This window comes from Dipteris shenzhenensis, chromosome 19 (assembly GCF_047967505.1).
Source record: "Dipteris shenzhenensis isolate YYH24624 ecotype China chromosome 19, Dip_SZ_1.0, whole genome shotgun sequence".
NCBI classification, from domain to species: Eukaryota; Viridiplantae; Streptophyta; class Polypodiopsida; order Gleicheniales; family Dipteridaceae; genus Dipteris; species Dipteris shenzhenensis.
In genome coordinates, this window is record NC_141614.1 from 18,971,028 (window position 1) to 19,259,385 (window position 288,358).

Below are 288,358 nucleotides of genomic sequence, written 5' to 3' on the forward strand. Positions count from 1 at the left end.
CCACAAGCTCCCTACAAACACCGATAGAACCCGTAACATGCTCGAAACTCATTATATAGAATGCGCCAACCCTTCAAAGTTAGCGTGCATGCTCACACCAAAACTTTGAATACCAAAGCAGTGGCACTCTTTGGAACCTCCAAAGATCTTGATGACCTACTCAACTGTGCCCTCAAAAAACCCCATGCCAATAGCACCTTGCACGAGAGAGACACCGAGCTCGCAACTACAAAAACTGCAAAGAGTAGAGATTTCCAAAGATCGCCAAGAGCATAGTAGAACAAATTGCAATGGAGGGGCCATCATGGCCTCTGTGATCCAAACACTACATGCAACATGCAAACACCACTGTGAAAATGGAATCGTTGCACCAATAATTGAAGGCAAGTCAAGGACCTCCATATCCTGCTACTAGCATTCTTTGCACACACGCCAAGAGCAGTGTCCATGATAGAGACGCCAAGCTAAACATTGCTAGGATTTATGAAGACCACCACAAGGAATTGCGATGGTTGTGCCATCATTGACTCTCTGAAACAAAGAGCACATAGAGCAGAAAAAGAATCCAAAATAGCGAAAAAGAGCGCGCCATTTGCAAGAATATCAAGCCAAAAAAGAGAGGCGAAAAAAATCACAAAAAGGGTGCTTTTTCTCTTTCACCATCAATCTATTACTAAGCCCTACCCTTTTGGGGCAGGCCAAAAAATGTTGTGTGAAACCGAATAAGTGTTCACAGTCATGGGATTGGGATAGGGAAGTTAAGTTCGTTGTTTAGGGTGTGCAGCTGCATTTCTCTGCTTTCCAGCCAAAGTGCTCGATTTTGATCTGCAATCCGTAAAATTTCACTCGTAAGATCTGCCCATCAGCAGATAAGCCTAACTAGCGAGCGAGAGAGCGCGAGAGAGAGAGTAAGAGAGAGAGCCACAGAGCGAGAGAGCGCGAGAGAGAAGGCAGAAATGCGCCTTGCTAAGTTTCTAACAGGCAGAAAAATTTAGCGCCATAGCTGCAGAACATAACAGAGAGAGAGAGAGAGAGAGAGAGAGAGAGAGAGCAACGGGCGCCTATGGAGCCACACTTCAGACTACGATCAATACCTTTGGATGCTTACTGGCGCTCCATAGAATGAACAGCGTGGAGGTGTCCATTCAAAGGAGGTGCTCCCTTCAACAGCTTAAAGATTTCGCTCGCCCAACATGACGATCTCAGTGACACCGGATCCGGACGCACCTCTGCGTCATAACCTCGGGGACGATGCCGCTGTTCGTGTGGCAGTCCGTGCTCGGCCTCTTTTGGAAAAGGAAGAGCTTGAGAATTGCCAAGAGTGTGTTTCATATTCAGCTGAGCGAAGAGAAGTGATTATCGGTAAAGACAAAAGATTCACGTTTGATCATGTGTTCGGGCCCAAGGCTGGACAGGAAGAGGTCTACCTTGCATGTGTGAAACCTCTAGTCGACAGTTGTCTTGCGGGGTAAGCTCCGACTAATCAAACAAAAGAGTGTTTCAAATACTAGACTTGGAGGCTTTAATGTCCTTTGATTAGAGAAAAAGGGCAACGCTGTTTTGCAACTGTTCGTGCCCAAGGCAAAAACCTAATTGGCATCAGGAAAAACAGACCCTACAAAACGAGGCTTTCCTCTTGGATGAACGACTTGGGTCGAATTTCAAGGGCCACCTTATCAAGTGTTCTCTGACAAATACATAACTATGGTTTTCAAAGCGAGGATTCACCAACTTTTTCTTCCCCTTTTGAACCACCAAGGCAGCCGTACATGTCTATAGCATTCCTCTGTTTTCGGATCAGAATACCACAAGATTGAGGGTTTGAAGTGGAACAAAAACAGTGCTGCTGCTGGGAACCGTTTTATTTTGGTCCACAAGACAGCATTGAGGAGTCCAAGGGGAGACCTTGGAGTTTTCTTTTTCCATTCATTAAACGCACCTATCGATGTTGAGTAATTTCATATTGGCCTGAAACATTTGTGCAGTTTCGTTCTTTCTAGAAAAATGCAAGCAAGCATAAGAGAATGCCTGGTTGCAAGCTAAGTTAACACTTTCGAAGCTGACTTAGAATTTGCATTATTGAATATTTCCTGTCTGCCAGGAATATCCACTTCAGGAAATGAAAGTTAGACACGGGGCATGCCTGCTCACCCACTTGACCAAAACCTTGCTCAACCTTTCAGCCATTCTTTGAGCTTCTCATGTTAAGGTAATCTAACATTTAGGAACTTATGCATACTGCTCAAGTAGGGACAAGCTTCTCAGGTCTCCACTTCAGAGAGAGACTATTTTTCCAAACGGTGATTCAGGAGCACATGTTCTTAGCCTCAGACATCAAACGATGTCTCTTTTGTACAAGAAATAACAGAATATTCTTCCTTCCACCGCTATTGAAGCTTATCTAGATCCTATAAGGGTTTTAAGGTCTAACAATATCTCTCCTTTTTGTAAGAGAGACTGCAAGGTTAATCATATTTTACACTTTAGTGTCAACTTATTGAACCATTACTTATTCATGTTATATGTATTTTTCAATATGGTCCACATGGCACAGAAAGTGTCTGCCGTCTGAATGTGAGGAAGTACTGCATCAGCCGTGGTGCCAGGGGGCTCGGTGCAGCCCTTGTGGAGGGGAGATTTGCTTTCCAGCACTAGGCAGGAGCGGGGGTGTGCATCCCAATTTCAGGGTGAGCTCATAGGAGGATGTGCGGTCTGGATTGTTTTGAGGATGGTGGAGTCCACGATTGGGATTAAGAGACCCACTTTCTGGAGATGGATCATAGAGTGCCTCCCGGACGTAGAGTCATGGATTGTTGGAGGGGACTTCAGCAATCTGAGTTTGAGGACAAGCAGGGAGGAGCCCCCTTTTTGAGCATGGATTATCTTGGAAACACATATGAGAAGAACATTTCAGTGCTCAATCACCAAAATCAATTGTATTAAATGAGAAAGGAGAAAGAGATTCAGTGCATGAACTCTTCGATGCCTTGGGTATTGCAATTCCTCTTTAGGCGTGATGGACATCCGCAGTTGGATCTTTTCTTCTGCAGACAGCAGGATGCCTCCTTCACCTCTTATCGATGCTATTGTCAAAGCTTGGCGGAGCTTCAGAACTCATTACGGAGGGTTTTCCTTGGTTTGCAGGATGACATTGACAGGCAGCTGGTTATATGGAATGATTGGATGAGAGTGGTAGACCTCTTGGTGCTAAGTCGGGGTATATATGCACTGGTCCAACTGGGAGAGAGGTCATGCTGCTTCTGGGCTCTTGGAAGGTTTTCAAGATTCTTCTTGAAGAACACAGACTTCCGCTGACTAGTTACCTCGGAGTGAATGATAAGACGATTGCTCAGATAGATGTGGCTTTATCTCTGGAGTGGGTCTCTATACATGGGAGTTAGCATAGACGTATCAGGTGAATGGGTGCTTTCTTAGGCACAGGCGCCCCTCTTTAAGTCATCCCTGATTCTGGTGTGGTTCTTTATGTGCACTTGGAGCCATTCCGAGTTGTGGGATTTATTGAGTAGTGTTATGTTCGTTTGGCTGGAGGGTATCACTTTTGGTACTTGGAGGCTTTGGCTTTATAATGCTGTCCCGAAAACGTTTCTTCAGTGAAATCTAGGCAAGTGGGAGTAGGTTGTAGCAAAATACCACAGAAAGGTCTTCACTTTTTTTACTTTGCAGTAAGTAAAGCTGGGAAATTTCATGTTACTGCAAGAGGTCAGAGACTTCTAGAGCTCATTATGGGGATATATTTTTGGTTACCTTGGAGATTCAGAAATCTTTTTGGAGGCTGTAGAGTTCCCTCAGGACACTCTCTTCTTCTGGCTTTCTATTCATGGAGGAATTGTAGTGAATCGGTGGAGGAGCATTTTTGGAGCTGATCCCTCTTGTCCTCGGTGCTTACCAACTATTGAGTCTATTAAGCATTGCCTTTGGGAGTGTAGATAGGCTAGGACCATTTGGATTGGGGTGGCAGCATTGCTGTGTAGGTTCTCCTCCGCTCTCTTGCTCAAGTCTATTCAATTGAGCCTGTAATGATGGTCGCATCATAAAGATTGGTCCGGAGAATAGGACCCCTAGGTATGTGTAGGATGCAACCACCTTCACTGGCAACTGATCTAGGATAAAGTACTCTCTATGCATGGTTGCCTGGGACGTGTTGAAGACCTAGGGGTAAGAGTGGCATCTACTGTCTTCAGAGAGCAACTTAGAATGCTTTTCTTTTCCAGTTCAGCGGCAGAGATACTTGGACAGATGATGCTGGCTCCTTTTTTTGTGGTCGAATAGGAGACGTCAAATGCCCATCCATCACAACATTGACATATTTTATTGTAATGATTGGGCATTAGATAGAGGTGGCTCTGTTTGCATTTCCCATGGGTTACCACCTCAGATCACTTTCTTGTGTTTTGATGGTTTCTGATTTCTTGTGTTTTGATGGTTTCTGAGCTTCGGATGGTGTGCACAAACCTTTATCAAATGTCTTTTATGTACCAACCCTTGCAAAGAATTTGCTTTTAGTCTTTGCCAGGTCCAGGAACAATATGAAGGTGGAGTTTGATGACAAGCAGGTTTTGGTAAGAAACCACTAGAAAAATGATATTGTGGCTCATGGGATCGAGGAGGGCAGTCTGTACCAAACTAATGCATTCAATTGAGATTTGGTGAATGCATTGTGGTGCAAGAGTTTCAGGCACATACCACTCATCACATTGGTAGAAACACATGACGTAAATATGGCTATAGGACTTCCAAAGATTCACCCACATTCTTCTTTCTGCACAGCTTGCCTCGAGGCCCGAGGGTAAGCAACATCGGCAATTCTTTTCACATAGCTAGAAGAGGGGCATTGCACCATTGGAACTGGTACACTCTAACTTGTGTGGGCACATGTCCACAAATATCCTCACATTGATAGAAAATTCTAGCTAGAAGGTGTGGGTGTATTTTCTGAAAGAGAAGTGGTATCCTTTTGGGTGTGGGTATATTTTCAAAAAGACAATTGTAGCAGAAAGGTGCGGGTGTATTTTCATTGTAGCTGGGTGTATTTTCTAACAAAGAAGTGAGATCCTTTTGGGAAGTTCAAAGAATGGCTAGCTGAGGTGGAGCAGGAGAGCAGGGACTGACTGAGGACACTTTGCACTGATAGAGGTTGAGAGTATGTGGATAAGGATTCCTAGCACTCTGCAAGCAAAGGGGAATCAAGAGACAAACGACATTTGCTCTCACTCCTCAGCAAAATGGTGTACTAGAGCGCAAGATCCAAGTCATTACAAAAATGGCAAGAAGCATGATGGAGGCAAATGATTTACTGGGCTGATGCCGTTCAGAGAGATGTCCATATGATCAGCAAAACAAAGGCGAGAACATGCGTGAAGGAGTTATGCCAGTAATTCTGGTTTAAAGCCTGATTTTAAGCATTTTTTGTGTTCTCAATTCTAAAGCCCATGTTCATATTCCAGATCAAAAGAGAACGAAGATGGATTCAAAGTCCAAGGAATGTATCTTCACATCGGATACAAAGGGGTACAAGCTATATGATCTGCCCATGAGGAAGGTCACGATAAGCAAAGATATTGTCTTCAAGAAGGAAGAGATGCATGACAATACTCGAGTTCTCCCACATCCCAAGTCGAGAGACAAAGGCAAGGCTGTCCAAGCATCCCTCTTTCCACAGAATAGAGGGGGATTCGCAGGATGATGATCCTCCAATTCTTTGTCCTGCACCTCCCACCAAGACTGTGCCTTCCTCCAAAACTGTGCCTTCCACCAAGACTGGTATATCCAGACAGTCCAAAGTTACAGACATTCCTGAGGCCAATAATTTCATCCAGGATCAGGTCCAGGCACATGTTGTATACATAGCATTGGTAACACATGATGCAGAGCCTTGCACTTTTGAGGAGGCAGCCAAGCATCCAGCATAGATGGCAGCCATGAAAGACTTTCAAAGGAATAAGGCTTGGGACTGTGTTCCAAAGAGAGGCCATAGGATCTTCAAGGCAAATTGGACCTTGCTCCTACAGACTGCTGAGGGGCTGGACTACAACGAGACTTATGCTACTACAGCCCACATGACAACCATTTGGATGGTGTTGTCTTTAGCAGCCCATCATGGCCAGTAATGCAGATGGGCATGAAGTCCGCATTCCTGCAAGGAGGAGGCACATGTTGTGCAGCCTCCAGGCTTTGAGGTAAAGGGGAAGCAGTTGGTGTGCAAGTGAAAAGGCGTTGTATCGGCTAACACAAGCCTCAAGAGCTTGGTATCAAAGGATTAATTGGTTCTTCACCACTATTGGAGTCACTTGGAGTTTGCTGGACACCAACCTCTATGCATGTGTACAAGGTGATTTTGTCTTGCTCGTTATATTATATGTTGATGAGCTTATCCTGTCTGGAAATCATTAGAAAATGATAGGAGATACACAGGTCATGCTTCCAAATGAATTTGAGAGACAGATCTTGGGGAGCTTTACAACTATCTCAGCATGGAGATTCAAAGGTGGCTGATGGAATAGTCCTTAGCCAGTACCATAGGTATTGTTTGGAGCTTCTCGAGAGATTCTGAATGGCAGACTGCAGTCTAGCAATTACCTATGGATCTAGGGGGTAAGATTTCCAATTATGACTCTTCTTCCATGGTGGATGGCACATGATATCATCAGTTGGTGGTCTATCTCACCAACACACGTCTAGACATCTTTTGCAGTTGAGGTGTTGAGCAGGTTCTCCCAATCACCACACTAAACACATTGGTCTGTAGGTTTGACAGTTCTCTGGTATTTAAGGATTGTGGTATCTTCTACTCCCAAGATGCTGATATGGGAGGATACACCGACTCAGATTGGTGACAAGACGTTGATACTTGACAATCTACTATGGGGTTATCAGATGTTAGACACATACACAGGATGAACCTGCAGTAATATGGTGTGACAGTGAGAGTTGCATTGCTATTGCACACAACCTAGTGTTCTACGATTGCACAAAGCACACAGAAGTGGACTTTCATTTCATCTGTAAACTGATTGAAGATCAGGTGGTGCAGCTTGCTTGGTGCTCAACAAAAGAGAATGTAGCCGATCTCCTGAAGGCTTTGTCTCAGAAGCAGCTTGATGCGTGTGGGTATAGCCCCACAGCCAGGCACTGAGAGGGGTGTTTGAAAGATGGAAGAGCCTGTCTGCCTGCGAGCCCCTTTATAGGGCTGCACGGGGTTTTTGTTGTGGGTGTTATTATGCCCTAGATTCTAAGCAGGCACCAGGGAGGGATGATATCCTTTTTTTGTGTTAAATATGTAGTAGTTTGCCGCAGACTTTGGCATCCTTAAAGCTGATTTGGGCTCAGATCTGGGCAACAAAGGCCCAACAGTGAGGCCTTTTATAGGCCAGGTAGGGGAGCAGCCAGGTCAGCCAGACCTGGTCTATTCCAGTCGGCCAGGCAACCAGGCTGGTGAATATCCTCCCCTCAGACTGCTGAGTCGGACAGTTGGGGGCTGAATAGTTCTCTATATAAACCCCTCCCAAGTCCCCCCTCACAGCCTGTCATACGATTGTATCCTGCCTACCTAAGCATCTCTTACAGGCTTGTGGAGCAGAGTGCTGCTGGTCCAGCAACATGTGTTGGACCCCTGTAGTGGATCCTTGTTCAAGGTCCACTATTTGGGTCCTGCAATAAATGTACAATTCTGGACATTGTGTGTAGCTTACAAGCGTGAACTGTTTCCTGGGCAAGTTTTTCCTTGATTTTCTACAGAGCACAAGCTATGCAAGTTAAAGAAAGCACTTTATGGACTAAAGCAAGCAGCGTGCATATGTTATCATAGGATCCATCAATTCTGCTCGTCTAAGGGATCTGTGAAATCTCCAATGGAACCAAATTTGTATGTTTTGCAAGAAGGGATAGATTTTATGGTACTTGTCCTTCATGTGGATGATATCATACTCATTGGCAATAATATCAGAAAATTGCAGAAGTGAAAGCTGAACTCTCAAACACTTTTGATACGATAGGTTTGGGATTATTCAAATAATGTTTGGGCATTGAGTTTTGGCTGACCAAGTATGGAATATGCATGCCTCAAACAAAGTATGCATAATGCCATAGAGGTGCAGAATACTAAAGAGGCTGAGCAGTGAGAGGAAGGGGCTGAGAGTAGAGGCTGAGAGAGGGGGCTGATAAGAGCAGGTGCACTGAGAGGAGTAAGGGACCAGGGTAGACTGAGAGTAGCTAATAATACTGCGAGGTAGATAGGAGGGCTGGAGCAGCAGGAGCGACAAGAAACCATGATTGTTTTGGCATTTTTAACAGGTTCTGCGGGTGCCAGGCAGCGACAGAAGCTAGAATGCCAGGAACATATTCTAGAAACGCTATAAAATGGTGCTCCTTGGAGCTCCAGGACTAGTTGAGAAGGTTCCGGGCAAAGGACTTACTCTAGCGAACAGATGCATAGGAAAATCTGTATTGGTGGCCTTAATCAAAACATATTACAGTGCCTTTAAAATCCTGGAGTTTTCATGTATGCTGTGTGTAATGCAATGTCGTGTTTCATAACACTATAATCTGTCCCTATTTCTATGGACAGGTACAATGCAACTGTCCTTGCTTATGGTCAAACTGGATCCGGCAAGACACATACAATGGGTAGTGCAAACACTAATTTGTTGCTAGAAGATGAGTTGGGAGTTCTTCCCCGTGTCATCCGTCAGCTATACCAAAGCATTGAAGTGCACAGCCAGGCTGAGTTTCTGGTACCTTAATTTGTATACCCAGTATTTCAAGAGAGGTCTGAAATTTACTTTTATGTTAGTTCATCAACCGTACTTTGATTTCCTGCTGCAAATTGAAAACTTTTATATATGAAAAAATATAGTTTCTTTATTGATCTTTACTTTGAAGTGTTGATTCAGCCTTGACCTTGTAAAAATTGTCACTCTTCACCCTGTGCAAGAGAATTATAAATGTGTTAGCAATATTTCAACAATGTGATTGGGACGGATTCAAGGAGATCTGAATATTAATAGCAAAGGTCCATCTTACTATTTTGATAAGGTGACAGACAAATTTGAATGGTTTTCCAAATCACTAGATGGCCTAATGCGATGAATAAAATTGATGAACATGAAGGATAACATGATTGGCACAACTTGGAATAAGCTCCTACATGTGTGCTTGCCGAATAAAGAGAACAGTTTGATGTTGTATCGTTGAAGAAATGCATTCATTTACATTTGCTGATTGGCTTCTTCAGTCACTTTTATGGATTTCATAACAATGAGAGGATTTGGATATTTTCAATTATAAATGACATTTATGGCACTGCTAGGGTAGAAAGTTTCTTGAACATAATCTTTAAAAAATCTACCACAAACAGTCACCTCCAGCAGCTCCCCGTCGTGCTTCCCTGCTCCCCTCACAGCCCAACTAGCTTCCCACCTCCATCCTAGAAGCCCGGCCCTCCTTTCTCTCCCTCCCACAGGCTGCTTCCTCCCTCCAACAGCCTGCTCACTGCCTGCTTCCTTCCCGTCCTTGCCTTCTCTTCTCCTCCCCCGCAGCTGCTGCCTACCACCTGCAGCCCCCTTCATCCTTCTCAGCCCCTACCTCTTCCTCTCAGCCCCTATCCCTTAGCCTTCCCTCAACCTTCCTTTAGCCTCTCCCTCTTTAGTCTCCCCTTTAACCTTCTCCAAATGGCTTTCTACCCTTGATTGACGCCAACCCATCCACTCAATCCTCACCCAACTCCACCGGCTATTTGATCTACCCTGTTGACTACTCCGAATGGCTTAGTGGCATCGTAGTGGTGCCCAAAAGAGAGACCGGAAAACTCCGAGTTTGTGCCGACTATAGGAGTTTGAATACCGCCACACGTCGGGATAGGTTTCCTCTCCCCTTCACTGACAGGGTGCTAGAAACCGTAACATCTATGGTCTTGCTTGGCTCTTTCAAGGCCCTTTGAGCTGAATCCATGTGTTTGAAAGTTAAAAATCCAAATCCACGAGACTTTCCCGTAGCTTTGTCAACAATTACTGCACCCTCTTCAATCTCACCATATTGTTGAAAAGCCTGAAAGAAAAAGACAGGGAGATCAGCAGCAGAGATAGAAAACTATACATTGAATTTAACCTTGGCGCTCTGAGAAGACTCTCTATTGCTGCTTTTGCCCTCTGGAGTCTTAAGGATGTGTATTTTTTCAAAAGACAAGTTACTGCAGTTGCAAAAAGATGTGGAGTTATCAGCCCATCTCAGAGTTCCTTCCTCTCCTTTTATGGCTCCTATCTTGAAAGCTTGGACCAACTTTAGGAGCACTCTTTGGAGAGTCCCCCCTTCTCTTGGGAAGAGATTGATAGGCAGCCCTATTATGTGGAATGAATATATACGTGGTGAGCATGGCAAACCACTAGGCACCTCTCACTATATGCAGTGGTTCTCATGGGAGAGAGATCCTGCTTCCTCTATAGCTTCGTGGAGGATCTTCAAATGCATTTTGGATGATCACAAATTCCAGTTATAAGTCACCTTTGAGGGAGTGCAAGGAGAATCCAGCAGATTGATGCATCCATATCCTTGGATTGTGTTTTTTTGAGTGACATATTTCACTCCAGGGACACATGGCTAGGAGCCTTTATGAGATCAAGGATCCCTCTTCAAGATGTGGGACTACAAGTATCAGATAGGGATGCCTTGGACTTCGATGTTCACTCTAGGGACAAGCTTTTTAGATCTACAAATGATTCTTATGGATATTTCATTTCAACCTGTTAGGGCTGTAGGTCATGTGGAATAGTGTTTTTGTAGTTAGGACAGTACTTAGACCCTAACCAAGGCCACATTCCCTTGGGATCAAGGAGACTTTGGCTTTATGGAGGTGTGCTCATGAAATATCTGTAGTGGGACCCAAGGGAGTGGGAATGGATTGATTCATGGCATTGAGAGAAGAGGCTCCCTTCCTTTCTATACATGGTTAGTCCATGAGGTTCCAGCTCAACCTTAGAGGATGGAAGTTTTTGAAGCTTTTCCATGTCTTGGGGGCACCAGAAGTGCTCCCCACCATGCAAGTGCATTGTTTGTGAGATGCAAGCTCACAATCTTTAACTTTGACCTTTCATGGTAATGCCCTGTCTGAAAAGCGGCATCAAACTGTCGGATAGAATTCAGGGCCTTGTCACTTACCCCAAATTTACCATCAAAATTGGTAAATTTAATAGACTTGCCTCCTCCTTTAAAATCTCTTCTTTTTGATCTGGATCTTCGGCTCTTGTGCTTAGATAAAGAGCACTCTTGGGATGTGGAAGAGGAGGAAGAACTGGATGAGGAGGAAGAAGATGAGGAAGAGGGACTGAAAGAGGATGGACTGGAACTGGGAGATCTCCGTCGATGCTTGTTTTTCTGCTTTTTGAGGGGCTTGGGCTCAAGCTGAAGGAGAACATATGGATCGCTTTCCCGAAGCAAAGCGTAGTCTAGTAGATCCTCTCGAAGCAGAAGAGATATTTTGAGCAACTTCTTATTCTCCCTAAGGAGGAACATCCTTATCTTTTTCTTCAGGTTCTTTATCTTTTCCTTCTTCAAACAAGTGTTGAAAACGTGGGACCTGCTTCAAAAACAGGAGCTCCTTGATCCTTCCCAACACGAACGGTTCATCAAGGTCTTCATTTGGTCCAATACGTCGCCTCATACTGGTTCGCTTGGTGGCCGAACTACCTCTTTCTGAAACCATTTCAATTCCCGCGAACTCTTTCTGGGGATGTCTTCTTGTTTGAGGACCGTTGCCATTAAGGAAAGTGGCAAGCCTTGCTTTTATACCACTGAAACTGAAACTACTCAAAAGTCCACTTTGGGAACAATACTTACAGCTATTAGAACATGGAGTCAAAGTGAGTGTTTCTAGTGTGTTTTATTGAGTTCTAGGGTAGTACTACACTACTTTATATCCTAGTGTGCCACATGTCACTATGGGACTTATCCCATATACATATGACACCTAGAGTGTGTGTGCCTATTCTATAAAGGCATTGTACTTATCTAGTCTTGTAATATGGAGTCTACATCAAGCTTTCTATCATGTGAGTAATTTGATTATCATTGCTTTGCACTTGTATCTTCATTTTAGTCTTTCCATTTCCTTTCCATTCCGTGCCATGTGCCTTCATGTGGTATCAGAGCCTAGTTCCTAGCCCTCTCTTCCTTTGCTCTTCCAAGATCCATGATGCTGCAGCAATTTCCGCCTAGTAGCTGCTCCTCAGTCCCTCCATTTCTGAGCTCCTTCACCCGCATTTCCGCCATGCTCATCTCCACCTAACCTTTCTCTACAGCAGCACTCGCTGCCCATGACGTCTGCCAGCTCCAAACTTTCTACTCCGGCCCGTGGCTGCTGTGCGAGCTGCCTACTCCTCTCTTTGCTGGCGGATCTGCATATTCTTGGGCTGAGCTATGGACGGCAGAGATCTTGGCTTTGAGCTCACGGGATGATAGTTTTCAGCCTGCTGTCACTATCTGGATCTCCACCTCATGAGTTTGGTGCTCCTCGATTTGTAAGTCTGTTGTACCTGCACTTTTCCAGCGGTGGAGTCTTCCAAATCAACTACCATTTCGTTCGATAAGTTTTCTGGTAAGAACTTCCCGATATGTCAAACAAAGATGCGTCTTTTACTTATGAATGATGGAGTGTGGCATGTTGTTAGTGGCAAGGATAAAAAGCCACCATCAGATGTAAAGAAAATTGCACACTAGGAAAATTTGAATGACAAAGCTCTTTCTCTCATTGGTTTGGGGTTGGGTGATGAAGTTATTTATCATTTTGATTTTGATTCTACTGCTCACGGGTTATGGGCTAAGTTTGAAGGATTGTTCGGCAACAAAGTCATCAATTCAAAGGTATTCCTAAGACATGAATTCTTCAAGCTGCAAATGAAGCATGAAGATTCTCTTCTTGCTCACTTGAATCATATGGAATCCCTTGTCACTCAACTTGCTAGTCTGAAGGCCCCTGTAGGGGAAGATGATCGAGTTGTTGTGCTCCTCTCAAGCATTGAGGAAATTTCTAAGTAGGGGGGGATCATACAACATTGCGTGTGACACAAATGGGTTACCATAATATGGTTGCTATGCTCATTGATCATGAAAGACGGTATGCAGACACTTTGGACTCCAGTGTACTGTACTCCAAGGGCAAAGGCAAATTCAAGCCTTTCAAATGCAATCACTGTGGGAAGCTTGGTCACACCGAGGATCGCTACTTCAAGAAGCTTGCCATGCCATGTGTCTTCATCAGCAACTATGGATGCTTTGGATTGGCTAGCATGAAATCGCAGCACTAGGGCAGCTTTTGGAAGCCAACAATTGAATCACAATCATAGCAGGAATACTCTGGGACAAATTGCAATCATTTGGGGAAGAAGCCTTGCATTGGGATTGCTTGGATTATAGGAAGAAGCTATGAGGACACAGTTGCCTTCAAGAAAGAGTGCTGGGAGAATAGGGGTAGAAGCATCACACTGCACTAGGGTCCAGAAAAAGGGCTGGACTCCCCCAAAGGTCTTTATTGCAATAGAAATAGACTTTTGTACAACTAGATCTCACAAGAGCTTGGCTGAGAGCTCAAGGGCTCTTCTTTTATAGGCTTGGCCCCAACCCGAAAGTAGATCTTTCTAAAACGATGGGGCTAGCTTTATTTTGCCTAATTTTATACTTTCTTTCCTAAAAAGCTGGGCTTTTACACTTTTAGCTTTTTAGAGCTTCTAAAAGCTGATTCACATGCTTTTTGGGCCAGAATCTTGGCTTTTAGGCTATTTCGCTGGCTTTTAACATGTGGGCACCACCTTTTCTTGGTGCTTTTTGCTCTTAGATCCCGCTTTTTGGTGCTTTCCCTTGGATTTTGAGCCCTTTTTGCACCCTTCTTGGACCTACACATCCAAAATCCAACACTTTAACCCATTAAAGGTTAGTCTAAACTTTGTTGTGTTGGCTGCTATGTTGTCCCTTGGCGCCTACGCTTCAACCCATTTGGTTGAATAATCCGTGGCCATCACCACATATTTGTTGCCCGTATACTACGCTGCCGGCTTAAATGGTCCCATGAAATCCAAGCCCCATTTTTGAAAAGGTTGCAATGGAAGAATCAAGTTCAAAGGCATCCTGTCTGTGTTCATCGGATGACCATCTCTCTGGTAATACCAGCACTGCTTTGCAAACTCATGTGCATTTTTTATGGCAGCTCGCCACCATGACCAGGCTTGGAAGATTTTCTTTGTGGTAATATCTCCTGCAAAGTGGCCACCGTATGCACTTGAATCATGCAAGTCGGCAGGGTGGAAATAAATTCATCAGTCATCACGGAAAGAGAAGGTCTAGGAATGATCTACTCCTTGGAAAAATTCTGGCAGTATTTACTGAGAAACAAGGTGTTCCATGTAGGTCATCAAGCACTATTGTACTTTGATAAATAAGGTACAACCAACGGGGAGATTGGCTCGATGGATCCTTCTCTTGCAAGAGTTCGATTATATTGGTAGTCCATATGCCAGGAAGTCAGCAGATTACCTGAGTAGGTTGGACTCAAGAGAAGTACCCTCGGGGGGCATTCCAGATGATCTAGAAGATGTAGATTTGTTTGAAGTGGAGCCTATTCGGGGTATGTATTGGTATGATAGCATGATTTAGTTTTTAATAAATGGGGTTTTCCCGAAGGAAATGTCCTTGAATCAAAGAAAGAGGATGGCATTGAAGAGCCGACCTTTCATAGTAATTGTCGGTATGTTGTATCACCGAGGAGCGGATCAAGTGTTACAGCGGCGATGTGTTTCGGAGCAAAATGCGGTGCTAATAGAAGCACATCACCTTTCCGCCATTTTTGCATCAACACGATTGCAATATCCAACGCATCCATGGACACATGGAAGTCTAAACTCCAATCCGCCGACAGTTTTAATACTGGGGCAACTACTAGGATCTTCTTTAGCCACTGGAATGCTTTTTCCTGTTCCTGCCCCCAGCTGAATGGAGCATCCTTTATTTTCAAGGTGGTAAGGGGCTAACAAACATACGACAAGTAGCATAGAAAGTGGTTGTGCCATTTAAAGGCATCCACAAAACTGTACATTTCATGACCCGCAACTACATCTAACAAGGTATCACAGAAAGGCAAAGGAAATGGATCTGTGATCATCCCTGCATTCAGCTTCATGTATCCACATAGATCCGGAGCTTCCCGTTCTTCTTATGAATGACTATGATTGGAGACAGCCAGGTTACCTTATCCGTCGGATAGATAAATCCTACCCTTAATAGCTTATCAGTTTTCTTTTTCACCTACTTCGCAAAATTTGGATTCATCTGATAACACTGTTGGATTACGAGCTTGGTGTCTTTCTTCAAGTTGATGTGATGAACACAGAGGGCCGGATCTACTCCCTTCATATCCGTGTACTCCCATGCAAAAACATCTTTGTATTCCTGTAGTAGCTGGACTAAATCTTGTCGGAATGCTCCTATAGCAAACACCCTCACTTTAACTAGTTTTGGATCTCTTCCATTCCCATACCAAACGTCTCCAAATCATCCTTTTTCACCCAGGACATTCTCCACATTTGATCTTCATATGCTGACTCGGCCTTCAAGATTAGCTACTCTTTGTATTTCTGGTAATGTGCTATCTCCCCCTCATCCAGTTTAGGATCCGGTATGGTGGGCTGGGCATCCTCCGGTTCAAAAACCTTGTCGGGCACCGGATCTTCTGTTATTACTATACGAACTTCCGTAATGGGCTGTTTCTGCTGGGTCCTCTATTGGAACACTTCTTCCACGTCTATCTCAAATAGTGGAACCACTGATGGATTCGCATCTAGGAACTTTTGCTCCTTGTCTCATCATCCAAATCCTATTCCCATATTCACCCCTTGGGCCATGACAAGTCATTGTTTCTTCTGCAGGGTTGTACTTAGGATCATTTGCATTTTCAGCTTCTTCTTACCATTCCATATGATGATCATGGAAGAACCCCAACCCTGCTTCACTTAAACCAAAGTGTATCAGCCTACCAAGGAAATGCAAGCTGAGCAGGCTGCAAGGGCAGGCCAAAAAATTGAACTGGAACGAAGAGCTGCTGCTCCTCCCCGTTCCCCTGCTGCTCCCCCTCCCTCAGCCCGTCTCTCTCCCCCCTCAACCTGTCCCTAGCCCCTCCCTGCTGCTCCCCCCCCTCCCCCCCTGCTGCTCCGCCCCCTCCCCCTGCCTGTCCCTCGCTCCCTCCCTCTGCTGTCCCGCCCCCTCTCCCTGCTGTCCCGCCCCCTCTCCCTGCCTCCGTCCCCTCCCCCCTGCTGCTCCGCCCCCTCTCCCTGCCCTGCCCCCTCCCCCCTGCTGCTCCCCCCTGCCCCCTGCTGTCCCGCCCCCTCTCCCTGCCTCCGCCCCTTCCCCCCTGCTGCTCCGCCCCCTCTCCCTGCCTCCGCCCCCTCCCCCCTGCTGCTCCCCCTCTCCCCCCTGCCTCCGCCCCTTCCCCCCTGCTGCTCCGCTCCCTCTCCCTGCCTCCGCCCCCTCCCCCTTGCTGTCCCGCCCCCTCCCCTGCTGTCCCGCCCCCTCCCTGCTTGCTCTCCCGCCCCCTCTCTTCCTCTCACTCCTCCCTTTCTTCTCCTCTCCTTTCCCCTCCCTCCCTCTCAGCTTGCCCCTCTCCCCTCTCAGCCCCAGCCCCTCTCCTCCTTCCCTCCCCTTCCCCCCTGCTTCCTCTTAGCCTCCTTTCCCCTACCTTGCCCCTCGCAGCTTTTTTGGAACGGAAGGAGCTTTTTTTTCTGTTCGAGTCGGCCTCCTCACCTTGATTGGTGATGGATTCCCCGTCAGCCAATCCTACTCCATCTCCACCGGCCGCGAAAACTATCACTTTCTCGAAAGACGAGTTGCAGCAGCTCAAGAAGGATGTAGAGATTGAGTGCTCTACCACTTTGTTAGCACGCATCTTCGGGTCTCACCCTTCCAGATCCCAAGCCAGAGACTGGATGCTTGCGGCTCTCCCCCCAGACCTCGCTCCTCGATTGGTAGATGTTCGCCTTCTGGGACGAGGTTTTTTCCAGGTTGTTTTTGACACTCCAGAGGCTGCGAGCACTGTGCTCAAGGCCGAGTTTTTACACCTGGGACACAGAAAGATCTTCTTTGAAGCCTTTCACCTTGGTTTCGACCCAGTAGAGGCAGATAAGAAGTTCTTCTCGCTCTTCATCAGGTTCCCCGGGCTTCCCCAGGTTTACCATCGACTTCTTTCTGTTATTGGGTAGCATTTTGGCGCAGTTGCTGAGATCCCACCCCTCCCTGGGTTGCCATTGACTGCAGCAGAGGCAACCAAGGCTGATGGGGTTCCTAGAGTTAGGGTCCTTTGCAAGGATCCTAACCTCGAGATGGACCACGTCATGATACAGCGCCCGGATGGTTCCTTTTTTCGCCAGAGAGTGGAGATTTCAGGCAGGCAGGACCAGTGCAGGATTTGCAGGACCTCGAGACACTTTGCCAGGGATTGTCCCAGGAAGAAGAAAAGGCCTAAGAAGCCCTCTGGTACAGCTACCGCCTCAGGGCATCGACAGGGGGGACAGGGGGGGGGATTAGACCCGGCACTTGCCCCTCGACCTCGACAGAGGGGTGGTACAGGTCCAGCTCCTGCTCCTCGTTCTTCACGTGGCGGTCCTGCTCAGTCAGGTGGTGGTACAGGTCCAGTACCTATTCCTCGGCCTCGTCAGGGGGGTGGTACAGGTCCTTCACCTGCTCCTCGACCCCCACCTCCCTCAGGCACACGCGACACTTTACAGTGGGTTCCAGTACGTGTGCAGGTCCCTCCTTCAGTTCACGAGGGTACCTTAGTAGACTCTGCTTCACCTCGAGCTGTCCTTCCTGTCTCACCTTGCACAGTCCGAGACGCTGAAGCTTCGACCTCTTCCCCAGTTGCAGCTTCTTCCTTAGATCCAGCACTGCCAGATGTTCCTCTTGAGGACGGAGAGATTTTCGCGGCTGGGCAGACACCCAGTAGAGAGCCTTCCTTACTCCCTCCCTTGGACAGGGGGAAGGGGATAGCTTACACTGTTGATCCTCTTCCCTCACAAGGGATCCTTCGTACTCCGGTGTCTGGATTGCTCCACAGGAACTCGTTTTCAGCCTTGGCAGAGAGTTCAGATTTCCCAGAGGAGGAGTTTGTGCCCGCTACTTTTGGGGAGCCAGTGGTTGGATTTCCTATTGACAGGGCTTCTTCTTCAGGTGCCAGGATTCTTTCCCCTATTGACTTTCCTCCACTGGGTTCCTTCCCTCCTTCCTTGAGCAGGAGGTCTTCCCCTGTTGAGGGGTTTGTTTCCGCCACTAGGTCGGGTAAGGTGTTCCACTCTACATCCTCCCGTCGATGAGGATTATCAGTTGGAACATACAGGGCCTAGGTGGCGTCCCACATCGCCGCCGTAGACAGCTGATCCGGGATCAGCTTCATCCAGGTGTTACTGGGGGTCCCATTGATATATTATTTATTCAAGAGCACAAGCTGGATTATAGAGATTGTGCCAAGTCAGGCAAGTTGCTTTCAGGACATACTTTTTGGTCGCCTGCATTGGGCACTAGGGGTGGCACTTCTATTTCAGTTTCGCATTCGGTTCTCCCCTTAGTTGTTGGGCACGGAGTCATTATCCCCTCTAGAGCTCAGTGGATTATTCTTTTGATTGGAGGGTGTAAGGTTGGCTTCCTCAACCTATATGCCTCCAACATTAGAGGGGAACGTGTCCTTATGTGGAAGACTTTGCTCTCCTGGGCCCCCATTGTGGATTCTTGGGTGATTGGAGGTGACTTTAACATGGTCGAGTTACCTTCAGACAAAAAAGGGGGTAGAGAAGGCGGACTTCACTCTTTGGAGAGAGCAGCTTGGGATGCCTTCCTTTTCCATTTCTGTGGCAGAGATACTTGGTGTGATGATGCCTTTCTTATTCAGCCACAGTCCCTCCTGTTCTCTTGGTCGAACAGGAGGCAACAGATGCCTATTCATGCACGCATTGACAGATTTTATGTAGATGACTGGGCACTAGACAGAGGTGGATCGGTATGCATTGCTGCGGGGGTTTCCACCTCAGACCATTTCCCTGTTGTTCTGGCTATCTCAGAGCCTCACTTGAGAGGCCGATCTGCCAGCATCAGGATTCCAGATGCCTTTTACACAGAGGAGGACCTTACAGAGGTAGCCCTACGGATATGGTTTGCTCATGTCCAGGGAGGGCAGCCACATCCTTCACATTTAGCCGCTGCCCTCTCTGGTATTAGCGACTTTTACTGCTCAGTTGCTTCTACCAGAAGACGAGATATTCTCAGACGTGAGATTGGTGTTCGCCAGCAGTTAGCAGCTTTGCAGAGGGAAGAGCAGAAACGGCCTTCAGATGCTTGGATTCAGGAGCGCCTTGCTGCAGCGAGGGCTCATCTGCAGTTATTGCTTGATCAGAGAGCAGAGTATGCCTTACATGCACGGGAGTCCTTCTGGATTCAGATGGGTGGTAGAGTCAATAAACACTTTTTCTCTACTCTTGGCCCTAGACATAGTAGAGAGAGTGTATCTCAGCTTATTGACTCACATGGGGTTTTACAGACAGAGCCAGATGACGTCTTACGCATAGCTTCAGATTTCTATGCCACCCTCCTTACTGCTGATCCTGAGACACACGATATAGAGGATGCTAGACAGGCTATTTGGCAGAGTATCCCAGTGTTGGTGAATCCGGATATGCAGGTTCTACTTGACGCACCTTTCACCAACACAGAGTTCAGGACTGCACTTTCAGCCCTTCACAAGGGCAAGTGCCCAGGTTTAGATGGCCTCACCCCGTCTTTTTTCATTGCATTTTGGGATATGATTGGAGACTATATTACTTCAGCCATGCAGGCCATTTGGGACTCTGGCGAGATGCCTGAATCACTTACAGAGGGCCTCATCCACCTTATCCCAAAAGGAGGTAGCAGAAATTTATTGTCCCAGTGGAGGCCTATCACACTTCTGGGGACTTGTTACAAGATTCTGGCCAAGGCTATCAGCCTCCGATTGCAGCCACTTCTCCCTGATCTTATCCACGACACTCAGACGGGATTTGTGCATGGCAGAAGTATTTTTGATAACATTTTTTCTTTCTGGGAAGCCTCAAAGTGGGCCATGCAGAGTGGCCAGAATCTTGCCATTCTACTGTTGGATTTTGAAAAAGCTTATGACAGAGTAGATTGGAGTTTTTTGGAGGGCACCCTTCTACGCTTTGGATTCACTGATGTTTGGATCAGAGGCGTTTCCTCTTTGTACAGATCAGCCCATAGCCAGGTACTTATTGGTGGGGTAAGGGGTGAGAGATTTCAGATTTCGAGATCAGTCCGTCAGGGATGCCCCCTTGCTCCTTTCCTTTTTTTATTCGTGGCCGAAGCTATGAGCATCTATGTTAGATCTCAAGCTGACATCCTTGGGCTGAGACTTCCTATCAGAAGAGAAGAGGAGCTGCTTGACAGTGAGTTGGCTGATGACACAGCGATTTATTTGGATGCCTCTCCACAGACATTGACTTCTTTCAGGACAGCATTGGATTTATTTTGCTTGGCGGCAGGGGCGCAGATAAATTGGCATAAATCCAATGGCTTTTGGATCAGTGATGAGGACACTCCAGTTTGGGGACTTGACATAGGGTTCACTTGGGTTCAGAGGGGTGTGCCTATCAGATATTTGGGCTGCCAGGTCGGCTTGGGTATTTCTACCACGCAGCAGTTTGCTCCCGTGTTGGAGAGCATCAGAAGGAAGCTTCTCTTTTGGAGCTCAGCCAAGCTGGATCTTGCCTCTAGAGTTGTGGTGGTCAACCAGGTCCTCTTGGCCACGGCCTGGGTTATTTGTTCATGTTGGTGCCGTTCTAGGAACTGCATCATTCAGCTCAGAAGACCGATCAGGAACTTTCTCTGGAGTGGGCTTGATGGCACAGCAGATGCCTTAGCCAGAGTGGCTTGGGAGACCCTCATCCTCCCTACACAGGATGGGGGTCTTATGATCCAGATTTACAGTGCAGAGCCTTACTTTGCAAGATAGTGATGCGAGGACTTATGCCAGGACAGGAACCGTGGAAGGACTTTCTTATCAGCAGCATACAGAGGTGCACACCTTCCTCAGGAGGAGACTGGATGAGCAGTGTTAGATGGATCTTTACCTCAGCACACCTCAGATCACCTTCATCCCCTCTCATGGTTGCCATTCTGAAAGCTTGGGCTAGTTTCAGAAGCTCTCTTCGGAGGATTCCTCCTTCCTCCCGGGAAGAGATTGATAGGCAGCCCATCATGTGGAACGACAGTATTTTAGACGATCGTGGCAGACCACTGGGTGCCTCACCCTACATGCAGTGGGCCAGGTGGGAGAGGGGACCTGCTTCTTCTTTAGGATCTTGGAAAGCCTTCCGTAGGCTTCCAGAGGAAACCAAGTCAAGGTTGACAGGACATCTCAGAGGGAGTGCAGGGAGGATCTTGCAGATTGAGACAGCCCTTCCAGAGGCTTGGATAGACACAGATGATATGCCTCTCACCACCTCCACTTGGGCAGGTACTTTCTCGAGAGGCGGGGTTCCACTTCAGGTCTTAGCCTTCCGAGATGCACAGGAGGATGCTTTGGTTTTCAGTGTCCAGGATGGTGGCAGATTGCTTAGATCTACAGATGATATATTGCTTGAGTCTGCTTTTCAGCCTATCAGGGTCGTAGGCCTTTTGATGCAGGGATCAGATTCAGAGTGGTTCTTAGACCCTGACCCCCAGTTACTCTCCACCGGGTCTTGGAGACTTTGGCTCTATGGAGGAATTCCCATCAGGTATTTACAGTGGGACCCCGGAGAGTGGGAGTGGATTGACGCGGGGCATCGAGAGAAGACCATCCCCTTCTTTCGTTACACGGTCAGTAATGCCAGGAGATTTCAGCTCAGTAGTAGAGGCTGGAGACCCTCCAGAGTTCCTCATTGGGAGACTTTTGGTATTACTGCGGATCAGCAGAGGTACTTCTGGAAGAGGCTCTGGAAATCCCACAGGAATAGGAAGATCACTATCTTCTTTTGGCTTTCTATTCATGGAGGGATTGCAGTGAACCTTTGGAGGTCCAGATTCGGAGCCGACCCTACTTGCCCTCGTTGCCTTTCTGCTTCGGAGTCTATTCAGCATTGCTTATGGGATTGCAGACAGGCGAGATTGATTTGGATGGGGATAGCCAGGATCTTCAGTCACTTTGCCCATTCCCCACTCTTTATGACTTGGGGCTCGGTGGCTTGGCTTTCTCTTACAGGACCTCAGGTTTTCTATGAGGGACTTGACTCCTCCTGGGCCATTTCGGTTCGACGTCATCGGGTTGAGCTTTGCTCGTTGGATGTGGTTCCACACCGTCCTTTTACAGCTGTACATGCCTCTGTGGATACTTCTTGGGAGATTATAGCGAGCATAGCAGCCTGGCATATCTGGAGATCTAGATGCACAGAGGCTATGGAGGGTACTCAGGTTCATCCCTCGCACACATTGGCTAGTATCTGGACAGACATCGTACACACTCTGATGGCCGTATGGACGGGTATGCAGGGGGACTCCCGTGCAGCCTCAGCTAGGAGGGTTTCTTTCTTCAGGGAATGGAAGGATTCTCCTTTCTTCTCTGAATCTACTACAGGGTTGAGATGGCACTTTCAGCCTCAGCCTTGGTTTCTTTCCACCTCACTCTGAGGGGGTTTTTTATTATCCTCATGATTTCATGATGTATTCCGCTTTGAGCTTGCTCTCGCGGGTTTTTGTTCTTACTTAATAGAAGTCTTTTTCATGAAAAAAAAAGTGCAGGCCAAAAGAAAAAATCTCGATGCATGGACTCTGGGCGAACCACTTCCCAAGCTTTTGAATTGCATGTCACCCCCAATCTTCCATGCTGAAATGAACCTGAGGCGCACTCACTCCGTACAAAGTCAATATGCGATGTCTTTTCGGATGCCAAGAACCTCTCTCGGGGCTGCCACAATGCCAAATGGCCTTGGGGGGGCCACGCCTTTCCTTGCAGCAGTATGGACAGCAAAGGGGGGGCTGAGAGCATCCGCTCCTAGTGGCTTGGGCCGCCAAGTGTAGGTGGGGACCTCCTGGCTCCTCCATGGCTCTACCTAGTACGAGCTGGCCTGTACGCAACCAAGGTACCATGCGGGACGCGGGGGTTCGCATGGGCTGGGTGAGCAGCGTGGATATCTAGGATGGGGGTGAGATGGCCAATGCGGGCTCCTTGGACATGTACATGACGGGCTAGGCGCTGAGCCAGGCGGAGGGGGTAAGCCGACGTATAGAAGAAGGGATGGAGGGGATGCGTGGAGGAAGGAGAGGCACTGGCGAAGGGAAGTGAAGGTGAGGAGGAGGAGTTGGAGCTTTGGCGGGGGGAAGGAGGCATCGAAGCAGCAAAAGCAATTAGGGGATGCAGTTCGGATCTGAGATGTACTCCTCTTTTCTAACTTGTTGTTTGCCACACCATGTGAGTATTAAATGATATGATTTTGTTAGACTCTTGGGGTCAAATAGACCTATTTTGGTCTTTGTCTCGTCGGCCTTTTTTTTTTTCAAGAAAATTACTTCATTAAGTATGAATGAAAACTGCAAGAGCAAGCTCAAATTGGGAGTACAGCATGCAATGCATGAGGAAAAAACAGCTCAAAGTGAGCTAATAAAGAAACAAGGTGGAGGCTGAAAATGCCATCTCAACCCTGAAGGCAACTCAGAGAAGAAAGGAGATCCCCTCCAACTCTCCTGGAAGTGGCTGCTCTCAAGGATCTCATAGGTCATTTTGGCTTTCTGTAGAGATTAAACATCTCTATCTCTCATTTATGAGGGGAGCTAGTGGAGATTGTCAGTCATACATCTATCTAGGGGCAGTATTTGTAGGGCCAGTCTTCACGATGACCCACAACTTACATGAGGACAGGGTGCCCTAGCTTGGCTAGAGAGGCAATGCTTTCAGGCACATATCCAGGGACCCCCCGACAAAGGGATGGCTATTTGACACACTTGTTAGACCGATAGCCATGTACACAGCACCCTTCTAGGGGAATGACCTATCAACGCGATTGAGTGGCTCCTGCACTCAGGAGATCAGTCAAGGAAGCTCTGGTAGAATTCTCAACCAAGAAGGTAAAAGAGTACTCCTGTAACTCTACTATCCATTTAATCATGCTCCTGGAGATGTTTGTACTATTTCAACATATGAGGCAGTAGTGAACATGAGGTGAGAACCACAAAAGGTCTGGACGATAGATAAGACCGAAATCTCCTATAAGCATACAAGAGGCTAGCCAGGACCAATTCAGTCCTATAAGCATACAAGAGGCTAGCCAGGACCAATTCAGCCGCTGAATACTTCCTTTCTACTTCACTCTTCACCCTGCTGGCATAATAGACTGGCCTCATATATCTGGAACCCTCTCCCTGCTGCAAAAGAATAGCACCAATAGCATAGCACCAATAGCATCTGGTCCTACAGACGGATTCACATAAAAAGTCTTGGAATAATCTGGTGGCTTTACACTTGAAATATGAGTCAAGGATTTCTTAACTGCCTCAAACACCTCTTCACTCTCTGTCATCCATTTCAGAGGCTCAGATTTTACCACTTGCTGAAGAGGATACAAAATCTGAGATAACATATGAATAAATCTCGATAGGTACTTCACCTTCTGGAGAAAGGTATGCAACTGCTTGGTATTCTCAGGAGAGGACAGCATAACTAAAGGTTTTACTTTACCTGAATCTGGCTCAATCCCATTCTCAGATACAATTTGCCCCAATATTTTAATGCTGGTCTGAGCTAATTGAGTCTTCTTAGGATTTAATTGACCACCATTATTATCAATCTCATAAAATACCTGATCCAGCTTGCCACAGTGCTCCATTCTTCCACTGTACATGCAGATGTCATCAATAAACACTTTACAAAATTTATCCAGGAAAGAAAAATCAGATCTGAATTCTCCTGATAGTGCGAGGGGCCGTTGGTAACTCCAAAAGGCATTTTCCTGTAACAAAAACAGCCCCAGGGGGTAATGAAGGTAGTCTTGATTTGATCTTCCTGGGCTATGGCTATTTGGAAGTACCCTAAATATCCGTCACACAAGCTGTACATTTCATGACCCGCCAGTTTATCAAGAATATCATTCAGAATAGGCAAAGGATAGTGGTTTCTCTTTGTCACTGCATTCAAAGGCTTGTAATCAACACAGACTCTCCATTTGTCCACACCTTTTGGCACTATGACCACAGGACTTATCCAATTAGAGTGAACTACAGGATAAATTATTCCTGCCTTGAGAAGCTTATCTACCTCTTCCTTCAGCACCTCTCTCTGTTTCGGGCTTAATCTTCTTATTTTCTTAAAAACAGGTTAAGCACCTTCCTTTAGCTCAATCCTCAGAGGCTTCCCTTTAAATCCCTAGATCTCCTCATAAGAGGTGATAAACAAATTGGGGTATTTCTGTAACATCTTCAAATATTCTTCTTTCTCCTCAACATTGAGATCAGGATTCAATGATTACTCAATCAACACCTGGGTTGATTCTTGAGAACATTTGGGCTGCATTAAATCCTCGATAACCTCAATCCTATCCACCTCTTCCTCACCGAACCCTACTGCCCCCCCAAAATCCACCTGTGAATCCTCATCTACCAAATCCACCAATGCTATTGTTCCTTCATCACTTACTGAAGTCATCGAGCTCTCATTCTCACTGCTGGTTTCACTTCTCTCTTCCTCTTCACTTGCTGAATCTGAAACTTCAGCCCTGCTTACCATATCGAAATTCAATTTCTTCCCATTCGTATGTACAGAAAAGATTCCTTTCTGCCAATTGTGAATTGCACCTACCTTCCTCAACCATGGCCTTCCAAGAATCAAAGGATAGGCTCCCAACCTCGCAAGCATCACATGACAATCCACTCGACATGAAACACTGAATGCCTCAACCTCCAGGCCAGGTACTATCCCTAAAGTCTTCACCTTGGAGTGGTTTTCCATTCTGATGCGATAACTAGAGGAGCGGGATATCTTCAGTTCTAATCTCTCCACACAAGCTTGAGTAATCACACAAATCTGTGCACCACCATCTATATAGGCCTCTCCAAAACCCTTTCCTTTATGCCAAGATTTTACAGTGGGTAAAAGATCTAGCAACTCTAAGACAGACATCAGCTTAATTGTACCTTTATGAGAGTTTCTCTTTGCTAGATTTACAGCCCGCCTCCATTCTTTTTAAGCTTTGGACATAGAGCAATCATTTGGGCAAATGTAATGTCCGGTTTCCTTGCTGAAAGATCTTCCACCAAATCATAATCTCCCTGCTCCTTCCCCATGGGATAATCTGCAGTTCTGTACTTCCTTTTGGGCTTCTTGCTCTTCTTCTTTTGGTAGGTCATCATCTCCTCAGACTGCTTCCCCTTCTTTGCACTCGGACCAACCTCCTCTTCTCTATCTCTCTTCCCTAATGGCACGACATCTTTAACTTTCTCCAACTCCAACAAGCCAAATGTAACTGCCTTACCTTTCCCTTTCTCTTCTGCAGTGGCTTTATGGATTCCAGAGGTACTAGGCTGACCTGCATCTTTTACTTCTACACTATGATCATTCACCCTATTATTTAACCCTATTGGCAATGGATAAACATCACCTCCAGCATGAGGAGGCTTATCACAGTATGTGCTGTAATGTCCCCACTCTCCACAATTAAAGCACTGGACACAAGGTGCAAATGACCCTTGACCTCGTCTGCCTGCCACGGGCCTGAATTATTTGAAGAAGGCATGCTGCCTCTGCCATAACCACCCGATGATGTACCTCTTCCCCTACCGTTCATCAAATTCAAACTCAAACACTTCATAAGCTCCGACATTTCATGAATTTCTTCTTTTATATTCTCCTTCTTCCTGACTTCTGGCTTCTGTATTTCTAGCTTCACATGAGAGATAATTTCAGGCACATGCTGAACCATTGGCATCTCCTGCATCATTTGTGACAATCTTATCTGCTTCCTCTCCTTCTCTTTTGCTACCTTGAGAGCATCCTCATAAGTGACCAGCTCTTTACATTCAATCTTTATCCTAATCTCTGGCTTCAGACCAGCAACAAACCTATCCTTTTTTATGACTCTGGGAGGAACTTCAAGTAATAAGGCCACATGCCATTTATTCCACAACACAGTGAACTTACCGACATACTCATCCACTAATTGAGTCGGCTGTTGCTGCAATAAACATAGCTCTCTCCAAATGCCATCAGGATCTTTAAAACACATAAACCTGTCCAGGAAAGCTGTCCTCACCTCTGGATAAGTCAGGTTTCTGTGAGCACCCTGATCATCACGCTCCTTGCAGAGAAAGTCTGCACCCAAGTTCTCGCTTCTCCCAACAGACAAAAGGATAGAATCTGAAGAAGGACTTCTGGAGCATTCCTGTCTTTAATAAGAGCTATGAACTCCAAGCACTCTAAAACCCTCTCTGGGTCTTCATTGGGCAGCCCGTGAAATCGAGGAAATTCATGAGCCATCTCTCCTCTTGACTAACTTATCTCAAATACACTTCCAACCAGAAATACCACCCAACCTCTTCTGGGAAGAAAACAAAAATAATCACTCTACTGAAGAAAACTTACCCTGCATCTGACTGGCATTCTTCTTCCTAAGAGCAACCACTTTCAAAGCCTTTTGAACCTTAGCACGGAGACATATCACCCGAAGTTTAACATCAAGGCATCTATCTCTCCTGTGTCCACACTCTCCACATAACTCACAATGAATTACTCTCATGCGAGGCTTTGTCTTTATAGTTTCAATCCCTAACCACATAGAAATTCAAGCAACCTTTCCCAGCCAATTCTTCTGGGCCGTTTTGTCTTGAGTACCCAATCTCAATTCAAAACTCCTCCTGTCCTCAGCAGGATCGCCAAAAAGATGATAAGGAAAAAAAGGAAAGACAACCAGGAATTATGTACTTCACCATGTCAGATAGCTGAGACTTCATAGGGATCAGCTACAATGTGGGCTCGTAGATGATGAGCTTATGAACCAAATTCCAGAGTATGTGTCTTTGTACTAGGCACTGAGACAAACCCCCACAAAAAAACTGACTAAACATGGATCACACAGACTCAAAGAGAGCCAAAAGACTACACAGCCCGAAGCAGATAAACTTAGAACTGAACTTCCCCCCAAAAATCAGAGAACAGTCAGCCTCAAAATACTATGAACCCACAACCAAAACTCCTAAGCTTCATCAAGGACAACAGCTCGTAACTCTTCACATAGTCATAACTGCACCACAACATCTCCTTCATGTGGAGAAAACCAGCAACACGGCCTCTCTTATCATCACCGAGCATTCAGAATCTGTCTACTCCAAATTTGTAGTCGAGATTCACAGCCAAGCACGCCAAGACTCCAGCAAAAGCAAACAGCCCATCTCTTAGGCTCCCAACAAGAGTAGGCAGCTCGTAGCTTAGCATATGATCAAGATAGCGCCACAACATCACCTTCCCTGTCGCCCAAGTTCCTCCACGCAAAGGTAACTGCCTCACAGCTCCTGTACTTGCTCACAGAGCACCTGCATCTCTCTTCTCCTTCACACCTGTATAGTAGCGACGCCATAGTATTGCCTTCTCTGTCATCAAGCCTCAACATCCATAGCTCTCTTCAAATATGGCAACCTAACCTCTAATCACATGCCCTCCTTAGCATGATGATCCTGGCCCGTATCAAGAACTCCAGCCAAAGCAATAGTCAGTGACTCGTTCATCACTTACAAGCTTGCACTCTCCGAACAAGGTTCTAGCTCACATGCAACTAACGATCAACTATCTTGTATTAGGAACTCCATCGTCACAGCAGCTTCTCCCCTGGACGGACTTGGTGCACATGATCTCCATAGACAGCGTATTCCAACCTCTCAAAAGCAGCCATTGTTGACACTTTCAGTAGATCTTACGTACTTCATTCTTCCACCTTTATGTGAAGGTAGCCAACAGAGCAAACCTCCCATCATCACACAAGCCATGGGACTCATGGACTCTTGTAGTCGGAGAAGCTCCCATTTCCAGACCCCGTCACTCACCTTCCTCACGCACAAGTTTTTCCTGTCCTCACGCACAAGTTTTTCCTGTTCTCACACAACCTCCGTTCCACTACGAGCCTTTGCCCTTGATCTGGTCGTTCTCACACAACCTCCGTTCCACTACGAGCCTTTGCCCTTGATCTGGTCGTTCCCCCCAACTCTTCAAGAAGCCTTCGTCAAGTGCAACGTAAGATCCTTCCAGTGTCCCCGATCAACTCCCAGCCGCCATCTTCACGTAGCTCAACCTCACAGTCCAGAAGCTCCGCTTCATCCTTTCACGTAGCCACCTTGCATGTGCAGGATGCCTTCCCAATCAGTCCAGCCACCTCAGCCTAATTTGCCACCTCATCAGTGACATTTTACCACTCTTCCATTAAAAAAATGCAAATATCCCCCCAAGGCACACTAAATGCACATTTTGGACCTTTAGTCACACAATTCCCACACACATTAGCATGCATATTAAAGCTTGCATGTACCCCCGTACACACACATGAAAAGCCCCTTGACGTGGGCACCAAAACATGTCAAATTCCTGTAACATGCAAGTGCACATTGACTCAAGAAAATATAAAAAAACCCTTCATGACTTGACTTTACATGACCCCAAAAACATTTCACTTGACCACACACTGGACACCCTTGCTCTGGAAGTTTGGTACAACCACATTGCATTTCATCATTTCCCATGAAGTCCCTGCAAAACATACTTTATTGTCTCAAAAAACTATACATTAGTCCATCATGCTTGTGAAAGAAAAATCCACAAATGCCAAAAGCCCACACCTACCCTAGATGCGTACAACTATGTGCCTACCCACAGCTATATACAGTGCTCAAAAACTTGATACAGATTTTGTCCTATCATCGTCTTCTGAAAAAATGACTGTTCTCGCGGCCGGTGGAAGTGGACAAAGATTAGCTGAATGGGGATCCATTCGCCAATCGATGTGAAAAGGCCGATTCCAACACTGAAAAAAGCACCCCATCCGTGAAACTATTGCCCAGGACGCCTTGGAACACGGGCGCAGGAAGAAGGAGAAAGAGAGGGTAGAAGAGAGGGGAAGGGAAGGAGAGGAAAGACTGAGGGGGGGAGACGGAGGTAAGCTGAAGGGGGAGGCATAGGGGAGCTGAGCTAGGAAGGAAGGGGGTGGGAGGGAGAGGGTGGTCAGGAGGTTTTTTTTTTTTCCCCTTTTTTTTTTTTTTTTGGGGGGGGGGGGGTAAGGGGGGGTTAGGAGGAAGGGAGGGGGCTGGTGGGGAGGGAAAGGGAGGGCGGGGGAGAGGGAGGGGGGGGGGGGGAGAGGAAAGGAGGGCGGGTTAGGGAGAGTAGCGGGGGGGGGGGAGAGGGAGGGTGGGGTAGGGGGCAGGGGGCTGGCGGGTGGGGGGTGGGGTAGGGGGCAGGGGGCTGGCGGGTGGGGGAGAGGGAGGGTGGGGAGGGAAAGGTAGGGGGCAGCGGGGTGGGAGAGGTAGGGGGCAGCGGGGGGATGAGAGGGATGGCGGCGGGGGAGGGGGTGGGGGAGGAGAAGGGGGCGGGGGGGCTGGGGAATGGGAGAGAGGGAGGGCAAGGAGGGGCGGGGGTGAAGGAGGGGGGTGGGGGGGCTGCCGGGTGGGGGAGAGTGAGGGCAGGGAGGGAGAGGTAGGGGGCAGTGGGGGGGGGGGGGAGAGGGAGGGTGAGGGAGGAGGAAGGAGAGAGGGAGGGTGAGGGAGGAGGGAGAGGGGGCTGGCGAGAGGGGAGGGAGAGGAGGAGCAGCGGGGGGGGGAGAGGGGGGGCAGCGAGGGTGAGGGAGAGGGAGAGGGGGCTGGCTGAAAGAGGGAGAGGGGGAGGGCAGTAGCTCACGGGGAGAGGAGCAGCTCCGTTGGGGAATAATTTCACTAAGCCTTTTTCCCAACTTGTACAGAGTTTTGACGGGACTTGTAACGAAAAAACGAGGACCAAAAAGGGCGAGAAAACCAGAGCAGATGCAGCACTTGGGCTCGAGGGCTGACGCAGGAACCTAACACGCACACACACACGCGCACACACACACACACTTTGTTTTAGTGAAATCTTATATTTATGTGTGGGAAACCTCAAAAAGAGGTAAAACCCCACCAAATAAGTACAAGAAAATTTTTTTACAAGTAAAGCCTCAGAGAAAGAAAGAAAGAAAGAAAGTCTATTAACGTCCACTGGAGACCAAAAGGTCTATGGGACAGCAAGAAACCCTCTAGTACATCTGCTTTAGGGAGGGCACATGGCAACTCCCAAGGAGTGCAAAAAGCAACCTCAATTATTTAGAGTACCTACATGATATTGTGGAAGAGTAAACAGCGATACATCAGTTTAAGACTGAGAGTCTTTTGGTTTTGATTTAAACTCTCTGATTAGTGCTATCCCTTCACGATAAACTGCCCATTTTTCATTTTTTTAGGCAGCCCTAACTTTAGCTAATTCAATTGCCTTAATCTTGAGTTGAGTTTGTGTAAGCTCCTCTGCTATCCATACTTTGGTGCCCTTCAGCTTGTAAGATTGTCGAAGAAGCTTGATCTGCATATATTTTGACTTTAGTGTAAGGATTGCATGACCTCTATAGTGCAAAATAGAAGCTGGCCTGGAATCGTCATCATCCTGCTCATCATCATTCACCCATTCGATGTTGGGCAAACTTGATTTGATCTTTGTCAATATTTCACTATATGTATCCTCCTCTTTGTACCAATCTTTTGGGAGCCCCTCTATTCTAATCTTCAGCTCATTATCACATCTAGCTTCGTGTTCTTTAATCTCTGCTTGAATATCAGACTTACTTGCTTTGTTGTCCACTTCCACAAACACTTCCTTCCTAGCAGTTTGTACTTCAGTGTGAACAAGATCTTTGACTATAGAGACTAGCTGCGGGGACTAGCTGCGGGGTAGGGGGGGAATCCTTACAAGATTTTACAGCCTCATCAATTACTGCCTACTTACCAGGCCCTTCCAAGATGTGAAGTCGGGCCTTTACTTCTGCCAACTCCAATCGTAGCTCTCTCATTGCCTGTTGCAGATAAAAAATCTGATCTTGTTGCCCGAGGATGGGCCGTTTTGAGCCTTCTTGTTGGTAATTCCGTGCGTATGGAGAGGGTGTCATGGCTGCAACTGTATAGTACTGAGTCCTGATGGATGTTGAAGGAGTTGAGGGGGTTGAGGGGGACTTGGAGGAGAGGGTAGGCCATAGTTGGTTGTATGATGAACCCCCTGGCTTAACCTAACCCCCGGGTTGGGTTGTGGGTTTAGCCCAACTCGGGGTTAGGGAGGACTAGAACTAGACTAGGATTAGACTAGACTAGACTAGGTACAGACGGGAGATATTGAGGATGGAAAAGGTGTTGACGGGTAGAGGTACGGTTGTACGGCTGTACGGGAGGTACAGGAGAGGATGTACGAGAAGTACAGTTGTACAGAAGAGGTTGTACAGGGAGGTACGGCTGTACGAAAGGTAATGGAGAGGTTGTACGGGTGGTACGGTACAAAAGGTACGGAGGTTGTACAAGAGAGAGGTTGTACGGGAGAGGTACGGAAGATACGGTGAGGCTGTATGGAAGGGACGGTACTGGAGAGGCTGTACGGGAAGGTACGAAAGGTACGACGGGAGTGGCCTCAGCCTTGATGAATTGGGTGCCCAAGGTCATGAGGCACACACACACACACACACCCCTCGTTGGGCGTCGGTGTGACAGAGATAATATTCAATATGGCAGATTTGAAGAGAAGAATGATGTGGCATTTTGAACTAACACGTGGTTGTATGCTAATCTACTAGTGGCTACAATTCATCTTTGGATTTGGACCTGGCAAGAGGTCATCTATAAGTTTTCTAAATACTTGTCACTTTTGGTAGAAATGTTCAATGAGAAGGAAACATAGCCAGGAACGCCAGGAAGTTTCAGATCAGCTATAGAGGTTGGAGACCTTCCAGAGCCCCTCATTGAGAGAGCTATCAGGTTTCCGCTGATTTGCAGAGGGTCTTCTGGTGGAGGCTTTGGAGATCCCAAAGAAATAGAAGGTCACTCTATTTTTTTGGCTTTCTATTCATGGAGAGATTGCAATGAACGGGTGGAGGTCTAGATTTGGGGCAAACCCCATTTGTCCTAGGTGCTGGTCTATTGCTGAGTTGATTCGTCATTGTGTATGGGACTGCAGTCATGCAAGAGCCATTTGGATGGGGATTGCCAGGGTCCTCATACTTTTGCTCCTTCTCATTTCTTTATGACATGGGGATCGGTGGCTTGGCTCTCCTTATTATGAGGGTCTTAGATCTTCTTTGAGTTGTAGGATGCTTCTTGGGCCATGTCGATGTCACCTAGTTGAAACTTGCTTTCTGGAGGATGTGCCTATCTCCCGCTATAGACTAATACATGCTGATGGGGATGATACCTCTTGCAAGGTACTGGCTACTAGCATCACTGCTTGGCAGATTTGGAGGGCCATATGCACAAAGGCCTTAGATTGATATCAGGTCCACCATCCCTCGCACAACCCGGCTAGTATTTGGGCTGACATGTTCACACACTAATGGCCAGTTAAGCGAGCATGCAGGGTTTTTCCCGGGCAGCCTCAGCTAGGAGGGTTATATTCCTTAGGGAATGGAGGGGTTCCCCCTTTTTCTTAGAGACTACAACAGGGTTGAGGTGGCACTTTCAGCCTCAACCTTGGTCTCTTTCCAGCTCATTTTGAGTTTTCTGTTCCCTATTTTAGGGGGGTTTCCTCATGTACATCATGATGTGTTTTCACTTTGAGCTTGCTCACGCGGGTATTTTTCAAACTTAATAGAAGTTTTTTTCATGGAAAGAAAAAGAAGAAAACATAGCTCAGTTTTTAAGCTTTCCAGCAGCTCAAGGATAAATGGATTTCTCGCCCTATCTTTCTCTCTATCCTTGGAAGACCTTGAGAGTTGGATTGAATAGATTGTTGTAGAGCACAAGGCCTTACAACCTAGGTTGTCTTCTAAGAGACCTTTTCTAATTTTAGTGTGGCCTATCGTCATGTACTTGGATATCCAGGAAAGCTATTTGTTGGTACTTGGATATGAGGACAACGTTGATGGTTTCTTGGTCACAAATTATTACCACCACTTGGAGGTGGATGTTGGAGATGTATTTTCATTTCATGATGCTAACCTGGGTACATGTCCCATTACTTTCATGGGTTTATGCTTTATAGAGGAAGGCATGTTTCCTCATCTTCTTATTTTGCATCCACTGGGATGGTGAATCATTTAGTGCTAGGGATTTTTTATAAGGGTGTAGTGTGATTGGCCTATTTGGATAATGGAGGAGAGGCCTTAAAGAGAATTGCGGAGAATGCAATATGTCATAGGAGGAGACATCCACATATGATGGATTGTGGAGAGGACGTGCATTGTATTTAATGAATCTTGCATTTTGGAAATACATAATTGGTTGTGAGTATTCTTTCTAGTGTCTTCCTTCATTTCGTAATCATGCTTTCTAGATAGCTTTACCCTAAGGACCTAGAGCATCAGGACAGCAACCCATACTGTTTCTTTTTTAGATTGTAATTTGTTTCATTGCTTTCATAATTGTGTTTTAAGGTTTCATGTATCATTGATAGATACCATTAGCCCATGTGAGCCTACACATATTTCTTGCACCATGTATGTGAATTTCAATTTCACATGATTCTTCTCATGTGAACATACTGATATTAGCCTTTCTGATTTGTTTTGTGAAGAAGAGAAAATAAGTCATGGAGAAACTTACTTCCTATTTATTGATTCTTTGTCCTCCAGCTAGCAGCATATTCTGAGAGATCCAAGCAAAGAAATGGAATATCTTTGCATGTGCTAATGATATCCTATTTACATATGTACTTTGCATCATTTTCTGTAGGTCAAATGCTCATTTGTGGAGATCTACAATGAAGAAATTAAAGACTTGCTTCATCCAGAGACTCAATCGAAGTCTATATTTATTCGAGAGGATGCAAATGGTGACATAATCCTTGCTGGAGTGCGGGAAGAAGTGGTCACAAGTTTTGAAAACATGATAAAGTATACCTTTGTGTGATGTCTGATCTTTACCTTCCTATTCTCCCAACTGGACCCATAAAAAAATACTGATAGTGAGGGGCAGAAGGGAAACAAAGAGGATCATGTGTTACGAATTTGAGTAAATGCTTTGATGACAAGCTTAAAGTACCTAATCAAGAGCACCTATATTTGAATTTTATCAGGGTTTTTCCCGTTTTTTAAAGAAAAGAAGTAACCTTTATTTTAATGACCAAATAATGACCCAAAATTTTGCTTTACAACTACTATAAATTTCCACGGAGTAAAATAGAGCTTTGTTCTCAAAAACCTTCTAAGTTCCTAGACCTCGATACAAACACAATCCAACATTGATTCCATTCTGTAGAGCAGCGTCAATGACAACTTATGTAAGCTTGCATCATTTATCCATTTTTAGAGGAATTCACCGTGACGTGTCCTTAAATGGTGCAACTTCAGACATTCTTGCAATTCAAACTCAAAGCATCATAATTAGAGCTATTATCTGACATTCTCTTCTGTGTCTCATAGGTTTCTGGAACATGGTTCAAGCTTCCGGACAACAGGGAGTACCCTTATGAATCAGCATTCCAGTAGATCGCATGCAATTTTCACCATCATTGTTGAGCAGCGGTCTGTTGTAGATTCTACAATTGGCATTGACGTCATCACTGCGAAATTTCATCTGGTAAGAATATGGAAATATTCAGACTTTACATCATAACAGATCCAATTGTTTGGTAAACATGAACTTTCCTGGCTGCAAATTGAACACGAGAATGAAAACATGCTTTCAAAACCAGTCCACACTGGAGTCAGTGGTATACTGGATGCCCTAATATTGCTCATCTTTGCAACAAAGCATGTCAGAATCTAAAAGTGTTTGTGATTAAATCTAATTCTTTTCAAATATTTGTATTCATTCAAGATTAAACTCTACTAATTTTGTTCAGAAAACTGGATTTGGAATGGAATTTCCTTATTCAAAATTAGGCTGCTAGACTTGGATTGGAGGGAGACCTTGAGATGATCCCACACTCTTTTTGTGGAGCTGCCTTGTAGCACAGAGCCCTTTGGATAGTGGCTTGGACATAGAGGTCGCAGTGGGATTTTACCTAGGGTATGGCAGCCTAGTTGACATTGGGGGGCCCTCGTCACCATCTAGCAAGAGATCATCTACACCCTGTGCGCCATTTGGGAGCACAGGCGTCTGGATGTAGGCTTGCTAAGAGGCGGCTGCATTTTTGCAAGGCTTGGCATGCAAGTGTCTTTTATTTATTCACAGAGCAAGCTAAATGTATAGTCCCCACCCTTGTTGCTGGCCCCTGTTTCAGGGATTCTTTAGGAAGATTCTCTTGATGTTTTCAGCTTGAGCCGACTTTGATTGTGGCTTCTTCAGGCTCAGTAGAGCATTGCCTAATGCTCAAGAGAGGGTAGTACCTCTGTCTCTATGTTTCATACAGGCTCAGATATCTAGAGGTCGCTTGGTGACATTGTTTGTTTCACCCTAGGTACTGCCTGCTGATAGTATATCTACCTTGGGACTTCTATGACAGTGTTATATGAGTGGGTTTTGCCAGTTTATATGGATTGCTATCCTAGGTTCTGAACAATCATATATGCTGTTTTTCTTGGTAATACATGCTTTCATGATGGTATATTAACATGTATTTCAGTTACTGCATATCCTTGTAACATCCAGATGCAATCAATATTGCTTGCCATGTTTCAAGAGAGAGGTATGTCACGAGGGCATGAGTTTGATACTCGCATGTGGCCTCGACCTCGGGAATCAAGTGGCGAGTTCACAGGATGAATGCCCCCCCCCCCCCCCCCCCCCCCAAAATTGTGCCTTACGGGCAAATGCAAGTTTTAGGGTCAAGAGGGGCCCAAAGAACCTTAGAATTAATGTTGGTCATGTTAGAATATGAAGCCAAGTTGAGTCAATTTGGTGTGTTCTAGTGTGTTCTAGTGTGAGTTCTAGTCTAGTGTGTCCTATGGATGCTACGTGTCACATTGGGAGTTATCCCATATGCATTGGTGTTCATATGTGTGTGCGCGTTCTATATAAGAGTTGTACTTGTCTATTGTCAAAGCAATCAAGCATCAAGGTACAAGCTCTTTGGTCTACATGTGAGTACTTTCCTTTTGTTCATTGCTCTAGTCATTTCATTATGTCTCCTTTTGAGTATCACTTCCTCTCTCCCTAGCCTACCCTCTCTCTCTCCCTCTCTCCACCATGTTCCTTCATCTGGTATCAGAGCCACCTCTCCTACCTTTACTCTTCCCTTTCCTAGCTCAACCTAGAGGATGAGGGAGGTCCACAAATGGAAGCTACCCTCTCCCTCCAAGGTAGAGCTGCCCTCCCCTTTCCTTAGCCTCTCCATTGAAGTCCGATGCTGCTCCAGCCCTCCATCACTTTGATCTTGTACTGGAACCGTCTCTTCAGCAATTGCCGCACCTTCTCTTTGCTGGTCCAGCCTTCTGGAGAGCTTTTGGATGCGTTTCATCGCGAGAATCACCTGCTGAAACAAGAAAACAGCTTTTCGATTGGGTGGTTTTGATCAACTCCAAATTTTCTTGCATATTTGCAGTCACTACAGTAGGGCGTCTCATCCTGGTGCAAAAGATCCTTCAAAATCAGCTCCCATCCTCAAAACCACTGCTGGTATTGCCAAAACCACCTCGGGTTTTAGGGTTCCAGCCATCTTTTTTTACGTTTTCTGCTTCAGAACTGGTCTTGCTAGTATGGAGAGACTTATCCAATACTCTCAGCAAGTTTCCAGGTTCATTTCGTGCTGAAATCTGCGAAAAACTGTCAAAACTGTGATTTTTGACCTAAAAATCGACTTTTGCAATTTTAGCCCAGATTTTCAATATTTTGGCATGCTTAGCCTCTGATGCACTAGGGCTCACAGTTCTGCATGTTTCTGAGAAAATATCAGAAACCCTAATTCTGAGAAGTCCTAATTTCAAAAGTTAGGGCTTTTTTGATTCTTTGATTCCTACAGTTGTATTACAGCCTCCTCTATGTAAAACTCTTGAGGCTTGCCAAGAAATTTTATATAATCGACACTATTTTGTAACATCTTTTTTTCCCAAGAAAATTACTTCATTAAGTATGAATGAAAACCGCGAGAGCAAGCTCAAATGTGGGAGTACATCATGCAATGCATGAGGAAAAAACAGCTCAAAATGAGCTATTAAAGAAACAACAAGGAGGCTGAAAATGCCATCTCAACCCTGAAGGAGACTTAGAGAAGAAAGGAGATCCTCTCCAAGCTCTAAAAAATGTAACTCTCTTGGCAATGGCAGCTCTGGAGGATCCCTGCATGCTCGCCCAAATGGCCATCAGAGTGTGTACTTTGTCAATCCAAATACTGGCCATAGTCTAGGAAGGGTGAACCTAGATATTCCCCATCACTTATGTACACCTGACTCTCCAAATATGCCACGCTGCAATGCTAGCTGAAATCTCCCAAGACGTGTCTACTGAGGCATGAGCAGCTCTGAAAGGAGTGAAGGGAACATCCTGGAGGGAACAAGACTCCACTGAGTGTCGCCGTACAATGAAAGCTGGACCTGGATCATGTCCCTCAAAAAACACCTGTGGGCCGGTAAGAGATAACCAAGTCACTGAACCCCAGGTCATATAGAAAGGTGTTGTATGAAAGGTACTGAAAATCCTAGCAACACCTTTCCAAATCGTCCTCGCCTATCTACACTCCCAAAGGCAATGCTATACTGACTCAACTGCCATGTGACAATAAGGACAAGTAGGGTCAGCCCCGAACCTGGATCTCCACAGGTTCAATGCAATCCCTTCATGAATAGAAAGCCAAAAGAAAAGAGTGATCTTTCTATTCCTGAGGGATTTCTAGAGCCTACACCAAAAGTTCTTCCACACAACTGCGAAAATCTGAAAACTATCCCAATGTGTTGCTCTAGAGGGCCTCCAACCTCTATTGCTGTGCTGAAATCTTCAGGCATTTCTAACTATGTAGCGAAAGAAGGGGAAGCTCTTCTCTTGGTGCCTCTCATCAATCCATTCCCACTCCCCTGAGTCCCACTGCAAGAACCTAATAGGAGAACCACCATTCAGCCAGAGTCTCCAAGACCCCAGCACAAGGAGAATAGGATCGGGGTCAAGATACCACTGTGAGTCCTTGCCCCACACTCCATGAATCCTGCAATCTTGACAGGATGAAATGCAACCTCCAAAAGAATATCATCAGAAGATCTGATTACCTCCCGACTGAACATCAAAGACAAGGGTATCCTCATGTGCATCGTGCAATGCAATAATCTATAACGGAATGCCCGTCCCTGACCACCAAGTGGACTCTGGAAGCGGCATGTCATCTGTGTCAATCCACTCTGGTGGAATGGCTGCTTGTATTTGCTGTATCCTGAGTGCACTCCCTCTAGGTGGCCAACTGCTAAAAGTCTCTGATCCTCTGGAAGTCTCATAAAGGCCTGCCAAGCGCCTGCAGTAGAGGCAGATCCCCTCTCCCATCTAGACCAGTGCATATAATGTGACACTCCAAGTGGCCTGCCATGATCATCCAAAATCGAGTCATTCCACATGACTGGCTGCCTGTGAATTTCTTCATGAGAGGTGGTGGTGGAACTCTGCGAAGTGTGTTTCTGAAGCAGGCCCAAGCTTTCAGAATCGCAAGCATGAGAGGGGAAGGGGGAGATTTGAGATGGGCTAAAGTAAAGATCCATTCGCTGCTGTCCAACCAATCTCCCCCATGAGAAGGGGTACAAGACTCAATGCTGCATGAGAAAAAATCCTTCCAAGGCTCCTGTCTAGGCATCAATCCACGTACTACAAAGTTGCAGAGTAAGGCCATACATTGCAAGTTCCGATCAATAATATTGAGATCTCCTTCTTCTGTGGGGAGAATGAGGGTCTCCCAAGCCACCCTGGCTACAACATCTGAGGTGCCATCTAAACCACTCCATAGGAAGTTCTTGATAGGTCTCATGAGCTGAGCGATACAATCTCTAACATGAGCAGTTTTTCTTGGGCAATCTTTGGCAAAGTGCCCAAGGGTCCTGCAAATCCTACAGTGATCATGTCTCCCTGCAATCTTGACTCTCTATCTGAAGAAGGAGCCATCTGAACGCCGAAGCATAATGTGGTCATCTGAGATGTTAGGGTCAGAGACAGTAATCCTAACACGCGGTACCCCATCGGACCTGACTGCCTCGGCTGCTGAAGTAGGCATCTCAGGGAGAGGGAGACATTGTAAAATCAAGTGAAGTTACTCAACATTTGGAACTCCTTCCGGCACATTGAGAGTCATGACGTGATCTCCTGTGGTAGCTGCTCCTATGGCCTTCATCAACACATCATTCGAGGGCATCCCTGCCTGGTTCTTCACCGACATACTTCTTTGCATCAGGATTTGCACAGTCTTGTGTGGTAGCTACTTCGGGCTCATGGTTACTCTGCCCTTGCTATGCATAAAATGAATGAAATCTTGTATATTTTTTATATGTTTGAGTTAAAGGTTCTCTGCCTTGAGTAGTCCCTCTAAAATGAATGTTTGGAGCGTCAATAAAGGTCCTCTACCTTGGATTGTCCTCCTAAAATGATGTATTTCTTTTATGGTGTGTGACTCCATGTTTCTAGTTAGTCCTTGGAGTCAAGAGGGGGATGTACTATGGGAGCCATGTATTGGCATTGATAGGGTCTAGTTATCAATCCTGGCATATGAGTTCCAGGATGTTGGTGCATTGGTCTTCTAGACCTCTGAGTTGTTCATGCATCCATGCTGAGACATGAGCCTTTGAGTCATGTTTGGGATGTAAAAGCCATATGAGTGCTCAGTCCGACCTCTGAACCATGCTTAGAATTCAGCCTCTGAGTTGGCATGGAAGCCATGTCTAGTTCAGACATTGCACAGTTTAGTAATCCTGCCACTGTCATATTCTGCCCTTGGTTCCATTCCAGTAATCTCTCACCTTGCCTTCACAGGGGGATGTTAGAATATTAAGACAAGTTGAGTCATTTTGGTGTGTTCTAGTGTGAGTTCTAGTCTAGTGTGTCCTATGGATGCCACATGTCACATTGGGAGTTATCCCATATGCATTGGTGTTCATATGTGTGTGTGTGCTCTATATAAGAGCTGTACTTGTCTATTGTCAAAGCAATTAAGTATCGTACAGGGAATGTGTGATGGTCGCAAATGGAAACTAGTCTAGATGTATATCAGGCAATTGCAGCCTGATATAGTTGCTTAGCAAGAGCATGATCAGCATACGTATGCTGGTTAGATAGGCCATTTTGCTGCTTATGATATCTTCTATGCTGGAGAGCAGTCCTTTCCTGGTGTGGCTTTTTTGATAAAGCACGACCTTCAACCTGTTGTGGCTCTCAATTATCGCCACAGTAGATGGATTATTGTTCAATGCCTTGTTCAAGGGGAAATTTTTGAATTTGCATTGGTTTATGCCCCCCAATCTTCTCGTGATAGAACTTTGATCTGGGCTGCCATGCATACTTATCCATGGCGACAACATGCCTTTATTTGTGGTGACTTTAATAATGCCCCTCAATCGGGTGACAACACCTCAGGCCACACTCATATGTTGGCTTCTGAAACATAGGCATGGTCTAATTTTTTGCTTCAGTTGCGCCTGGTTGATCTTTGGAAGGAATTACAGCCCATTCTTCCGGGCTATACCTTTCAGCATAATGCTCAATCTTCTTATCGGGCACGCTTGGACAAATGATATCAGATTGATCCACATCATTGTGATGCCTTTACTTGTCAAATTTGGGTTGATCATGCTTTCACACATTCAGCGGATCATGCTCCTCTTTGGTTGAGGCTTTCCTTAAATGAATTTCCCACTGACATATGCCTTTCCGAAGGTTTTTGCTGATTAATAATAGTTATCTAGAGCATGTTGACTTTAAAGCCTTGGTCTCTGATGCTATTCAGCCTCTCTCTCGTCAGATACACATTGGTTTGAATTATGCCTGGCAGGCTTTTGTTGCTCGGATGCAAGCAGTTATTCGAGATTATGGCAAATCCTATATGCAAGCCACAAGGGAGATTGTAGCACATGCTAAATTTACTTGTCAGAGTTTGATTGAGCTTGCTCATCTTCGCAATTTGTCTTCAGAGGAAAGCATGCTCTTATGTCAGGCTCAATTCTCTCTTCAATCCAATGATCGCAGAAAGCTTGCTAAATGGGAAACTTGATCCAGACAACGGCATTTCTGGATAAAGGCTGCTCTTCCAATCAATTTTTTAAGAGTTTACAATACAAAAGATAGGCTGCCAATATCTGTCGGATCCGGATGCCTGAGGGCTCTTGGTCAACATCTCGTTCTTGTTGATTTATGTGTGCAGCACTTCTCCACTCATTTTGGGCATGTGGATACTCTTTCTCCTCGGGTCGTGTCTGCACGTCAACTTCTTTTGCAACATATTCATCCAATTTTGTCTGATGCTCAGGCTTTGGAACTTGAACATCCCTTCACTGAAAGGGAATTGTCTGATGCACTGAGATCCTGTGGCACATGGAAATCTCCAGGATGGGATGGTCTCACTGTTAAATTTTTTGTTGCATTCTGGGATCTTCTTAAATTCACCTTGCTGCAAATGGTAAATATAGCATGGCAAAATCAGCAGATGCTTGTGTCATGGAAAAAGGGTCTTCTCAAGCTGATTCCAAAAAAGCAGCTATGTGATTCACTTGGTGATTGGAGGCCAATCACGCTCATGCTAGTCATTTACAAGATTATTGCCAAAATGGTGGTTGATCGGATTAAAGGTTATTTGCATGATGGGTTGCATCCCTCCCAATATGGCTTTGTTCCACATATCACAGATAACATTGCCAATTCTTATATTGGGATTGAATATGCCAAATACACGCAGTAGGATGTTCTACTCTTGTAGTAGATATTGCAAAATCCTTTGACACAGTTCAATGGGATTTCATCTCGCAAACTATGCGAGCTTTGGGGTTTGGACAAAAAATGCAGCAGGTTATTTACTGGCTTTATAGAGATAGCAATGCCGCCAGGGATGCCCTCTCAGTGCTTTACTATATGCCATTGCTACTCATCCTATGCTGCAATATATTCATCATCTTGTGGCTACAGGATCATTTCATGGCTTGGAATTGGATGCTAATCGCAGCATGGTTGCTCAAGCTTATGCTGATGATTCTTTCTTTACCCTGAAGAATACGCCCCATGATCTTGGTGCCTTGATGCAGGCCCTCTCTGTTTATGGTTTGGCAGCTGGTCTCCATGTTAATTTTCAGAAGTCTAAGCTGCTCCCTTTGCATTCCAAAGACTGGCATAGTCTATTATGACCAGAGGATATTATTCCACCCACTTAGTTTTTTTGTCATCTTGTTTACCCTTTGGGGTGGGAACTCACTCACCGACAACAAACTGATTGGGTTTTGGCTAAGCTTCGGAAAAAGATTGAGTATTGGAAACTGGAAACCTGGCCTTTGCACGTTCGTCTTCGAATAGTGCAGTCCATCCTTGTGGCATAAATTAATTTTACTTGCCATTGATCATGTTCACTAAGGCAGATCTTACATCTTTCATGTCTGTCTTTATGGAAATCTTCTGGCAATCCAAACATGGCAGAAAAAGTCTCAGGCTGCTTTCGATGCATCACATTTGTTCTCCCAAGATGCATGGTGGATTGAACATCACAGATATTCATGTACATATTCTTGCCAACAGGGGGAAAATGTTGCTGCAATTTTTGCAAGGTGATCAGCCTTGGGCTTTTATGATTAGGACTATGGTCACTCATATCAGTATTTCTGCGTTTGGTCATTGGTGACTCGATCACTAGGATTTCTTTTTTGGCTGCACTGATGGCACTTTGCCTGGCTGCCCTTTTGTCTCCCGCTTGCTTCTTGACTGGAAGCATGTTCTTTCTCATCCGGAATGGAAGGGACGGCAATCTTTGCTTGGGAATTTTTTGAGAGCTGAAAGCATTCACTGGTCGAAAGTCTTTCAGCCTCCCTTGGCTTTATAGGAACCTTGACGTTCCTACTTTATCTCGTTTAAAGGCATCACCTTGGTTGCTGATGTTATAGATGATGCTGCTACTGTGCTCCCCTTTTCTCTAGCAGCCACTACATATGGATTGGGCTCTCATTATTGTCCTTTGTGGCGACAAATTACTTCTATGCTTTTGCCTTTTGTTCCGATTCCTCCTTTGGAACTCCAGGACTGGTTGGAAGATTCGACTTTGACTTCTCCAAGGTCCTCTTCTCGTCCTTTGAGGCTATCTCAGATTATTGTACCTGCATTGTATAAAATCCTTTTGCCTTAACCTTGGGTTTCAGAGAGAGGTGATTCTGTTTGGCAAATGCATCGCCCAGCCAAGTGGTGGAGGAAAAGATTATAGCAACTTTGGGCCTATAAAGTACCGCTTTGGCGACAGGTTTTCTTTTGGCGAGTTCTTTTGGGAGTGTTTCCATCTGGATAGCTATTAGCTCATCGACACATTGCTCCTGCACTTTGCCACAGCTGTTCTACTTCTTTGGAGATTGTGCCTCACTTGTTTTGGCATTTTCCGTGCTCTCGTGAGTTTTTTGATCTGCTTCGACAGCGCCTGCGAGCGAGATTCCCATCTGTTCCGTTTGGGAAGTTCTTCTGGGTATTTGGGTTTCATCCATCCAGACCGGAGTTTCATCTTTTCTTTGTTTGGGTTCGCTACTGGGCACTATGGACTTTATGGACACATAGGAATTGTAAAGTCTTTGGTGATCCTACTTTCTCTCTGTTTGGCTTTTTTAGGCGTTCTTTGCAACAATCTTTCTTTGATTGCTTGCAGACCCGTTGCATAGATCATGAGGTCTTTTTGGCATATACTGAAATTTTCAGTTGATGTAATTGTAGCACCTTATTTAGGTTGCTACTCATATGATATAATCAATCAAAGATTTCACCCAAAAAAAAGAGAGAGTCATTTCCCTTGTCACCAACCCAGGTAAGTGTCGCCAAATAGCCACTCTAGCATCATCTATGGCCTGAGTGTTAGGATCTGCTGTAAGGAGGGAGGCATAGAATTCGATGGCAACCTGCAAGACGACATCTGGATGTGTCTACAAAAGTCCGCCCAAGTCAACAAGTTATGAGATGCTCTTCCTACTATGTCTGGGGCCAAGAGTAGAGAAGAATTGCTTGTTGACCCTACCTCCCGTGTGAGTCCAAAATGACTCTTTGGCATGAAAGGCATACTCTACTCTCTGATCTAAAAGTGATTGCTGTTGGGCCCTTGCTGCGGCAAGGCGCTCTTGAATCCAAGCATCTGTAGGCCTCTTTTGCTCCTCCCTCTGGAGGGCAGCCAACTGCTGGCAGATACCTATCTCATGCTTGAGGATCTCACCCCTCCTGATACTAGCAATTGAAAGATAAAAGTCTCTAATACCAGAGACGGCTGCAGCTAAGTCTGGCGAAGAAAGCTGCCCATCCTGCATATGAGATAACCAGGTTTTCAACACCATCTCTGTAAGGCCCCCCTCTGCATAAAAGGCATCTGGAATCCTAACACTGGCAGAGCGGGTCCTCACATGAGGATTTGAAACCATCATAATCATGGGAAAATGATCCAAAGTGGACACCCCAGCTGTAATGCTAACAATACCACCCCTCTTAAGAGCCCAATCATCCACATAAAATCTGTCAATCCGTGCATGGATAGGCATGTGCAATCTCCTGTTCAATCAAGAAAATAGGAGAGAATGTGGCTGAGTGTGAAAAGCATCATCATGCTAAGCATCCCTGCCATTGTACTAAAAAAGGAAGGCATCCCAAGCTGCTCTCTCTAGGGAGTGAATACCACCTTCCCTATCACCCCTTTCGTCTGAAGGCATTTCAACCATGTTGAAATTGCCTCCTATAATCACGCATCTACAATATGTGACCAAGAGAGCAGTTCCTTTAAAAGAAGGACACGATCCTATCTAGAATTGGGTGCAAAAAGGTTTAAAAGACCAACCTTATGCCCACCCATCAAAAGTATAATCCACTGAGCTCTGGAAGGGACTATGATCCCATATCCAATCACCACCAAGGGGAGTATAGAATAAGAAACATAGATGCAAGTACCTCCCCTCCGCCCAAGGCGGCGGGTGACCAAAAATTACGGCTTGAAAGAAGCTTACCGACTTGGAACAATCCCTGACATCCAATTTGTGTTCCTGAATCATAAGAATATCAATGGGTCCCCCAACACCTGGATGAAGTTGGTTACAAATTAGCTATCTACAGCGGCGGTGAGGTATACCCCTGAGGCCCTGAACGTTCCAACTGACAATCCTCATCTGCGAGAGGAGGAGGCCGGATGGAAGATCCTACCTGACCTGGTAGCGGAGAAAGCCCTCTCCTGCGAAAAGTTCCTCCTGTCAAGAGGAGGGAAGTGCACACCCACACCTGATGAGGGGAAAACTCTGTCCACGAATGTCTGAAAGATGTGCTCCTTGAGTGTAGAGGGTACAAAGTCCTCCTCTGCCTCAAACTCAGCCAAGTATGCGAGAACTGAAAATGAATTTCTACGAAGTACCTCTGGCACAGGAGTGCAAAGGAGCCCTGCAGGAGGAGGAGTGGAACCAATAACCCCCTTACCTCTGTCAGATGTAGACAGACGTGTAAGAGAGGGAGGGGGGTGCTGCATGAACTCGGCATGCTGCATGACCTTGGCCTGAATCTGTATGACCTCGATCATGACTATGGCATTGTTCTCAAGTAAGGCATGGGTCTCTGCCGAAAGGTTCTCCCTAGGTGAGCGCTCCTGCACATGAACACCTGAAGGGGCAAGAGCAATCTCATCTGCACATGGAACCAGGACATGAATGTCTCCTGCCTGAAGAGACGGGTCCACGGCGCCATCAATGGTAGCCCGAGGTGGAACTAGCTCCCCAACTCTGACAGGCATCCAAGGGGGGACGATTGAAATAGGACGTGCTGACTGTCCTCTCCGCGCTAAAGAAGTACTATGTCGAGAGTCTGATGGTCTTGGTTGCACTGAAGAAGTGCCAAGACGAGAGGTTGACGGTCCTGGCTGTGAAATCGAAGGTCTAGCAGCGCGTGAAGCGGTAGGAGCTGGTCGTGAGGTCTAGGTCAGGTGGAGCTATGAGGCGCACCCATGGATCTTTTAGGTCTTTTCTTCTTTCTTTTCCTTGGGCAATCTCTGGGAAAGTTCCCAAGGGTCTCGCAAATCCTACATTGATCCTGTCTCCCTGCAATCTCGACTCTGTGTCTGAAGGAGCCATTTGGACACTGAAGCATAATGTGGTCATCCGAGATGTTAGGGTCAGAGACAATGACCCTAACATGCGGTACCCAATCGGACCTGACTGCCTCTGCTGCCTGGGCTAAAGAAGATATCTCAAGGAGAGGGGGGATCTTGGTAACCATCCCAAAGGCCGCTCCAATGGAATGCAAAAGTCGATGGTACACCTGAGGAAGGTCGGGAAATCTGATGAAGAATGACGACATCCAGTTGTCCTCCTTTACAGGATCAAACCCCAAGGAAAAAGGGGTTTTAAAAATCCTCCTGGAACTCAATGCTAACGAGCTAGCCTAAAGCACTGTAGCTGCCACCTCCGAGGAGTCAAAAATAATCCGAAAGAAACCTCGCCCAAGTAGACGAACATCTGTGATGTGTCCTGCGATGTCTCTAGGTAGAGCAGCAAGCATTCAGTCCTTGGCTTGTAGCTTGGAAGGGTGGGACCCATGGATGTGAGCAAAGAGCAATGTCGAGCTCTCCTGCTCTGTATCTTTTTTGAGCTGCTGCAACTCGTCTTTTGAGAAAATGATGGTTTTCACGGCCGGTGGAAGTGGGTGAGGATTGGCTGAAGGCTAAGCCATCGTCAATCAAGGTGTGAAGGCTGACTTGAACACTTAAAAGCTCCATTCGACCAAAAAATGCTGCTAGGAAAGGCTAGGATGAGAAGGAAGGAGGCTAGATAGAGGAAGAAGAAAGAGGATGAAGGAAGAGTAGGGGGGGCTGAGGGAGGGGAGGGTGAGGGCTAAGGGGAGAGAGGGGGATGAAGTAGGTCGAGGGGGGGAGAGAGGCTAGGAGAGGGGGCAGCATGGGAGGCGAGATGAGAGGAGGGCGCATCCGAAGGGAGAGGGAGTTAGGAGGGTAGGGTGGAGAGGGAAGGGGGGGTAGAGGGTAGGCGGAGATGGAGGGAGGGCTAGGGAGGGAGGGCGGAGAGGCTAGGGGATAGGCGGAGAGGGTAGAGGGTAGGCGGAGGGGCTAGGGAGCGAGGGTGGAGAGTAGAGGTGGTATAGAGGGTAGGCGGAGAGGGAGGGAGGGCTAGGGGGTGAGGCCGGAGAGGCTAGGGAGTAGGTGGAGAGACTAGGGGGTAGGCGGAGGGGCTAGGGAGCAAGGGCGGAGAGTAGGGGGTAGGCGGAGGGTGGAGCCGGGAAGTGGGGCTGAGAGGAGAGGTTGAGGGGGTATGGGAAGGAGAGTAGAGGGCTGGCGGAGGGGAGGAGCTGAGTCGAGAGGAGAGGGGGGGGCGTACGGCTAAGGTGAGGGAGGGGAGCGCATCGGTTGGGGAGGAGCAGCAGCTCGTTGCCACCAAAACAAGGATTAGCAATAAAATTCTTATTATATTAAAATTTCCCTTTCATAAATCCCCTTAATCCAATGCGAGCATGATTAGAACATCAACATATATGATAATGAAGACTATGGATGAGCTCTTTTAATGAAATGATGCACTGAGTGATCTTGATGCCTCTAATGAATCCCTAAATGTTTTAATGGGAAATTATTACAAAATGGAATAATTATCTAGTTTAATCATCAGACAAAAACTTTGGAAGCTCTAATTTCGTTGAACAGAAAACTTGACACACTTTTTTTTTTAGTGAAAGCTTTGATTGATTATATTACAAGATTAATCACCTCAGAAATGAGGCGCTAGAAAATACATCAACTGAAGATCTCAGTATAAGCCAAATATACATCCTAATCTATTTGGCGAGTCTACAAGTAATCAAAGAAAGATTGCTGCAGAGAACGCTTAAAGAAAGCAAACAAAGAAAAATCGGGATCACTAAAGACTTACAATTGCGGTCTGTCTATAAAGTCCAAAGTGCCCAATAGCGAACCCAAACAAAAAAAAGATAAAACTCCAGTCCCTGTGGATGAAAACCAAAGAGCCAAAAAATTTTTCCGAAGAGAACAGTCGGGAATCTCGCTCGTAGCCTCTGTCGAACAGAATCCAGAAACTGTCGAGAGGACGGGCAATGCTAGAATAAATGAGGCACAGTCTCTTGAGAAATTAGACACCGATGACATAAAGCAGGAGCAATGTGCCTAAGGGCCAGCAATTGTCCACAAACACACACACTTCTATTTTTGTGAGAAGAAATATTTTATTGCTGTGAAATAATTACATTCATAGGTACTCCAAAAGCGGAGTAACTACTACTCAACCAAAAATCTCAGTATAAGCCATATATACATCATGATCAATCAAATGAGTCTGAAAGCAATTCTAAAACAATTGCCGCAGAGATCATTTGAAAAAAACAAAAGATGGAAAAGTACGATCACCAAAGACTCTATGATTTCTGTCCATCCATAGAGTCCAAAGTGCCCAGTAGCGCACCCAAACAAAAAATAAATCAAAACCTTGTCTAGCGGGATGAAAATCAAATAACCAAAAGAACAAACAGTAGGAAATCTCGCTCGAAGCCCCTGACGAATGAGAGCAAGGAAATCACAAGTATGTGGACAGTGCCAAAAAATGTGAGGCACAGATTCAGCAGAATGTAGACATCTGTGGCAAACAGCCAGGGCAATATGTCTATGCGCGAGTAACTGCCCAAATGGAAAAATGCCAAGTAGGACTCACCAGAGAAAAAGCTGTTGCCGAAAGGAACTTGATAATGCCAAAGGAGATGCAGCCGCTTTCTCCACCACTTTGATGGGTGATCCATATGCAAAACAGAATTGGCCGTGTCAGAAACCCAAGACGGAGGTAACAACACTTTATACAGAGAAGGCACTGTGATATGTGACAGCTTCAAAGGACGGGGGCTGAAGAAGAGGAAGAATGGAGAGTCCAATCCTCAAGCCTATCCTGAAGTTCCAAATGAGGTACTGGCAAGGAAGGTTGAAGCGTTTCTGAAATTTGGTGCCATAAAGGACGATAATGAGCTCCCAAACCATACTTGCTAGCAGCTGCAGAAAGAGATAAAAGAGTGCCATCATCCTGAAGTACATCTGCCACAAAAGCAATACCTTTGAAAGATATAAAATAAGAATGCTTGGGTTCTTGTATAGCCAAAGGATGGTGGAATACTTTGGACCAATAAATATTCTCAGCCCTCAAGGAATTTCCCAACAAGGAATCCCTGCCATTCCATTCCAAGTGGGATAAAATATGCTTCCAATCAAGAAGCAAACGAGAGACAAAAGGGCAACCTCTGATCTTGCCTTAAATAGAGCCAAATAGAAAATCCCACTGTGTAGGCTGCCAATGCCCATGCCCAAAGCAGAACTATCAATATGCAACAAAAGAGAGCGGATGATGAAAGTCCAAGGCTGGATCCCCTTGCATAAACTGCAACATCATTTTCCCGTGTGAGCAAGTATATGCACTTGAATATTGAGTATGTTCAAACCCCCGTGCATCTTTGGAGAACAGAGACAATGCATAGAGAGTAATATGAGACTTTTCTTGCCATTTTTTGAACGCTAGAAAATCTCCATGATAGCAGACATAAAGGAAACCAGATCTGCCTTAGTAAACATGATGAGGGGCAGATAGAATTGTATGTATGCTATCAAAATGGATTGCGTTATTTGCAAATGAACATGTAATGGCCAAGTTGAAAGCTTCCAATATTCAAGTTTTTTCCTCAGCTTTGTGAGCACCCAATCAGTTTGTTGAGAACGAGTGAACCCCCAACCTAGAGGATAGCCAAGATGCTGAATCAATTGAGAGGGTGGAACAATTTCCCCAGGCCACAAAAGACTAGGCCACTCTTTATCATGCAACGGCAATAGCTTGGATTTTTGAAAATTCACATGAAAACCAGCAGCTAAGCCATATGTGGAAAGAGCCTGCATAATCAAGGAGAGATCGCTCTGAGTATTTTTCGGGGTAAAGAAAGAATCATCAGCATATGCTTGAGCGATCATGCTACGGCTGCCAGGAATTTCCAATCCATGCAACATGCCAGTGTCCAAAAGATGGTCCATATATTGAAGCATTGGATGAGTGGCTATGGCAAATAGTAAAGCACTAAGGGGACAGCCTTGCCAAACATAACAACCAAGAGTCCACGTTGTAGAAATATCCCGTGAAAGTATGTAGGCAGCTTTACTATCCTGATATAGCCAATTCATAACTTGCTACATTTTTGTGCCAAACCCCAAGGCTTGCATTATTTGTGAAATAAAGTCCCTCTGAACAGTATCAAAAGCTTTGGCAATATCAACTTGCAATAGCAAAACATCCTGCTGCATATATTTGGCATATTCTATTCCAACATAGGCATAAGCAATGTTGTCTGTGATATGCCTACAAGGAACAAAACCATATTGCGCAAGATGCAACCCATCATGCAAATAGCCTTTTATCCGATCAACAATCATTTTGGTGGTAAATTTGTAAATAACTGGCATAAGCGTGATAGGCCTCCAATCAGCCAAAGATTCACAAATTGCTTTTTTGGAAGGAGATTAACAAGACCTCTCTTCCATGTGTCTAGCATTTTCTGATTTTGCCAAGCAGAATTCACCATATGCAGCAAAGTATGCTTCAAAAGAGGCCATTATGCTAAAAAAAACCCAACTGTAAGACCATCCCATCCTGGAGATTTCCATCTACCAAAACCCTTTCAGTAAAAGGTTCCTCCAATTCCAAAGCCTGAGTAGTGGAGATAATAGGAGAAACATGCTGTAAAGCGAATTTCTTGCAAACAAAACCTGCTGTGAAGGAGGATCTGAATAACCAAACTTTTGAGAGAAATGATGTACACAAACAGAAGCAAGTTGTGACTGTGTGTAGTCCATGAACCATCAAGCATAAGCACCCTGCAAATGTTTGTTTTTAATCTCTTCTGATGCAAGCTTTCAAAAAATTGTTTGGAAGAACAGCCTTTATCTGTGAAAGCTCTTTGTCTTACTCTCATCTCCCATTTGGCAAGTTTCCTGTGATCATTGATTTGGAGACAATGTTTAGCTTGGCATAGTGTTGTTTGCTCATGCAAGAACAAAGAGCGAAAGTGACTTAGTTCAGTGAGGTCTTGGCAAGTCAATTTAGCCTGAGCAAGAGATTCCCTCATTGTCTTCATGTAAGACTTGCCATAACCTCTAATTACAACTTGCATTTTGGAAACAAAAGAATCCCATGCATTATCAATATCAAAGTGGATATGAGAAGACCGAGATTGATAGGCATTAGTAACCATTGCCTTGAAAGTAACATGCTGCGAATAGCTATTATTCACAATGAGATGTCGCCTTTGAGGTAGTCTATCATCTGGGATATCATGAAAAGATAGCCTCAACCTGTACCAACGATCCAAACGTGCCTGGTAAGAAGAAAGGGCATTATGTTGAAAAGTGTATCCAGGTGACAAAGGCTGCAATTCCTTCCAAAGATCAACCAAATCAAGATGAATCAATAATTGAGACCATGCATGCCTTTCAGAGGTTAGCATATGAGTAGTTCCTGATGTATTGTCACCCTGTTGCGGAGCATTATTGAAATCCCCACATATAAAGGCATGATATCTCCATGGATATCCGTGCATGGCATCCCAAATTGCACTTCTATCCTGAGAAGATTGAGGTGCATATACAGAAGCAAATTCAGACACCTCGCCTTGAATGATGCATTGAAGAATAATCCATCTACCTTGATTGTCATTTAAAGCAATAACTGGCTGAAGCTCATGCTTAATCAGAATGACTACATCTGAGAAAGAGTGCTCCCCAGCATAAAAAATATCATAGCCGCAGTAATGACCTGTCTTTCCTGCATAGACATGCTGATTGTGTTCTTGTAATGCCACTATATCAGGCTGAAATCAATTGATATACAGCCACATAGATTTCCATTTCCTACTATTGCACATCCCCTGAACATTTAAGGTAAGCATTTGATATGAGCAAGCATATTTACAAACATTTATAGGAAAACACAGTTATGTACAGCAACAACCTTCAGGATGTCAACCCTGCATTTCTACCTCAGGGTCAAGGCCTCTTCCCTGAGAAGAAGCATCCGCCCGAGGATTGGACAGCAATGCAGCAACCTCTTCTTCAGGGAAGAGGGTTGTGCTAACTGTCACTACAGCCCAGGTGATTCCAATTCCTGAGTTGACCTCTGGATAATTTCCACTAGAAGATGCACCATTCCAAGTGCGAGGGGGTGGAGGTCGTCAAACATAAATAACTTTTCTTGGACTTTGCCATCCATCAATTGGAGTTTTTGGTCCTTTTGCTCAAAGTTGAATAGCAGGAAGTGAAGGGGAAGAAGCATTCCCATTTGAAGCAACTGGGGCTTTGCCTTTATCCTGATTCACAAAAAGCTGTCTATTACCTTTATTTTTATTCCCAATAGAGGCAGGAGCATCCTTATTGGGCATCTGAGCAAGCAAAGTAGCAGGAGGCATTTTATGTTGACTCATTGGACACTGCGAAGCCATGTGCCCAAATTTTTTACATTCAAAACAAGCCCCTGCAAATAATCCCCATTTCAATTTATAAAATGCACTTCCCATGTCAACATTGTTCACCGTGACTGAATAAGACTCTAGTGTGGGATTATCAGTATCCTGGACAATGCAAAATCGATTAGAGGTGCCGTTAGGCCGCAGTGGGCAAACCACTTTGCCTAAAGTTGCTGCAATTTTAGGCAAGAGTGAAGCCATGCATTGCGGGAAGTCTACAACTTCAACCCAGACCGGACATCGATGTCGAATTAGAGCCTGATAATCCCTTGTGGGGGACCATGGCAAAACGTGCACCATTTGCTGCCCAAAAAAAAGTGGCGAATGTTCCAAAAGCATTTGCCTGTGAACCTCATCTACCATAATGACCTCAAAAAAGCCTCTAGCTGCATAGTGTACCTTACGAACAAACGAGCCAGCTTGTGTTTTGGTCAACCAGTTGCCTACCTCTGCAGTAGGTGGCATCCGACCTGGGAAAAATAAAATGACTGCATTTTTGACATATTCTCTAACTGGATGCACAATTTCATCCACTTCAACCATGAGACCAACCGATGGAATACAGTGTTTCCACTCTTTCCTTGTGTGTGCAAATCCTTCGTGCATGACATCATAGACTAGTTGTGCTTCAACAGAATCATGCACGGGGTCATGCTGACCCTCAATCTGCTTTTGCTTTTTGCATTGAGCCGATCGATCCTTTTGAAACATTTTTTCATAAGATTATTCAGCCATGTCTTCTAAAGAAGATGGAACCCAAAAAGGGGGTACAGTGTTCAGTCAAACACCATTGCTCGGAGTTGAGCTGCTCCTCTCCCCGTGAGCTGCTGCCCCCCCCCCCCCCCCCCTCTCTCCCTCTCTCAGCCAACCCCCTCTCCCTCTCTCTCCCTCCCCCTCACCCTCGCTGCCCGTCCTCTCCCTCCCCTTCACCAGCCCCCTCTCCCTCATCCCTCCCTTCCTCCTCCCCGCTCTCCCTCTCCCCCCCTGCCAGCCCACCCGCCCCCTCCCTCTCCCTCCTCACCCTCCCTCTCCCCACCCGCTGCCCTCCCTCCCCCGCCCCCTCTCCCCCAACCGCTGCCCCCCCGCCCCCTCCCTCCCCCACCCCCTTTCTCCCCCACCCTCCCTCTCCCGTTGCCCCCCCGCCCCCTCCTCCTCCCCCGCCCCTTGCCTCCCCTTCCCCCTCGCCTGCCCTCCCTCTCCCCCCCCCGCCCCCTTCGCCTCCCCCGCCCCCTGTTTCCCCACCCTCCTCCCTCCCCTCCCCCGCCCCCTCCCTCCCCCGCCCCTTCCCCCACCCTTTAACCCCCCCGCCATCTCCTTTCCTAACCTGCCCCCTCCCTTCCTCTCCCCTGCCCACCTTCTCCCTCCCCGCCTTCAGCCCCCTCCCTCCCTCCTAACCCGCCCTCTCCCTCCCTCCTACCCCCCCCCCCCTCTTTTCCTCTTCGTTGCCTACCCTCTCCTTCCCTGTCAGCCCTCTCCCTTCTATCCTATCTCAGATCTCCTCCGCTTCTCCTCTCCGTCCCTTCCCCTCTCTCCTATCCTCTTCTTTTCTCCTCCTTCCTACGCCCGTTTTAGGGCATCTTGGGCAGTAGTTTCACGGACAGAGCTTTAACAATGTTGGAATCGGCCTTTTCACTTCGATTGGCGAATGGATCCCCATTCAGCCAATCTCCGTCCACTTCCACCGGCCGCGAGAACCGTCATTTTTTCAGAAGACGAGTTGCAGCAGCTCAAGAAAGATGTGGAATTAGAGGGCTCCACATCACTTTTTGCCCGCATCTTTGGGTCACATCCTTCCAGATCATAGGCTAGAGACTGGATGCTGGCGGTGTTACCAGGAGATCTCACCCCACACCTTAGGGATATATTACTTCTGGGACGTGAATTCTTCCAAGTGATTTTTGACTCCCATGAGTTCACAGCCCTTGTTCTCAAAGCTAATCCCCTGGCTTTGGGTTCGAAGAGGATTTTTCTTTTGCCCTACACCTTGGGCTTCGATCCGATCGAGGAGGACAGTCAGGTCACATCACTGTTCATTAGGTTTCCTGGTCTTCCTCAAGTTTACCATCGACTTCTTGCTACTATCGGAGCCGCTTTCGGAGTGGTCACTGAGATTCCCCCCCTTCCTAGCATGCCTTCTTTCTCGGCAGAGGCAGTCAGAGCGGACAGGGTGCCTCGAGTTAGGGTCATTGTCTCCGACCCTTACATCTCATATGACCACATCGTGCTTCAGCGTCCAGATGGCTCTCTCTTTCAATAGAGAATCGAGATTGCAGGTAGACAGGATCAGTGCAGGATTTGTAGGACCCTTGGGCACTTTGCTAGAGATTGCCCAAGGAAGAGAAAAAGACCCAAGAGGTCTTCTGGTGCGGCTATTTCACGTACTACCCCGTCTGCATCTCCCCTGCGGCCTGTACCACGCACTCCAGGACTACCAGGAGTAGCAAGGCGCCTTGCTTCGCACACCCCAGGACCACCAGGGGCAGCAGGGCGCCCAAAGCCTGCAGCACTCCCAGTACCACGTTGGAGAGCGGTCAGAGTGGCTCCTTTACCTCAGGAGGAGACCTTTGATCTAGTTCAGACAAATGCCATCTAGACTCTAGAGGTGGATGCTGCTGCAGCCCTAGATACTACAATTCCACATTAGGAGGGGCCTTCAGATGCACCAGCCCCAGTCATTTTTGTTTCTGATCACGAGGGGGCTACCGATACTTCTCCCCCTCAGACTGTTCATGCCACAGCTGAGGGAGTGTATGCACAGATGAGGACTCCAGATCCTTCTTCAGCCCAGCCACAGGCCTCCTCAGCTCCCATCTCCTGATCTGTTGATAGAGGCCTGGCAGGTCCTTCTCCTCCTTCCTCCAGGAGTGCAGGTTCTTCGCACTCCTCAGCCAGACTTGCTTCTTAGGAACTCTTTTTCGACACTAGCTGATTCGGCGACTTTCATAGATAAGGAGGAGTTTGTGCCCTCCACCTTAGGGGTCCTTGTCATTGGGATTCCTTTTGACAAGGCCTCCCCCTCAGCAGGTGTAGGGATCCTTTCACCTGTTGAGTTTCCTGCCCTCAGCAAGAGTGTTTCGGCCCAGGGGAAGTTGGTCTCCACTACTAGGTCGGGTAAGCCATGCCATCCAGCATCCTCTTGTCGATGAGGATAGTCAGCTAGAACATACAGGGCCTAGGCGGACTTCCACACCATCGCCGTAGGCAGCTGATCCAGAATTAGCTTCATCCAGGTGTCATTGGAGGTGCTATTGATATCCTTTTTATCCAGGAACACAAGTTGGATGCCAGTGATTGCTCTAAGTTTGGCAAACTGCTTTCTGGTCATACTTTTTGGTCGCCTGCCTTGGGCACTCGGGGGGGACACTTCTATTTCAGTTTTGCAGTCGGTTCTCCCCTTGGTTGTTGGACACGGAGTCATTATTCCTTCTAGAGCTCAGTGGATTATTCTCTTGATTGGAGGGTGTAAGGTTGGTTTCTTTAATCTGTATGCCTCCAATATTAGAGGGGAACGTGTCTTTATGTGGAAGGAGTTGCTCTCCTGGGCCCCCATTGCGGATTCATGGGTGATTGGAGGTGACTTTAACATGGTTGAGTTACCGTCAGACAAAAAAGGGGGTAGAGAAGGAGGACTTCACTCTTTGGAGAGAGCAGCTTGGGATGCCTTCCTTTTTCACTACTATGGCAAAGATACTTGGTTGGACGATGCCTTTCTTATTCAGCCACAGTCCCTCCTGTTCTCTTGGTCGAACAGAAGGCAACAGATGCCTATTCATGCACGTATTGATAGATTCTACGTAGATGATTGGGCACTTGACAGTGGTGGATCGGTATGCATTGCTGCTAGGGTTTCCACTTCAGACCACTTTCCTATTGTGCTGGCTATCTCAGAACCTCACTTGAGAGGCCGATCTACCAGCATCAGGATTCCAGATGCCTTGTACACAGAAGAGGACCTTACAGAGGAAGCCCTGCAGATATGGGTTTCTCATGTCCAGGGTGGGCAGCCATTGCCATCACAGGTAGATGCTACCCTTTCTGGTATTAGCGACTTCTACCTCTCAGTTGCTTGTACCAGGAGACGAGATATTCTCAAACGTGAGATTGGTGTTCGCCAGCAGTTGGTAGCTTTGCAGAGGGAAGAGAAGAAATGGCCTTCAGATGCTTGGATTCAAGAGCGCCTTGCTACAGCAAGGGCTCATCAGTAGGTATTGCTTGATCAGAGAGCAGAGTATGCCTTTCATGCACGGGAGTCCTTCTGGATTCAGATGGGTGGCAGAGTCAATAAACAGTTTTTCTCTACTCTTGGCCTTAGACATAGTAGAGAGAGTGTATCCCAACTTATTGACTCACATGGGGTTTTACAGACAGATCCTGATGATGTCTTGCACATAGCTTCAGATTTTTATGCCGCCCTTCTTACTGGTGATCCTGAGGCATGGGATAGAGAGGATGCTAGACATGTTATTTGGCAGAGCATCCCTTTGTTGGTGAAAGTGGATATGCATGTTTTGCTTGATGCACCTTTCACCAACACAGAGTTCAGGACTGCACTTTCAGCCCTTCACAAGGGCAAGTGCCCAAGTTCAGATGGCCTTACCCCCTCTTTTTTCATTGCATTCTGGGATATGATTGGAGGCCACATTACTTCAGCCCTGCAGGGCATTTGGGACTCTGGTGAGATGCCCGGGTTGCTTACAAAAGGTCTCATCCACCTTATCCCGAAAGGAGGTTGCAGAAATCTAGTGTCCCAGTGGAGGCCTATCACACTTCTTGGGACTTGATACAAGATTCTGGCCAAGGCAATCAGCCTCCGATTGCAGCCCCTTCTCCCAGATCTTATTCATGACACTCAGACGGGATTTGTGCATGGCAGAAGCATTTTTTATAACATTTTCTCTTTCTTGGAAGCCTCAGAGTGGTGGGCCATGCAGAGCGGCCAGAATCTAGCCATTCTACTTTTGGATTTTGAGAAAGCTTATGACAGAGTAGATTGGGGTTTTTTGGAGGGCACCCTTCTACATTTTGGCTTTACTGATGCTTGGATCAGAGGTGTTTCCTCTTTGTACAGATCAGCCCACACACAAGTACTTATTGGTGGGGTAAGGGGTGAGAGATTTCAGATTTTCAGATCAGTCCGTCAGGGATGCCCCCTTGCTCCTTTCCTTTTTTTGTTCGTGGCCGAAGCTATGAGTATCTATGTTAGATCTCAAGCTGACATCTTTGTGCTAAGACTTCCCATTAGAAGGGAAGAGGAGTTACTTGACAGTGAGTTGGCAGATGACACAACAGTTTACTTGGATGCCACTCCACAGACGCTCACTTCTTTCAGGATAGCATTGGATTTATTTTGCTTGGCGGCGCGGGCGCAGATAAATTGGCATAAATCCAATGGCTTTTGGATAAGTGACGAGGACACTCCAGTTTGGGGGCTTGACATGGGATTCACTTGGGTTCAGAGGGGTGTGCTTGTCAGGTATTTGGGCTGCCAGGTCGGCTTGGATATTTCTTCCACGCAGCAGTTTGCTCCCGTGTTAGAGAGCATCAGGAGGAAGCTCCTTTTTTGGAGCTCAGCCAAGATGGATCTTGCCTCTAGAGTTGTGGTGGTCAACCAGGTCCTCTTGGCCACGGCTTGGTTTGTTTGTTCTTGTTGGTGCTGTTCTAGGGGCTGCATCACTCAGCTCAGGAGACTGATCAGAAATTTTCTTTGGAGTGGGCTTGATGGCACAACAGATACCTTAGCCAAGGTGGCTTGGGAGACCCTCATCCTCCCTACACAGGAAGGGGGTCTCAATATTATTGATCCAGATTTACAGTGCAGAGCTTTACTATGCAAGATGGTGGTCCTTGGACTTATGCCAGGGCAGGAACCGTGCAAGGCCTTTCTTATTTAACAACATACAGAGGTGCACACCTTCTTCCGGAGGAGATTGGTTGAGCAGTATTAGGTGGATCTTCACCACAGCACACCTCAGATCACCTTCGTCCCCTCTCATGCTTAACATTTTGAAAGTATGGGCTAGTTTCGGGAGCACTCTTTGGAGGATTCCTCCTTCCTCTCGTGAAGAGATTGATAGGCAACGCATCATGTGGAATGACAATATTTTAGATGATCATGGCAGACCACTTAGTGCCTCACTCTACATGCAGTGGTCCAGGTGGGAGAGGGAACCTGCATCATCTTTGGGGTGTTGGAAAGCTTTCCACAGGCTTCTAGAGGAGACTAAGTCTCAGTTGACAGGACATCTCAGAGGGAGTGCAGGGAGGATCTTTTAGATTGAGGCAGCCCTTCTAGAGGATTGGGTAGACACAAATGATATGCCACTCACTTGCTCCACTTGGGCAGGTACTTTTACGAGAGATGGTGTTCCGCTTCAGGTTTTGGCCTTTCAAGATGCACAAGAGGATGCTTTAGTTTTTGGTGTGCAGGATGGTGGCAGATTGCTCAGATGCACAGAGGACATCTTGCTTGAGTCTGCTTTTCAGCCTATCAGGGTTGTACCTCTTTTGGTGCAGGGATCAAATTCAAAGTGCTTCCTTGACCCAGACCCCCGGCTACTCTCCATCGGGTCTTGGAGGCTTTGGCTCTACGGGGGAGTTTCCATTAGGTATTTGCAGTGGGACCCTGGAGAGTGGGAGTGGATTGACACAGGGCATCAAGAGAAGAGCATCCCCTTCTTTTGTTACACGATCAGTAATGCTAGGATATTTTAGCTCAGTAGTAGAGGCTAGAGACCCTCCAGAGTTCCTCATTGGGAGACATTTGATATCACTGGAAGATGGTGGTGCGGGGACTTATGCCAGGGCAGGAACCGTGGAAGGACTTTCTTATTAGCAGCATACAGAGGTGCACACCTTCTTCAGGAGGAGACTAGTTAAGAAGTGTTAGGTGGATCTTCACCACAACACACCTCAGATCACCTTCGTCCCCTCTCTTGGTCGCCATTCTGAAAGCTTGGGCCAGTTTCAGAAGCACTCTTCGGAGGATTCCTCCTTTTTCTCGTGAAGAGATTGATAGGCAACCCATCATGTGGAATGACAGTATTTTAGATGATCATGGCAAACAACTGGGTGCCTCACTCTACATGCAGTGGTCCAGGTGGGAGAGGGGACCTGCATCATCTATGGGGTCTTGGAAAGCTTTCCGCAGGCTTCCAGAGGAGACCAAATCAAGGTTGACAGGACATCTCAGAGGGAGTGCAGGGAGGATCTTGCAGATTGAGGCAGCGCTTCCAGAGGTTTGGGTAGACACAGATGATATGCCACTCACTTCCTCCACTTGGGCAGGTACTTTTACGAGAGGCGGTATTCCGCTTCAGGTTTTGGCCTTTCGAGATGCACAGGAGGATGCTTTAGTTTTTAGTGTCCAGGATGGTGGCAGATTGCTCAAGTCCACAGAGGACATCATGCTTGAGGTTGCTTTTCAGCCTATCAGGGTTGTAGGTCTTTTGGTGCAGGGATCAGATTCAGAGTGGTTCCTAGAGCCAGACCCGCGGCTACTCTCCACCGGATCTTGGAGGCTCTGGCTCTATGGGGGAGTTCCCATCAGGTATTTGCAGTGGGACCCCGCAGAGTGGGAGTGGATTGACGTAGGGCATCGAGAGAAGAGCATCCCCTTCTTTCGTTACACGGTCAGAAATGCCGGGAGATTTCAGCTCAGTAGTAGAGGTTGGAGACCTTCCAGAGTTCCTCATTGGGAGACATTTGATATCACTGCGGATCTGCAGAGGTGCTTCTTGAGGAGACTCTGGAAACCCCGGATGAATAGAAAGATCACTCTCTTCTTTTGGCTTTCTATCCATGGTGGGATTGCAGTGAACCTTTGGAGATCCAGGTTTGGAGCCGACCCTACTTGCCCTTGTTGCCTCTTTGCTTCGGAGACTATTCAACATTGTTAATGGTATTGCAGACAGGCGAGGATGATTTGGATGGGGGTAGCCAGGATTTTCAGTCACTTTGCCCACTCCCCATTCTTTATGACATGGGGCTCATAATAAAATCCTTTGCCCAGAAAGACAAAGGAGGAAATACAATCCGGACCCATTGTGGCTTCAGCCCAACGACGAAGATGAGCGGCAGAAAGAAGCCTGCCCATAAAGTAGAGATAGACTCCAAACTGTTGAGCCTGTCGAACAAACAAACAGGGAACCCGACGAAGGAACATCTGTGACAGAGGCTGAGCATAACTGACGCAGAAGATCCAGCTGCAGGGAAGAAGAAGGGCCATCTATGAGATCAAGCTTTGCTGATTTGAAAGAGGATGAAGAAGGCAAAGCATCGTGCTTCCGTCAAATGAAAACTTGAGCAAGAGGAACAGAGGAAGCATAAAAAACAAAAGATGTTTCAGGAGCCTGTACAGACAACCGTACAGACTGCACAGATGGCCGTACAGAGTGTACGGGTTGTACGGATGGGGAAACTTGTACGGATTTTGCAGGTATGGATGGAGCAGGTGGATTAGGTGCGGATGAAGCAGGTACGGGCGTCTGCACCACTAGTACCTATACGGAGGGTTGTACAAAGGGCTGAACCGAAGGCTGTACAGAGAATTGCAAGGGTCGGGGGGGCTGTATGGGCTGTGCGGAATTCCGTGCAGCTGACGAAAGCTGTACGGATGGCGATGAAGATTGCAAGGTGGAAGACGGGGGCTGTACGGGAAAAACCAGGGAGGGAACAGAGGGGGATGGAGGGTCGACTAGGGCTACGGGGGCTCTAGAGCTCTCCATTCTCTCTCTCTCTCTCTCTCTCTCTCTCTCTCTCTCTCACTTTTCTTTTTAGTAATATCCAGTGTTGTATTTATATGCTCATAAATTTACAAGATGGGAAGTCTCCAAAAAGGAGAGTATCCCAAAGATCAGAAACATAAAAAGAAAAGCTCTATGCAAGAAGCATCTATATCACCCTCATGGCAGGCATCAATAAGGATTGCCGCAATGAGGCTCAAAAAGATTCATATGACTTGTGAATCTGCCGACCCAAGTATGCCAAATTATGCTCACTTCAGATTGTCCAAAGAGCCCAATATCTCACCCAAGAGAGAAATAGTGAGTATTGAGACAAAGACCTCATAAATCTGCCAAATAGCCGAAAATGTTTCCCAAATCTGTGACTCGGGAAACGGAGCCGAAGATGATCTGAAATTCTCCCTAGGAGGTTCCTGGAACACGAGCAGTGCCAAAGCAAATGAGGGACAGTCTCTGAAGGAGCCCGACATCTTAAACATGTGGATGGTGCGATGCGATATTTGGCAAGTGTGACTCCCACTGACAATGTGCGTGTCATGCATCTTCAAAGAAAAAGTCTTTGTTTCAAAGGCATTTTACACTTCCATAATATCCGGAGATTCTTCTGCCACCATGAGAGGGGCTTCCTGATATGCCACAATGTATTAGCATATTGCTGAATCCATGGAGCAGGCTGAAGAAGCCTGTAGGTTTTGATGGAGGTCAGGGTAGCCAGAGGAACAGGATGAGAGCATGTAGCAGAGGGTTGCAATTGCCAATCCATAAGCCTGTTTGTGTCAGCCACAGGGGGAACAGGTAGAAAAGGATGTAACAAATCAGCAATTTTCTTCCATATCAACCTATGGTGCATTCCCAATGCATAGGAAGCAGTGGCCTGAGGAAAGGATAAGACATAGCCCTGATTATCTACCACATCATGTATATATCTAATTCCCAATTTCATGAGATTGTATGCCTGAACAGGTTCCTGTAAAGCAAGTGGGATGTCAAAGATGGTACTCCAATGAATACTTTCTTTCCTCATTGAGTTTGTCCTCGAGCAATTGTCAGGAGCCCATTTGACCTTAGAAAGTACTTGTTTCCAATCAAGTATCAGAGGGGAAAAATCTTTTGGCGAGCTTTTTAATGTGAGCTTTTTTAACATTTCCTTTGTTTTTGTGAGCTTTTTTTAGAAATCCATACATGTTTTTGTTATAAGAAAGCTGGGGAGGTTAGAAAGAGGGGGAGCGGATATAGGATATGTTCATTTTCATAGCATGTGAAAGGGGTGGAAGAGTGTATACTATGCACAAGCGTGGGGCGGATATGAGTGGCAGTAGGAGGCAAAAAATTATGGAAGATATGTCCATATTCAAAGTAGAAGGTAGGAACTATGGGAGATATGTTCATTTTAAAACTGTATAATTTGCAACTTTTGACCTCATATTTGGATTCCTCGTCGAATTCCGGTCATTTTGAGTACCAACATGACCATATTCCGATAAAAATTGAAAAAATTGTGTTTTTGTCATTTTGGCCTGTTTTGGGCCTATTTTGAGTCTGCGCCTGTTTTGGGCCTATTTTGAGTCTGCGCTAGCGCAGACTCAAAATAGGCCTAGCGCAGACTCAAAATAGGCCCAAAACAAGCCAAAATGACCTAGCGCAGACTCAAAATAGGCCCAAAACAGGCCAAAATGACAAAAACACCATTTTTTCAATTTTTATCGGAATATGGTCATGTTGGTACTCAAAATGACCGGAATTTGACGAGGAATCCAAATATGAGGTCAAAAGTATCAAATTATACACTTTGAAAATGAACAAATTTCCCATATGCTCTCCCTTCCCCTTTACATTTAGTAGATGAACATAAGTTTCACATTCCTCATCCTCTCTCTCCTCCTTGCACTCCTCTTTACATACCTTATAATTTCCCCCTCTAACTATGATAACGAATATATGTTCCAACTCCCCTCCCCTCCCTTCTCCATGCCACTTTACCCATGCGACCATCCCTCCCCTTTTCCTTTATCTCCCCTCCCCCCCCTCTCTCCTCTTAACTGCAACCATAACCCAAACTTTCCACCCACCCCACTCCATGAACCCCCCCCTCCCCCTCTCTCTCTCTCAGGTGAATGAAAAGCTCACAATATTCATGAAAATTGAAAAAAAGCTCATGATAAAAAGCTCACCAAAAAATCACACCCGTACCAGAGTAGTAGAGAAAGGACAGCCAGGTATCTTCCCTACAAATCTTCCAATGATCTGTAGTCCAATGACCATAAGCAGAAGTCCTCATGTTGACACACATGGATGCTATCATACAAGTCCATGGCTGTTGTTGGCGGAAAAAAGTATGGAGCATGGTCGCCTTCCTTGCAAGTACAGGATATCTTATATTGAGGATATTAAGTCCACCATGCATCCTAGGAGAGCACACCATTTCCATCTTCATCAGTCTCAATGCTTTCACAGCAGTTTTTGTCTTCCATAACATCTCCATAGCTTGAGACATAAAGGCTGAAATATCTCTGGAGGACCAATGCAGCAAAGGCAAAAAGGACTGGACATAGGACATTACAATGGATTGTACTATTCTGAGCCTGACATGAAGTGGCTAAGTATAAATTTTCCTGTATTGCAGTTTATGTTGAAGTCTTTGGAAGATCCATTTTAACTGCTGCTTCCTGGTGATGTGCCATCCTATAGGATATCCCAAATGTCTGACTACATCTTTGGAATGCACCACCTGACCTGGCCAAACAATAGAATGCCGGTCACATTGTTTCAGGGGAAGCAATTTAGATTTGTCAAAATTGACATGCAATCCCGCTGCCAATCCATACAATGATAGAGTGGTCATAAGCATGTGAACTTCCTAGGGAGAATTCTGTGGGATAAAGAAGGAATCATCAGCATATGCTTGTGCCAAAAAAGATGCAGCCCCAGGAATTTTAAGACCAGTCATCTGTCCTGTATTTGTAAGATGATCAAGATACATTAGGAGGGGATGGGTCGCAATGGCATAGAAGAGAGCACTAAGAGGGCAGCCCTGTCTAACTGATCTACCCAATGTCCATGACCGAGATAGATGACCCCCAAGAATGCACTGAGAAGTAGAGCCAGAATAAAGCCAGTAAACTGCATTTGCGATCTTTGAACCAAAGCCCAACTTTGTCATGATTTGAGATATAAAATCACATTGAACAGTGTCAAATGCCTTAGCAATATCTACCTGCAATATGAGCACATCTTGATGTGAGTACTTAGCATATTCAATTGCAGTCAATGCATTGGAGATATTGTCATGGATTTGTCTTCTCGGCACAAACCCATACTGATGAGGATGAAGGCCCGCATTCAGTATCCTGTGAAGCCTATACACAATCATTTTGGCAATGAGTTTGTAAACTACAGGCATCAAAGTAATAGGCCTCCAATCTGACATATGGTCACACATATGTTTTTTGGGCACCAGTTTGACTATGCCATGCTTCCAAGAGTGCAGCAACTGATTTTCTTGCCAGGCAACATTGATCATTTGCAAGAGGACATCTTTCAAATCGTCCCAAAAAGAAATATAAACTTCCACCGTAAGGCCATCCCAGCCAGGGGACTTGTATTTGCCGAGGTGGAACAAGGCATTATCAAATTCTGTATCAGTAAAAGGTCTCTTCAAGGTAAGAGCATCATCCATTTCCACTATTTCAGAAACATATTGGAGGAATTCAGTCCTCACATCACTCATTTGATTTGATGGGGAACCAGGAGCAGAGAATAATTTCTAGAAATAATTTTGGCATTCATCTTGGAGATCAAAGAAAGAGTGCGTCCAAGAGCCATCTAGCTTCCTTACCCTTAGACATGAGTTTTTCTTTCGAGTAGCATGCAGGCCCTGGAAAAGGCTTTTGATGAGCAGCCCTTATCCATGAGGGGCCTCATTCTTGCTCTAATCTGCTGCCATTTGTGCAATTTCCTCTGATCATTAGCAGTCAATTTAATCCGAGCATGTGAAAGGGAATCATTTTCTGATTCAGAGAGAGGCCTTAAATGTGAAAATTCAGTCAATTTTTGTGCTGTCCTTTTTGCCCATTTAACCTCATTCCTCCATTTAGTCATATGCCAGTTTCCATACTCTCTAATGACATTCTGTATACGAGAGACAAAGCTGCTGTCCCAAGCATAATCCATGTCCTCCTGGGCATGCAAGGGCAAGGGATGAACTGCAAGTCTGATCATTTGCTGGAAATAGCGATGTCGGAAATAAGCCTGATTGACATGCAATAATCTACTGGAAAGGGGTGGCAAATCATCCAGTGGCCTCCCAAGGTGCAGATTCATCCATAATGGGGCATGATCTGACAAGCCCAATGAGAAATCTACAAGGAGATGAGGGCTAAAATCTGCATATTGTTGTGGGTAAAACAAATACCATCTGTCAAGCCTTGCCCAGTATGTAGTAAGTGCATTATGATGAAAAGTATATCCAGGCACTGACCCTTGGAGAAGCAGCCATAAATCTTCAGCCTGCACAGGAAGAACCATGCTATCCCATTTCTGCCTTTCCAATGATAGCATATGAGATCTTGAAGTGGTGTTATCTCTTGGCAGAGGGGAATTATTAAAATCTCCACAGATGAATGCATTAGATCTCCATGGATATTTACTTAAAGAATCCATAAAGAAGCCCTCAAGGCAGAGGTCTAGGAGGCATAGACTGATGCAAACTTAAGAATATCACCATTGATATTACATTGTATGACCAGCCATCTGCCATTGCTGTCATTAAAGGCTAACTGAGGCTCCAGCTCATGTCTAACCATTATGCATACCCCTGAGTAGGTAGTGGTACGAGCATAGTATATGTCATAACCGCCAAAATAATCATGATGACCAACCTTAGAGTGTTGATTATGCTCTTGCAAACAAACAATATCTGGCTGCATTTTATGTACATAATTTCATAAAAGCCTCCACTTTGAGACATTGCAGAGGCTCTGTAGATTGTATGTAAAGCATTTAAGTGTTTGATGCATGAAAGTCATATACAGTAAAGTAAAAGTATAGAATAAGATGTCAGAGAGGCAAAGCCTCTGCCTGCATGGGCTGCATTCCCTCATGATCCATGAAAAAAATAGCATTCTCCCCTTCTTCAGAATCACATATGGGGATGCCCTTCTTCCAAAACCCCCACCCAATTTTGAAGGACAGGAGCTGAAGTGGAAGCCTATCCTGGTGAGGGAGAAGAAGCATCCCATTGACGAGATTGAAAGGGGTGTTGCTTCAATACAACCACCTTCTTAGGCTGTTGAAAACCATCCCGATCAGTTCCGTAGATTCCTTCATCTTCTCTTTTTCTTTATCTTTTCCTTTTCCAGCAAGTGATTGCACCTGATTAATTGGTTTGGCATTCTTTGCTCCATTTCTATTTGCTGTCTTAGCTTGCAAATTCTCATTCTTTTCCCGTGTCTAGGGCGGCAAGGCATTAGGAGGGGGTTGATGCAGAACCATTGGGCATTCAGAGGCTAGATGCCCAAACTTGTGGCAGGCAAAACAAGCTCCTGCAAACACACCCCATTTCAATTCAAAATACTTTTTCCCCAATCGCACTCCCTCAACTTCCACTACAATAGAAGGAGGGGTAGGTGTATCAGTGTCCCAGAGAATGCAGAACCTGTTACGGTTTCCCATATGGCCTGGAGGACGAATGACCTGTCCCAAAGAAGCAGCCAGGCCAGGCAATTCTTCATGCATATAATCCGGGAAGTTAACAACCTCGACCCATACAGGACAATGATGTTGTATAAGACTTTGATAATCCTTGTTTGGGGACCAAGGCATAGCATGTACCATCTGCTTTCCCTAAAAGAGGGGAGAAAGCTCAAGTAGCCTCTGCTTGCACAAAGCATCTGATAAATACACCTCATAAAAGGCTCTAGATGCAAAATAGACTCCCTCTACAAAACATCCTCCAAGGATGGACTTGATTCACTGTGCAACATCACTGGCTGCTGGGATTCTTCCTGGAAAGAAAATTATTACCGCGGTTTGAGATAGCTTCCTGAGAGGATTCACAAGGGATGGCAATTTCAATTTGTATGTGACCTCTGGAACTGGTTTGCCCCATTCCTATCGTGACTGTATAAAATCATCCTTAAGTGTATCAAACACGTATTGAGCTTCCATAGTAAGTTCATCATCTTGTGATGCAGGCTGTGAAGGACGGCGCTTGGCATCTGCGGGTCTTTCTTTTCGAGCATATGTACAAACATCCAAACCTGAAGCCATGATTGAAATACGGCAAGGCAAGAAACACTGTACGGAGAAGTATAGAGTGAAAGATAAAACTAGACATAGAACTGCATGGAAAAGCACATGAGGAAAACCCAGAACTGTACGGAATAGACTGTACGGACAAGGATGGACTGTACGGAAATACCAATAGGATTGCACGGAAAAGATTGTACGACAAGGATGGAGTGTACGGAAGAGGCTGAATTGTATGGAGATGTTGACAGGGCACTGAAAGGACTGCGCTGTACGGAGGGACTGACAAGACTGTACGGACGTACGGAAAGCAGACATCAGAAAAGGAGTGTGGCGATGCAGACTGATACGAACCTGCGTGCAGATCTACGCAGAGGTAAGTGGAGCCTACCCTAGCTGCTCGTACGGCCGTACGGAAACCGTACGGCGACCGTACAGGTGTACGGACAGAAGGGGGGCTTGCAAGGAGTCCTTGGCGAGGTTGGAGAGCAGAGGTCGCACTCTCCCACACACACTTTTATATTATCATAAAAGTGTATTTATATTATCATAAAATCCAGTGTATTTATATTATCATAAATTTACAAGATGGGAAGTCTCCCACTCACTGACATGAGACTCGAAAAGAGAGCCCAATGGAAGAACTCAAAAACAGGTAGAGAACACTTCAAGACTAGTGGCATCCAAGTCCCTTACAGCAAAACTGTCATATAAGGATTGCTTGAGGGACATTCTGAAGAAAATATATGCCTGAGGAAACTGTTGACCCATCCTAGAATGCAGTCTCTGTGTCCAAATGGTCCATAGTACCCAAAAGCGAGTCCAGTAAAAGAAGAGGAGGAATGGAGACATTTGAGATGAGAGGCATCCAAACATCCAGAAGAGTTTCCCAAATCTGATAGAGGGAAACCGAAGCTGCAGGAAATGAGAAACATGAGTGATCAGTATGCAAGAGTGTGGGCAAGACCATAATAGGTGAGGAACTGTCTCGCAATGATGAGAGCAACGGGGACAGGATGGGGAAGCAATGCGGCGTGCTGCCAATTTAACCCCAATGAAAAAGGCTCCCACTATACATCTCCAAAAGAAAAGCCTCTGTTTCAATGGCAATTTGGCTTTCCAGATTTTCATGAGTCGTGATTGCCACCAAGATAAAGGCCTATCCAAATTCCAAAGAGTGTTGGCATGCTTGTCAATACATGGCGGAGGAAGAAGAAATCTGTAGACCTTCAAAGAGGTCAGATTGTGCATTGAGAGCGTATGGGTAGCAAGAGGTAAAGAAGTCAAATTCCAGTCCATTAATTTGTCCTGTGCAAACAGTGGAGGAACCGGAACGAATGGCTGCAACATAGCTGAAAGTATTCTCCAAATGGACCTATGATGCAGGCCCAAGGAGAAAGTCCTGCAAGCTTGTGGAAATGAAAGCATACAACCTTGTTGATCCACAACATCAGAATAAAAGCAGAAGAAACAGGGCAACCAGGAATTTTCCCCTGAAATGTGGACATGACTGCTTCCCAGTGATCTGTAATCCAATGCCCATATGCATGAGTCGCCATGTTTCCACACATAGCTGCTAACATAATAGCCCATGGCTGTTTTTGCTGAAGAAAATCAGCAATCATAGTGCTCTTTCTTGCCAACATATGAACCTGGAGATTGAGAATATTCAGCCCCCCATGAGTCTTAGGTGAACAAATAGACTGCATAGGTAGTAGTCGCAAGGTCTTTTTATGAGATTTGCTTTTCCAAAATATCTCCATAGCCTGGGACATATAGGAAGCCAAATGCTTGAGAGACCAGGGAAGAAGAGGAAAATAAAATTGCACATATGCCATAATGATGGACTGTACGATCCAAAGTCGAACATGTAGAGGCCAAGTGGACAAATGCCAATATTCCAGCTTCTTGTTGATCTTTTGAAGCACCCATTTGAGCTGTTGATGCGGGGTAATATTCCAGCCAATGGGGTAGCCTAGATGCCTGACAATAGTATGGGAAGAGATAATGTGGCCTGGCCAGAGAAGTGCATGCCAATCAGCTTCTTTCAAAGCTAGAAGTTTTGATTTCTGAAAATTGATATGCAGTCCAGCGGCTATGCCAAAGTCATTCAGCGTGTGCATTAAATGAGAAAGGTCACTTTGAGAATTCCTGGGCATAAAGTATGAATCATCAGCATATGCCTGTGCCCCTGGAATTTGCAAGCCATGAAGCTGTCCTGTGTCTGCAAGATAGTCCATATGCAACAGTAACGGATGGGTAGCAATGGCATACAATAAGGAACTGAGAGGGCAACCCTGTCTCACTGAGCGGGTCATAGTCCAGGTTCTTGACAACCCACCACCAAGCAAGCACTGCGCCGTGGCCTGAGAATAGAGCCAGTAGATGATATGGACGAGCCGAGGGCGCCGAGGGCCAAATCCCAATTTATGCATAGTTCGAGAGATAAAATCCCAATGGACTGTATCAAATGCTTTCGCAGTGTCTACTTGCAGAATGAGAACATCTTGTTTAGAGTATTTGGCATACTCAATCGCAAGCAGGGCATTGGAGATATTGTCAGTGATCTGCCTTCTAGGGACAAACCCATACTGCCTGGGATGAAGTCCTGCTTGCAAAAAGAAGCGAACCCTGAAGACAATCATTTTAGCAATGAGTTTGTAAATGACAGGCATGAGAGATATAGGCCGCCAATCAGCCATCGTCTCACATAACCTTTTTTTGGGAATCAATTTTACTAGGCCATGTTTCCATGATGGAGGAAGAGATCGTTCTGCCCAAGCATGATTGATCATTAGAAGAAGAGTGTTCTTGAGATCACCCCAAAATGCACGGAAAAAATCAACAGTCAATCCATCCCAACCAGGAGAGCTGCTTTTGCGTAGATGACTCAAGGCATCATCCAGTTCACTCTCTCACACACACACCACAGCTATGTGCACACACACACACACACACACACACACACTTTTTTTTTTTTGGGTAAATCCATGATTATATTATCAGCAAAATTTACATGAGGGTCTCAAAAAAGCAGAGAGCCTCAACAGGAAATCAAAAGCAAAGAAAAACTATTTCCAGGCATGACTGAGGAAGATCTCCTTGATGGCAAGCATCATAGATAGATTGCCGTAGGGAGAGTCTGAAATATTCATAAGATTGCAAGAACGGATTCCCAAAATATCGCATGTTGTGATCCTGCCATATGGTCCAAAAAGCCCAATATCTGACCCAGTTCACACACACACACACACACACACCAGTCTCTCACACACTTTTTTTTTGTGGGAAGAAATCTTTTATTGCTGTAAAATAATTACATTCATAGTTACTTCAAAAAACGAAGTAACTACTACTCAACTAAAGATCTCAGTATAAGTTGTATACACATCCTGATCAATCAAACGAGTCTGAACACAATCGTAGAATGATTGTTGTAGAGATCGTTTGAAAAAAAGAAAGGATGAAAATAGTGGATCACCAAAGACTCTATGATTTCTGTCCATCCATAAAGTCCATAGGGTCCAGTAGCGCACCCATACAAAAAATAAATGAAAACCCTGTCTCGGTGGATGAAAACCAAACAACCAGAAAAATCTGCCAAAAGTAACAGTAGGAAATCTGGCTCGAAGCCTCTGTCGGATGAGAGCGATGAGATCACATGTATGTGGACAGAACCAAAAAATGTGAAGCACAAATTCAGTAGAATGCTGGCATCTGTGACAAACAGCCGGAGCAATATGTCTGTGTGCGAGTAACTGGCCGGATGGAAAAATGCCAAGGAGAACTCGCCAAAGGAAAAGCTGTTGCCGAAGAGGAACTTTGTAATGCCAAAGGAGACACAGCCTTTTTCTCCACAGGTTTTGCCAGGACAGGGGGTTGACCGTAAACCTTGGCAAGACCAAGGTTATGGTTTTCAACACCTCTAATCGTATTTACAGCACGGATGAGTTTTGCTTCACTTATGACGGACAGCCCATTGAGCTTGTTAGAGATTACACTTATTTGGGGGCAGTTTTCAGTGGACCGGTCTTCACCATGACATATGCAGCACGAGATAGGATTAGTAAAGGGTATGCTTCGTTGGCTCATCTTGAGCGTCAGTGTTTTCAGTCCCACTTTCAGCATCCCGATACGAAATCCTTGCTTTTTGATACATTGGTGAGACCAGCTGCGATGTACGCAGCTCCTTTCTGGGCAGGAGACCTCGGCGCTGCAGATTGGAGACGAGTAGAGAGGTTACAGATCATCATGTTCTCTCGGCTCATTAGGGCCAAGGCTACAGTTCCGCACGAGATCATGCTAGCAGAGTTTGGAGCTACTCCCCTTGCATTGGATGCAACGTTTCAGTCGGTCATGTATTTGCACAGGGTTAGGGAGTTTGGAGACTCAGCAGCAGGCAGAGCTCGGTTGCCATGGTTAGCACTTGCATCTTCTATGGAGTTGGCACGATCTGGGGCCCGATACTGCTGGTACTTCAGACTCACTAGGTGGCTCACATCTCTTGGACTAGACATGGATAGAGTGCCTCCCTTCCGATACAGCATGGATGCTCCTCATCTCGAGTTGACTCACCACGAGCTTAGCCAGGTCACGAGAGCAGACTTGCTGCAGCTTCATACGTATCGCACTTGGATTTACCCCACGCAGCTTCCGACGAAGATGGCCACATATCGTGACCACTTTCTTCGGATCTCAGAGGATGGGTTTGTCATTCCACCAGGCTATATAGGTATCCACATGTCCCACTCACTGAGGATTGCAGCTTAGAGTCTCTTCGCATCAGCTCGAGATAGAGGCTGGTAGGATGCGACGCATGGAGGATGGACGGCGACCAGGCCGAGAGACCAGGATTTGCCCTTGTTGCACCATGGGAGAGGTGGAGTCAGAGGAGCACTTCATTTGCAGATGCCCGCTATATTATGAGCTCAGAGGTAGATTCCACTGTCTCTTCACAGATGGCTTTGGACCTCTCTCACGAGTGATGGACTACGAGGATCAGCATTGCCTAGCTCTTTACGTCAGGGAGGCCACTATGCTTCGACGAGACTACCTCAGAGACCATTAGCACAGACCGGAGCGTGATAGAGCCCAGCCTGATAGAGCTCAGGCACAAGCTATACCAGAGGACAGAGACCAGGAGGAGCATGAGGAGGTCAGAGCTCACACAAGAGACATGCCTCCACCCTGTGGATGTACATATGAGATGATTTATAGACGCCGCAGGATCTTGTTACATAGGGGACGTACTCGCCGCTTCACGATCCAGGATGATGGCAGCTTTTCGGAGGAGACTTACTCATGGAGATCTCGCCCCACCAGCCGCTCACCTCACCTTTGCTCAGATTTGTACTCTCATAGCAGGAGGCAGAGTCGATGGACAGGATTTCCAGTATTATTTTGGTTCTCAGACTCCGTGACACCTGGACTTGTATCTTTGCATTGGCATATTGTACTCATCCCCCCATTTTGCACCCAGGGGCGGTTTTCTTGCATCTAGTTTACTTTGTATTTAGGCTCAGATTTGACATTATGTACTTTCACTTGCATTGTATTGCGTAGCACTTAGATGATATTCGACGATGCCTCTTCTTTGTGGCATCGTTGATGATGTATTTTCCTTTCGGATGATTTTGTGTCCCATAGGCCATGTATGGCCTTCCGTGGACCTTTAATAAAATTTCTTTCTTTCTTTCTTCTCTCTCTCTCTCTCTCTCTCTCTCTCTCTCTCTCTCTCTCTCTCTCTCTCTCTCTCTCTCTCTCTCTCTTGCATAGGATCAGGGCGCTCGGAGACTCAGTAGCAGGCAGAGCACGATTACCGTGGCTAGCGCTGACATCCTCGCAGATGTTAGCAGAAAGAGGTCATACTTTTTGTTGGTACCACACACTCTCCACATGGCTCACCTCGTTGGGCTTGGATATGGATAGGCTGCCACCATTTCGATACAGCATAGATGCCCCTCGCCTCCCTCTCACCCGACATTAGCTCAGTCAGGTTATCAGGGCAGATTTGTTGCAGCTACACACGTTTCGCACTTGGGTTCATCCCACGGAGCTTCCTACGAAGATGGCCACATATCGTGACCATTTTCTCAGGATTTCAGAGGATGGCTTCATCATATCCCCAGGATATATCGGCGTTCATATGTCGCACTCACTCAGGATTGCCTTGGGCCAGCTCAGGGTATCTTCCCACAGATTAGACGTTGAGGCTGGCAGGATGCGTCGTATAGCTACCGGACATAGACCCAGGCGAGAGACTAGGATATGCCCTTGTTGCACTATGGGGGAGGTGGAGACTGAGGAGCACTTTGTTTGCAGATGCCCTTTATATTATGAGATTCGTGGCAGATTTCACTGTTTATTTGGGCACGGATTTGGACCTCTCTCTTGGATTATGGAGTATGAGGATCAGTATTGCTTAGCGTTGTTCATAAGGGAGATCACCAGATACAGAGAGAGATTCCTCAGAGAGCACCGTCGCATCCCTGCTAGAGACCTGGTTATTCATGAGGAGCAGGACGAGGCGCAGGACCATGAGCACAGAGATAGCCCATCTTGCCAGAGAGCACCGATGGTTCCACCCCGAGGATGTACATATGACATGATCCGACAGCACCGCAGGATGATCTTACACAGAGGCCGTACCCGTCGCTTTATTTCTAGACGACGGAGGATGATGGCAGATTTTCGGAGGAGATTGCTCCATGGAGACTTGGCACCGCCAGCAGCCCACTTGACACTTGCCCAAATCTTCACACTCATGGCAGGAGGCATGGTCGATGGCCATGACTTCCATCATTTCTTTGGATCACAGACCCCTTAGGGAAGACGATGTTCCTCATATTTCATATTTTACATTTTGTATCTAGGCATTTTTGGTACTCTATTTCATTTCATTTTGTATCTAGGATTTTTGTAGCCATTTTTGGCATCTTTGCTGTATTACGATGAGGCCACCTAGTTGGCGCATCGTTGATGATGTATTTTCCTTTCGGATGATTTTGTGTCCCATAGGCCATGTATGGCCTTCCGTGGACCTTTAATAAAATTTCTTTCTTTCTTTCTTTCTTTCTCTCTCTCTCTCTCTCTCTCTCACACACACACACACACATACACACAAAAGTATTTTTGACACTTGAAATGAGCTCAGAAGGCCCAAAAACCCTAGAAACGACTGTAAACATGGGTATCTTTTCATGATTTTTCAAAAACCCATCTAGTAAAAAAGTGCACCTGCAAGGTTCGGAGAGAGATTGCGCCAACACAGACTCTAGCCGAGCCCTACAGGTGTACTTTTTTCTCGACACGTTTTTGAAAAATTATCAAAAGATACCCATGTTTACAGTTGTTTCCAGGATTTTTGGGCCTTCTGAGATCAAATCTGGTGTTAAGGCCCTCAGCCCCTCCCCCTCCCTCAGCCCCTCCCTCCCTTCTCCTCCTCCCCCTTCAGCCCGTCCCCCTTCCCTTCAGCCCGCTCCCTCTCCTCCCCCTCTCAGCCTGCGCCTCCGCCCCCTCCCTGCCTCTCAGCCTGCCCCTTCCTCTCCCTGTTCTCTCCCTCTCAGCCTTCGCCGCCCCCTCTGCCTCTCCGTCTCTTTCTCTCAGCCTACGCCGCCCCCTTCCTTCCTCTCAGCCCGCCCCTCCTTGCCCCTCCCTCTCCTTCCTCTCCCTCTCCTCTCCCTCTCAGCCTGCCGCCGCCCCCTTCCTCGCTCTCCTCTCCCTCCTCTCCCTCTCCTCTCAGCCCGCCTCTCAGCCCGCCCCCTCCCTGCCCCTCAGCCCGCCCCCTTCCTGCCTCTCCTTCCTCTCCCTCTCCTCTCCGTACCCTGCCCCCTCCCTCCCTCTCAGCCTGCCCCCTCCCCTTCAGCCTCTCAGCCTCTCCCCTTTACCCCTCCCCTCCTCGCCCCTTCCCCCGCTCCCTCCTCACCTCCTTTCTTTGTTTTCTACCCCCTATCTCCCGCAGCATTTTTTGGAGCGGAAGGAGCCTCCAAATTGTCAGAGTCGGCCTCCTCACCTCGATTGGCGATGGATACTCCGTCAGCCAATCCTACTCCTCCACCGGCCGCGAAAACTATTACCTTTTCTAAAGACGAGTTGCAGCAGCTCAAGAAGGATGTAGAGATTGAATGCTCTACCACGTTGCTAGCATGCATCTTCGGGTCTCACCCCTCTAGATCCCAAGCCAGAGACTGGATGCTTGCGGCTCTCCCCCCCGACCTCACTCCACGATTGTTAGATGTTCGTCTTCTGGGACGAGGTTTTTTCCAGGTTGTTTTTGACACTCCAGAGGCTGCGAGCACTGTGCTCAAAGCTGAGTTTTTAAACCTGGGACACAGGAAGATCTTCTTTGAAGCCTTTCATATTGGTTTCGACCCAGTGGAGGCAGATAAGGAAATCTTTTTGCTCTTCATCAGATTTCCTGGGCTTCCCTAGGTTTATCGACTTCTTTTTGTTATTGGGGAGCATTTTGGCGCGGTTGCTAAGATCCCACCCCTCCCTAGGTTGCCATTGACTGCAGCAGAGGCAACCAAGGCTGATGGGGTACCTAGAGTTAGGGTCCTCTGTAAGGATTCTAACCTCAAGATGGACCATGTTATGATCCAGCGCCCGGATGGTTCCTTTTTTCGCCAGAGAGGAGATATTTCAGGCAGACAGGACCAGTGCAGGATATGCAGGACCATTGGACACTTTGCCAGGGATTGCCCCATGAAGAAGAAAAGGCCCAAGAAGCCCTCTGGTATAGCTACCGCCCCATGGCCTCGACAGGGGGTGGTACAGGTCCAGCACTTGCTCCTCGGCCTCGACAGAGGGGTGGTATAGGTCCAGCACCTGCTCCTCGACCTTCGCATGGCGGTCCTCCTCAGGATGGTGGTGGTACAGGTCCAGCACCTGCTCCTCAGCCTCGACAGGGGGGTGGTACAGGTCCATCACCTGCTCTTCGACCCCCACCTACCTCAGGAGCACGCGACGCTCTCCAGTGGGTTCCGTCACGTGTGCAGATCCCTCCTTCAGTTCACGAGGGTACATTAGTGGACTCTGCTTCACCTTGAGCTGTCCCTCCAGTCTCACCTTGCACAGTCCGAGACACTGAAGCTTCGACCTCCTCCGCGGTTGCAGCTTCTTTCCTAGAACCAGCGGTGCCAGACGCTCTTCTTGAGGCAGTAGAGGTCTCCGCGGCTGGGCAGACACAGCATAGAGAGCAATCCTCACTTCCTCCCTTGGATAGGGGGAAGGGGATGGTTTACACTATTGATCCTCTTCCCTCAGAAGGGATCCTTTGCACTCCGGTGTCTGGTTTGCTTTAGAGGAACTCATTTCAGCCCTGGCAGATGGTTCAGATTTCCCAGAGGAGGAGGTTGTGCCCGCTACTTTTGGGGAGCCAGTGATTGGGTTTCTTGTTGACAGGGCTTCTTCTTCAGGTGGCAGGGTTCTTTCCCCTGTTGATTTTCCGCCACTTGGTTCCATTCCTCCCTCCTTGAGCAGGAGGTCTTCCCCTGTTGAGGGGTTTTTTTCCGCCACTAGGTCGGGTAAGGCGTTCCACTCTACATCCTCCCGTCCATGAGGATTATTAGTTGGAACATACAAGGCCTAGGTGGCGTCCCACATCGCCGTCGTAGACAGCTGATCCGGGATCAGCTTCATCTAGGTGTTACTGGGGGTTCAATTGATATCTTATTTATTCAAGAGCACAAACTGGATTCTAGAGATTGTGCCAAGTCAGGCAAGTTGCTTTCTGGCCATACTTTTTGGTCGCCTGCCTTGGGCACCAGGGGGGCACTTCTATTTCAGTTTCGCAATCGGTTCTCCCCTTAGTTGTTGGACACGGAGTCATTATTCCCTCTAGAGCTCAGTGGATTATTCTTTTGATTGGAGGGCGTAAGAATGGTTTCCTTAACCTGTATGCCTCCAATATTAGAGGGGAACGTGTCCTTATGTGGAAGGATTTGCTCTCCTGGGCCCCCATTGCGGATTCATGGGTGATTGGAGGTGACTTTAGCATGGTTGAGTTATCGTCAGACAAAAAAGGGGGTAGAGAAGGCGGACTTCACTCTTTGGAGAGAGCAGCTTGGGATGCCTTCCTTTTTTACTTCTGTGGCAGAGATACTTGGTTGGACGATGCCTTTCTTATTCAGCCACAGTCCCTCTTGTTTTCTTGGTTGAACAGGAGGTAGGAGATGCCTATTCATGCACGCATTGATAGATTCTATGTAGATGATTGGGCACTAGACAGAGGTGGATCGGTATGCATTGCTGCTGGGGTTTCCACTTCAGACCACTTTCCTGTTGTGCTGGCTATCTCAGAGCCTCACTTGAGAGGCCGGTCTGCCAGCATCAGGATTCCAGATGCCTTTTACACAAAGGAGGACCTTACAGAGGCAGCCTTGCAGATATGGGTTTCTCATGTCCAGGGTGGGCAGCCATATCCATCACATGTAGCTGCTGCCCTTTCTGGTATTAGCGACTTCTACCACTCAGTTGCTTGTACCAGGAGACGAGATATTCTCAAACGTGAGATTGGTGTTCGCCAGCAGTTGGCAGCTTTGCAGAGGGAAAGGCAGAAACGGCCTCTAGATGCTTGGATTTAGGAGCGCCTTGCTGCAGCAAGGGCTCATCAGCAGATATTGCTTGATCAGAGAGCAGAGTATGCCTTTCATGCACGGGAGTCCTTCTGGATTCAGATGGGTGGTAGAGTCAATAAACACTTTTTCTCTACTCTTGGCCCTAGACATAGTAGAGAGAGTGTATCCCAGCTTATTGACTCACATGGGGTTTTACAGACAGAGCCTGATGATTTCTTACGCATAGCTTCAAATTTCTATGCCACCCTTCTTACTGCTGATCCTGAGACACATGATAGAGAGGATGCTAGACAGGCTATTTGGCAGAGCATCCCTGTGTTGGTGAATCCGGGTATGCATGTTTTGCTCGATGCACCTTTCACCAACACAGAGTTCAGGACTGCACTTTCAGCCCTTCACAAGGGCAAGTGCCCAGGTTTGGATGGCCTCACCCCGTCTTTTTTCATTACATTTTGGGATATGATTGGAGACTACATTACTTCAGCCCAGCAGGCCATTTGGGACTCTGGCGAGATGCCTAGGTCGCTTACAGAGGGTCTCATCCACCTTATCCCGAAAGGAGGTTGCAGAAATTTAGTGTCCGAGTGGAGGCCTATCACACTTCTGGGGACTTGTTACAAGATTTTGGCCAAGGCAATCAGCCTCCGATTGCAGCCCCTTCTCCCTGATCTTATTCATGACACTCATACGGGATTTGTGCATGGCAGAAGCATTTTTGATAACATTTTCTCTTTCTGGGAAGCTTCAGAGTGGGCCATGCGGAGTGGCCAGAATCTAGCCATTCTACTTTTGGATTTTGAGAAAGCTTATGACAGAGTAGATTGGGGTTTTTTGGAGGGCACCCTTCTACACTTTGGCTTTACAGATGCTTGGATCAGAGGTGTTTCCTCTTTGTACAGATTAGCCCACAGCCAGGTACTTATTGGTGGGATAAGGGGTGAGAGATTTCAGATTTCGAGATCAGTCCATCAGGGATGCCCCCTTGCTCCTTTCCTTTTTTTGTTCGTGGCCGAAGCTATGAGTATCTATGTTAGATCTCAAGCTGACATCTTTGGGCTGAGACTTCCCATCAGAAGGGAAGAGGAGCTACTTGATAGTGAGTTGGCGGATGACACAGCAGTTTACTGGGATGCCACTCCACAGACGCTCACTTCTTTCAGGACAGCATTGGATTTATTTTGCTTGGTGGGAGGGGCACAGATAAATTGGCATAAATCCAATGGCTTTTGGATCAGTGATGAGGACACTCCAGTTTGGGGGCTTGACATAGGATTCACGTGGATTCAAAGGGGTGTGCCTATCAGGTATTTGGGCTGCCAAGTCAGCTTGGATATTTCTTCCATGCAGCAGTTTGCTCCTTTTTTTGAGAGCATCAGGAGGAAGCTTCTTTTTAGGAGCTCAGCCAAGTTGGATCTTGCCTCTAGAGTTGTGGTGGTCAACCAAGTCCTCTTCGCCATGGCCTGGTTTGTTTGTTCATGTTGGTGCCGTTCTAGGGACTGCATCATTCAGCTCAGAAGACCGATCAGAAACTTTCTTTGGAGTGGGCTTGATGGCATAGCAGATGCCTTAGCCAGGGTGGCTTGGGAGACTCTTATCCTTCCTACACAGGAAGGGGTCTCAATATTATTGATCCAGATTTACAGTGCAGAGCTTTATTTTGCAAGATGGTGGTGCGGGGACTTATGCCAGGGCAGGAACCATGGAAGGACTTTCTTATTAGCAGCATACAGAGGTGCACACCTTCTTCAGGAGTAGATCACCTTCGTCCCCTCTCTTGGTTGCCATTCTGAAAGCTTGGGCCAGTTTCAGAAGCACTCTTCGGAGGATTCCTCCTTCCTCTCGTGAAGAGATTGATAGGCAACCCATCATGTGGAATGATAGTATTTTAGATGATCATGGCAGACAACTGGGTGCCTCACTCTACATGCAGTGGTCCAGGTGGGAGAGGGGACCTGCATCATCTATGGGGTCTTGGAAAGCTTTTCGTAGGCTTCCAGAGGAGACCAAATCAAGGTTGACAGGACATCTCAGAGGGAGTGCAGGGAGGATCTTGCAAATTGAGACAGCGCTTCCAGAGGTTTGGGTAGACAGAGATGATATGCCACTCACTTCCTCCACTTGGGCAGGTACTTTTACGAGAGGCGGTGTTCCGCTTCAGGTTTTGGCCTTTCGAGATGCACAGGAGGATGCTTTAGTTTTTAGTGTCCAGGATGGTGGCAGATTGCTCAGGTCCACAGAGGACATCTTGCTTGAGTCTGCTTTTCAGCCTATCAGGGTTGTAGGTCTTTTGGTGCAGGGATCAGATTCAGAGTGGTTCCTAGAGCCAGACCCTCGACTACTCTCCACCGGGTCTTGGAGGCTCTGGCTCTATGGGGGAGTTCCCATCAGGTATTTGCAGTGGGACCCCGGAGAGTGGGAGTGGATTGACGCAGGGCATCGAGAGAAGAGCATCCCCTTCTTTCGTTACACGGTCAGTAATGCCAGGAGATTTTAGCTCAGTAGTAGGGGTTGGAGACCTTCCAGAGTTCCTCATTGGGAGTTGATATCACTACGGATCTGTAGAGGTGCTTCTGGAGGAGAATTTGGAAATCCCATAGGAATAGAAAGATCACTATCTTCTTTTGGCTCTCTATCCATGGTGGGATTGCAGTGAACCTTTGGAGGTCCAAGTTTGGACCCTACTTGCCCCCACTGCCTCTCTGCTTTGGAGACTATTGAGCATTGCTTATGGGATTGCAGACAGGCGAGGGTGATTTGGATGGAGGTAGCCAGGATTTTCAATCACTTTGCCCACTCCCCATTCTTTATGACATGGGGCTCAGTGGCTTGGCTTTCTCTTACAGGGTGTTGTACTCAAAGTTTATGGCGACCCACCAAGAGTCACACTTGGGTCACGTCATGGTCACCTCAGCAACATGCCAAGTTGTTAGACCTTGGTCATACCTAGTCGCAGCGTGTTCACATGTGTTCACATCTTGGACTTGACATGGACATGACTTGACATGGACATGACTTGGACATGACATGACTTGACATGGACATGACTTGGACATGACATGGACTTGACATGGACATGACGGAAGCAATACATGACTGAAGAGTGCCAAACCTCAACCTCGACTCACCATGGTCAAAGTCAATCATAGGGAAGTATTGGCGCAATGGTACGCGGGATACACCTGTTGGTGCACATGGAAAGCAGTCCATCAGTTAAGAGGCATAGGTGGTGCACCAACCCTCTCAACCAACTAGTGTCAGGAGCGCAGGAGAACACATGGAGCACGGGATTCACTGACCCAGGACAGGCTGGAGTGTTGCGGAAGCCATCAAGGACAGAGCGGCCCACAAACGGTGGAATGGCTAAGGATGGCTAAGGGTGCAAGAAGGCAACCAATAGGAAGAAGGTGGGGGGATTGGTAGCGGGGGGGGTGGAGCAGAGGAGGAGAAGGTGAAGAGGGGGAAAGGGGAAAGGGGAGGGACATTCTGGCAAGAAGAAGAGGCGGGAGTGAAGGAGTGAGAGGCTAGAGTCAAGAGCTCGCCTCGTGTGTATCTTCGGGGAGTGTATCAGTCATCTTGCTCTCTAATGAGTTATGCTACTTCCCATCTCTGCTCGCTACTCTAAAATCTCTTTTCGTTGTGTTCTCCTCCCCTCCTCTCCCTTCACCTGGTACAACGGACCTGTGTCATGTGGTTGAAGTTCCTTGCTGTTCATGTCGAGGGATGGCTTCCATGATGTTGTTCCGCTTTGGTCTTCTTCTTGCTCACATCAGTTCAGCACTTGTACCGCTTGCACATAGTTGACACCATCGACAAGCACTCACCTACGTACCATCAGTGACACTTATGGCACGTCTTACTCGCTTCTCGCACCAGTGGCCCTAGGCCTCCGGTAATACTTCCGGAAGTGTTAAGAAACCCCCCCCCCTCAGACAGGTTATGGCGATCACGGTGGGACACTGCTGGTGTTGAGTAGCACGAGTGAAGTGGTGATCTAGGGTCCTAGATAGAGGTCTTATGCCGAGTAGTTCTGAAACATTTGAAGGAGCTAGTGAGAGAACTAGGAGGTACTTGAGGAGAGTGGAGAAAAGACTTCCGGCAGACCAAACTAGGTACAAGAAGCATTACGTGCGACGAAAGTTTGCGAAGTCCTCAACTCGAGCACAAAGTGAGCCCATTGGAGCAGTAGCCAGAGCAAGTAACTTCATCGACACTCTCATTGACTTGGACCAACAAGAACCCTGGTGGTCAGATCCGGACTCCGGAGAAGAAGAAGTGCAAAGCGGAGAACAGGTGAAAGAAGAGGGTACTAAGGACGAGGACTCCTCAGGGACTCATCAAGGTCAAGGCAGCCCCTCTCCTCCTCCTGCAACGATGTCTTCATCAAGCACCTCTTCTACCGGAGTGGTGACTCCATCTGCTCCCACCTCAACCTCTTGTGGACAAGCTGCTACCTCATCTGTTACGCATAGCTCCGGGCTCCTAGCTAATCCCTCTTCTATATCTATTCCATTGGGGGGTACTTTTGCTCCGGCCATGCCTTTACCTGCCATGATGGTTTCATCTCCCTTTCCATCCACACCGGTGTTGCCTTTTCCATCACCTTCTTCCTTCCCTTCTGCTTACTCATCCATGACTTCAACTCCGTCCCTCTCTTTCCCAAATGCTCTCCCATCCTCTTTCACCCCCACATCTTCCATGTTCTCACCCTTTCCCTCTGCAACACCGAGACCCCCCACTTACGCCCTACCATCTGGGTACACTTCCTCTATGACTACATCAGTAGTGACTTCTCCATTGTGGTCCTCCACAGGAGGGGTTGTCGGGGTGGTCTCCTCCTCGGGAGCACCAACACTCATTACAGCCCCATCGGGACTCCCTCCAACTCTTGCATCCTCTCCAACCTCTCGGGTGGGGATGGCCCCCTCTCCAACCTCTCGGGTGGGGACGGCCGTTCTCAGTCCTCCAGACAGAGCGAGACTTCTCGAGCTACTCAACAAGGTCCACGTGAAGACTCAAAAGTTCAAAGGCCACCTCCATGAAGATGCGGAAGCTCATGTGAGGAAGTTCCTCACAGCATGTAGAGCTAAAGGTGTGGAGAATGAGCATGCATTCCTTCACATCTTTCCCTCGTCATTGGAGGATGCTGCGGATGTATGGTACAGTCAATTTCCTCCGGACCACTTCCAGACGTGGACAGACCTAAGGGAGGAATTCTTACGCACTTTCAAGTTGGAAAAATTCGAACACATGATTGTCCAAGAGTTATCCACTGACACCATGAAGCCTGGAGAGAGCATCTCTGAGATGTACACAGGGATGAGGGTCTTGGCGGCAAAGATGTCGGTGCCACCCAATGACGCCGTCATGAAGGGGTGGTTTTTGAAGGCTTTACCCTCCACTATTGCTATAAGGCTGGTTGACAAACTTCCTGAGCATGCCTCACTACAAGAATTTCTGAGGGAAGCGGTGAAGATGGAACGGTCCCAGTTAAGTTTCGCCTCAACACCCGCTCAGACCGCCCAACTTCCGAGAGAAGAGGGCTCACAGGCATGGCAGCAACTCAAGAAGGAATTAGAAGAAATCAAAGAAGGTCTGAAAGACAGAACAAAAGTGGATGGACCGTCACCCTTTGAAGCTCAGATAAGAAGTGGTCTCTGGTGCACGGACTGCAAGGGTTCTGGCCATGGCTACTGGGAATGTCCATCGAAGCGTAAGGTACCCACCCCAACCTCCTTTTGCACATTTTGTGAAATTCACGGACATGATGCCTCCGAGTGCAGGTATCTTAAGGGGTTGAGGAAGCTTCTGCCGGAGTATCCAATTGGGGAGCCACTGGTGGCTACAATCAACAAAGCTGCACCGACCACTTCAGGGCCAGTACCCCTAGCTTCAGCCCCTGTGAAGGCACCTGAACCACCCACCCACCCTATCATTCCACCTCCACTACTTCCTAATCCTCCTAATCCTCCTTTGCTCCAAGCTCCTACTCCTAGTGAATTTGGGGCTCCATACTTCTACCCTCCGCCCTACTATGCACAGTATCAACCACCTATGTCAGGGGGTGGATATGGACCCCCTTATGTTCGCGGTCGACGGGGTGGGTTCCGAGGTGGACGTGGAGGCAGAGGTACCAACTTTCGCAGGCCCATCATGTGCTATAGATGTGGCGAGTATGGCCACTACCAAGATGATTGTACACAACCATTTGGGGGACCCTCTTGTACACAGTGCAACACAAATGACCACTACACCAGAGATTGTCCCAATGGCAGAAGGGAATTAACATCGCAAGTCAACATGGTTGATGTAGTAGTGGCGGGGGAGGGTGACAAACCCCATTTGATTGGTGCAGTGTTGGGAGCTGTGACTAGGTCACAAATGAAGGGTGACAGTAGTAAGGATGATTCAAAATCAATATCGGAGGCCTCATCACCAACTAACAGCAGCTCAGTCACTAGAAGAGCATCCCCACCTCCTTCCTCCAAGGTGGACAGTGGGCACAAGACTACATTGCCCTTGTCCTCTCCTGTAATTGGATTAGAAAGGACCCGAGGGGCCCCACAGCCATCAAGTCCTATCAATAGCTCTAAAACTACCTCAGCTCCAAGTGAGCAATCTATGCCTTCAAGGTATCAGGAGGTGATCAGGAGTGTCACCAAAGATCTTCAATTTAGTTCTGAAGATGAAGGAGTCACACCTCAGTTTCCTTCCCGCAAGTCCAAAATAGTGAGGTTTGCAACAGAAGTGACAACTTCAGGGCAAAAACGTGAAGAGTCGCAGGCAGGCCCATCCACCTTCCACTCAGGAAGCACAATGAAGCAAGAGAAGGAAAAAGGGGTGAAGCCTAGTAATGCCAAAGAAAAGGGGAAATGGGTGATGGGAGAGTCACCACAGGAAATATTGACTGAGAATCCAGAGGCACCTCCTCTCCCTCGCGTAAGCTTCGACCCTCGGCCAGAAGCTCGGCGGATGAAGGCAGAAAAGATTGCTGCTACTGTCCAGCCCTATTCTTTGATGGATGACTTGATGGATTTTAGGCCCAACATCACCTTACGACAACTCTGTCAATTGTCTCCACATATCAAGCATCAGACTATTGCATTTGTGAATCGCATGCCAGGAGGGCACCAAAGGGGATCTGTTCAGGGCGGACCCACACCAGAGACAGTAACAGTTCAAGATGGAGTAACACTAGACAATTGCTCAGCCTATGCTGCCCTCACATGTGAACAAAGTCCCAAGCTCGCAGTGGAGATCAATGGGGTGGAGCTGAAAGATGTTTTCTTGGATGGTGGGGCAGCAGTAAACATCATGCCGAGAGGTACTCTTCAACAACTGGGTTTGAAATTGACAACTGACGTACATTTCCAAGTACGCATGGCGGATCAACGCAAGGTGAAGCCTATGGGGGCTGTAAAAGGTGTTCACATGAAGATTGGGGGAGTTACATTCCTGTCCAATTTTGTTGTACTTAATATGACAGAGGGTGAGCAGACTTATCCTCTACTTCTTGGAAGACCATGGTTACGCTCAGCAAAGGCTATTCAAGATTGGTCAAGTGATGAAGTTCGACTACCTTTGGGATCCACATCCTTAGAAATAGACATGGTTAGTGGAAGGGCCCGCCACCGACCTGTGGAACTTGGAGAAGAGGATTTTGAAGAAGAAGAAGGGGTGGAAGAGGAGCGATGGGCACTTGGGGATTGGCCCCTACAGGAAGAAGAGTTGGCCTATGAGGAGGACTCACCCTTCCAAGGTGAAACCGATGTAACAGCGGCACGAGATGTTGGTGAGAGCTTGACGTACTTGTTGGAACATGCTAGACCAGATGAGGAAGAAGCTGTCATCTTGGATTGGATGGGGGCCCTGGGATCCTTAGCCATCAACATGGTGGAGTTGTGTCCAGAAGAGGATCCTGAAGCCCATTTTGGTACTTCACGGAATGAGCAAGAGGTGAGCCAGGAAGCCTCTTCCCCACCTGGTTTGGCTGATCTCATGTATGAACGGATGCCTTTTGGCCTTCTTAATAATCCCCACATGTATCAGCGAATGATGTCCGCAAGTACCAGACCAAGTGGTAAGGAGGCCACCAGGGTGACTCAAAGACAAGACCATGAAGCAGCAATGGAAGCAATGGATGCACACGACATGGATGCCTCACACCAAGAAAATGACCATGGGATCACAACAGAGGAGGTCTTGCTCTCTAATGAGTTATGCTACTTCCCATCTCTGCTCGCTACTCTAAAATCTCTTTTCGTTGTGTTCTCCTCCCCTCCTCTCCCTTCACCTGGTACAACGGACCTGTGTCATGTGGTTGAAGTTCCTTGCTGTTCATGTCGAGGGATGGCTTCCATGATGTTGTTCCGCTTTGGTCTTCTTCTTACTCACATCACTTCAGCACTTGTACCGCTTGCACATAGTTGACACCATCGACAAGCACTCACCTACGTACCATCAGTGACACTTATGGCACGTCTTACTCGCTTCTCGCACCAGTGGCCCTAGGCCTCCGGTAATACTTCCGGAAGTGTTAAGAAACCCCCCCCCCTCAGACACAGGGCCTCAGGTATTTTATGAGAGATTTGACTCCTCTCGGGCCATCTCGGTTCGACGTCATCAGACTGAGTCCTGTTTGTTGGATGTGGTACCACACCTTTCTTTTACATCTGTACATGCCTCTATGGATACTTCTTGGGAGATTCTAGCGAGCATAGCATCTTGGCATATCTGGAGAGCCAGATGCACAGAGGCTTTGGAGGGTACTCAGGTTCATCCCTCGCACACATTGGCTAGTATCTGGATAGACACCGTACATACTTTGATGGCCGTATGGACGGGTATGCAGGGAGACCCCCATGCAGCCTCGGCTAGGAGGGCTTCTTTCTTCAGGGAATGGAAGGATTCTCCTTTCTTCTCTGAGACTACTACAGGGTTGAGGTGGCACTTTCAGCCTTAGCCTTGGTTGTTTTCCACCTCACTCTAAGGGGGTTTTTTATTTATCCTCATGATTTCATGATGTATTCCGCTTTGAGCTTGCTCTCGCGGGTTTTTTCTCTTACTTAATAGAAGTCTCTTTCTTGAAAAAAATCAATGCCAAATTATCTGTGACAAAATGTTGTATGTTTTGCAAGGGATTTAGACTATAAATATATACTTTTTATCTCAGATGTGATCTTGATATCTCAACCATGTTGTATATGTAGAAATCGATGTATACACATAAAGGTATTTAGGATTTATATAGATAAATTTAATATCGTCATGTAATCCATAGGTATGGCTAAAGACCTAGGTGTAAATGTGTGAAAAAAGTTTGCACACTCTCCAGGAATCCATAAAAGTTCACCGAAAATTTCCTTTCTTTAATGTAGTATTCTTGGTTTCGGGAGATTTTTGTCCACACCTAAAAAGAGTCATAATTGTGTGTGTGTGTGTGTTGGGTTAAGTCCATAGTACCCAAAAACGAACCCAGTGAAAGAAAAGGAGGAATCGAGACATCTGAGATGAAAAGCATCCAAATACCCAGAAGAATTTCCCAAATCGGATAGAGGGAAACCGAAGCCGCAGCAAACAAGAAACATGAGTGATCAATATCCGAGAGTGCGGGCAGGACCATAACAAATGGGGAACTGTCTCACGATGATGAGAGCAACGGGGACAGGAAGAGGAAGCAACACGGGTACTATGGACTATTTGGACACAGAGATGGCATTTTATGATGGGACGACAGTTCCCTCAGGCATATGTTTTTTTCAGAATGTCCCTCAAGAAATCTCTATATGATAGTTATGCTGTGAGGGATTTGGATGTTACTAGCCTTGAAGTGTTTTCCCACTGTTTTTGAGTGCTTCCATTAGGCTCTCTTTTGGAGTCTAATGTCATGTACATTGATTTTATGTTAATTTTATAGTCACTGGTTTCACTATAAAAAAAAAAAAGTGTGTGTTGGGTTAAGGATGGTGTGACTGGGGATCTAACAAAAGCTCGCAGATTTCCGGAAAATGCTCGCAAAAAAATTTCCCCTTTATTTGGAACCACTTGTGGGGTGCTTTTATTTTTGCATCGAACTAGAAGTCATATTTCAGAAAGAAAAACACAACCACTCTTAAGCAATGCTTCATCTTTGCATCTGAAAAACAAGTCTCGACAGTGCAAAAAATCTCTCTTTGCAAGCATTTCAGTTGATTTTTTGTAGCATGTGCATTACTGGTGGCAGGTAGACCTGGCTGGCTCTGAAAGGGCTAAAAGAACTGGGGCAGTTGGAGTGCGTTTCAAGGAGTCTATTACCATAAACTCGGGCTTGTTGGCCCTTGGTAATGTGATCAGGTCGGTTAGTGGATCCCATTAAATTTTGTAGCTTTGACTGAATTTACAATTCATTCTTGTTCATTGTAAATGAGGTATGATAAAAAAGGATGGGATATGTTACAGTTTAAAAATACAAAAAAATACAAAAAGGGAATCTCAAAGGAGGAGTTGTTACTGCGCCCCCCACCTACTACCTTGACCTTCCCCTAGCCTCTCCCGCCTCTAGCCACCCTTATGCTGGCCTTCTCCCTAGTTGCTTTTCACCCTAGCCCCTTTGCCTCCCTGGTTGCCCCTCGCCCTAGTCCCTTCCACTAGCCTCCTCCCTGATCGCCCCTCACCCTAGCCCTTTAAAGGGCCTCCCCTCTTTCATCATGTACACTCTACAAGGGCTCTTTGTACGGGCTGCCCTGTATCCCCCCTTCCCCCCCCCTTGGCCCCCCCCTCCTCACCAGCTTACCCCATTGCCTCCACTTTCCTCCACTCCCCATGCCTTCCGCCACTCCACACCTCCATGCCTTCCCCCACTCCACTCCTCCATGCCTTCCCTCACTCTCCTCACCCCCCTTACCCCTCCTTGAGCCCCTCCTTTAGTTCCCTTAAAGTCTTGCAGGGAGCGGATTGTTCTTTTACAGGCTTCAAAATTGGCCTTCCCTCTCTCAGCCCATACAATCTATACAGGCTGTTCCATATAGCCTCCCCCCCCTCTCTCCTTCCCCTACTCTCCACCCTCCTGCTGCCTATTTCCCTCTCCCTAGCCCTCTTGCACTTCCATTGCTCCCTACCTCATCCCATACAACCGGTATGGACTCCTGTATACAAGCTCATACGGCTGTTCCATACACCAACCTAACCTGCTTATCTTACTACCTCCAATTTCCTCAGCTCCAATCTACTCCTTTATGCCTTCCCTCACTCCATTCCTCCATGCCTTCCCTCAGTCTCCTCACCCTCTCTATCCCCCCTTGAGCCCCTCCTTTCATTCCCTTAAGGTCTTGACAATGGTGGATTGTTATGTACCAAAGTGCATGAGCTCTAACCCAAGTCCAAGTAGCATATGAGGTCTTCATAGCATCCCCCATAAGTATAGCCTCCCAATTAAGTGGCTCCCCTAGCTGGATCTGAACAAATTTTCAAATTGTTGTAGCATTGGGGCAGGCAACAAAGAGGTTAAAAACATCTTGTTGTTGTTAGGGCGTTTCTTGCAAGACCCATCTCCCTTGCCTATCCTTAGACTCATGTAGTTTGTCCATACCCCTTTATGCATGATAAGCCATAGGAGAGTGGACATTTTCTTAGGGATTTTCTTATTGTATAGCAAACCAAATCTATTGGTCGACTGAAATGCATTATCAGAAAGTTTCCACCTGAGGTTTAACGTGGGATAAAGTTCCTCAATAATATCTGATGACAATTTATTTTCACATCCGATGAGAAAATCATAGAAATTATGAGTCTTGCCACAATGTTAAATCTTAAAAAGGACATATCTTTGAGGATGCAATGAACTAATAGGTTGTGGTGTAATTATGAGGATGTCCTTTAGGAAATCAATCACAAAAGTCAAGAGTAAGTCAAGATACCTGAGAAGTAGACAAGGAAGGAGATGACGGAAGGGCCAATTTATAGCACACCACAATTTTGAATGCAAATCAGATTCCCTAGCTCTTTGTTATTCATTGAGCACTTGAGAGATAGGGTCTCATAAGTCTAGGGTTTATCCCTTACACTTTTTGCTACTAGGTAGTACAATGTGGATGACTCTGCATATCTTAGCTAGTAATCATACCTTGATATTTCCTTTACAAATATCAAGAAAAGAAAGTAATCATTTTAGGTAACCATCAACGATCCTTAGCATCGTGCAAGCTTGGTGCGTGCCAAAAAATTTTTTTTTTGATTGTGCACAATCCAATGAGAACACTTGTGTGTCTTAAGTCAACTAGAAAGATGATGATCTCTCCAAGAGGCTACTAGTTTGTACTGAATTTTGATAACTCCCAGACCACCCTCACTCTTGCGTCTTGTGCAAAAGGACCACGTGTCTTTGGATAATATTCTCTTAGTGTCATTGCCTCCCCACAAAAAGACCTACATAGCTTGATAAACTTCTCCAAACTAGAATGAGAAGGGCACCAGCAAGAAAGATAGAAAATAGTTATAGGGTAAATACAATGAGATTTGTGTCATCTGTAAACTGTTGTGTCACTAACTGCTTTCCAGATGGCAGTTCAATTCCCTTTAATGCATCTTTGCCTGCTTGGTACTTGATTAGCCATCTCAAAGAGTCTGCAGCAATAGCATATAACAGTGGGGCAAGGGGGTAGCCTTGTATGTAGAGAACACTTAAGAAGCAAAGGCTGTGATATTTCTCCATTAATGCAGAGGAGTAACTTCACAAAGGATGTGAACCTTGGTCCAATGCCCAAGTTCTGAATAGATTGTTCTGAATAGATTGCACCAGGAAATCCTAGTTTAATATATCATAAGCTTTGTCAAAATCGATCTTGATAAAGCATACTTCATGTCCTGTCTCTTTAGCATGAGTACAGCCCTCCCACAAGTTTATAATTGCCTCCAAAATGAGTCTGCCCTTTATGAAGCACTGTTATACTGAGATCATGCAGGACCAGTTACTTAGTGAGGGGATGACATGGTCACAAGGATGACACAAGTCAGGGATGACATGGTCACAAGGATGACACAAGTCATGGCGATGACATTGTCACAAGGATGACACAAGTCATGGTGATGACATGGTCGCAAGATGACACAAGTCATGGAGAGGACATGGTCACCAGGATGGCATAGTCACATGGGGACATAGTCATCAAGAGGACATATCACCCAAGCACATGGTCATGCATCAAGGGTCTTCACATCGTGCAGTCACGCTATGCCAACCTCTGCAGACTTGACTCATTGGTAGCATAGATGTTCATCTGGCGGTGCCTTGTCAGATACAGGGTGGCTGCAGGCAGTGCACATGGAGTAGTTACAATGCACTGACTCGGCGCAAGCTGGCTGTTGTAGGAGACATGAAGAGACTCAATGGAGGGATGGCGAAGGATGAGGGGACAGGGTGGGGAATTTTCCCATCCGAAAGGTGAGGGTGAAGAGGGGAGATGAGGGGGATGGGGATGCATTTAGCAATATACGGGGATTGAGAGTGAGATGGCGAGAGGCTAGAGCTACAAGCTCGCTTGTTGCATTGTTATGGTATATTACTATTGTTGCATTGTTGTGAATGAGTGACCTCTGATCTCTGTTTGGAGAGACTAGTGTATGAGGATCCTTTCATTCTATGATACGCACTTGTTCGCGTTGTGCTCTTGTCTACAGCTTTCTCCATTATCTGTTATTAGGGTTGTTCCTTCTTATCTCCTTTCTGGGTTTGTTCTTCTTGTTCTAGTACTCAGCAGTACTGAGCACTCTGTAGCATTTTCGAATAGTGTTGTGTCATAGGTTCACGCATCACGCAGTGTAGTGCAGCTGAGGTAGAGTTGTGTCATAGGTCTGCGCATCACCCACTTCACGCTCCTCACATCATTGGCCTTAGGCCTCCGGTAACACTTCCAAAAGTGAGCGGACCTCCCCCTCAGACAGTTTATGGCGATCATGATGGGACACTGCTGGTGTTGAGTAGCAAGAGTGAAGTTGCATTTGTGGGTCCTAGAGGGGAGAGTTCTTATGCCGAGTAGTTTAGATACCCTTGAAGGAGCTAGTGAGAGAACTAGGAGGTACTTGAGGAGAGTGGAGAGAAGACTTCTTGCCCGATCAGACTCGATACGGAAAGCATTATGTGAGACAGAAGTTGGCGAAGTCCTCAGGGCGAGCACAAAGTGAACCCATTGGAGCAGTGGCAAGAGCAAGCAACTTCATCGAAACTCTCATCAATCTAGACCAATAAGATCCCTGGTGGTCAGATCGGGACTCTGGAGAAGACGAACTACAAAGTGGAGAGCAAGTGGAGGAGGAAAGTAAGAAGGACAAAAGCTCCTCACAAGAGCTCTTCAAGGTCAAGACAGCACCTCTTCTCCTCTTGTAACGATGTCTTCATCAACAACCACTTCAATGGGAGTAGTACCCACTTCAACACCCGACTTGACATCCAGTGGTCAAGCTACTATTTCGTCTATTATGCATAATCCCACTCTGTTGAGTCTAGTTTCTACATCCATGACGCCTGTGGGCTCTCATTTTGCTCCGGTCATGTCCCTACCCTCGACGTTGCCATTACCATTATCTATGTCCATTCCTACCACTTATCCATCATACATGGCTTCGACCCCATCCTTCTCTTTCCCAACCGCCCTTGCATCCTCTTGAACCCCCATGTTTCCTATGTCCTCACCATCTACTTTTGCGATGGTAGCACCTGCGGCATATCACGGGGGCGTGAAATTCAAAGTACTTTAATGTACTACAAGACCGTGACAACTTTGGTTTTAAAAGTCCAAGCATGGGCTTAATAATGTGTAATTAAATGCGGCATGGTGCCTAGCACATAAGCGTAATTAATTCTTAGGCCCAAAGGCATTCCAAGGAATTAAAAGAGTGGTTGTTGGGAAATGATGATGTGGCATTTTTAATGGGCCCCCCTAGAGGGCCATGTACCTTCAGTGGCTCCCCTAGAGTTCTAGGTGGCTCTAGTGCCTTCTACATGCTCCTTTGCCATTCCTGGACCTTCCTGGGTCTTCTTAACTTCACATGTGTGGTTTTCTCTCTCATCTTCTCCCTTTGTTGAGATTTTGGACTGGTTTTTCAGCCTCCTTTAGCTGAATTCCGTTTTTCTTCATAACTCCTCACCCATTTAGGTTCCTCGACTCCCGTTTGGCCCGATGACTTCCCCTATGCCTCCCCTTCGTAGTGATATGCTTTTCCCTCCGTGCGTTTGGTAGAACGGGCAAAGCTGAGCACTTCTTTTGCTGGTCTAATTTGCAAAAGTGGCTTTTTTTGGACCTTTTTGCTTCTACCGCCTCCTAGGCCTCTCCTCTTGCAAAGCTACAGCTTTCTGTTGAATTTCGAGTGGTCCCACGCGTTGGTTGACTGGTTTTTCTCAGTTTTGGAGGACTTTCCGGCGATGAAACTTCTCCAAAACCTTCTCAATGCATTCCTCTCTGAAGCACGCTTCTTTTGAGCCCAAGAACTCCCATTTCTTCGTGACAGAAGTGCTTCTTTTCGCATTTTTCAGTGGAATTCTTGCTGGTCGGCTCTTGTAAATGCTCTTTCTTTATGCCTTTGCACTCCTCTTTGGCTGAGAATGCAATTGGGCATTGGCTACTATGTCCTCTTGGCGATTGAGGACTTGGTTTGAGTTTTCAGGGCTTGGTGAGTTGTGATTTTGCTGCAGCAATTTCTTTTTGCCATAAGCTATTGGTTGGCCTCGTGTGCCACCTCTTTCTTGGCTCACAGGTGCCAAGGCAGTGCTACATGAGTCATTCTTTGGTTGGGTACTTGGCTGATTTTATTTTGGAGCTTTGAAAAGCTTTGTGAATACCATCTGGAAACCACTCAAAGAGAGTGCAGCTGGGGTGCAGTGTGATTGCATCCGGACAGCCAATGGAATTACATATGGAAAAGAGAATGCATTTGGATTGAGCCTATGGGTTAAGTGCACTTATGTGATGGTGTTCTATGCTTGAAAGGCTTGCGAAGGCTTAGTGAATTGGGGCTGAGTGCTCAGTTGCAGGGAAGGTCTTCCAGATGCAACTTGTAATCATTTCACTATGAAATATAAAGAAATACCGAAAGAGGCACCACGGTGTTTGAGGCCAATCGGGTGCACTTGTCTATGTTTGTTGAGTAGGGGCATTCTAGCCTCCATCCCTTTTTCAGTGGTTTTGTTTGTGAACAAATGGGTATATGCCAAATGGTGATCATGCAACAGTTAATGGTTGTGATATATGCTTTGTGAGCTGTAAATAAGTGCTGAAGTGATTAAAGGTTTAGTTCCACTACCCTCTGAGTGATTAGAGGCTGGTTTCATTGGTTCCATTGCCAGGATATGACACACTCTTTCTCAAGAGGTGGGCCTCGGTAGTTTGGTGGAAGGATATCTTTGCTGCACTTTTTGACAGCTGAATATTACAACCATAAACATGGTGAGTACCCATGAGCAAGAGAGCTCCACAACTCCTCAAAGGAGAAGGCAGGAAAGCCTTAATGATCCAGCTAGTATATAGCTGCTGGGAGCACAACAAATGCCTTTTGAGCAGGCCACACATGAAGCTACAACTGAGCTCAACGGTGATACTAGTTCTAGTAGTGAGTCAGATGATGCTACTATGTTGAATGCACAGCTTGCAAGTGCAGTGACTGCTTTGACTCAGCTGGCTCAAAATTTGGCTCAGATTGTGCAAACAAATGCCAAGAAGAAGAAGAAATCAAGAAAGCACAAGCACGGAAAGAGTGAGTACACTCATGCATTAGTTTCCCATGAGGGACAGCCATCAAAAATGACTCAGAAAGTGACTTCCAAGAGAGAGGAATCACCCAAAAGAGCACTTGAGAAAGAGGTACAAAAAGTACAGCCAGTGCAATAGTGTGAGCAGCCAGCACAAGGCCTTGGTTTGGGTACTTCTACTCCTCAAAATATAATGTGCAGTCCATAAATGTGGCTCAAACACCTCAGCCATATTTGAGGCAGCAACCTGAATATTTTGGTACAAATTCTATCTTTGATGCTATGTTGATTTCGCCGCCAATTGGGCATAGAAAGCAAGCCATGTATGAGAATGTGGGAATGCAGCCAAGCATGCAAGCCACAGCATATGCTCCCATGCCTAATGTTCAGCCAAGCATGGCTCTCCCTAGTGAAGGGAATGCTGCAAATATACAGCCATCTTTGGGACAACCAATATCAAATGTATGATCATCAAGCTCTCAAGTACTTGCTGAGCAAAACCACACTTGGGGGTAGATTAAGTAGATGGATACTTCTTTTTCAAGAATTCAACTTTGACATTGTAGTGAGGGCAGGACGTTTGCACCAACTTGCAGATCATTTGACACGGATCTCTTCAATTGAAGCACCAATAGGGGTGGAGGATAAATTGCTAGACATGGGCCTCTTCGAAGTGACAGTGACAAAGAATGATTGCTTGTTTGCAGTGGACTCCATTCCACCATGGTATGCAAACATTGTTCATTTGTTGTCCACGGGTGAGTTTCCAAAAAGGCTAACCCCAGCCCAAAAGAGAAAACATATCATTCAAGCTGCCCCCTTCAAATTGATTGTTGGATAGTCGTACAAGCTAGGTAAAGACCATATCCTTCGGCGGCGTGCTCCCTCATGAAACACAAGCCATTCTTGATGAGGCTCACTCAGGCATGGGGGGGGTCATATAGCCCCAGAGGCCACTGCTCGGAAGATAATGCGAGCAGGATTGTGGTGGCCGATGTTGTTCCAAGACTACTATGCTCATGTGCGCGGTTGTGACTCGTGTCAACAAGCTAGTCCCAAGCCTACCCGATGTGAGTACCTTCCCTGAAGCCATTCAGCCAATGCCCCCCTTCTATAGATGGGGCTTGGACTTTGTTGGACCCATCTCTTCTGCCGCTTGAAGAGGGAACAAGTACGCCTTGATTGCCACAGACTATGGCACCAAATGGGTTGAGGCCAAGGTTGCAAAGGCATGCACTGCTCAAGTGGTAGCTACTTTTCTTTATGATCAAATCATCTCAAGGTTTGGATGTCCTGTGGAATTGATGAGCGATCGAGGCACCTACTTCCTAAATGATGTCATTGCTGACATCACCACCCAAATACAAATAATTCACAAGACATCTAGTTCATATTACCCTTGCGCCAATGGCTTGGCTAAGAGCTCCAATAAGACCATGTGTCGTATCATGACACGGTTGTATCTTAATTCTCTGGAGGATTGGGATATTTTGCTCCCCGCAACTCTTTTTGCTTACAAGACCGCATATAAAGCCAGCATTGGATATTCACCATTTCAATTTGTTTACGGTCTGGAGGCAGTTATGCATTATGAATTTCATCTATTTCTGCCATGCCGGATTATGCTGAGCATCCTTGAAGCTCTAAGGCTCATTTTCAGGTTCCATCACTGAGGTCATCAAAGCAAAATTGACCTTTTGCTGATTTTTTGGAGTGCTGGCCCTGGTTTTCCCCAAAGTAGGCTGATCCTTAGCATTTTGAATGGTCAACCTTGCCCAACGTGGAATAGATTTCTCTGCTGTACCACTTGGAGCTGCATCAACATCTTTAGTTGCCTCACGACGTTGATAATGCCTCCAAACATGAGGCTGTCTATTCTCATTAATTGGCTACAAATCTGAAACATTTGAGGGAGAGCCATCCTCAACATGTGGCAAGCCATTTGAACTATGAGAAGTAGAAAGGGAAGCATCAGGAGACTCCGTCTCATCATCCTCAAACTGGATGATGTCCAAAGAGGTGTCATCTTATGGTGGCAAGTATGCACTAGCAGGCTGCATGCACTCATTCTCAGCAAAGAGAACACCTCTCCTGATTATTACCTTCTTGGTAGCGGGATTATAAAGCCTAAATCCCCTACTTTCAGTGCTATATCCCACGAAAATGCATTTGACACTCTTGTCATCAAGCTTTGTCTGATGTGCATTTGGAACCAAAGCATATGCCACTGAGCCAAAAATTCTGAAATGACTAACCTTTGGTTTAAAGCCATACAAAGCCTCAAATGGAGTCACATTAACCAAAGCTTTGGTAGGGCATCTGTTCTGAATATAAGTGGCTGTCACAACTGCTTCTCCTAAAAAATCCTTTGAGACTCTCTTGAATTTCAGCATGCATCTCGTCATTTCCATGAGAGTACGATTCTTCCTCTTAGGGAGTGGATTCTGCTGTGGTTTGTAAGGTCATGTCAAGTGATGTTTAATCCCATGCTGCTTCAAAAATCCATGGAATGCATGTGACATGTACTCTCCCCCTCTATCTGAGTTGAGTGTTCCAATTCTAGAATTGGGTTGGTTCTCAGCCATAGCTTTGAACTCCTGAAACCAATAGAACACCTCAGATTTTTCCTTGATGAGAAAAAGCCATGTGAACCTGGAGAAGTCATCTATAAAGGTCACAAAGTACCTTGCTCCTCTATGCATGGAAATAGTCATGGGGCCACATACATCACTGTGCACTATCTGCAACACTCTAGTTGCCTTGACCCAATTCTTGCCTTGTTTACTGAATAGCAAGCAATGCAATTTGCCAAGTGCACACCCCTCACACACTTCATTTTCTGGTTGCTGTAATTTTGGCATTCCCTGAGTCATATTGTTGTTGTACAAGTAGGACAATGCCGTGTGATGGACATGTCCAAACCTGGCATGCCATAAATCAGCCTGGGAAGTGTTTGCTACAGCCAATACCTTCTGATCATAAGGCTGAGCATCAAGCTTGTATAAGCCTCTGTCATATGTGCCTGTTGCTACAACCTCATACCCTTTCTTTGGATCCTTGATCCTACATTGGTTATCCTGAAATTCGACCAACATATGTTGATCATGGGCAATGTTTGAAACTGAAATCAGATTTTGCCTGAAATCTGGAACATACCAAACATCTCGGATATACTTAACTTCCCCATTATCAAGCTGAATAGGAATGTGCCCAACTCCGATGATGTCTTGAGAAGCATCATTGGCACATGTAACCTATCTGCCGTGAATAGGTGTGATGCTCTCAAACCACTCTTGGTGAGGAGTCATGTGCTCAGTAGCACCACTGTCGATATACCATGTATCACTTGCAAGAAGGGAAGCATCCCCTGATTGATTTTCACCATTCAAATCCCCCCTGGCATCCATCTTCTCATTAAATGCAGCAAACACAAAATCTCTATCACCTTGGGCAAGATGAGCTTCACCATGTGCATCTGAAGCACGAGTTTCAGTGGGGGCAACAAAATTACTGCTAGAGCTGTCCGGTGCTAACCTGCGGAGTCTCAGCCCTGATGGAAGTCATTCCTATGGTGTGTTTTTGGTTGCTGGTAACAACACTGCAAAACCCATTTGCTTCATGCAGCAGGTCACAATTAAGGCAATGCCGGGTGGAAATACAGAGCAGAGCAAGGAAGTGACCTACACTGTATACTTCAGTCCAAAGCCTGGCCAAGCCTCTAGTGAGGGTAGAGCAAAACCAGTTATCTTCACGGGTGTGGAGAACAAAGTCATGGTAACAATAGCATGCGAAACTTGAAGGAAAAGCCTAGATGCCCCTATTTAGGGTTGGTTTGCATGAAGCAAAGTGGCACTGAAAAGGGTCTTGGTATGAAATTGTGGATGGATGGGCTCTTGGATAAAAAATTGTCTCCGTCCTTGGAGAAACAAGTGATGGCAGCCAGCTATTTAGTGAAAAAGCTTGGTGCTATGAGAAGTCTGTCACAACTTTTCTAACCTCGGATGTGAAGACATGGTCTAAAGCTAACTTTGAAAAGGACATCAAAGATGAAGGCTTTTTCTTGATAATAGAGCACCTCATGAACCCCTCCTCAGATCCATCATCTGCATCTATGCACAATAAGATAATGTCCGCAGCCTGGGCCTTGTACAGCACCATATGTGATGGACTGTTGGATGTGATAAGAACCATGGTAAAGCAAGACATACACGCAGTCATTGGTAGCAAGATGGAGAGATCGCTCAGGGACGAGGCTACAGCTGTCAAGAATGAAATGGAAAAGGATTTTTCCAGCTTGCTACAAGCAATGAAGCAGCAGGTGTCAATCTCGACGCAGTGTCAGGAGGACATTCCCTTTGCCTCTTCTTTTCATTGGCAATCCTTTTCTGACACTCTGCGATGTAATGCCCTGGCTTCTTGCAATAATTGCATTTGCCCTTTTTCTGATTTTTGCTTGAACTGCTTGCATTCCCCTCCTGGGGCTGAGTTGTATGGCTGTGTTTTGGCTCAAACTTTTTCTGAAATTTGCCTTTTCCACCCATGGCAAGCGCTTGCTCACCCTGACGAGCAGCTTTGGCGAAATTTGAGCATCTCTCCTCTTCCTGCAACAAAAGCCCAACTAACTCATCAAACGAGAGTGGGGCTGCCCGCGTCCCTACCCCTCCCTCTCCTGCCGCTCCCCTCCCCGCTTCAGTAGCAGCTTCTTCTGCTTCAATAGCCCTGCATCAAGCCCTGCATCAAAAATGCTTCGGCCATGTACAAAAACGTTTGTGTACCATGATGAATAAAATCTGCGAGAAAGGGCTGCAGCTGCAAGCTAATCACCTTTGCCAAAATCATATATGTAGTGCCCAAGAGAGTAATGGGATTCCATTGGGTAACATAATTTCTATAACACAATTTGAGATATGATAATGAGACCCTTTGTAAGTGAATCAGGTAGAGCACCAGAGTCCAAAACACTGTGTAGAGCTGAAGTGATATGATCACCAATCATGTCCCAAAAAGTAATGGTGACCATATCACCAATTATGTCCCAAAAAGTAATGAAGAAGGTTGGCTAGTTTAGGGTTACAACTAGGCTAACCTATGATCTTGGATTGGATCTAGGTTTAGTACATAGCCTAACCTAAGATATGGATCATAGGTTAGACGTAGTCTACGTATGATCTCAGATTGGATCTAGGGTTAGAACATAGTCTAACCTAGGATATGGATTAACCTCAGGTTGAGACTAGAGCTAGCATGGATGAGGCTTAGATCATGTGGATTGGGCTAGTCTAAGAAAGGCATGGCTATTCTAGGATTAGCAGAGCTAATTAGGGGAAAGTATGGCTTTACATAAAGTAATCCTACTTTATTCATGCAACCTAAAGTTAGGCTACCTAGCTCGTGCTAGGTCTATAAGTATGAGCCAAGGCTTAATATTTGAGGTCAGAGGACTTGAATCTTGCTCTGGACATAGACCTATTGGCCTAGGAGTGGTAGCTAGAGAAAGGAGCATGTTTATGGGATACATATTTTGACTTTGAAGCTAGCTACCTTCCACGGTGGTCTAGACCTTAGGCTCGGAGGGTAATCGATCTATGGTGGCTGGGAGGTAATTGGTTTTTTTGCGAGATTGTCCGTAGTCTTACAGACTCTCACTTAGTGTTTATACCTCACCTTAGTCAAATGTGATTTGACGTAACTGGGGGTGTTTTATATCGTATTAGGGTTTGAAGAGTTCTCTTGCTTGGGAAAAGCAAAGATCCCCACGTATGTTCTTGTTCGTGTGAAGGATGACACATACCTAGCAAAAATAGATAGAAGAGGTGGGAAAATGTCATGTTTGAAATTGTGAAAGTGTTCACACCTCTTGTACATTTGAACTTGAGCGCCTTCACAAGACGACTCCTACACTCACACCTCTTTGCATCCATTTTATGCACCACAGTGCTTTCCATGCCCGTGCACTCCTCACACATTGCACTGCATTGCTCTCCTTCTTTTGTGACATGAATTAGAAAGTATTCTACTTGCACCCATGGCCTTAGGCCTTCGGTAATATTTACGGAAGAGGATGAGCCCCACCTTAGGCACCCTCCCTATAACTTGGTCATGTGCAGTAATATTTACGGAAGAGGATGAGCCCCACCTTAGGCACCCTTCCTATAACTTGGTCATGTGCAGTAATATTTACGGAAGAGGATGAGCCCCACCTTAGGCACCCTCCCTATAACTTGGTCATGTGCCATTACCCATGTGGTCTAAATGCTCTCTTGGACTAGCCTTTGTGAAAACATCGGATGTGTCTCTAGTCTTGGACATCAAATGAGTCCAATTATGATCATATATCTGCTCTATAATGGATTGGTATTAAATTTCATCTACTTTTCCAAAGCTACTCTAGATGTCATGTTGTATAACCATGAGCTCCACTTGTTAAAAAGCCTTGTCCTCAAGAATCTATCTAATCCACATAGACCCATAAGATTACCTCTATACTTTGCCTCTTTCAAAAGAGAGGGATACCTGTAGTTGCTACTTGCTAAGCCATGAGGTAGCCCTTGACCCCAACAAGAAGCAATATCCTTGTTTGGAGTCTAGCTTCCTAGCCCAATCGAAATCACCAAGAGTGGTCCTAACTCTGAAAGTGATTACTTGTGCCTTGAGAAGTCTAATGCCTGCCTTTTAGAGAGTATTCCTTGGATTTGAAGAGTTAGTGCATATTTGATGTGGGGACTGAGACTACCGACAAAGTCTTGTACTTTGTCAAGTCAACCAGTGGAGAAGTGTCTTCTTTGGGCTTCCCATTGGGTAGCCACCATCTAGAACTTTGTTGTTTAGCTACCTCTTTTGTCTAGAACGTTTGTAAAATCTCTAAGTAGTACTCTTGTTGAAATTAAGACATTGTCAAACCTCTTCCAAACTTCCATACCAAGGAAATAATGAAGGGGTGTGTCATAATAAGGTAAAATTTATTTTGCGAATGAAGACTTGATATAGGGCACCAACCCTACAATTCTAATTTCACGGAAGGTTTTGAGTTTCTTACAACATAAAACAAAGCAAGTTCTTGCAATCTTGATTGGTTTTAAACTTTGGTTTGAGTTTAAAAGAACAAAAATAGCTGTCAACCTCAGCCTTGGTTGCTCTCTTGTTAGCTCGGACGAGCTGTTTATTATCACCTCTTAGGGTGTTTAGTTTCACGCTTGCATGATGTATTTTCACATTGATCTTCGTCTCGATGGGCTTTTTCATTCTTAATAGATGTGTTTTTCGTGAACAAAAAAAGAAGAAAAATAGCTTTACACGAATTGATAATAAATTATGTTACTTTAACTATTATTGAATCTATTGAATTGTCCACATGAAGTGCATTAGGTGATGAACGTAAACGTGGCCAACACGTTCCCTACAGGCAATCCAAACTTACAAGAATATTACAGGCAAGGAGGAATTATACTTGAATACATTTTCATTACTCTGTCCGCACATATGTTTGCAACCTTTGCTCAAAAGGATGAATAGGATGTAGGTTGTATATGCAACTTTTCAAATACATTGTCTATTTGCCATAAAATTCAAGGTACACTCAAAAAGTTACAAATTTTCCTAGATGTGTTGATTCGAATTCCAGGCCTCTCTTGGAGGAAACAGTAGGACTTGCATGATTGCATGCATCAGGTAATCCTTATTTTGGTAAAATGAACCTTAAATATGCTTGCTGAATACTAGGAAAGAGTAGGTTTCACAATCCACATCATGATTCTTTAATTTATTAGCCATGCATGTCATATGCATTGAACAAAATGTAAAAAGCACCTCTGGTCTATGACATCATTGCATCATCATGAAAGGACTTTCTCCACTAACTCCTTTGTAACCCTAATGTTTTAATGAGCTATTGACACAGTACACACGAGTTTGTGTAAAAGGTAAACTAAAAGGACCTTAGGTTTAATAAAATTGAGGTGATAGGTATTAGTCGTAAGAGATAAATTATCTTGAAAGGAATTTCTCCAATAACTCCTTTGTAACCCTAACCTTTTAGAGAGCTCTTAACAAGGTACACACGAGTTTGTGTAAAAGGTAAACTAAAAGGACCTTAGGTTTAATAAAATAGAGGTGATAAGTATTGATGGTAAGGGATAAATCCACATTGGATAGGTTTGAAACATATTCAATGGAGGCTATCTTCAACACTTCAATGGTGAGAATGCATAAAGATAAAGAAAATTCTTGCTGTGGGAGCTTACAAGGATGTAAATAGCTAGAATAGAGATTTAGGCCATGTGAAAGGCTAGATCAAAGTATAGGTTTCATGCTGGGGCTGCATTCTGTCTTCATCAACAACCACTTCAATAAGATTATTGACCACTTCAGCACATGACTTAACACTACAAACTGGTCAAACTGCTATTTTGTTTGGTATCCACAACCCTGTTTTTGTTAAGTCTAGCTTCTACATCTATTGCACCCCTGAATTCTAATTTCTCTTCAGTCATGTCCCTAGCACCATCATGAATGTCTCACCTCCTTTCTCCTCTATGGTGCCTTTCCCACTATCTCTGTCCCTTGCTATTTCTTACCCTTCATACATGGCTTTCATTCCATCTCTCTTTTTGCAATTGCTCTTGCATCCTCATTGACCTCCAGATCTTCTATGTTATCACCATCTGCATTTGAATCAGTAGTGCCTTCAGCACCTACAATACCATCTATGTACTCTTCATCTATGGTTACATCAGTATTGACTTCACCACTGTGGTCCTCCCCAGGGATCCTTTTCTCATCCATGGCCTCTCAACCATATGTCCCCGTAGCACTCACACTTACTGTTGTTGAATCAGAAGGCCCTATAGCTGTTGAAATTTCTTTAGGCCCTAGAGTGGTTGAGGTGTTACGTCAGCCATAGAAGTTCTCGGTTCCCTAGAAAGAAAGAAAGAAAGAAAGTTTATTATAGTCTACGAAAGACCGATGGGTCTATGCGACTGGTAGAAAAGCTGATACAACAAGCAAAAAGGATGGAGCTACCAAACGAGCATCATCACCCATGTTGAATGCTAGGTTCTAAGTAGTACATAGTCATATCATCAGTAAAAGCGACTTCATCATCATCACCACAATCCTCATCATCATGTCGATCAATCCACGTCACTAGGCTATGCCATCTCTGGCCACCAGTACAATGCGGCTTCACAGGGTGTAAATGTCAAAGAGAGCTCGAGAGGGGGTAGGGTGCTGCTGATGCGTAGCTAGTGATGGAGCGCTAGCGACTGTCTATGGGTGTTTCCACCGTCTGGATCTTCTAGAAGTGGCTCTGCTCCTAACCACAGCTATTGTAACACATATGGGTTGTGTCTTAGGTCTGAACAAGGATGGGAGGTCACCCAATGTGATATGTGTGTTAGTGCGTTGTCGTGTATGACGTGCCTCGGGCTCCGGGTCCCTACTGCGTCTATAGGCGTGATCTGTACGATATGGCTGGTGACCTCGCTTTGAGAAGAGTCGAGCAGTGTGTCTGAGGCCTGCCTTTGTATCGAGAGTAAGTGCTCTCTATGTCGAACCGCCTCATGAATGAAAGAAACAAGACACCCCTGGTCTGGATACGAAAGGAGTCTGGAGAGGGGCCCAAAGAATCTGAGTGTACTCTAGTGGGACAATGAAGCCCTCCTCAGAGATGCGAAGACAATGATCTCTTTAGAAGTTGAGCTTCACTGGAACTCTCTTAGGTCTTGAATGTGTGTAGTTGTAAGAGGTCCTCGGATGACCTGGTACTCGTGGTACCCAAGTAGGATAGATGGAGCATCTAAGCTGTACTGGAATAATCTATCCATGTGAAGCCCCAATCTCTTGAGCCACCTACGTGTCTGTGTGTGTTTGTGCATACTAAACTCTCCCATCCCCTCCATCTGCAAGACTCATGAACGAAGCGAGAGCTAGCCATGGCAGCCTATGTCTCCTCGATGTGTTGTCTTCATACTTTGTGACACGGTGTAGATAAGTAATGGTCTGGAATGCCGCATCTAACTAGAGTGAAGAAGCGCCAAACTCAGCATGAATGATATGGCGTGGCACCAATGGGTTCCCTTGGATCATCCATGAGAGCAAGAGAATCAGTAGTCGCTCTGCTCAAGCCCCTACTCGAGCCCACTCTGTGTCCAATAGATCAGGTCCCCAACAAGGGGCTACCATACATGCCGGCTGGTCAAACCAAGGAGTCAAAGAGAAGAGCCTTGGTCTGACGGTCCTAGAAGTGTAAGTGGAAGCATCGTCACCCAAGTCAGGCAAGTGAGGCATATCACCTGCTCAGTCGAGTCTGGATTGCCGGTCTCATTGTGAAAATAGGGCTAGAGAAGACAACACCCAAGCTAGCATACGAGGAGACGATCTCAACCAGGGATTTGTCAAATGTGAACTACTCCCTGTGCATGGCTTCTCGAGATGTGTTGAAGATGATAACCTTGGTCTTGCCAAGGTTGACCTTCACATCATATGAATCACAAAAAGCCTGCAATGCATCCAAATGCCTCTGGAGGCCTCGGGGGAGGAGGACATCAATACCACATCATCGGCATACAAGAGGATCAGAGTACCGGCAAGGGAGCACCCAGCCCCCCCAAGTGCTCCTATGAAGGTCTCGAGCTCATCTATGTAGAGGCCAAACAAGGTTGGTGATAAAGGACAACCTTGTTTGACCCCAATGGTACTCATAATCTCCTCTTTCCACCCTGCACCTGTCTAGACTCGGCATGAGACTTTCTCACAAAGTGCTATAACGTCCTAGATGATCTTCTGGTCATACCCCAGCTCTTGCAGGTACTTAATGAGGCGGGCTTGTGGGAAAAGCTTTGTGAAAATTCACAAAGCAATAGTACACCCTCTGCTTCCGTGATTTGGCCTCCTCTTGACACTCTTGAGTGTGAGTATGTGATCCATGGTCCCGCCGGAATCCTACCTGCCCCTCTACTTTGAGTCCCTGCATCATTGCAAACCGGCTGACCTCTGTGGTGTCAAGTACAGATGCATAGATCTTGGACATGACACGCCCAATCATAATGGTCCTGTAGTTTTCTAGGCTCATGGGATCCCCATCCTTGTGAATAGGAGTGATAGTTTTAAGGATCCATGCATGTGGGAAGCCAAGGCAAACTGTGTCATTGAATAGCTTTGCTAAGATCAGGGCTAGGATGTCAATTCTGTATGCAATAAACTCAGTACAGAGTACCTTGTGATCTTTGGCTCGGCCATTGTGAAGCTTCAATGCTGTGTCCTTGACATCACCTCTGGTAAATAGAATGCAAGTGGTGGGGCGGGGTGAGTGCGAGAGGTCAAGGGCGGACTAGTGAGGAACATCATAGAGGCTGCGTGCATATGGGTGCCAAACTGGAATGAAGGGCAGCCTCGTGGAGTGAACGTCTAATCAAGGCAGCTTGGTCCTCTAGTAGGGGTATGTGATCAATGTATGTGAGTAGTGTATATAGTCGTGCAAAGTATGCAGGTGCTAGATCGTGATCAAAGTGTATGTCATGATAAGTGGTGTGTGTAATCGAAGTGATGGATGGTGCTGTGAAACGGGGTGTGGAGATGCTAAACAAAAGATAGGTGTGATTTGCCCTTGGGGGTGGTGAAACGGAGAAGTCCGTGATGTGCGATGTGAAGGTAATCCCATGATGTACTCAACTACGCTAGACCCTCCCCCCTGTCACAAAAGATCAGAGATGCCTCACCATCCTGAGCATGATGCAAATCATGCAATAGCTTCCTTAACCACATACATTCCATAGTGGTTGTGTTTGACTGGAGGGGAGAGAGACGCGGCTTTGCTTCTTACTGAGCGATGCATCACGCGGAGCCCAATGAGAAGCAATGGACTTGCGGTCATCAATGTCCCTTGACCAATCTGAGTCTGAAAAACCACTCAGCTACCATCTAGATCATAATGCAGCCCATAAGAGAGTGTACCGAGTGTACATAGCTGAGAACCCTTTTTGCTGCGTTCCAATGCGTGACTGTGGGACAATGCATGAATTGACTGAGTAACCTTGTGGCATAGGCAATGTTTGGTCTAGTGGAACATAAGTAGATAAGACTATCCACCAGCTGCCTGCAGAGTGTGCCATCAAAATTTTCAGCCTCATCATGCTTATTGATCTTGATTCCCTTTTCCAATGGCGTGGCCACAGGTTTACAATTCTCCATGTTAAATTTGTTCAAGAGGCCCTTTGAGTACTTTGTTTGTGACATAGATATTTCCCCTTGGGTCTGCCAAAATTCAATGCCAAGACAATAGTGAAGTAACCCGAGATCTGTTATATCAAATGTCTGACATAAGATTGAAAGGATAAAACTCCTAACACCGAGTCTTCCTATCAAATCACGGGCATAGGCACACTATTTTTCCACCCAGCCAACCTCTAGTAAAGCCTGCTCAAATCATCACGTACAAATTCATACCAGCTAGCTTTTTCAAAGCCCTCATCTCCCTAGATGAATCTGGATGCCACATGTCCTAATCTGGAAGCCCCTACCATGCACCCTTTTACCCCTCTCTTGGGATAACATTAATTCCATTTGCCCCTTGGCAATTTACACATTTAGGTACACCTAGGTCCTTGACCTTAGGTTCGTCTAGCTTGTGCCATTTCGCCCTCACCAAGGACCTTGACATTGATTCATTTAACCGTTTACTTGAAAGACAACAAAATACAATATAAAAGTCATTCCTCTAAAAGAAAATGTCTACTGAGTCTTTCAAGGTCATGTTGCCTCGACTTGAGCATAACATTCCTTCCCTCTTCAGGTATCAATGTCCTCGATGATAAAATCTAGGAATACTCTCCGCATCTGGTACATGGATTCCCAAGTAGTCTCCAATAGAGGTAGACCATGCCATGCAACCGACACCGTGGGTATCTTCCGATTGCATGCTTGCATTGTTCCTCGATCCAGGATTCTGGTTGGTTTGCGCCTTGCATTATCCCCTATCTCCTGAAACAAAACAACGCCCTCGATTAGTGAGTCACTTGAGTGCAAAAATTTCTTTAAATGAGAAACATGAAACACTGGGTCCACCTTACAACCCTGTGGTAATTCCAACTTAAAGGCCACCTTGCCTATTCTTTTAAGAATTACCGTGGCCCACAATATCAAGGTGATAACTTAGGCAAATTCGAACAGTGGCAACCACTTGTCCCACGTATGTTGCCTCAATGAAACATATGCTCTAAGCATATCCTCTAAAGTCTGGTTGACTATTTCTGTCGGACCATCTGTTTCAAGATGATCCCCACTATTTATTCCCAACTCAGTCCTTAGTGCCTCAAATACTACAGTCCAAAAATGACTGATAAATATAACATCCCTATTTGACACTATGGATCTAGGTATCCATGCAGATGAAATATATGTTTAGTAAATAAATCCGCCACTTGCGGGGCACTAACAAACTCTCTGGTTGGAATGAAGTGAGCCATCTTGTTAAGATGATCAACCACCACAAGGATAGAATCCACCTTGTGTCGTAGGCAGACCTACTATAAAGTCCATGAAAATGCTCTCCCACCTTCCTAGTAGTATTTCCAAGGACTGTAAAAGACCAGGTGGCTTCACCCACTCTGCCTTACTCACTTGACACGAAAAACAACGTGTCACATATTCATGAATATGTTTTTTCATTTTTGGCCAAAAGAAATCTTGTCTCACGAGATCATATGTCTTCTCGATTCCTGGATGTCCCGCACATGGGCTATCATGGCACTGTTGAATGACTCTCTGCCTGAGATCATTCTGATTAGGAACTACTACCTTGCCATTTCTTTTCAGCATACCATTCCCTATGGTATATCTTGCATAAGTTCGGCCTTTTATGGATGCCAGGTCACACTTTTCCCCGGGTTTAAGTACATAATCCTTAGGCCAAAGGCTCTGGATGAACTCATCCACCTTTTGAGTTTCTCTAATCTCGCCATTAGCGCACTCTCTAATACCGTGAAACTCATTTTATGCATAATGCGTGACAATGCATCAGCAATTTTATTATCCTTCCCTCTTTGGTACGAATAGTCATGTTAAACTCATGCATGAGTTCTGCCCACCTAGTTATGGCCTCTCAGGTTTACTCTGATCCATACAAATAATGTCTCCATGTTTTCAAAGCATGGACAACGGCATACAACTCTAATTCATGAGTTGGCCAATTTCTTTGTGAGAGGGAGAAAGCTTTTTGCTTTCAAAGGCTGCTGGCCTTCCCTCTTGGAGGAGAACTGCTCCTACCGCAATGCCACGCATCGATTTCTATGAAAAATGGTTTCTGGGGATCAATTATTTTTAACACCGGTCTTAAGACTATACCTACTTTATGGCATTGAAACTTTCTTGTTGATTCATAAAAGGTACATTATCCGAGGTCATATCAATCAATGGTGATACTATCTTAGAATATCCTTTGATATGCCTTCGTCAAAATTGGACAAATCCCAAGAATGATCGCAAAGCGATCAAACACTGAGGGATAGGCCAAGTTAGTATCGCAGCCACTTTCTTTGGATACATTTCCACCCTCTCATGAGTAATAATGAATCGTAAATATTCAAGTCTGATACCTGGTTTGACAAATGAGAAAATCGTTGGAGGAGCTCCCCGTCTGCTGCTGCCCGCCACTGCCTATCACCCAGCCCCCGCTCCCTAGCTGGCTGGCCGCGCAGGCCCCTTAGCAGCCCCCGCTCCCTAGCTGCCTGGCCGCGCAGGCCCCTTGGCAGCCCCCGCTCCCTCGCTGCCTCCGCTCCCTAGCTACCTGGCCGCGCAGGCCCCCTTGGCATCCCCCGCTCCCTAGCTGCCTGGCCGCGCAGGCCCCCTGGCAGTACTTTGCTCCCTAGCTGCCTGGCTGTGCAGGCCCCTTGGCAGCGCCCAACTCATAGGTCGCCTTGCGCCCTACTGCCTCGACCGCGCAGGCCCCTTGGCCCTGCGCCCTGCTGCCTTGGTCGCGCAGGCCCCCTAGGCAACGTCTTGCTTCAGCCTGAATTTCGCGCCTTCCTTCAGCCTGCTGCCCTCTCCCTTGCTGATTGCCCGCCCCTCCCTTGCTTCTGGTTAGGCAGTTTCAGGGCCCTCTCCGGGACTGTTCGACTTGTGTTCCGGGGAGTTGAGATCCTGGGCTGTTTCCAAGCATTGGCGGAGCTGTCTGCTTCAGCACTGAGCGACCTGTTTGCATCCCACGCAGGCTGAAGATCGAAGCTTTCTTTTTACAGGTTTCTTTGGGGGTTTTACTTGTGGTTGGTTGCGAGTTCTTGGTGGGTATTTTCAGCATAGGTAGCTCCTCCCCTCAGGATAGCGTAAGCTGAGACAATGGAGGACACTAATGCCACTCCCGTCGCCGAACCTGAGGAGATTGAAGTCACAGTTTCTTTTCCTCCCGACATTGTGCAGATGATTGAGGTAGCAGAGGAGGGTTTTCGTTCGACACACATCATTGGCTTTCTACCCGGTAGAGGCCAACAGTTACGTGATTGGGTGTACACCAGCATTGCCTCTTTGGGTGTCTCAGTTACGGTTTTCCGATTGCTTGGCAAAGGGTACTTTTCTTTTGGCCTTCAGTGTGCAGAGCAGGCTCAAAGAGTACTTATGAGCTCACCGATTCAGTTTCAGAGCAGAGTCATCCATTTGTGGCCTTGGCGGAAGCACTTTAGCTCTACTTCCCCTGGACCGCGGCAGGTCTCCTTTTGGATCCTTTTCCCTAGACTTCCTGATGAGGTCAGCTCTTGTCGCAGAGCTGTGGAGCATATGGCTAGTGTGGCAGGTATAGTCATCCCTTCAGGTGCTAGACTTTCCTATGCTTAGTCACTTACTGGCACAGGGGTTACGAGGGTCAGACTCATTGCAGATTTCCCCCCTTCTCGACCTTTGCCTACTTTGATTTTGTACTCCACTGGAGATGGGGTCCAGATGCAGCAGAGGGTTTTGTACGAGGGTCTTCCTGATCAGTGTCTTTTTTGTTGGAAGAGAGGTCACTTTATTAGGGATTGCCCCAGTCGTCGGCATCAATCAGAGACTCCGGATACATCTCATCCTCCGAGTGACCCAAAACCTACAGCTCAGCCTCTAGGGGTCTGTGAGCCTGCTTCGACTCATTCAGCAGAGCGAGAGGAGATTCCTCTGGGGGAGCCTCCAGTGAACTCAGAGGACTTGGAGGTGCCTCCAGCGGAACAGATTTTATGGAGAGCTCAGAGGAGACGGAGACAGAGGGAGAGTCAGCAGTATGAGCAGCCTCCAGGGGTCTCTAAGCCTGCTTCGACTCATTCAGCAGAGCGAGAGGAGAATTTTTTGGGGGAGCCTCCAGTGAACTCAGAGGACTTGGAGGTGCCTCCAGCGGAATAGCTTTCACGGAGAGCTCGGAGGAGACGGAGACAGAGGGAGAGTCAGCAGCACGAGCAGCCCCAGGTACGAGCTCACAGTTGGCAGAGAGTTGAGACACATGTGCAGGAGACCCCGGAAAGGGGAGATACAGAGGACCATCTGCAGGCAGGTCTTGACACTGTGCAGGAGATGCTAGCTCAGGGAGTTGAGACACACATGCAGGAGACCCCGGAAAGGGGAGATGCAAAGGACCATCCGCAGGCAGGGCCTCACACTGTGCAGGAGACAGTAGCTCAGGATTTGATGACTCTTGACACTTCTACCCCGGAGGTTCATATATTGGTTTCTGAGACAGTTATCCAGCAAGAGACTGCTTAGGCTGCAGACACGGTGATGGATGCCTCTTCACAGCAGTCCAGTGAGAGAGAGGTATTTCACGACACAGGTCAGAGTCACAGCCCGTCCCAGGATCTCATGCGCCTGTATGAGGTTCCCTCGAGACCTCTCTCTCTTCCCTGTCGCACAGTACCTTCTTTTGTTGGTATGAGGAGCGTCCTCTCAGACACCCCTCCCAGTACAGCCTCGTCCTCGCAGCTTTTCACTCGTGGTTTATCCAGATCTTTTGCGAGTGCGGTCACAGATTTCACTCAGTACCCAGACAGGCGTGAGGGTTGGGAGATCCTAGCAGATGAGATTGAGCGAGATTTTCAATCACCCTTGTGTACAGGCACCTCGTCGCAGATTCTTCCTCTCCCTCTCACCTATTACAGGTGTAGAGTTAGGACGGCTCAGCCTTTTTCAGCTCTTCAGACTCCTAGACGTGACCCCAGGATGGTTGACAGAGATCTGCCCGTTGAGTTTTGGTCCTTCTTGGCTCAAGGGGTCTCCACAGACTCCCTCACTAGATTGGAACTTCTCCCGGTATTTTGTCGACAGTCAGAGGAGGTAGAGGAATACTTGGGATCTGTTACCCTATCTAGAGAGGGGCACATTCTTCGTTTCTCTGCAGGCAGCTTTCATTCTTAGGGGAGCGAAAGCTGGTCAGCTGAGCTACTTGACAGCGAGATTGATAGACAGCTTTTGAGCATGACTTAGTTTTCATCGGTTCATCGTATTGTCAGCTCGCAGATTCATTCTTGCCCTAGGACTCTTCGACCTAGCTTCGGCGGCAGGGCCTTTCTGTTTTTGTTCTTTGAGGTTCAGGGAGACTTTGATTTGCCCAGGAGTGCTGGTTGGTTTGACTTTCAGCTCCTCAGTTCGCGTCAGAGTATTATTCCTTTGGATGGAGCCATTTTACATGAGTTGGGGCAGATTTGGAGCTTGATCAGAGACCGACTTTGGATTGCGCCATCAGAGAGAGTCATTTGTGCCGCTGCCACTGGCATCCCATCACTTCCATCCGATGTCTAGGCTGTCCATCATTTCTTGGAATGTGAGAGGACTGAACGGCCGCAGATTTATTTCAGATGCAGATGGTCGTAGATCCGGAGTTCCTAGATTGCAGTTGCTTAGGGACTCCCTTCGATTTATTTCCTTAGGGTCCCCTCCAGACATTGTGCTTATGCAAGAGCATAAGCTCTCCCAGGACAGGATTGACAGATGCAGATCCTTACTCAGAGGACAGAGCCGGACATATTGGAGCCCAGCGGATGGTACGAGGGGAGGAGTCTACATTTCAGTTTCAGCCAGATGGGCCCCAGAGATCACCCAAGAGGGTACACTAGTGGAGAGCAGGGCATGCTATGTTATTCTTCAGATTGAGAGCACAGTAGTTGGTGTTCTCAATGTGTACGCTCCCACGGATCCAGCCCGCAGACGTGCATTTTGGAGACAGCTCAGAGAGTCCCTTCCTCAGGCAGACACCTGGATTGTTGGAGGAGATTTCAACATGGTTGAATTCTCTGAAGACAAGTCGGGCCAGACAGAGGGTGGACTTTCTGATAGGGAGAGAGTGGAGTGGGATAGTTTTGTGTTGCATGCTGGACTTCATGATGCAGCTTGATTGGACGACTTTCGTCACTTCGCTGATGGTCTTTAGTTCACTTGGTCTGGGGTTTTCCATGGCTCTCTCTCTTTGGCTAGGCTTGACACGTTTTATATTGGCCATTGGGGCCAGGCCAGAGGAGGACAGCCGCCCGGGTTATGTTTTATCTGACCATGATCCAATCCTATTACAGATTCTCCCTACCTCTCGATTGGAGAGCACAGGCTTTGTGAGAGTTCTGGACTTTGTTTTTCAGGACACAGAGTTCGTCGAACGGTTGAGAGAGGCTTGGTTGACAGAGGACACTCCTGAGGATTAGGGCTGGATGATGTGGGTAGAGGGGGCTTTGGCTAGAGTCAGCATGGCCTGCCAGTTGAGGGCAAAAGAGGAGAACGAAAAGCTCAGAATCAGAGATCGGAACGCAAGAGCGGAGGTATCCAGACTTCAGAGATTGATTCAGAGCTTTCCTCATTCTCTTTTCATCAGAGGAGTGCAGCTTTGAGAGGCTCAGGAGAGACTAGAGGAGATTCAGGGCAGGAGGGCCCAGTTTAGGTTTTACTCCTAGCAGACCTTCTGGATCCAGAAGGGGGATAGATGCTCTAGAGAGTTCTTCAGGGCAGTGGGTCAGAGATACTCTTCGGACAGTCTTCGTAGACTTGTGGATGAGGCCGGGTCTCTTCAGACCGGATCCTCATCGTCTTGTTGAGATCACTTCTGATTTCTATTCCACTCTTTATACCGTCGATCCAGTCACCGAGGAGATGATCAGAGCCAGAGAGGAGATTTGGAGTCATGTCCCCCAGATGGTCTCAGACAGGATGAGTCATGTTTTGGATAGCCCGCTATCACTACTGGAGATCACAGATGCGTTACATGAGCTGCCCAGAGACAGATGCCCGGGGGAGGACGGTCTGTCGCCCCTTCTTTTTAGAGCTCTTTGAGATACGATTGGGCCTCATCTACTTTCTGCCTTTTCAGAGGCTCTCGATACAGGATCTTTGGGTGAGGCATTATGCACAGGTATGATTTGTCTCATCCCAAAAGGGGGAGACAAGACAGTCTTACGTAATTGGAGACCCATTACACTTTTAGGGACAGCCTATAAGATCCTAGCGAAGACCTTGGCCCTTCGTTTAAAGCCTATGCTGCCAGATATCATCAGAGCTACTCAGACAGGATTTGTCCAAGATAGGAGTATCTTGGATAATATCTTCACTTTTTGGGAGGCCACTCACTGGGCGAAGGAGAGTCAGCAGCAGATTGTAGTTCTCCTTCTTGATTTTGAGAAGGCCTAGGACAAGGTGGACTGGGGTTTCTTCGAGGGCACTATGAGAAGGCTAGGCTTCAGTGATAGATGGATCTTATGGGTCTCCTCACTTTACTCTCAGTCTTCTAGCAGGATGGTGGTCTATGGAGGCAGAGGACCGGCTTTTCAGCTATCCAGATCGGTACGACAGGGATGCCTGCTTGCACCTTACCTTTTCCTTTTCGTAGCGGAGGCTATGGGATACCTTATGCAGGCTACTAGTCATGGTACTTTGGGCTTTCATCTGCCTATCCGGCAGGAGCAGGAGCTTCTGGACACTGAGTTTGCTGATGATACGGCACTGGCAGTCAGAGGAGATGCAGATAGTCTTGCTACTGCTGCGGATGCAATTGACAAGTTCTGCCTAGCCTCAGGGGGACTCGTCAATTGGAACAAATCAAAAGGCATCTGGACTGGAGCTCAGCAGGATACCCCAGCATGGGGAGGAGACAGAGGCTTTGAATGGATACCCAGAGGCACCTCCACGAGATATCTAGGCTTCCAGGTTGGCATTGAGGTGTCCCCGACGCAACAATTTGCCCCAGTTCTTGAGAGTATCCGGAGAAAGCTAGCCTTCTGGAGTACGGCTAGACTCTCTTTGGCCGGTAGAGCGTTGGTACTCAACCAGATTCTACTAGCGACTATGTGGTATGTTGCGTCATGTTGGTGCTTTCATGCTGACTCGATTCGTCAGGTGAGGAGATTGCTTCGGAACTTTCTGTGGAGTGGTGGGGATGGTTCTGAGGACACTAGGGCCAGAGTTTCATGGGATACTATCACTTTACCTTTCTCGCAGGGAGGACTTGGGGTTCTTGATCCGGAGATGCAGAGCAGAGCCCTTTTAGTCAAACTTCTTGTTAGAGGTTTGACTCCAGGAGATCAGCCGTGGAAGTAGTTCCTACTGCATGGGATTCACCAGTGCACCCCCAGAGCAGCAGGTCAGTGGGCAGGTAGAGTCAATTGGATCTTCCTGACGGACCAGCATTCTCAGCCTTCCTCACCATTTGTGAAAAGGTTTGTTCAGATATGGGATCATTTTCGACAGCATCTCATCAGAGCAGTTCCCTCCTCCAGAGAGGAAATTGCCCGGCAGCCACTTTACCATAACCCCCTAGTTCGGTACCAGGGATCTTCCCTTGGTACAGAACTTAGGACTCCCTTGGCCAGATGGCATGCTCAGGGGGTTGTGACAGTTGGAGATTGGTTCAGGGAAGGTATGGAGATGTCAGAGGAGGTGATCAGAGACATGGGCCACTTGGACAGATTGCTGCCACCAGATTACTGATCATGAGAGCTATTCCTCAGGAGTGGAGGGATGTACTTACAGATCTAACCTATGTTGATCCATTTCTACTTGGTCAGATTGTTTTAGTGAGGTTGGGCTATGTATTGGAGTTCGGACCGGCACCGTTTATTTATTTTGAGACGGACTCCTCTCACAGATTGTATCCCACTCAGCCCCTGGATCGTCAGGAGCTTCTTTGGCAGAGAGTCAGGGTCATTGGTTGCCTGGGTAAGGAATGGGCCACAGATCCTTCCAGGTTGACCATTGCAGAGGATATTAGATGGAGAGTTTGGATTTTTCAGGGTCGACCTCTTGCGGAGCTTGACTGGGACCCAGGTGAGTGGGCATGGCCTGCTCCGGTGTCAGGCGTTCGTCCTCTTTCTTTCTTCCAGTACTCGACGAGGGCAGGTTACAACTTTCAGCAGAGAGACTCTCATCACATTCCATCTCCCTCCCAGCATTGGCACGCACAGGGACTTACTGCAGAGCTCTTGCTGAGCTAATGGACTCACTTTTGGGGCATCAGTAGAGCCAGGAAAGTCTCCTACTTTCTTTGGCTCACTATACATAGGGGCATACCTGTGGGTACTTGGCTCCAGCAGATGGGTAGACCCTCCTTGTGTATGCGTTGTCAGCTTGCAGAGGAATCTAGCAAGCATTGTTTATGGAGTTGCATCAGCTCTAGAGTGGTATGGACATGTATCTTCAGGTTGTTCTCATATGTTACATTTGAGTCCTTTCTGATGACGTGGGGCGCTGCTCTTTGGGGGAGAGGATTTGGAGCCTTTACTCTCTTTGAGTCAAAGCCAAGAGACCTTGGTTTCTTCATGCAGTGTCGCCAGAGACGGGGTCCCACGGAGGCCAGCATCATGGAGCCGCAGGATTTACTTTTGGTACCGGTACCAGCACAGGATTCCATGCCTACTTCAGCTGTAGGGTCAGCCTGGGAGGTGATTTCCAGCATTACCCTATGGCGGATATGGTGTTCGCGATGTTCTTTTGTCCTTGGGGACCATTTATGCACGGAGGTTGACACTCTCGCTTCCATTTGGGTAGAGATTATCTTCACTCTTAGGAGTCAGTGGGAGAGGTGTACAGGCACCTCTTTGGCAGCTCGTGGGAGACTTTTATCCTTCATGAGGACATGGGACTGCTCTTTATTTTTTCACTTGACCCCTTTTGGGATGTCGTGGCATTTTAGACCACCTCCATGGCTTTTTGCCACATTTTTGAGGCTAGGGATAGAGTACTTTCTCTCCCACCTATTGTATGATTTGGTTTGAATGGAATATATCACTCTTTATTTCAAAATATTCAAGTCTTATTATGCATAGCACAATTTTCTTTTTATTTACGTACAAACTGGCTTTCCTCACAAAGTACTAAACACTATTCTTAAGTGTTCGCGATGTTCAGTAATACTTTTGCTAAAAACAAGAATGTCATCAATAAAATATACTAAAAAACTTCCCGATATACGGGCGTAGTAAATCATTCATAAGCATGACAAATGTAGCTAGAGCATTGGTAAGTCCAAACGGCATTACCAAAAACTCATAATGTCCAAACCTTCTTCTAAAAGTGGTCTTATGCACATCGTCGCTTCTAATACGGGTCTGATGGTAGCCACACTTAAGATCTATCTTGCTGAAAATTATGGCCCCATGTAATGCATCTAGCAAGTCATCGATCCGAGCCATCGGATACTTGTGCTTAACAATGAAGTGCTCTGTAAACTATACAGAGGTAGAAAATATCGTCTTTCTTTTTCTTCGATATCACTGACAAAGCAACAGGTGAGAAATTGGGCTGAATCTGTCCTAGCTTGAGGTATTCTTCCAGTTGTGTCTTCGCACCTCCACTTCTTCGGTAAAACTTATTCTATAGGGAGGCCTATTTATAGGTTCTGCCGCCAAGATAAGTTCAATCTTATGTTGAACATTTCGCTTTGGAGGTAACCCATAAGGAAACTCGTCCCTAAAATAGTTAGAGAAGTCCTCTGTTATCTGATCAGGAAACTTGTCCATCTCCCCATCTTGGGTAACATCAGTGCTTTCCGATGGACCATCAATCGGCTCTACGGATGCTGTATAAAGAAACAAAAACTCTTCTTGAGTTTTTCGAACTTCCATAACTGAAACTAACGGTCCCTAAGGTGAATCCGTTTCACCTCATAAAACATACAGGACATAATTCATCTTGAACTGATAAATGTGCTTTTTCCAATCTAGGGCTAGATTCTTCTTAGAATGCCAAGCCTTACCCAGGGCTATATGTGTGTGAGAAAGCCTTGTCATTTCGTTCCCCGCATAGTCCTGAATTCGAAGTTCCAAGTGGATAACCCTTTGGTCCCATACTTTAGTTGAACTTTCATTTGCCATCCTGACTGCATATGCATAGTCAAATGGGCTAGTCTTCAATTTCAACCTCTTCACAAGCTTGAAGATTTTGACCAAGCTCGGGCTGCCATTGGTATTACTTTTCTTTTCACTCCAATGGTGGTACTTGGTTTGGAAGGAGTCGTCTCAACTGGCTTCGACTGCTTGGCTTGGCCACTAGGCTATGAGACACTCCCTTTGCTAACCCATTTCTTCTTAAACCCAATTTCCTTCGAGTACTCATACCGAGTCCCAACCTGCACAAACCAACTTGGTTTGTTTCCTTTGGCATCCTCATAGTTCAAGGCTATAGCAATTGCTTCATCTAGTGTGTTCGCGTACTTAGCCTAAACTTCCATCTTGATCTGATCGTTCAATCCGAAAATAAAATCTTTTACCAGTACCGATTGAGGTAGAGTTTCATGAACTTTCATTACACTTTCTCTGAATTTATCAGTGTATTCGGCCCCACTGATAAATTCCTTTGATGAAGGTTTCTATACTAATCCCAAGCTCTGGGATGCTTCATCAGGAGAGGCAAGAAGTGTTTTCCAAATTCTTTCTTGGACCCCTCCCATGTAGTGGATGCCACTCCATCCTTCTGTTGTTTTATCCACCATATATCCGTTGCCTCATTAAACATGTGGGTGGCCTTGCAGATTTTCTTCATATCATTCCTGATTTCACAAATGGCGAAAGCCTCATCCCATTTGTGTAACCAAGTCTCTATGAGCTGAGCAGATGGCAAAAGACTTCTTGAAGTTTATTTTCAAGTACCATGGGATGCGTGAGTCTATCGTGAGCAATGGAGATCCACGGATGACCAGTATGTTTTGGAGAGGCTTGTTGATAACATGGGTACCTCACTGCTGTTTTCATCTTCATATCATCCACAAACTGATGGCCAGTCAGAAGAGGCAAATTCCACTGCGTTATATTTGCTACGTTGTTATGTGTTTGAGCACAAAGCAAAATGGGAGCAGTATTTGCCACTGATTGAGTATGCATACAACAACACAGTGCATTCTTCCACTGGTAAGGCACCGTTTGAAATAGTGGAAGGTGGGAAAAAGTTTCCTCCTATTTTGCATACAAAAGAGAAGATATTTGTGGTTGATCAGTATGTGCTTGCGGAATGAAAAATGGAAAGGAAGTTTGTCCATCTCATGTGCTTCTCTAATAACTTTCTCTGAGTGAGAAAGTACCGCAACAATTGGTGATCAATTTGCACATAAAAATCAGAACCTAATAAATAGTGCTTCCACATAGTAAGAGCATGTACTAGCTACCAATTCTTGCTCATACACATTCATGTTGTATTCAGCATCTCAGAGCAGCTTGCTCTCATATGCAACCACTCTGCCTTCCTGCATAAGAACTCCACCAGCACTATTGCCACCTGCATCACATTAAAAAACAAAAGGCTTTCACAAGTCTGGTAAAATGATAACACGATCATAGCATAATTTTTCCTTCAGCTCATTGAATGCTGCAATTTCTTTCTTCCCCCAATGGAAAGGCACTATCTTCTCCTATAAAGCATGTAAAGGTGAAGCTATCTCAACAAAATTACGTATGAACTGCCTGTAATATGAACACAAGCCAAGAAAGCTACGGACTTCATGTAGGTTATTCAATGGAGGCCAGTTCTTGATCGCCTCTATCCATGCAAGGTCCATTCTTACTCCATCTCTTGAGATGATGTGTCCTAGGAAATGGATCTCTGGCATGAAGAACTCACTCTTTTTAGTGTTGACCAGCAGCTTGTGTCTCCTGAGCTCTGCAAATACAAGTGCTAGATGTTGCTTATGCTCCTCTTCATCCTTCGAGTGCACAATAATATCATCAAAGAATGTACCCACAAACTTTTTGTGCTCTCTGAAAATCCGGTCCATCATGCGGTTGAAGGTAGCAGGAGCATTAGTAAGACCAAACGGCATGACAAGAAACTCATAAAGCCCAAAAGTAGTCCTGAAATCAGTCTTGTATACATCTTCGGGCCTGATACGTATCTGATGGTAACCACTCTTCAAGTCGATGTGACTGAAGATGGCTGATCCCTCCAATCGGTCCAAAATATCATCAATGCGTGGGATGGGGAATCGATTTTTGATAGAGATCTTATTCATAAAAGAAAATGTATGCTGACCCTTCTGAGGTCGTATTACCTTGACTTGAGCATAACAAACCGCTGCAATTTTCTGCAAATTACTGCGAGTGAGTATAATGTCATCCACAGATAGCACAAGAATGACCAAATTTGTGTTTTCTTGTAGAACATAGAGATTGGGCTCCGTATGTGTATTCACAAAGTCCTAGGATAGCAAAAACTGATGTATCTTGTGATACCATGCACGAGGTGCTTGCTTGAGTCCATATAATGCCTAATTCAGCTTGCATACCTTGTGCTCTTGTCCCTCCTGAAGAGACATGGCAGTAGGAGAATGCCAAGCTAACTAGGAACGGAATGGAAATATGGAAAGCATAATGGAAAGAACAAGTGCTAGGCAATGATAACCAAAATACTCACATGATATAAAGCTTGATGTTGACTAATGTAAATGACTCAAGACAAGTATAACACTATATAGTGTGACACTAGACTCTAGAAAGTCACGATGTCTATGGGATATCTCCCAATATGACACGTGGCATGTCTAGGACTCAATAGACTATAAAACACCCCCTAGACACCTAGTACACTCAATTTTCACTCACTTTGGCTTCATATTCCAACACCCCTCCATGAAGGCAAGGTGAGAGACTACTGGAATGGAACCAAGAACAGAACATGACAATGACGGTCTAAGGTGAGGGACTATTGGAATGGAACCAAGAACAGAACATGACAATGACGGTCATCAAACTGTGCACCCTATGTAACTCAGAGACTAAAGTTTGAGCATGTTCAGAGGTTGGTTGGATCCAAGCACTCTCATGCTTGAGACTCAACATGCTCAGAGGCTCACGTTATAGCATGGCTACATGACCAAATCATAGGTCTAGGAATACACCATCATCCTGGAACTCGGACAGGCCTGATAAAAACGAGACCTATCAAAGCCAATACATGGCTCCCACAATACATCCCCCCTTGGCTTCATAACAGGACATGTTAGGAAGCCACACACCAAAAAAGAGAAAACCCAATACATCATTTTTAGGAGGATTATCCAAGACAGAGGACCTTTAGACTTAATGAAAACAAAATACTCAATACATATCATTTTAGGGGGACTTCCCAGGGTAGAGGACCCCAAAATAACATCAATCATGTAGTAATAAAAAAAATAGCTCTCTTATGATAAGAGATGTCCTCCAAGTAGCTAATGCACATGTGCACATCCCTACGAGTCGATGACGATGTCAATGAAGCACTAGGCATGGATGCCCCAAACCGTCCCTCAGCCCCTCCCTCCCTCGCCCTCCCTCGCCCTCTCTCCATCTCCCTCTCAGCCCGCCGTCCCCTCCCCTCTCAGCCTGCCCCCCTTCCCTGCCCTCTCAGCCCGCTCCCCCTCCTCCGCCCCTTCCTCTCTCTCGCTCCCTACCCCCCGCCTTAGCCCTCTCCTCTCCCCCACTCCCTAACCCCCGCCTCAGCCCTCTCCTCTCCCTTGCTCCCTACCCCCCGCCTCATCCCTCTCCTCTCCCCCGCTCCCTACCCCCTGCCTCAGCCCTCTCCTCTACCCCCCTCCTCTAACCCTTCTTCTCGCTCCCTGCCCCTCCTCTCTCCCCCTCTACTCCTCCTCCTCCTCATCCTCCCTCCTCATCCTCCCCTTCCTCCCTTTCCTCCTCAGCCCCTCCTCCTCCTCCTCCTCCTCCTCCTCCTCAGCTCACCTTCCTCCTCCTTCTCTCCCGAGAAGCTTAGTGCGGAAGGAACCTTTTTCGTGTTCGAGTCGGCCTCACCCACCTCGATTGGCGATGGCTCTGCCTTCAGCCAATCTCCGTCCACTCCCACCGGCCACGAAAACAGTTGTTTTCTCAAAAGACGAGTTGCAGCAGCTCAAAAAAGATACTGAATAGGAGAGCTTGACATCGCTCTTTGCTCGCATCCATGGGTCCCACCCTTCCAGGTTACAGGCCAGGGACTGGATGCTCGCCATTCTACCTAGAGACCTTGCAGGGCACCTTACAGATGCTCGTCGTCTTGGGCGAGGTTTCTTCCAGATTGTTTTTGAATCCTCGAAGGTAGCTCGTACAGTGGTACAAGCTAGCTCGTTAGCACTGAGCTCCAGGAGGATTTTTTTGACCCCTTTTTCTCTGGGGTTCGATCCCGTCGAGGAAGATAACCGGACAATGTCACTCTTCATCAGATTTCCAGGCCTTCCTCGGGTTTACTATCGACTGTTACATTCCGTTGGAGCTGCCTTTGGAGTGGTTACTGAGATCCCCCCTCTCCCTGAGATGCCTACTTCAGCAGCAGAGGTAGTCAGGTCCGATGGGGTACCGCAGTATGCTTCTCAGATGACCCTAACATCTCGGATGACCACATTATGCTTCAGCGTCCAGATGGCTCCTTCTTCAGACAGAGTATCGAGATTGCAGGGAGACACGATCAGTGTAGGATTTGCAGGACCCTTGGGCACTTTGCCAGAGATTGCCCAAGGAAAAAGAAAACACAAAAAACATCCACGGGTGCACCGTAGAGGGGCCTTCATCCTTTGAAATCTAGGTCATAAGTCGTCTCTAGTAGATCGAGTGCCAAGGTTCTGGTCATGGTCACTAGGAATGTCCTTCCAAACATAAGGTATTAGCTCCTGCCTCATTTTGCACCTTTTGCAAAATTCATGGACATGATGCCTTCGAATGTAGGTACCCTAAGGGGTTAAGGAAGCTTCTACCAAAGTGTCCGACTGGAGAACCGTCCTAGTTGTTGTGGTGCAAAGGGCCGCACTCCCGGTTTAGTACCCCTTGCTCTTGTGGACGTTTCATAGTCACTTATACCTTCTTCTATTGTGCATCCACTGCTTCCTAATCCCCCTTTTCTTCATACTCCTGTACCCCATCAGGTTGGGGCCCCATATTATTATCCATAGCTGTATTCTCTATCGTACTGACCACATGATGCAAGCGGTGTGTATCGGTCATATGACCCATGAGGTTGACGAGGTAATTTTTGAGGAGGTTGCGAAGAACCGGTCGGAGGGCCCAACCTTTGTAGACTAATCATGTGCTATTGATATAGGGAGTATGGTGATTACAGAGATGACTGACTGTACAGAGCCATATGGGTGACCACCTTGCACACAGTACAACACCAATGACCACTATAGGAGAGATTGTCCCCATTTCCGGGCTGGAACCAACACCTCAGTTCAATATGATCGAGGTAGAGCAGTGGGGAAGGTAGGCATCCCACAAATGATTGGGGCAGTGTTAGGAGCAGTGACAAGGTCACAAACCGAAGGTGGCAATTCTATTGACAACTCAGTAGTACTGGTAATAAAGACATTGTCACTGACCAAGATGACCTCCATCACAAAAACCAGTACAAGTGCATCCCCAGAAATGTCTTTAAGGAAGTTACTTTCCACCTCCTTGTCAGACAAATGCCCAACAATACATTGCCCTTTGTCTGAGGGGGAGGTTCGCTCACTTTCAAAGGTGTTACCAGAGGCCTAAGGCCACTGATGTGAGGAGCGTGAAGTGGGTGATACGTAGACCTATGCCACAACTCTACCTCAGTTGCACTACACTGCGTGATGCGTGAACCTATGACACAACACTAGTCGAAGATGCTATGGAGTGCTGAGTACTGCAGAGTACTAGAACAGAAAGAACAAACCCAGAAAGGAGATAAGAAGGAACAACGCTAATAATAGATAACGGAGAAAGCGGTAGACAAGAACACAACGCAAACAAGTGTGTATGATAGAAGGAAGAGATCCTCATACAGTAGCCTCTTTGAACAGAGATCAGAGATCACTCATCCACAACAATGCAACAGTAGCAATACACCATAACAATGCAACAGGCGAGCTCGTAGCCCTAGCCTCTCCTTCTCACTCTCAATCCCCGTACAATGCTGACTGGATCCCCATACCCCTCATCTCCCCTCTTCACCGTCGCCTTCCGGATGGGAAATCCCCTCCCTCGCTCCTATTGGTTGTCCCCTCCTCCTTAGCCATTCCGCCGCTGAGCCTCTTCATGTCTTCTGCAATGGCCAGCTTGTGTCGAGTCGGTGCCTTGTAACTACTCCATGTGCACTGATGCAGCCACCCTGTATCTGACAAGGCACCGCCAGATGAACGTCTATGCCACCAACGAGTCAGGTCTGCAAAGGTTGGCAGAGCGTGACTACGTGACATGAAGACCCTTGACGCATGACCATGTGCTTGGGTGATATGTCCTCTTGATGACTATGTCCCCATGTGACTATGCCATCCTGGTGACCATGTACTTGTGTCATCTTGCAACCATGTCATCACCATGACTTGTGTCATCCTTGTGACCATGTCACCCTTGACTTGTGTCACCCTTGTGACCATGTCATCCCTTGACCTGTGTCATCCCTGTGACCATGTCATCCCCTGACTTGTGTCATCCCCTCACTAAGTGCTGGACATAGCTAGTCCTGCATGATGTCGGTATAATAGTTCCCCCACAACTATCATTCACCGTCCCGGTGAATACGTGACGCTGAAAGATGTGCAGGGAGAGTGCCTTTTGCTAAATACAGGAATTGAAAACATATTGGAGTCATTCACTTCCAAATGTATCACTAATGCAGAACCCTTGTGTCGGAAGAGTGGAGTTGAAAGAAAATTTTCTGAAAACTTTATTGAACCAATGGTTACAAAAATTGCTGATCAAACTGCTTGACTGATGCCATGGGTCTACAAAAAGATCTCCTTTATTACAAAAGTGTGCTGAAATCTAAAAGAACACCCAGAGAAGCAATATGTACAAAATGCTGGAGCTGAAAAGGGAAAGAACCCATCCAATACTAAAATCAGCAGAGATGCCATCATGCTAACAAGAGATGCCGGAGGAGGTAAACAAGATAACTGTACACAAAATCCTCCTACTGAAACATATGTCGTTGTGTCTGAGTCAACAAGCTGCAAAACACTATCTCTACTATGTCTGGGCCCATGAGTAGAGAAAAAGTGTTTGTTGACCCTGCCACCCATCTGAATCCAAAAGGATTCCCGTGCATGAAAGGCATACTCTGCTCTCCGATCCAACAATGTCTGCAAATGAGCCCTTGCTGCAGCAAGCCGCTCCTGAATCCAAGCATCTGTGGGCCTCTTCTGCTCTTCCCTCTGAAGGGGCGCTAACTGCTGGCGTATACCAATCTCACATCTGAGAATCTCATGTCTCCTAGAATCAGCGACTGTATGATAATAGTTACTAGTTTCGGATAAGGCTTTCGGATAAGGCTGCAGCTACCTGAGATGGGTGGACAGCTCCACCCTGTATGTGAGAAACCCAAATCTGTAAAATATCTTCCATGAGGCTCTCCTCTGCATAAAAAGCATCCGCAATCCTGACACTGGCAGAGCGTCCTCTCCGATGAGGCTCAAGAATCTGCAACACCACTGGAAAATGATGTGAGGTGGAAACCCCAGTAGAAATGCATACAGATCCTCCTCTGTCAAGTGCCCAATCGTCTACATAAAATCTGTCAATCCGTGCATGAATGGGCATGTGTATTCTCCTGTTCAACCAAGAGTACAGGAGTGACTGTGGCATAATATGAAAGGCATCATCCAACCAAGTGTCCCTGCCACTGAACTGAAAGAGGAAGGCATCCTAGGCTGCCCTCTCCAAAGAATGAATTCCACCCTGTCTGCCTCCCTTTTTGGTTGAAGGCAACTCAACCATGTTGAAGTCGCCACCAATGATCCAAGAATCTGCAATGGGGGCCTAAGAGAGTAACTCCTTCCAAAAGGAGATCCGCTCCCTCTGTTGTTGGGAGCATAAAGATTGAGAAGACCAATCTTACGCCCTCCAATCAAAATAATGATCCATTGAGCTCTAGAAGGGGAGATAATACCATGACCAGCAACCAAGGGGAGAATAGAAAGAGAGACCGAAATGCAAGTACCTCCCCTTGTGCCCATAGCAGGTGACCAGAAGGTATGTCTTGAAAGCAGTTTGCCAGACTTAGAGCAATCACTGGCATCTAGCTTGTGTTCCTAGATGAAAAGGATATCAATAGCACCTCTAGTGACACCTGGATGAAGCTGTCAACTGCCTACGGCGACAGTGTGGAACTCCGCCTAGGCCCTGTATATTCCAGCTGACTATCCTCATCGACAGGAGGATGCTGGATGGAAAGGCTTACCCGACCTAGCAGAGGAGACCAGCTTCCCCTGGGCCGAAACACTCCTGCTGAGGGCAGGAAACTCAACAGGTGAAAGGATCCCCACACCTGCTGAAAGGGAGGCCCTGTCAGAAGGAATCCCAATGACCAGGACCCCTAAGGTGGAGGGCACAAACTCCTCATCATCCATGAAAGTCGCTGAATCTGCGAGTGCCGAAAAAAAATTCCTGATAAGCAAGTCTGGCCGAGGAGTGCGAAGAAGACCTGCACTCGTGGAAGATGGAGGAGAAGGACCTGCCAGGCCTCTATCAATAGAACTAGAGCTAGGGGTTGAGGAGGCTTGTGGCTGGGGTGAAGAGGAATCAGGAGCCCTCATCTGCGCCTGTACTTTCTCGGTTGTCCTGACTGTGGCAGGAACAGTCTATGGGGAAGAAGTACCTGTAGCCCCCTCGTGGTCAGAAACCAAGGGGTCAGAAACCAAAGTGACTGGGGCTGGTGGATCTAAAGGCCCCTCTTGATGTGGAACTGTAGTGTTTGGGGCTGCAACAACATCCATCTCTGGAGTCTGGAAGGCGTCTGTCTGAACAGGATCAAAAGTCTCCTCCTGAGGTAAGGGAGCCGCTCTGATAGCTCTCCATCGTGGTACTGGGTGTGCTGCGGGCATTGGGCGCCCTGCTGCCCCTGGTGGTCCTAGGGTGCGCGAAGCAGGGCGCCCTGTTGCTCTTGGTGGTCCTGGAGTGCGTGGTACAGGGTGCTGGGGAGGTGCAGTCGTGGTAGTACGTGAAGGGCCGCACCAAAAGACCTCTTGGGTCTTTTTCTCTTCCTTGGGCAGTCTCTAGCAAAGTGCCCAAGGGTCCTACAAATCCTGCACTGGTCCTGTCTACCTGAAATCTCGACTCTCTGTCGAAAGAGAGAGCCGTCTGGATGCTGAAGCATAATGTGGTCATCTGAGATGTTAGGGTCAGAGACAATGACCCTAACACGAGGCACCCTCGTCTGCACTGACCATGACAAAGTACCAGCACTACCTCTTGGGCAGTAAGTTTATTATCATCATTGATCATCAAGCTCTCAAGTACTTGCTGAACAAACCCACACTTGGGGGTAGACTAAGCAGGTGGATACTTCTTTTTCAAGAATTCGACTTTGACATTGTCGTGAGGGTAGGACGTTTGCACCAACCCACAGATCATTTGTCATGGATATCTTCAGGTGAAGCACCAATAGGGGTGGAGGATGAATTGCCAGATGCGGGCCTCTTCGGAGTGACAGGGACAAAGGATGATTGTTTGTTTGCAGTGGACTCCATTCCACCGTGGTATGCCAACATTGCACAGCAGTTGTCCACGGGTGAGTTTCCTAAAAGGCTAACCCCAGCCCAAAAGAGAAAACATATCATTCAAGCTGCCCCCTTCAAATTGATTGCTGGACAGTTGTACAAGCTAGGTAAAGACCATATCCTTCGGCGGTGCATGCTCCCTCATGAAACACAGGCCATTCTTGATGAGGCTCACTCATGCATGGGGGGTGGTCATATGGCCCCGGAGGCCACTGCTATGAAGAGAATGCACGCAGGATTGTGGTGGCCAAAGTTGTTCCGATTGCCACAGACTATGGCACCAAATGGGTTGAGGCCAAGGCTGCAAAGGCATGCACCGCTCAAGTGGTAGCTACTTTTCTTTATGATCAAATCAACTCAAGGTTTGGCTGTCCTCTGGAATTGATGAGCGATCGAGGCACCCACTTCCTAAATGATGTCATTGCTGACATCACCACCAAAATGCAAATAATTCACAAGACATCTAGTTCATATTACCCTCGCCTCTCTTTCTCCTTCTTCCTGCGCCTGCGTTCAGGGCGTCCTAGGTAGTAGTTTCACGGACGGGAGCTTTTTCAGTGTTGGAATCCGCCTTTTCACATCAATTGGCGAATGGATCCCCATTCGGTAATCTCCGTCCACTTCCACCGGCCGCGAGAACCGTCATTTTTTCAGAAGACGAGTTGCAGCAGCTCAAGAAAGATGTGGAATTAGAGGGCTCCACATCACTTTTCGCCCGCATCTTTGGGTCACACCCTTCCAGATCACAGGCTAGAGACTGGATGCTGGCGGCGTTACTAGGAGACCTCACCCCACACCTCAGGGATATTTGACTTTTGGGACGTGGATTCTTCCAAGTGGTTTTCGACTCCCACGAGTCCACAGCCCTTGTTCTCAAAGCTAATCCCCTGGCTTTGGGTTCAAGGAGGATCTTTCTTTTACCCTATACCTTGGGCTTCAATCCGGTCGAGGAGGACAGGCAGGTCACATCACTGTTCATTAGATTTCCTGGTCTTCCTTAGGTCTACCATCGACTGCTTGCCACTATCGGAGCCACATTCGGAGTGGTCACTGAGATCCCCTCCCTTCCTGGCATGCCTTCTTCCCCATGCCTAGGCCCTCGCGCTCCGTGGTACTATAGTTGCGTTCTGCACAGTTGAATTGTCTACTGGCAAAGTAAACAGGCAGGTCCAGTTTGTGTTCTGCATCCGGTTGAGCTAATATTGCACCAATGGCCGCCCCACTTGCATCGAAATGGACATGAAAAATGATATCCCATTGGGGTTGCTGTAGGATGGGTGCCTTCACTAAACGGTCCTTGAGCTTATCGAATGCGAATTGCTGCGGTGTGGACCCTATATAGGAAGGATTGTTCCTGGCGGAGGAGTTGTATCAGTGGTACTGCTATGTCGGCATAGAACCGGATGAATCTGCAATAATAACCCACATGTCCTAAAAAGGACTTGACCTCGCGAGGTGTGCGAGGAATGGGCAAGGTCAGAATCACCTCCACCTTAGCTAGGTTGGTGGTCATACCTTCGGCTGACACAATGTGACCTAAGAGAACCCCTCTCAATGCTAGGAAAAAGCATTTGTCAGGATTCAAGCACAAACGGGCGTCTCTGCACTTATCAAAAACCCATCTCAACTTATTGATGTGATAAGTTTGCACAGCAGGGTCTAGGTGAGATGCGTTCTTACCATTGAAAGCCGAAAAATCGTCCAAGAATACCTCAAGAAACCTTCCAATATTCTCTTGGAAGAGTTTGTTGACGAGCCAATGAAATGTTGCCAGGGCATTGCAAAGACCAGAAGGCATCATCTTGTAGGCATACGTTCCCCATTGGGTGATAAAGGTGGTCTTCAACTGATCTTGTTCTCAGACCCGAACTTGGTTGTACCCACTATACCCATCCATGAAGGAGTACAGAGCATGACCAGCCACTGTCTCCAGCACCCTATCAGTGAAGGGGAGGGGAAACCTATCTTGCCTTGTTGCGGCATTCAAACTGCGATAGTCCACACAGACCCAAAGCTTGCCCGTCTCTCTTTTGGGCACGATTACAATTCCACTGACCCGCTCAGAGTAGTCCACGAGATATATTAACCCAGCTTGTTCTATTTTGTGGATGTCAGCTTGGACCGCCTTGCCATAATTAGGATTCATGCGGTAAGGGCCTTTGATCACGAGGTCTGCCTCTGGGTATAGGTCGATGCGGTGCTCCATGAACTCAGCGGGGACTCCTTTTAAATCTTTGTAGGACCAAGCAAATACGTCGACATATTCCTTGAAAAAATCAATTAAAGCAGCAAGAAGATACTCATGCTCCCAGACCCATCTTGCTACCTTCAAATGTCGTGGGTCGTCCTCAGTCCCGATGTTGAGGTACTGCCAATCACGTGCCTGATCCACCTAGGGAACGCTTGTGGATGTGGGGTGGCTGGTTGCTCCTTCCCCCAACCCTGCATGTGTGGGAGTGTCTTCGAGGGAGAAGTCCCCGCTCACTTTCCTCAACCAGGATGGAGGGAATGATGCTGATGTGGTCTCCGGGACTGGTTGAGATGTAGAAGAGGCATTAGTAGAGGACTTCTTTTTACCCTTTTGTGCCTACTTGAGCATCCCACGGTATGGTAAGCCTTCCATCTCATTAGTGGTTCCTGGAACATCTTCTGTCATATTGAGGTCAGCTTCAGAAAGGTATAGGTCAAGCAAGGTAAGTTCCCTAACATCTTCTTCTTCGGGTGCAAGGTGTCCGTGTTGGGTACTCGAGAAAGCTTTGACTCCAGTACGTATGTGAACTACTCCCCGTAGGTGCTTTCCTTGCTCTGGGCTCTGGCTATTTTCATCATCAACATCATGCTTGAAAGTGTTGTGTGTCCTTGGAGGAGGGAGTGGCCACACCATTGGTCTTGGGTCAACATTAGTCATGGTGTTGGCAGGCTCGGCTTCTCGATCAGACTGATCTAAATAGTCATCCACCCAACTAGTACTCTCCAGGTCATCTGTCTCACTGTAACTGATCTCCATTGTACTATTAGTATCATGAATCTCCTCTGTTGTAGTGATTGTGAAGTGGCCTCCTTGATGGCTGGTGCTTCCCATGTCGTGTGTCAACATTGGACCTAGCTCTTGAGGGTTGGTGCTGTGCATGTCGTGTGTCAACCTTTGTCCTTACTGCTCATCAGCTCTGGGGACAGCATCAACCTCCCTTGTAGTTGCACGAACCATCCGCTAATACATGTGAGGATTGTTGCAGAGACCAAAGGGCATCGTGTGATAGGCGAGCTCACCTAGACTAGGGGTCAAAGAGGCTCACTGCTTGCTGGTCCCTCTCACTTGGAGGCTAGTCACCACCATGATCTGGAGAACTGAGTTCCACCATGTTAATAGATAAGGAGCCCAAGGCGCCCATCCAATCTAAGATGACAGCTTCACCCTCATCTTGGTCAGCATGATCTAACAAGTAGGTCAAGCTTTCAAAACCCTACACCATTTGTGCTTCCTCTCCTCCATCTTGTTCATCTACAATGGGCCAGTCCCCAAGAGTCCAACACTCCTCTTCCATTCCAGCTTGCTCTTCAAAATCCTCTTCACCTAGTTCGATGGGTCAGTGCCGTGCTTTTCTCGTGACCATATCTATTTCCAAGGATGTGGATCCTAAGGGCAACCAAACTTCATCTGTGGACCAATCTTGAATGGCCTTTGTTGACCGCAACCATGGTCGACCAAGAAGTAAAGGGTAGGTTTGTGCATCCTCGGTCATGTCCAAAACAACGAAGTTGGACAAGAATGTCACACCACCAATCTTCATGTTAACACCCTTGACTGCCCCCATAGGTTTCACTCTGCGTTGATTAGCCATGCGGACTTGGAAGGAGACGTCGTTGGTTAACTTCAAACCCAGTTGTTGTAGTGTACCTTTGGGCATGATATTCACAGCTGCACCCCCATCCAAGAATACTCCAAGCCATTGATATCCACAGTGAGCCTAGGACTTTGTTCACATGTTAGGGCAGCATAAGCTGAGCATTGATCTCCGTCTTGAACCAAGCCTATCTCTAGTGCAGCAGGCCCGTGTTGAACAAGTCCCTTGTGTCGACCCCCTAGCGTGCGGTTCAAGAACGCCATGGTCTGGTCCTTGATTTGTGGGGACAACAAACAAAGTTGACGTAGGGTAATGTTGGGAATGAATTCCATCAAGTCTTGGATCAAGGAGTAGGGTTGGGTCGTTGCCTTTTATAACCTCATTCTCCTAGCTTCTGTCCGAGGGTCAAAACTCACGTGAGGTGAAGGGTGCAAATGTGAACGTCCAGCCATTAACTCATGAGATGTCCCTTCCATCATCTGCTTCCCTTTGTGTTGTGACGTACCATGTCTCAAATGTCCAGCCTGTGACTCATGTAACGTTTCTTCTATCACCTGCTTCCCTTTGCCTTGTGCCATACTATGTCTCAATGGCCCTTTTTCTTGGAGAAGATTGGAAGGTCCTGGTTGCTCCTCCGTACCCTTGTTTTGTCCTAGGGTTGTCACTTCCTTTGCGAACTGCACTGTTCTAAACTTTCGGGAAGGAAACTGAGGTGTGCTTCCCTCCTCCTCGGAACTACTAGTTTGAAGATCATTGATGACGCTCTTGACCACCGCCTCTGATACCTTGAAGGCATAGATTGGTCGTCGGAAGGTCAGCCACTTTTGGAGCTACTGACGGGCCTGGATGGTTGTGAGAACTTTGGTGATTTTTCTGATTGACTAACAGGAGAGGATGAGGAAGATGTATTCCTTAGCCCCCAATCCACCCTGGAGGGAGGAGGTGACCTTAACCTGGAAGGAGGATGTGACTTCAGAGGGGATGCACTGCTAGGGACGGAGTTGATACTAGTCGGTGACGAGGCCGATGGTGTTGAGACAGAATCGTGCATAACATCACCATCCTTTGTGACCTTGTCACAGCTCCCAAAACTGCACCAACCAAATGGGGTTTGTTGCCCTCCCCCGCTACTACCACATCAACCATGTTGACTTGGGATGTTGGTTCACCTCTGGCATTGGGACAATCTCTACTATAGTGATCATTTGTGTTGCATTGTGTGCAAGAGGGTCCTCCAAACGGCTGTGGACAATCATCTCGGTAGTGGCCGTACTCTCCATATTGATAACACATCACAGGTCTTCTAAGGTTGGTGCCTTGACCAACGCCTCCCCGACCTCCTCGAAAACCACCCCGTCGACCGCGTTGATAGTACTGTCCATACCCACCTCCGAGAGTAGGTGGTTGGTAAGGTGCATAATAGGGCTGAGGATAAAAGTATGGTGCCCCAACCGGATTGTGTGCAAGGGCTTGAATCAAAGGGGGATTAGGAAGCAAATGATAGGAAGGGAAGGTGGCTCAGATGCTTTTCCAGGAGCAGGAGGTCCAAGTGCCGAGCTAGAAGCTACCGGTGTAGCTTTGTTGATTGCAGCCACAAGGCGTTCCCCTGATGAATACTCTGGTAGAAGCTTCCTTAACCCTTTGAGGTACCTACACTCAAAAGCATCATGTCCATGGATTTCACAAAATGTACAGAAGGAGGTAGAAGTAGGTACCTTGCACTTAGAGAGACACTCCCAATGACCATGGCCAGAACCCTTGCATTCAGTACACCAAAGACCACTTCTGATCTGGGCCTCATAGGATGGTTGTCCCTCCATCCTTGTTTTGTCGTTTAGACTTTCTTTGATTTCTTCTAATTCCTTCTTGAGTTGCTGCCATGCTGATGATCCCTCCTCTCTCAGGGGCTGGGTGGGCGGTGATGAGGCAAAACTTAACTTTGACCGTTCCATCTTCACTGCCTCCCTCAAGAAATCTTGTAATGAGGCATGTTCAGGGAGTTTGTCAACCAGCCTAATAGCAATGGTGGGAGGCAATGCTTTCCAAAACCATCTTTTCATGACAACGTCATTAGGTGGCACAGACATCTTGGGAGCCAAGACCCTCATCCTTGTGTACATCTCAGAGATGCTTTCCCCAGGCTTCATAGTGTCAGTGGACATCATATGTTTGAACTTCTCCAATTTGAAAGTCCGTAAGAATTCCTCCCTTAGAGATGTCCAAGTTTGAAAATGATCAGGGGGAAATTGACTATACCATACATCAGCTGCATCCTCCAATGACGACGGAAAGATGTGTAGGAAGGTATGCTCGTTCTCCACGCCTTTAGCTTTGCATGCCATGAGGAATTTCCTCACATGAGCTTCCGCATCCTCATGAAGGTGACCTTTGAACTTATGAGTCTTCACATGGACCTTGTTGAGAAAGTCGAGCTCTTTCTACAAGATTAAGAACCACCATCTCCACCCCAGAAGCTGAAACGGGTGAAGTAGTTGAAGGGCCTCCCAATGGAACAATACTAATTGTGGGTATTGATGAAGCGATACCCCGTGCATAGGACCACACTGGTGGTGAACTCACTACTGATGTAGCCATAGAGGAATTAGATGGTACTGCATACGTCGCAGGTGCTACCGTTGCAAAAGTAGATGATGAGGACATAGGAAACATGGCGGTCGAAGAGGATGTAAAGGCAGTTGGGAAAGAGAAGGATGGGGTCGAAGCCATGTATGATGGATAAGCGGTAGGAAAGGACAGAGACAGTGGTAATGGCAACGTAGAGGGTAGGGACATGACCGGCGGAGCAAAGTGAGAACCCACAGGCGTCATGGATGCAGAAACTAGACTCAACTGAGTGGGGATATGCATAATAGACGAAATAGTAGCTTGACCACTGGATGTCAAGTTTGGTACTGAAGTGGGCACTACTCCCGTTGAAGTGGCTGTTGATGAAGACATCGTTGCAAGGGAAGAAGAGGTGCTGTCTTGACCTTGAAGAGCTCCTGAGGAGCTTGCGTCCTTCATACTTTCCTCCTTCACTTGCTCTCTGCTTTGTACTTCCTCTTCTCCAGAGTCTCGATCTGACCACCAGGGATCTTGTTGGTCTAGATCGATGAGAGTTTTGATGAAGTTGCTTGCTCTTGCCACTGCTCCAATGGGTTCACTTTGTGCTTGCCCTGAGGACTTCGCCAACTTCCGTCTCACATAATGCTTTTTGTATCGAGTCTGGTTGGCAGAAAGTCTTCTCTCCACTCTCCTCAAGTACCTCCTAGTTCTCTCACTAGCTCCTTCAAGGGTATCAGAACTACTCGGCATAAGAACTCTCCCCTCAAGGATCCTCAAATGCCACTGCACTCCTGCTACTCAACACCAGCAATGTCCCACCATGATCGCCATAAACTGTCTGAGGGGGAGGTCCGCTCACTTCCGGAGGTGTTATTGGAGGCCTAAGGCCACTGATGTGAGGAGCATGAAGTGGGTGATACGTAGACCTATGACACAACTCTACCTCAGTTGCACTACACTACGTGATGCATGAACCTATGACACAACACTAGTCGAAGCCATGACTTGTGTCATCCTTGTAACCATGTCATCCCCTGACTTGTGTCATCCCTGCTCTATACCTCTCAGGTCTCTAGCTTTACTATGACCTTGGAGAAGCCACCCCAAAGAGTCAGCAGCTATAGCAAACAAAAGAGGAGCTATGGGGCAGCCCTATCTGATGGATCTTTTAAGAGCAAAGGGTTGACTCATATCTCCATTTACACATATCTTTGCTGAAGCATTAGTAAGTAAAAGCTTTAAGAAATAAATTGATGATCAAGACCCATGTCTGTTAAAGCTTGAATAACAAAGTCCCATTCCAATCTATCATAAGCCTTGTCAAAGTCAACTTTGAGGAAACAAATATCCTGCTTAGTCTCCTTTACATACTCCTATAGAAATGTACAGGCTGGAATGGTTGTGACTTTCAATAGATGGTTTCTGAACGATATGGACAATTCTGTGTGGAGATTGCATGTACAGTTATTTAGTGCAGATTATCGATGACTCGCCTTTCTAAGCCACTGTGCATGTTTTTCCCATTGATACACAGTGAAACAGTTGTCAGTATGTGTGCTATAATGATCGTTAGTTACTAGGTTTTGTTGCTATTACAGTCTATACAATAACAAGTGGCATTCTTACATGGTGCTAACTAGTTCGGTGAGCTCAGTTGTAAGGTCATCTTATAATTCACAATCCAACTAAAAACACTTAAGCAAACCAGATTCATAAAGAATGTCCAATTAGTTTGTTTCTGAACGTTGCACACTAAATGCAAACCTTTTTGTGGAGACAGTACAGCTGATGTTAATTATGAAGAAACTCTCAACACGCTCAAATATGCAAATCGTGCTCGAAATATTTGTAACAAGCCCATCATTAATCGGGATTCTCGTGCCTTGCAATTGAACCAGTTGCAACTAGAAGTAAAGGTGAGTATATGAGATTATTATCTGTTTATTATTACAAAGGCCATCAAGCACACACCATAGCATTGGCATAGACTCATGCAGTCTCATTAATGACCAAAGAAGTAGAGGGTAGATAAAATTAAAATGAAAACAAAAAGTGTTTACATAAAGCAAATTTCAAAAGCATAACATGGGCTTAACTGCCTGTTTTAATACTCGAAAAGTCTTTTTTTGTGTTCAGTATCGCTGTTCAAACCCTGAGGTTAATTGGCAATTTAATGTACTGTCATGCTTTTTGGGGTTTCATGTCACTGTTCATGCCCAGCATCTCTGATGGTACATTAGCTTTTGATTTGGAATCAAGGTTTGGGTGCTGTGTTCCAGGTCAATCAATATCTTTTGAATGCCCTTGTAGGTGTCCTTATATTGGGTATACCAGGAAGGATCAAAGAGGAGAACTAGAGAGACCAGTCATAAGCCCACGTTTTTAATTGTTCTCATTGAGTGATTCAATTTGATTGCAGAATTATGGCTTGAGTGCTGCGTTCTAGGTCAATCAGTATCTTTCAAATGCCCTTGTATTGGACTAAAGAACTATACCAAGAAGGAACAAAGAAGAGAATTACAGAGACCACTCTTAAGTCCAGGATTTTAATTCATATCGATACAAAAATGTGAGCATATTTGGTAAGAATGGCTAGGGATCATGAATGCTAGTCAAGAGGATCCTTGTCATTCTTGTATTTATATGTATGCACGCATGTGCACACATATGATCATGTGCATGCATGCATACATACATATAAATATATAACTAAACAAGTATACGTGTGTGTGCAGCAATATGCTAATTCTCTGTGGCATATAAGGAAGCCCCTCTCGTGGTGGCGGAAGAATCTCAGGATATTATGGAAGTGTAAAATGCCATTGAAACAAAGACTTTTTCTTTGGAGATGTATGACAGGTACATTGTCAGTGGGGGTCACACTTGCTAAACGTCGCATTGCACCATCCACATGTTTAAGATGTCAGGCTCTTTCAGAGACTGTTATTCATTTGCTCTGGCACTGCCCGTGTACTAAGATCCTCCTCAGGAGAATTTCAGATTATCTTCGGATCCGTTTCCCAAGTCACAGATTTGGGAAACATTTCTGGCTCTTTGGCAAATTTATGAAGTCTTTGTCTCAATACTCACTATTTCTCTCTTGGGTGAGATATTGGGCTCTTTGGACAATCTGGAGTGAGCATAATTTGGCATACTTGGGTCGGCAGATTCACAAGTCATATGAATCTTTCCGAGCCTCATTGCGGCAATCCTTATATGATGCCTGCCATGAGGGTGATCTGGATGCTTCTTGTATACAGCTTTTCTTTTTATGCTTCTGAACTTTGGGATACTCTCCATTTTTGGAGACCTCCCATCATGTAAATTTATGAACATATAAATATATGCACTGGATTTTACCCAAAAAAAAGTGTGTATGTATTTGTGTGTGGTGGTGTGCGTGAGATAGAGGAGCAGGTTATTGGAGCTCCTCTGCCTTCCTACATGCAGTTGGATAGCCAGCCCCCCCTCCCCCCTCCCCTCCTCGGGGGGGTTCCAAGGATCCTCAACCCTTGTCTGGGTTCTCCTAACTGTCACGCGACCTTCGGCCAATCTTTTCATGCTCATGTTGCTGTGTGACCTCCTCTTGAGCAAGAAGTGGTCACACATAAACTCCAATAGAATGCTCAATGAAAATGAAGTACAAGTGTATATATAGTACCCAAGTACTACTCACCAAAATAGACTAAGTCCTAGTCTATCATACACCACCATATCATTGTTTGTGTCTACAGTTTTCACAGGATTTCATCCTGATTTCGTGTGTTTTGGTCCATGTGCGTTGACCACATGTCGACCATGTGTCAACACATGACAACCATATGTCAACCACAGGTTCACCTAGGAGTAACATACCCAAGGCGATCTTCTCTGGAGCTACGCACATGGAGCAGCCAGGGGCATTAACAGTTGCACATGGTGAAGACGTTTTCAGTGGTTCAATGTTTCAGTGTTGCAGTGCTCCTGCTCACATGCACATGGAGTATTTACACCACCCTAACTAGAAGAGGCTGGCGAGTTGCCCAAGCCATTAACAGAGCTAGCAACGCAATGGCTATCTCCAACGGCTAAGGAGATAGAAGGATCACCAATCAGGAGAAAGGGGGGAGATTCTTAGTGGGGGAGGGAGGCACAGGGTGGAGGAGGATGAAGGAGAAGGGAGGATTGGGAGCAACATTGAGGATGGAGCATTTTGGCATTGGGCTTGACGGGGAGAGTGAGAGAGGAGAGTGTGACGAGAGATAGAGGCTAGAGCTACGAGCTTGCCGAGAGGGGAGTGTGTGGAGAAGCTTGAGCGATGAGCTCGCCTATTGTAGCTCTGTGTTCACTATTGGGGATAGACCTGTGTATTCTAGCAGATATGGCCACCTCTTGTGACTTGTGACTTAGGGCTACTATTCCAATGATGTGTACTTCGGCCAACCTGGTCATTCTCTCATCCTTTCTATTTCCTTAGTATTTGGTGAAGGTACATGGTGGAGAGGGAGAGAGAGAGAGGGTAGGCTAGGGAGAGAGATAATGATACTCAGAGAGGCATAGTGAAATGGAAATAAAATAGCAAGAGCAATGAACAAAATGAAAGTACTCACATGTAGACCAAAGAGCTTGTAGGCTTGATACTTGACCAATGTGACACGTGGCATCCATAGGATACACTAGACTAGAACTCACACTAGAACACACCAAACTGACTCATCTTGACTCCATTTCCTAACACCCCTCCATGAAGGAAAGGTAAGTGACTACTGGAATGGAACCAAGAACATGACAATGATGGTCATCAAACTGTGCAATGACGGTCTAGAACTAGACATGGCTCCCATGCTAGCTCAAAGGCAAGTGAGCATGGCTTAGAGGCTAGTGAGGATGGTATAGACTCAGAGGTTCAACTAGCATGGCTCAGAGGCTCATCATGCATGGATGCATGACCAACTTAGAAGTCTAGGAGGAGACCAATGCACCAACATCCGGGAACTCACATGCCAAGGCTGATAAATAGACCTATCAAAGCCAATACATGGCTCACACATTGCATCCCCCTCCTGGCTCCAAGGACTAAGTACGGACATGGAGCCACACACTATAAATATAAAAGCAATACATCATTTCAGGAGGACTATCCAAAACATTCATTTTAGAGGATCTTTATTGACACCTCAAACATTCATTTTAGAGGGACTACTCAAGGTAGAGAACCTTTATTGACCCCAATCATAGAAAATAAAATTATATTTCATTCATTTATGCATAGCAAGGGCAGAGAACCTGTGAATGACCCCAAGTACCTGCTGCACATAAGAGTGCACATCTCAATCCGAAGAAGTATGTTGGTGAAGAATATGGCGAGAATGCCTCGAATGATATGTTGATGTTGGCCATGGGAGCAGCTACAAGGAGCAATCACATGGTGACTCTCAAAATGTCGCAATGTGAGTCATCAATAGAGCCTCAAATTTGAGCAATTATGCCCAAAGGAGGCAAAATGCCCAAATGAATGTACCAAATAGTAATAAAATTATATCAATTTTGGGAAATCCCCTAAAAAATTACATGTCAGAAGTTTCAATTATGCCTAAGGACCGTAAAAGTTAGAAAATCCCTAAATTTTGGAAATTAGGGTTTTTGTAAAAAATTAGGGCTTTCAAAAACTTAGGTCTTTTCAATATTTGTTGCAGGAAAGTGTCCTAGCAACAATCAGGAGCACTTGATCATGAAAGTCCCAAAAAATACTGAGTGTCCAACCTGAAACTTCAAAACTCGACTTTTAGGTCAAAAACACAGTTTTGACTTTTTCTCTCAGATTTCAGCACTGGATTTGCTGTTCAGAGTGTCCTCCAGCAGCAATAGAGGTGGGCGACTGTAGAGATAAAGGAGGCAGCTGAAAAACGAACTCAACCAAACCCTAAATCGTCCAAAACAATGTGGCGGCTGGTAGAGAGGCCACGAACTTGCTAAAAAAGGGGTCTAGAGTGAAGTTTTCGTGATGAAGAGCTCCAAGACCAGCAGCTTCACCAATGGAAGCAGCTCCAAGCTTGAATTTTTTGAAGAAGGGCAGCTTATGGAGAGGCTAAGGGTGAGAAGAGAAGAAGATGGGAAGAAAGGAGTGGAAGGGATCTCCATCATGGAGGAGAGGATGGCTTCCATTTGCGAGCTTCCCTCATCCTCTAGATTGAGCATGGAGAAGGGAAAGGTAGGAAAGGAGGCTCTGATACCACATGAAGGTGCATGGTGGAGAGGGAGAGAGAGAGAGAGGGTTGGCTAGGGAGAGAGATAATGATACTCAAAGAGAGACATAATGAAATGGAAATGAAATAGCAAGAGCAATGAACAAAATGAAAGTACTCACATGTAGACCAAAGAGCTTGTAGGCTTGATACTTGACATGTGGCATCCATAGGACACACTAGACTAGAACTCACACAAGAACACACCACATTGACTCATCTTGCTCCATTTCCTAACATATGGGGATTGTTCATGACTCTTTGGTGCATGAGGACTTGTCTCTCCTTGTGTTCGTGTTGTGTGACTCTCATTCCGATGTGACCGTCACCACCTAGCACAATGCACTCATATGGTGCGATTCACCTCATTACAGCCTATGACACCCGCACATCATAGCACAGCGCACTCCGCACGATCCATTGCATTAGAGCTTACAACACCCATGCTTCTCACACCAGTAGCCTTTGGCCTCTGGTAACACCTCCGGAAGGATAGGACCCCCCCTTCAGACAGTCCTACTTACTAAAAGTTCATTTTCTTGCCAAAAAAGCAAAAAAAATAGACCTACTCACTGGACAGCCTTTCCTCGGCTTCTTTGTGACCACCTATGGTTTTCTCACACTTCCTTTTGGTGTCACCCTCTTGGTCTTGATACTTCCAACTAGGCTTCCCCTATCACCCTCAGCTAACCCTGTCTACTTATTTTACTGCCATCCTGAAATCAGAGGTTTTTCCTCTCCTTCCACCTGGCTTTTGGTGCTTGCCTAGCTGATGGACAGAAAAGGGCAGGGAAAGTAAGGAGGGATGTATTGGAGCTGTGGCAACTAGACGGCAGTCAGGCAAAGGCAATGGAAGCCAAGTGTGGGTAGGATCAAGACGGGCAGAAGAGGGAGACTGACTCCAATCTCAAAATTGTTGAATAGAGAGAAACAGAATGCTTTCTGATGTCTACGACATTTCTAAAACTAAAGAGGAACGTCTTAACTGGAGTAGACTAGATTCCATATAGCATTTTGCCAAGATTGTGAGATATTCTTGGATATTTATGTGAGTTTGATAAGTACCAAGCATGAACTTGTAAGGATGAAGGCCTACTATTGTTGTACATACCAGTTGTTCTGGTGTTGGCATTGGAAGTTCAGTTTTCTTTCTGATGTTCATAGATAGAAGTACTATTCAATGTTTGAAATTTCTTGTCTCCTATCTCCAAATTGGATTTTCCAGTCATTACAACAGGAGTTGTTGAATATGCGCATGCAAAACGGGAATGCCCAAGCATTAATTGGTGAAAGCATACCTTCTGAGGAGTCACATGAACTGATTCTGGATAACTTAAGGTAGCTTCAAATACATTTTCAGAATCTTATTTGGGCACATCCCCTAACAATTTCTGCTATAAAGCTACAATAAAATTGTGCAGAATCTCACACAAAAGAAAACTGTGTTAAAATGAATCCTCAATTCTTTTTTTGTCTAGGTAGTCTGATCTCCCACATCACATTCAACCAGGCATACTTTTACTACGGAAAAGAGATTCCATGAAGTTATTTTTTAATTCTTTTCTTTCAGCTTCCTTTTTTTAATGTATATAATTTCCCTTAGCTATCTATATTATTATTTGCAGAGAAAGGTGGAAACAAATTAGTCAAAATTTTATTGCCTAAACCCTGCCGATGTCCTTTATCATTAACACAACTCAGCTGCACTATTCTAACAATGCAATTATCCCTATTCATTGATGCCAAGATCAGTTTATTTTAAATACAAAATCCACAATTGTATTTTTAGGTTGAAAGAGAATTTGTCAGCAGATCAACTCCTATATATTCAAAACATAAAATGTACAGCTTTTGAAACAGAGCAGGAATGCCTCAAGCTGAAGCAAGATCTGCAGGTGCACACGAATCATAAAGCTTGTAAAACTAAATCTTAATAAACTTCTTCATTCTTTTGCACATGTATAATATATGCATCATTAGATTCATATCATAAAGCTCCAATGGCATGACGTAGGATCTAGGAAGCACGCCTTTATTTCATTGTGTTTAAATAAAAAGCGGAGCATATTACAATGAATAGTTAGAGGATTGAAGGCTAAGGGGAAGAAGGCTCTTCAGCAATAAGGGCAAGAAGGGAATAAATGCATTTTTTGTTCCAGAGAAGAAGGGAATAAAATGCCTTGGGACAACAGTGTTCTTTTTAACTCCTATCCTGATCTTAGGGGTGCAAAATTAATCCCATTTCTATTGTATTACTTCTTTCTTATCCCTCAGGATGTTCAAAAAATGACGACTAAGCTGAGAAAGGAAGTGATTGAGCTGCAAGCAGAAAAGAATCGGCACCAGGTTTGAAGATGACTTGAAAGTTTACACCATAACAAAACTAGGGCATACCTGTTACACCAACAAGATTGGATTAAAGCAACTGCATGATTGGGCATATTTTTTTCCATATTCCTAGTCATAGGCTCATTACACGTTATTTTTAACATTTTATTTTTTCTGATGAAAAGGCTTCTACTAAGTATTTAAAAATCCCCAACAAGATCAGAGTGCTCAAGGCAAGAGTACCCCATGCTTAGCATGAGGAAAAATCGAGAGGGTCGAGCCCTAGTCAACAAGAAAGCCCTGTAAAGATCCAAAGGTGAGGCTCAAAATGCCACTTCAAACCTATAGTGACTTCTGAGAAGAAAGGATAGACTCTCCGCTGCCCGAGGCAAAAAGTCCTCTAGGCAAAAGCAGCCCTGTAAGACCCCTGCATACCCCACCAAATGACCATCAAAGTGTGTAGTAGTGTTTATCCAAAACTTGGCCATTGTGTGAGAAGGGTGGACATGGGAACCATCAAGTGCTGCATCTAGATGTTTAGATATGCTTGGCTGAAATGCTTGCTAATATCTCCCAGCACAAGTGTCCGTCAAGGCATGTGCGGATCTGTAAGGAGAGGATGGAACATCATCCAGAGAGCATAAACTCAACCAGATGGTGTCAAAGCAAAAGGCCAAGAGGAGCTATGCATCTCATAGAACACCTTAGGAACCCGACAGAGAGAGCCAAGCCATTGAGCCCCAAGGTGATAAGGAAAGGGGAGGGAGCAAATATACTGAAAAGTCCCTCAATCCCCTTCCAGGAAACCTTGGCCTGCTGCAATCCCAAAGGCAATGCTGAATGGACACGTTGGCAGATAGGCAATGCGGGCAAGGAGGAGTCTCAAACTTAAACCTCCATTGATTTATTGCAATCCCTCCATGAATAGAAAGCCAAAAGAAGAAAGTGTCCTAAGAGTCTTATGCAAATCTGCAAAAAATTGAAACTACTCCTAGTGAGAGGCTCTAGAGGGCTTCTGGTCCCTAAAAGTGAGCTGAAATCTCCTTGCATTGCTAACAATGTAGTGGAAGAATGGAAGGCTCTTCTCATGGTTTCCTACACATCAATCCACTCCCACTCCCTAGATCCCACTACAAGTACTTTATGGAGACACCACTATAGAGTCAAATCCTCTATACGTCCATGGGGATGTCCTTTGGACAAAATACCAAGGGGATGTCCTCTCTAGGTAGTAGCCAGTATCACGGCGTGGAACATTTGGGTTGCTCGTTGTAGTCTGGTGATGGGTGAGCATCCGGCTCCACCCTCGGTACCTTGGTCGCCATTTGGCAAGATATCATCTACACCTTGCACTCCACTTGCGAGAGTGGGACCCCGGGCTCTGGGACGACCGTCGGCGAGGCACGCACATTTCTGCAAGGCTTGGCCTGCATGAGTTTTCTACATATTCACTTGCGAGGGATTCGCTTGTTGTATAGTCCCCCCACGGGTGTGATTTTTTAGTGAGCTTTTTGTCGCGAGCTTTTTAGGGAAGTCAATAAATTTTGTGAGCTTTTTTGACATCCCTCTTTTGCAATACAAATCCTAGAGACATTTTATTATTATATTTAATGAAATTTTGATAAATGTTTATGTATATTTTTCTAAACGTAAATCTCAATGCACCATGACCATTACTAACACTCCTAAGTAGTCTATAATGCTCTTAGAAACAAGGATTAAGATATAAATTAGCAACAAAATTCTCATTACATTAAATTTTTCCCTTTAATAAGGGTTGGTACACCCTTAATCCAATATGAGCATGATTAGATCATCAACATACATGATAATGAAGGCTATGGATGAGCTCTCTTAATGCATTGATGTATTCAGTGACCTTTATGCCTCTAAAGCCCTCAATGTTTCAATGAGAAATTATTACAAAATGGAATAAATATCTAGTAATCATCAGACAAAACCTTTGGAAGCTCTAATTTCTTTGAAATAAAGCATAACTTTTTATATATGTATTTGGCATTTTTAACACCTGAAATGAGCTCAAAAGGCCCAAAAACCTTGGAAACGACTGTAAACATATGTAACTTTCGACGACTTTTCAAAAATCCCTCTGGGAAAAAAGAGCACTGCAGGGCCTGGGTAGAGTCTGCACTAGACCCTATAGGTGCACTTTTTTCCCAGAGGCATTTTTGGAAAATCATCAAAAGATACACATGTTTACAATCGTTTTCATGGTTTTGGGGTCTTTTGAGATGTTTTCTGGTGTTTTAAAAGCCAAATTATGTGTGCATCAAATTTTTGTATGTTTTGAAAGGGATTTAGACTATAAATATATATTTTTAATCTCATATGCAATCCTTGATATCTCGACCATGGTGTATATGGAGAATTTCATACATACACATAAAGGTATCTAGGATTTATATAGATAAATTTAATGTCTTCATGTAACCCATAGATATTGCTAAAGACTTAAGTACAAATGTGTGAAAATTTTACATGAAGCCATAAAAGTTGACGGAAAATTTCCTTCCTTTAATGTGGGATTCTTGGTCTCTTTGGAGTTGGGATATTTTTGTCCACACCTAAAAAGAGTCATAGTGTGTGTGTGTGTTGGGTTAAGGGTGGTGTGATTGAGGATTTTGAAAAAGCTCACAGATTTCCCGAAAAAGCTCGTGTCAAAAAGCTCACAAAAAAATTTCCCCCTCCCCCCACCTAGTTGTTAGCCCCTATTCCCTAGGCAGTGAGCTGGGTTATCTCTGGAACAGGCTAGTTTCTTCTTTCAGCCATTATCGGTTTTTTCCATATTCAACACCTTCTGGGCTGTTTGTATGAAGTTTTTCAAGCACTAATAGAAGGTTCATTTCTTTGCAAAAAAAAAAAAAAAAAAAAATTACAAGGGATGTTGATAAGCTTAGTATGAGTTGTACTTTAATGGCAAGGCCTAAAAATTACAAAGATAGTTGGAAGTGACAAGAAGCCACGAAAGAAAATTATAATGACATCATACAAGGTAAGAGTGGAAACTTGTAGACCTACCATCCAGCAATATTGTCATTGGCAATGAATGGGTCTATGGCATTACATCCAAGAGTGATGGAACATTTAAAAAATACAAAGCGAGCTTGGTAACAAAGGGTTATGCCTAGAAAGACAAGCATAGCTTATAAGGAGACCTTTGCACCTATAGCCAAGCATAACACAACCGGATTATCATAGCCCTTGCCACTCATCATGGCTGGCCTCTTCATCAAATAGATGTCAAAACCATGTCCATTGGTGGTGATCTAATAGAAGAAGGCTATATGGATCAGCCTCCTAGATTTAAGATTAAAGACAAGGAGAAGTCAATCAGTAAGTTGAAGCAAGATTTTTTGGATGTAAGCAAGCATCTTATGCTTGATACTCCAAAACAGATGAGCATTTCCAAGAGAAGAATTTTATAAAGGTTCATGTCATTACAGTCTATAGTAATCGTCCTAATAAAGACTCATTGTACTATACATTGATGACATAGTGATGACTACAAACAACAGGAAACTATCAAGACAAGCTAACAATGACCTAAATTTATTCGTTGACATGAAAGACGTTGTTTATATGCATTGTTGTTTGCATATTGCATTCTAGAGAACAAAGACAAAACACTCATGTCTCAAACAAAGGATGCAAATGAGATGCTGAAAAGATTTTGAATGGAGGATTATGAGACAATTATAATCTAATGTATCTGTTGGAGTAGCAAGAAGGATTCTGCAAGTGAAGCAAAAGAGAGTTTATTCAAGAGAGTTAGGCCCAATATATAGGCACCAGTTACATCCAATAGTGACATCATATGTGAGCTCAATAGAGCATCTAGATCCACAAATCTCTCAATCAGTTCCATGATTCTCTCAATCACACACCACACACCTAGATTCACTCAATCACACCTACTGACACCTATCCAAGCACACCATGTGTTCGCACACTCACAACCTTAGACCTTAGGACTCTAGATATGATCCCATTACATTAATTTGTCCTTCATTCCCCCCCACAAATTGATGACCTCAACCCTAGCAGTAGTCCATGGGAAGCTTCATGGCGTGCCCACCTCTAGTGGCAACACACATGATCCACAACCTGGTACTCACTCTAGTTGCATCAGTAGTAAACTCATTTGGGCATCCTCATCCCAACATGATCTCGCTCTGACTTTGGTCTTTTAGTTTACAATTGGGAGATAGACAATGACTATGCATGGGAATACCCTTAGATCCAACAAGGTAAAACATAAGACTAACATTCATTTGAGGGGGACATCTAAAGGCAGAGAACCTTTATTGACCACACACACAAAAATCTACTTTGAAGATGTGGGGAAATTCCCCCCTTTGATGGCATGTCTTGTCCTTTTCCTTCTTCTCTTCCAAGCTACCATAGTGTGAGGTTCATTGTCATTGGAGAGGTTCTTGGTGTAGCCAATCTTGTAACTCCTTTGCTCTTTGTCCTTCTCCACACTCTTTAATGTATCTTGTCCATATTCTACAATTCAAGATCCTTGTAGTCCTTCACCTTCTTTGAGTGTCCAAGCCTTAAAACCATTTTGTGAATTCTCTGGATTGAAGAGGGTCTTACCACTTGTCATGCAAGGACAATGTCTACTCTTGTACAAGAGGTGGTCATGATTGTATGGCAAGGTATAGTAAATCAAATACAAGCTCATTTCATACATCATGAAAGATGTTGAAACCATAACTATGGCATCTTCAAAGTACATTATCTTCAATCCTCAATATAAAGGATCAAAAATGCGTTCAACCTTCCAATGCTGACAATCAAAGATCAGTTTGACTGAGATTCATCAGTCAACACATATAGTCAAACTTAGTCAAAATATGCAAAAAATAGTCAAGCTTCATACAAAGATCTTGGAGGCCCAAATTGAGGTGATGGATAGTAGCTCTTCGAGGACATTTGGTGCGCAATAAAAGGTCTACTGATAGGGAAGACCTACAACCAAGCTTGGGCAAAGAAATGCGTCAGGTCGCCATAGCCAAGAGCTTCAATCCCAACTGTTTTTCTGTAAGTACACCTCAAATAGTGGACTATTGGCCTTCAAAATTCATCAGCAGCGGTCCATTTTGCAAGTACTAACGTTAAAGTTTGCTCCCCGCTCCCTACTTGCTGCTGCTGCTGCTCCTCGCCCCTCCTGTTGCCCTCCCTTCAACTCCCCTCCTTGCTGCCTCCTCCCTCTCCTCCCTCCCTACCTGTTGCCTCCTCCCTTCCCCTCTCCTCCCCTCCCCTTCCCCCCCACGCTACTGCTCCCGCACCCCCCGGCGCTGTTGCTTGCACCCCCCCTAGCGCGTTGCTGCCTACGCTGCCTCCCCGCGCTGCTGCTCCCGCGCCCCCCCCCCCCGGGCGCTGCTGCTTGCACCTCCCCCCCCCCCGCGCGCTGCTTGTCTGCTCCCCCCTTCCCTCTCCTCCTCTCCCTCCCTTCCTCTCTCCTCCCCTCCCTCTCTCCTCTTCACTCCTCCCCCTCCTTGCTATCCCCTTCCCTTCTCTCCCTCCCCCTTGCTGCCCTCCCTCTCCCCCCTTCTTCAACCTCCCTCCTCCTTCAACCTGCCCCCTTCTTCTTCTGACTTGCTCTCTCCTCTCTCTCCCTCCTTCCTTCACCCTCTCCCTTCAGGTGTACCCCCGTTTTTTTGGGAGTCTCCTGGACATCACGAAAGCGAACAGTTTTGGGTGTTTGAGTCGGCCTTCCCCACCTTGATTGACAAATGGGCACCCATTCAGTCAATCCGTCACCGCATACCCCGGCCGTGAGAACCATCATATTTTCAAAAGACGAGCTGCAGCAGTTGCAAAAGGACTTGGAGCATGAGTGTTCCATGACTCTCTCCACACGCATCTTTGGTTCACACCCCTCCAGATCACAAGCTAGAGATTGGATGCTTGCGGCGCTTCCCCAGGAGCTTGCCCCCCACCTTAAGGATGTTCGTTTGTTGGGACGAGGCTTCTTTCATGTGTGCCTAGATTCCGTGGACGTCACGAGACTTGCTACAGGTTGGGTTTCTACTTCTAGGCTATAGGAGGATCTTTTTGTTTCCCTTTCAACTAGGTTTTGACATATGATCCCATTACATCAATTTGTCCTTCAGTATCTAGTGTTGGAATATGAAGCCAAAGTGAGTCTAAAATGAGTGTTCTAGGTGGTGTTTTATAGTCTAGTGAGTCCTAGACGTGCCACGTGTCATATTGGGAGATATCCCATAGACATTGTGACTTTCTAGAGTCTAGTATCACACTATATAGGGTTGTACTTGTCTATTGTCTATTATATCAGTCTCAACCTCAAGCTCTTTGGTATCATGTGAGTACTTGTCCATTGCTTTCATTTTCTTTCCAATTCATTTCCATTATGCTTGTTATCTTTCCTTTCCATTCCTAGTGTTAGCTTGCTTCTCTCCGTACCACTATGATCTTTCATCTAGGAGAAAAACGAGTGAAAAATTTGGAGAAACATAGAGTAGATGGAATATAGATGCAACTAGCGGGTAGTCTGACATATTTGACCACAACTAGACTGAATATAGCTTTTCCAATCAGCACAATATCCCAATCTATGGAAAATCTAAAGAAAGCTGTTGGAAAGCTGCTAAGAGGATTTTGAGTAGATATGCGAGGCAACATTAAAACATATAATAGACTGAATATAATCAGCATAGTATCCCAATATATCAAAAACCTAAAGAAATCCATTCGAATACTTTTAATAGGATTCTTAAGATATGATAAGGCAACACTAACACATATTAGAATATAAAAGATTGAAGCTTTCAAGGTACATTAATAGTGAGTGAGTTGGATTTCTAGATGATAGTAGATTCATTTTCAGATATTGCTTTAATATTAGATTTGGGGCTGATATCTTGGAGCAGCAACGAGCAAACCAATGTTTGCTCTATCATCCTCTTGTTTGCAAGCCTCTGTCCCTCTGGGAAGCCGCCGCCAAGCCCCAAAGTATCTAGCTGGTCCACTGTCCCAATGTGCCCATCTAATGTGAGTCCACTGCCCTAACATGTGCCCCTCCGAATCTTTGACCTCCGAGTGCCATATGAAAGGGTCTCTCTCAAACTCCTCTCTACATGACGGCCTAGCCCAGATGAGTCCTCTTGCCAATATCTGCCACACTCTGTACAGACTCCTCATCAATGAAGAACCCTTCCCTGTTGAAGGAGCCTCAAAGAAGGTCTACTTGTAAGATTGTTGCCATTGACCTCCTGTGCGAGGAGTGTTTCCAAGAAGCCCCCGCTAGAGGAGGAGCTTCCAGGGTTCAGCTCCTAGGGTGAGGCCTCTCACTATCAGCTTTGCCCAAGGGGCTCTGCTCTGCATCTCTGGATCAATAATGCCCAATCCGCCCTATGCCTGGGGCAAAATCACAGTTTTCCAAGCCGCCGTGGCTTTGGTGTTACACATTCCATCCGATCCTGACCACAAGAAGTTTCGCACTCAGTGTCGTAGCTACCCCATGTAGCCTTGGTGGAAACAGTAGCAGCAAGACACAATATACTAGGCGTGGCAAGAAGAACCGGGTTAACCCCACCAATGCTCTACCTGCAATCGAGAGTTTGGCAGAGCTCTAGTACAATAGCTTACGCTGAACACTCTCTAGGACCGGGCTGAACTGCTGCTCTGCCGATATGTCAATGCCAACCTGGCAGCCCAAGTCGCCGTCTCCCCTCTTGGGATCCACCAAAAGCCAAAATCAGCTCCCCAATCTCAAAATCTACTCCAACATGTGAAGAAACCACCAGATTTGGTCTAATTTACGTGAGCTCCAAAAGCCTCGCATAAATGGACAGGGCTCCTCTGACCCTCTCTAGACTAGATGCTCAGCCATCCACAAAGAGAGCTGTATCATCTGCAAACTCCAAGTCTAGGAGCTCCTCCTCCTACCGGATCAGAAGCCTCATCCTCTTAAGGCCAAGTGCCTCAAAGCATAGAAAGTAACCTGGGGCCTCCGCTGGGGTACTTGCCCTTATGAAGAGAAAGAAGTGCAGTCCTAATTCCACATTGGTGAAACGTGCATTTAGCGAAACTATCATATCTGGTTTCAACGAAATTGGATTAATATGAGACACGACATCATTTCTGGCAGATGTACCCTTTTTGCAAGAAGGGAGGCATAAAGATCAGTAGCCATATGCATGATGGCATCAAGATCTATATGTAATACCCCATCAGAGTCAATAAGCTGTGAGACACTCTTTCTACTATGTCTTGGGCCATGAGTAGAGAAGAAATGACTCTACCTCCCATTTGAATCCAAAAGGACTCTCATGCATGAAAGGCATACTTTGCTCTCTTGTCTAACAATGTCTGTTGATGAGCCCTTGCTATTGCAGCAAGGTGCTCCTTGATCCAAGCACCTGTAGGACGTTTCTTCTCTTCCCTTTGTAGTGACTTCTCACTCGGTCGTGAGTACTAGAAGTCATGATATTCTTAGAAAGGAGATTCTTGCTCCTCTAGTTATCTGCTAATAAAGAAATTGGCTATTTCTATTCAAACCTAATATCTTTCAAGATTCTTCTTAATTGGCTGGCTTTGCAAGTTGTATTTGTCACTCATCTCTCATCTCTGAGGGGCAGATACCAGGATGTTGGAGATTGAGGTGGCAATGCCAAATTCATTGTGGTACGGATTACGGAGTCCTCGGACCCCCCGCTGCTGGCAAGGATAGTTCCTGCGGACAAGGGTACCTCTTAGGATGCGCTTCTTTCGTGAGTCTCTCGAATTCTGCCAGTCTCATGGAGGAGATTGGATGGACAGCAGCAGATGGATCTGTACTTCAGCCCATCTCAAATCTCCCCCTTCCCCTCTCATGCCTTCGGGAGTGCAGATAGGCGAGGACGATCTAGAAAGGTGTTGCTAGGATTTTCAGAATCTTTCACATAGCACCTTTCTATATGACCTTGGGTTCAGTGGCTTGGTTATCTCTTACTAGCCCATAGGTGTTTTCGAGGGACATGATCCAGATCCACAGCTTTCATTGTATGGTGACACTCAGTGGTGGAGTCTTCTTCCCTCTAGGATGTTCCCCTCACTCCTTTCAGAGCTGCTCATGCCTCAGTAGACACGTCTTGGGAGATTTTGGCTAGCGTTGCAGCTTGGCATATTTGGAGAGCCAAGTGTACAAAGACGATGGAGGGTATCGAGGTTCAGGATCCTTCCCAAACTATGGCCAGTATTTGGACTGACACAGTACACACTTTGATGGCGATTTAGGCGAGCATGCAGGGATCCTCCAGAGCAGCCACTGCCAGGAGAGTTACTTTTTTTAGAGTTTGGAGGGGATGTCCTTTCGTCTTTGAGTTTCCTTCAAGGTTGAGATGGCATTTTCAGCCTCCTCCTTGGTTCTTTATTACTCACTTTGAGCTGTTTTTTCCTCATGCATTGCATGATATACTCCCGCATTTGAGCTTGCTCTCGCGGTTTTCATTCATACTTAATGATGTAATTTTCTTGAAAAAAAAAAAAAACCACTTGGTGGGGAGTGTTTTCAGGGATGAGCATTCTGTTACAGATTATTGCCTTGCAGGATGCACATGAGGATACCCTAGTCTTTGATGTTCAGTCGGGGAACTTATCAGGTCTTCTGATGATATTCTTTTTGAGGTCGCCTTTCAGCCTGTCACGATTGCAGGTTTCATGGAGTGGGGCAGGGACTCACAATGGTATCTTGACCCCGATCCTATTCTCCTTGTGTTGGGGTCTTGGAGACTCTAGTTACATGGTGGTTCCCCATATTAGGTTCTTACAGTGGAACCTAGGGGAATGGGAATGGATTGATGAGGGGCACCGAGAGAAGAGTTTTTCCTTCTTTCACTATACAATTAGAAATGCCCGGAGGTTTCAACTCAGTAGTAGAGGTTGGAGGTCAGAGCGCCTCATTGGGATAGTTTTCAGATTTTTGCAATTGTGTGGAAAAATTTCTGGCGTAGGCTTTGGAAATCCCTCATGAATCACTCTTTTCTTTTGGCTTTCTATTCATGGAGGGATTGTAGTGAACCTGTGGAGATCCAGGTTCGGGGCTGACCCAACTTGTCCTTGTTGTCACATTGCAGTTGAGTTAGTACAGAATTGCCTTTGGGAGTACAGACAGGTGAGGACGATCTGGAAAGGTGTTGCTAAGATTTTGAGTATCTTTCATACAACACCTTTCTATATGACCTGGGGTTCAGTGGTTTGGTTATCTCTTACTGGCCCTCAGGTGTTTTTCGAGGGACATGATCCAGTTTCAGCTCTCGTTATACGGCAACACTCAGTGGAGTCTTGTTCCCTTCATGATGTTTCTTTCACTCCTTTCAGAGCTGCTCATGCCTCAGTAGACACGTCTTGGGAGATTTAGGCTAGCATTGCAGCTTGGCATATTTGGAGAGCCAAGTGTACAGAGGTGATGGAGGTTATCCAGGTTCACCCTTCCCAAGCTATGGCCAGTATTTGGACCGACACAGTACACACTCTGATGGCCATATGGGAAAGCATGCAGGGATCCTCCAAAGCAGCCACTGTCAGGAGAGTTACTTTTTCCATAGTTTGGAGAGGATCTCATTTCTTCTCTGAGTCTCCCTCAGGGTTGAGATGGCATTTTCAGCCTCTGCCTTGGTTTTTTATTAGCTCATTTTGAGCTGTCTTTTTTTCCCTCATGCATTGCATGATGTACTCCCGCATTTGAGCTTGCTCTAGTGGTTTTCATTCATACTTAATGAAGTATTTTTCTTGAAAAAAATAAATAAATTCTGCCAGTCTCGATTTTATAAGGTGCGACATGGCGGCTCACTGCAGGCAGCGATAGAGGTAGATGATCGGTTAAAGGAAGACCTGGAGGATCTAGAGTGGTAGAGGGTCAGGATAGTGGGCTGCTTGGGCAAGACTCAGTACATTGATCCCACCATAGTCTCATCAATCCCAAAGGGAGCAGTGTGGCGCCTGTGGATTTGGGATAACAGACCCTTATACGACATTTAGTGGGATCTAGGAGAGTGGTTCTAGCCGGCCCTCATAGGGCAACCGGATCGAGTGGAGGAGGTCTCCTTCTTTTCCTACATGACTTGTATCGGGCACCACTTACAGCTGGAGGCAACAGCATGTTTCCCCTTGATAGAGTACCGTTGGCTAGAGTAGGATGTCCCGAGCGAGGTTATTTCCCATTTCTGGGCTTGCCTTTGGAAGAGCTTGTGCCCACGCAAGATTTCCTATTTCGTGTGGTTGATGGCTCACGGGGGTCTGCCCATTGACCCTTGGCTAGAGTAGATGAGGGTAGATGGTAGATGCATTTTGCTACGTGGAAGGAGCTTTGGAGACGATTCCCCATTGCCTGTGGGGCAGCTCGGTTGCATAATGGATATGGTTGGCATCAAGATTGTGGCTATCACATAGCGGATGAGGAGGGACTTCACTTGGGGGATGGCAGCCTTGCTCCACAGAAGGAGGACACGCGTTCTCGATTGAACCTGTCTCACCGGCATACATGATACATGGACAGCAGGTCTCTTAGATAGAGATCCGTGACGCATCTCAGCCCTCCCGATCACACCCACCACCTCTACCAGGGATAGTGTGTGGGAGACAGTATCCAGCATTATTGTTTGGAACATTTGGGTCTCTTGGTGTAGCCGGATGATGGGAGGCCAGCCAGTTTTTTCGACGGCTACCCTAGTAGCCATCTGGCAGGATATCATCTTCACTTTGCACGCCATTTGGAGCACGGTACTCAGTTTCAAGAGCGACATTCGAAAGGCAGCGGCACTTTTGCCACGCATGGTCAGTAGGAACCTTCTACAGCCTTTCTGCAAGTGCTATTCACTAGATGTATAGACCACCATCTTGTTGCTAGCTCCTGTTTTGGAATCTCTCTAGGCGGTGAGCCGTGAGATCCGAAAACATGTGGCTTTCCTATAGCTGGCAACCTATTTCTTTTGTACTTTCATCGATGACAGCTCCTATTGGAAGTTGTTTGTATGGTGTTTTCAAGCATTAATATAATTTACCTGTCTTGAAAAAAAAAAGGGCAAGTACCCAGGCTCGGATGAGATTTCACCATCCTTTTTCATTGATCAATGGGATGAGATTGGGGATCACAATACCTCAGCCCTACAAGTCGTTTGTGACTCTGGAACTATGCATGTCTCACTTACTAAGGGTCTCATACATCTCATTCGTTGCATAAAATTGGTATCACAATGGAGGTCTATCACTCTTTTGGGCACCTTATACAAGATTTTGGCAAAAGCAATCAGTCTAGCTTTGCAGCCCTTTCTCCCATATCTCATTCACGACACGGACAAAGTAAATGATAAGATAATTGAAGACAATCAAGCCTTTAAAACAACACAAAATATTTTGGAAGCAGGTTTTGTGCATGGCAGGAGCATCTTTGATAATAACTTCTCCTTTTGGGAGGCTTCACATTGAGCTATGCATAGTGGCCAAAAGCTAGCCATTCTACTCTTGGACCTTGGTAAGGCTTATGTGACAAGGTAGATTGGGATTTTCTAGAGGGCACTCTTCTTCAGTTTGGATTCTTAGATGCATGGATTAGAGGGGTTTCCTCTTTGTATGACTGAGCATAGAGGACACTCTTCCTCAGTTTGGATTCTTAGATGCATGGATTAGAGGGGTTTCCTCTTTGTATGGATGAGCCCACAGCCAAGTGCTTATCAGAGGAATCAAAAGAGAGAGATTTTAGATTTCTAGATCAGCCTATCAGGGATGCCCTCTTGCCCATTTTTGTTTTTCTGGTTGTGACAGAAGCTATGAGCAGCTTCCACAGATCTCAAGCTGATATTTTTGGGCTGCGACTCCCTCTGAGACATAGTGAAGAACTTCTAGATTGTGAGTTGGTAGATGATACTGCTGTTTTTTTGGACACCACTCCTCAGACTCTCATTTCTTTCAGGGCAGCCGTTAGGTAGATAGAAACTTCTACGAATATTTCTATCATCATCCATGTAGCTCGCCATAATGAGAAAGAAGAGATGTTGGTATGCATGGGTAACCAAATAGTTGCACTCTTAAGTATGTCCATTTATCAACTCCCCTATACCAGTTCTCTCTAGATGCATAATCCTAGATGTTGGGGAGCATAACATTGTTTAGATAATCACCAATAATGTGAAGAACTGTAGGAAAGCTGGGAAAATTATAAATTAGAAATATCCTTCCATTTGGGCATCATCATGCTCTTGCCATTGCCTTGATTTTGTGCTTGAGGATTGGTATAAATTAGCAGAGATTGTGTGGTTCAAAGCCACTGAAGATGAAGTAAAAATATTGGTACTATACTTCCGCGATAAAGCTAGAAATCAAAAAGTTGTCCAATGGAGGTGTATACTTGTTTTTAATTGGTCGTGTGCTGACTATGAGAGAGCTACGAGTATTACTAGCATATCAATGTGAGATTCAAGTAGAGGGATATGCCATTCGGTTCATCGGGAAAGGTTAATATCTTTCACGTGAGGAGTATGTGGAAGATAAGGAAGATATTGTGCAGAAAGATAGAGGGACACAGGCCTGAGTCAACATACCACACATCATTTCTTTCTTCTGCACTTGTCACAAAATTGGTCATGTGCTGCACCATAAATAGTCCTAGATCCATTCCAATAATCCAGATGCCATGTTAATAACTGGATCCAATAATCCAGATGCCATGTTAGTAGTCCGGATCTTCATTCTGGCACATACATAGCATTCTAGTTTTGCTATCATTCCGGATCTTGGCATAGCTCCCAAATCCTGGTTCAGTTTGTTTTTGGAATTAAATTCTGGACTTCATGTTCCAAATGGTCTCATTCCAGATCCTGGCATTGCTCCCGCATCCTGTTCTATTTACTACCATGGTAAGGTAAAATCGGAAGATCATAAATGGGAGCAAAACTCTAGATTTAATCAAACATTATTAAAAAAGTACACCACCAGAAGACAAGTGAAGAAAGCAGGGTGCATGTCCCATTAGCTCTATGGATCATCCATATTACAAAAGAAATCTGGCTCTATGGCTCCTTCAGGATGTGGGCTGGTCTGAACAATATGTCGACTCTCTTTCAAGGCACTCCTGTCATAAATATGTATTTATATGGTTACCCTAGGTCTCTTTGACAACAAGGTACAATCAGGGCAGTTTTATCTTATTCAACAGAACGGTCTTCTTTTGCAAAAACAGAGAAAAGTTTATTTACTTGTCATTATCCACAACACATCCTAACCTAAGGGAAAAGCATGAAACCATAATGAATCAAGTCTTGATTTTGAAATATATTACCGACATAGTTCCAATGATTGAACCTTGAACTTTAATTTTTACTGTTAGCCTCTGCACTTTATTTATTTGAGTTCCTTTTAATATAAATATATTCAGGATAATAACGAGGGATCTGTTTGTGAATACCATAATGTTTATGTTTTCTTTCAATAGTATATACAGTTTCTTAAATGGGAAAGATACACACATCACAAGTTGAAATTTTCCACCTAATAGAATACCATTGTTTTGAACTTCAGTACAAGATTGACGAAATCGTCACAGAAATGAATCTTTTGCTTCAAATGATACCATCCTGGGAGATCTCCAAGGAAATATCAGAATCTCCCATATTGTTCCTTGTAGAACTGGCAAAACGGATCTTGGTTGACATCGAGGGGGACTTTGATGGAAAGTTGAATGTAATTTGTAATCACCCACAATATAAGAAGGAAAGAGACTTCAAAGCATGCAAACTTGAGACTGTGCCAAATGATGGTTCTGAAGTTTTAAAAGACATCTTCCCTTTATTATCAACGGATTTGAACAAGGTATCTATTGGAAATATCCTTCATCATTCCAAAAAATCTCCTCTTTTACTTAGACACGTCTGCTAGGATTGTATTTGCAACATGCATATATGGTTGGGAATTATTTCTTCTGATTTCAAACTTGTCTGATTCAGGAACATTCTTTTGCTTCTACTAGGCCTTTGTGCACAGATTACTCTACCATTATTAAACATCATCTCAAGACCATACAAAATCTGCAAAAGCAGCTTGCCAAAAAAGAACGTGAACTGAGGGAAAAAGATGAAACCCTTGTGGAGGTTCACAATGATCTTGCGAGGGATGAGAAGATATTTTCAGCAAAGGTATTCTTCTTCTTTTCTATGGAAGTATACACCTTCAAATTTCTAGTTTTATATTTACCAAGTGTCACTAATTATTATTTGGGAAGAGAAGGTTATTACAGGATCTAGCCACGAGGAGTAGGTGTGAGAAAGGAAAAAACATGGCTAGATGTAGTGGGAGGTAATTGAAGCATAGGAGGTCATATGGTGTCAATAAGACAGTGTAGGGATGCCTAGAGAAAATGCAATCTTTTTTGTGGGAAAGAGAACCCATCCATTGTGTGCTTGCTCATCGCTGTCAAGAAAACCTCTATATGCCCCCTCTTACCTTTTCACAGCTAGGGGTTTTCCTAAACAGAGAAATAAGATGGGGATTGAAAATCTTCTGCTCCTCCTCATCACGTGCTTCTCCTTCTCAAGTCCTTTTGCCTATGCTTCTGATCCTCTTCCGCCTCTATTTCCGCACCTATTTCGCCTCTTCCCCCACTTGCCTTCCGCTCCCTACTCTACCTGCTGCTGCTCTATCAGCCTACTTGTGCACCTTCCTCTCAGCCTACCCCGTACTCGCTCCTGTGATAAAGAAGGGCCCTGTCCAGCCATTGACAATTTGGGCTTATGCTTCAGGAACTTACTGGAATATAACAAGACCAAGTCACCAACTTGGAATTCCCTCTTTCTGAGATTTCTGTCATACCATGCTTTCTGCCTCCTTTGCCATACTTCCTGAGCAAGGATTGCTTCACGACGATGTTCGTCCAAGGCTTCAAGATCCCATAATCGCTCAAGTGTGCATGCCTCCAAGTTATCATCCATCTCCGCCATGACCCTAGTAGTCTTCATGTGGAACTCATAGGGCATAACCGCCTCCAGGCCGTAAACTAGTTGGAATGGTGAGTATCCAGTGCTGGCCTTGTATGCTGTTCTGTAAGCAAAAGGAGCAACTGGTAGTAGAATATCCCAATCTGCCAAGGAATGAAGACATAAAGGAGCTACAATATGAGACATGGTTCGATTGGAGCTCTTAGCCAAACCATTGGCTCGAGGGTAGTATGAACTAGATGTCTTGTGAACGATTTGCAGTTGGGTGATGAGGTTAGTAATTACATCATTGAGAAAGTGGGTACTTCTGTCACTCATCAATTCCACAGGACATCCAAGCCTAGAGATGATTTGATCATACAAGAATGAGGCTATGACTTGAGCAGTGCAGGCCTTCACCTCCACCCACTTAGTGCCATAGTCTGTAGCAATCAGGGCACACCTGTTCCCTCTTGGAGTTGCAGGAGAGATGGGTCCAACAAAATCCAATCCCCATCTATAGAAGGGTGGTACAGGGCTGGATGGCTGAAGGGGGAGGTACTCCCGTCGGGTAGGCTTTGGTCCACCTCTTTGGCATGAGTCACAGCGGCGCACATGAGCATAGCAGTCTTGGAATAGCTTTGGACACCACAACCCCGAGCGCATTATTTGTCTAGCAGTGGCTCCGGTGCCAGATGACCTCCCCCTGTTCCTGAGTGAGCCTCTTAAAGGATGGCTTGTGTTTCATGAGGGAGCACGCACCGCCTTAAAACGTGGTCTTTCCCCAGCTTGTACAACTAACCCGCAATCAGTTTGAAAGGAGTAGCCTGAACAATCTCCCTCCGCTTTTGTGCTAGGGTTAGCCCTTTGGGGAACTCACCTGTCGACAACAAATGTACAATGTTTTCATACCATGATGGGAAGCAATCCACCGCAAACAGGCAATCATCTTTTGGTACTGTGACACCGACACGGAAGAGGCCCGCATCTGGATTCTCAGCAGGTGAAGATGTCGTCCAAGATACTACATCCTGAATAAAGCCTGTTTGGATGTCATTGATGATATCGGTGAGATGGATCCGTAACTGCAAACTCAAGGCCTTGGCTGAGATCTTGTATGCGGTGTCCAGCAAAGTGATTGGGCGCCATTGGTGAGTACTAGACCTGTTGCCCCCTTCTTTTGGAATCGAAAAAATACAACCTTGGTTCAAAGATGGAGGGAGTGAGCCCGAATTGCATATCTCTTAAAAGATCAATTGAAGGGGGTGTGAATGTGCTCCCAAAAGCACTTGAAGAAGGATGATGTCAATCCATCCTGCCTTGGGCACTTCTAGAGCAATTCTAGTGTAGGAGGGCCTTGTGGGCCTAAAAGAGATCCTTATTTGAAAAAGGCGCCTCCACCTGCTTGCACTTACTCGAGGAGGGCCACTAGCGGAACTTGCACCCAAACTGCCTCACGGGCTGCAATGACATGGAGGGACTCCTCTTGAGGCTGAAACAATTGTCAATAGATCTCCATGGTCATCTCCAAGGTCTCTTGTATTACGGTTCTAAGTGCATATGCCCACTACTGTGTCGCTGCTAAACGTGGTCTAGTAATCTAAAATATCTATCTGGTCATCCTGTCGCCCTATTCTTTTTTTTAAAGAGAAAAGTGATATATTCCATTCAAAACGAATCATACAACAGGTGGGAGAGAAAGTACTCTATCCCTAGCCTCAACAATGTGGCAAAAAAGCCATGGTGGTGGTCTAAAATGCCACGACATCCCAAAAGGGGTCAAATGAAAAAATAATGAGCAGTCCCATGTCCTCATGAAGGATAAAAGTCTCCCACGAGCTGCCAAAGAGGTGCCTGTACACCGCTCCCACTGACTCCTGAGGGAGAAGATAATCTCCGCCCAAATGGAAGCAAGAGTGTCAGCCTCCATGTATAAATGGCCCCCAAGGACAAAAGAACATCGCGAACACCATATCCGCCATAGAGTAATGCTGGAAATCATCTCCCAGGCTGACCCTGCAGGTGAAGTAGGCATGGAATCCTGAGCTGCTACAGGTACCAAAAGTAAATCCTGCGGCTCCATGATGCTGACATCTGTGGGACCCCGCCTCTGGCGACGCTGCATGAAGAAACCGTGGTCTCCTGGCTCTGACTCAAAGAGAGCAAAGGCTCCAGATCCTCTCCCCCAAAGGGCAGCGCCCCATGTCATCAGAAAGGACTCGGATGTAACATATGAGAACAACCTGAAGATACCTGTCCATACCACTCTAGAGTTGGGGCAACTCCATAAACAATGCTTACTAGATTTCTCTGCAAGCTGACAACGCATACACAAGGAGGGTCTACCCATCTGCTGAAGCCAAGTACCCACAGGTATACCCCTATGTATACTGAGCCAAAGAAAGTAGGAGACTTTCATGGCTCTATTGATGCCCCAAAAGTGAGTCCAGTAGCTCAGCAAGAGCTCTGCAGTAAGTCCCTGTGTGCACGCCAATGCTGTGAGGCAGATGGTAGGTGATGAGAGTCTCTCTGCTGAAGCCTGTAACCTGCCCTCGTCGAGTACTGGAAAAAGGGAAGAGGACGAATGCCTGCCACCGGAGCGGGCCACGACCACTCACCTGGGTCCCAGTCGAGCTCCGCGAGAGGTCGATCCTGAAAAATCCAAAGTCTCCATCTAGGATCCTCTGCAATGGTCAACCTGGAAAGATCTGTGGCCCATTCCTTACCCAGGCAACCAATGACCGTGACTCTCTGCCAAAGGAGCTCCTGTCGATCCAGGGGCTGAGTGGGATACAATCTGTGAGAGGAGTCCGTCTCAAAATAAGTAAACGGTGCCGGTCCTAAACGAACTCCAATGCATAGCCCAGCCTCACTAAAAGAACCTGACCAAGTAGAGATGGGATGAACATAGGCTGGATCTGTAAGCATATCCCTCCACTCCTGAGGAATAGCTCTCATGATTAGTAATTTGGTGGCAACAATCTGTCCAAGTGGCCCGTGTCTAACTCTGATCTCCTCCTCTAACATCTCCACACCTCCCCTGAACCAATCTCCAACTGTCACAACCCCCTGAGCATGCCATCTGGCCAAGGGAGTCCTAGGTTCTATACCAGGGGAAGATCCCTGATACCGAACCAGGGGGTTATGATAAAGTGGCTGACGGGCAATTTCCTCTCTGGAGGAGGGAACTGCTCTGATGAGGTGCTGTCGAAAATGATCCCATATCTGAATAAGCCTTTTCACAAGTGGTGAGGAAGGCTGAGAATGCTGGTCCATCAAGAAGATCCAACTGACTCTACCTGCCCACTGGCCTGCTGCTCTAGGGGTGCACTGGTGAATCTCATGTAGTAGGAACTGTTTCCACGGCTGATCTCCTGGAGTCAAACCTTTAACAAGAAGTTTGACTAAAAGGGCTCTGCTCTGCATCTCAGGATCAAGAACCCCAAGTCCTCCCTGCAAGGAGGGTAAAGTGATAATATCCCATGAAACCCTGGCCCTAGTGTCCTCAGAACTGTCACCACCACTCCACAGAAAGTTCCGGAGCAAATCTCCTCACCTGACGGATCGAATCAGCATGAAAGCACCAACATGACGCAATGTACCACATAGTCGCTAGTAGAACCTGGTTGAGTACCAGCGCTCTTCCGGCCAAAGAAAGTCTAGCCATACTCCAGTAGGCTAGCTTTCTCCGGATGCTCTCAAGAACTGGGGCAAACTGTTGCGTCGGGGATACCTCAATGCCAACCTGGAAGCCTAGATATCTCGTGGAGGTGCCTCTGGGAATCCATACAAAGCCTCTGTCTCCTTCCCATACTGGGGTATCCTGCTGAGCCCCATTCTAAATGCCTTTTGATTTGTTCCAATTGACAAGTCCCCCTGAGGCTAGGCAGAACTTGTCAATTGAATCCACAGCAGTAGCGAGACTATATGCATCTCCTCTAACTGTCAGTGCCGTGTCGTCAGCAAACTCAGTGTCCAGAAGCTCCTGCTCCTGCCGGATAGGGAGATAAAGGCCCAAAGTGCCATGACTGGTAGACTGCATAAAGTATCCCATAGCCTCCGCTACGAAAAGGAAAAGGTAAGGTGCAAGCGGGCATCCCTGTCGTACCGATCTGGATAGCTGAAAAGCCAGTCCTCTACCTCCACAGACCACCATCCTGCTAGAAGAATGGGAGTAAAGTGAGGAGACCCAAGAAATCCATCTATCACTGAAGCCTAGCCTCCTCATAGTGCCCTCCAAGAAACCCCAGTCCACCCTATCATAAGCCTTCTCAAAATCGAGAAGAAGAACTGCAATCTCCTGCTGACTCTCCTTCGCCCAGTGAGTGGCCTCCCAAAAAGTAAAGATGTTATCCAAGATACTCCGATCCTGGACAAATCCTGTTTGAGTAGCTCTGATGATATCTGGCAGCATAGGCTTTAGGCGAAGGGCCAAGGTCTTCGCTAGGATCTTGTAGGCTGTCCCTAGAAGTGTAATGGGTCTCCAATTACGTAGGACTGTCTTGTCTCCCCCTTTCGGGATGAGACAAATCATACCTGTGCATAATGTCTCGCCCAAAGATCCTGTATCGAGAGCCTTTGAAAAGGCAGAGAGTAGATGAGGCCCAATCGTATCCCAAAGAGCTCTAAAAAGAAGGGGCGACATACCGTCCTCCCCCGGGCATCTGTCTATGGGCAGCTCATGTAACGCGTCCGTGATCTCCAGGAGTGATAGTGGGCTATCCGAAACATGACTCATCCTGTCTGAGACCATCAGGGGGACATGGCTCCAAATCTCCTCTCTGAACAAGACGGTGAGGGTCCGTCTGAAGAGACCCGGCCTCATCCACAAGTCTACGTAGACTGTCCGAAGAGTATCTCTGACCCACTGCCCTGAAGAACTCTCTAGAGCATCTATCCCCCTTCTGAATCCAGAAATTCTGATGGGAGTAAAACCTGAACTGGGCCCTCCTGCCCTGAATCTCCTCTAGTCTCTCCTGAGCCTCCTCCGCTCATGCGTTCCGATCTCTGATTCTGAGCTTTTCCTTCTCCTCTTTTGCCCTCAACTGGCAGGCCATGCTGACTCTAGCCAAAGCCCTCTCTACCCACATCAACCAGCCCTGATCCACAGGAGTGTCCTCTGACAACCAAGCCTCTCTCAACCGTTCCACGAACTCTGTGTCCTGAAAAACAAAGTCCGGAACTCTCATTGAGCGTGTGCTCTCCAATCGAGAGGTAGGAAGAATCTGTAATAGGACTGGAGCATGGTCAGATAAAACATAACCCGGGCGGATCCCAATCTGTCCTCCTCTGGCCTGGCCCCATTGGCCAATATAAAACCTGTCAAGTCTGACCAAAGAAAGAGAGCCATGAAAAACCCCGGACCAAGAGAACTGAAGACTGTCAGCCAAGTGACGAAAGTCGTCCAATCGAGCTGCGTCATGAAGTCCAGCATGCAAAACAAAACTATCCCACTCCACTCTCTCCCTATCAGAGAGGCCACCCTCTATCTGACCCGACTTGTCTTCAGAGAATTCAACCATGTTGAAATCTCCTCCAACAATCTAGGTGTCTACCTGAGGAAGGGACTCTCTGAGCTGTCTCCAAAAAGCACGTCTGTGGGCTGGATCCGTGGGAGCATACACATTGAGAACACCAACTGCTGTGCTCTCAATATGAAGAATAACATAGCATGCTCTGCTCTCCACTAGTGTACCCTCTTGGGTGATCTCTGAGGCCCACCTAGCTGAAACTCAAATGCAAACTCCTCCCCTCGTGCCATCCGCTGGGCTCCAATATGTCCGGCTCTGTCCTCCGAGTAAGGATCTGCATCTGTCAATCCTGTCCTGGGAGAGCTTATGCTCCTGGATAACCACAATGTTTGGAGGGGACCCTGAGGAAATAAACCGAAGGGAGTCCCTAAGCAACTGCAATCTAGGAACTCCCAATCTACGACCATCTGCATCTGAGGTAAATCTGTAGCCGTTCAGTCCTCTCACATTCCAAGAAATGATGGACAACCTAGACATTGGATGGAACTGAGGGTGTGCCAGTGTTAACGGCACAAAACTGTCTCTCTGACGGTGCAATCCAAAGTCGGTCTCTGATCAAACTCCAAATCTGCCCCAACTCATGTAAAATGGCTCCATCCAAGGGAATATTACTCTGGCACGAACTGAGGAGCTGAAAGTCAAACCAACCGGCACGCCTGGGCAAATCAAAGTCTCCCTGAATCTCAAAGAAGAGAAACAGAAAGGCCTTGCCACCAAAGCCAGGTTGAAGAGTCCTAGGGCAAGAGTGAATCTGCGAGCCGACGATACGATGAACCAATGAAAACTGAGTCATTCACATGAGCTGTCTAGCAATCTCGCTATCAAGTAAGTCAGCTGACCAGCTTTCGCTCCCCCGAGATCGAAAGCTACTTACAGAGAAACGAAGAACGTGTCCCTCTCTGGAGAGAGTAACAGATCCCAAGTACTCCTCTACCTCCTCTGACCGTCGGCAAAACACGGTAGAAGTTCCAATCGAGTGAGGGAGTCTGTGATAACCCCTCGAGCCAAAAAGGGCCAAAACTCAACTGGCAAATCTCTGTCAACCATCCTGGGGTCATTCATCCTCCGTCTTCTACTGTTTCCTTGACGCCATCGAAGCTTCTTTCACAGGAGCGCACGGCAGGGAGGCAGCGCCAGCTATTGTATCAGTTCTACAGTAATCAAATTTTTTATTCTCCATACTATCTTGTTTGCTCTCTTGCGTACGAGATCCTGTTATCTGTTGAGCACAGACGTTGTATTATTTTCTTACATGGTATCAAAGCCTGGACTCTAGCAAGAAGATTTGGTAGTGTGTTTCTATTTGCGAGCAGATTGTGAGAGATGGCCCAGCCTGCAAGACTGCGAATCCCACCGTTCGGCGAAAGCGGAAAGTTGGACGGCTCTAACTATCCTCTTTGGAAGTTCAAGATGAAGACCATCCTAAGTGCATATGAGCTTTGGGACACTGCTACTGGGGTGGATGTGAGGCCGGCCGAGACCGGATCCAGCCAATGCAGGATAACAGATAGTACCAACTGCGGATGAGATTCTCGAGTGGACAAGAAGAAATGCAGATGCACTGTGTTCTATTGTCTGCAGTGTTAGTGATTCCGTCATGGCATTAATTCAACATGTCACCACAGCGGAGGAGGAATGGACGGTCTTGAAAAATCAGTACGAGACCACGAATCAGATGCGGATTCAGAATCTGGAGACTCAACTCGCGAATGAGAAGTTGTCTGAGTCTGAAGCGGCAGAGAAGTTCATCACTAGGGTGAAGAATCTGCGCGATCAAATGACTGCGATTGGCATCACCATCACCAGCGAGAATCTAGCACAAAGGTGCATACGGATTCTCCCACCAAAGTACGACGGTCTTGTTACGGCGCTGAATACGCAGAACAGAAATCCGCCCCTCAACTTTGAGGATTTTAGCGCGATGCTTCTGGAGGAGGAGATGCGTCAAAAGACGAGGACTGGAGACTGGACCGGATCAAAGAAAGGTAAGGGTAAGGACTCTGATAACCCATCTTCTTCTGATGATAAAAAGAGAAAGAAGAAGATCAAGTGCTTCTATTGCAACAAGGCAGGGCACAAGCAGAATGAGTGCCGAAAGAAGATTGCAGATGAGAAGAACGGAGTAAAGAAAGAGTCCAGCAACAGCGCGCAGGCAGTACCTATAGAGTTGTTCGTCGCAATTGAGGAGATTTGCACGGAAGCAGTTCATGTACCTGCGGATAAACCTTGGATCATAGACAGTGGTGCATCGCGCCACATGACCAGTCGGAAGGATTGGTATACCTCTCTACAGCCGATAGGGAATGACATCATGGTAGCAGTCGGCAATGATGCAAAATGTCCAGCAAAAGAAAAAGGTACGATTGCTCTCAAGTCAGATGGAGTTGTAAAACAGTTGCCCGATGTTCTTTATGTGTCAGATATCAAGAGGAACTTGTTGTCCGTTTCTGCGATCATGGATCGGGACCTCAAAGTTCAATTCGATAAGAATGGTGCACAGATCCTGGATCTTCAAGGGAAGGTCGTTGGTAAAGGTACACGGCGCAACAACATTTACGAACTCTCAGCTTTCAGTGCTCGAGCGGATGTGAAAAACACTAAGCTGTGGCATGAGAGGTTTGGTCATCTAAACCTTAGTTCTTTGAAGGAGATGCATAAATGTGGAATGATTGCAGACCTACCAGAAATTTCAGATCTGCCCGATGTATGTGAAGCTTGCATGATGGGCAAGTAGCAGGGCAAAGGCTCCTCTAGAGCTCGTTCACACGGACCTCTGCGAAAAGATGGAGACGGAAGCTTTGGGTGGTTCCTTCTACTTCAAGACGCTGATCGACGACTACAGTAGAAGGATATGGATATACTTCCTGAAGACGAAAGACGAGGCTTTCAGTAGGTTCAAGGAATGGCATGTAATGGTCGAGAAAGAATCGGGAAGGAAGGTGAAGAAGCTAAGATCAGACAGAGGTGGAGAGTTCACATCGACTGAATTCGAAAGTTACTGCAAAAGTCACGGAATCAAGAGGCAGAAACCCCCGCCACATACATCACAGCAAAATGGAGTAGCAGAACGCAAGATGCATGTCATCTGCGAAATGGGCCGGAGTATGATGAAAGGGAAAGATTTGCCAAAGACTTTCTGGGCTGAAGCATGTAACACTGCAGTTTACATCCTCAATCGTAGCTACACGAAGGCTGTGAATGGGATGACTCCACTGCAAGCCTTTTCTGGTAAGAAACCTTCAGCTGCACATTTCAGAGTTTTTGGATGTGACTGTTTTGTGCATGTCCCTGATGCTACCAGGACCAAATGGGAACCGAAGAGCCGGAAGTGTATTTTCTTGGGCTACAGTGAAGAGGCGAAGGGTTACCGTCTCTATAACCCTGTTACCAAGAAGGTAATTGTAAGTCGCGATGTGGTCTTCTCAGAACAGCCGCATCAATTGGAGGAGGATGCTTCCTTCCCAGACAACCAGGACCAGGATATCCATCCAGTACCGCCACCAATAGCAGACCGAACTCCCCCAACGGTGCTTGGGAGGATTCAAGACAAAAAAGATGAAGAAGAGCCCGCAGAACCACAACGGCAACGGCCATTCCCGAAGTGGGTAAAGCAGCTTTTGGACGGCAGAGAATCTCCAGCCATTGAGGAGGAACCATCCGAACACCGCCGGTCCAAGAGATTAGAGGAGCAAAGAAGGGTGTAGGAACACTTGGTCAACTATGCTTTGATGACAGAAGTGATCCGTGCTGATGAACCCAAGTGTCTTGAAGAGGCACAGGGCGATGATAGGTGGATGGAGGCTATGCAGTCGGAGTATGGCTCCATAATGAAGAGCAGCACTTGGGACCTTGTAGATCGACCACCAAAACGCAAGGTAATCGGAACCAAGTGGGTGTACAAGACCACCGACGGCACGTTGAATAAGTACAAGGCTCGGCTCGTGGCGAAAGGATTTGCACAGGTACATGGTTTTAATTATTAAGATACTTTTGCTCCCACAGCTCGACTAACCACAATTCGCAGTGTTTTGGCTTTAGCTGCCCAGGGAAGTTGGCCCGTGTTTCAAATGGATGTGAAATCCGCCTTTCTAAATGGAGATCTCAAGGAGGAGGTATACGTGGAACAACCACCAGGTTTTGAGATCCCCGGTTCAGAAGGTAAAGTTTGCAAACTGAAGAAGGCACTTTACGGGCTAAAACAAGCCCCACGAGCGTGGTACCAGCGAATTGATGCCTACTTTCTGCAAAACGGGTTCAAGAGGAGCCCATCTGATGCAAATTTGTATATCTTCAGAGAAGGAGGCAGGTGTATGATCGTGGTCCTTTATGTGGATGACCTTGTCATAACAGAGAACCATGAAGAGAAAATCTCGCAGACGAAGCATTTGCTAGGAAGAGAATTTAAAATGACAGACCTCGACTGATGCATTTTTGTTTGGGGATTGAAGTTTGGCAAGAGCTGAAACAGATCTTCATTTCACAGCTGAAGTATGCTGGAGAGATACTGAAGGCATTTGGCATGGCTGAGTGCAAAACAGTTGGTATCCCTATGGAGGTTGACGCGAAGCTCTCAAACGAGGATTGATCACCACTGGTGGACGAAGCGCAGTACAGAAGACTTGTGGGCAGCTTGATCTACTTGTGCAACACACGGCCGGACATGAGCTTTGCGACTGGTGTATTTAGCAAGTTTTCCAATAAGCCCCGGGAGAACCATTGGAGGGCAGGGATGCGGGTGCTGAAATACATCAAAGGCACACTTGATTATGGCATCACCTATACCAAGGGCGACATCTTGACCGGATTCTGTGACTCGGATTGGGCAGGAGACGTGGATAGCAGGAGATCAGCGACAGGGTACTGTTTCTCACTTGGATCTGGAGTTGTGTCATGGGTCAACAAGAAGCAACCCACAGTTGCCCTTTCTTCTACCGAGGCCGAGTACAAATCAGCATGCTTTGCTTCTTGCGAGGTAGTGTGGTTGAGGAGGATTTTGGGGGACATGGGTGCAGTGCAAAACAAGCCTACGCAGTTATCATGTGACAATCAGAGTTGCATGGCGATTGCAAAGAACCCGGTGTTCCACGCTCGCACAAAACACATTGAGATTCAATATCACTTTGTACGCGAGCTCATCATGGATGGAGAGGTCGACTTGGTGTACTGTCCAAGTGCAGAGAATGCTGCAGACATCTTCACGAAGGCTCTTGGAAGAGACTTGGTGGAGAGGCATCTTCATCGACTTGGCATTGGGCCGAAAAAGTAAGTTCACTTGCGGGTGGACATTGAGGGGGGGTGTTAGATATCAATGCTCCACTCTCGTGTAACTATGAGGGAACCAACTAACTCTACTTGTAAGCCCCCCATATGAGGAGAAGGCATTTGAGTAGCTCGGTTATCCGGTAGGTCCTGGTTTGGACACTAGATGGGGGCCATGTGTGGCCTGATGGCTGGACGGCTTCAGATAGAGTTGGCACACCGCCAACTAGGCTACATGCAAGTGCGGGAAGGCATCCCTTGACTGACCGCACTGAGGGTAGATGGAGCATTTCCCGGGGCAGTCCACTCTCGGGTTGCGGGGCCCGTTTGGAGCCTCAGATGATCCTGAATGGCTGTGGGCCGAACGTCCGTAGGTCAGTTGCTCTGTTTTGCGCACCGGTTCTATCGTATGGTCGGTGGCCTATTTCGGGACCGACCCCCAGTCGACCGTTTTGGGCGGACTGGGTCGGCCACCCAATTGAGCCTAATCGACTACGACTGGTGGCTATATAAGAGCAAGCCCGTGAAGCCCATTTCATCACTGGCTACAGCAACCCTTATTCCTTAGCATTCAGCCTCCGTCTTCTACTGTTTCTAGCACGCCATCGAAGCTTCTTTTACAGGAGCGCACGGCTGGGAGGCAATGCCATCTATTGTATCAGTTCTACAGTAATCAAATTTTTGATTCTCCATACTATCTTGTTTTCTCTCTTGCATACGAGATCTTGTTATCTGTTGAGCACAGACGTTGTATTATTTTCTTACATAAATCTCCTCACTGCTCCTCTAGATCGCATCTGTCACCTAGGTATCCCATACTCCTCCTAGGGGGGCCTCCTATAGCTACTCAGATCTCATATACTGCCTCCTGTACCTCCTCCTCCTACAGTGAAGCATCTAGACTCCCTTCTAGGGGAGTCTTCGGTGTGGCTTCTCTAGCTGACGTGGGTCATTTGACATCGTTTTGTAAGTACCAAAATGCACATGGATCCCCTTTGTACATTGCCCAATCCCCCACATAAAGTCTGTCAAGGCGCTCTTTGAAACCTATGCATCGGGCCCCTTCCTTGGAAGAAGGCGGCGGCAGCGTCTAAGAGATCTGATGCTGAAAACACATGCTCCTAAAGTAAGAGAAATTCCACTTTGCTTTGGAAGAGTTGTCCTGTGCCACCGAAAGAGGGACATACTCGGGATGCGAAGAGGAGGCCTAGGCCTAAGAAGAGAAAGTCTCAACGTTGCCTTTGCTTGAAAGATTAGGCGTATGAGGAGGTAAGACTTCGGAGAAGGAGGGCAAGACGAGGAAGTGGGGGGACTGCCGCGGAGGAGGGGGTAGGAGGAGGGGAGGCCAGAGAAGTGGAGGATGGAGGGAGGGCAGAGAAGAAGAGGGCAAGGCGTGACTCTAACGGGAGTGGGGGCAAGAAGAAGAGGAAGGCATGGGGGAGGTGGGGGCAGAGAGAGATGTGGGGGGGGGAGGTGGCAGGGAAGAAGAGGAATGTAGAGGGGGAGGGGGTTCGGAGGGGTGGGGGGTGGGAGGGGGCGCAGGGAATTGAGAATGGAGGCTTGTCAAGGTGTCGAAGCCTATGAGCATCCGGCCTCCATTGATGAGGTGGATCCATTGGAAGATCCAATAACTCCTTTCCGTAAGGAGTCTAGGGACATCTCGAGGGGGATCCATCTATACATTCCACTGAGGTGGGGAGGCTGCTGCCCTCTTGCTACTCACTGTCTGAGTTTGGCTAGTTGCATACGGTTCTCAAGGCCTCCTTGCTAGGCTTCTTTCTCTCCATCCTTGTCCATGCCTCCTATGAAGGCTCCACCCCCCAGGGGATCTGTGACTCCTTCTATACTGCTTGGAAGGACGTTGTGCCCTTTCCTCTCAAGGCACCCTTTTCTATCCCTGATGAGCAAGAGGAGACAAGGGAACCCAACCCTACCCCCTCAAAGGGGCCTGCACCAAGGGACAAGTAGATTGGAAACCTTCACCCTCTATCGGAGCACTCCCCCATTAAGTGCCTCAAGGAGTATCTTTTCTGGTAGAGTCTCTGGGGACTTGACAATGACCCTGAGATGAGGGACACCATCGTCAACCACACCAAAGCTGCTGAGGTCGATAGAGGCTCCTAATAATATGCCAAAGAATCCCCTAATGGAGGGGAGGATGGAGCTGTATCTCTTGGGAGCCTTGGGAGGGACGAATCGGAGCATCACTTGGAAGAACTGTGCCATGTGATGTGTCAAATTCATGTCATCAACCATGAAACCATGGTACCAAGGAATGAAGTAAGTCAAGTGTGGGCCAAGGGAAATGGTCTCTGCTCCACCAGGGCCTGTGCAATGTCGAGGGGAGCTCAGCTGGAGAAGGAAGACTTCCTATGAATGGTGACCTCCTAAATGTGGTCACCCTCGAGCGCCAAACTCGCTTGGATCAAATTCCACTCCTGGTGGGTGTGAGCCCAATAATCTGGCCTGTCAAGGCTCTTGCTTTCCTGCAGAGACTAAGCAGCTATCTGCACCTGTTGTTTGTCTTCCTGAGAAAGTAAGACCTTGATAGAATGGGGAGTTTAGGGAGCTTCCGTTTGAGCCCCTCTTGCTAGACCAAGGGTCTCCACCAAGAACTAAACCTTCAGAAATATGCATGAGAACCCCGAGGTGCTGAAAAGGCAGTAAAAAGGAGAGGGGAAAAATAAAGGAAGGGGAGCTCAAAGGCTTTGAGTTCTCTAAAATAAGGGCCACAAACAGGCTGAAAGGCCCTGCTCAAGACACCAAAAGGCCAGCTGCAAAACAAACAGCCAATCACCAAAACAAGCCCCCAGTTTGAGGCACAAAACTGCCTAAGAAAAGGGGGGGAAACCTGCTCTTCAAGTTCATCCACAAGCAACCAAGCTTGGAGCAGCTGCTTGAACTAAGGAGAACTAAGGAGCAGCTGGGATAATGGTGCGCAAGTGCGCAAATGCGCAATAGAGCCTGGGAGGAAAGGCACAGCTATCTATGCAAAACAGATCAAGAAGAGGTGTGACAGGTGGCAATGGCAAGGAAACAAGGGGGAAGAGGAGGCATGTAAAGCACGGTGGATGGACAAAAGCAGTAGAGCCTAACCCGCCTTCACAGCCACCTTCATCCATGTTTAAAACACCCGAACAACACAATCACAAGGTAAAAGGCATCCATTCAACATCCTTCTCTTTACAGACCTTCTGATACAACTCACACTCTGGCCACATTTTCTCCGGAAGCCAGACAATCTAAACAACCCTGTGGATTACACAGCTCAACACAAGCTCTCCTACTGACTGCTCAGGAAACACATAGATAACCCATGAACCATAAAACTCCAAAAAAATGACAATGCATAACAACCATGCTCACATTCCCCTTGACAAAATCCATGAACAATCCCGAATCTCTTTGACTTGAGATAGCTAACTGCCTTGTATGCTCAAACTACCATCCTGTAAGAGAACCCACACCGATAGATACACAAGCACTGCACCTTTGGACTGCAACTACAAGCCTTTTACTACCCATAATCTCTCTGTTGAAGATTCGCCATCCACGAACTCCCATTGAGTCATGAGTGTATTGAGATGAGCTCGGCTTCTTTGATGGAGCTCGCCATCCTCGCTTCCTCTCGTCCACCCAAGCCCATGGACTCCTTCTCCCTTTTGCAACTACCTTGTGTAATTACCAAGTTCCTTCTCAGACCTTCTACCTCCCTCCTCGTCCGTGACCAAAGCCTCCAGCTCCCCTGTCCTTCTGTCTGCGCCCCTCCAATCACACATGGAACCATGGACCACATTCTGACGCTCAGATGTATCATCGAGGCGGCGAGATCACGGAAGCAGAGGGTTTATTGTTGCTTTGTGGATTTTTGCAAGGCATTTGACACGGTCTATCAACACCCTCCTGGACCTCCCTTGCAGCTTCTAGTGTTGCCCTCCTCAAGCTTCCCGGTCGCTCCCAAGTCTTCTTCATCAATGTTAATTTCTCTTGACGCAGTCTGCCATCGCAACTTCTTTACTTTCACAGAGCATACTAGCTCACAGACTCCCTTAAATGATACCAACAGCCTTCTAAAATTGAGACGCCACCTCCTGAAACTGATCGCCCATCACCTCGAGTCCCTCAACTCCTTTGCTCTCAATCCTTTTCCATCAGCCCACGACAGTCCTGTTGTCCTCACCAAGCTCTTTTGAGGGATTCCCCACTGTCGTGTACCCCCAGCCCACCAGTCCCCCCTGGAGTAGCGACACCTCTTTGCAATACCTCACCACCCCGAGCTCACTTCCAAACAACAAACGCCCTCTCCAGCCTGATCCAAGTTATCACGCACAGCCACTATCCCCATCTCAGAATCCCACAACGTGGCGATCTGCGCTCCATTGTACCTATCCTCGAGCTGCAGGTGCGATCCCACCAGCAAGTATTCCCCCGTCTCTCCTTTCCCAAGCTCCTTCTTCTCTGCTCACAGAGCTCCTTCCTCCTTCCTGTGGTCCTTCGCGGTTCTCCTCCCCTCTGTGGTCCTTCGCGGTTCTCCTCCCCTCGCTGCCTCTGAGCTCCCTTCACGTAGCTCCAACTTTCACCTCTAAGCTCGCACGCCCCCCTACGAGCCTTCCGAAGGACCTTTTTGGCCTGCCGTCCCGACTCCAACCCCCAGCCACGTGAAGTCCCCACTTCTCTTGTAAGCCGCCATCCCCCGATACCTGCCAACTCCCCTCTAGAAGTATCCTTTCCTCACGTAGCATGCATGGCCTCCCCAAAAATTTGCCATGTCATGCTTTCCTTTTTACCACTCTTCACCCTTCCCTTCAAACTTTATACCAAGGCAATTAGTGCCTATACTCCAACCTTAGGCACCACCGATGCACATAACCTTCAAGCACATTTTTATTACTTGATTGGCACATATAACCGCGCGTCCATGAAGCCCACAATCCATGATATAATTGCTCACATGACTTACAAATCAGGAGCAATCATGGTAAGACAAACATAGCTCCGGACAACAATCAAAGACATGTTCTCCCACACCAAATGCTCTGGAGAGCCTGATGTACCCACATTGCTTTTCATCATCTCCCAGAAGTCCTTGGAGAAGCATCTGCCATCTCAAAAAAGTATGTCATTAATGTGGAGTCCGTCATGAGGGTGTCCACAGCCCAAAGCCACAGCCAACTAGCTATATACATAGCTATGCACTCACCCAGCAACATGCAACAAGTGAAAAACATTTTTTCATTTTTATCCACACAACGGGAAGGCGCAGGCAGAGGTGTGTAGGCAGATCAGGGGGAGATCCAGACAGGGGGCAAGTAGAATGGAGGGGGGGGGTCGCAGCTCAGCAAGCAGGGGGCTCCATCCAGCAGCTGATAAGAAGACACCACTATCCCACACCCTCGGGAAAGTCTGTAGTCTACCTCAGGCTTCCTGAGATTCTATTGTGCATCTGTCCCACCAACTCCTCAGAGTAGTTGTAATCTTCTGCAAATTCTCTATGACAAGATGTTTTTGTCCTGCTTCAGGATTGTGAGTATTTGTCAGCAGTGAAGTTTAGAAAATTTTAGCTGATTGAACTGTTTTTTATGTTCATTATATTTCTTCTCTGTTTGAGCCTTGAGGGTGCCTCCTTTGCCTAATTGAACTTGGTTTATGTACTTTTGAAAACGTGTGCTGGATGAGTGCATGAGAAAATTGTACTGCAGCGCTCTTCTAAATTAAAGCTCTATCTTCATGGACTTTATATTGAGAAGTTGCTACTTACTACTCATATTTTAAAATCATATTCAATCTTAAAACTTATCATTTTTCCTCTGGATGGTCAGATGAAAGAAATCCAAGCACTCAAAAAAATGACCAGGGAGCTTTCAAAAGAGAAGGACTGTCTTCTTCAGAAGGTACACATGGATGCGAACATAATTTCTAGTTTGTCACACGAAGCATTGGCTAAGGAAGACGAGTTGACCATGTTGAGAGCTTCAATTGAAAGTCTACATGCAAAGACACAAGATTTGGACCTCAATATGTATGCTGATTGTCTCCCAGTGTCAGACCAAAACCAGCAAAAGGAAGAGTCTTTAAATTTGTGCTTTGAGATGCATGGCAAGGATAAGTTGGGATTTTGGGATGAGGTAAATTAAGATATACTTTTGCAATTAAATTGATTGTTCACCTGAATATGCACAAATTTTGCCCCATTCAATGTCCTCGTGTTCAACATCAGTCATTTCATGGTCTCATGTTAAGAATTGATCAATTGCAGTAGTATGACACGTTTCAAGAAAGAACAAATCATTGGTAAATAGAAACATTGCTGAAAAATAGTTGAGGTATCTTAAACCTGTATATGTGCTGAGAATTGTCTTCAAGACATGGCTTCTTTTATGATGTATTCATTCCATCTTTGAAACTCATCTATCTAAAGACATGCCAATATATACCCTAAAACTCAATTTCTCTCTCTCAAGACATTAAAATTGATAAGAGTAAAAATTTCCATCTCATTCAATAATCTGGTAACCATTGATAAGAGTTCTCTAGTTGATGCTGACAAGCTGCCGTCACGCTATCAAATTTTAACAAAAACACGTGATCCTGTGATCTTATTGTAGGACATTTTACAATGACATGGATATGTAGGACATAGAAGACTTTTCATTATTTTTCTATGTACTATTGCCTAGGGATAAACACCAGTGCATGTACTTTCATTCCCAACCAAGTACAACTAAGTTCATTGCTCTCCTATGTATGTGTTGCACTCACCTCTTGCTTTTGCATCCACATTTGCTATTAGAGCATTGGTTGATCTACAAAGTTGCAATCTATCACCATTGTGGAGAAGAGGCATAGACTCAGTGATGAGTATGCATAGTGATGAGGGATCTTGAGAGCTCAGCTCTTGTTAGCTCGAAGAACTCATCTTGAGAGCTCGTGGTGTCATAAATCCTCCATGTATAGCTGCTCAAACTCCCATCCGTGGTGTCTCATTAATCTTATATGCTTCACTTTCTCTCCAGCTAGCAAAGACCAGTGGGCTTGTGTCTAACTTTGTGGCCCAAGCCTTATGTCATCCCACCTCGCGACTCTTGCTCCATTGTGTAGCTTCTCATGACTCCCATATGTGGCATCTCTATATGCTTCACTCATCTCCAGCTAGAAAAGACTAGTGGGCTTGTTTCTAAGGTTGTGGCCCACCATCCCTTATGTCATCTCACCTTATGACTCCCATTTGTGGTTCTCATGAATCTTATATTCTTCACCTCCTCCTTGGTCGTATTGTTTCTGCTGAGGGGATGACTACGGACCCCGGACCCCGCCAAGGTAGAGGTGATCATCTCATTGCCTATCCCTCGTACACCCAAAGAGGTGAAGTCTTTCTTAGGGCATGTGGGATATTACCGGAGGTTCATACGTGTCTACGTTGACATTGATGTTGCATTGACAGAACTCCTACATCAAGACCGATCTTCTGTTTGGGCCACCCCGCAAGCCTTTGATGATCTGAAGCATCGCCTCGTAAAGGCCCCAATCCTTAGGCAGCCATATTGGGATGTCATTATTCATGTCCATGTGGATGCTAGTGGATGGGCAATAGGTGCTATACTGGCTCAACCTAACCAGGATAATAAGATTGATTTGCCCATCTACTTCGCCAACCGACAACTCAATGGAGCAGAACGCAATTACAGTACGACATAAAGGGAGGGTCTCCGCATGGTTTATGCCATGACCAAGTATCGTCACTACCTCTTGGGAAACAAGTTTGTGATCATCACTGATCATCAAGCTCTTAAATATTTATTGAATAAGCCGGTTAAGCAGATGGATTCTTCTTTTTCAGGAATTTGAATTTGACATTTTGGTGAGGGATTGCAGACTGCATCAACCTGTAGACCACTTGTCCAAGTTAAGTTCCGGGGAACCAGCTAGTGGTATCACAGATGAATTACCCGATGCGGGCCCTTTTGGGGTGACGGCACTACCTGATGAATGCCTATTTGCAATGGACTGCTTTCCACCATGGTATGTCAACATAGTACAATTGTTTATTACAGGTGGCTTTCCTCTAGGTCTTACTCCAACAGAGAAACGGAAGAGGATCCTTCAAGCTGCTCCTTTCAAGTTGATTGCAGGTCAATTGTACAAACTCGGGAAGGACCATATCTTGAGACGGTGTGTGCTTCCCCATGAGAAACAATCCATTCTTGAAGAGGCACACGCTAGCATGGGTGGAGGGCATATGGCCCTAGATGCTACTGCTCGGAAGATTAAGCGTGTTGGGTTTTGGTGACCCAAGCTCTTCCACGACTGCCATGCTCATGTGACCCGATGTGATCCATGTCAACAAGCAGGCCCCAAGCCTACAAGGCGCGAGTACCTTCCTCTAAAACCATTCACTCCAGTGTCCCCCTTCTATTGTTGGGGGTTGGATTTCATTGGGCCCATCTCTCCTGCCCCATGCCGAGGGAACAGGTATGCTCTGCTTGCCACCGACTATGGAACCAAATGGGTTGAAGCCTAAGCATTCAGAAACTGTACAGCCTAGGTGGTAGCCACATTTCTATTGACCAGATCATCTCTTGGTTTGGTTGTCCTGTTGAGTTGATGAGTGATAGAGGATCTCACTTCCTCAATGACACCATTGTTGCTTTGGTTAACATGTTACAAATAGTTCATAAATTTTCATCTCCCTATTACCCACGTGCCAATGGTCTAGTTGAGAGCTCAAATCGAACAATGTGCAGGATCATGCATTGTCTTTGCCTCAGTTGTTTAGCAGATTGGGATGACATGCTTCCAGCTACTTTATTCGCCTACCGAACGGCTTACAAGGCGAGTACTGGGGTATTCACTGTTCGAGCTGGTCTATGGGATGGAGGCTGTCATGCCTTATGAATTTCATCTTGACACCCACAGGGTGCTTCCGGACAAGGATGACAACTTTGAAGCTTGTACAATGGAATGCTTGTGGGATTTGGAGGCACTGGCAGAGCATCGACGTGAAGCAGTCTTCGCTCAAGAAGTGTGGCAGAAACAACAGAAAGCATGGCATGATCGGAACCTCAGGAAGAGGGATTTCAGAGTTGGTGATTTAGTACTGTTGTATTCGAGTAAGTTTCTCAAACACAAACCTAAGTTTATAAGTGGTTGGACAGGCCCATTTTTCATTGCTAGGCTTATCCCAAGTGGAGGCGTCTAGTAGGCCACTTTGGAAGGCAGACTCCTACCTGCACCAGTGAATGGGTCACGAGTCAAGAGGTATCAGGAAACACCCTCCTCGCCCTTGTATATACACTATTGCCTTCTCCTTCCCCCTAGTGTCACCTTTTCTTTCTACCTAACTACCACTTTCTCTCTCTACATGGATCCTCCTATTTTCACCCAATGTCACTCTCTCTCTAAGTGATCCTTTTCACCCCACCCTATGTCACCTTCTCTCTCTAACTTTGAACTCCCCTTTCCACCCCGGCTCTCTCTAAATGGACCCTCCCTCGACTTCTTTTTGTTATTGGCGAGAGCATTTTGGCGCAGTTGCTGAGATCCCACCCCTCCCTGGGTTGCCATTGACTGCAGCAGAGGCAACCAAGGCTGATGGGGTACCTAGAGTTAGGGTCCTCTGTAAGGATCCTAACCTCAAGATGGATCATGTTATGATCCAGCGCCCGGATGGTTCCTTTTTTCGCCAGAGAGTAGAGATTTCAGGCAGACAGGACCAGTGCAGGATATGGAGGACCATTGGACACTTTGCCAGGGATTGCCCCAGGAAGAAGAAAAGGCCCAAGAAGCCCTCTAGTACAGCTACCGCCCCATGGCCTCGACAGGGGGGACAGGGGGGTGGTATAGGTCCAGCACTTTCTCCTCGGCCTCGACAGAGGGGTGGTACAGGTCCAGCACCTGCTCCTCGACCTTCGCATGGCGGTCCTCCTCAGGATGGTGGTGGTACAGGTCCAACACCTGCTCCTCGGCCTCGACAGGGGGTGGTACAGGTCCATCACCTGCTCCTCGACCCCCACCTACCTCAGGGGCACGTGACGCTCTCCAGTGGGTTCCGGCACGTGTGCAGATCCCTCCTTCAGTTCACGAGGGTACATTAGTGGACTCTGCTTCACCTCGAGCTGTCCCTCCAGTCTCACCTTGCACAGTCTGAGACACTGAAGCTTCGACCTCCTCCCCGGTTGCAGCCTCTTCCCTAGATCCAGCGTGCCAGATGCTCTTCTTGAGGCAGTAGAGGTCTCCGCGGCTGGGCAGACACAGGATAGAGAGCAGTCCTCACTTCCTCCCTTGGATAGGGGAAAGGGGATGGTTTACACTATTGATCCTCTTCCCTCAGAAGGGATCCTTCGCACTTCGGTGTCTGGCTTGCTTCACAGGAACTCCTTTTCAGCCCTGGCAGATGGTTCAGATTTCCCAGAGGAGGAGTTTGTGCCCGCTACTTTTGGGGAGCCAGTGATTGGGTTTCCTGTTGACAGGGCTTCTTCTTCAGGTGGCAGGGTTCTTTCCCCTGTTGATTTTCCGCCACTTGGTTCCATCCCTCCCTCCTCGAGCAAGAGGTCTTCCCCTGTTGAGGGGTTTGTTTCCGCCACTAGGTCGGGTAAGGTATTCCACTCTACATCCTCCCGTTGATGAGGATTATTAGTTGGAACATACATGGCTTAGGTGGCGTCCCACATCGCCGCCGTAGACAGCTGATTCGGGATCAGCTTCATCCACGTGTTACTGGGGGTTCCATTGATATCTTATTTATTCAAGAGCACAAACTGGATTCTAGAGATTGTGCCAAGTCAGGCAAGTTGCTTTCTGCCATACTTTTTGGTCGCCTGCCTTGGGCACCAGGGGGGGCACTTCTATTTCAGTTTCACAGTCGGTTCTACCCTTAGTTGTTGGACACGGAGTCATTATTCCCTCTAGAGCTCAGTGGATTATTCTTTTGATTGGAGGGCATAAGGTTGGTTTCCTACATTAGAGGGGAACGTGTCCTTATGTGGAAGACTTTGCTCTCCTGGGCCCCCATTGTGGATTCATGGGTGATTGGAGGTGACTTTAACATGGTCGAGTTACCGTCAAACAAAAAAGGGGGTAGAGAAGGCGGACTTCACTCTTTGGAGAGAGCAGCTTGGGATGCCTTCCTTTTTCACTTCTATGGCAGAGATACTTGGTGTGATGATGCCTTTCTTATTCAACCACAGTCCCTCTGTTCTCTTGGTCGAACAGGAGGCAGTAGATGCCTATTCATGCACGCATTGACAAATTCTATGTAGATGACTGGGCACTAGACAGAGGTGGATCGGTATGCATTGCTGCTGGGGTTTCCACTTCAGACCACTTTCCTGTTGTGTTGGCTATCTCAGAGCCTCACTTGAGAGGCCGGTCTGCCAGCATCAGGATTCCAGATGCCTTTTACACAGAGGAGGACCTTACAGAGGCAGCCCTACAGATAAAGGTTTCTCATGTCCAGGGTGGGCAGCCATATCCATCACATGTAGCCGCTGCCCTTTCTGGTATTAGCGACTTCTACCGCTCAGTTGCTTGTACCAGGAGATGAGATATTCTCAGACGTGAGATTGGTGTTCGCCAGCAGTTGGCAGCTTTGCAGAGGGAAGAGCAGAAACGGCCTTCAGATGCTTGGATTCAAGAGCGCCTTGCTGCAGCAAGGGCTCATCAGCAGTTATTGCTTGATCAGAGAGCAGAGTATGCCTTTCATGCACGGGAGTCCTTCTGGATTCAAATGGGTGGTAGAGTCAATAAACACTTTTTCTCTACTCTTGGCCCTAGACATAGTAGAGAGAGTGTATCCCAGCTTATTGACTCACATGGGGTTTTACAGACAGAGCATGATGATGTCTTACGCATAGCTTCAGATTTCTATGCCACCCTTCTTACTGCTGATCCTGAGACACATGATAGAGAGGATGGTAGATAGGCTATTTGGCAGAGCATCCCTGTGTTGGTGAATCCGGGTATGCATGTTCTACTCGATGCACCTTTCACCAACACAGAGTTCAGGACTGCACTTTCAGCCCTTCACAAGGGCAAGTGCCCAGGTTCGGCGGATGGCCTCACCCCATCTTTTTTCATTGCATTTTGGGATATGATTGGAGACTATATCACTTCAGCCCTGCAGGCCATTTGGGACTCTGGCGAGATGCCTGGGTCGCTTACAGAGGGTCTCATCCACCTTATCCCAAAAGGAGGTTGCAGAAATTTAGTGTCCCAGTGGAGGCCTATCACACTTCTGGGGATTTGTTACAAGATTCTGGCCAAGGCTATCAGCCTCCGATTGCACGCACTTCTCCCTGATCTTATTCATGACACTCAGATGGGATTTGTACATGGCAGAAGCATTTTTTATATTATTTTTTCTTTTTGGGAAGCTTCAGAGTGGGCCATGCAAAGTGGCCAGAATCTTGCCATTCTACTTTTGGATTTTGAGAAAGCTTATGACAGAGTAGATTGGGGTTTCTTGGAGGGCACCCTTCTTCGCTTTGGCTTTATCGATGCTTGGATCAGAGGTGTTTCCTCTTTGTACAGATCAGCCCACAGCCAGCTACTTATTGGTGGGGTAAGGGGTGAGAGATTTTAGATTTCGAGATCAGTCCGTCAGGGATGCCTCCTTGCTCCTTTCCTTTTTTTGTTCGTGGCCGAAGCTATGAGTATCTATGTTAGATCTCAAGCTGACATCTTTGGGTGGAGACTTCCCATCAGAAGGGAAGAGGAGCTACTTGACAGTGAGTTGGCAGATGACACAGCAGTTTACTTGGATGCCACTCCACAGACGCTCACTTCTTTCAGGACAGCATTGGATCTATTTTGCTTGGCGGCAGGGGCGCAGATAAATTGACATAAATCCAATGGATTTTGGATCAATGATGAGGACACTCCAGTTTGGGGGCTTGACATAGGATTCACTTGGGTTCAGAGGGGTGAGCCTATCGGGTATTTGGGCTGCCAGGTCGGCTTGGATATTTCTACCACGCAGCAGTTTGCTCCCGTTTTGGAGAGCATCAGAAGGAAGCTTCTTTTTTGGAGCTCAGCCAAGCTGGATCTTGCCTCTAGAGTTGTGGTGGTCAACCAGGTCCTCTTGGCCACGGCTTGGTTTGTTTGTTCATGCTGGTGCCGTTCTAGGGACTGCATCATTCAGCTCAGAAGACCGATCAGAAACTTTCTCTGGAGTGGGCTTGATGGCACAGCAGATGCCTTAGCTAGGGTGGCTTGGGAGACCCTCATCCTCCCTACACAGGAAGGGGGTCTCAATATTATTGATCCAGATTTACAGTGCAGAGCTTTACTTTGCAAGATCGTGGTGCGAGGACTTATGCCAGGGTAGGAACCGTGGAAGGACTTTCTTATCAGCAGCATACAGAGGTGCACACCTTCAGGAGGAGACTGGATGAGCAGTGTTAGGTGGATCTTCACCACAGCACACCTCAGATCACCTTCATCCCCTCTCATGGTTGCCATTCTGAAAGCTTGGGCCAGTTTCAGAAGCACTCTTCGGAGGATTCCTCCTTCCTCTTGGGAAGAGATTGATAGGCAACCCATCATGTGGAATGACAGTATTTTAGATGATCATGGCATACCACTGGGTGCCTCACTCTACATGCAGTGGTCCAGGTGGGAGAGGGGACCTGCATCTTCTATGGGGTCTTGGAAAGCTTTCCGCAGGCTTCCAGAGGAGACCAAATCAAGATTGACAGGACATCTCAGAGGGAGTGCAGGGAGGATCTTGCAGATTGAGGCAGCCCTTCCAGAGGTTTGGGTAGATACAGATGATATGCCACTCACTTCCTCCACTTGGGCAGATACTTTTTCGAGAGGCGGTGTTCCGCTTCAGGTTTTGGCCTTTTGAGATGCACAGGAGGATGCTTTGGTTTTTAGTGTCCAGGATGGTGGCAGATTGCTCAGGCCCACAGAGGACATCTTGCTTGGGTCTGCTTTTCAGCCTATCAGGGTTGTAGGTCTTTTGGTGCAGGGATCAGATTCAGAGTGGTTCCTAGACCCAGACCCCCGGCTACTCTCCACCGGGTCTTGGAGGCTCTTGCTCTATGGGGGAGTTCCCATCAGGTATTTGCAGTGGGAGTGGATTGACGCAGGGCATCGAGAGAAGAGCATCCCCTTCTTTCGTTACACGGTCAGTAATGCCAGGAGATATCAGCTCAATAGTAGAGGTTGGAGACCTTCCAGAGTTCCTCATTGGGAGACTTTTGATATCACTGCGGATCTGCAGAGGTGCTTCTGGAGGAGACTCTGGAAATCCCACAGGAATAGAAAGATCACTATCTTCTTTTGGCTTTCTATCCATGGTGGGATTGCAGTGAACCTTTGGAGGTCCAGGTTCGGAGCCGATCCTACTTGCCCTCGATGCCTTTCTGCTTCGGAGACTATTCAGCATTGCTTATGGGATTGCAGACAGGCGAGGATGATTTGGATGGGGGTAGCCAGGATTTTCAGTCACTTTGCCCACTCCGCATTTTTTATGATATGGGGCTCAATGGCTTGGCTTTCTCTTACAGGACCTCAGGTTTTCTATGAGAGAGTTGACTCCTCTCGGGCCATTTCGGTTCGACGTCATCGGACCGAGTCCTGTTCGTTGGATGTGGTACCACACCTTCCTTTTACAACTGTACATGCCTCTGTGGATACTTCTTGGGAGATTCTAGCGAGCATAGCATTCTGGCATATTTGGAGAGCCAGATGCACAGAGGCTTTGGAGGGTACTCAGGTTCATCCCTCGCACACATTGGCTAGTATCTGGACAGACACCGTACATACTTTGATGGCCGTATGGACGGGTATGCAAGGAGACTCCCGTGCAGCCTCAGCTAGGAGGGCTTCTTTCTTCAGGGAATGGAAGGATTCTCCTTTCTTCTCTGAGACTACTACAGGGTTGAGGTAGCACTTTCAACCTCAGCCTTGGTTGTTTTCCACCTCACTCTGAGGGGGTTTTTTTATTTATCCTTATGATTTCATGATGTATTCCGCTTTGAGCTTGCTCTCGCGAGTTTTTTTTCTTACTTAATAGAAGTCTTTTTCTTGGGAAGAAAAAAAAATGGACCCTCCCCTTTCCGTTCGGTGTCACTTTCTCTCTCTAAATGGAACCCCCCCTTTCCACTCCGATGTCACTTTCTCTCTCTACATGGTCCCCCCTTTCCACTTCGGTGTCACTTTCTCTCTCTAACTGAGGCCTCCTCTTTTCACCCCGTGCCACCTTCTCTCTCACACTAAGGACCTCCCTTTCCACTCCGGTCGCTTTCTCTCTCTAAGTGAGGACTCCCCTTTTCATTTCACTCCGTGTCACCTGCTCTCTCTAACTTTGAACTCCCCTTTCCACCCCGGTGTCACTTTCTCTCTCTAAATGGGTCCCCCCTTTCCACTCCGTTGTCACTTTCTCTCTGTAAATGGGATCCCCCTTTCCACTCCAGTGTCACTTTCTCTCTCTAAATGGGCCCTCCTTTTCACTCCGATGTCACTTTTTCTCTCTAACTGAGGCCTCCTCTTTTACCCCGTGTCACCTTCTCTCTCACTGAGGACCCCCTTTCCACTCTGGTGTCACTTTCTCTCTCTAAGTGAGGACTCCTCTTTTCACCCCACCCCGTGTCGCTCAGCCTCTCCACCACCTCCATCGCTCAGCCTCTCCGCCTCAAGCCCCCCTCTCTCTCTCTCTCTCTCTCTCTCTCTCTCTCTCTAGCCTCCGTACATCTTCTCCCGTACCACAATGTCCGTCCAACTTCTCCCGCTACTCTCTCTCTCTCTCTCTCTCTCTCTCTCTCTCCTCTCCCTCCTGCTAGCCTCCGTACAGTTTCTCCCGTACCACAGCCGTACCTTAGTACAGCTTCTCCCGCACCACAGCATCCATACAGCTTCTCCGTCCGGTACAACCTCTCCCGTCCATACCACATCCATATAGCGTGGTATAGGGTGCTGGGGAGGTGCAGTCGTGGTAGTACGTGAAGGAGCCGCACCAGAAGACCTCTTGGGTCTTTTTCTCTTCCTTGGCAGTCTCTAGCAAAGTGCCCAAGGGTCCTGCAAATCCTGCACTGGTCCTGTCTTCCTAAAATCTCGACTCTCTGTCGAAAGAGAGAGCCGTTTGGAGGCTGAAGCATAATGTGGTCGTATGAGATGTTAGGGTCAGAGACAATGACCCTAACACGAGGCACCCCGTCTGCACTGACGCCTCTGCCAAGGAAGAAGGCATGCCAGGAAGGGAGGGGATCTCAGTGACCACTCCGAATGTGGCTCCGATAGTGGCAAGCAGCCGATGGTAGACCTGAGGAAGACCAGGAAATCTAATGAACAGTGATGTGACCTGCCTGTCCTCCTCGACCGGGGATCGAAGCCCACCAAGGTGTAGGGTAAAAGAAAGATCCTCCTCGAACCCAAAGCCAAGAGATTAGCTTTGAGAACAAGGGTCGTGGACTCGTGGGAGTCGAAAACCACTTGGAAGAATTCACGTCGCCAGCGAGGTCTCCTGGTAACGCCGCCAGCATCCAGTCTCTAGCCTGTGATCTGGAAGGGTGTGACCCAAAGATGCGGGCGAAAAGTGATGTGGAGCCCTCTAATTCCACATCTTTCTTGAGCTGCTGCAACTCGTCTTATGAAAATGACGGTTCTTGCGGCCGGTGGAAGTGGACGGAGATTGGCTGAATGGGGATCCATTTGCCAATCGATGTGAAAAGGCCGATTCCAACACTGAAAAGCCTCCATCTGTGAAACTACTACTCAGGACGCCCTGAATGCGGGCACAGGAAGAAGGAGAAAGAGAGGGTAGGAGTGAGGGGAAGGGAAGGAGAGGATAGATTGAAGGGGGAGACGGAGGTAGGCTGAGGGGGAGGCGTGGGGAGCTGAGTTAGGAAGGAAGGGGGCGGGAAGGGAGAGGGAGGAGGTTTTTTTTTTTTTTTTAATAAATAAATAAAACTCCTTTGTTTTTGGGTCTCCTTTGGGGGGGGATAGGAGGGAGGGAAAGGGAGGGCGGGGGAGAGGAAGGAGGGGGAGGGGGAGAGGAAGGAGGGGGAGGGGGAGAGGAAAGCAGGGCGGGTTAGGAGGGAGGGAAAGGGATGGCGGGGGAGAGGAAAGGATGGGGGAGGGGGAGAGCATCAAGGGGGGGGAGAGGGAGGGCGAGGGAGGGGGGCGGGGGAGGAGAAGGGGGCGGGGGGGCTGGCGGGGGAGAGGGAGGGTGGAGGAGAAGGGGGCAGTGGGGAGGGGGGCAGCGGGGGGGGGAGAGGGATGACGGGGGAGGAGAAGGGGAGCGGGGGGGCTGACGGGTGGGGGAGAGGTAGGGCAGGGAGGGAGAGGTAGGGGCAGCAGGGAGGGAGAGGTAGGGGGCAGCGGGGGGGGGAGAGGGAGGGGGGGGAGGAGGAAGGGGAGAGGGAGGGTGAGGGAGGAGGGAGAGGGGGCTGGTGAAAGGGGAGGGAGAGGAGGAGCAGCGAAGGGGGGAGAGGGGGGGCAGCGAGGGAGAGGAAGAGGGAGAGGGGGCTGGCTGAGAGAGGGAGAGGGGGGGGCAGTAGCTCACGCGGAGGAGCAGCAGCTCATGACTACCTTTTTTTTTGCTCATGTGCTTTGAATTGAGTCTGATACTTTTTTTTTTTTTTCCAAGAAAGAGACTTCTATTAAGTACGAGAAAAAACCCGCGAGAGCAAGCTCAAAGTGGAATACATCATGAAATCATGAGGATAAATAAAACCCCCTCAGAGTGAGGTGGAAAACAACCAAGGCTGAGGCTGAAAGTGCTACCTCAACCCTGTAGTAGTCTCAGAGAAGAAAGGAGAATCCTTCCATTCCCTGAAGAAAGAAGCCCTCCTAGCTGAGGCTGCACGGGAGTCTCCCTGCATACTCATCCATACGGCCATCAAAGTATGTACGGTGTCTATCCAGATACTGGCCAATGTGTGCGAGGGCTGAACCTGAGTACCCTCCAAAGCCTCTGTGCATCTGGCTCTCCAGATATGCCAGGATGCTATGCTCGCTAGAATCTCCCAAGAAGTATCCACAGAGGCATGTACAGCTGTAAAAGGAAGGTGTGGTACCACATCCAACGAACAGGACTCAATCTGATGACGTCGAACCGAAATCGCCCGAGAGGAGTCAAATCTCTCATAGAATACCTGAGGCCCTGTAAGAGAAAGCCAAGCCACTGAGCCCCATGTCATAAAGAATGGGAAGTGGGCAAAGTGACTGAAAATCCTGGCTACCCCTATCCAAATCATCCTCGCCTGTCTGCAATCCCATAAGCAATGCTGAATAGTCTCCGAAGCAGAGAGGCAACGAGGGCAAGTAGGGTCGGCTCCGAACCTGGATCTCCAAAGGTTGACTCTTCTCTCGATGCCCTGCGTCAATTCACTCCCACTCTCCGGGGTCCCATTGCAAATACCTGATGGGAACTCCCCCACAGAGCCAAAGCCTCCAAGACCCGGTGGAGAGTAGCCGGGGGTCTGGGTCTAGGAACCACTGTGAATCTGATCCCTGCACCAAAAGACCTACAACCCTGATAGGCTGAAAAGCAGACTCAAGCAAGATGTCCTCTGTGGACCTGAGCAATCTGCCACCATCCTGCACACTAAAAACTAAAGCATCCTCCTGTGCATCTCCAAAGGCCAAAACCTGAAGCAGAACACTGCCTCTCGTAAAAGTACCTGCCCAAGTGGAGCAAGTGAGTGGCAAATCATCTGTGTCTACCCAAACCTCTGGAAGGGCTGCCTCAATCTGCAAGATCCTCCCTGCACTCCCTCTGAGATGTCTTGTCAGCCTTGATTTGGTCTCCTCTGGAAGCCTGCGGAAAGCTTTCCAAGACCCCATAGATGATGCAGGTCCCCTCTCGCACCTGGACCACTACATGTAGAGTGAGGGACCATGAGAGGATCAATAGTGTAAACCATCCCCTTCCCCCTATCCAAAGGAGGAAGTGAGGACTGCTCTCGATCCTGTGTCTGCCCAGCCGCGGAGACCTCTACTGCCTCAAGGCGAGTGTCTGGCACCGCTGGTTCTAGGGAAGAAGCTGCAACCGGGGAGGAGGTCGAAGCTTCAGTGTCTCCGACTGTGCGAGGTGAGACTGGAGGGACAGCTCGAGGTGAAGTAGAGTCCACTACTGTACCCTCGTGAACTGAAGGAGGGATCTGCACACCAGCCGGAACCCACTGGAAGGCGACGCGTGCCCCTGAGGTAGGTGGAGGTCGAGGAGCAGGTGATGGACCTGTACCACCCTCCTGTCGAGGCGAAGGAGCAAGTGCTGGACCTGTACCACCACCATCCTGAGGAGGACCGCCATGCGGAGGTCGAGGAGCACAGGTGTTGGACCTGTACCACCCCTCTGTCGAGGCCGAGGAGCATCGCCAATCGAGGTGAAGAGGCCGACTCTGACAATTTTGGGGGCTCCTTTCGCTCCAAAAAATCCTGCGGGAGAATGAGGAAGGAAAAAGGCGGGGGTAGGGGGGTAGAGAACAGGGATAGGAGAAGAGGAGGGAGCGGGGGTAGGGGGCGAGGAGGGGAGGGGTAGAGGGGAGAGGCTGAGAGGCTGAAGGGGAGGGGGCGGGCTGAGAGGGAGGGAGTGCGCAGGCTAGGGAGAGGAGAGGGAGAGGAAGGAGAGGCAGGGAGGGGGCGGGCTGAGAGAAGAGGGAGAGGAGGGAGAGGAGAGGGAGGGGGCGGGCTGAGAGAAGAGGGAGAGGGGGGAGAGGAGAGGCAGGGAGGGGGCGGGCTGAGAGAAGAGGGAGGGGAGGGAGAGGAGAGGCAGGGAGGGGGCGGGCTGAGAGAAGAGGGAGAGGAGGGAGAGGAGGGGGCGGGCTGAGAGAAGAGGGAGAGGAGGGAGAGGAGAGGCAGGGAGGGGGCGGGCTGAGAGAAGAGGGAGAGGAGGGAGAGGAAAGGCAGGGAGGGGGCGGCTGAGAGAAGAGGGAGAGGAGGGAGAGGAAGGAGAGGCAGGGAGGGGGGTGGGCTGAGAGAAGACGGAGAGGAGGGAGAGGAGAGGCAGGGAGGGGGCGGCGGCGCAGGCTGAGAGGGAGGGAGGGAGAGGAGGGAGAGGAGAGGCAGGGAGGGGGCGGCGGCGCAGGCTTGAGGCAGGGAGGGGGCGGGCTGAGAGAAGAGGGAGAGGAGGGAGAGGAGAGGCAGGGAGGGGGCAGCGGCGCAGGCTTGAGGCAGGGAGGGGGCGGGCTGAGAGAAGAGGGAGAGGAGGGAGAGGAGAGGCAGGGAGGGAGCGGCGGCGCAGGCTGAGAGGGAGAGGAGAGGGAGAGGAAGGAGAGGCAGGGAAGGGGTGGGCTGAGAGGCAGGGAGGGGCCGGGCTGAGAGGAAGGGAGGGGGTGGCGCAGGCTGAGAGGGAGAGGAGAGGGAGAGGAAGGAGAGGCAGGGAGGGGGTGGGCTGAGAGGCAGGGAGGGGGCGGCGGCGCAGGCTGAGAGGGAGAGGAGAGGGAGCGGGCTGAAGGGAAGGGGGCGGGCTGAGAGGGAGAGGAGGAAAGGGAGGGAGGGGCTGAGGTAGGGGGAGGGGGATAGGCTGAGGGCAAGGGAGAGAGCGAGGGAGGGGCTGAGGGAGAGGGGGCAGAAGGGAGCGGGGAGGAGCAGCAGCTCAAGGACCTTGGAGGCTGTTGAAAATAATTAGAGTCTGATACTTTTTTTTTTCTTTCCAAGAAAAAGACTTCTATTAAGTAAGAGAAAAAACCCGCGAGAGCAAGCTCAAAGCGGAATACATCATGAAATCATAAGGATAAATTTAAAAACCCCCTCAGAGTGAGGTGGAAAACAGCCAAGGCTGAGGCTGAAAGTGCCACCTCAACCCTGTAGTAGTCTCAGAGAAGAAAGGAGAATCCTTCCATTCCCTGAAGAAAGAAGCCCTCCTAGCTGAGGCTGCACGGGAGTCTCCCTGCATACCCGTCCATAAGGCCATCAAAGTATGTACGGTGTCTGTCCAGATACTAGCCAATGTGTGCGAGCGATGAACTTGAGTACCCTCCAAAGCCTCTGTGCATCTGGCTCTCCAGAGATGCCAGGATGCTATGCTCGCTAGAATCTCCCAAGAAGTATCCACAGAGGCATGTACAGCTGTAAAAGGAAGGTGTGGTACCACATCCAACGAACAGGACTCAGTCCGATGACGTCGAACCGAAATGGCCCGAGAGGAGTCAACTCTCTAATAGAAAACCTGAGGTCCTGTAAGAGAAAGCCAAGCCACTGAGCCCCATGTCATAAAAAATGGGGAGTGGGCAAAGTGACTGAAAATCCTGGCTACCCCCATCCAAATCATCCTCGCCTGTCTGCAATCCCATAAGCAATGCTGAATAGTCTTCGAAGTAGAAAGGCATCGAGGGCAAGTAGGGTCGGCTCCGAACTCGGACCTCCAAAGGTTCACTGCAATCCCACCATGGATAGAAAGCCAAAAGAAGATAGTGATCTTTCTATTCCTGTGGGATTTCCAGAGTCTCCTCCAGAAGCACCTCTGCAGATCCGCAGTGATATCAAAAGTCTCCCAATGAGGAACTCTGGAAGGTCTCCAACCTCTACTACTGAGCTGATATCTCTTGGCATTACTGACCGTGTAACGAAAGAAGGGGATGCTCTTCTCTCGATGCCCTTCGTCAATCCACTCCCACTCTCCGGGGTCCCACTGCAAATACCTGATGGGAACTCCCCCATAGAGCCAGAGCCTCCAAGACCCGGTGGAGAGTAGCCGGGGGTCTGGGTCTAGGAACCACTGTGAATCTGATCCCTGCACCAAAAGACCTACAACCCTGATAGGCTGAAAAGCGGACTCAAGCAAGATGTCCTCTGTGGACCTGAGCAATCTGCCACCATCCTGGACACTAAAAACCAAAGCATCCTCCTGTGCATCTCGAAAGGCCAAAACCTGAAGCGGAACACCGCCTCTCGAAAAAGTACCTGCCCAAGTGGAGGAAGTGAGTGGCATATCATCTGTGTCTACCCAAACCTCTGGAAGGGCTGCCTCAATCTGCAAGATCCTCCCTGCACTCCCTCTGAGATGTCCTGTCAACCTGGATTTGGTCTCGTCTCGAAGCCTGCGGAAAGCTTTCCAAGACCCCATAGAAGATGCAGGTCCCCTCTCCCACCTGGACCACTGCATGTAGAGTGAGGCACCCAGTGGTCTCCTATGATCATCTAAAATACTGTCATTCCACGTGATGGGTTGCCTATCAATCTCTTCCCGAGAGGAAGGAGGAATCCTCCGAAGATTGCTTCTGAAACTGGCCCAAGCTTTCAAAATGGCAACCATGAGAGGGGACAAAGGTGATCTGAGGTGTGCTGTGGTGAAGATCCATCTAACACTGCTCATCCAGTCTCCTCCTGAAGAAGGTGTGCACCTCTGTATGCTGCTAATAAGAAAGTCCTTACACGGTTCCTGCCCTGGCATAAGTCCCCGCACCACCATCTTGCAAAGTAAAGCTCTGCACTGTAAATTTGGATCATTAATATTGAGACCCCCTTCCTGTGTAGGGAGGATGAGGGTCTCCCAAGCCACCCTGGCTAAGGCATCTGCTATGCCATCAAGCCCACTCTAGAGAAAGTTTCTGATCGGTCTTCTGAGCTGAATGATGCAGTCCCTAGAACGGCACCAGCATGAACAAACAAACCAGGCCGTGGCCAAGAGGACTTGGTTGACCACCACAACTCTAGAGGCAAGATCCAACTTGGCTGAGCTCCAAAAAAGAAGCTTCCTTCTGATGCTCTCCAAAACGGGAGCAAACTGCTGCGTGGTAGAAATATCCAAGCTGACCTGGCAGCCCAAATACCTAATAGGCTTACCCCTCTGAACCCAAGTGAATCCTATGTCAAGCCCCCAAACTCGAGTGTCCTCATCATTGATCCAAAAGCCATTGGATTTATGCCAATTTATCTGCGCCCTGCCGCCAAGCAAAATAAATCCAATGCTGTCCTGAAAGAAGTGAGCGTCTGTGGAGTGACATCCAAGTAAACTACTGTCAAGTAGCTCCTCTTCCCTTCTCATAAGTAGCTCCTCTTCCCTTCTCATAAGAAGTCTCAGCCCAAAGATGTCAGCTTGAGATCTAACATAGATACCCATAGCTTCGGCCACGAACAAAAAAAGAAAAGGAGCAAGGGGGCATCCCTGACAGACTGATCTCGAAATCTAAAATCTCTCACCCCTTACCCCACCAATAAGTACGTGGCTGTGGGCTGATCTGTACAAAGAGGAAACACCTCTGATCCAACCATCAGTAAAGCCAAAGCGTAGAAGGGTGCCCTCCAAAAAACCCCAATCTACTCTGTCATAAGCTTTCTCAAAATCCAAAAGTAGAATGGCAAGATTCTGGCCACTCTGCATGGCCCACTCTGAAGCTTCCCAGAAAGAAAAAATGTTATAAAAAATGCTTTTGCCATGCACAAATCCCTTCTGTGTGTCATGAATAAGATCAGGGAGAAGTGGCTGCAATCGGAGGCTGATAGCCTTGGCCAGAATCTTGTAACAAGTCCCCAGAAGTGTGATAGGCCTCCACTGGGACACTAAATTTCTCCAACCTCCTTTTGGGATAAGGTGGATGAGACCCTCTGTAAGCGACCCAGGCATCTCGCCAGAGTCCCAAATGGCCATCAGGCCTGAAGTAATATAGTCTCCAATCATATCCCAAAATGCAATGAAAAAAGACGGGGTGAGGTCATCCGAACCTGGGCACTTGCCCTTGTGAAGGGCCGAAAGTGCAGTCCTGAACTCTGTGTTGGTGAAAGGTGCATCGAGTAGAACATGCATACCCAGATTCACCAACACAGGGATGCTCTGCCAAATAGCCTGTCTACCATCCTCTCTGTCATGTGTCTCAGGATCAGCAGTAAGAAGGGTGGCATAGAAATTTGAAGCTATGCGTAAGACATCATCAGGCTCTGTCTGTAAAACCCCATGTGAGTCAATAAGTTGGGATACACTCTCTCTACTATGTCTAGGGCCAAGAGTAGAGAAAAAGTGTTTATTGACTCTACCACCCAACTGCATCCAGAAGGACTCCCGTGCATGAAAGGCATACTCTGCTCTCTGATCAAGCAATAACTGCTGATGAGTCCTTGCTGCAGCAAGGCGCTCCTGAATCCAAGCATCTGAAGGCCGTTTCTGCTCTTCCCTCTGCAAAGCTGCCAACTGCTGGCGAACACCAAACTCACATCTGAGAATATCTCGTCTCCTGGTACAAGCAACTATGCGGTAGAAGTTGCTAATACCAGAAAGGGCAGCGGCTACATTTGATGGATATGGCTGCCCACCCTGGACATGAGAAACCCATATCTGCAGGGCTGCCTCTGTAAGGTCCTCCTCTGTGTAAAAGGCATCTGGAATCCTGATGCTGGCAGACCGGCCTCTCAAGTGAGGCTCTGAGATAGCCAGCTGTTACCTTATCACACGACCACCTGTCGACAGGCGTTGACCACATGACGACATCTGTTGACCACATGTTGACCATGTGTCAACACAAGTTAGCCACGTGATCACACGGGTTCATCCAGGAGTACTGTCCGAGGCTGTCAACCATAGGTCGACACATGTCAACCACAGGTCGACACATGTTAACGGTCGACACATGTTAACCACAGGTCGACACATGTCAACCACAGGTCGACACAGGTCAACCACAGGCCGACACAGGTCAACCAGGAGTACCGTGTCCAAAGTGATCTCATCAAGAGCTGCGCACATGGAGAGTGAGCTTAGCACATGGAGTAGTCAGGAGTATTTATATTACACAGTGGTTCAGTGATACAGTGGTGCAGTGGTGCGGTGAACCAGCTCACCTGCACATGGAGAATTTATACCATCAGGCTGGCAAGTCAGGGAGTCAAGAAGTCGCCGAAGCCATCAAGAGAGCCAGCGGCGCAACGGCTATCCTCAACAGCTAAGGAGATAAGAGGATGACCAATGGGAAGAAAGAGGGGGAATTCTCAGCGAAGAAGGGACCCTCCAAGGCGGGGGATGAGGATGAAGGAGAAGGGAGAGAGAAGAGGAGGCATTGGCATTCGGCATTCGGATTCGGCATTCGAGAGGGGAGCGAAAGAGAGGAGAGTGAGGAGAGATAGAGGCTAGAGCTACGAGCTCGCCAAGGAGAGAATGTGGAGAGACTTGTGTGCACCTTTTGTCTACTATGGGGATAGACCTGTGTATTCTGCTGATTTGCGACTTGTGTATTCTTGTGACTTGCGACTTGTGACCTGGGGACACGTCCAGTGATATGTACATTGGCCAACTCGGTCACTTTCTCATCTCGCTTGTCTCTTCCGGATATGGGGATTGTTCACCAGTGTAGGATTTTCTTATTTTGCTTATGTTGTGGAGTTCACCGGTGATTGTCATTTAGCATAGTGCACTCGTACGACGTCGTTGTCCACTGCAGTATAGCATACGACACTCGCACACTACTGCACGGTGCGCTCTGCACGATCCATTGCATTAGAGCATTGCAAAACTCATGCTTCTCACGCCAGTGGCCTTTGGCCTCCGGTAACACTTCCGGAAGGATAGGAACCCCTCCCCCCCCAAACACCAGCACAACAGGAAAGTGGTCTGAAGTGGAAACCCCAGCAGCAATGCATACCGATCCACCTTTGTCTAGTGCCCAGTCATCTACATAGAATCTCTCAATGCGTGCATGAATAGGCATCTGCTGCCTCCTGTTCGACCAAGAGAACAGGAGGGACTGTGGCTGAATAAGAAAGGCATCATCACACCAAGTATCTCTGTCACAGAAGTGAAAAAGAAAGGCATCACAAGCTGCTCTCTCCAAAGAGTGAAGTCCGCCTTCTCTACCCCCTTCTTTGTCTGACGGTAACTCGACCATGTTAAAGTCACCTCCAATCACCCATGAATCCACAATGGGGGCCCAGGAGAGCAAAGTCTTCCACATAAGGACATGTTCCCCTCTAATGTTGGAGGCATACAGGTTAAGGAAACCAACCTTACGCCCTGAAATCAAAAGAATAATCTACTAAGCTCTAGAGGGAATAATGACTCCGTGTCCAACAACTAAGGGGAGAACCGACTGCGAAGCTGAAGTAGAAGTGCCCCCCTTGGTGCCCAAGGCAGGCGACCAAAAAGTATGGCCAGAAAGCAACTTGCCTGACTTGGCACAATCTCTAGAATCCAGCTTGTGCTCTTGAATACATAAGATATCAATGGAACCCCCAGTAACACCTGGATGAAGCGGATCCCGGATCAGCTATCTACGGCGGCGATGTGGGACGCCACCTAGGCCCTGTATTTTCCAACTAATAATCCTCATCGACGGGAGGATGTAGAGTGAAACACCTTACCCGACCTAGTGGCGGAAACAAACCCCTCAACAGGGGAAGCCCTCCTGCTCGAGGAGGGAGGGATGGAACCAAGCGGCGAAAAATCAACAGGGGAAAGAACCCTGCCACCTGAAGAAGAAACCCTGTCAACAGGAAACCCAATCACAGGCTCCCCAAAAGTAGCGGGCACAAACTCCTCCTCTGGGAAATCTGAACCATCTGCCAGGGCTGAAAATGAGTTCCTGTGAAGCAAGCCAGACACCGGAGTGCAAAGGATCCCTTTTGAGGGAAGAGGATCAATAGTGTAAACCATCCCCTTCCCCCTATCCAAGGGAGGAAGTGAGGACTGCTCTCTATCCTGTGTCTGCCCAGCCGCGGAGACCTCTACTGCCTCAAGAAGAGCGTCTGGCACCGTTGGATCTAGGGAAGAAGCTGCAACCGGGGAGGAGGTCGAAGCTTCAGTGTCTTAGACTGTGCAAGGTGAGACTAGAGGGACAGCTCGAGGTGAAGCAGAGGCCACCCCTCGTGAACTGAAGGAGGGATCTGCACACGTGCCGGAACCCACTGGAGAGCGTCGCGTGCCCCTGAGGTAGGTGGGGGTCGAGGAGCAGGTGATGGACCTGTACCACCCCCCTGTCGAGGCCGAGGAGCAGGTGTTGGACCTGTACCACCACCATCCTAAGGAGGACCGCCATGCGAAAGTCGAGGAGCGAGTGCTGGACCTGTAACACCCCTCTGTCGAGGCCGAGGAACGACTGCTGGACCTATAGCACCCCCTTGTCCCCCGTGTCGAGGCCATGGGGCGGTAGCTGTACCAGAGGGCTTCTTGGGCCTTTTCTTCTTCCTTGGGCAATCCCTGGCAAAGTGTCCAATGGTCCTGCATATCCTGCACTGGTCCTGTCTGCCTGAAATCTCTACTCTCTGGCCAAAAAAGGAACCATCCGGGTGCTGGATCATAAGATGATCCATCTTGAGGTTAGGATCCTTACAGAGGACCCTAACTCTAGGTACCCCATCAGCCTTGGTTGCCTCTGCTACAGTCAATGGCAACCCAGGGAGGGGTGGGATCTTAGCAACTGCGCCAAAATGCTTCCTAATAACAGAAGAAGTCGATGGTAAACCTGGGGAAGCCCGGGGAATCTGATGAAGAGCGAAAAGATTTCCTTATCTGCCTCCACTAGGTCGAAACCAATATGAAAGGCTTCAAAGAATATCTTCCTGTGTCCTAGGTGTAAAAACTCAGCGTTGAGCACAGTGCTCGCAGCCTCTGGAGTGTCAAAAACAACCTGGAAAAAACCTCGTCCCAGAAGACGAACATCTAACAATCGTGGAGTGAGGTCTGGGGGGAGAGCCGCAAGCATCCAGTCTCTGGCTTGGGATCTGGAGGGGTGAGACCCGAAGATGCGTGCTAGCAACGTGGTAGAGCATTCAATCTCTACATCCTTCTTGAGCTGCTGCAGCTCGTCTTTAGAAAAGGTAATAGTTTTCGCGGCCGGTGGAGGTGGAGTAGGATTGGCTGACAGAGTATCCATCGCCAATCGAGGTGAGGAAGCCGACTCTAACAATTTGGAGGCTCCTTCCGCTCCAAAAAAAGCTGCGGGAGAAAGGGGGGTAGAAAATAGGGAAAGGAGGTGAGGAGGGAGCGGGGGGAAGGGGCAAGGAGGGGAGGGGTAAAGGGGAGAGGCTGAGAGGCTGAAGGGGAGGGAGGCAGGCTGAGAGGGAGGGAGGGGGCAGGCTAGGAAGAGGAAAGGGAGAGGAAGGAGAGGCACGAAGGGGGCGGGGGCTGAGGGGCAGGGAGGGGGCGGGCTGAGAGGGAGAGGAGAGGGAGAGGAAGGAGAGGGAGGGGCAGGGAGGGGGCGAGGAGCAGGCTGAGAGGGGGAGGAGAGGGAGCGTGGAGTGAAGGAAAGGGGGAGGAGAGGGAGAGGAGGGGGCAGGCTGAGAGGCAGAGAGGGGGCGGAGAGGCAGGGAGGGGGCGGGGGAGCAGGCAGGGAGGGGGCGGAGAGGCAGGGAGGGGGCGAGGGAGCAGGGGGCGGGCTGAGAGGCAGGGAGGGGGCGGAGAGGCAGAGAGGGGGCGGGGGAGCAGGCAGGGAGGGGGCTGAGAGGCAAGGAGGGGCCGGGGGAGCAGGCAAGGAGGGGGCGGGGGAGCAGGCTGAGAGGGGGAGGAGAGGAAGCGGGCTGGAAGGGTGCGGGCTGAAGGGGAGGAGGGGAAGGGAGGGAGTGGCCGAGGGAGAGGGAGGGGCTGAGGGCAAGGCAGAGAGGGAGGGACGGGGGCTGAGGGAGAGGGTGCAGCAAGGGAGCAGGGAGGAGCAGCAACTCTCTGTCTTAAATGTGAGTCTGATACTTTTTTTTTTTCCCAAGAAAAAGACTTCTATTAAGTAAGAGAAAAAACCCGCGAGAGCAAGCTCAAAGCGGAATACATCATGAAATCATGAGGATAAATAAAAAACCCCCTCAGAGTGAGGTGGAAAACAACCAAGGCTGAGGCTGAAAGTGCTACCTCAACCCTGTAGTAGTTTCAGACAAGAAAGGAGAATCCTTCCATTCCCTGAAGAAAGAAGCCCTCCTAGCTGAGGCTGCACGGGAGTCCCCCTGCATACCCGTCCATACGGCCATCTAAGTATGTACGATGTCTGTCCAGATACTAACCAATGTGTGCGAGGGATGAACCTGAGTACCCTCCAAAGCCTCTGTGCATCTGGCTCTCCAGATATGCCAGGATGCTATGCTCGCTAGAATCTCCCAAGAAGTATCCACAGAGGCATGTACAGCTGTAAAAGGAAGGTGTGGTACCACATCCAACGAACAGTTTTCAATCCGATGACGTCGAACCGAAATGGCCCGAGAGGAGTCAACTCCCTCATAGAAAACCTGAGGTCCTGTGAGAGAAAGCCAAGCCACCGAGCCCCATGTCATAAAAAATGGTGAATGGGCAAAGTGCCTGAAAATCCTGGCTATCCCCATCCAAATCATCCTCGCCTGTCTGCAATCCCATAAGCAATGCTGAATAGACTCCGAAGCAGAAAGGCATCGAGGGCATGTGAGGTCGGCTCTGAACTTGGACCTCCAAAGGTTCACTGCAATCCCTCCATGGATAGAAAGCCAAAAGAAGATAGTGATCTTTCTATTCCTGTGGGATTTCCAGAGTCTCCTCCAGAAGCACCTCTACTGATCCGCAGTAATACCAAAAGTCTCCCAATGAGGAACTCTGGAGGGTCTCCAACCTCTACTACTGAGCTGATATCTCCTGGCATTACTGACCGTGTAACGAAAGAAGGGGATGCTCTTTTCTCGATTCCCTGTGTCAATCCACTCCCACTCTCCGGGGTCCCACTACAAATACCTGATGGGAACTCCCCTATAGAGCCAGAGCCTCCAAGACCCGGTGGAGAGTAGCCGGGGGTCTGGGTCTAGGAACCACTCTGAATCTGATCCCTGCTTCAAAAGGCCTACCACCCTGATAGGCTGAAAAGCAGACTCAAGCAAGATGTCCTCTGTGGACCTGAGCAATCTGCCACCATCCTGGACACTAAAAACCAAAGCATCCTCCTGTGCATCTCGAAAGGCCAAAACCTGAAGCGGAACCCCGCCTCTCGAAAAAGTACCTGCCCAAGTGGAGGAAGTGAGTGGCATATCATCTGTGTCTACCCAAACCTCTAGAAGGGCTGCCTCAATCTGCAAGATCCTCCCTGCACTTCCTCTAAGATGTCCTGTCAACCTTGATTTGGTCTCCTCTGGAAGCTTGCGGAAAGCTTTCCAAGACCCCATAGAAGATGCAGGTCCCCTCTCCCACCTGGACCACTGCATGTAGAGTGAGGCACCCAGTGGTCTGCCATGATCATCTAAAATACTGTCATTCCACATGATGGGTTGCCTATCAATCTCTTCCCGAGAGGAAGGAGGAATCCTCCGAAGAGTGCTTCTGAAACTGGCCCAAGCTTTCAGAATGGCAACCATGAGAGGGGACGAAGGTGACCTGAGGTGTACTGTGGTGAAGATCCATCTAACACTGCTCATCCAGTCTCCTCCTGAAGAAGGTGTGCACCTCTGTATGCTGCTGATAAGAAAGTCCTTCCACGGTTCTTGCCTTGGCATAAGTCCCCGCACCACCATCTTGCAAAGTAAAGCTCTGCACTGTAAATCTGGATCATTAATATTGAGACCCCCTTCCTGTGTAGGGAGGTTGAGGGTCTCCCAAGCCACCCTGGCTAAGGCATCTGCTGTGCCATCAAGCCCACTCCAGAGAAAGTTTCTGATCGGTCTGCAGTCCCTAGAACGGCACCAACATGAACAAACAAACCAGGCTGTGGCCAAGAGGACCTGGTTGACCACCACAACTCTAGAGGCAAGATCCAGCTTGGCTGAGCTCCAAAAAAGAAGCTTCCTTCTGATGCTCTCCAAAACGGGAGCAAACTGCTGCGTGGTAGAAATATCCAAGCCGACCTGGCAGCCCAAATACCTGATAGGCACACCCCTCTGAACCCAAGTGAATCCTATGTCAAGCCCCCAAACTGGAGTGTCCTCATCACTGATCCAAAAGCCATTGGATTTATGCCAATTTATCTGCGCCCCTGCCGCCAAGCAAAATAAATCCAATGCTGTCTTGAAAGAAGTGAGTGTCTGTGGAGTGGCATCCAAGTAAACTGCTGTGTCATCAGCCAACTCACTGTCAAGTAGCTCCTCTTCCCTTCTGATGGGAAGTCTCAGCCCAAAGATGTCAGCTTGAGATCTAACATAGATACTCATATCTTCGGCCATGAACAAAAAAAGGAAAGGAGCAAGGGGGCATCCCTGACGGACTGATCTCGAAATCTGAAATCTCTCACCCCTTGCCCCACCAATAAGTACCTGGCTGTGGGCTGATCTGTACAAAGAGGAAACACCTCTGATCCAAGCATCAGTAAAGCCAAAGCGTAGAAGGGTGCCCTCCAAAAAACCCCAATCTACTCTGTCATAAGCTTTTTCAAAATCCAAAAGTAGAATGGCAAGATTTTGGCCACTCTGCATGGCCCACTCTGAAGCTTCCCGGAAAGAAAAAATGTTATCAAAAATGCTTCTGCCATGCACAAATCCCGTCTGAGTGTCATGAATGAGATCAGGGAGAAGTGGCTGCAATCGGAGGCTGATAGCCTTGGCCAGAATCTTGTAACAAGTCCCCAGAAGTGTGATAGGCCTCCACTGGGACACTAAATTTCTGCTACCTCCTTTTGGGAAAAGGTGGATGAGACCCTCTGTAAGCGACCCAGGCATCTCGCCAGAGTCCCAAATGGCGTGCAGGGCCGAAGTAATATAGTCTCCAATCATATCCCAAAATGCAATGAAAAAAGACGGGGTGAGGCCATCTGAACCTGGGCACTTGCCCTTGTGAAGGGCTGAAAGTGCAGTCCTGAACTCTGTGTTGGTGAAAGGTGCGTCGAGTAGAACATGCATACCCGGATTCACTAACACAGGGATGCTCTACCAAATAGCCTGTCTAGCATCCTCTCTATCGTGTGTCTCAGGATCAGCAGTAAGAAGGGTGGCATAGAAATCTGAAGCTATGCGTAAGACATCGTCAGGCTCTGTCTGTAAAACCCCATGTCTGTCACTAAGCTGGGATACACTCTCTCTACTATGTCTAGGGCCAAGAGTAGAGAAAAAGTATTTATTGACTCTACCACCCATCTGAATCCAGAAGGACTCCGGTGCATGAAAGGCATACTCTGCTCTCTGATCAAGCAATAGGAGGGACTGTGGCTGAATAAGAAAGGCATCATCACACCAAGTATCTCTGCCACAGAAGTGAAAAAGGAAGGCATCCCAAGCTGCTCTCTCCAAAGAGTGAAGTCCGCCTTCTCTACCCCCTTTTTTGTCTGACGGTAACTCGACCATGTTAAAGTCACCTCCAATCACCCATGAATCCACAATGGGGGCCCAGGAGAGCAAAGTCTTCCACATAAGGACACGTTCCCCTCTAATGTTTGAGGCATACAGGTTAAGGAAACCAATCTTACGCCCTCCAATCAAAAGAATAATCCACTGAGCTCTAGAGGGAATAATGACTCCGTGCCCAACAACTTAGGGGAGAACCGACTGCGAAACTGAAATAGAAGTGCCCCCGCTGGTGCCCAAGGCAGGCGACCAAAAAGTATGTCCAGAAAGCAACTTGCCTGACTTGGCACAATCTCTAGAATCCAGCTTGTGCTCTTGAATAAATAATATATCAATGGAACCCCCAGTAACACCTGGATAAAGCTGATCCCGGATCAGCTGTCTACGGCGGCGATGTGGGACGCCACGTAGGCCCTGTATGTTCCAACTAATAATCCTCATTGACGGGAGGATGTAGAGTGGAACACCTTACCCGACCTAGTGGCAGAAACAAACCCCTCAACAGGGGAAGACCTCCTGCTCGAGGAGGGAGGGATGGAACCAAGTGGTGGAAAATCAACAGGGGAAAGAATCCTGGCACCTGAAGAAGAAGCCCTGTCAACAGGAGACCCAATCACTGGCTCCCCAAAAGTAGCGGGCACAAACTCCTCCTCTGGGAAATTTGAACCCTCTGCCAAGGCTGAAAACGAGTTCCTGTGGAGCAAGCCAGACACCGGAGTGCGAAGGATCCCTTGTGAGGGAAGAGGATCAATAGTGTAAGCTATCCCCTTCCCCCTATCCAAGGGAGGAAGTGAGGAATGCTCTCTATCCTGTGTCTGCCCAGCCGCGGAGACCTCTCCTGCCTCAAGAAGAGCATCTGGCACCGCTGGATCTAGGGAAGAAGCTGCAACCGGGGAGGAGGTCGAAGCTTCAGCATCTCGGACTGTGCATGGTGAGACTGGAGGGACAGCTCGAGGTGAAGCAGAGTCCACTAAAGTACCCTCGTGAACTGAAGGAGGGATCTGCACACGTACCGGAACCCACTGGAGAGCGTCGCGTGTTCCTAAGGTAGGAGGGGGTCGAGGAGCAGGTGAAGGACCTGTAACACCCCCCTGTCGAGGCCGAGGAGCAAGTGCTGGACCTGTACCATCACCAAACTGAGGAGGACCGCCATGCGAAGGTCGAGGAGCAGGTGCTGGACCTGTACCACCCCTCTGTCGAGGTCGAGGAGTAGGTGCTGGACCTATACCAACCCCCTGTCCCCCCTGTCGAGGCCATGGGGCGGTAGCTGTACCAGAGGTCTTCTTGGGCCTTTTCTTCTTCCTGGGGCAATCCCTGGCAAAGTGTCCAGAGGTCCTGAAAATCCTGCACTGGTCCTGTCTGCCTGAAATCTCTACTCTCTGGCGAAAAAAGGAACCATTCGGGCACTGGATCATAACATGATCCATCTTGAGGTTAGGATCCTTGCAAAGGACCCTAACTCTAGGAACCCCATCAGCCTTGGTTGCCTCTGCTGTAGTCAATGGCAACCCAGGGAGGGGTGGGATCTCAGCAACTGCGCCAAAATGCTCCCCAATAACAGAAAGAAGTCGATGGTAAACCTGGGGAAGCTCGAGGAATCTGATGAAGAGCGAGAAGATTTTCTTATCTGCCTCCACTGGGTCGAAACCAATATGAAAGGCTTCAAAGAAAATCTTCCTGTGTCCCAGGTGTAAAAACTCAGCCTTGAGCACAATGCTCGCAGCTTCTGGATTGTCAAAAACAACCTGGAAAAAACCTCGTCCCAGAAGACGGACATCTAACAATCGTGGAGTGAGGTATGGGGGGAGAGCCGCAAGCATCCAGTCTCTGGCTTGGGATCTGGAGGGATGAGACCCGAAGATGCATGCTAGCAACGTGGTAGAGCATTCAATCTCTACATCCTTCTTGAGCTGCTGCAACTCATCTTTAGAAAAGGTAATAGTTTTCGCGGCCGGTGGAGGTGGAGTAGGATTGGCTGATGGAGTATCCATCGCCAATCGAGGTGAGGAGGCCGACTCTAACAAATTAAGGGCTCCTTCCGCTCCAAAAAAAGCTGCGGGAGACTGAAAGGGAAAGGGGCAGGCTGAGAGGGAGGGAGGGGGCAGGCTAGGAATAGGAAAGGGAGAGGAAGGAGGAGCTGGAAGGGGGCGGGCAGGGAGGGGGAGGGCTGAGAGGGAGAGGAGAGGAAGGAGAGGGAGAGGTAGAGGAAGGAGAGGGAGAGGAAGGAGAGGGAGGGGCAGGGAGGGGGCGAGGTAGGCTGAGAGGGGGAGGAGAGGGAGCGGGGAGTGAAGGGAAGGGGGAGGAGAGGGAGAGGAGGGGGCGGGCTGAGGGGCAGAGAGGGGGCGGAGAGGCAGGGAGGGGGCGGGAGAGCAAGCAGGGAGGGGGCGGAGAGGCAGGGAGGGGGCGGAGAGGCAGGGAGGGGGCGGGGGAGCAGGGGGCAGGCTGAGAGGCAGGGAGGGGCGGGGGAGCAGCAGGCAGGGAGGGGGCGGAGAGGTAGGGAGGGGGCGGGGGAGCAGGGGGCAGGCTGAGAGGCAGGGAGAGGGCGGAGAGGCAGAGAGGGGGCGGGGGAGCAGGCAGGGAGGGGGCGGAGTAGCAGGGAGGGGGCGATGGAGCAGGCAGGGGGAGGGGGCGGCTGAGGGAGAGGGAGGGGCTGAGGGCAAGGGAGAGAGGGAGGGACGGGCTGAGGGAGAGGGTGCAGCAAGGGAGCGGGGAGGAGCAGCAGCTCGAGCTGTTCAAAACTCCTGAGTCTGATACTTTTTTTTTTTTCATGAAAAAGACTTCTATTAAGTAAGAACAAAAACCCGCGAGAGCAAGCTCAAAGCGGAATACATCATGAAATCATGAGGATAATAAAAAACCCCCTCAGAGTGAGGTGGAAAGAAACCAAGGCTGAGGCTGAAAGTGCCATCTCAACCCTGTAGTAGATTCAGAGAAGAAAGGAGAATCCTTCCATTCCCTGAAGAAAGAAGCCCTCCTAGCTGAGGCTGCACGGGAGTCCCCCTGCATACCCGTCCATACGGCCATCAGAGTGTGTATGATGTCTGTCCAGATACTAGCCAATGTGTGCGAGGGATGAACCTGAGTACCCTCTGTGCATCTGGATCTCCAGATATGCCAGGCTGCTATGCTCGCTATAATCTCCCAAGAAGTATCCACAGAGGCATGTACAGCTGTAAAAGGACGGTGTGTAACCACATCCAACGAGCAGAGCTCAACCCGATGATGTCGAACCGAAATGGCCCGGGAGGAGTCAAGTCCCTCATAGAAAACCTGAGGTCCTGTAAGAGAAAGCCAAGCCACCGAGCCCCAAGTCATAAAGAGTGGGGAATGGGCAAAGTGACTGAAGATCCTGGCTATCCCCATCCAAATCAATCTCGCCTGTCTGCAATCCCATAAGCAATGCTGAATAGACTCCGAAGCAGAAAGGCAACGAGGGCAAGTAGGGTCGGCTCCGAATCTGGACCTCCAAAGGTTCACTGCAATCCCTCCATGAATAGAAAGCCAAAAGAAGATAGTGATCTTTCTATTCCTGTGGGATTTCCAGAGCCTCCTCCAGAAGTACCTCTGCTGATCCGCAGTAATACCAAAAGTCTCCCAATGAGGAACTCTGGAGGGTCTCCAACCTCTACTACTGAGCTGAAATCTCCTGGCATTACTGACCGTGTAACGAAAGAAGGGGATGGTCTTCTCTCGATGCCCCGCGTCAATCCACTCCCACTCTCCGGGGTCCCACTGTAAATACCTGATGGGAACTCCTCCATAGAGCCAAAGTCTCCAAGACCCGGTGGAGAGTAACTGGGGGTCAGGGTCTAAGAACCACTCTGAATCTGATCCCTGCATCAAAAGGCCTACGACCCTGATAGGCTGAAAAGCAGACTCAAGCAATATATCATCTGTAGATCTGAGCAATCTGCCACCATCCTGGACACTGAAAACCAAAGCATCCTCCTGTGCACCTCGGAAGGCTAAGACCTGAAGTGGAACCCCGCCTCTCGAGAAAGTACCTGCCCAAGTGGAGGTAGTGAGAGGCATATCATCTGTGTCTATCCAAGCCTCTGAAAGGGCTGACTCAATCTGCAAGATCCTCCCTGCACTCCCTCTGAGATGTCCTATCAACCCTGACTTGGTTTCCTCTGGAACCTACGGAAGGCTTTCCAAGATCCCAAAGAAGAAGCAGGTCCCCTCTCCCACCTGGCCCACTGCATGTAGAGTGAGGCACCCAGTGGTCTGCCACGATCATCTAAAACACTGTCGTTCCACATGATGGGCTGCCTATCAATCTCTTCCCGGGAGGAAGGAGGAATCCTCCGAAGAGAGCTTCTGAAACTAGCCCAAGCTTTCAGAATGGCAACCATGAGAGGGGATGAAGGTGATCTGAGGTGTGCTGAGGTGAAAATCCATCTAACACTGCTCATCCAGTCTCCTCCTGAGGAAGGTGTGCACCTCTGTATGCTGCTGATAAGAAAGTCCTTCCACGGTTCCTGTCCTGGCATAAGTCCTCGCACCACTATCTTGCAAAGTAAGGCTCTGCACTGTAAATCTGGATCAATAATATTGAGACCCCCATCCTGTTTAGGGAGGATGAGGGTCTCCCAAGCCACTCTGGCTAAGGCATCTGCTGTGCCATCAAGCCCACTCCAGAGAAAGTTCCTGATCGGTCTTCTGAGCTGAATGATGCAGTCCCTAGAACGGCACCAACATGAACAAATAAACCAGGCCGTGGCCAAGAGGACCTGGTTGACCACCACAACTCTAGAGGCAAGATCCAGCTTGGCTGAGCTCCAAAAGAGAAGCTTCCTTCTGATGCTCTCCAACACGGGAGCAAACTGCTGCGTGGTAGAAATACCCAAGCCGACCTGGCAGCCCAAATACCTGATAGGCACACCCCTCTGAACCCAAGTGAACCCTATGTCAAGTCCCCAAACTGGAGTGTCCTCATCACTGATCCAAAAGCCATTGGATTTATGCCAATTTATCTGCGCCCCTGCCGCCAATCAAAATAAATCCAATGCTGTCCTGAAAGAAGTCAATGTCTGTGGAGAGGCATCCAAATAAATCGCTGTGTCATCAGCCAACTCACTGTCAAGCAGCTCCTCTTCTCTTCTGATAGGAAGTCTCAGCCCAAAGATGTCAGCTTGAGATCTAACATAGATGCTCATAGCTTCGGCCACGAATAAAAAAAGGAAAGGAGCAAGGGGGCATCCCTGACGGACTGATCTCGAAATCTGAAATCTCTCACCCCTTACCCCACCAATAAGTACCTGGCTATGGGCTGATCTGTACAAAGAGGAAACACCTCTGATCCAAACATCAGTGAATCCAAAGCGTAGTAGGGTGCCCTCCAAAAAACTCCAATCTACTCTGTCATAAGCTTTTTCAAAATCCAACAGTAGAATGGCAAGATTCTGGCCACTCTGCACGGCCCACTCTGAAGCTTCCCAGAAAGAAAAAATGTTATCAAAAATACTTCTGCCATGCACAAATCCCGTCTGAGTGTCGTGGATAAGATCAGGGAGAAGTGGCTGCAATCGGAGGCTGATAGCCTTGGCCAGAATCTTGTAACAAGTCCCCAGAAGTGTGATAGGCCTCCACTGGGACAATAAATTTCTGCTACCTCCTTTTGGGATAAGGTGGATGAGGCCCTCTGTAAGCGATTCAGGCATCTCGCCAGAGTCCCAAATGGCCTGCATGGCTGAAGTAATATAGTCTCCAATCATATCCCAAAATGCAATGAAAAAAGACGGAGTGAGGCCATCTAAACCTGGGCACTTGCCCTTGTGAAGGGCTGAAAGTGCAGTCCTGAACTCTGTGTTGGTGAAAGGTGCGTCAAGTAGAACATGCATATCCGGATTCACCAACACTGGGATACTCTGCCAAATAGCCTGTCTAGCATCCTCTATATCGTGTGTCTCAGGATCAGCAGTAAGGAGGGTGGCATAGAAATCTGAAGCTATGCGTAAGACGTCATCTGGCTCTGTCTGTAAAACCCCATGTGAGTCAATAAGCTGAGATACACTCTCTCTATTAAGTCTAGGGCCAAGAGTAGAGAAGAAGTGTTTATTGACTCTACCACCCATCTGAATCCAGAAGGACTCCCGTGCATGAAAGGCATACTCTGCTCTCTGATCAAGCAATAACTGCAAGTGAGCCCTCGCTGCAGCAAGGCGCTCCTGAATCCAAGCATCTGAAGGCCGTTTCTGCTCTTCCCTCTGCAAAGCTGCTAACTGCTGGCGAACACCAATCTCACGTCTGAGAATATCTCGTCTCCTGGTAGAAGCAACTGAGCAGTAAAAGTCGCTAATACCAGAGAGGGCAGCGGCTAAATGTGAAGGATGTGGCTGCCCTCCCTGGACGTGAGCAAACCATACCCATAGGGCTGCCTTTGTAAGGTCCTCCTCTGTGTAAAAGGCATCTGGGATCCTGATGCTGGCAGATCGGCCTCTCAAGTGAGGCTCTGAGATAGCCAGAACAACAGGGAAATGGTCTGAGGTGGAAACCCCCGCAGCAATGCATACCGATCCCCCTCTGTCTAGTGCCAGTCATCTACATAAAATCTGTCAATGCGTGCATGAATAGGCATCTGTTGCCTCCTGTTCGACCAAGAGAACAGGAGGGACTGTGGCTGAATAAGAAAGGCATCATCACACCAAGTATCTCTGCCACAGAAATGGAAAAGGAAGGCATCCCAAGCTGCTCTCTCCAAAGAGTGAAGTCCGCCTTCTCTACCCCCTTTTTTGTCTGAAGGTAACTCGACCATGTTAAAGTCACCTCCAATCACCCAAGAATCCACAATGGGGGCCCAGGAGAGCAAAGTCTTCCACATAAGGACACGTTCCCCTCTAATGTTGGAGGCATATAGGTTGAGGAAGCCAACCTTACGCCCTCCAATCAAGAGAATAATCCACTGAGCTCTAGAGGGGATAATGACTCCGTGCCCAACAACTAAGGGGAGAACCGACTGCAAAACTGAAATAGAAGTGCCTCCCCTAGTGCCCAATGCAGGCGACCAAAAAGTATGTCCTGAAAACAACTTGCCTGACTTGGCACAATCTCTATAATCCAGCTTGTGCTCTTGAATAAATAATATATCAATGGGACCCCCAGTAACACCTGGATGAAGCTGATCCCGGATCAGCTGTCTGCGGCGGCGATGTGGGACGCCACCTAGGCCCTGTATGTTCCAACTGATAATCCTCATCGACGGGAGGATGTAGAGTGGAACACCTTACCCGACCTAGTGGCGGAAACAAACCCCTCAACAGGGGAAGACCTCCTGGATGGAGGGAAGGAACCCAATGGAGGAAAGTCAATAGGGGAAAGAATCCTGGCACCTGAAGAAGAAGCCCTGTCAATAGGAAATCCAACCACTGGCTCCCCAAAAGTAGCGGGCACAAACTCCTCCTCTGGGAAATCTGAACTCTCTGCCAAGGCTGAAAACGAGTTCCTGTGGAGGAATCCAGACACCGGAGTACGAAGGATCCCTTGTGAGGGAAGAGGATCAACAGTGTAAGCTATCCCCTTCCCCCGGTCCAAGGGAGGGAGTGAGGAAGGCTCTCTACCCGGTGTCTGCCCAGCCGCGGAAATCTCTCCGTCCTCAAGAGGAACATCTGGCAGTGCTGGATCTAAGGAAGAAGCTGCAACTGGGGAGGAGGTCGAAGCTTCAGCGTCTCGGACTGTGCAAGGTGAGACAGGAAGGACAGCTCGAGGTGAAGCAGAGTCTACTAAGGTACCCTCGTGAACTGAAGGAGGGACCTGCACACGTACTGGAACCCACTGTAAAGCGTCGCGTGTGCCTGAGGGAAGTGGGGGTCAAGGAGCAGGACCTATACCACCCCCCTGATGAGGCCGAGGAATAGGTACTGGACCAGTACCACCACCTGACTGAGCAGGACCGCCACGTGAAGAATGAGAAGCAGGAGCTGGACCTGTACCACCCCTCTGTCGAGGTCGAGGGGCAAGTGCCGGGTCTAATCTCCCCCCCTGTCCCCCCTGTCGAAGCCCTGAGGCGGTAGCTGTACCAGAGGTCTTCTTAGGCCTTTTCTTCTTTCTGGGACAATCCCTGGCAAAGTGTCCCGAGGTCCTGCAAATCCTGCACTGGTCCTGCCTGCCTGAAATCTCCACTCTCTGGCGAAAAAAGGAACCATCCGGGCGCTGTATCATGACGTGGTCCATCTCGAGGTTAGGATCCTTGCAAAGGACCCTAACTCTAGGAACCCCATCAGCCTTGGTTGCCTCTGCTGCAGTCAATGGCAACCCAGGGAGGGGTGGGATCTCAGCAACTACGCCAAAATGCTCCCCAATAACAGAAAGAAGTCGATGGTAAACCTGGGGAAGCCCGGGGAACCTGATGAAGAGCGAGAAGAATTTCTTATCTGCCTCAACTGGGTCGAAACCAAGGTGAAAGGCTTCAAAGAAGATCTTCCTGTGTCCCAGGTGTAAAAGCTCGGCCTTGAGCACAGTGCTCGCAGCCTCTGGGGTGTCAAAAACAACCTGGAAGAAACCTCGTCCCAGAAGGCGAACATCTACCAATCGAGGAGCGAGGTCTGGGGGGAGAGCCGCAAGCATCCAGTCTCTGGCTTGGGATCTGGAAGGGTGAGACCCGAAGATGCGTGCTAACAAAGTGATAGAGCACTCAATCTCTACATCCTTCCTGAGCTGCTGCAACTCGTCTTTAGAGAAAGTGATAGTTTTCGCGGCCGGTGGAGATGGAGTAGGATTTGCTGACGGGGAATCCATCGCCAATCAAGGTGAGGAGGCCGACTCGAACAGAAAAAAAGGCTCCTTCCGTTCCAAAAAAATTGCGAGGGGCAAGGGAGGGGAAAGGAGGCTAGGAGGAAGCAGGGGGGAAGGGGAGGGAAGGAGGAGAGGGGCTAAGGCTGAGAGGGGAGAGGGGCAAGGAGGGAGGGGAAGGGAGAGGAGAAGAAAGGGAGGAGTGAGAGGAAGAGAGGGGGCGGGAGAGCAAGCAGGGAGGGGGCGGGACAGCAGGGGAGGGGGCGGGACAGCAAGGGGGAGGGGGCGGAGGCAGGGAGAGGGAGCGGAGCAGCAGGGGGGAAGGGGCGGAGGCAGGGGGAGAGGGGGAGCAGCAGGGGGGAGGGGGCGGAGGCAGGGAGAGGGGGCGGAGCAGCAGGGGGGAGGGGACGGAGCAGCAGGGAGAGGGGGCGGGACAGCAGGGGGCAGGGGGGAGCAGCAGGGGGGAGGGGCGGAGGCAGGGAGAGGGGGCGGAGCAGCAGGGGGGAGGGGACGGAGGCAGGGAGAGGGGGCGGGACAGCAAGGGGGAGGGGGCGGAAGCAGGGAACAGAGGGAGGGAGCGAGGGACAGGCAGGGGGAGGGGGCGGAGCAGCAGGGGGGGAGGGGGGGAAGCAGCAGGGAGGGGCTAGGGACAGGCTGAGGGGGGAGAGAGACGGGCTGAGGGAGGGGGAGCAGCAGGGGAACGGGGAGGAGCAGCAGCTCAGGTTCCAGAGCCTTCCTTTTTCATTGCGCATATAGCAAAAATTCAATCTGATACTTTGAGTGCGCATATAGCAAAAATTCAATCTTTCGAGCCATATAGCCTCACATGCACCTGTAGCGAGTGCTCTATATTCTGCTTCAATCGAAGACAGAAACAGTTAGTTGTTTGTTTGACAACCATGATATAGCACCTTGACCAAGGAAAAATGCATATCCCTGTGTTGATCTCCTGGTCTCATGATCTCCGACATGGTCACTGTCAGAGTATCCATGCAACCGTGGATGACTGCCTCTGTATTCTATCCCAAACTGTCTTGTACCTCTGATTTATCTCAAGACTCTTTTGTCTGTGATTCCAGCTGCTAGTACAATGACACGTGGCAGATAGGCCTTGACCCAGGTTAGGTCGGTGGAACCTAGGTTTAGTCACAGGTTAGATTTTTGCCACGGGGCAATCCATATCTGCCACATCATCACCGACTACCACGTCATCCTGCTAGCTCAGCAGGCCACGTCACCTGTGCCACGTCAGCACAGACACGTCATCTACCATGTCACTAGTGACACATCATCAACCACGTCATCATTGCCACATCACCTTGTTGACATCATCATTTGTGTCACCTCAGCAATGCCACCTCAACTGTCCAGTCAGCACTGACCTCTGCAGGCACACACATTGCTTCACAGTCACTGCATGTGACCACTTCTGCCACCTCAGCATAGGGCTTCACTGGCACACCTCTTGCTAGGCACAGTGCCACATCATCACTGCATGTGACTCATAGTGACACATCATCATTGAGCACATTTGCACTCCTTTTGTCCCTCCACCTAGATCAAGTCGTATCTCTTGATCTAGGAAGAATTTGAGGGTGCTCCAAAAAGGAAAGTCGTTCGTTTTTTCGTGCTCTACGCGCTCGTCACATCATTTGCACATTTCGGTGTAAGTTACACTCACATTTGAGCCTCGCCGACAAAACCACTTCCTTCACGCACATTTGCCTCTACATCGACGCATCTGACCCATCACTTAAAAAGAACAGAAGAAAATGAATTATTTGCTGTTCTTTCATCGATCGACGGTTGGTATAGATCTAGATCAAAGATCGCCATAGAGGGGAGGCTTTGAATTTTCCCAAGTTGCCAATCTAAGCCATGCCCGAAATTCCTGACTAGTACCTACTCGGAGTCAGTCCATACGCTCACATACAGTTTCACATCATTACATTACCTGAAACCTTACATTCATCAGTTCAGTGAGCAGCCTTCAGAGTTCAGAGGCATTGCAGATTGTTTCAGTGGGCAGATAGCATTTGATTTCACACACACATGCCACCATTGTAAAGTCTATTCGGCTATCTCATGGCACTGTGCACATCATTTCAGCCTTGTAAAGCCTCTTGGCTATTCCCGGCATCATTGCCACAAGCCTTGTAATACAAATCAGATTTTATATATTGCAGTTCTATCTTCACCGACGGTTCAAAGATTTCACTTGGCATAGTCAGTGTATTTGCAGTTGATTCATACAGAGATTTTCACGACACTTTTGAGTACATTTCTTGCATCATGTCGACTAGCAACCTCAATCTGGAGGCATCTACTAAGTTAGACAACTCCAATTACGGTACATGGAAATACCGAACGGAGTCCATTCCTGTACTTCAGGACAAATGGGAGTATGCCGATGGGTCTACACCTAGACCATTGGACAATCCAGCCACAAGTAGCTCTACTCCATCTGTTGTCACAGCACCAGCAACGGGATCTACGACGGGATCTACATCTACACAAACAATTTTTGCACTAGTAGCAGATCCTGCCATTGCCCAAGCTTAGGCAGAATGGGATAAGAAAGACAAGTATGCCTATCACCTGATCAAGCAGAATGTGCAAGATGTTATGCTAGGACAGCTCAATACAGTCAAGACATCAAAAGAAGCATGGGATATGTTTGCAGCTCTCTACGAGTCCAAGAACACATCCAGGATTCTCACCCTGAGAAACCAGATCAACCAGAGTTTCTGCAATAGCAGTGAAACCGGTCATGCTTATGTACTCCACATAAAAGACTACAACAATCAACTTGCAGCAGCAGGAGAGACTATGAACCCCGTAGAAATGGCTCAAGTCATTTTGAATGGACTAGGAGAGGGATACGAGAATCTAGTCCAGAGTATTGCCATTCAACGGCAAATTCCGACACTGGAAGAACTTCAGTCAGTCCTACTTGGTAAAGAACTCAGGACTCAAGCTATTCAAGCACGTAAAGGTCATTCTAATGATCAGGAATTCAGAGCTTCAGACAAAAGCAGAGGCAGAGGCAAAGGCAGAGGTAGATCATATAAGAAAAGTGGTCATCGTCAGCAACAAAATCAAAGTTAGCATCAACATCAGCATCAGCATCATCCTCAGCAACATCAAAATCAGCAAAGAGGAAATCATTCCAACCGAGGAAGATTTCAAGGACGAGGGAATGTATCCACCAATGTGTCAAACATTCAGTGCAACTACTGTCACAAGTTTGAACACTATGAAAGAGATTGCCGCAAGAAGCAGTACGACCAAGGCGGTCAATCCAGCAGTAATCGAGGGGCATAGTAGATTGGCCTCATATATCTGGAACCCTCTCCCTGTTGCAAAAGAATAGCACCAATAGCATCTAGTTCCACAGACAGATTCACATAAAAAGTCCTGGAATAATGTGGTGGCTTTACACTTGAAATATGAGTCAAGGATTCCTTAACTGCCTCAAACACCTCTTCACTCTCTGCCGTCCATTTCAGAGGCTCAGATTTTACCACCTGCTGAAGGGGATACAAAATCTGAGATAACATATGAATAAATCTCGACAGATACTTCACCTTCTAGAGAAAGGTATGCAACTGCTTGGTATTCTTAGGAGAGGACAGCATAACTAAAGCTTTTACTTTACTTGAATCCGGCTCAATCCCATTCTCAGATACAATATGCCCCAATATTTTAATGCTGGTCCGAGCTAACTGAGTTTTCTTAGGATTTAATTGACCACCATTATTATCAATCTCATAGAATACTTGATCCAGCTTTCCACAGTGCTCCCTTCTTCCACTGTACACACAGATGTCATCAATAAACACTTTACAAAATTTATCCAAGAAGAGTGATAAAATCAGATCTGAATTCTCCTGATAGTGCGAGGGGCCGTTGGTAACTCCAAAGGGCATTTTCCTGTAACAAAAACAGCCCCAGGGAGTAATGAAGGTAGTCTTGATTTGATCTTCCTGGGCTATGGCTATCTGGAAGTACCCTGAATATCCGTCACACAAGCTGTACATTTCATGACCCGCCACTTTATCAAGAATATCATCCAGAAAAGGCAGAGGATAGTGGTTTCTCTTTGTCACTGCATTCAGAGTTTGTAATCAACACAGACTCTCCATTTGTCTACACCTTTTGGCACTATGACCACAGGACTTATCTAATCATAATGAACTACAGGATAAATTATTCCTGCCTTGAGAAGCTTATCCACCTCTTCCTTCAGCACATCTCTCTGTTCCGGGCTTAATCTCCTTATTTTCTGAAAAACAGGTTTGGCACCTTCCTTCAGCTCAATCCTCAGAGGCTTCCCTTTAAATCCCTTGATCTCCTCATAAGAAGTGATAAACAAATTGGGGTATTTCTGCAACATCTTTAAATATTCTTCTTTCTCCTCAACATTAAGATCAGGATTCAATGATTGCTCAATCAACAACTGGGTTGATTCTTGAGAACATTTGGGCTGCATTAAATCCTCAATAACCTCAAACCTATCCACTTCTTCCTCACTGAATCCTGTTGCTCCCACAAAATCCACCTGTGATTCCTCATCTACAAAATCCACCAATGCTATTGTTCCTTCATCACTTTCTGAAGTCACTGAACTCTCATCCTCACTGCTGGTTTCACTTCTCTCTTCCTCTTCACTTGCTGAATCTGGAACTTCAGCCTTGCTTACCATATCGAAATTCAATTTCTTCCCTTTCTGCCAATTCTGAATTGCACCTACCTTCCTGAACCACGGCCTTCCAAGAATCAAAGGATAGGCTCCCAACCCTGCAGGCATTACATGACAATCTACTCGACATGAAACACTGAATGCCTCAACAGGTACTATCCCTAAAGTCTTCACCTTGGAGTGGTTTGCCATTCTGATGCGATAACTAAAGGAGCGGGATATCTTCAATCCTAATCTTTCCACCAAGCCTGGGTAATCACACAAATCTGTGCACCTGCATCTATATAGGCCTCTCCAAAACCCTTTCCTTTATGCCAGGCTTCTACAGCAGGTAAAAGATCCGGCAACTCTGAGACAGACATCAGCTTAATTGTACCTTTATGAGAATTCTTCTTTGCTGGATTTACAGCCCACCTCCATTCTTTTTTAAGCTTTGGGCATAGACCAATCATTTGAGCAAATGTAATGTCTGGTTTCCTCGCTGAAAGATCTTCCACCAAATCATAATCTCCTTGCTCCTTCCCCATGGGATAATCTGCAGTTCTGTACTTCCTTCTGGGTTTCCTGCTCTTCTTCTTTTGGTAGGTCATCATCTTCTCAGACTGCTTCCCCTTCTTTGCACTCGGACCAACCTCCTCTTCTCTATCTCTGTTTCCTAATGGCATGACATCTTTAACTTCCTCCAACTCCAGCAAGCCAAATGTAACTGCCTTACCTTTCCGTTTCTCTTCTGCAGTGGCTTTACAGATTCCAGAGGTACTAGGCTGACCTGCATCTTTTACTTCTACACTATGATCATTCATCCTGTTATTTAACACTGTTGGCAATGGATAAACATCACCTCCAGCACGAGGAGGCTTATCACAGTGTGTGCTGTAATGTCCCCACTCTCCACAATTAAAGCACTGGATACAAGGTGCAAATGACCCTTGTCCTCGTCCTGCCTGCCACGGGCCTGAATTATTTGAAGAAGGCATGCTGCCTCTACCATAACCACCCGATGATCTACCTCTTCCCCTACCATTCATCAAGTTCAAACTCAAACTCTTCATAAGCTCCGACATTTCATGAATTTCTTCTTTCATATTCTCCTCCTTCTTGACTTCAGGCTTCTGTATTTCTGGCTTCACATGAGAGATAATTTCAGGCACATGCTGAACCATTGGCATCTCTTGCATCATTTGTGACAATCTTATCTGCTTCCTCTCCTTCTCTTTTGCTACCCTGAGAGCATCCTCATAAGTGACCAGCTCTTTACACTCAATCTTTATCCTAATCTCCGGCTTCAGACCAGCAACAAAGCTATCCTTTTTTATGACTCTGGGAGGAACTTCAGGTAATAAGGCCACCTGCCATTTATTCCACAACACAGTGAACTTACCGACATACTCATCCACTAATTGAGTCGGCTGTTGCTACAATAAAGATAGCTCTCTCCAAATGCCATCAGGATCTCTAACACACATAAACCTGTCCAGGAAAGCTGTCCTCACCTCTGGGTAAGTCAGGTTTCTGTGAGCACCCTGATCATCACGCATCCTTGCAGAGAAAGTATGCAGCCAAGTTCTCGCTTCTCCCAACAGACAAAAGGATAGAATCTGAAGAAGGACTTCTGGCATTCCTGTCTTTAATAAGAGCTGTGAACTCCAAGCACTCTAAAAATCTCCCTGGGTCTTCATTGGGCAATCCATGAAATCGAGGAAATTCATGAGCCATCTCTCCTCTTAACTGACTTCTCTCAAACACACTTCCAATCAGAAATACCACCCAACCTCTTCTGGGAAGAAAGCAAAAATAATCACTCTATTGAAGAAAGCTTACCTTGCATGTGACTGGCATTCTTCTTCCTAAGAGCAATCACTTTCAAAGCCTTTTGAATCTTAGCACGGAGACGTATCACCCGAAGTTCAACATCAAGGCATCTATCTCTCCTGTGTCCACACTCCCCACATAACTCACAATGAACCACTCTCATACGAGGCTTTGTCTTCATAGTTTCAATCCCTAACCACACAGAAATTCAAGCAACATTCCCCAGCCAATTCTTCTAGGCCGTTTTGTCTTGAGTACCCAATCTCAATTCAAAACTCCTCCTCTCCCCAGCAGGATCGCCAAAAAAAGATGATAAGGAAAAAAATGGAAAGACAACCTGGAATTATGTACTTCACCACGTCAGATAGGTGAGACTTCATAGGGATCAGCTGCAATGTGGGCTCGTAGATGGTGAGCTTATGAACCAGATTCCAGAGCAAATATCCAGAGCACACAAATAACAAGTCAATCTCCCACACAATCTAACTAGAACACACCCAGATTCTTTGAAAGAGTGGAAAGGCTACACAGTCCGAAACAGACTGGACTCAGAACTGAACTTCCCCCCAAAAAAACTCAGAAAACAGTCAGCCTCAGAATACTATGAACCCACAGCCCACACTCCTAAGCTTCCATCAAGAACAACAGCTCGTAATTCCCACAAAGCTGCAACAGCGCCTCCTCTTCTCCCTCTCTATCAATATCCAAAAAAATCTCCCACAATCAAATCAACCTAAGATCACAACCATGTCAAAGAGACTTTTAATTCCTTTAGGATAGCTTCTCTTCCCTCACAAGGCAGAAGATCAGTGATTGATGAACATCTGCAGCAAGCATCAATTGCCCAGCTCCTTTAGGACAACCATCATCGATGAAGGTCACGATCCATTGTGCCTTAGCCTGCAACTCCTTGGTCCCTCTATCTCTTTGCATACGGAGTTCATGGAATCTCTGTTGCCCAAAATTCTTCAGCTAGCAGACAACGGTACACAGCTATGCCTTAAGCTGTCCTAATCCATAGATCATCACCAACTACGCACAAACCCAACGGAAGACACTTCCAGCAATAGCCCTGCTGCCTTCATTTCTCACGGAGAGATTAGCTCACATTTATGGCGTCACCCGCACAGCCACATAACTTCCTCAATCAAAAAAAACAGAGCCCTTCATATGATCTCAGCCAGACCACGATTCTCTGCATCAGCTCACGTGCAAACGACTGTCCTACTTGTGGCTATGCTCAGCCAACAAAACAGCTCGCTATCTCTGGAGGTCCTCAGCGCCAAGGTCTTCTCAGCGCACACAAGCTCACAAACTCCCTTACGTGAAGATAACTAACAGCGTCCGCAATAGCCCTTCTCTCCCATTCGATCTAAATTCACCACGTAGCCGTAGCCCAGGAGTACCCAAAGCTTATCCTTTCCAAACCTGGAGTCCCTTTTTGCCAAGCATGCAGTCGGAAATCCCCGTCTCATCACGTACGTAGGCCTTTTTCTTCATAGGCGCTCAGCCCTTCGCTCATGCACACACACCCTTTTTCATCTACGGAACCCCCCCTCCTACAGTGTAGCCCTTCAACCAGCTAGTAGTTGCGCTCCTTCAGCTGCTCTCTCCTCTTCACCCTACGAGCCTCCCACCATCGCAATGGCCTCCAGCCAGCCCGCAAGCTCTTCGCAGCCCAGGTCTCTCCGCTCTCTCCTGCCACTTCCCCCTCTCTGCCAGCCCAAGCTCCACGTACCATGCTTGCTCATCGACGAGAAGCTTCCCTCTTCTATTACGTAGCCACATGCATGAGCAGGATGCCTTCCCAATCAGTCCAGCCACCTCAGCCTAATCTGCCACCTCACCAGTGACATTTTACCAGTCTCAAGCATTTCCCCCAAATCACATTAAATGCACATTTTGGACCTTTAGTCACACAATTCCCACACACATTAGCATGCACATTAAAGCTTGCATGCACCCCTGTACACACACATGAAAAGCCCCTTGACGTGGGCACCAAAACATGTCAAATTCCCGTAGCATGCAAGTGCACATTGACTCAGAATAATAAAATAAAGAAACCCTTCATGACTTGATTTACATGACCCCAAAAACATTTCACTTGACCACACACTAGACACCCTTGCTCTGGAAGTCTGCATTGCATTTCATCATTTCCCATGAAGTCCCTGCAAAACATACTTTATTATCTCAAAAAAAATATACATCAGTCCATCATGCTTGTGAAAGAAAAATCCACAAATGCCAAAAGCCCACACCTACCCTGGATGTGTACAACTATGTGCCTACCCACAGCTATATACAGTGCGTCCTGGAGTGGTGCTGTTTTTGTTGCTCTCTCTATGACCTGCGGACGATGTGACGCTTTTATCTGGATCTGAAAGCAGAATCACGACTTGTGTCTTCAAGAAAGTTGTAGAGGACCTTGAGTACTACAAATTTCGTTTTTACATAATTGCAATCCAAGTTTTCTGTGAAAAGTTACAACCCTTGCAAGAAGTGACGAATTTTATTTCTGCGCGCGAATTTTGTTCTAGAGCTCAATGATTTGACAGCCCAAGCATGATGTAGCCAGCTCAATGTGGAGCTATCCATCCTCTTCATCGTTGACCTCTGCTCCAATCCGCCATTTGCTCCTTTTGCCCGACATTCTATTGGAGCTGCTCCGAGCTTGATGTGAGCTCGAAACACTTTCTGACTCCTTTGATTATCGCCCAATTGTCCTTGGTGCCCGAGCTCCACTTTTGACTGACTTTTCGAGTGCTCGTGATGCCTCCAGCCTTTACTTTGACATCGGTGACTCTCCCTTAGCCATTTTGAGAGTCACTATGTGAGTGCTCCATCTAGCCACCCCATGGACTTCATCTTTTGGGGCATTCTTGCCTAGCGCTTCTTCGACATCGTCATCGTCTCGCAGGGATGCACACGTGTGCAGTGGCTACTCGGAGGACATCTCTTATCATAAGAGATCTATTTTTTTATTACTACAGCTTGATGTATTTTGGGGTCCTCTACCCTGGGTAGTCCCCCTAAAATGATATGTATTGAGTGTTTGGTTTTCATTTAGTCTAAAGGTCCTCTGCCTTGGATAGTCCTCCTAAAAAGATGTATTGGTTTTCCTATTTTGGTGTGTGGCTTCCTAACATGTCCTGTTATGAAGCCAAGGGGGGATGTACTGTGGGAGCCATGTATTGGCTTTGATAGGTTTAGAGGGGGACATATTGTGGGAGCCATGTATTAGCTTTGATAGGTCTCGTTATCAGGCCTGGCCGAGTTCCGGTGTATTCCTAGACCTATGAGCTGGTCATGTAGCCATGCTATAACGTGAGCCTCTGAGCATGTTGAGTCTCAAGCCATGAGAGTGCTTGGATCAACCTCTGAACACGCTTAGACTTTAGCCTCTAAGCTACATAGGGTGCACAGTTTGATGACCGTCGTTGTCATGTTCTGTTCTTGGTTCCATTCCAATAGTCCCTCACTGTCAAACACTCTCTATTCTTTTCTTTTCTAAGATCACGGGAGTAGCACCATTTATTTCCTCCCAGCCATCTTTTGCTAAAGCTCATGAGCCAGACAGAGATCTACGTTATCAAATCACATGAATCATTATCTTCTCTTCTCTCTCTAGCCTCAGCAAACCCCAATTCCCTAAAAAGATCTAGATGCCACATGTCATCTATATAGGGCCTTCCTAATGCAACATTTCACCCCTCTCTTGGGATGCATTTAATTCCTTGTCCCTAGGCACAATCTTAGCACTAGGCCCTTGGTCTTAGATCTATCTAGTCTGGTGCTATCAGCCCTCACCTAGGACCTTGACATTAAATCCCTCCCGATCATTTACATGAAGCGCAAACACATATATTACAGAGATAGATCCTTTAAGGGAAATGTCGACTGATTCTTCCGAGGTCATGCTACCTCGGCTAGAGCGTAACATTTCTTCCCTCTTCAGACATCAGCGTCCTTGATGATAAAGTCTGGGAACACTCTCCGCAACTGATATACGGATTCCCAGGTAGCTTCGGATAGAGGCTGACCATGCCATGCAACCAACACCGTGGGTATCTTTCGATTTCGTATTTGCATTGTTCCTCGGTCCAGGATTCTTGTTGGTTTGCGCCTTGCAATATCCTCTATCTCCTGAAACAAAACCACACCTTCGATTAGTGAGTCACCTGTATGTAAAAATTTCTTTAAGCGTGAAACATGAAAAACCGGGTGCACCTTACACCCTCTCTTTAGAATTAACCACGGCCCACAGTATCGAGGTGATAACTTAGCACACTCTCCTGAAGTCAACGACTTCGAGTGCGAAGGAATTCTGAGAAAAACTTTCTCCTTCTTCAAATACTCTTATAGACCGATTTTCATCCGCATACACCTTGGCTCTATCCATAGCTTGGCGGATATTAGCTCTCGCAAGTGCTAGCATCTCCCGCATCTGAACTACAAAGTTTGCGGCACTAGGCACTTTCTGAGGTACTCCAACTATAGTTGGATTAGCTGGCCTATAACCATAGTTCAGCTCAAACGGACTGAACCCAGTAGATGAATGCTTCCTATCATTGTAGGCAAACTCCAACAATGGCAACCACTTGTCCCATGTATGTTGCCTCAATGACACATATGCCCTCAGCATATCCTCTAAAGTCTGGTTGACTCTCTCCGTCTGACCATCCGTCTCAGGATGATCCCCACTACTCATTCCCAACTCAGTCCTTAGTGTCTCAAATACCGCTGTCCAAAAATGACCGGTAAATCTAACATCTCTGTCTGACACTATGGATCTAGGCAATCCATGCAGACGTAATATATGTCTAATAAACAAATCTGCCACTTGCGGGGCACTAATAGACTCTCTAGTCGGAATGAAGTGAGCCATCTTGGTTAGACGATCAACCACTACAAGGATAGAATTATACCCTCCTTGTGTTGCAGGTAGGCCTACAATAAAGTCCATGGAAATGCTCTCCCACTTACTTAGTGGTATTTCCAAGGGCTGTAAAAGTCCGGGTGGCTTCACCCGCTCGGCCTTACTTACCTGACACGAGAAACACCGTGTCACATACTCATGAATATGCTTTTTCATCCTTGGCCAAAAGAAATCTCGCTTCACGAGATCATATGTCTTCTCGACTCCTGGATGTCCCGCACACGGGCTATCATGGCATTGTCGAATGACTCTCTGCCTGAGATCATTCTGACCAGGTACCACAATCTTGCCATTTCTAACTAGCATACCATCCCTTATGGTATATCTTGCATAAGTTTAGCCTTTTCTGGATGCCAGGTCATCTTTTTCATTTTCCCCGGGTTTTAACACATGAGCCTTAGGCCATAAGCTTTGGACAAACTCGTCCACCTTTTGAGTTTCTCTGATCTCGGTCATTAGAGCACTCTCTAATACCGTGAAACTCAGGTTGTGTATAATGCGAGATAACGCATCAGCAACCTTATTGTCTTTTCCTCTTCGGTACCGAATCGTCAAATTAAACTCCTGCATGAGCTCTGCCCACCTAGCTTGGCGGCCCCTCAAGTCAGGCTGTTTACAAAAATGTTTCAGAGTATCATGATCCACATCCACATAAAACTCTGAACCATACAAATAATGCCTCCATGTTTTCAAAGCATGGATAACTGCATACAACTCCAATTCATGAGCTGGCCGATTCCTTTGAGAGGGAGAAAGCTTCTTGCTTTCGAAGGCTACTGGCCTTCCCTCTTGAAGGAGGACTGCTCCTACCGCAATGCCACTTGCATCGGTTTCTAGGAACAACGGTTTCTAGGGATCAACTATTTTTAACACCGGTCCTGAGACCACAGCTTGTTTTATGGTGTTAAAACTTTCCTGTTGATTCTGTCCCCAAATAAAAGGTACTTTATCTGAGGTCAGATCAGTCAATGGCGATACTATTCCGGAATATCCTTTGATATGCCTTCTATAAAACTGGACAAATCCCAAGAATGATCGCAACGCGGTCAGACTCTGAGGGAATGGCCAAGTCAGTATCGCAGCCACTTTCTTCGGATCCATTTCTACCCCCTGTGGAGTAATTATGAACCCTAAATACTCAAGCCTAACCATACACAGTATAGTTTTCTTTTTATTCACATAAAGACTGGCTTTCCTCAAAGTACTGAACACTATCCTTAAGTGTTCACGATGCTCAGTAACACTTTTACTGAATATCAATATATCGTCAATAAAATGTACTACGAACTTTCCGATATACGGACGTAGTAAATTGTTCATAAGCATGACGAAGGTCGCTGGAGCATTGGTAAGTCCGAAAGGCATTACCAAAAACTCCTAATGACCAAACCTGCTCTTGAAAGCGGTTTTATGCACATCCTCGGCTCTAATCCGGATCTGATGGTAGCCACACTTAAGATCTATCTTACTGAAAATCACGGCTCCATGTAATGCATCCAGCAAATCATCAATCCGAGCCATCGGATACCTGTGCTTAACAGTGATATTATTCAATGCTCTGTAATCTATACAGAGGCGAAACGTATCATCCTTTTTCCTCTTTAATATCACTGGTGAAGCAAAAGGTGAGAAACTTGGTTGAATCTGCCCCAACTTGAGGTATTCTTCCAGTTGCCTACGCACCTCCGCTTCTTCAGTAAAACTCATTCTATAGGGAGGTCTATTTACAGGTTCTGCCCCCGGGATCAGTTCAATTTTATGTTGAACTTTCCGCTCTGGAGGTAACCCATAAGGTAGTTCATCCCTAAAACATTCAGAGAACTCCTCTGTTATAAGATTAGCCAGCTTGGCCATCTCACCACTTTGCGTAACATCAGTGCTAGCCGAAGACTCATCCACCGGCTCTACCGATGCTGTGCAAAGGAATAAAAACTCTACTTGAGCTTTTCTGATTTCCATCACGGAAACCAACGGTCCCTGAGGTATATCTTTTTCACCTCGTAAGACATAAAGCACATCATTCATCTTGAATTAATATACGTGCTTTTTCCAATCAATGGCTGGATTCTTCCTAGAATGCCACGCCATTCCCAGGGCTATATCCGCATGAGCAAGCTTGGTCATTTCAAAATCAAGCTTCTCAGCATAGTCCTGAATCCGAAGCTCCAACTGGGTAACCCTTTGGTCCCATACTTCAGTTGAACTTCCATCGGCCATCCTGACTGTATACGCATAGTCAGATGGACTTGTCTTTAGTTTCAGCCTCTTCACGAGCTTGGAGTTAATCACATTGTGAGTTGACGCCGAGTCAAACAACACAATGACATCATGACTGGCCACTTGCCCTTTCATTTTAATTAACTCCGTATCATTGAAGGCTGTATACCCCGTTGCTGCGGGCTTAGATAGGATGTTATCAGGTGCACTCGTCACTAACTTAGCAACAGACACACAGAACAAACAAGGTACTAACCTCTGAGAAGATCCCGCTAGCTGAATCTGCATCTCTTCCGCTCTGGGACTTCCCTGCATCTCCACGTCGCACTCTGAGATCACCATCTCAGCCATCCGACGATCTTTATTACGTGGACAATCTCTCCACTGATGAGGTTGAAGGCAACCAAAGCACAAGCCTTCTCTCCTCGCTTTTTCCCGCTGTTCTGGGTTCAAGGGAGATTTAGACCAAGCCCGGGCTGCCATTGGGGTTACTTTCCTCTTCACTCCAATGGTGGCACTTGGTTTAGGAATTTCAGCCGGTCTCGCCTGCTTGGCTTGACCACTCGGCTGCGAACCACTCCCTCTACTAGCCCACTTCTTCTTAAACCCAGATTTCTTCGGATACCCATACTGGGTTCCGGCCTGTGCAAACCCACTTGGCTTGCTGCCCTTGGCATCCTCGTAGTTCAGGGCTATAGCTATTGCATCATCTAGAGTGTTCGCGTACTTAGCCCGAACTTCCATTTTTATTCGATCATTCAATCCAAATATGAAATCTTTCACTTAGATTGATTGAGGCAGGGGTTCATCAACCTTCATTACACTCTCTCGAAACTTATCAGTGTATTCTGCCACTAATAAATTTCTCTGACGAAGGTTCCTATATTGATCCCAAGCTCGGGATGCTTCGTCAGGAGGTAAGAAGTGTTTCCTGAACTCTCTTTTAAACCCCTCCCAGGTAGTGGATGCTATGCCATCCTTTTGTTGTTTAATCCACCACCGATCCGCTGCCTCACTAAACATGTGGGTGGCCTCGCGGATCTTTTTGATGTCATTTCTGATTTCACAAATGGCGAACGCTTCGTCCCATTTGTGTAACCAGGTCTCAATGACATCGGAGCTACGGTCGTTCATCCGGCCAGAATACTTTTCCGGTCTGTAATTTGCAATATTTGGCACCTTAGCCTTTCTAGGCTCGACCGTATGGACACTAGACTCCAGTTCCATTGGAGCCTTTCCCTTCTCTTCTCGAGAAGGTCTGGCAGACATACTCTGTAACGCTCTCCTAAGTTCAGATTGCCCTACATTGGCTTGTAATTGCTGCGCTAACAACTGTTGCAAGGCATCCTCCAGCAATGCAATCCTGCCAGATAAAGTGTGAGCTACTGGGCGCAATCCCTGCTAGGTCAACCGGACTCCTGACTCAGCAAGGTCCCTTCTGGAAGCCCCTTCTTCTGCTTCCATTCAGTTCAATAGGTGTTTTGTTTTGGGGGGTTTTTTTTTTTTTTTTAAAAACACCGCTAGAACACTGTATTTACACGCTTACACGATTCAGGGTACTGACACTCTGACACAATTCCCTATACTAGGGAATACCTGCAATCTGACATGCACACTAACTATGCATTTGACACAGGCATGTATCCAAATCCCGCTTTTCCCTATACTAGGGAAATTCCTGCAAATTAACTCAGACTGAAGTATACAGGCATCTGCACAGGCATAATCTGTCCCTATAGCATCGTAGACTGTAAACTCTTATGCAAGCAGAGCATCAACAAACTAAATCAAGAGAAGAAAACACAGAATTGACAGAAGTGACAGAGAGCCCCCTGGTCTATGAACTCTGATCGAAATCCGTCTGAGGGAATGAATCGAAAACTGGCACGGGTCGAGGTAGCCAGATATCCCGAAACCTGTGGGTCCTATGCCTTCGTGCTCGCTGCGCCAAATCTTGACTACGGGCCCACCTGAGCAATTTGCTCCTGCTCGCCGCTCACGAGCTGCTGTTGCTCGTTCCAGCTCCTTGGACTTTTCGTTGATCTGCGATCGATCACGGACTGCCCACGTCGAAAGACCTGCCTAATTCCGAGTTCCAGCTATGGTTCGTCAACAGTCCTCTTTTCGTTTGTAGAACACCTCGCAGATCATCGGCCGTCGACCCGTCACGTACGCTCCCGCCTATCGTCCGTCGTCACGACAGCTCCACACTCTACGTCGAAGACCTTCTATCTCCCAATACTTGCTTGCGTAAGCCCGTTCGTAGGTCAGCGCGCTGCACAGCGTCGTTGCGATCAACGCGTCGCCTCACCAATAGTCTAGAATCTCCACGTGAGCGCCAATCGATCCCTTCGTTAGACCCACGAACTATCACGCACCACCTGTCTGCGCTCTGGTCTTTCGACGACCGTCCGTGGCTCTCGACTTGTGACTGGCACACAGACCGTAAATTTCCTCTGCAGGTCTCAATCCACGCTCACGTTGGACTTCTCGTCCAAACCCACAAATCCCTTCTCGTCCTCTAACCTAGGCTCTGATACCAATTGTCAAACACTCTCTGTTCTTTTCTCTTCTAAGATCACGGGAGTAGCACCATTTATTTCCTCCCAGCGATCTTTTGCTAAAGCTCATGAGCCAGACAGAGATCTACGTTATCAAATCACATGAATCATTATCTTCTCTTCTCTCTCTAGCCTCAGCAAACCCCAATTCCCTAGATAGATCTAGATGCCACATGTCATCTATATAGGGCCTTCCTAATGCAACATTTCACCCCTCTCTTGGGATGCACTCTTGGGATGCATTTAATTCCTTGCCCCTAGGCACAATCTTAGCACTAGGCCCTTGGTCTTAGATCTATCTAGTCTGGTGCTATCAGCCCTCACCTAGGACCTTGACATTAAATCCCTCCCGATCATTTACATGAAGCGCAAACACATATATTACAGAGATAGATCCTTTAAGGGAAATGTCGACTGATTCTTCCGAGGTCATGCTACCTCGGCTAGAGCGTAACACTCACCTTGCCTTCATGGGGGGGTGTTGGAATATGAAGCCAAAGTGAGTCAAAAATGAGTGTACTAGTGGTTTTATAGTCTAGTGAGTCCTAGACATGCCACGTGTCATATTGGGAGATATCCCATAGACATTGTGACTTTCTAGAGTCTAGTGGCACACTATATTGTTGTACTTGTCTATTATCCAATATATCAGTCAACATCAAGCTATCAATACATTGTGAGTATTTTGGTTATTGCCTTGCACTTGTACTTTTCTTCCTTTCCATTTTGCCTTTCATTATGCTTTCCATATTTCCATTCCGTTCCTAGCTAGCTACCATGTCTCTTCAGTTTCCGGAATGCTAAGTTACATAATCAAATAGTTCCTAGAGACAGGAGTCATCCATTGTCACACCGAGTCACTAGCAACAACTCTTGAAAATGGAAGGTGTCCGTCAATATAGTAAGTCACCGGTCAATAGCATGGTTGGTGCATAAGTTCAAATAGGCTAATCAAGCCTCTCATAAACGTAACAAAGATTTCCAAAAAGGACACTATTTTTCCTCCTAAGTAAGAGGCCTTGTATTTCTTCCCTTCGAAATCTCATCAAAATACCCATGTGTTCTCATGACTTGGCTAGTGGGTTTATTTTACTTTTTTTGGAAGTTCAAGACACTTGCTACTTGTGTATATTGCTCTTATTTATATTACATGAGATGATTCCATATTTTCCATTGTTAACAAAATGTGGATATTATGAAGCCATGATATTGATATATGTAGGATAGTACGACTTCTATAGTCCATCATAAAAATTTCAATCTTATGATTTGTTGTGGATATTTGTCAATGATTAAAATTGCCATTGATGATTTCAAATGCAACTAACATTTTTGTAGTAGTTTTAAAAAAAGATTACCTCTCTCTCTCTCTCTCTGTCTCTCTCTCTCTCTCTCTCTATCCTTGGGAATTGCCATGTGCCCTCCCTAAAGCAGATGTACTAGAGGGTTTCTTGCTGTCCCATAGACCTTTTGGTCTCCAGTGGACGTTAATAGATTTTCTTTCTTTCTTTCTCTCTCTCTCTCTCTCTCCGATACAGCATAGATGCCCCTCATCTCGAGTTGACTCGCCACGAGCTTAGCCAGGTCACGAGAGCAGACTTGCTGCAGCTTCATACGTATCGCACTTGGATTTATCCCACGCAGCTTCCGGTGAAGATGGCCACATATCGTGACCACTTCCTTCGGATCTCAGAGGATGGATTTGTCATCCCACCAGGCTATACAGGTACCCACATGTCCCACTCACTGAGGATTGCCCTCGGCCAGCTTAGAGTCTCTTCGCATCAGCTCGAGATAGAGGCTGGTAGGATGCGACGCATGGAGGATGGACGGCGACCAGGCCGAGAGACCAGGATCTGCCCTTGTTGCACCATGGGAGAGGTGGAGTCAGAGGAGCACTTCATTTGCAGATGCCCGCTATATTATGAGATCAGAGGTAGATTCCACTGTCTCTTCACGGATGGCTTTGGACCTCTCTCACGAGTGATGGACTACGAGGATCAGCATTGCCTAGCCCTTTATGTCAGGGAGGCCACTATGCTTCGGCGAGACTACCTCAGAGAGCACAGACCGGAGCGTGATAGAGCCCAGCCTCATAGAGCTCAGGCACACGCCATACCAGAGGACAGAGACCAGGAGGAGCACGAGGACGGCAGAGCCCACACAGGACACATGCCTCCACCATGTGGATGTACATATGAGATGGTTTGTAGACACCGCAGGATCTTGTTACATAGGGGACGTACTCGCCGCTTCATCTCCAGACGATCCAGGATGATGGCAGCATTTCGGAGGAGACTCACTCATGGAGATCTCGCCCCACCAGCCGCTCACCTCACCTTTGCCCAGATTTGTACTCTCATAGCAGGAGGCAGAGTCGATGGACAGGATTTCCAGTATTATTTTGGTTCTCAGACTCCGTGACACCTGGACTTGTATCTTTGCATTGGCATATTGTGCTCATCCCCCCCATTTTGCACCCAGGGGCGGTTTCCTTGCATCTAGTTTACTCTGTATTTAGGCTCAGATTTGACATTATGTACTTTCACTTGCATTATATTGCGTAGCACTTAGATGATATTCGACGATGCCTCTTCTTTGGGGCACGTTGATTTTGTGCTATCTTGTATGCAGAGTTCTTGATGTCCCATGGGCCCATTTTGGCCTCTAGTGGACAATAATACAAGACAATAATACACTTTCTTTCTTTCTTTCTTTCTCTCTCTCTCTCTCTCTCTCTCTCTCTCTCTCTTGCTCGCTCTCTCTCTCTCTCTATCTTAGCTGTATTACGATGAGGCCACCTAGTTGGCGCATCGTTGATGATGTATTTTCCTTTCGGATGATTTTGTGTCCCATAGGCCATGTATGGCCTTCCGTGGACCTTTAATAAAATTTCTTTCTTTCTTTCTTTCTCTCTCTCTCTCTCTCTCTCTCTCTCTCTCTCTCTCTCTCTCTCTTTCTCTCTCTCTCTCTCTCTCTCTCTCTCTCTCTCTCTCTCTCAGCCCTCCCCCTCCCCGTCGCTCAGCCCTCCCCCTCCCCGTCGTCCGTCGCTCAGCCCCCCCCCTCCCCGTCGCTCAGCCCTCCCCCTCCCCGTCGCTCAGCCCTCCCCCTCCCCGTCGCTCAGCCCTCCCCCTCCCCGTCGTCCGTCGCTCAGCCCCCCCCCTCCCCATCGCTCAGCCCCCCCTCCCCGTCGCTCAGCCCTCCCCCTCCCCGTCGTCTGTCGCTCAGCCCCCCCCCTCCCCTCTCCCCCTCCCCGTCGTCTGTCGCTCAGTCCCCCCGCTCACCCCTCCGCTCAGCCCCCCCGCTCACCCCTCGCTCACCCCCCCCCCGCTCACCCCTCCACTCAGCCCCCCCGCTCACCCCTCGCTCACCCCTCCGCTCAGTCCCCCCGCTCACCCCCCGCTCACCCCCCCCGCTCAGCCCCCACAGCCCTCACAGCCCCTTGCTCAGCCCCCCCGCTCAGCCCCCCCCCCTCGCTCACCCCTCCGCTCAGTCCCCCCGCTCACCCCCCGCCCCCCCCCCCGCTCACCCCCTCGCAGCCCCGACCCCCCCCCCCCTTTTTTTTTTTTTTTTTTTTTTGGGTGGCAGCCCCAACCCCACCTTTTCTTTTTTTTTTTTTTTTTTTTTTTTTTGGTGGGGGGCAGCCCCAACCCCAACTTTTCTTCCCGCTTTTCAATGTTGTCGGCTTCCCGTAATTAAAAATGGCCGACACCGTCAAGCATGTTACAGAAGCAGCAACAGCAGCAACATCAATGGCCGCCACGACCGAGATGCTGCACTATAGTAGAAGAGGACTCGCATCCTCTACAAAGGACAACGCACTGCCCGCACTTGCCGCACTCCCAGTCGCAGGTACACTGGTTTCAGCTCCATTGTCCCATCTTCCGCCCAGCGCAGTGCCCGCACTCCCAGTTGCAGGTTCACCGGTTTCAGCTCCATTATCTCATCTTTCGCCCATAGCTACTTTGTACCCGCAGTTTTTTTCACCCCTCCCCTCTCAGGTTCCTTCTTCTCCTACCCTTCTCCACCCTTTTTTCTCTCCCTCTCACAGCCCTCTGTCACCTCTTCCCCTTTGTTGCCTATTTTACCTACTTTGCCAGAGGTTACCTCCTCCTCATCCTCTCTACAGACTTTACCCATCCCCTCCTCTCCTTCCCCGGTACCCGTTTTCTCTCCCCCTTTCCAGCCTTCTCCTTCATCCCCGCTACCCACCTTACCGGTTTCCCCCCTGTCTCCCTCTCTTTCTCCTTCCATGCCTTGCACTGTTTGTCCTTGCCGCCACATCCTGCTAGAGCTTCAGCACTTTGAGACCCATCTCCGAGCTGCACTTCAGATGCTTCACAGAAAGGACGAGACCATTTCTCTACTTACAGCTCAGGTTGCATCTCTTGCTGATCGAGTGACACAGCAGGATCGGGAGGTCTTATCTATTAGGACAGATCTTCAGGTCTTACAGGCGACCCATAGGACTCTTGCTGGAGAGATTCATGGACACACAGAGCGAGTGCAGCAGATCGAGACTCGCGTTCAGCACATGGATACATCTCCCACTACAGCAGTAGCAGCGGTTGAGGAGCGTTTGACCTCCCTTCAGACAGAGGTCCAAAGAGCCACAGAGTGGGTGGATGTCGTCCGCCGTCAGCCATCACAGCCTCAGAGATCTACTGTATCAGCTACATTGGTCGAGTCACAGCAAAGGGCCACAAAGGCCCTCAACATTCGCATTCGTGGTATCTTGCCCTCGGCGACAGAGTCCACGATGACACAGGCTGTGACCTTTGTCTCTCAGACATTGGGAGTACAGGATCATGGCATAGTAGGAGCATATAGAGTCGGGAGGGATCCTACTAGAGAGCAGCCCCTCATTATCAGATTCAGAGATGCCCAGGCACGTCTAGCTGCCCTCAGGAGGAGAGGGACACTCAAAGACCACCTACAGATTTCCATGGACGAGGATCTGACTCAGATACAGGTTGAGGAGCGCAAGGCGCTCGTGCCTCAGAGAGATGCAGCCCGAGCTCAGGGCAAGTGGGCAGTGATTAGGGATGGCAGACTCATCACAGGCACCTTGAGGCGTGCTCCCACAGTGCTTAGAGATGGCAGACCAGCAGATACAGCCCCACCTCCACCTCCACCTCCACCTCCTGCCCCGTCCGCTTGACGAGACAGGGCCCATGGGACACACCACCCGTCAGATAGTCTACGCATCGCTGTATGGAACTGCAATGGTTCTTTTACAGCACAACCAGACAATCTACGGGGGGCATTCTTTGGGAGAGATATCATCTTTTTCGCGGAGACACACGAGAGTCCAGAGAGACCTTTGCCACGAGTGACAGGGTATACATGGAGATCTGCCTTCAGGCAGCACGCCCGGACATTTGGAGTGAGAGGATCTGGAGGAGTGGCCATTTTGTACAGAGAGCATCTCGATCGGATCATCACAGTGGAGAGAGCAGATTCACATGCCCGATTCTTGTGGGTACGCATCTGCCGCAGGGCCCCTCAGCGAGATCTTTTTATTGCAGTTTGCTACTTCCCCCCGGCGCAGTCGATCTATTCTTCCACTGGACCAGGCCAGTCCATATTTGAGGATCTCTCAGCGGACATTGCAGATTTTTCACGTCGCGGAGAAGTCATCCTTTTAGGAGACTTCAACGCGAGGACCTCAGACAGACAGGCCTTCACTTATGACTTCACGGAGGATCCGGTCATACTCCCAGCATTTCACGATGATAGCCTTTGTCGGACTTCATCAGACTGCACAGTACAGCCCACAGATCAGGGACGTCAGCTACTGGAGCTCCTCACCTCGCACAGTATGGTCATTTATAACGGCTTGTCCAGGTGGCCACAGTCTTCCATGCCTACATTCTCTTCTGCTTCTGGGCGTGGTACTAGCGTGATCGACTACATCATAGGTCCCCCGACTCTAGTCCCTTCCATCCATAGCCTTACTGTTAGCCCCTTCATGCCCTCTGCCGACCATGCACTCATCCACTTTACTTTGACTCATGTCTCCCATGACCCACCTCCCCCTCGTTATCACGACTGCCAACCCTACTACGAGGTTCATTTCGACCACCAGTTCGATGATGTATATAGCCAGAACCTCAGCCGCCTACTCCGTCCTCATCTATTAGATGCTCTACCATCCACGCGGGACCGGTGGGAACTTGTACATACTTCACTCGTTTCTGCCGCTCACATGTCGTTCCCTGCCACATGTCATTCGTCTAGTCCCCCACCGGTTGGTCTTGTTCCTTGCAACGGTTGGTATGACGAGGAGTGTAAGGAACTCCGCAGGAAACTTAACCTTGAGACCAAGGAGAAGTCTCCCCTCCTTGCCGAAACCAAGAGAGACTACAAGTGGTTGGTTAGGCGCAAGAAACGCCAATTTCTAGCCCGGAATGAGGAGGAGCTGAGAAGCTTGCTTTTCAGCTGTGACTCCAAGGAATTCTGGAGAAAATTCCTCCGCTCGAAGTCTCAGAGCCCCCTCACAGATCCACGTGTCTGGTCTGCATATACTTCAGCTCTATACGATGTTCCAGATCAGCCAGATATCGATTTATCCCACTCCCCTAGGCCAGCTTCATCTAGTCTCTTCACACCGGAGAGTGTCCGTGCAGCAGTCCACCGATTGAAGAACGGGAGAGCTAAGGATCATGATGGATTGCAAGCGGAGTATGTAATCCATGGGATTGATACCTTAGCTTTTGTTCTCTCCCGTCTCTTCAATGAGTCTGTTTGTACAGGCCTACCACAGTCCTGGTTAGGCAATACCATAGTACCTATCCACAAGTCGGGGGACCCTATGGAGCCGTCGAATTACAGGACCATCATGATTGGCCACGTTATGGCCAAGATCTATGCATCAGTTTTGGAAAGCCGTATAAATGACCATGCCGAGACGACAGGACTCAGAGCCAGAGGACAGGCTGGATTTCGCAGGGATCATTCGACGCTTGACCACATTCTCACACTCAGGGCACTAGTAGAGGAGGCGAAGTCACGAAGGCAACGGCTTTATTGTTGCGTCGTGGACTTCAGGAAGGCATTTGATACAGTTCCGCGATTCAGATTGTTTCAGAGGATTCGCGAGATGGGCTTCAGTGGAGAAACACAGTGGGCTATCATGGCTTTGTATGAGAGGGTCACTGGTCGGGTTCGGACACGTGAGGGGCTCTCAGAGGAGGTATGCAGCACGATTGGGGTAAAGCAGGGTTGCCCGCTCTCTCCTACTCTCTTTGGACTATATATTGATGAGCTAGAGATGTTCGTACAGATGACAGGCGGTGTGGGCTCTACTCTCTCAGGATCCTCCATTCCTATCCTCCTGTATGCGGACGATGTGGTTCTCATTTCCTCTACTGCTCAGGGCCTCCAGGCACATATTGAGGCACTCCACAGGTTTTGCCAGGACAGGGGATTGACCGTAAACCTTGGCAAGACCAAGGTTATGGTTTTCAACACCTCTGATCGTATCTACAGCACGGATGAGTTTTGCTTCACTTATGACGGACAGCCCATTGAGCTTGTTAGAGAGTACACTTATTTGGGGGCAGTTTTCAGGGGACCGATCTTTACCATGACATATGCAGCACGAGACAGGATTAGTAAAGGGTATGCTTCGTTGGCTCATCTTGAGCGTTAGTGTTTTCAGTCCCACTTTCAGCATCCCGATACGAAATCCCTGCTATTTGACACATTGGTGAGACCAGCTGCGATGTATGCAGCTCCTTTCTGGGCAGGAGACCTTGGCGCTGCAGATTGGAGACGAGTAGAGAGGTTACAGATCATCATGTTCTCTCGGCTCATTAGGGCCAAGGCTACAGTTCCGCACGAGATCATGCTAGCAGAGTTTGGAGCTACTCCCCTTGCATTGGATGCAGCGTTTCAGTCGGTCATGTATTTGCACAGGGTTAGGGAGTTTGGAGACTCAGCAGCAGGCAGAGCTCGGTTGCCATGGTTAGCACTTGCATCTTCTATGGAGTTGGCACGATCTGGGGCCCGATACTGCTGGTACTTCAGACTCACTAGGTGGCTCACATCTCTTGGACTAGACATGGATAGACTGCCTCCCTTCCGATACAGCATAGATGCCCCTCATCTCGAGTTGACTCGCCACGAGCTTAGTCAGGTCACGAGAGCAGACTTGCTGCAGCTTCATACGTACCGCACTTGGATTTATCCCACGCAGCTTCCGACGAAGATGGCCACATATCGTGACCACTTCCTTCGGATCTCAGAGGATGGATTTGTCATTCCACCAGGCTACACAGGTATCCACATGTCCCACTCACTGAGGATTGCCCTTGGCCAGCTTAGAGTCTCTTCGCATCAGCTCGAGATAGAGGCTGGTAGGATGCGACGCATGGAGGATGGACGGCGTCCAGGCCGAGAGACCAGGATCTGCCCTTGTTGCACCATGGGAGAGGTGGAGTCAGAGGAGCACTTCATTTGCAGATGCCCGCTATATTATGAGATCAGAGGGAGATTCCACTGTCTCTTCACGGATGGCTTTGGACCTCTCTCACGAGTGATGGATTATGAGGATCAGCATTGCCTAGCTCTTTATGTCAGGGAGGCCACTATGCTTCGACGACACTACCTCAGAGACCATCAGCACAGACCGGAGCGTGATAGAGCCCAGCCCGATAGAGCTCAGACACACGCTATACCAGATGACAGGTATCAGGAGGAGCACGAGGAGGTCAGAGCTCACACAGGACACATGCCTCCACCCTGTGGATGTACATATGAGATGGTTTGTAGACGCCGCAGGATCTTGTTACATAGGGGACGTACTCGCCGCTTTATCTCCAGACGATCCAGGATGATGGCAGCTTTTCGGAGGAGACTTACTCATGGAGATCTCGCCCTACCAGCCGCTCACCTCACTTTTGCTCAGATTTGTACTCTCATAGCAGGAGGCAGAGTCGATGGACAGGATTTCCAGTATTATTTTGGTTCTCAGACTCCGTGATACATGGACTTGTATCTTTGCATTGACATATTGTACTCATCCCCCCATTTTGCACCCAGGGGCGGTTTCCTTGCATCTAGCTTACTTTGTATTTAGGCTCGGATTTGACATTATGTACTTTCACTTGCATTGTATTGTGTAGCACTTAGATGATATTCGACGATGCCTCTTCTTTGTGGCACGTTGATTTTGTGCTATCTTGTACGCAGAGTTCTTGATGTCCCATGGGCCCATTTTGGCCTTTAGTGGACAATAATACACTTTCTTTCTTTCTTTCTTTCTTATTGTATAGACATAACTTTGTACAATACAATAATGTGCTGATGTTTCTCTCATGTTAGTGCATTATTTTGATTTGAAAGTTATAATAGGGACAAGAAAAGCACGACTTGAATGAGACACAAGTAAAAGGTGGTGATGAAGCGATATGGATTGCAGAAGATCAGCACATAAACAACAAAACGAATCAAAAAACACAAAAGGATTTTGAAAAACGTTTCCAAGATTTGGCATGCAGTTTTCTTAAAGGAGGCAAAATAGTTCATGAGCTATCTGGAGATGACGCTGAAGCACTATATCAAACCCATTACAACAAAAATACAGATTTCACATGTGAAAGTGAGGTAATTCTTTTGCTATTCAATATTGTAAAAGAGGGGAGTGCCCTCCTTCTATACACCCAGCTTGGGAGATCATTCCTAGTCTTAACTGCATGGCAGATTGGGAGATTGATATGCAAAAAGGCTTTGGATTAGACTTCTCAGTCATGCTCAGTGATTTGGAAGGATATTGTACACCCTCATGGCCACTTGGGGCAAGATTCACAGTTCCTCATGTGCCATAGTAGGGCTAAGAGATATTTTTTCATGAGAGAATGGGGATCATGGTTTATCCTCCACTCTGCCGATTAGTTCAGAGTTTACAGGATTTTATCTTGCTTTTTTGTAATTTAGTCATACCTAAATCATTTTTTTGCCAAAAAAGAAGAATATGGAGTGACATGTTGTTGCATAAATCTTGTAACAATGTAAGGCAAGAGGGCCTCTTCACCCTCAAATATACAATGCTTTAAAAGGGATGAAAATTGTGTATCCTTAAATTCAAGAACTGTACTCATTAATTCAGGGGATGCAAACAATGTCTCTTGGCAAGCTGGTTGAATAGATACGAGATTACTTTTACAGTAAATTACTTGTTGCCATTTTTTTTATAGCAAGACTACGTGTTTCCATTGTTTGATGCTAGATAGGAGATCATATAGAGATATGTAAAAAGGAACTTCATAATAAGGAATCATGGTTTTCACACAATGTTGGATATATATGTCACATCATATTTCTCATGTTTCCCCATAGTATACATGATTGAGGTAGAGATGTTTTTGCTTGAACTTACATGGACTTGCAAGGAGTGCCTGAGAACTTTCTAGGGATTACATCAAGCTAAACCTAGATTTGAAATTGATTTTTTTTTCCAAAGGGAAAGAAACCTCTATTAAAACTCTGAGAACAATACAAAACGTTCATCCATACCTGAGGCGATGATCAAGATGTGCTAGCTGTCCTGTAGCCTGCTTCTCAAGGTCCTAGCTCACCATCTAAGGGACCTTGGAAGCAAGTGCGAACAGCCAGTGTAGAGGACTAATACAACCAAGGGATTCCTCGATCTGTGAAATTGCAAAAGATACACACAAGCCAAGCCTCGCAGAGCCTCTCAAGGGTCTTCATAGAACCGTCTGTGCTCTACTTCCATATGTCTTGCAGGGTGTACATGATGCCATGCCAAATGTTAACAAGGGTAGACACAAACCAAACTTGTCCTCCTCCCATCACTAGCTAGAGCATGCTATGCAGATGTTCTGGGCGCTAGCAATAGTCTCCCAGACTCTTGCCTCTGGTGAAAGCTCCGAGCGCCATTGGGAAGGAGGCAATGAATCTTGGATATCTTGACTGATGATGCCCTCTCCATCTACCAAGTAGGTTGAGGAGATCATCACTATGAAATTCTAGAAAGAGCTCATGTATGTCATGAATATACAACAAGGACACAAACTTCAAAGTATTATCATATCAAGAGTTGCCGTTTCTCCCCTCTGTGTGACCTGCTCCCCCCCTGCTTCTTCCCTGCCAGCAGCCTCTATTCACCTCCTTCCCTACCTCTCCTCCGCCATCCCTCTCAATGTGCAACCAGCTTCCCTACCTGTATCTCCTTGATCCCCTCTGTTGTTCCTTCCCAGTCCGCTTCTCAGCCCGTCTTCTTTTCTGCCCAGCTCTGCTTTGCCTCCCTCATTAGCTCTCTGCCTCTACTCCACATCCCTCTTCATCTCCTTGCTTCCCTTCTCTGCCCCTCCTTCCACCTTCCATAAGACTGTACCGTGCCTATACAGCCTGTATAGGGCTGTACAGTCCCCCCTGCCCCAAATCTCTCTTCTCCTCTCCTCCTTTCTTTCCCCCTCCAGCCATGCAGCCATCAGTGGCTCTTCTTCTCTCCGCTTCTCCCTCTCTCCCACTCCCTGCCTCCCTCCCCTTCGTATCCCCTCAACCTTCTAGTTTTCTTAGTCTCCCTCAGGTCATGCATCAGTGGAGTTTCTCATCAAAGGTTTGAAGTCAATCCTTCCATCTTAAGATCAATGAATGGCTACCTATTTAGACATCCTCCTTCCGCCTCATCGGCCATGAGAACGTGTTTATTTTTCAAAGACAAGTTGCAACAAATACAAAGAGAGGAGGATTTGGAAAGCTTGACTACCCTTTTTTCTTGCATTCATGGAATCTAGCCTTCATTAAGTCAGGCTTAGGATTGGATGTTACCCATCCTACCTCCTAAACTCTCCAGGCACCTATCACATGTTCGACTCTTGGGTAGAGGTTTCTTTCAAGTCATTTTTGATTCAGCAAATGTTCAACATAGGTGTTGCAGGCCAGCCCTCTAACCCTCCTCCAAGGTGGAATTCCTCTCCTTATATATCAGGTTTTTTTTAACCCCAAAAAAGAGACTGCCATAATAAAACCCCTGAGAACAAGCTCAAAGAGGAAAAATCTCCTTTAAAAGAGGTGGAAAGCAATCAAGGTTGAGGCTGAAAATGCCATCTCAACCCTGCAGTGGACTTGGAGATGAAGGGGGAACCTCTCCACTCTCTAAGGAATGTAGCCCTCTTAGTAGAAGTTGCATGAGAGGACCTGCATGCTTGCCCAAATGGCCATGAGTGTATGTATAATGTCAGTCCATATACTAGCCAAAGTGTGAGAAGGGTGAACCTGGACCCATCAGTGCCTCTGTGCGTCTGGCTCTCTAGATATGCCACTCTGCAATACTCAACGTCGGTATCTCCCATCATGAAGAGTCCACAAAGGCATGCACAACTCTAAATGGTGAGGTAGGAACATCATTCAGAGAGCATGACTCAACTAAGTTGCATCGAATCAATAAAGCCCAAGAGGAGTCGTGTCTCTCATAAAAGACCTAAGGCCCCAAAAGAGAGAGCCAAGCAACTGAGACCAAGTCATGAAGAACAAAAGTACTGAGAATCCTGGCTATCTCCCTCCAGATAATCCTCGCATGTCTGCAATCCCATAAGCAGTGCTGAGCTGAGCTGGCGGGACATCAGAAAAGCAAAGAGGACAAGTAGGATCAGCTTGGAACGTGGATCCACAGGTTGACTGCAATCCCAGTATGAATAGGAAGCCAAAATAAAAGAGTAACATTTCTATTCTTGAGGGATTTCTAGAGCCTCTTCCACAAGTTCTTCTTTATGTTAGTAGAAATCTCAAACCCCTCCCAATGGGGAACTTTGGATGGCCTCCAACCTCTGCAACTCAGTTGAAATCTCCTTGCATTGCAAACAACGTAACAAGAGAAGGGGAGGCATTTCTCTCGGTATCCTTTGTCGATCCTATATATCAGTTTTGACCGATTGGAGGATCATTTTTTTGTGTATCAGGTTTTGAGGCTGTCCTCAAGTCTATCATCAGCTCCTCTCCACCATCAATGCATCATTCGAATTGGTCAAGGCAATCTTCCACTTTGTGGTTTGCTCTCTATAGTAGCAAGAGGTAAACATATATGAGGAAGTCCCTTGGGTTGGGGTCATTGTTTCTTACCCAAGCATCTTTGATGAGTCACATCATGATTTATAGATCAGATCGCTTCCTCTTTTAACAAAGGATCCAGATTATTGGTCAATAGGATCCATATCGCATTTGTAGACTCTTTGGGCATTTTTCCAAGGATTTTCCAAAGAAGGGAAAGGGTCCCAAGAAGAAAAGAAAGTGCTCCCCCACCTCGATAGGAGCTTTCCTTGGTCCCTACTCCTTGTCAGAGATGGAGGATAGTTAGTGATGGAAGGTTTGTTGTTTTTTCTCCCTTAGATCAAGAGTCTCCTATGCCTTCTGAGATTCCTAACCAACCTCTCTCCCTTGACTCAGAAGATTCTTTGGAGGACCTAGTTTGGCTAGCACTCATAGACTGAGATCTTCAAACAATGTTGCTAGAGTGGAGGCCTCATTTTCTTCTTTGTTGTCCTAATTTAGGACGGATTTTGAGGACTCTTGTCATGAGGGCGTGAGTTTGTACTTGTGTGGGATAGGACCCTGGAAAACTAAGGGGCAAGGCCACGGGGTGTAGAATTTGCAAGTTCTCCCCTAGGGGTTAGTGCCTTGGGGGTGAGATAGTAAGTAGGTCCAAAGAGGGAGACAAAGTACCCTTAGGACCCAAGTTGGTCATTGGTTTGGTCCCACTAGAGGGGGCAAGGGGAAATTAAGGGCCTAGGGGCAAATTTTAAACGTGGGCTGCCACGTGGCATGCCCATGCAAACCAAATTGGCAAGGAGGACCTTGGAAGCCCCCAAGCAAGGAAAATGGATGGAAGTCAACGGGATCACGGATAGGAAAGCGAACTTGGGTTGCTTGTACAAATTACGGACGAGTACAGACAGTTGCGCAAGGACTGCACGCACTAGTTAGGCTGTACGGCTTGGTATGGACTGTTGGCTGCTGCTACTGCTGCTGTTCCGTACAATTGTATGTTAGAACATGAAGTCAAGTTGAGTGTGTTTTAGTGTGTTCTACTAGGAGTTCTAGTAGAGTCTTATGTGAGTGCCACATGTCATATTGGAAGATATCCCATATACCTTTTGGTATTCTAGTGTGTTCCTATCCTATATATGATTGTACTTGTGTGTCACATCAATACACATCAAAGAGTCTACATCAAGCTTAACAATGTGAGTCTTCTCATTTTGTACTTCCATTACATTTGTGTTTCCTTTCATTATGTTTCCATTTGAGTATTATCTTCTCTCTCCCTAGCCTACCCTCTCTCTCTCCCTCTCCCTAGCCTACTAGTTTACTTTGTATTTAGGCTCAGATTTGACATTATGTACTTTCACTTGCATTGTATTGCGTAGCACTTAGATGATATTCGACGATGCCTCTTCTTTGTGGCACGTTGATTTTGTGCTATCTTGTATGCAGAGTTCTTGATGTCCCATGGGCCCATTTTGGTCTTTAGTGGACAATAATACACTTTCTTTCTTTCTTTCTTTCCCTCTCCCTCTCCCTCTCCACCATGTTCCTTCATGTGGCATCAAAGCCTCCTCCCTTTCTTTCTTCCTCCATCCTTCCTTCTCCTAGTTCTTTCCCTCTTGCTCCTTGCTCTTCCAAGGAATTGAGGTGAGGGAGGCCAAGAAAGAGGAGCTACTCTCCCTCTTTCCTCTTGGAAGGCAGTCCTTCTTCCGCCAACCTTAGCCTCTTCATGTTGGCATTCCCTTCCATAAGCGTGTCCTTCATTTTGGCGCTATTTGTGGGAGCTGATTTGCGGAGCCGCTGCGTGGAGACTTCGTGATTTGCTGCGGATTTCAGCTGCGACCATCAGCCTCGGCTTTGCTGCGTGGTGAGCTTCGGTATTGCCGCTTGTTGCTCACGATGTTGCCCTCGGGATTCCCGCCACCTACTACTGCTATTTTCGCATGTTACTACTGCTATTCACGCCGCCATCTGCTCCGACCTCAAACATGAGCTGCTGCCTACATTGTTCTAGCTGGTCCCATGCCTTTTCTTGGTCGTTTTTTGCCCTGACTGCAAGCTGAGCTGCTGCTACAGCCCATACTACTCTAGCATTTGCTCTGAGATCACTCTTCAGCCTGTATTGCTGCAACATTTGGAGCAGACATGGAGTATTCCAAAACAAGAGTTGTCATTGAAAAGTTTTCTGGTAAGAACTTTCCAACCTGGCAAACGAAGCTAAGTCTGAAGGAAGGTGTGTGGAAGGTGATTAGTGGCAAAGACAAGAAACCGGTATTTACAAGCTTGATGCTCAGCCCTATAATCAGCATGCTATGGCTGTCTCTTCTGCTGCTCAAGGTGATTTATGGCATGCCATGGTCATGGACATCACAGAGCTTTGGCATATTTGCATGATCGTAATATGGTTGAAGGATTGCCAAAATTATAGTAGCCCGCTCAAGAGGTGTGTGAAGCTTGTGCTCTTGGAAAGTCAAATCCCCTATCGTTCCAAAAGGATGGTCCATGTTCAGTAAGAGCACAAAGGGTCTTGCAGATTGTGCATAGTGATGTTTGTGGACCAATGAATGTCGTAACCCATAGAGGGTATCGGTATTTTGTGACATTCATTTATGATTATTCAAGGTTTACTTGGCTCTTTCTCGTGAAAAGCAAATCTGAGGTGTTCAATTGGTTTAAGAAGTTCAAAGTATTGGCTGAGCAAAGTATTGGCTAAGAACCAAACCAATTCTAGAATTGGAACACTTCATTAGCATAATCCGATTGCAGAGAGGAAGAACAAGACTCTCATGGAGATGACATGGTGTATGCTGAAATTTAAGAGAATGTCAAAAGCATTTTGGGGTGAAGCAATTGTTACAGCCACATATATTCAGTATTGCTGCCCTACACAAGCATTGGTTGATAGGACGCCTTTTGAGGCATTTTATGGGTACAAGCCCAAGGTAAATCACTTCAGAGTGTTTGGGTTTGTTGCATATGCTTTGGTACTGGCTGAAAATTCATCCAAGCTTGATTATAAAAGCATTAAATGCATCTTTGTGGGGTATAGCACTGAAATCCAAGGCTTTAGGCTTTATGATCCAGCCACAAGTAATCATAAGCAGGGATGTTTTGTTTGTAGAGCATGATAGCATGCAGCTCATCAATGAGGAGTTGCAGTTACCTCCATATGATGATATACCTTTGGACATCATTCAATTTGAGGATGATGCTGAATTGGGTTCTCCAATTGATGTTCCCTCTACCTCTCAGACTTCCAGCAGGGTTGTTACATGTTGAGAGTTCTTTTCCCTCAAATGTTTCAAATTTGCAGCCAACTCATGGGGAGGGACAGCCCAATATTTGGAAGCATTATCAGCGCCATGCAAAGGATGTTACTCCAGATGCACTTCCAGATGCTATTCCCAACAAGACAGTTGAGAATTAAGTTCCTAGATGGGCTAGGTTGACACTTGCAGATGCTAAAGATCAACCTATATTGGGGAGAACCAGGGCTAGCACTTTGAATGCTAACAACTAGGTGAATTTTGCTCTCATGACTCAAGTGATGGAATCTGAAATTGAGCCTCAGCGCTTTGAGGAGGCTCAGGGCAATCCGGCGTGGCAGAAAGCCATGGAAGCTGAGATTAGATCCATTCAAAAGAATGCTACGTGGGACTTGGTTAATGTGCCTATTAGCAAGAATGTGGTTGGCACAAAATGGATCTACAAAATAAAGTATCATACAGATGGTACAGTTGAGAAGTACAAAGCCCGTTTAGTTGCCAAGGGGTATGCACAAGAAGAGGGGATAGATTATGAGGAGACTTTTGCTCCGGTGGCCAAGATGACTACTATTCGCTCTGTCATCTCTCTTGCTCTGTTTTATGGTTGGTAGGTGTAACAGATGGATGTCAAGACCAACTTCCTCAATGGGGATCTCAAGGAGGAGGTCTATGTCCATCATCCCTAGGCTTTGTTGTTTAGGGACAAGAGCACAAGGTATGCAAGCTCAGGAAAGCCTTGTGTGGGGCTGAAGCAAGCGCATCGTGCATGGTATCATAAGATACATCAGTTCTTGCTAAACCAGAGCTTTGTGAACACTCACATAGAGCCAAATTTATATGCTGTGCAAGAGAAATCAGATCTGGTCTTGCTGGTTCTTTATGTTGATGACATCATACTCACTGGCAATAATTCTCAGCAAATTGCAGCAGTACAGTCCGTTCTTTGTCAGACATTTGACATGACATATCTGGGCCTCTTACACTACTGTCTTGGCATTGAATTTTGGCAAACCCAAGGGGGGATTTCAATGTCACAGACCAAATATGCCAAGGGGTTGTTGCAGAAATTTAAGATGGAAAATAGTAAGCCTATGGCCACTCCATTGGAAAAAGGACTCAAGTTGAGTAAGCATGATGAGGCTGAAAAGTTTGATGGTATTTTGTATAGGCGGCTGGTTGGTAGTTTGATTTACTTATGCTCTACGCGGCCAGACATTTCCTCTGCCACAGGGCTTCTATCTCAGTTCATGCATTGTCCCACACTCACGCATTGGAATGCAGCGAAGAGGGTACTCCGTTATGTACATGGTACACTTACCTATTGGATGCATTATGCTCCAGATGGTGACATTTCTCTAAGTGGCTTTGCAGACTCAGATTGGTTAGGGGACATAGATGATCGCATGTCCACTTATTTCTATTGCTTCTCATTGAGCTCAGGATGTATCTCATGGCTCAGTAAGAAGCAAGACCAAGTGTCTCTCTCCGGTAGTGAAGCAGAGTGCAAAGCTGCGAATTCAGCGACTATGGCTATTGCTTCTCATTGGGCTTAGCATGTATCTCATGGCTCAGTAAGAAAGCAAGACCGAGTGTCTCTCTCCAGTAGTGAAGCAGAGTACAAAGCTGCAAATTCAGCCACTATAGGATGTATGTGGTTGAGGAAGCTTCTGCATGACTTGCATCATGCTCAAGATAGTGACGCAACTCAGATCTTCTGTGACAGTCACAGTTGCATTGCTATTGGAAACAATCCTGTATTTTATGCTCGCATGAAAGACATTGAGAATCACTATCATTATGTGCAGGATTGTATCACAGATGGCTTCATCAACCTCACATATTATTCCACTGAGGACAATGTGGCCGAGATCTCACTAAAAGCATGTTAGCGCCTCTTTTCACATGACATCGACATGGCTTGAGGATTTGAGACATACAAACAATATCAATGGGGGTTGTAAAATGACACTGTTTTCTTTTTCTTTTTTTATTTTTTTCCCCAAAAAGAGACTTCTATTAAGTATTAAAGAAAACCGTTAGAGTAAGCTCCATACGGGATACACCATGCAATGCATGAAAAGCTCAAGAGCCAAAAAGAAAGAATTGGGGCTGATAGTGCTATCTCAATCCAGTAGAAACCTCCGAGAAAAAGGGAGAACCCTTCCAAACTCGGAGAAAAACAGTCCTTCTAGAAGAGGCTGCCGTGAAGGGCCCTGCATGCTAGCCCAAATGGCTATCAAAGTGTGAACCGTGTCAGTCCAAATACTCGTGAACACCTGTGAAGTGTGTATCTGGGTGCCAGCCAAGGCCTCTGTACATCTGGCTCTCCAAATGTGCCAAGAGGAAATGCTAGCCAAGATCTCCCAAGAGGTGTCCACTGAAGCATGAGAAGCCCTGAACGGAGTAAGTGGTACATCCTGAAGAGAGCAGGACTCTATCACCTGCCGGCGGACCGAGAGTGCCCAAGAAGAAGGCTCACCCTCATAACCTGGGGCCCAGTAAGGGATAACCATGCGACCGAGCCCCAAGTCATGAAGAAAGGGGAAGTATGAAAAATGCTGAGTATCCTCGCAACCCCTTTCCAAATAGTCCTCGCCTGACTACAGTCCCAAAGGCGATGTCGCACTGACTCCTTTGCAGAATGACAGTGAGGGCAAGTGGGATCAGCCCCAAAACGTGATCTCCACAAGTTCACTGCAATCCCTCCATGAATAGAAAGCCAAAAGAAAAGAGTGATCTTTCTATTTCTGAGAGATTTCCACAGCCGCCTCCAGAAATTCCTACGCAAATCTGCAGTGATGAAGAAGCTGTCCCAATGGGGGGCTCTGGAGGGAACCCAACCCCTACTGTTCAGCTGAAATCTCCTGGCATTACCAACTGTGAAATGACAAAAGGGAATTCCCCTCTCTCGGTGCCCATGATCTATCCACTCCCACTCTTCTGGGTCCCACTGCAAGCACCTGATAGGTGCACCTCCATACAACCACAACCTCCAAGATCCCAAGGCTAAAAGCAGAGGGTCGGGGTCTAAGTACCACTCCAAGCCCGCTCCATGGTCCACAAAACCAGCAATCCTGACAGGCTGAAAGGCAACCTCTAGAAGAATATCATCTGTGGATCTAGAGAGTATACCTCCATCCCCAACATCAAAGACCAGTGCATCTTCTCCGAGACCTCGAAGTGCGATCACCTGTAGAGGAAGTGCTGTCCTCGAAAAAGCTCCCATCCAAGTGGTGGAAGTAATAGGCAACTCAACTGCCTGCATCTATCTGCTGAACCCTGCGTGCTACCCCTCTGAGGTGACTCACGGACTGCAGTCTCTGATCCTCAGGTAGCCTGATAAATGCCTTCCAAGTACCTACTATGTAGGTGGGGCCTCTCTCCCATCTAGACCACTACATGTAATGGGAAGTGCCCATAGGTTGCTATGGTTGGCAGCCTTGCAGAGGGAGGAGCAGAGACGACCATGGTACTTTAGGTACTTCAGGTACTACTGAGAATAAACTCCAGAGTACTTCAGCCATATCATTGAGGGGGGATTTGTAGAGATATCTACAATGATATGGTGTTGTAGGCCATAAGTCAACTTTTTGGTTGACCAGTACTTGGGTACTTTTTTATACAAAGTACTTGTATTGTTTCATTTGAACATTTCAGTTGGAGTTCACTTGTGTTCACAACTCTTCTCCATTCTTGTTTGTACATCTTCTTCTGTGGTTCTTGGAAGGATATCAAAAGCCTTCCTAATGATCGGAGAATCCAATTAGTAAGTCGCCTTAGAGAAAGAGTAGGGAGAATTCTGCAGATGATGCAACCATACCCTTGGTTTGTGTTCTTCTAGGTGACAAGTTTCATTCTTGAACTACTTGGCTAGGGGCCCTTACAAGATCCAGGATCCCACTTCAGGTTATAGGACTACAGGGATCATACGGGGATGTCTTGTTCTTTGATGTTCATTCTGGGGGTAGGTTCTCCAAGTACACGATGATATACTCATGGATATTGCATTTCAGCCTGTTTTGTATATTTCTTGGCTTCAGAATGGCATCTAGACCCTGACCTAGGTCTTCCCTCGGGCTCATGGAAGCTTTGGCTCTGAGGTGTCCCCATAAAGTATTTGCAATGGAACCCCAGGAGTGGGAATGGATTGATGCAGGGAAGATTTTATATTTGCCTTTGTATTGAGGAGTCTATTCAACATTGCTTATGGGATTGCAGTCAAGCGAAGATCATCTAAAAGGGGATCGCTAGATTATTGAGCACCTTTACGCCTTCTCCTTTCTTCATAACCTTGGTCTCGGTAGCTTGGCTTTCTCTTTCAGGGCCTTAGGTTTTATAGAAGAGACATGACTCTTTGTGGGCTCTCTCAATTGACAATATTTGGTTGGGTCATGCTCTCTGGATGACATTCTTGGCTCTTCTTACAGACCTATACATGCCTCTGTGGATACTTCTTGGGAGATTCTAGCGAGCATATCAGCGTTACATATTTTGAGATCTAGATGCAAAAAGATCTTGGATGGCTCCTAGGTCCACCTTGCATACATGTTGGCTAGTCTTTGGATAGATACGGTACACACCTTTGTGGCCATTTGGGGGAGCATGCAGGGTCTTGACGGGAAGCCTTTACCAAGAGGATTGTCTTCTTCAGGGAGTGGAGTGGCTCCTTGTTCTTCATAAATTCCTCATAGGGTTGATGTAACTTCAACCTTAGATTTTCTCTAGCTCGTTTACAGGAGCTAGATTTTCCCTATTATGATGTTTGTTTTCTCATACAGTGTATTATACTTCTCCCTTGAGCTTTGGTTCAGTAGTTTCTTTCATACTTTCTAGAAGTCTTTTCTTTCAAATCACAAGGGAGCATTTTGGTGTGTGGCTTCCTAACATGTCCTATTCAGACATACCTGATCGCTCCTAGAGTGAGCTGCTCCTCTCCCCGTGAGCTGCCCCCCCCCCCCCCCCTTCCTCTCTCAGCTAGCCCCCTCTCCCTCTCCCTCACCATCGCTGCCCCCCCTCTCCCTCCCCTTGCTTCTCCTCCTCACCCTCTCCCCTCGCCAGCCCCCTCTCCCTCTTCCCTCACCCTCCCACTCCCCTTCCTCCTTCCTGCCCTTCCTCTCCTCCACCCGCCAGCCCACCTGCCCTCCCCTCAACCCCCACCCCCTCCCTCCTTCTCCCCTGCCCACCCTCTCCCCCCCCCACCCACCCTTCTCCCCCGCACACCCTCTCCCCCCCGCCCCCTCCCTCGCACCACCCTCTGCCCCCCCGCCAACCCTTCTCCCCCGCCCACCCTCCCCCGCGCCCCCTCTCCCCCCCGGCCCCCTCCCCCTCCCACCCTCTCCTCGCCCGCCCCTCCCCCGCCCACCCTCTCCCTCCCCGCCAGCCCCCCCCCTTTCCTCCCTCACCTTCTCCCTCCCTGCCAGCCCCCTTTCCCTCCTCCCTCACCCTCCCACTCCCCTTCCTCCTCCCCGTCCTCCCTCTCGTCCAATCGGCCTTTTCACATCAGATTGGCGAATGGATCCCCACTCAACCAATCTTCATCCACTTCCACCGGCCACGAGAACCGTCATTTTTTTAGAAGACGAGTTGCAGCAGCTCAATAAAGATGTAGAATAGAACTAGAGGGCTCCACATCACTTTTCGCCCGCATCTTTGGGTCACACCCTTCCAGATCACATGCTAGACATTGGATGCTGGCGGCGTTACCAGGAGATCTTGCCCCACACCTCAGAGATATTCGACTTTTAGGACGTGGATTCTTCCAAGTGGTTTTTGACTCCCATGAGTCCACAGCCCTTGTTCTCAAAGCTAATCCTCTAGCTTTGGGTCCGAGGAGGATTTTTCTTTTGCCCTACACCTTGGGCTTCGATCTGGTCAAGGAGGACAGTCAGGTCAAATCACTGTTCACTAGATTTCCGGGTCTTCCTCAGGTCTACCATTGACTTCTTGCTACTATCGGAGCCACATTCGGAGTGGTCACTGAGATCCCCCCCCCCTTCCTGGCATGCCTTCCTCCTTAGCAGAGGTAGTCAGAGCAGACGGGGTGCCTCGAGTTAGGGCCATTGTCTCTGACCCTAACATCTCTAATGACCACATCATGCTTCAGCGTCTAGATGGCTCTCTCTTTTGACAGAGAGTTGAGATTGCAGGTAGACAGGACCAGTGCAGGATTTGCAGGACCCTTGGGCACTTTGCTAGAGATTGCCCAAGGAAGAGAAAAAGACCCAAGAGGTCTTCTGGTGCGGCTCCTTCACATACTACCCCGACTGCACCTCCCTAGCGCCCTGTACCACGCACTCAGGACCACCAAGAGCAGCAGGGCGCCTTGCTTCATGCACCCCAGGACCACCAAGGGCAGCAGGGCACCCAAAGCCCGCAGCACACCTAGTACCACGATGGAGAGCGATCAGAGCGGCTCCCTTACCTCAAGAGGAGACCTTTGATCTGGTTTAAACAGACGCCATCCAGACTCCAAAGGTAGATGTTGCTGCAGCCCTAGACACTACAGTTCCACATCAGGAGGGGCCTTTAGATGCACCAGTACCAACCCAAGTCACTTTGGTTTCTGATCATGAGGGGGCTACCGGTACTTCTTCCCCACAGACTCTTCCTGCTATAGTCAGGACGACCGAGGGAATGCATGCACAGATGAGGACTCCATATTCCTCTTCAGCTCAGCCACAAGCCTCCTCAGCCCCCAGCTCCAGTTCTGCTGATAGAGGCCTGGCAGGTCCTTCTCCTCCATCTTCCACGAGTGTAGGTCTTCTTCCCACTACTCGGCCAGACCTGCTTATCAGGGACTCTTTTTTGGCACTGGCAGACTTGGTGACTTTCATGGATGAGGAGGAGTTTGTGCCCTCCACCTTAGGGGTCCCAGTCATTGGGATTCCTTTTGATAGGGCCTTCCCCTCAGCAGGTGTTGGGATCCTTTCACCTGTTGAGTTTCCTGCCCTCAGTAGGAGTGTTTCAGCCTAGGGGAAGCTGGTCTCCTCTACTAGGTTGGGTAAGCCTTTCCACCCAGCATCCTCTTGTCGATGAGGATAGTCAGCTGGAACATACAGGGCCTAGGCGGAGTTCCACACCGTCACCGTAGGCAACTGATCCAGAATCAGCTTCATCCAGGTGTCACTGGAGGTGCTATTTCCTTTTTATCCAGGAACACAAGTTGGATGCCAGTGATCGCTCTAAGTCTGGCAAACTTCTTTCAGGACATACCTTTTAGTCGCCTGCTATGGGCACAAAGGGAGGTACTTGCATTTCGGTCTCTCCTTCTATTCTACCCTTGGTTGCTAGTCATGGTATTATCTCCCCCTCTAGAGCTCAATGGATCATTATTTTGATTGGAGGGCATAAGATTGGTCTTCTCAATCTGTATGCCCCCAACAACAGAGGGTAGCGAGTCTCCTTTTGGAAGGAGTTACTATCTTGGGCCCCCATTGCAGATTCTTGGATCATTGGTGGTGATTTCAACATGGTTGAGTTGCCATCAGACAAAAAGGGAGGCAGACAAGGTGGAATTCATTCCTTAGAGAGGGCAGCCTGGGATGCCTTTCTCTTTGAGTACAATGGCAGGGACACTTGGTTTGATGATGCCTTTCATGTTATGCCACAATCACTCCTGTACTCTCGGTCAAATAGGAGAGTACACATGCCCATCCATGCACGTATTGACAGATTTTATGTAGACGATTGGACACTTGACAGAGGCGGATCTGTATGCATTTCTACTGGGGTTACCACCTCAGATCATTTTCCAGTGGTGTTGCAGATTCTTGAGCCTCATCGGAGAGGACATTCTGCCAGTGTCAGGATTCCAGATGCTTATTATGCAGAGGAGAGCCTCACAGAGGATATTTAACAGATTTGGGTTTCTCACATACAAGGTGGAGTTGTCCGCCCATCTCCTGTACCTGCAGCCTTATCCGAAATTAGGGACTATTATCATATAGCCGCTGATTCCAGGAGTCGTGAGATTCTCAAATGTGAGATTGGTATATGCCAGCAGTTAGCGTCCCTTTAGAGAGAAGAGCAAAAGAGGTCCACAGATGCTTGGTTTCAGGAGCACCTTGCTACAGCAAGGGCTCATATACAGATATTGTTAGATCAGAGAGCAGAGTATGCCTTTCATGCACGGGAATCCTTTTGGATTCAGATGGGTGGTAGGGTCAACAAACACTTTTTCTCTACTCATGGGCCCAGACATAGTAGAGATAGTGTCTCGCAGCTTGTTGACTCAGACGGTGTGTTACAGTCAGAACCTGATGCCGTCATGCGTGTAGCTTCAGATTTTTTTGCATCCCTTTTTACTGCAGATCAGGGCACACAGGCCATAGATGATGCCAGAGAGGTTATTTGGCAGTGTATCCCTGTATTGGTGAAGGATGAGATGTATGTCTCTTGATGCACCTTTCACCAATGCAGAATTCAAGACTGCATTACTTGCCCTTCACAAGGGCAAGTGCCCAGGTTCGGATGGACTTACCCCTTCTTTTTTTATTACTTTTTGGGAGCAGATTGGTGATCACATTACATCAGCCCTGCAGGGCGTGTGAGACTTTGGTGAGATGCTTGACTCACTTACAGATGGTCTCATTCATCTCATCTCAAAGGGGGGTAATAGGAATTTAGTGTCACAATGGAGACCCATCACTCTATTGGGCACTTTTTACAAGATTCTAGCGAAAGCCATCAGTCTGCGGCTACAAGTTTTTCTTTCAGATTTGATTCATGACACACAGATAGGGTTTGTACATGGCAGAAGTATTTTCGATAATATTTTCTCATTTCGGGAGGCCTCAGAATGGGCCATGCAAAGCCGCCAGAGGTTGGCCATTCTACTCTTGGACTTTGAGAAAGCTTACGAGAGAGTAGACTAGGATTTTTTAGAGGGTACTCTATCTCGCTTTGATTTTTCAGATGCATGGATTAGAGGAGTATCCTCTCTCTACAGATCAGCCCATAGCCAGGTGCTTATTGGGGGGGTAAGAGGGGACAGATTTCAGATCAGTAGATCAGTCCGCCAGGGATGTCCTCTTGCCCCTTTTCTTTTTGTGTTTGTGGTAGAAGCTATGAGTATCTACCTTAGATCTCAAGCTGATATTTATGGAATGAGGCTTCCTCGCCACCAGAAAGGAGAGCTCCTGGATAGTGAGTTGGCAGATGACACGGCTGTTCTTTTGGATGCCTCCCCCAGGACACTCACTTCCTTCCGGACAGCATTGGATTTATTTTGCACGGCTGCAGTTGCACACATTAATTGGCATAAATCCAATGGTTTTTGGATTTGAGATGATGACACCCCGGATTGGGGTAATGATATTGGTTTCACTTGGGTACAGAGGGGTGTCTCCCTCAGATATTTGGGCTGCCAAGTTGGGGTGGGCATCTCTCCTTCACAACAGTTTGCTCCGGTGTTGGAGAGCATCAGAAGAAAGCTCCTTTTCTAGAGATCAACCAACTTGACTTGGCATCCAGAGTGGTGGTGCTTAACCAGGTGCTTCTAGCCACAGCATGGTTTGTATGCTCTTGTTGGTGCCACTCTAGGGATTGTATCACTCAGCTCAAGAGGCCCATACGAAACTTTTTATGGAGTGGTCTAGATGGCACAACTGATGTTACAGCTAGGGTGGCTTGGGAGACCTTGATTCTTCCTACAAGAGAAGGGGGTTTGAATATCATCGACCCGAATCTACAGTGCCGAGCCTTACTCTACAAGGTCGTGGTGAGAGGACTTATGCCAGGGCAAGGGCCTTGGAAGGACTTTTTTATCAGATGCATACAGTCTCGCACACCTACTTCAGGAGATGATTGGGTACACAGTACCAGATGGGTTTTCACCACAGCCCACCTCAGATCCCCTTCTTCCCCTCTTATGGTTGCTATCCTGAAAGCATGGGCCAGCTTCAGGAATACTCTTTGCAGGATTCCCCCGTCCACCCGTGAAGAGATTGAAAGGCAGCCTATCATGTGGAACGACAGTATTTTGGATGAGCATGGCAGACCACTTGGATCTTCTCTTTACATGTTGTGGCCTAGATGGGAGAGGGGACTTGCATCTACTGTGGGAGCATGGAAAGCCTTCAGGAGGCTTCCTGCAGACCGTCAGGCCCAGGTGGTTTATAATCTCAGAGGGAGTGCAGGGAGAGTTCAATAGATTGATGCAGCCTTGCCCTTGGATTGGGTGGACACAGATGACATGCCTATTACTTGTTCCACCTGGATGGGGGCATTTTCCAGATCGGGCATTCCTTTGCAGGTGATTGCTTTATGTACCACACATGAGGATGCCCTAGTTTTTGATGTTTCTTCGGGAGGCAGGCTGTCCAAGTCCACAGATGATATATTGTTGGAGGTACCGTTTCAGCCAGTCAGGATAGTGGGCTTCATGGAGCATGGCTCTCTCTCACAATGGTACTTGGATCCTAACCCGCTACTCATTGCCTTGGGCTCATGGAGGCTGTGGCTCTATGGAGGTGTCCCAATTAAGTTTTTGTAGTGGGACCCTGGGGAATGGGAGTGTATAGATGAAGGGCACCGAGAGAAGGGCATCCCCTTCTTTCGTTACACAGTCAGTAATGCCAGGAAATTCCAGCTCAGCTGTAGGGGTTGGAGGCCCACCAGAGCTCCTCATTGGGAGAATTATCAGATTTCTGTAGACTTGCAGAAAATGTTTTGGCAGAGGCTCTGGAAATCCCACCAGAATAGAAAAATCACTCTCTTCTTTTGGCTTTCTATTCATGGTGGGATAGCAGTGAACCATTGGAAATCCAGGTTCGAGGCTGACCCTACTTACCCTCGTTGCCTTTCTGCTTCGGAGACAGTACAACACTGCCTTTGGGATTGCAGACAGACGAGAATCATATGGAAGGGGATTGCAAGACTTTTCAGCACTTTTGTTCGCCTCCCCTTCTATATGACCTGGGGATCAGTGGCTTGGCTCACTCTTTCAGGGCCCCAGGTTTTCTTTGAGAGACATGACTCGTCTTGGGCTCTACACATCCGATGACACCTTGTGGAGTCATGCTCTTTAGAGGATGTTCTGGCGACTCTCTTCAGGGCTGCTCATTCCTCGGTTGACTCTCCATGGGAGGTTTTAGCTAGCATTGCAGCATGGCACATCTGGAGAGCCAGATGCACTGAGGCTATGGAGGGTTCTCAGGTTCACCCTTCTTAGATCTTGGCCAGTACTTGGACAAATACACCACCTAAAAGAAGGGTTATTGGCACCAAGTGGGTTTGGAAGGTAAAGTACAAGGCCGATGGGACTTTGGAAAAGTACAAAGCGAGATTGGCTGATGTCCAGGTCCTCTACAAGTCATGTACTGTCAAGTTATGTCCATGTCATATCGAGTCATGTCCAGTCAAGTCATGTCCATGTCATATCAAGTCATGTCCAAGTCAAGTCATGTCCATGTCCAGTCATGTCCAAGTCATGTCCAAGTCATTGTCAAGTCAAGTCATGTCATGTCACGTTCATGTGTTCCAGAGTGACCAAGATGTGAACACATGTGAACACGATGCGACTAGGTATGACCAAGTCTAATAACTTGGCATGTTGCTGAGGTGACCATGATGTGACCCAGATGTCACTCTTGGTGGGAGTCCCAGAGACTTAGAGTACAACAACCATGCACCTTCATGTGGTATCAGATCCTCCTTTCCTACCTTTCCCTTCTCCATGCTCAATCTAGAGGATGAGGGAAGCCCGCAAATGGGAAGCCATCCTCTCCTCCATGATTGAGCTTCCTTCCACTCCTTTCTCCCCATCTTGTTCTCTTCTCACCCTTAGCCTCTCCATGAACTGCTCTTCTTCAAAAAATTCAAGCTTGGAGTTGCTTCCATTGGTGAAGTTGCTGGTTTTAGAGCTCTTCATCGCGAAAACTTCACTCTAGACCCCGTTTTCAGCAAGTGCATGGCCTCTCTACCAGCCGCACCACAGTTTTGGATGATTTAGGATTTGGTTGAGGTCGTTTTTCAGCTGCTTCCTTTATCTCTACAGTTGCCCACCTTTATTGCTGCTGGAAGACACTCTGAACAGCAAATCCAGTGCTGAAATGTGAGAAAAACAGTCAAAACTGTGTTTTTGACCTAAAAATCGAGTTTTGAAATTTCAGGTTGTATACTCAGTATTTTTTGGTACTTTCATGATCATAGGGCTCCTGAGTGTTTCTAGGAAGCTTTCCTGTAAAAAAAATTGAAAAACCCTAAATTTGTAAAAGCCCTAAGTTTTTATAGAAACCCTAATTTGCAGAATTTAGGGCTTTTCTGACTTTTGCAGCCCTTTGGCATATTTGAAGCCTCTGTGTAATTTGATTACTATTTGGTACATCCATTTGGGCTATTTCATTTCCATTTCATTATGTCTCTCTTTGAGTATCATTCTCTCTCTCACTTAACCTACCCTCTCTCTCTCTCTCCCTCTCCACCATGCACCTTCAACGAGCCTGAGACAAAGTACACAACAAAAGGAAAAAACAGCTACAACTCTGAATCTTAGAGAGTCGATGAGTGCACATGGTAGCTCACCTTGAGATTATTTAGCACAGACATATGCATTCTAGTCCTATATCAAAATGACATGCATTACATCAGTTAGGACTGAGAGTCTTTAGGTTTAGACTTGAAAATTTTAAATAAAACTATTCCATCTCGGTAGACTGCCCATTTCCCAACTTTGCGTGCATCTTTCACTTTAATAAGTTCAATGTTCCTTTGTTTGAGCTGAGTCGGAGTGAGCTCTTCAGATATCCATATCATTATTGTAAGGAAATGGAGTCAAGATGAGTTAGTTTGGTGAGTTCTAGTCTAGTGTGTCCTATGGATGCCACGTGTCACATTGGGAGTTATCCCATATGCATTGGTGTTCATATATGTGTGTGTGTGCTCTATATAAGAGTTGTATTTGTCTATTGTCAAATCAATCAAGTATCAAGCCTACAAACTCTTTGGTCTACATGTGAGTACTTTCACTTGTTCATTGCTAAGTCATTTCATTTTCATTTCATTATGTCTTTCTTTGAGTATCATTATCTCTCTCCCTAGCCTACCCTCTCTCTCTCCCTTTTCCACCATGTGCCTTAATGTGGTATCAGAGCCACCTTTTCCTACCTTTTTCATTTTTCTTGCTCTACCTAGAGGATGAGTAAAGCCCGCAAATGGAAGCTCCCCTCTCCTCCATGGTAGAGTCTCCCTTCCCTTAGCTTCGCCATGGTTCCTTGCCATCAGCTACTCCTTCAGCCCGGACCTATGCCTCGCCATCGGCTGCTCCATTAGCCTCGCCATCAACTTCCCGTACAGCCAGTCGTACAGGTTGTACAGGACATACAGCCAACCATACAATCCTTACAGGCTGTACGGGCTGTTCCAGCTGTACAACAGGCCATACAAAGCCCGTACCAACCCTCGGGACTGCCACCAACTACTGTTGCTCCTGCCCACGCTTTCTGCCCGTATAATCTGTCCGTATCAGCCAGCTTTGACCTCGAAATACGTGCCTTTGCTGCTCATTACCTCTTCTCCTCCACATGAGCTAGTGAGCTAAGCTATCCTCACTTTTTGCTGCTCCATGTCTTTCATGATGACGTCTCTATCCTCCACCTCTTTGCTCGCGGAGAAGTTCAAGGGCGAAGGATTTCCTACTTGGCAGATGAAGCTGCAGTACTTCTCATGAAGGAAGGAATATGAGACGTCATTGCAACTAATGCCATTCCAACGAATCAACAGCAACTCAAAACTTTGGAAGCAACAGAATGACAAAGCTATTGGTCTTATTGGGCTATGCTTGGCAGATTCTCTCATTCATCATGTTGACTTCAAATCCAAAGCTAAGGAGATCTGGCATCAATGGGAGAGCCTATTTGGTAACAAGGTTACTAACTCCAAAGTTTTTCTGAAATTAAAGTTTTATGAGATGAAAATGCAAGAAAATGAAGAGCTAGGTGATCATCTCTCCAAATTTCACTCTCTTGTTCAACAATTGTCAAGTTTGAAGTGTCCTCCAGATGATGAGGACAAGATGGCTGTCCTAATCAAAAGTATGCAACGTATTTCTTGCTTTGAGCAAACCATTGAGGTCCTACGACTTGCAGCTACCACATTTGAGGATTTGGTTGCTCTTCTTATTGAGAAAGATTGCCGGAACAAGGAAAAGAAATCTACTCCTACATTCAGCAGTGAAGAAGCTCTTATCTCTACGAGCAAATGGCAAGCCAATATCATATGCAGATATTGCAAATGGAATGGTCATATTGAAGCATACTGCTTCAAGAAGAAGGAGAAAGAACACGAACGACACCATGCTAATCTTGTTTCTGCTGATACACCAGAGGAGATTCAAGACCTCGACCACACACTCACTACCCATATCACCCTTGTTGAGGATGACAAATTTCTCTTATGTAATGAAGGTTCTCTGCCTATAGTCCCTCTAAAATGAATGTTTGAAGTGTCAATAAAGGTTCTCTGCCTTCGATAGTCCTCCTAAAATGATGTATTTCTTTTATATTTATGGTGTGTGGCTCCATGTTCCTAGTTAGTCACTGGAGTGAAGAGGGGGATGTATTGTGGGAGCCATGTATTGGCATTGATAGGGTCTAGTTATCAGGCCTAGCATGTGAGTTCCAGGATGGTGGTGCATTGGTTTTCTAGACATCTGAGTTGGTCATGCATCCATGCTGAGACATGAGCCGCTGAGTCATGTTTGGGTAGTAAAGCCATGTGAGTGCTCAGTCTGACGACCTTTGAACCATGCTTAGACTTCAGCCTCTGAGTTAGCATGAGAGCCATGTCTAGTTCAAACATTGCACAGAGTAGTAGATACCGTCATTGTCATGTTCTGTCCTTGCCATTCCAGTAGTCACTCACCTTTCCTCCATGGGGGGGTGTTAGTTCAAGATGAGTCAGTTTGGTGAGTTCTAGTGTGAGTTCTAGCCTAGTGTGTCCTATGGATGCCACGTGTCACATTGGGAGTTATCCCGGATCCATTGGTGTTCATATGTGTGTGTGTGCTCTATATAAGAGTTGTACTTGTCTAGTGTCAAATCAATCAAGTATCAAGCCTACAAGCTCTTTGGTCTACATGTGAGTACTTTCATTTGTTCATTGCTTAGTCATTTCATATCCATTTCGATATGTCTCTCTTTGAGTATCATTATCTCTCTCCCTAGCCTACCCTCTCTCTCTCCCCCTTCTCCACCATGTGCCTTCAATTGTACCCATCAACTTATTTGTTTGTCGAAGAATGTTGACTCATCCTGCCATTTCCTTAAAGTAAACATGTACTTGTGTTCCCTATTGAGTGATATAGCTAATGTGGTTTCCATCCTTGGGGCAACCCCCCAATAGACAAAATTTTTAATTTTGTGCTAGAGCTTCCTGCTATTTAACTTCTGCATATAGATCTGCTTTATTTAGTTTGTTGCTGGCCACAAGGGCCATCTCTTCCTTGGCTGGACTGACCTGAGTGCTCTTTGACCGTGGAAACAATTGTCGGTGCAGGTGGAGATGTGCTGCATTTTCCAAGACTTCTGCAAGGATTTCCTACTTGCCCTTACTTTCCATCTCCATCACCTTTCTTCCAAAAGCTGCAACTAAAAGCCTGAGCTCTCTAAGTTCCTGCTATAGGTAATATATTTGTTCTTATGGTCTGATCCAATCCTTTGCTTGTATGTCAAGGCATGTCTCAACAGTGGAATATGAGGGCTTGCTAGCTGGGGTAGACATAAACAGTTGTGTGTGTGTGTGTGTGTTTTCATTGGATTCTTTTCATCCTTGGTCAAGACAGTTTTTTGACCCTGTGGTTCAAAAATTCAGGTTGTCAGCTTATATCAAGAAGAATCACAAGGGGAAAAACAGCTTTTTTCTATTGACGGTGATGTCACTCCATTGCATCACTTTTTGCAAGTCAATACTCTTAAAATGGAGGATGTGTTGTTAGATCCTCCTCCAAATGATATGTAAATTTAATCTTGGTAGCCTCATGAGTTTCTCTCTGTGAGGCTTGCTTGTAAATTTGACCTTTGTACGCAATGGTGGGTTTTCACCTCATTTGAGGTTTCCCACAAAGAAATATAAGATTTCACTATTAAAAATGTGTGTGTGTGTGTGTGTGTGTGTGAGAGAGAGAGAGAGAGAGAGAGAGAGAGAGAGAGAGAGAGAGAGAGAGAATAATGGTGTACTATGTGCCGACTTGCATAAACAATATTGGAATCAAAAAGCAGTCTGAATTACAATGTGAAGAATTTCTAAAAGTCTTTAAAACAATAGGTGTCTTCTAAAGAGCATGAAGGTTTTAATAATGGGAATGAGATGATCTCTGGTGCAAAAGACGTATGTAAAGATTCTAGCTGGCAAAGCTTTCCTTCAAACACACAAATTCTGCGAGAAGCATCTCAGAACAGATTCAACTCAACAAACCAAGTACTCAATACAAAGTAAGGCCCCAAACAACGGTCTTTGGCTGCAATTATATATCCACATACATACATATACATACATGCATGTGTCTGTGTTTTTTAGTTTGGTTATACTAGCTGTTCTTTACTGGAGCAGCTATGATGCTCTTTTTTAGTTAATGAGTAGTAGCTATCTCACTTTGGGATAGCTATGAGTGTACATTCTTCTTAATAAAGGTTCTTTCACACACACAAAAGTATATAAGAACCTTTCATTAAGAAGAATGTGCATTCATAGCTATCCCAAAGTGAGGCAGCTACTACTATATACATATATACATATATATATATACATATACATATATATACATACATACATACATACATAATACGTATATATATATATATATACATACACATACATACATACATACATACATACATATACATACATATACATACATACATACATACATACATATACATATACATACATACATACATATACATACATAAACATACATACATACATACATATATATATATATATATATATATTCATGGCTATCCCAAAGTGAGACAGCTACTACTATATATATATATATATATATGTATGTATGTATGTATGTATGTCCATCTATATAAAATATCTATCTTGCTCATTCTATTGGTCTCTAGAGAATTTCCTACTAATACTCTTATGCTTGGTTTGCAAAGGTCTTTCTTTCTACACGGAAACGTGCAAGGGATGTGCATGACAACATTATTTTAATATCTTTAACCTAGTAGAGAGCATCTAAAGAGTATTTGTATGGGAGATAACAATGCATATAATGTTACTCCAATAGAAGGATCCTAGTGTATGCTACCATTAGTTTTAGGGTGGCCTTATGTAAAAAAACAAAGTCAACACTATCTAGCTCCATTCTATGAACATGTTCTAAACCAATTTCAATATACTTTTTGCAAAGGAAGTGTACATCTCTATGTCACAAAGGATGAAATTCCTAGTTGATGGGATGGAAAAGCTGTCCAAAATCTCTCGGGCTTTTTCGATTGAAAAGATGTCAAAGACCTCTCGGGCTTTCGACATCATTGGGTTGAGAGCTATGCTCTTTGGACACTATTCCCTCTTCTCCCTATAGACCTGCATATGCCACATCTTAGGAGATGATAGCGATTATTCAGCCTAGCTTATCTTGAGATCTAGATGCTCAAAGACACTTGATGGTCCCAAGTCAACCCATCTCACACCATGGCCAATATTTGGGACTGTGGGAGCCATGTATTGGCTCTAATACCACATGAATTGTGGGAGCCATGTATTGGCTCTGATACCACATGTAGACCAAAGAGCTTGTAGGTTTGATACTTGATTGATTTGACACTAGACAAGTACAGCTCTTATATAGAGCACACATACACATATGAACTCCAATGCATATGGGATAACTCCCAATGTGACACATGGAATCCATAGGACACACTAGACTAGAACTCACACTAGCATACCAAACTGACTCATCTTGACTCCATTTCTAACACTTTTGTCATACTTAATAGAAGTTCTTCATGGACAAAAAAAGATGCCAAAGACTAATGCTTAATCTTGTAACTAGGAGTTTATGTTGAGGGAGCCATCCACATGTACGTAAAATTTAGTAGAGATAATATCACATAATAAATATTAGTCTCAACAACTTTAGCAAAACTAGAAAGGTAATGGAGCTATAACCCTCATCAAGATATGGTAAGGATATGTTTTGAAATAATTACTTTGTAGAGCTGATAAGTACAATAATATCAATCGACACTAAAGAGCTTCCAACCCTCCCACATTCTATTCCCCCATTAAACTCCCATGTAAGATCCACGAAATTATTAAAATCCTCCTGCCATTGACAGACTTGTCAGTCACTTAGGCATCGATGACAACAGGATCCCACTAAGGCCCTCCCCTTTGGAATGTCATTATAAGTATAAGTGTAAAATAGCTCGATAAATATTTCCAACAACTTGTAAAAGGGAAACGATAGGTGTAAATTGAAAGGAAAGGGAAAGAGAAAAAGCAGAAGGTGAAGGAATATGGGGAAAGGTAGATGAGTGAAAGAGAAGAGAGAAAAGAGGTGAAAGAGGCGTGTGTGTGTGGTGGATGGACATTAAATAAAATTGGAGACGTGGCTGTTTTGGCAAGAGTGGTGTCATACAAAAGACAAGAGAGCCTCCATCTCTAAAGAGAGATACCCAACAAAAGACAAAAGCATTTAGGATCTCCACAAGAGGACAAAAACTTGACCCTAACAAACACATTAGGAGCACATTAGAAAGCCTTAAGCAACCACTAAACCACCAAACGAATTGAAAGAAGTGGGATGGGCCTAATTAGCAAAAAACTAATTTGCCCATCCCTTAGACCCTTGCAGGGCCAAAAAAGGTGAATGATATTCATTAGGCCTGCCCAAAAGAAATGGGTATGAATGAATCCAAAGAAATGAAGCTAAAGGGGAATGAGGATATTGATTTTATAACTGGCTTTGCTAGTGGTCTCCTCCACTATTCACTGGGTCGAAGCTCACGAGTTGTCCTGTGACCCAGATGACACATAGTAGAAGCTGATGCGCTTGTTTTGCACAGAAGCCTCTAATGCTTGCATTGTCCTCGTGCACTCCAACTGCTTCACTACAACTCTCAAGCCATGAGGTAACCTATCTCGGTAAATTGATCCAAAACCCTCCCACTCCAAGTGTTTGGCTAAAATTAACTGTAGCCAGTCGTAGCTCTTTGAACTTGAACCACCTCTGCTAGCCAGGCAGTGAGGTCAACATCCTATTCGTCCACAAGGAGTTTTTGCGCCCTTGATTTCCAGTTCCAATGGAAATGCCAAATAGTCAAGAACGTAAGGGATACCATAGAGGCAATAGTGATGATAATTATCAGCTTCTTTTTTGAGAACCTGATGCGTTCTCGCATTCTGATACTTTGGGACAGGACTCTAGATGAGGGTCGATACTTGCATCAGCAACAGGATGTCCTTATAAAGGAAACATGCGCATGATTGCTTTCTATAGAAAGCTGCCACACATGACTAGTTAGCTGTGCAGGTTACCTTCTAGTTTTGAAAGCATCAACGATTAGAATCTTGGTGATGAAATTATTGTCGAAATACGCTACTCTAGACAACTCCATAAAGATGTGCTCATCACTTCCAGAGTTGCATGTCATGGGAAAGTGGGGGATGGAACCACGAGAACTGTGACCTGAGAAGGACACACGACCCACGGCTGCTACTCTCGAACAGGGCACAAATAGGTCATGACCTAGATTATATCCTTGGATATTTCCATCCATATCTAGTCTTACAAACAGTATTGGGCCATCAAATGGTACGTCTGAGTTCGTAACTAAATAGCAAACATTGCATACTTACGTTACGTTTGCTCAGCGTGAATTTGCCTAGTGCGAGTAGACACCAGCATGTCATTACAGGGAGGACCTCGTTTACGCTACAAATCTTGAAAGAATATTGTTGTGCAAAATACGGGAGGGGTTGTGAAGAAGAATTCAAGTAAAGGATGACACCACTAAGTTTCATCACTGGTTTGTAAATCCTGGTAATGTTAACATTTGAAGACAATCCAGTGAGTAGCATCTTGCCAGGCTTCTGGCACACGCACGTTGACGGTCTCTTTGAAACTCTGCAAAAGAATCGTAATCGCTACAATGACCAATCTCAGAGAGCCCTTGTCAGTTAACTCCATGTCATGTCTACTGCGTTGGTGGTGTGGGCTTTTCAACCAGGGTACCATCAGCGTCTCTAAGGACACCGCCTCGTTCACGTGCATAAAGAGTGGCATTGGATAGCGGTCGTCGTTAGCATCCCAAACGGGGCACACATTGGTAGTACCTATTAATAATCCATTAATAATGGCAAATGCAACATAGAATAGGCCAGGATCTTTGAAGTTTGGCAACTCAAGGCGAAGTCACCATTGGCGATGTGAGAAAGCCAAGCACGTTGTCGTCTGTCTCACGGAAAAGGCCACAAGAGGAATTGAAAACGAGCATTTTTGATTACTTGTAGAGGCTAGAGGCCCTCCAGAGCCCCTTATTGGGAGATTTATGTTGACTTGCAAAGAGTCTTTTGGACAAGGCTCTAAAAATCCCTCAAAAATATAAAAGTCACTCTATTCTTCTGGCTGTATATTCATGGAGGGATTGCATTGAACCTATGGAGTTGCAGGTTTGAGGCAGGCTCTACTTGTCCTTGCTACAGGTCTACCGAGGAGGCTATTTATCATTGCTTATGGAACTGCAGATAGGCAAGGGTCTTTTTTTGTTGTTGCAAAAATAGACTTCCATTAAGTACGAATGAAACCCACTAGAGCAAGCTCATTGCAGGAATACATCATGGCGTGCATGAAAAAACTCCTAAAAAAGAGGTACAAAATAACCAAGGTTGAGGGTGAAAATGCCATCTCAACTCTATGGAAGACTCAGTCAGAGAAGAAGGGAGAGTCCCTCCCTGAGGAAAGCAGCCCTCCTAGCCTACTTGAGAGGACCCCTGCATGCTCGTCGAGATGGCCATCAGTGGTGTATAGTGTTTGTCCATATATTGGCCATAGTCTGAGAGGGGTGAATCTGGGATCCATCCAATGCCTTTGTGCACCTGGCTCTCCATAAATGCCACGCTGATATACTCGCTAGTATCTCCCAAGAACAATCCACTAAGGTATGCACAGTCTTGAAGGGTGAGGCGGGAATATCGTCCAGAGAACATGGATCAATCAAGTGTCGTCTGACAGCTATAGCTCATGATGAGTCATGCCTCTCAAAGAGACCTTAGGCCCTGAAAGGGAAAGTTAAGCAATTGAGCCCTAGGTCATGCAGAAGGGGGAATGTGCAAAGGAACTCAAAATCTTGGCAATCCTCTTCCATATAACCCATGCATGTCTGCAATCCCCTAAACAACGCTGAATAGTCTCCACAACAGCATGGCGACGGGGGCAAGTAGGATAGGTCCCGAACCTGGATCTCCACAGGTTCACTGCAATCCCACCATGAATGGAAAGCTAGAAAAAGAGAGTGATTTTTCTATTCCTGCGGGATTTCTAGAGTCTCCTCCAAAAACTTTTCTCCAGATCATGAAATGCATCCCAATGAAGAGCTATGGAGGGCCTCCAATCTCTACAACTAAGCTGAGATCGCTTTGGTATATGAGCAGTGTAATGAAAGAAGGGGAGACTCCTCTGTCGGTGTCCGTCATCAATCCATAAAGCCATAATCTCCAAGATCCTAGGGAAATCAGAAGAGGGTCAGGATCCAGGTACCACTGAAAGTCGGGACCAATCTCCACGTAGCCTACAATCTTAACTTGCTGAAATGCTCTCTCTAGCAAGATGTGATCTAAAGATCTGGACAGCCTGCTCCCGAAAGTACAGAAAGAACTAAGGCATCCTCATGTGCATATTGAAGTGCAATAAAGTGAAGCGGAATGCCCGTGCTAGAGATTGTGGCTATCCAAGTAGAGCAAGTGATAGGCCTGTCATCTGTCTCGATCCAATCCACTAGTAAGGCTACAACAATTCGTTGCATTCTGTGTGCATTCCCTATGAGATGACTAATCATCTGAGCTTTCCTATCCTCTGGAAGCTTTTTGAAAGCTTTCCAGGCACCCACAGTGGAGGTAGGTCCCCTCAGTCATTCCACATGAATGGCTGCCTACCAATGTCTTCACGAGAGGAAGGAGGAACCCTCATAAGAGTGTTGTTGAAGTTGGCCCATGATTTCACGATATCTTCCGTGAGAGGGGAGGAAGGAGATCTGAGATGGACTGAAGCGAAGATCTATCTAGCACTATCCATTCAATCTCCTCCCAAAGACGGTGTGCATAATTACTCCTTCCATGGCTCTTGTCCAGGCATAAGTCCCCTCACAACCATCTTGCAGAGCAAGGCCCACACTGCAAATCTAGATCAATTATATTGAGACCCCCTTCTGAAATGGGGAGAATGAGAGTCTCCTAAGCAACTATGTCTGTAGCATCCTCTGTGCCATCAAGTCCACTCCATATAAAATTCCTTATTAGTCTTTTCAGCTGAGTGATGCAATCTCTTGAATGGCACCAGGAAGAGCAACAAACCATGTATCCAAAAAAATAGTAGTGTCATCTTTGCAAGAAAAGTACTTCATTAAGTATGAATAAAAACCATAGAGCAAGCTCAAGTGCGGGAATACATCATGTCAAGCATGAGAAAAAACAGCTTACACAATGAGCAAACAAAAATCCCAGGTGGCGGCTGAAAATGCCACCTCATCCCTAAAGGAGAGTCAGAGAAGAAAGGAGAACCCTTCCAGACTTTGAGAAAAGCAACCCTCCTAGTAGTGGCAATCCTGGAGGTTCCCTGTATGTTTGCCCAAATGGCCATCAAATTGTGTATAGTATCTGCCCAGATATCTGCCCAGATACTAGCCATAGTCTGAGAAGGGTGAACCTTGGAGTCCTCCAAAGCCTCTGTACATCTGGCTCTCCAAATATGCCATGCTGTAATACTAGCCAGAATCTCCCAAGATGTGTCTACGGAAGCGTGGGGAGCTCTGAATGGAGTAAACAGAACATTCCGGAGGGAGCATGACTCCACAAGGTGTCGTCGAACAAAGAAAGTTGTGTCCATGTCATGTTCCTCGAAGAAAGCCTGTGGACCGGTGAGTGACAACCAAGCAACTGATCCCCAGGTCAGGAAGAAGGGTGCGCTATGAAAAATGCAAAGTATCCTAGCAACACCCTTCCAAATCGTCCTCTCCTGAGTGCACTCCCAAAGGCAGTGTCATCTGCCAGCTCGCTATCTAGAAGCTCAACTTCGCGTCTCAAAGGTAACCTCCGCACAAAAATATCAGCTTGATATCTAATATAGATACCTCTATATTCAGCCACAAGTAAAAAAGAAAGGGAGCAAGGGGACATCCCTGGTGGACTGATCTGGAGATCTCAAAGCTCTCTTCCCTTCCACTACCAATAAGCACGTGTTTGTGGGCTGATCTGTATAAGTAGGAAAGCCCTATGATTCATGCATATGAAAAGCCAAAACGAAGAAGGGTTCCCTCCAGAAAGCCCCAATCTACTCTGACAAGATTTCTCAAAGCCCAAGAGTAGAATGGCCAATTTTTTACCACTGTGCATGGCCCAATCTGAAGCCTCCAAGAATGAGAAGATATTATCAAAGATGCTTGTGCCATGCACAAAACCAGTCTGCATGTCATGAGTAAGATCGAGAAGTAAGGGTTGCAATCATAGGCTTATTGCTTTGGCTAGAATCTTGTAACATGTGCCCAAGAGTGTGATAGGCCTCCATCGGGACACTAAATTTCTGCAACCTCCCTTTGGGGTAAGATGAATGAGACCCTATGTAAATGAGCCAGGCATCTCAACTGAGTCCCAAGCCCCTTCAGGGCTGAGGTAGTGTGATCCCTCATCTCCCAAAAGAGAAAGTTCATCTAAACCTGGGCACTTGCCCTTGTGAAGGGCCAAGAGGGCAGTCCTAAACTTTGCGTTGGTGAAGGGTGCATCCAATGAGACTTGTATATCCTATTTCACCAACACAGAAAATGTCTAGAATCATCTCTAGTCGGAGTATCAGGATCTGCTGTGAGAAGCGAGCCATAAAAATCTGATGCTATGCGCAAGACAACATCTAGATCTATCTGCAACATTCCATCTGAGTCAATGAGCTGAGAAACACTCTCTCTACTATGTCTGGGGCCAAGAGTAGAGAAGAAATGTTTATTGACTCTACCTACCATCTATGTCCAGAATGGCATGAAAGCCATATTCTGCTCTCTGATCAAGCAATATCTGCAAATGAGCCCTTGTTGTAGTAGCAAGGCGTTCCTGAATCCAGGTCTGTGCAAAGAAGCAACTAATGGAAAATGTAAATGGGAAATGGAAATGGAAACAACTGAAAGAGAAATGAAAGTACTAAATCAATTATTTGGAACTCAATAAAAGTACAACCATCTATAATCTAGACTCTAGACATAGAGTACCAAAGTGCATATGGAATATATCCCAATATGACATGTGGCATCCATAGGAGACACCACACAAAAAACTCACTCGACTTGACTCCATTTTCTAACACACCCATGGAGGAAAGGTGAGGGACTACTGGAATGGAACCAAGAACATAACATGACAATGACGGACTACTAATCTCTGCACCCCATGTAACTCAGAGGTTAAAGTCTGAGCATGTTCATAGGTTGATCCAAGTACTCCCATGGCTTGAGAATCAACATGACTCAAGAGACTTATGTCTTAGCATGGATACATGACCAGCTCATAGGTCTAGGAGCTATACCAACATCTCGGAACTTGGCCAGGCCTGATAAAAAGACCCATCAAAGACCAATACAATGAGGCTCCCACAATACATCCCCCTCCTGGCTCCAAAACAAGGTGACATAGAGTCACACACCATAGATAGAAAAGCAATACATCATTTTAGGAGGACTATCCAAGGCTGAGAAACTTTATTGACTCCATTACACAGAACTGAGACTCATGAGTTTATTACAATCAATTTTTGAAAAACTACCCAGGGCAGAGTACCCATGACTCATGGACAGATTTAGAAAACAAACTCATCATCCTCATCTACCTCTTGAGGAAGAGAGAGATGTTGGATTTTAGAAGTAAGAGCATGAACTGGTGTTGGGATGTCTTCGTCTTCGTCTTCATCTTCTTCACTAGTGGCAGCTGCAACCAAGTTAGCATGGGCCTTGGATTGTTTCTTGGCAAGCGTCTAAAAACACCGGTCCTCCGTATGGTCAAGCTTCTTGCAGTACGTACACTTAAGAGGCTTGAATTTGCTTTTACTCTTAGAAAGTAATGCCACTTCCTCATGGTCATCCTTATGTCTTCTATCATGATCAATGAGCATTGCAACCATCTCATCAAATTTCATATCCCGTGCCACATGAAGTGCTGGAATAATATCACGATATTTAGCAATATCTTCAATGCTGGAAAGGAGGACAACAACCTGATCATCTTCCCCAAGAGGGGCCTTCAATGCAGCGAGTTGAGTGATGAGAGATTCTATATTATTCAAATGTGCATTGAGAGAATCATCATGCTTCATTTGAAGCTTAAAGAATGCCTATCTAAGAAATACTTTGGAGTAGATAATTTTGTTACCAAAAAGGCGTTCTAACTTTTCCCACAATTCTTGTGCAGTGTAATCAAAATGTAAGTGCTGAATAACTTCATCAGACAAACCCAAACCAATACTAGCAAGACCCTTATTGAGATTTTCCCATTGTAGGATTTTCTTCTCATAAGTTAAATGCTTTTTGTCCTTACCAGTCATGGCATTCAACACACCTTCCTTCAAGCAAAAAATCATTGTTTGCCTCGATTCAGTTATAAAGTTTATAGAGGCTAAACCAGCTGTACCATTTTTGCATCAATTGGACACTTTAGTCTGAATTGCCACATCAGCAGTCCTCCTCCCATCGTGCCTCACTTGTTCTCCCTCTCACGATAGCCCTCAGGCTATAGCCCCCTCCCCATCCCTCTTATTAATGTCCCTTCCCTCTCTTCCATGCATGACAGATTCTCACCCCTTCATTAATGTCCACCTTCTCCACCTTCCCCCTCCCCACCATGTGAGAATCCCCCTCCGCTCACCTTTGATTAGTTTCTTTCTCCCCTTACTCTTTTGAACCCCCCTTGCTCCCCCCAACTAATTCCTAGGATTACAATTTTGCATGACATATGGAACATATGTAGCTCCAAATTATAAGGCTCATAATTGGCCAATAAGCTTTTAAAGAGATAATGGACTAGTGTAACTCCTTGGGCATCTTAGAGTACACCATTATCTTTGGGAATATATCTATGCAGGCATAAGATTTTCATTTTTGAGACCCAAAAATAGAAACCAAACTTTTTGAAACTTCACCTTTTTTTTTTGGGGAATGTTTCACGTTTCCAAGTTGTGATGTTTATCTGCACTATGATAAGGCGGCCTATGTAGGATGGACTGGGCCTTTCTAGAGGGCACCATAAGGAGAGTCGTTTTTTGACATGATGGGTCATGAGAGGAGCCTTGACTGTAGCTCCAGCCAGCCACTCATCACAACCACATGGGGGAGTCCTTTAAAATTTCATGCTTAGTAGGATATGATATGATATGATGATATTAAAGTTCGCTTGAGACCCTTCAGGATCTATGAAAAGGGGGTTCACACTTAGAATAATTTCACGACTCTTGGTGCACGTTCACTTAGGGGATGATTTCCTCGCTCTGAAAGGGAGTGCGAGTCCTCAATTAAGGCAAGGGGAGACTCCTTGGGTTATTTCTTGAGCAAGGACTCTGTAGTGCTCTAGGAGAGCATTCAGGTCACTTCAACCTGATGAGATCCCATCCCACATACCCAAGGATGATGTTTGGGAGACAATGGCTAGCATCACAGCCTGGCATATTTGGGCGGCAAGGTGAAATCTCATCATGGGGGAGCAGCAAACTCAATTGGCAGCCACATTCACCAATGCATGGCTGCATATCATTTATATCTTACATTCAATCTGAGAGTACGGGCAAGAAAAATTCAGGAAAACCTTTGAGCATCGTACACGTTTTTGTTCACCTATTCTGTAGGCACCTTTTTATTTCCATCGATCAAGGAATTTTCTGGTTTTGCTGTCCACCACACCAGCTGTAGCAACTGCTCCAGGGTTACCTTAGCAATGGAGCTGGAACTTGAGAAGTAGGCTGCAATGTGCTATTCTCTCCCTTTTGTCAGTGAGCTGATCTTTGTATTTATTTTTATCAAACAAATTATAACTGGTTCTTAATTGGACAAATGAATGATCTCAAACATCAAGCATGGTGCAAAAAAATAATGTGGCACTAAATGTATGGCTAAATGACACCACTGCTAGTAGGCACATATTGGAGTGTTTTGCTTTTATTATTGACCTACAAATCAATGTGGTCTTGTATATTTGTACTTTTAAGCACAGTTTTGTGTATTTTGTTTCATATGTTGTTCATAATTGTCTGTTTCAGTCATTGGGAGCAGCATGAAAAAATACATTCCTAGTTCAATCTGATGCATGCTTACTTGCAGTGTTGGCAAATATTGTTTTTTCCTCATAACTTCTTAAGTCTATTCTCATAAAATATGTATTACATTTCAGATTAAAAGCAGAGACTCCAATATCAGCTGTCAAGAAAATGATGGGGTCTGAGGCCGGTGATGTTATCGAGAATTATAACATGCAATGCCTGCACAAACATAGTGATACTCAAGAGCCAAAAAGCATGTACCTTGAGAGAAAGCTAAGAGAAATAGCACTTGCTTGGCATGCTGAGAAGCAGGTGAGAACAACCACAAACTACTAAAGCTTTGTAATGTATTTCTTTTTACATCTTCATTCCCACCACATTTCAGGGTTAGAAAGCCCTTGTTTTTAGCAAAAGCTGGCACAAATGTACATTCAATGTTTGTTGTAGCTAGTCCTTCTTTCTTTTAGTCTAAAGAAATATTGATCTCCCGTCGTGCTCTCCCTCCTCCCCCCTGCTTGCCCTTCCGTTAGCCTTCTAGATGCTTCTTCCCCCTCTACCCCTGGCATCCCTCTTCCCCTGGCCTAGCTTCTGAGGTTGCTGCCAGAAAATGTGCTGGCATTGCTGCCAGAATGCGCGGCTATTTACTGCTTCTGGTACTGTACTGTTGGCTGTACATTGCCCCGTACAAACTGGCTGTACAGTCCATACTGTTGTCTGTACACTGCCTGTACAAGGGGTTGCAAGTTGCTACCGTACAAGGTCTTCATTCCAGATTTGCATCGTACAAGCTGCTTCCAGATTTGCACCGTACAAGCTATTCATTCCAGGGTAACTGTACTATTGCAATGGGCTGTATAAAGTTTCTGCCAGAATTGTGCTGTACATGCTGTTGATTCCAGGGCAGGAATTCGTACTACTTTGTCCCTTCAAAAGCGACTATAAGTTCTCACTTCTTGTAGCTTGAATTGTACCTGCAATTGCTCTTGCCTCCTTAGACTTGACCTGCAATTGGTTTGTGGCTCCAACGCAATCTCAGCTAGGCCCTTAGCCTCTCATCCCGTCCTCCTTCTCTCCTCCCTCTCTCAGCCTCTCTAGCCCCTCCTTCTGTCCCTCCCTCTCCCTTCTCCGCCCTAACTCCCTATCACCTTCATCCCCTCCCTCCCTCCCTTTCACCTTCAGCCCCTTCCTCTCTCCCTATTGCCCTCCGTTAGTTTTCCTATAGGACTTCTTGCTTCTCCCCTTCCTCTCTCTATCTCTACCCTCATCTTTCTTCCTTCCTGACGACCGACAGATTTTGAAATGGTTCGAATCAGCCTTTCATATTCGATTGACAAATGGCAATTCATTCAATCAATCCTCGTCCACTTCCACCGGCCGGGAGAACATGTAAAGGCGAGTTGTTGCAATTACAAAAGGATGTGAGTGTGAGACTTCCACCACCCTCTTCACACGCATTCATGGGTCCCACCCTTCTAGATCACATGCTAGGGATTGGATGCTGCTGGCCTTACCTTCGAACCTCAACTTGCACCTCATTGACGTTCGACTTTTGGGACGAGGCTTCTTTCAGGTGTCTTTTGACACTCTTAGAGCTGTGAGCACTGTGCTCAATTCCACCCTTAGTGTTTGGTTCTAGGAGGAGTTCCTTCAAGCTGTGAGCATTGTGATCAATGCCAACCCTTAGTGTTTGGTTCTAGGAGGATTTTCCTCAAGCCCTTCTCTCTTGGTTTTGACCTAGTAGAGGAGGATAGGCAGACGACATCTCTTTTCATTAGATTTCCAGGTCTGCCACCCAAGTGTACCATCAGTTCCTTGCCATGATTGGAGCTGCTTTTGGAGTGGTCACTAAGATCCCCCCCCCCCCCCCCTTTCCTTGGTTTGTCCTCTTCACTGTTAGAGGCAATTAGATCAGGTGGGGTACCTATAGAGTTAGGGTCATTGTCTCTGACCCTGACATTTCCGATTATCACATCATGCTTCAGCACCCAGATGGCTTCTTCTTTTAGAGTCGAGATAGAGGCAGGCAGGGCCGATGTCTGATATGCAGGATCTTTGGGCATTTTGCTAGAGATATCCCAAAGAAGAAGAAAAGACATAAGAAAATTTCCAGTGCAGCTCCCTCTTGTACTCCACAGAGCGTACCTTTGCCACCGCCTCCTCGCTCGGCACCAGTTGCATATCCCATACCTACTACTGCTGGCCCACACTGGGTTTTCCAATTAGAGTGAGAGTGACTTCTCCACTACATATTGATCAAGAGGGACCCTCATCATTCATTTTTGGAGAATTGTGGTGTCTTATGGCAGCAAGCTCCCTATCGTAATCCTGCTCTTCCTCAACTCCCTTGCCTCAACTCCCTCCCCTCCCTCGCATCCCTCAGCTTCCTCACCTCAACTCCCTTACCTCCCTTTGATTCATGACTATGAAGGACGGGGCCTGGAGTTTTGACTCCTTGCAGCTGCATTTTAAAGCATTTCGTCTGCTTCCTTCAAGCTACAGAAAGTTCCTTCCAGCCCCAACAGTTGTGTCTAGTTTTGCTTCATTTTTCGAAGGCCACGAAGGGCACATACAACCTTGATTTTTTTTTTTTTTGCAAAAGAATACTTCTATTAAGTATGAAAGAAAACCGCACGAGCAAGATCAATGCAGGAGTACATCGTGCCTTGCATGAGAAAAACCAAAGCTCAAAAAGAGCTAGCAAATAACCAGGGTTGATGCTGAAAATGCCACGTCAATCCTGAAGCAAAATCAGAGAAGAAAGGTGATCCCCTCCATACTTTGGAAAAAGTGTTCCTCCTAGCAGAGGCTGCTCTCGATGATCCCTGCATGCTCGTCCATATGGCCACCAAGGTATGTATAGTTCAATCCGAATATTGGCCAATGCCTCTGTACATCTGGCTCTCCAAATATGCCATGCTGCAATACCCTTTTTTTTTTTTTCAAAAAAATTACTTCATTAAGTATAAATGAAAACTGCAAAAGTAAGCTCAAGTGCGGAAGTACATCATGACATGCATGAAAGAATAAACCAGCTCCAAAAGAGCTAACAAAATCGAGAGTGGAGGCTGAAAATGCCACCTCAATCCTGAAGGAGAATCAGAGAAGAAAGTGAAGATGCAAGACATGGAATGGAATGGAAAGTTAAAGCAAGACTAGAAAAGCATAAAGGAAATGAAATAATGAAAGAAATATGCAACCAAGCAAAGTACTTACATGATCAAGAAAGGCATAAGGCTTGATGATTATAACGATGAAAGTACAATATCAGCACACACACTCTTATGTATATGGGATAAGTCCGATAGTAACACGTGGCACTCTAGGATATAAAGTAGTATAGTACTACTCTAGAACACACTAAAAGTCACTCAAATTGACTCCATTTGCTAGCACCCCCCCATGGAGGACTACTGGAATGGAACCAAGAACAGAACATGACAATGATGGTCATCAAACTGTGCATGCCGGTCTAGAACTAGACATGGCTCCCACACAATCTTAGAGGCAAGTGAGCATGGCTCAGAGGATTTGGAAACACCCCCAGGGCAGAGTACCCAAATATATTATGCTTTAGAGCAAAATCATGATCTCCATCATCCTCTAGATGCAAGAGACAGACTGTAAGAGCATGATCCTGTGTCGGCGGGTCATCTTCGTCTGCATCATCACTAGTGGCAGATGCCACCCAACTGGCATGATCCTTCGATTGTTGTTGAGCAAGCTTTTGGTAACACTTGCCCTCCGTATGACCGAGCTTGTTGCAGTAAGTGCACTTAAATGGCTTGAATGTCTTTCCTCATGCTGGTGGAGTCGATGGCCTAGGTCTCCATTTGCTGGTGGAGGCAAGAGCCTATGTAGTATCCGCTAATGAATAGGATGGAGATTCTTTGTTGCTGCGATCCTTTTCAAGCAAAAGAGACACCATATCTTCAAATGTAGTCGATGCAATGTGAAGTACTTCAAGAGCATTCTCAAAGCGAGAAATCCCTTCCATACTTGTCATCAAGACAACCATTTTATCCTCGTCATCCGGGAAATACTTCAAATTGGAGAGTTGTTGAACTAAAGATTGAATTTTTGCTATATGCACACTCAAAGTATCAGACCCCGGGAATGGATAGATGAAGGGCACCGAGAGAAAGGCATCCCCTTCTTTCGTTACACAGTCAGTAATGCTAGGAAATTCCAGCTCAGCTCTAGGGGTTGGAAGCCTACCAGAGCTCCTCATTGGGAGAACTTTTAGATTTCTGCTGACTTGCAGAGAATTTTTTGGCAGAGGCTCTGGAAATCCCATCGGAATAGAAAAATCACTCTCTTCTTTTGGCTTTTTATTCATGGTGGGATAGCAGTGAACCATTGGAGGTCCAAGTTTGAAGCTGACCCTTCTTACCCTCACTGCCTTTCTGCTTTGGAGACAATACAGCACTGCCTATGGGATTGCAGACAGGCGAGAATCATATGGAAGGGGATTGCAAGACTTTTCAGCACTTTTGTTCGCCTACCTTTCTATATGACCTGGGGATCAGTGGCTTGGCTTACTCTTTCAGGGCCCCAGGTATTTTTTGAGAGACTTGACTCCTCTTGGGCTCTTCACATCCAACGACACCTTGTGGAGTCGTGCTCTCTAGAGGATGTTCCGGCCACTCTTTTCAGGGCTGCTCACTCCTCGGTCGACTCTCCATGGGAGATCCTAGCTAGCATTGTAGCATGGCACATTTGGAGAGCCAGGTGCACTGAGGCTTTGGAGGGTTCTCAGGTTCACCCTTCTCAGATCTTGGCCAGTACTTGGACAGATACGATACACACTCTGATGGCCATTTGGGCGACCATGCAAGGATCATCTCGAGCAGCCTCCTCCAGGAGAGTTACTTTTCTCAGAGATTGGAGAGACTCTCCCTTCTTTGCTGAGACTTCTACAGGGTTGAGATGGCATTTTCAGCCTCAGCCTTGGTTTCTTTCTACCTCATTCCTCTGAGGTGTTTTTATTACATGCTTAGCATGGTGTATTTCCGCACAGAGCTTGCTCTAGCGGGTTTCTTTCTTACTTAATAGAAGTCTCTTTTTTGAAAAGAAAAGAAAAAGTATCAGACCCTTCCTCTCCTCCACCCGCTGACCCACCCGCCCCCCCCTCCACCCCCGCCCCCTCCCTCCTTCTCCCCCGCCCACTTCTCCCCTCCCGCCCACCCTTCTCCCCCGCTCACCCTCTCCCCTCCCGCCCCCTCCCCCGCGCCACCCTCTCCCCCCCCACCCCCTCCCCCACCCGCCCTCTCCCCCGCCCACCCTCTCTCCCCCCTCCCCCTCCCCCGTGCCACCCTCTCCCCGCCCCACCCTCTCCCCCACCCACCCTCTCCCCCGCCCACCCTCCCCCCCCCCCCGCCCTCTCCCTCCTCGCCAATCCCCCCCTTTTCCTCCCCCGCCAGTCCCCTCTCCCTCCTCCCTCACCCTCCCGCTCCCCTTCCTCCTCCCCGCCCTCCCTCTCCTCCACCTGCTAGCCCCCCCGCCCCCCTCCTCCCCCTCCCCTGTTGCTACCTCCACGCCTCCTCTCCTCCTCTTCCCCTCTCTCCTACCCTCTCCTGTTCTCCTTCCTCCAGTGCCCGTGTTCCAGGGTGTCTTGGGTAGCAGTTTCATGGACGGAACTTTTTCAATGTTTGAATCGGCCTTTTCACATCAGATTGGCAAATGGATCCCCACTCAGCCAATCTTCGTCCACTTCCATCGGCCGCGAGAACCGTCATTTTTTCAGAAGACGAGTTGCAGCAGCCCTAGACACTGCAGTTCCACATCAGGAGGGGCCTTTAGATGCACCAGTACCAGCCCCAATCACTTTGCTTTCTGATCATGAGGGGGCTACTGATACTTCTTTCCCACAGACTGTTCCTTCCACAGTCAGGACGACCGAGCGAATGCATGCACAGATGAGGACTCCAAATTCCTCTTCAGCCCACCCACAGGCCTCCTCAGCCCCAGCTCCAGTTCTGCTGATAGAGGCGTGGCAGGTCCTTCTCCTGCATCTTCCACGAGTGCAGGTCTTCTTCGCACTCTTCGGCCAGACCTGCTTCTCATGAACTCTTTTTTGGCACTGGCAGACTCGTCGACTTTCATGGATGAGGAGGAGTTTGTGCCCTCCACCTTAGGGGTCCCAGTCATTGGGATTCCTTTTGATAGGGCCTCCCCCTCAGTAGGTGTGGGGATCCTTTCACCTGTTGAGTTTCCTGCCCTCAGCTGGTCTCCTCTACTAGGTCGGGTAAGCCTTTCCACCCAGCATCCTCCTGTCGATGAGGATAGCCAGCTGGAACATATAGGGCCTAGGTGGAGTTCCACACCGTTGCCGTAGGCAACTGATCCGGAATCAGCTTCATCCAGGTGTCACTCGAGGTGCTATTGATATCCTTTTTATCTAGGAACACAAGTTGGATGCAAGTGATTGCTCTAAGTCTGGCAAACTTCTTTCAGGACATACCTTTTGGTCGCCTGCTATGGGCACAAGGGGAGATACTTGCATTTCGGTCTCTCCTTCTATTCTACCCTTGGTTGCCGGTCATGGTATTATCTCCTCCTCTAGAGCTCAATGGATCATTATTTTGATTGGAGGGCGTAAGATTGGTCTTCTCAATCTGTATGCCCCCAACAACAGAGGGGGGCGAGTCTCCTTTTGGAAGGAGTTACTATCTTGGGCCCCCATTGCAGATTCTTGGATCATTGGTGGTGATTTCAACATGGTTAAGTTGCCATCAGACAAAAAGGGAGGCAGACAGGGTGGAATTCATTCTTTAGAGAGGGCATCTTGGGATGCCTTTCTCTTTTAGTACAGTGGCAAGGACACTTGGTTTGATGATGCCTTTCATGTTATGCCACAGTCACTCCTGTACTCTTGGTCAAACAGGAGAGTACACATGCCCATCCATGCACGTATTGTCAGATTTTATGTAGACGATTGGGCACCTGACAAAGGCGGAACTATATGCATTTCTACTGGGGTTACCACCTCAGATCATTTTCCAGTGGTGTTGCAGATTCTTAAGCCCAATCGGAGAGGACGTTCTGCCAGTGTCAGGATTCTAGATGCTTTTTATGTAGAGGAGAGCCTCACGGAGGCTATTTTACAAATTTGGGTTTCTCACATACAGGGTGGAGTCGTCCACCCATCTCAGGTAGCTGCAGCCTTATCCGGAATTAGTGACTATTATCATACAATCGCTGATTCCAAGAGACGTGAGATTCTCAGACGTGAGATTGGTATACGCCAGCAGTTAGCGTCCCTTCAGAGGGAAGAGCAGAAGAGGCCCATAGATGCTTGGTTTCAGGAGCATCTTGCTGCAGCTAGCGCTCATATACAGATATTGTTGGATCAGAGAGCAGAGTATGCCTTTCATGCACGGGAATCCTTTTGGATTCAGATGGGTGGCAGGGTCAACAAACACTTTTTCTCTACTCATGGGCCCAGACATAGTACAGATAGTGTCTCGTAGCTTGTTGACTCAGATGAGGTGTTACAGTCAGAGCTAATGACGTCATGCGTGTAGCTTCAGATTTTTTGCATCACTTTTTACTGCAGATCCGGGCACCCAGGCCGTAGATGATGCCAGAGAGGTTATTTGGCAGTGTATCCCTGTATAGGTGAAGGATGAGATGTATGTCTCTCTTGATACACCTTTCACCAATGCAGAATTCAAGACTGCATTACTTGCCCTTCACAAGGGCAAGTGCCCAGGTTCGGATGGACTTACCCCTTATTTTTTTATTACTTTTTGGGAGCAGATTGGTGTGGTACTTGGATCCTGACCTACTACTCATTGCCCTGGGCTCATGGAGGCTGTGGCTCTATGGAGGTGTCCCAATTAAGGTTTTGCAGTGGGACCCTGGGGAATGGGAGTGGATAGATGAAGGGCACCGAGAGAAGGGCATCCCCTTCTTTCGTTACACGGTCGGTAATGCCATGTTATTCCAGCTCAGCTGTAGGGGTTGGAGGCCCACCAGAGCTCCTCATTGGGAGAATTATCAGATCTCTGTAGACTTGCAGAAATTTTTTTGGCAGAGGCTCTGGAAATCCCACCGGAATAGAAAAATCACTCTCCTCTTTTGGCTTTCTACTCATGGTGGGATAGCAGTGAACCATTGGAGATCTAGGTTCGGGGCTGACCCTACTTGCCCTCATTGCCTTTCTACTTCGGAGACAGTACAGCACTGCCTTTGGGATTGCAGACAGGCGAGAATCATATGGAAGGGGATTGCAAGACTTTTCAGCACTTTTGTTCGCCTCCCCTTCTATATGACTTGGGGATGAGTGGCTTGACTCACTCTTCTAGGGCCCCAGGTTTTCTTCGAGAGACATGACTCGTCTTGGGCTCTACACATCCGATGACACCTTGTGGAGTCGTGCTCTTTAGAGGATGTTCCGGCCACTCTCTTTAGGGCTGCTCATTCCTCGATTGACTCTCCATGGGAGGTTTTAGCTAGCATTGCAGCATGGCACATCTGGAGAGCCAGATGCACTGAGGCAATGGAGGTCCGCGAAAACTATTACTTTTTCTCAAGATGACTTACAGCAGCTCAAGAAGGACGTAGAGATTGAATGCTCTACCACGTTGCTCGCACGCATCTTCGGGTCTCACCCTTCCAGATTCCAAGCCAGAGACTGGATGCTTGCGGCTCTCCCCCCAGACCTCACTCCACGATTGTTAGATGTTCGTCTTCTAGGATGAGGTTTTTTCCAGGTTGTTTTTGACACTTCAGAGGCTGCGAACACAGTGCTCAAAGCTGAGTTTTTACACCTGGGACACAGGAAGATCTTCTTTGACGCCTTTGATATTGGTTTCGACCTAGTGGAGGCAAATAAGAATTTTTTTTTGCTCTTCATCAGATTTCCTAGGCTTCCCCAGGTTTACCATCAACTTCTTTCTATTATTGGGGGGCATTTCGGCGCAATTGCTGAGATCCCACCCCTCCCTGGGTTGCCATTGACTGCAGCAGAGGCAACCAAGGCTGATGGGGTACCTAGAGTTAGGGTCCTCTGTAAGGATCCTAACCTCACGATGGACCATGTTATGATCTAGCGCCCGGATGGTTCCTTTTTTCGCCAGAGAGTAGAGATTACAGGCAGACAGGACCAGTGCAGGATATGCAGGACCATTGCATGCACGGGAGTCCTTCTAGGTTTAGATGGGTGGCAGAGTCAATAAACACTTTTTCTCTACTCTTGGCCCTAGACATAGTAGAGTTTGCTTGGCAGCGGGGGCGCAGATAAATTGGCATAAATCCAATGGCTTTTGGATCAGTGATGAGGACACTCCAGTTGGGGGGCTTGACATAGGATTCACTTGGGTTCAGAGGGGTGTGCCAGTCAGGTATTTGGGCTGCCAGGTTAGCTTGGATATTTCTTCCACTAGGTCACCTACTGGTCAGTCCTTGACATATAAAATGGGAGAGTCTCCTCTCCACAGCATCATGTCAGGTTCTTCAATGCTCCAGACCAGGAAACTAAAAGGGAAGGAGCAGGCTTTCCGCGCATAGGCTTGCACTCATACACTCTCACGTATGTGAATATTTATCAATATTTGCTGCTGCTGTGTTTGCATGTGTACATGTTCATACTTCTCACATTGTATCAGAGCCTAGTGGGCTCTCTTGTAAAGGAGTGAAGATGCGTTCAGAATCAGCCAATACGAACAACTCTCAGTGAGCTGATCTGCATCAGTATCAAGATAAAGGCTACCTAGGGCAAGCACCGCTAGTCTTATTGGTATTGTGCTTGATTATTGTGCTTCGCGGTTATGTTGGGATTGGTTGATTCGGTGATTCGTTCAATCGATTGTGAATAACTAATGTAATTGGCGGCTTGAGTACAGGTGATGGAACTCATAGCGAGGATTGGAGTTAGTGCGAGGGTACCGATCGAGGTGTCGCATAGCGCATTATATATGGCCATGGGCCAATTTTGTATTTGTTTAATTATTGCAAGTTTGAGCAATATATTTTGTTGAGGACATAAACCATTTTGGGCCTAAGATGGCTATGTAAAGCAATTCCCTTATTTTTGGATGAGAGGGATAATTTTGGCTCCTTGGTGCTTTTATGAAAAATCATAAATACTCTAGATGAGGAAGCGTGAGCCACTCATCTAGGGGGGGGAGATTGTACCCATTTTGCTGTCGTTTTCATGGTGTGCTTGTGTTTCTTTTCTCCAATTGAATTAAGTAGTGAAATTGTGTGAAGAATATTACCTTCTGGTTTCAGTGGTATCAGAGCTCAGGTTCGCTCCAAAGCTTGGGAGAAGGAAACTCCAAAAGAAAGTGTGGTCTCTGAGAAGGGGAAGCTTTGCATCAAAATTTGAACGAGGCTCGAGGTTCACTTGAATAGTTGAAAGCCCACAGGCTATACGGATTATTCAGTGGTACTTTGTACCATCAAAACAATCGCTTTAGTTTATTAAAAAAAAAATTTTGTGCGACAAGAGCTTTGTGTGAGTGGTCTATTTGGAAAAAGGAAGCCCGCCGTCTGTAGACTCTCGGCCGTCGCGAAACGTGTCAAAGCCTTGCATTAAAACCAAGCCGTAATTGATCTGGACAGAAGAGCCTCGTAGAGCCCGTTCTCTATTTTTTCCACCGCTGCAACAACAGGACCTGTGTGCATGCAACCACCATCATTTTTAAAGTCTGCGCACCAGCCGCCTTGGGAAGCTTTGGAATTTATCAACCGATCGCCTCCAGTCCTTCGTGAATCCGTGCCAGTCTGCAGCTAAAAGAAACCCAGTGCATTGAGTGCACTGTGCAGGTCGTCATCACGCCGCCCCTCCAAGTCTACTTCTCCACCGACAGCCCCTTTACTTGGTGCGCGAACCCATTCTGCAGTTGTGCACTCAAACCTTCCGAAGTATGCCGTGCAGCCGCGCCCGCAACGCCTTTTTTTTTTGAACCTTGCATCAAAGGTTCAAACTTCAAAGGCTTTATTTATTTATTTAAAAAAAAAAAAAAAAAAAGATCCCAAAGGTTCAAAGGGGAGAAGAAGAGGAAAACTCAACAAGGCAATCGGAGCTCAACAAGGCGAAGACAAAAGCAAAATCTGAAAGCTCGAATCAAGAAGGCGATTTGGAACCACAAAATCACCGTGCAATCAATTGGAGGTCAGTCAAGCGCAAGCGACTACGAGCGACATCATTGGTCACATATCTAGTCTTTCCTACCTCCGATCAAAGAGCGAGATAAGTGATTTTTTTTGCATTATATTTCATACACTTAGTATCTTTAGCTATCCATCTCTTACTATATACACTTGAAACGCACATTTTTTTTCATCCGTTTAATCCTCATACACTTAGTATCTTTATTTTTTCTTCGCTCCGCTTTATTTATATCTATCGCAATATTATGGCACATCAGCCACAACCACCCACGCTCCAAGAGCAGTTAGACGCACTTCAGGCACAGTTGGCCGATGAGCGTGAGCATAGGGAGAGGTTGGAAAAGAAAATCAATGGTAAAAAAAGGAAGAGGCATTCATCTGATGATGAGTCATCTGACGATGATTCTGATGATGATACGATTATCAGGACAATCAAAGCCACACTAAGAGCACAAAATTCGAGGAAGAAGAGTAAGATAAGTAGCAAAGCTTTTTCATTTCAAAATTTTGATGGAAAGAAAGAAGCACGCACTGTATTGTCTTGGATTAGTCAGCTAGATGATTATTTTTCGGAGGAGAAATTCTCTGAAAAAAATAAGATTAAATGTGCTGCAAATCATTTAGTAGAGAGTGCTGCACTTTGGTGGAACATCACTAAGCACAGTAAAAGGCGACCAAAATCCTGGAAGTCTTTTCAAAAGCTCATCAAGCGAGATTTCCTTCCCTCACATTTCAAAGCAAAAGCTAGACAACAATGGGACACTTTTAGGTAGTTCGATAAGGAAACGATCTCCACATATACTGATAGATTTTGGCAAGCGTTGATTCAATTACAGTCTTTAGAGAAAATTAATGAGCGAGATCAACGAAGGAAGTATGTGGCAGGTCTAAAGTCTAAGTTGAGAGCCGAGATTAACATGTTTCATCCTCATTCACTGAGCTCTGCAATTTCTCTCGCAATGAACTGTGAAAGGAAGAATGGGATTCCAAAAGAAGGAAAAGATCAGGAACGGCATGTACCCTTCCATAAGAAAAAGAGATTTGATAAAAAGCCCTTCTTTAAATCTAAAAATGGTTTTGTACCATAGAAGACAGATTCTTCTTTGAAGCCAAACGGTGGGACTTTCTCGAAGAAAGAAATAAGGTGTTTCAAGTGCAACAAGCTAGGACACATAGCCACTGAGTGTCCTGAAAGAAAGAAGACCCTAACGGCAAAAGTGCACATGATTGACGACGAAGCAGCCAAGCAAGAGGGAGGTAAGTATAATTGTCATGCTCTTCTAAAGATGAAAGGTTTCATTAATGGCAAAGAAGTTGTTATTTTGCATGACGATGGTAGTACACATGATTTCATTTCGGAGAGAACCTTAGCAAAGCTAAACCTAGAGTCTTTCCCATCTAACTATAAGGTCAAAGCTGCTTTTACCAAAACAAAATACAATTGTACTTACAATTGTACTAGAGAGGTCAAGAATCTTGAAATCTCAATAAAACCCTACAAGGATACACGAGACTTTCTGGTGGCACCCCTACAGGGAGTGGACATCATCTTAGGAATGCCATGGAGGCATCAATACAATCCTAAGATAGATTACGATTCACATCAGATGTGGATTGAGAAGGATAGACAAGAAATATGTCTGAAAAGCTCAATGAAATCTGAGGTCAGTCCTTTACTCAACCACACACAAGCCAAAAGAGCAATTAGAAAACGTAAGGAGACATATCTTATTTTGGTGAATACAGTTACGGCTACTCAGTCAAACACTAAGCCTATGCACCAAAAATTTCTTTCTCAATTTTCTGATTGTTTCTTAGAGGATTTACCGCCTGGACTACCATGTTCTCGACCTGAAGATCATAGGATAGAAATCCTACCGGGCAATATTCCACCTTGCAAAGCTCCTTATAGAGTCAACCAGCTAGAGCAAAAGGAAATACAGAAGCAAGTGGAGGAACTGATAGAGAGAGGATTGATAAGACCCAGCAGTTCTCCTTATGGAGCACCTGTTTTATTAGTCAAAAAGAAAAATGGAACCTATCGAATGTGCATAGACTATCGTGCACTGAACAAAATCACAGTGAAGAACAGATATCCAATCCCTAGGATTGATGATCTTTTGGACAAATTGAAAGGGGCTAAGGTCTTCAGTAAGATAGATCTCAAATCCAGCTATCATCAAGTTCGTATGGTAGAAGAGGATATATACAAGACTGCTTTTAGAACTCAAACGGGACATTAGGAGTTCTTAGTTATGCCTTTTGGGCTAACTAATGCTCCAGCTACTTTTAGTAGAATGATGAACTGAATCTTTCTTAAACACCAAGATTGTGTGGTAGTATTTTTCGATGATATTCTGGTGTTTAGCAAAGATGTTGAGGGGCATAAAGAACATATGAAGCTAGTCTTTTCACTCTTGAAAGAAAATCAATTGTACATAAACCCTGAAAAAAGCAGTTTCTTCCAAGATCAGATAGAGTATTTGGGTCACATTGTATCCGTTGATGGGATTCGAGTAGATCCAAAGAAGATTGAGTGCATGGTCACATGGCCTAAACCTCGAGATATACATGAATTGAGATCATTTTTGGGATTGTGTAGCTTTTACAGAAAGTTTGTCAAGAATTTTGCATACATTGCACATCCATTGACAGACCTTCTTAGAAAAGCTAAGCATTTCTTATGGACTGAGCGTCAAGATAAATCTTTTACAGCTTTGAAAGAAGCTCTCACACAAGCTCTTGTGTTGCAATTACCCGATTTCTCTAGACCATTCTTTGTAGTTGTAATTGATGCTAGTGGATATGGAATTGGAGCCGTCCTTATGCAAGATGGACATCCAATAGCATATGAGAGCCGAAAACTAAAACCAGCAGAATGCAATTATAGCACTTATGATAAAGAGTTAACTGCTGTTGTTCATGCCTTACGAATGTGGAAACATTATTTGATGGGATCTGAGTTTCTTATCAAAACTGATCAGCAAAGTATCAAGCATTTGTTAACTCAGCCACTTATATCCGATAGGCACATCAAGTGGGCATCATTTATACAGAGTTTTCAGCCCATGATTCAGTATCAACCTGGAAAAGAGAATGTAGTTGTTGATGCTCTTAGCAGAAAGCCAAGTATTAATCACATCACTGCTGTAGAGACCCAACCCTTTGAAGATATGAAGATTTCTTATCAAGGGGATCCGGACTTTCCCGATACATGGAACAAATTAGAAAATAACAATTGGAATCCTATGTTGGATTATTCCCGCAATGATGGATACCTCTTCTATCAAAAGAAATTATGCATCACTCGACCCTTTAGACAAATTGTAATGGAAGAAATGCACCAATCACCATATATGGGACATAGGGGAGTGACTGCCACTTTACAAGTGATAGCAAGAGAATTCCATTGGCCTACTATAAGAAAAGATGTGGCTAAGTTTGTAGCAGAATGCATCACTTGTCTGAAGATCAAGAGTTACAAAGGAAAGACCCCAGGATTGCTTATGCCTTTGCCTATTCCTACGCAACCTTGGGAACAAATATCGATGGATTTCATAACAGGTTTTCCTACTACAGCGACTCAAAATGATATGATTTGGACGATAATAGATCGCTTTAGTAAGCAAGCTTATTTTATCCCATGTAAGAAGACTTTAACAGCTCAGCAAGCTGCACATTTATTCATCAAGCATATCTTTGTTCATCATGGCTTGCCAAAGATTATAGTGTCTAATCGAGATTCAAAGTTTTGCAGTAACTTTTGGACTGCATTATTTCATAATCTAGGCACTAAATTAGACTTCTCATCAGCTTTTCATCCAGAATCAAATGGACAAACTGAAGTTACAAACAGTACTATTCTAGATATGATAAGAGCTTATGCAGGAAGTCAACCAAAGACTTGGGACAAATACATACATCTCTTACAGTTTGCCTATAATAATACTCCTCATTCTGCAACTGGAAGAGCACCCTTTGAGATTATCTATGGGAAGGTTTTACCTATTCCTATCACACGATTGACACATAGAGTGGAGGCAGCAGATGCATTTATCCATGATTATCAAAACATTCTCAAAGAAGTTCAAGAAGCAATTGCAATAGCTCAAGAGAAGTACACAAAACAAGCCAATAAGAAACGGAAACACATGCTTTTTAAAGAAGGCGATTATGTACTTCTTCGGATTGAGAAAAGAAGATTAAAAAGTGTTGAGAAATGGCCAGTAATCAAGATGTCACCACGTTTTTATGGACCATTCAAGGTGATCCAGAAAATCAATGATCTAGCTTATAGGCTTGAATTACCTGATAATTGGAAAATACATAATGCTTTCCATATCAGCCTTTTAAAGCCCTTCAAAGGACCTTTACCTTTCCATCCCGTCTATGAAGAGGCTCCAATGATTGTTGATGAAGAAGAAATTCTAGAACCCGAATGCATTGTTGATCATCAACAGATCTCGACCCGAAAAGGAAATGTCTATACTAAATACTTGCTCAAATTTAAGAACCATCCAAGAGAAGATGCTCAGTGGATGCCTGAGCGGTTCTTTCGAACTTTTCCAAACCTCCTTAGTTCTTATAATCAAACACGCAACTGAGGTCAGTTGCAATCCAAGCAAGAGGGATGTTACGAAAATTATATTTATGATATATCTTGCTTTGGACATTATTATTTTTAGTCAAGTGTGACTATGGCAAAGTACTCCATAGGAGCGCACCGGACGCGGCGGGGGTCCTAGCGGATACTTTGTGTGGTTAGTTGGGGACGCCTGACTAGCTTGTGTTTTGCCATGCTAGATGATCGGTATTGTGGGTGATTCCATGTTAATACTGATGTCGCTAGTCTTATTGGTATTGTGCTTGATTATTGTGCTTTGCTGGGATTGGTTAATTCGGTGATTCGTTCAATCGATTGTGAATAACTAATGTAATTGGTGGCTTGAGTACAGGTGATGGAACTCATAGCGAGGATTGGAGTTAGTGCGAGGGTACCGATCGAGGTGTCGCATAGCACATTATATATGGCCATGGGCCAATTTTGTATTTGTTTAATTATTGCAAGTTTGAGCAATATATTTTGTTGAGGACATAAACCATTTTGGGCCTAAGATGGCTATGTAAAGCAATTCCCTTATTTTTGGATGAGAGGGATAATTTTGGCTCCTTGGTGCTTTTATGAAAAATCATAAATACTCTAGATGAGGAAGCGTGAGCCACTCATCTAGGGGGGGGAGATTGTACCCATTTTGCTGTCGTTTTCATGGTGTGCTTGTGTTTCTTTTCTCCAATTGAATTAAGTAGTGAAATTGTGTAAAGAATATTACCTTCTGGTTTCAAGAGCTTTACTCTGCAAGATGGTGGTGCGGGGACTTATGCCAGGGCAGGAGCCGTGGAAGGCCTTTTTTATTAGTAGCATACAGATGTGCACACCTTCAAGAGGAGACTGGAGGAGCAGTATTAGGTGGATTTTCACCACAGCACACCTCAGATCACCTTCGTCCCCTCTCATGGTTGCCATACTGAAAGCATGGGCCAGTTTCAGGAGCACTCTTCGGAGGATCCCCCCTTCCTCTTGTGAAGAGATTGATAGGCAACCGATCATGTGGAATGATAGTATATTGGAGGATCATGGCAGACCACTTGGTGCCTCACTCTACATGCAGTGGTCCAGGTGGGAGAGGGGACTCGCCTCATCAAGCACATGATCAAGAAAGGCATAAGGCTTGATGATTATAACAATGAAAGTACAATGCCTTTATAGGATAGGCACACACACTTAAGTGTC

General features: G+C 46.9%; 1 protein-coding gene across 1 annotated transcript; it reads left to right on the plus strand.

Annotated features, from left to right (window-relative positions):
- The first annotated feature begins 1,193 nt into the window (after positions 1 to 1,193).
- LOC147890183 (uncharacterized) lies at positions 1,194 to 103,546 on the plus strand. Its single transcript, XM_087390227.1, has 6 exons — positions 1,194 to 1,468; positions 8,585 to 8,750; positions 34,957 to 35,117; positions 35,646 to 35,802; positions 89,601 to 89,710; positions 103,453 to 103,546. The coding sequence occupies exons 1-6, from the start codon at positions 1,194 to 1,196 to the stop codon at positions 103,544 to 103,546; spliced, it is 963 nt and encodes a 320-aa protein (XP_087246353.1).
- Positions 103,547 to 288,358: the final 184,812 nt, after the last annotated feature.

Coding starts and splice junctions, on each gene's coding strand:
- LOC147890183 (XM_087390227.1), top strand. CDS start 1,194: ATGACGATCTCAGTGACACCGGATCCGGACGCACCTCTGCGTCATAAC. Junction 35,803..89,600: donor TCACTGCGAAATTTCATCTG/GTAAGAATATGG, acceptor TACTGGTGGCAG/GTAGACCTGGCTGGCTCTGA. Junction 89,711..103,452: donor GCCCTTGGTAATGTGATCAG/GTCGGTTAGTGG, acceptor GTCCACATGAAG/TGCATTAGGTGATGAACGTA.